This window comes from Populus nigra, chromosome 4 (genome assembly GCF_951802175.1).
Source record: "Populus nigra chromosome 4, ddPopNigr1.1, whole genome shotgun sequence".
Classification (NCBI taxonomy): domain Eukaryota; kingdom Viridiplantae; phylum Streptophyta; class Magnoliopsida; order Malpighiales; family Salicaceae; genus Populus; species Populus nigra.
Window position 1 is genome coordinate 22,380,579 of NC_084855.1, and position 239,213 is coordinate 22,619,791.

The 239,213-nt window shown below is 32.1% G+C and overlaps 13 protein-coding genes, 2 long non-coding RNA genes and 1 pseudogene across 26 annotated transcripts in view; 7 read left to right on the plus strand and 9 right to left on the minus strand.

The window, feature by feature from the left end:
* Positions 1 to 2,819, plus strand: part of LOC133691768 (uncharacterized) — a 10,135-nt gene extending 7,316 nt beyond the window's left edge. The window contains exons 8-13 of the mRNA XM_062112361.1: positions 1 to 86; positions 903 to 1,035; positions 1,295 to 1,384; positions 1,483 to 1,721; positions 1,823 to 2,201; positions 2,268 to 2,819. The exon at positions 1 to 86 is cut by the window's left edge and continues 36 nt beyond it. Of these exons, the coding sequence (XP_061968345.1) occupies positions 1 to 86; positions 903 to 1,035; positions 1,295 to 1,384; positions 1,483 to 1,721; positions 1,823 to 2,201; positions 2,268 to 2,343 (1,003 nt within the window). The 3' untranslated portion in view covers positions 2,344 to 2,819. The remainder of the gene's footprint in view (positions 87 to 902; positions 1,036 to 1,294; positions 1,385 to 1,482; positions 1,722 to 1,822; positions 2,202 to 2,267) is intronic.
* Positions 2,820 to 20,649: 17,830 nt separating this feature from the next.
* Positions 20,650 to 22,063, plus strand: LOC133690933 (galactolipase DONGLE, chloroplastic-like). The gene has a single exon (XM_062111215.1). It carries the CDS (start codon positions 20,659 to 20,661, stop codon positions 22,015 to 22,017), a length of 1,359 nt encoding a protein of 452 aa, XP_061967199.1. The 5' UTR covers positions 20,650 to 20,658; the 3' UTR covers positions 22,018 to 22,063.
* Positions 22,064 to 38,328: 16,265 nt separating this feature from the next.
* LOC133691032 (uncharacterized) lies at positions 38,329 to 39,713 on the minus strand. The gene is made up of 3 exons (XR_009841568.1): positions 39,647 to 39,713; positions 38,563 to 38,631; positions 38,329 to 38,436 (listed from the first exon to the last, which is right to left on the minus strand). It is a non-coding gene; the product is annotated as an uncharacterized LOC133691032 (long non-coding RNA).
* Positions 39,714 to 49,008: 9,295 nt separating this feature from the next.
* Positions 49,009 to 56,606, plus strand: LOC133692291 (transcription factor bHLH128-like). The gene is made up of 6 exons (XM_062113129.1): positions 49,009 to 49,568; positions 52,015 to 52,340; positions 52,820 to 52,951; positions 55,184 to 55,249; positions 55,883 to 55,951; positions 56,078 to 56,606. The coding sequence occupies exons 1-6, from the start codon at positions 49,181 to 49,183 to the stop codon at positions 56,132 to 56,134; spliced, it is 1,038 nt and encodes a 345-aa protein (XP_061969113.1). The 5' UTR covers positions 49,009 to 49,180; the 3' UTR covers positions 56,135 to 56,606.
* Positions 56,607 to 58,990: 2,384 nt separating this feature from the next.
* Positions 58,991 to 63,833, plus strand: LOC133692293 (ras-related protein RABA5d-like). The gene is made up of 2 exons (XM_062113131.1): positions 58,991 to 59,481; positions 63,211 to 63,833. The coding sequence occupies exons 1-2, from the start codon at positions 59,148 to 59,150 to the stop codon at positions 63,528 to 63,530; spliced, it is 654 nt and encodes a 217-aa protein (XP_061969115.1). The 5' UTR covers positions 58,991 to 59,147; the 3' UTR covers positions 63,531 to 63,833.
* Positions 63,834 to 64,733: 900 nt separating this feature from the next.
* On the minus strand, positions 64,734 to 67,258 carry LOC133692292 (pirin-like protein). The gene is made up of 7 exons (XM_062113130.1): positions 66,922 to 67,258; positions 66,753 to 66,802; positions 66,626 to 66,664; positions 66,464 to 66,492; positions 66,299 to 66,361; positions 66,087 to 66,190; positions 64,734 to 65,594 (listed from the first exon to the last, which is right to left on the minus strand). Exons 1-7 carry the CDS (start codon positions 67,128 to 67,130, stop codon positions 65,111 to 65,113), a joined length of 978 nt encoding a protein of 325 aa, XP_061969114.1. The 5' UTR covers positions 67,131 to 67,258; the 3' UTR covers positions 64,734 to 65,110.
* A 14,698-nt stretch (positions 67,259 to 81,956) lies between these two features.
* On the minus strand, positions 81,957 to 93,204 carry LOC133692066 (prolyl 4-hydroxylase 1). 5 transcript variants are annotated; one of them, XR_009841786.1, is made up of 14 exons: positions 93,007 to 93,204; positions 92,819 to 92,866; positions 90,151 to 90,219; positions 89,911 to 89,963; positions 88,993 to 89,058; positions 87,870 to 87,944; positions 87,088 to 87,162; positions 86,669 to 86,739; positions 86,524 to 86,575; positions 86,314 to 86,403; positions 84,639 to 84,731; positions 83,583 to 83,713; positions 82,586 to 82,745; positions 81,957 to 82,435 (listed from the first exon to the last, which is right to left on the minus strand). XR_009841786.1 is itself a non-coding variant. In XM_062112744.1 (13 exons), the coding sequence occupies exons 1-12, from the start codon at positions 93,068 to 93,070 to the stop codon at positions 83,606 to 83,608; spliced, it is 864 nt and encodes a 287-aa protein (XP_061968728.1). In that variant the 5' UTR covers positions 93,071 to 93,204; the 3' UTR covers positions 81,957 to 82,740; positions 83,583 to 83,605. The 5 variants fall into 5 exon arrangements, 4 of the variants coding, with proteins under 4 accessions (XP_061968728.1, XP_061968727.1, XP_061968726.1 ...); XM_062112744.1 differs by having other exon boundaries at positions 81,957 to 82,740; XM_062112743.1 differs by having other exon boundaries at positions 81,957 to 82,745.
* Positions 93,205 to 97,926: 4,722 nt separating this feature from the next.
* Positions 97,927 to 108,078, plus strand: LOC133691880 (signal peptide peptidase-like 3). Of its 2 annotated transcripts, none has more exons than XM_062112498.1 (14): positions 97,927 to 98,206; positions 98,292 to 98,450; positions 98,663 to 98,774; positions 98,885 to 99,004; positions 99,434 to 99,618; positions 101,236 to 101,415; positions 102,759 to 102,793; positions 102,899 to 103,055; positions 103,690 to 103,743; positions 103,819 to 103,911; positions 106,261 to 106,403; positions 106,886 to 106,956; positions 107,530 to 107,613; positions 107,726 to 108,078. In XM_062112498.1, the coding sequence occupies exons 1-14, from the start codon at positions 98,051 to 98,053 to the stop codon at positions 107,824 to 107,826; spliced, it is 1,650 nt and encodes a 549-aa protein (XP_061968482.1). In that variant the 5' UTR covers positions 97,927 to 98,050; the 3' UTR covers positions 107,827 to 108,078. The 2 variants fall into 2 exon arrangements, with proteins under 2 accessions (XP_061968482.1, XP_061968483.1); XM_062112499.1 differs by having other exon boundaries at positions 97,928 to 98,206; positions 99,434 to 99,591.
* A 1,827-nt stretch (positions 108,079 to 109,905) lies between these two features.
* On the minus strand, positions 109,906 to 110,669 carry LOC133691769 (uncharacterized; annotated as a pseudogene).
* Positions 110,670 to 129,225: 18,556 nt separating this feature from the next.
* Positions 129,226 to 130,518, minus strand: LOC133691142 (transcription factor IBH1-like). Its single transcript, XM_062111495.1, has one exon. It carries the CDS (start codon positions 130,150 to 130,152, stop codon positions 129,553 to 129,555), a length of 600 nt encoding a protein of 199 aa, XP_061967479.1. The 5' UTR covers positions 130,153 to 130,518; the 3' UTR covers positions 129,226 to 129,552.
* Positions 130,519 to 138,706: 8,188 nt separating this feature from the next.
* LOC133691984 (importin beta-like SAD2) lies at positions 138,707 to 150,540 on the minus strand. Its single transcript, XM_062112619.1, has 22 exons — positions 150,231 to 150,540; positions 150,008 to 150,143; positions 149,821 to 149,908; positions 149,415 to 149,564; positions 148,567 to 148,729; positions 147,757 to 147,941; positions 147,497 to 147,670; positions 146,515 to 146,660; positions 145,985 to 146,108; positions 145,722 to 145,902; positions 145,375 to 145,534; positions 145,249 to 145,290; positions 144,883 to 145,001; positions 144,600 to 144,798; positions 143,896 to 144,027; positions 143,499 to 143,602; positions 143,172 to 143,351; positions 141,680 to 141,819; positions 141,409 to 141,548; positions 141,141 to 141,301; positions 139,706 to 139,832; positions 138,707 to 139,600 (listed from the first exon to the last, which is right to left on the minus strand). The coding sequence occupies exons 1-22, from the start codon at positions 150,318 to 150,320 to the stop codon at positions 139,440 to 139,442; spliced, it is 3,102 nt and encodes a 1,033-aa protein (XP_061968603.1). The 5' UTR covers positions 150,321 to 150,540; the 3' UTR covers positions 138,707 to 139,439.
* A 15,664-nt stretch (positions 150,541 to 166,204) lies between these two features.
* On the plus strand, positions 166,205 to 166,896 carry LOC133691659 (uncharacterized). Its single transcript, XR_009841720.1, has 2 exons — positions 166,205 to 166,296; positions 166,401 to 166,896. It is a non-coding gene; the product is annotated as an uncharacterized LOC133691659 (long non-coding RNA).
* On the minus strand, positions 166,225 to 171,512 carry LOC133691658 (protein PUTATIVE RECOMBINATION INITIATION DEFECT 1). The gene is made up of 9 exons (XM_062112258.1): positions 170,899 to 171,512; positions 170,689 to 170,810; positions 170,428 to 170,603; positions 170,060 to 170,335; positions 168,999 to 169,959; positions 168,155 to 168,869; positions 167,797 to 168,077; positions 167,059 to 167,728; positions 166,225 to 166,681 (listed from the first exon to the last, which is right to left on the minus strand). Exons 1-9 carry the CDS (start codon positions 171,433 to 171,435, stop codon positions 166,448 to 166,450), a joined length of 3,972 nt encoding a protein of 1,323 aa, XP_061968242.1. The 5' UTR covers positions 171,436 to 171,512; the 3' UTR covers positions 166,225 to 166,447.
* Positions 171,513 to 183,173: 11,661 nt separating this feature from the next.
* LOC133691990 (histone H3-lysine(4) N-trimethyltransferase ATX1-like) lies at positions 183,174 to 214,468 on the plus strand. 7 transcript variants are annotated; one of them, XR_009841774.1, is made up of 28 exons: positions 183,176 to 183,964; positions 184,226 to 184,277; positions 184,359 to 184,433; positions 184,542 to 184,761; positions 185,437 to 185,560; positions 185,675 to 185,779; positions 186,403 to 186,605; positions 186,720 to 186,938; positions 187,099 to 187,196; positions 187,659 to 187,829; positions 189,901 to 190,044; positions 190,328 to 190,375; positions 190,676 to 190,793; positions 190,870 to 190,935; positions 191,008 to 191,069; positions 191,314 to 191,370; positions 193,942 to 194,028; positions 194,279 to 194,347; positions 194,475 to 194,673; positions 195,021 to 195,305; positions 195,425 to 195,486; positions 195,572 to 195,649; positions 195,838 to 195,933; positions 196,203 to 196,306; positions 196,377 to 196,523; positions 213,123 to 213,210; positions 214,055 to 214,130; positions 214,237 to 214,468. XR_009841774.1 is itself a non-coding variant. In XM_062112627.1 (27 exons), exons 1-26 carry the CDS (start codon positions 183,378 to 183,380, stop codon positions 196,516 to 196,518), a joined length of 3,393 nt encoding a protein of 1,130 aa, XP_061968611.1. In that variant the 5' UTR covers positions 183,177 to 183,377; the 3' UTR covers positions 196,519 to 196,523; positions 199,213 to 199,591. The 7 variants fall into 7 exon arrangements, 6 of the variants coding, with proteins under 6 accessions (XP_061968615.1, XP_061968611.1, XP_061968609.1 ...); XM_062112627.1 differs by lacking the exons at positions 213,123 to 213,210; positions 214,055 to 214,130; positions 214,237 to 214,468 and adding an exon at positions 199,213 to 199,591 and having other exon boundaries at positions 183,177 to 183,964; positions 186,720 to 186,767; positions 186,846 to 186,938; XM_062112625.1 differs by lacking the exons at positions 213,123 to 213,210; positions 214,055 to 214,130; positions 214,237 to 214,468 and adding an exon at positions 199,213 to 199,591 and having other exon boundaries at positions 183,177 to 183,964.
* Positions 214,469 to 218,084: 3,616 nt separating this feature from the next.
* On the minus strand, positions 218,085 to 218,977 carry LOC133690609 (uncharacterized protein At1g05835). The gene is made up of 2 exons (XM_062110837.1): positions 218,696 to 218,977; positions 218,085 to 218,578 (listed from the first exon to the last, which is right to left on the minus strand). The coding sequence occupies exons 1-2, from the start codon at positions 218,769 to 218,771 to the stop codon at positions 218,271 to 218,273; spliced, it is 384 nt and encodes a 127-aa protein (XP_061966821.1). The 5' UTR covers positions 218,772 to 218,977; the 3' UTR covers positions 218,085 to 218,270.
* Positions 218,978 to 222,513: 3,536 nt separating this feature from the next.
* On the minus strand, positions 222,514 to 224,627 carry LOC133691672 (amino acid transporter AVT1H-like). Its single transcript, XM_062112276.1, has 3 exons — positions 224,188 to 224,627; positions 223,491 to 224,101; positions 222,514 to 223,331 (listed from the first exon to the last, which is right to left on the minus strand). The coding sequence occupies exons 1-3, from the start codon at positions 224,465 to 224,467 to the stop codon at positions 222,792 to 222,794; spliced, it is 1,431 nt and encodes a 476-aa protein (XP_061968260.1). The 5' UTR covers positions 224,468 to 224,627; the 3' UTR covers positions 222,514 to 222,791.
* Between the last annotated feature and the right edge of the window lie 14,586 nt (positions 224,628 to 239,213).

A 239,213-nucleotide genomic window follows, 5' to 3' on the forward strand; every position in this document is an offset into this window, starting at 1 on the left:
ATCCTTCCCACACTATGGGCACTCTGGCATAGTTGAGGCTGCACGTGATCTTTATATTCAAGTTGAAGGAGATCTTGCAGATAATGGTAATCAGTATTTCTTTTTGCTTCATTACCTTTCGACGAAATTATCTTGGAAACAAATCATATTGCGCACTCATGGATCTATTGTTCTTTGTTATCTTAGCATGACCCTTCAATTTTGTAGAAGTACCCATGTCTGAAACTTTTGCATGGATAAGGGCATTGGTGTTGCTCACAATCCAAGTAATGGAAAATTTTCTAAACTTGGGTTCTCGTAGAGCTGATTTGGCTTAAGCACTTGATATTTCGTAGAGTTATGTGAGGAATGTCTTACTAATTTCTTTGATAATACTAAACTGTGTGGCATTGGTTGATCCCCCCCCCCCCCCCCCTTGTTACTCATTTATGCCTTGATTTTGCATGAGTATCGATTAAAATAGATGTGCAATGACCTTATCTGTCTATACATGTATAGTGAATGTTAAAAGATTTAAAGAATGGGTCTGTGCCATCTAATGCAGGCTTATGATGTGGAATGTTTAAGGACCAGTGCATCTCGGGACAATTGTTATGGATAGGTTTTCTTAATCCTTGTGCTTTTCATAGTTTCATGCTTCAGGTGCTTTTGTGGGGGTTTCCATAGCTGATATTCAGCAGGAGTGGGCTTCTTTATCAAGACAACGACTCTTTCTTTTCTTTTTTTCTTGAGGGTCTCTTGTTCTCTTTTTAGCTTTAGTAATTCCTTTCTGTGATTATTATATTTTTCATTCACTTAAAACAGAAAACTACGAAATGCCAGTTATATCATGAACTACTGCACTTCTTCCCCTTGGTAATGTATGCATGTTTAATATATTTGCAATTTATATGGAGATACAGAATCAGAAAACAGCTCTGGCTTGCTTTCCTCATTGCTGGGAGCTGGATGTGAATGCGATGGATATAGTTTGCTCATAGTTGGCCATTCCCTAGGAGGTGCGATTGCTGCTTTGCTAGGACTGAGGGTACATTTTCCTACTTGAAGAAAAACTTGATTACCTTCTATGCTTTTAAGTTGTGTGTGTATACTTGAAGCAATTTGATTATCTTCTAAATGTTGAGGTTTGTGTGTGTGGTCCTCTTCTAGAACATGCAAGGACACATGGTTGCAGTTCCACACCCTCTCCCAATCCCAAGTTGTTTTGATCACTTGGAGAAATATTTTGTTTTCTTAAGAAAAACTAATTTATTTGTTCACTTAATATCATTTTTCTGTGTACCAGCTAATATAAACTGTACCCAACTTTACATGTCTATGCATATGGACCCCTTCCATGTGTGGATTTGGTCATAGCAGAAGCATGTTCAGAATTTGTTACAAGGTAATTAATCCCCCCCCTGCCATTAGATGCTTCGACACAAATTTTCACCATTTTTCTTCCTTCAAATGTTTCTGTAGTAAGTTTTGAGCTTTCTGCAGCACTGTACACAACAATGAATTTTCTACACGGCTTTCAGTTGAATCACTCCTGCTCCGCGCTGCTGCAATTGTGGCACTTGCACGGGATTCCAAAGCTGATAAAGCCTTGATTTGTAGGCTTGCTTGTCAATTCCTCTCTGTGAGCATGAATCAAAGAGGGAGGATTGAGGTAGTTGATCCATCAGAGCTACATTCTGCAGCCACCACAGTAGAAGAACTGGATCACAAAGACTATGTGGGTTAGTATTGATTATCTAGCTTGTCATAATGAACTATTTGCGCATTTTTTTTTATGTAGATATTGAATAGGATGTTCTACTAAATGATTTTCTTGCTGCAGGAAGCAAAAGGGCGGATCATAGTTATTCTCCCTGGAATGAATTAGACAGGACCAATAGCGGCGGTGATACAGATCACGACAATTTTGAAAATCCATTTTATGACAAGACTGCTGTCATGAGTTCATTAGATGATCCTGTATCACAATTTTTGGAAACTGTCCCCAGGGCTGAAAATGAGTCAGCTGGCGATGATGCAGAGATGTTTCTACCAGGCCTTGTGATTCATATGGTACCACAACAAAGGCATGTCAGTATGCCCTTCTGGAAAGGCTGGAGCGTTCAAGAATGGGTACGGAATTATAATGCTTATTTAGCAAACAGAGAAATCTTTAAAGATATTGTTTCACCAAATATGTTCATTGATCATCTGCCTTGGAGGTATGCCCACTGGATCTTTCTTTCTTAAATCTTTTCTGTGTTCTTGACAAAATCAATACCTTTCAGATGTCACAACGCCATGAGAAAGGTGTTGGAATCTCAAAATGACAAAGGCCTGCTTGACGTATCTCAAATCGTGTGAGTTACATGCATTCATTTTTTCTTCTGCCATTCTGGCTTGGAGCTGCATGTCTGATATCTAATGGAGTAAGACTGAAGGAAAGAAAGATATAACCAAGATCTACAAGTGAGTCTGCATGAAGCAGACCCCAGACTTGGAAAAGGATAGGAGCAGTAGCATGTTTAATTTTTACAGCCGAGGTTGCTCCACATTCCAATTTTCATGATCAAGCTGCAGTCATTCAACAGAAAACTGTAAACGTATAACAATCTCCAACCATTCTTTGCTAGCGGAGCATCCCCACAGTTAAATTGTACAGAAGATGTTTAACATTCGAACTTCCAAAACTCAAACTGTTGACAATATTGTAGCCATTCTACAAATGATTTAAAACAAGAAAATTGTAAAAGCTGTTAAATATAGATGGACAAGTGCCAAGTGGTGTCTTCAAACTTTGATGGCTTCTTCTGACAATGAAAAACTATCTCTCTCATCAATTTGTCTGAAGTTCTTGTAAAATTTGGTTGTTCATACTTCGCATAGCATCATTGCTCGGAAAAAAGTGTTCTGCAGTGCAAGATTGTCACTAGATAACAATTCCAGCTGCGCTCTCCACATCTCTCTTTGTTTCTTTACTCTTTCGCTGTTTCCATGTGCAGTAGAAATAGGTTGCACATGTATGTATTCATTTATGCATGCACCCCCCCCCCCCCCCCCCACATACGAAGCTCTGGTGCATGTGTTACGTTGTAACTAGTAATGTAAGGGATCTGTTTTACTGATGCTTTGGAGTTCATATTGTGTCTCTGTTGGATCTTTGTCATGTCCATTAAGATATTCATGGAAACATCATGCCATTAATTGCTTTTGGACAAATCTCAAATTAATTGAGACAATGATTCAAATGTTGGCAGTTCTGAAAGATTGAAGATCATAATGAGATGTAGACATTGCTATGCTTTTAAAGCTCATCTTTCAGCTGTTTTAGTCTAAATAACATTGATCAGTTCAGGTGGATCACATGACTATCTAAAAGACGACAACTGCTATGTTTTTTATATCCCTTACTTCCAACTAGCTGTTCTGTTCTGTTAACTTCGTTGTTTGTATTGTCTTGTGGAAGGGTAGTTTAGGATGGATTAGGGTTTGCTGGTTTAACCTATATGGCCCGGGTGTTTATTTGTTCAAGATTTGGTTAGAAAAAAAGAAAGAAAAATAAGAGATCAAAGTATTAGCCGAGTTGAATTCTAGTTGAACTAGAACAAATAACATTGATTCAGTAAAATTTAGTTGGCTTGATTCGTTCAAAAGTTAATATCAAAGATTTGTTTTATTTTTTTTAAAAAATAAAATTATATTATTTTAATAAAAACAACTAACTTAATAATCTAGTTACTTAGATCCTTTTCCGGATCAATCTTCAAATGGGGCGACCAACTATGCTTTGGGGGGGATCCATAAACAAACACAAAGGGGTCACCATATAATTGGTAGAATAATTTGTCCTCAATTCTATGATTTCAATTGGATGATTTCATTATTTACCAGGTCGAGTTCAAATTCATTGATTGTGAGCAATTTCTTGATTCTTCCTTCTGTCTTCGGGTTTCAGAAACAAAAAAGTTTTAAGGTGTTTTTCCTCTCCTCAAGTGACCAGTCAACCATGGAGTCACAGTATGGAAAAACTAAGAGGCGAGCATGGATGTTTCCTTAGTGGTCAAGATATGGGGCATAGATGTTTAATGCTTGCTCGTCTCCTTGCATATTTTAGGCACATCCCTATCCTCCAATGTCACTTAGAATCATTCCGAGAATATTCAATAACAATTCAAAGTAAAATTCATTACATGTGATATTAAAATAATTTGAAAATATAAAAAAAAATTAAAAAAAAGTTTTTGAAATACAAAAACAGATAGTATAACTCCACTTAGTTTAACCCAAACGTCATCCTGATCATGGATAGATCACCTAGGTTCCGGTCCATAAACAGTGATAATTGTCTTATGAAGACTTGTTTCTGCTACGGTTTTGATGGGACAAGTTATGAACCGAAAAAAATCAAATCATATATAAATAATAGAAGCTTCGAATGCCCTGTAAATGCTACGAGGTAAAAGCCTATATTGCATATTTTGGTTGGAGGAGGAGGAGAGGTTCTTACATACAAATGTGAATCCAAGTCTTCAATTGTCTGGTTGCTTGAGATCAATCAATGCTTGAGGCTTTTTTTTGGTTCTGGAAAAGTAAAGAGCACTGTGCTTTTGAGGGTGGGAACTGGAAGACCAGAGACAGCCACAAGGTGAGGAGGAGGCCCCCATGAAGCCCTGGAAGTCTTCCCTTTAGCAAACAGGACATGGTCTGATAAATGACACGGTGTGGCTTTTGGGGTTTCTGAAGATCAAAATTTGCCCTAACAGTGTACGGTTTGTAGTGCGACCAGGGCTACAACAAGTACATGACCGAATCATCAGACGTGTTGTCTGTTTGGATTTTAACCCTCTGTCGACCGTCCTAAGTGCTTCTCTACTTTAACATTTGCTTTTCGTGCTCCTTCACCACATCCATCCAATGCACGGTTGGAATATTTTAGGAGGTTATTTAAGAATGTGACAGTAGTTTTTTTAAAAAATAAATTTTATTTAAAAAATATATTAAAATAGTTTTTTTTTTAATTTTTAAAATTTATTTTTGATATTTGTATATCAAAATAATAAAACACTAAAAAACTAATTTAAAGTAAATAATTTTTTTTAAATGCTTTTAAAATAAAAAAACAAACTAGATATAAGTGTATCTTTGGGTGTGTAGTAGCTATTACTTTTCAAAGTGTTTTTTTATATAAAAATACATCAAAATAATATAATTTTTTTAGTATTATTAAACTCAATCTAACATTATAAGTTAATTTAATTCTCTATTAATTCGAAACTTGCATTAAATCAACTTGAAAATTGATCCAATTAAACTAAATCAAGTTGTGACACGGACAAACCTCAGTAATATATATATATATATATATATATATATATATATATATATTATTTTTTAAAACTTTTATATAATACATGAAAATAAAAAAAAAATATTATTTTGAAGTTTTTTAAATATAGTCCAACTAACTATCGAACGATACCTTAAACCTTTGATGGTCACAAGATTAGCCACGTTTTTTTTCTCCTTTAATATTTTACTTATTTATGTTCATTTTTTAAATTTAAAGTATAAAATTATTAATTTTATTTTTCGAGCATGGTTCTCTGCATCTCATGACATGAGCTTTCAACCTGAGCTCGTACTTGTTAGAATTATAATGCGTTTATTTTTGTATTTTTTATTAATTTTTTATTTTAAATTATTTAGATATATTAATATTAAAAAAACAAAAAAAAAACAATCATTAATCTCACGCCGTCGCTTAACTGGGCGAGTAGCATTGTGTGAGTAACACGTGCTGGTTGCCAGAGCATAGGAATATAAGATAAGGAGACCACCGGCCCAAGTGGAGAGCCAATAACTAATCACGGTTGATTATTACAAGGACAAAGCTCACTTGATGACTAAGAATTACGTGTGTGTCCAGGAAGCTCCGCCTCGGCAAGTCCTTTTCTAAGCCGGGGTAGAAGAGGAACTCTCCTCCCTGTTTCGGGTTACCAATATATTATGGACCTTGCCTTTATTTGCTCATGGATTTTGATGATATGAAATTGTTTTTTAAAATATTTTTTATTTTATTGTATATTAATATACTACTAACTTAGATTAATATTTGAAAAAATGTGTTTTTTCCTTCTAATTTTATATTTATATCTCAATTTTATGAAAAAAAAATCATATTACTTTATTTACAAGTATTTTATGGATCTTCTTTGAAAATAAATATTTATAAAAATATGAAAATTATATCATAAATTATTTTAATATTTTCATCTAGGTTCTTAAATAATTTTTTTTCTTCTTTTCCTCGTCTTTATATATATATTCATCTTTTGTTTCCCATGAGTTGAGTAAAATTTTATTATTATTATTAAATAATTTAAAGTTGCATGGTCATTAATTGATAAACATTGAATCATTCATGCTAGATGGATAACATTTTGAATTACCTTTTTATTCATTAAACAAAACAACTACTAAGTTCTATAAAAAAAATTATAACAAATATATAAATCCAGCTTCCAGTTTCTCTTTCCAAGAAGTTCATACTTTATATTTTCTATAATCGTGTACAAGTATATTTGGGAATTTTGTATTTATATTTTTCTTTATTTTTTTTAACTTTTCACGAGGTTTTAGAATATTGTAATTATATATTTTTATCTATGATTTTTTTTCCCTTTTAGCCTATGATATTTGTTTTTTGGATTTTTTTTCTAAACAAAAATCCAAAAAACAAATATCATAGGCTAAAAGGGAAAAAAATCATAGATAAAAATATATAATTACAATTATGGCACACAATGATAAAAAGAAGAAGAGAGACTCGAGTACTCGGGTCTAGCCTAGGTGGCCTAGTTGTTGGGTTTTTCAGCCTAAATCTACATGTTTGGGCTGACTTTATTTTCTTGTGTTTATTAAGGGGTAGATGATATGTTGTTTGTCTTTTATTTTTTTAAAAAAATTAACGAAGTGATTGGAAGGTCATCAAGAATTTGGGCCAAGGTTTTTGTTTTTGCAAAAAACCAAAAAAAAACTCGATTTCCAACCCATTCTGAATCCAAAACACCTAGAAAATATCATATACAACTTGACAAACCCATCAATACCCTTAAATAACCCACAAAACCAAAATTGAACCAAAATCAAAAAACTTCTCTAGCTCGGATTTACTATCTCACACAAAGTGAAGGGCAAAGAACACTTAAACTAACCTTCTCTCATCGAATGGAACTCATTGCCATCAAAATCAACCTTTTTATGTTCAGAATTGGTATTAAGCAAGATTTCTAGTTTATTCTTGGCATTAACTCATATCTTGAAATCTTAGCATGCAAGTTGCAACATAATGTATGGACTTAAGTACTTTATTCTTTTCATCATTTCTTAGGTATATATGGGTAAAAAATATATATATTTTTTCCTTCCAAATAAATAACTTACAACTCTTATACTTACTAATAGTATTCCATACAATTTCTCAACAAGGTTGTTTGTATCCTTATAAGGTTATTGAAAACTTTTTCCATGAATAATCTTTTAAGATTGAAAAAGGTTGAAAGGATTATAGAGTTGGGCTTAGACAATTACAAAACCTACAAAACAAGTTCTCTTGTGAGTTCGGAAACTCTATAATGTCTAAGTCAGTTTAGATTAGATAGAAAGGTCTTGTAAGATTATGAGTATAGGTGTTTAGTTATAAAGTAGTGTTTAGGGTTGAATAATAGGAAGGAGATGATTTTATTTAGGGTTCAAGATTTTTTTATATAGCCTTAAACTCATATGAGTATGTTTATACAAAATTAAAGTGGTAAATATACATGTCACCTATAATCTTAGATTATTTAGGGACAAAGGCCTAGTATTGACAACATGCCACTACAAAAACTACCCTTATGTTAGATTGTATAAACTATATCTAGTTGATGATGAGTATTGGACCAATCCCTGGAGTGATATGTGTCTAGAGAGCATGCTCTCATTTAATACATATGCATTTTATACTCTTTATTGGTGGTGAACAAATCAAGTTTTTCAAAGAATGATATGTACGGGTGTGAAAGACATACCCTAAGTTTGTATATTTTGAGTGGTATATTATCCAATTTGAGGTTGTCCTTTAAGGTTAGGACACCAAAGCTTTTTTTTTTTTTTGTGCCTAAATCAAGGTTCGTATGCCATATGAAGTATGGGGCCACCAAAGCCTTTTCAAGCCTAAATCAAGATTTTTATGCCTTAGAAAGTATTAGGACACCAAGTCTTCCCTAAGCCTAGTAGAGAGTGCATGTCCAGGCCTAAATTGTGACTTATGGTCATATAGGTTTAGTCTAGGCTTATCTTACTCAGGTAAGCATTGAAATCCACAGTAATATTCGAAATTCCATTCATTATAGAACCGAAAACATGAGAGCATTTATAAACCCGATTTAAGGTGTATAAAACCTAGGGTCCATTAGTTTGCCCCTTAGTTTTTTTGACGTGCATGGCATAAAAATGTGTGTACCTTAAGGGCCGGGGAAATCCACCATATAATTAGGGTGGTGTACTTATTCTACTTTTTTTTTAGATCGCTATATAGACTTCTATTTGAGTGGTATTTAATTGTATCATTTAAAGTTCTAAAAAGATAAGATGATTATGAAAGAACCTTTTTGGGTCTCTATTATGTGTCTTAATTGTATCATTTAAAGTTCTAAAAAGATAAGATGATTATGAAAGAACCTTTTTGGGTCTCTATTATGTGTCTAAGGGCTGTTGGGAGACTACCTTTTCTTATGCCATTTACCCTTTCACTTGTGAAAAAATTTCCTAACCACACTTATTTCTTCAATCCAGATGTAATTTTTCAGCACTTGCTTGATTTTAAGAGTTTGTTTTCTAGAAGTGTGTATAACTCTCTATATAAGTCTTGATCATGTACCATATTGATTAAGGTCCTCAATATAATCAGCTCTAATAAGTTATTTACCTTCAACATCTCTTCATTCAACTTGTTAAAGTAAGCTCTAATATTCTCATCCTCTTTCTAAGAGATGTCAAAGAGTTTCGTAAAAAATATTATTTGAATATTAGTGCTGAATCGAGAAATAAGCTTTAAGAAAAGGTCTTCAAATCTAGTGACAAAGTTAAGGTTTAAGTTATTGTTCTAAGTTTGGGCTAATCCTTTGAAAGGCTATCTCATTTCAAAGGAGGGTGACAGACTAGCGAATTACCTTTTCTTCTCATCATGATAAATATTATAGGCATGGTTTTACACATGGGATTGATATTTTGCATGATCAAATCTAAACTATTATGCAAATTTTACTTTGCTCTTGAGGGTCTGTTAAGTCACTATAACAATCCAAATTCATTTAGTAGAGATAAAATCTTTAGTCGACTCTTGTCTAGGACATGACTCACTAATGGAAAAGCCCTTACCATTTGGGGTTGTACAATTATACCTTAATGAAAAATGGTTCTGATGATGACTCCTCTTATAGTTGTGATTGTATATTGATTTTTTCTTTGTTGTTTTCCTATTCTGTCTTGAGTTTATACTTACAGGATGCCTCTTATTATGGCATGAATGACTTTTGTGAGGGTTATGAAGATGACATCACTCTCTTTTACTTTCTACCATGTTGTTTTGTCATTTCTCCTTCATAAAAAATATTTGTTTGCATGCACTAAACAGTTTTTAATCATTTTTAAGTTGTAACAAGGGCTTCAATTAACATCTTCACTTATTAAGCTCATTACTAGAGATATAGAAGAATTGGTTGAGCATTAATGATTGAAAGATTAGTGAATTTTTCAACCCCTAATGTTTCTTAATTATTAGTCATGGAAAAAAACCTTAAATTTTAAAATATAATAAAAAAGTATGTTTTTTTTTCAAAGAATCCTTATAGATGGTGCCACTAATAAGGTTATTAAAATTAAAACCTTCACTGTGGATTTTTTAGATCTGGTGAGGGCAAATTTCATCTACTTTTTTTTCAAGACTTAAACTTAAATCATAACATAGATATCTATTCAGTATAATATGGTATAACTTGTGGTTTCTCCAAGGGTATAAAGGGCTAAAAGTATGATGAAATTGGACTTGGACAACTATAAAACCTACAAAATAATCTTTTTTATGGGTTCATGAACTTTTCAATGCTTAAGTCAATTTAGGTTAGAGAAAAAAACCTTGGAAGGTTAAGATTGTGTAACTTTAGTTATAAGAAAATGTTTAGGGTTGAATAAGAGAAAGAAGATAATCTTACTTTAAGGTTCAAGGTTTTTTATATAACCTCAAACCTATATAGATGTATCCATATAACGGTAAAATGATCAATGTATTTGTCAACTATAGTTTTAGACTACTTAGGGATAAAGATGTAGTAGCGACGACAGATCAATACATATTTTGTCTCTATTATAGGTTATGTATAGTTGATGATAAGCGTTAGGCCAATTCTTAGATAGATATGTGTTTTGGGGTGTGCTTTTTTTTTTTTTAATGAATGTAGATTTTATCTCTTTGATTAGTGATGGGTAGACCAAGTTTCACTAGAATATGATGTGTTCAGATATGAAAGACATGCCTAGGGTTTGCATAATCTAAATGGCATCTCAATAATTTGAGGTTGCAAGCTTCTTAAGGTGTGCTACACCATCAAGGTTTCTTAGAGTCTAAATTGATTGTTGTATGCCTGGAAAGTATTGGGCCACCAAGTCTCTCGCAAGCCTAACATAGAGTGTGTGTCTTAAGGCTTAGACTACCAAGGTGCCTTAGGCCCAAATTATGACTTGTGATCATATGAACATGAATAAGTGAGAGCATTTAAAGGTCCAATCTAAATTGCATAAAACCCCAAGCCTAATGTATCCATTAAAAAATAATTAATAACTCAATTTTGTTTAGTCTTGCACCTTTGATAAGAAGTTAGTCGAAATTCTTGTTGTTCAATCTTAAAGTCTGTGAAATAGATCTAAGAATTTTAAAAATGAATTTTTTTAAAATGAAATTTTAAATAAATTTCTGAATTTGTAAGAGAAAAGAAAAGGAAAGATAAATACATTTAGATATTTAGTCTAAGAAACAAATATTATAAACTTTAAACAAAAATAAGTTGCAATGTTTTTTAAAACTACTTTACGTCATAAATATTAGATTAAATATAAATTATGTGGCCTCAAAATGTTTTTATACAACAATATGATGTGAAAACCACATACTAAATTTAAAAATATATGTTACAAAGAGGAACATTTTTACTAAATTATTAAGACGTACTATGACTTGTGAAAAGTGATTTTTTACTTTGAGTCATGATTCAAATGTTATTTTTCATAAATTACTTGTGATTTAATTTAAAGTTGAAAGTATATTTAGTAAAAAATAAATTCCATAAACCTTTTTAGAGAAGAGATGTAGTATAAATTAGAATCTATAAATTAGAAGTTAAAAATTTTAACTTTTGATTAAATCAAGATTTTATCTATATTTTATAACATCTTTTTATTTTAATCAAAAGTTATTCATAGCCTAACATATTTATGACTTTTCTATAAATTAAAAATTAAAAATTAACTTAAATCAATTGCAAAAGCCATCCTAAACGCAACCTAAATAAATAAAATTATTATTTATCATGGAAATTATATATATATATATATATATATATATATATATATATATAAAGATGATATGAAAAAAAAAACTATCAACCTCTAACAAAGCAATTGCACTCATAAAAATAAACAATGTTTTTATAAAAGCATGCATGTTTTAAGATGGGATGAATGACTTTTGTGAGGGTTATGAAGATGTTTGGCCTATAAAAAAAAAAGATCAGGTATGTAAGGACTTGTAAGGTTAGGCTCACACATTTAGCTCTCCCTTTTTCTCTCTCTTTGAAATGGGCTGATAACACATCGGTTGTCAATTGTTTTTTTTTCTTTGAAAAAAAAAGACAACGCATTATTTGTTGTAATAGATGACACGTCACTTATTGATATAGCTCCGACTACTTGAGATGACCAGAAAATAAATCCTGACTAATTTTGACCTAAAAAGCCCATTTTTATTAGAAACAATATTTTACTATTTATAGATTGACACATTAATTTATTTGGAACTTCAATATCAAAAAATTATTTTTAAATCATTTTTTATTATTATTATAAATGCTAGTTTGTGATAGCTCGTAGTAGGCATCACATGTACTGCTGCAATGAGATATAATAAAAGTACATATAAATAGAATAATCTAACTTTTTTGAATCATATATGATGAATCTAAAATTAAATGGGGCAAACAAATTCCCACGTAGACCAAAGAAACCTATAAAAGATAAAGAAAATATCTAAGAAGTATGGGCTCGAGTAAGATCCTATGCCCACACACCAGGCATAGGTGAACGCCCCAGCACTAAAAATGACATACCCAGCCTTGTTGGGCGAGACACACCCAACTAGTGCTGGGCATGCACACCAGCACCCCTCTTGGGCTAGGGCACGCCTCCGAGCCCAACGCACTTGGGCACACACCCCGAGCCCAACATGTTTGGGTCTAGATAACATGTCTGAACCTATTTTTCATCTTTAATGGGTTCAGACACCTTACTCAAGCCCAACACTCTTTTAACAATTCTTCAGGGGCCCCACTCAGGTCCTTCAGTATTTTTAACTAATCCTATACGTATTATTTTGAATATAATAAAAATCAAAAATCACAAGAGAAAAGTTACACTTTAGCATCTCTTTTCTACAAAAGGACAAGACTCATAAACTTTAAATACCCCATGAGCCCTTCAAACTCAAGGTTTACAATCTCTTTATTCTTAATATTTTCAGTATAAATATTTTCAGAGTTCATCTCTCTAAAATATCATTACTCTTTCTCACTATAATAAGTTACTGACTTTACCATTAGAGAGTCACTGCATCCATCAAATGGAACCTTTTCCAAGTACCAACCTCCTAACTTACTAGGCACCACCTACTATTACCATAACTACTGATTACCTAGCTTACCATGCACCACTTGCTACTATCATAGCTACTAGTCACCCTAGCTTACCAGATATTAACTATTACTAGTTGTCAATCCTCTAGGCTTTCCATATCAAGTCACTAGATACCTTGACTAGAAAGAATGGGTCAGATTGCTTGAACTAAAAGATTAATCAATTATCCAGCATATAAACCTTATTCCTATACATCTTGAATTTTAGAATTCATCAATTGGAGTCGTCTGTGGAAAACTAATAAAAAAACCATCAGTTTCTAAAACTAGTCTTTGATATTTCCAGACCATTCCATAGCACACAAACAAGACACCTATGGTTCATGATGTAAGATAAATTTACTCGTTATTATGAACACTTCTACTCAACCAAACCTTCAACAACTCACTAGTTAAGTGCAACTCCTCACTTAGAATGTGTTGGCAACCAAATGTCAAAATCAGACCTTGCCATCCTGACAAATCCTGAGACCTTCAATAATACACAACACCTCAATACCACGACTACCGGCCGCACCAAGTGCCCATAGACAATTACACTAACCTAAGAAAACTAAACATAATTACAATCCTGAGAGTCCATTATGGGGTCACTCGTATCATTGCAATACCCATGTATAGATCTAGTACCCTGAAAATCTTCCTTTTAGTTACCATGAAATAGACACTGGTTATTATAACAGTTGTTCCATGCCAAACTCCCTAGACACCAAAGAGCCTAACAGAAAAGGACTAAGATAAGGTCTATACATAAGCATACCTAGAATAATGACTATAGCCCTCGTCAGTGAAGGTGTTCTCTCTTGTCGAAACAAGTATTGAACATTTGACTTTCCAATGACTATATTTCGATAAACATGAGTCTGGACAATTATGATGGTCTGACTGACCCAAGAGAGCATGTACAGGATGTACGTAGGAGCTTATAATTGGTCATCCAGGATATTAACTCAATATGCAAAATCCTCCCTACAACCTTCTAAGGCATGTGCTTGGTACAATAATTTGGAGTTAAGCTTCATTGAAGGTTTAGTGACCTCTGCATTAAGCTAGTGATACGCTTCAACACTATCATACCCACCAAGAAAAGATCTACAAAACTATTTAGCATTACCTAATAAGAGGGTGAGTCTATTTAGGTATATTTAAAAAGATTCAATAAGAAGATGCTTAAGGTGAAAAAAATACTTGAGCTAGTAACGTTAGAGGCCTTGATAAGAGGGGTAAAGAAACATACCCTCTAGAGAAAACTTTATGCCTTACCCGAAAGAAGATTGCTTAAGGTGAAGCAAGTCATGAAAAATCACATACAGGTAAAAGAGGATGATTTGCTACGACATCGATCGCCTTATCATTACATGGATAACTAATATAGACTTTTCAAACGAAATCATTTTCCTAATATAAATGAAAGCTTAATAAAGAACCATGAAGAACCAACCCATGAACACTTGGTGTATCCTAAGAATTTACTATCCCTTTGAATCAAAATGGGATCACTCATTCAAGGTTATTAGAGAAGCCATGGCGAACACCTACCAACTTCATAACATGTTTTGAAAAATCTCCCTCATACTTGGCATTTGGATCACCTTATGATGCACAATCATCAGAGGAAATGTAAGTTTATTTTTGAAATAAAAATATTGTATCTTTGAAATATATAACCTATTTATAAATCTCCAGTGGAGTCTTAGAGGAATACATTCTATAGATAAAATCAATTGGGTTCGTTTAATAGTGTGTTTCACTTGAAAAATATTAAATTAATATTTTCTAGTGTTGTTTTTATAGTTTTAATGTAATGATCTTAAAAATTAAAAGAAAATTTGAAAAAAAAATATTTTGATATATTTTCAAGTAAAAACATATTTTTAAAAAGCATCATAATACTAAACACACATGAAACTAGTTTGTTCATAAGAAATAATAATAATAAAAAACTTTACAATTAGGATCATTCTTAACTTGTCTTCCTTCAAGTTTTGCTAGGAGTTGTTTTTTCCATGGGAGAAAATGATCATTCATGAGATACGATTGCCCCATTAGATTTACAATGGAATCACTTTATAGTAAGAAAATGTCACCCTCAAGAATCAACAATTTATTTCATGTGTGATCATCAATGGAATAATCAAATTTGTTATACAAAAATAGGAGGCCGCTTCAAACTCAACTTTTGCTAGCTTGTTGTATCCTTTAAGAGTGGCTTAATTGGCAATCTATTAATTAAAAATCCATGAGTGATTATGTTTCTTATAGACAAAAATTAATTATGTTATAACATAATTATGTGTAGATTTCCAATATAGTCTCGGACTGACACATTCTTTAGATGATGCCTAAAGGCCTCTCACAAACTTGTCAATGGTTGATTTGGGATCCTTTTTCTTTAGGTTATATCTAAGGGCCTCTCGCCAATTCATCAAGGGTTTATCTTAGATCTCTTGCCTCTCCAATACAGTCTTGAACTAGCACCACTCTTCAGTGGGAGGCTTTCCAGCCCCCATGTCATCTCTACGGAGGCTATTGACTTTCTACGAGCTCCCAAGTCCCTATATCATCCTAGGTAGGTCACATACTTCCCATACTCTAGTGCGATTACTATCCAAAGGATGAACTTGGTTTCCCCGATGTAATATAATCACCCTCTTTGGATTCCTCTAAGCCTCTTTAGAAACTTTTTTAAGTATAGGCATCATCATGGGTAACCCTTCTTGGGTTCCTCTCAACCTCTAAGAAATCTTTCTAAGTATAGACTTACCCTTATTGGGTTTTCCCTAACCTCTTAGAAATCTTTTGAAGTATAGGCTTACCATTCATTGGTTCCTTTCAGCTCTTTAGATTTATTTTTTAAGTATGGGTGTTCTCATGGGTCACCCTTTTTAGGTTCCCCTTGGCCTCTTAGAAATTTGTCTAAGTAAAGGTTCACCCTCTATGGGTTCCCCTTAGCTACTTACTCGTGGTTTCAAGCCCTCTTCTTATAAAAAGAAAATTAGATGAAATCATCATAGTAACCAAACATTTTTACTAGTCTTTGTGGATTAATACCACAAAGACTTGAGGGGCTACCGATGAATCCAAAATTAAGTATAGCAAAACACCCCCTAAAGTGGACCCAAAAACCTATAAAAGACGAAAGAAAACACCTAAGGAGCCCGAGTCTTGCTCTTAAGGATATGGGCTCGGGCAAGATCCCAATTCCATGCACCAAGCATGGGTGTACACTCATGCATCGAGCGTAAACCTATACTGGGCTTGTTGTCATGCCCAGCATGGGCATGACACTCCTTATCTTGCTAGGTGTGACACACCCAGCTAGTGCTAGGCATGCACCTCAGCACCTTGTTGGGTGTGTTGCCCAGCACACAAGGTGCTGAACATGCACCTTAACACTCCCTTAGGTGGGGGGTGCACAACCCAAGCTCAACATACTTGAATCCAAGCATCACCTTTGAACATATTTTTCATCTCTAATGGGCTCGGACACCTTGCTCAAGCCCAATGCTCCCTTAAAAATTTCTCTTGGACTTAACACGGGTCCCTCAGTATTTCCCACTGATCATAAACGTATTATTTTGGTTTAATACAACTCAAAATATCACAAGGGTGAAGTTGCACTTTACTCACTCCTCTCCATAAAAGAACAAAAATCACAAGATATAAATACATCATAAATCCTTCAAAAACTCAAAGTTGATAATCTCTTCATTCTTAATATTTTCAGCATACATATTTTTAGTGTTTACCTCTTTAAAATATCATTACAATTTCTCTCTCTGCATAATTAATGATTTTATCATTAGAAAGTCCTCATGTCTATCAAAAGGGATCTTTTACCAGGCATCACTTACAAACCACATGACTTACCAAGCACAAACTACTACTACCACAGTTACCGGTTACATTAGCTTACCAGACATCATCTCTTACCAATTATCAATCCCCTAAACTTTTTATATCAAGTCACTAAATACATTGACTAAAAAGAATGCATCAGATTATTTAAATTAAGAGATCAACTAATTATCCGAAGCATCAACATTATTACTAAACATCTTGAATTTGAAAACTCATAAATATAACATTATATTCAATTTGTCAATAAAAAACACAAACTCGCCAACACAACAAAAATATACTGCATTTGTCCCATTTACAGCAAAACTCCCTCTATCAAAACGCACTTGACAAAAAATAATATGTGTAAGTCCATCTGCTTCTAATTAATACAAAGTAGGGTATGTACAAAAACTAAAAAATCAGAGGGATGAGATCAAAATACCACGGAAGTTTTATAAATATATGCTTGAACTCTGTAAAAACTCTAAAAATCATAGCCTATAATTAATGGGAGTTTAATTTGAACAAAAAGGTTAAATAAATAAATAATATATCGATATTAGATCTAGTCTATAACAATGTTTTGTATTACTTGGAAAATTGCTATCTTCCACTTTGAAATAATTAAAAAAAAAAAAGCAAAGAAAATAGACGCCATAAGAATAATAAAAAAAAATGTATACCAAACCCTTGCTCTCTATCTGATTGAAAACTGAGCAATATGCCATTTATAGGTTTGCCTCGGCGTTCAAGTTTGGAGTAACTCTCTAGGTGTAGGAAAGCCTTTGCCCTAGCTTCCAGTCCCCATGTTCCTCCAAACGAGTAAAGCCTTCAAGGTTTATGATTTCGTCTCCGTGTTTACTCCAACTTCTCAAAATCATGCCTCGAATACAAAATAATTATTCAAATCTTAATAATAATAATAATAACTAAATAAAGCATTTAATGAGCTATGCATACAATTAAAATCAATGCAGGACTCGGGGGGGCTGGTAATTGTTAGAAATTCATATATCATCAATTAATATTCTCTTCAATTGAAGTTAAATATTAAACACAAATTAGTAATGGAATTATACAAGTTTCAAGATAAAGATGTTTGAAAATAATATAAAAACTATTATTAGACATTATCTAAATTTTTAAAAATCTAAATTGAGATTATTCCTTAATAAAATACAGAAAAAATGATATTTTATCCACTCATCTGTATTATTTCGTCTAAAATTGTCTAAATATTTACAAATTCTAAGAGTTAAGGCTATCACAAAAACATATATACTAAGCTTTATTTTATTTTTATTTCTAACTTATTATAGGATACAATTCAAAAAGAAATTAAGAAGAGATCACTCCAAATTATTCTGAAAGTCAGCAGAAAACAAATAGGCATAACAGGAAAACAAGAGTAGTGGAACAATACCTATCCTTTCCCCGGTATTCTCTATTGTCTCCTATAACAAATAGGTAGAAGCTCGTGGCTAAAACCTAGACGACAACTTTACATATATATATATATATAAAGAAGACGATACGGGTCTTTCGTGTACAAGCTCCATGCACCTGCAATATTTAAAACGTTTAGGCTCTGGATTAAAGCTTTACGTGATCATTTAATTAATAATAGTGACGGTAAGTAGTGGTAGTGATGGCTGTTTGTTCAAGGATATACGGTGGCTGACTGGAAATGTAGTAACGATTGTTTTTTAAAATAGTTTTTGTTTGAAAATATATTAAAATAATATTTTTATTATTTTTTTTAAAAAATTATTTTTGATATTAACACATCTAAATGATTTAAAAACATAAAACAATTAATTTATAATTTTTTTTATAAAACATTGTTTGGGTTGCGTTCCCAAACAACTCCTTGATATGGACCCATTTCATTACATTATCTGAGCAAGTTCTTAGTTATGTTATGTATATATCAGTTTAAGTTTTTGAATTAAATTAAAGTTCTAATAATTAAGTGATCAAGAGTTTAAGGTGATCTTAATTAATATCATTTTTATTCTTTTTAATTAAATTTATAAAATTAAGCATAAGATGAAGGTGTATTTATACAAATTTCAAGAGAAAAATATTTTTATTTAAAAATTTACATTAAAAAATAATATAAAAATCATTTATCAAAATTCATCTAATAACTTAAATGTTTTAACTAATTAAATAAACTAATTCTTCGACAATGCCATATCGGAGAGCGAACAAGAGCAAGGGGCAGGTCGGATTGGTCTTTGTGGATCCGGTGCTAGCAACAGGAGTGATTAAACTTCAGTAAAAAATAATTAATAATTTATTTTGAGATCATTTTACGATATATAAGACTAAAATAGATAAATATAATATACAAAAATATAATTCAACATCCATTAAACACACAAATACAAAGCAATATAATTTTATTTTTTTTATAGTTCCAATAATCAAATGCATTTTAAAAAACAAAATTACACTATCAAATTATATTTTTACACGTTTAGGTGCATGGATTTGTGCATGCTTTTTATTCGTTTGTAAACACTGATTTTTGATTGATTGTTTTTTTTTTAAGATTCATGGCCAAATTTATGGATGCAAGTCACTTTATATATATATATATATATATATATATATATATATATAACCCATTAATTAATCTTTGAAAGATAATGATTTTTTCTTTTTCTTTGACTTTCTAAATTAATTTAATAAGATTTATAAAATATTCAAACTACAAAATATCTTTTTTATTCTAATAATTAAAATAACACGAAAACAAATGACGGCATAAAAAAACAAATTCTCAGATCTCATAAAATTTCCTTAAAATCGGCAATGAGGAAAATGTTCCTTCCACCTGGAACCGAATTATAAACATAAATACTGATTGACATGCTTGAATTTTGCAAAAGATGACTGATTGAAAGGACTCCTGATTGTGAAAGGTATTTAAATTTATCTAAGATTTTGCAAAAGAGGAGAAATACCATTTTGTACCCATTTTTCTCTTGAAAGAAATTGCTGTTGAGGTTTGGAGGTAAACGTTTTTATTTTTATGCTATATTAAAAGTAATGTTTGTTTTTATATTTATTTTTAAAAAAAAATTAATATTTTTTTAATTTTTTTAAATTGTTTTGATGCATTAATTTTAAAAATAATTTTAAAAAAAATATTATTTTAATATATTTCTTAAAAATATTTTTCAAGTAACCGCAATTTCATTTTAAAACAGGTAAGGTTAAAAAAAACTTTAAGAATATCTTTAATATTGAAATACTAATTAATTATTTTTAAAATTTTAAATTTTTATTAAACAGCATCTATCTAAAAAAAACTAGGTGAGTTTAGATTTCTTTATATATAAAAAAAAAAAGAGGAAAATTAACATAGATGTTATATGGTTAAAAGATTGTTAATTTTAAAAAAAAAAATTCGTAACAAAATTCTATGGACGCTTTTTCAGGACATCTACGTTTTCACATGACCATGTACCCAAACATATTGTGTTAGGAAACATGACTGTGTGAAAATTAAACAACCGACCACATAAACTAAAACAAAAACTTGGAATTTTGAAAAGATGATTCTCAGTCAAATACTCGCCAAACATGTCCTTTTACTTTCCTTTCTTTTTCCATTAATTTCTTCTGTGACTGTCTATCTGTGTCCTCTCTTTATATAATCCCACTTCTCTTACTCTCTTCATGACCACAATCTCCATAGCTAAGAAGGCCTCTGTGATCCCTAGCTCCTTTAATTTCTCTCTCAAAGTACTCTCCCCCCATAATGGCTTCTAAAGTTTTGATGCCAAACATTCCAAGTAAGAATCATGTTGCATATTCAGGGAGCATGGTACCCCGGTCTCATTCTTCTGGGCAGCTTTGTTTGCCCAAGAAGAGGGCTGACACCACTGCTTTTAGATCACAGTCGCATGTTTCTTCTTTTATAACACCAGCCATGTCAGCAGGATTAGCCAAGACTAGTTCTAGCACTAGTAGTTCTAGTTTGGCTCACATGTGGAGAGAGGTTCAAGGATGCAACAACTGGGAGGGCCTTGTCGAACCCTTGCACCCTTTTCTCCGGCAAGAGATAATTCGATATGGGGAGTTTGTCACCGCTTGTTATGAGGCCTTTGACCTCAACCCTAAATCCAAAAGATATTTGACTTGCAAGTACGGGAAGAAGAACTTGTTTAGAGAGGTTGGAATGGGAAATTCCGATTACGAAGTCACCAAGTACATATACGCCACTCCGGATGTCAACATTCCGATCCAAAATGAACCCTCTTGCGGGCGCTGGATTGGATATGTTGCTGTATCTTCAGATGATGCGGTTAGGAGACTTGGGAGGAGAGACATAGTCATTACATTTCGAGGAACAGTAACAAACCCGGAGTGGATATCAAATCTCATGAGCTCACTGACCCCAGCAAGGCTAGACCCCAATAATCCACGCCCAGAAGTGAAAGTAGAGTCTGGTTTTTTGAGTTTGTACACTTCAAATGAAAGTGATAACAAGTTCGGACTAGGAAGTTGCCGCGAACAGCTTCTAGCCGAAGTATCAAGGCTCTTAAACAGGTACAAAGGTGAGGAACTTAGCATTTCCTTGGCAGGGCATAGTATGGGAAGTTCATTGGCTCTTCTCCTTGCTTATGATATTGCCGAGCTTGGATTGAATAGGCTCGACCCGAAACTGGACGTGCCAGTAACGGTTTTTTCATTTGGAGGGCCAAGAGTAGGAAACTCCAGCTTCAAGGAGAGATGTGAGGAATTAGGGGTAAAAGTTTTGAGAATTGCAAATGTTAATGATCCCATCACAAAGTTACCAGGGGTTCTTCTCAACGAAAACCTTAGGGTTTTGGGAGGGAGATATGAGTTTCCATGGAGCTGTTCATGTTATGAACATGTGGGTGTTGAAATAGCACTAGACTTCTTCAACATGCAAAACCCTTCATGTGTTCATGACTTGGGATCCTATATCAGATTACTCAAATGTCTAAAGAGAGATCAGGTTCAAAAGGATGAAGAAAATCTTTTCAATCGAGCAAGGGAATCGATATTAAGTAGGGCTCAAAATATTAACATGGAGCCCTTGAAAAATGCTGCAAGCAATGTTGTAAACTTGGTTCAGTCACAAAGAACTGAATTCTTGAAGGATAATACAATCTTAGGGTTGATGAACTCCTTTGCCTTGTATATTCTTTTATAGGTAGAGGAGCTTAATGTTCTGTAAAGAATTAGATTCATTATTAGTATTTTAGGGCAAAGATTTTGTAGCTTTAAAATAAGCTTTGCTTGAATAAAGAATAAAACTAACCTTTTTTTTTAATTTGTTCATATATTATTGTTGGATCCAAGGTAATTAGTTTCTAGAATTACTGCAAACATTTCTAATTTTCACACTTCTTTACTCATTGACATCAGGTTAAGCCATGAATATCATGATTTGAGACCATAAGTTAATAATTTCTTGGTTAATTAATATATATAGACTAGAAGCTCATAAACATATATATAATGTCCATACACAATGCGATCAAGGTTTCATGTTGATTTGGGATGTTCTTCCTCTGATCCTTCTTCCTTTTTCTCATGATGGCTCTCAACCAATGTTTGTGGTGATTCGTCCTTTATTAGAAGCTCAATCATTTCTCTTCTTCATAAGCATGATCTTGGATGATTTGGATTGAATTGCTTGGACGGCACATCATTTTCGTTGGATTTTGAAGATAGTGATCTTAATCCACTAGTGTGAAGAAAATCACTTTAAGCTTAATTGCTTATTGCTATAATTAAAGTAATAATAAATGCTTTAAATGGCTTGACTTTAAAAAAAAAAAAATTACTCTACCTGTAATGAAAAATTAGGTAACATATCAATGACTATCATTAATAATTAATTAAATTGTAACTTAACTGGTATTAATGTGCGTTTTCTTTTATTTTAAAGAGATTTCGAGTTCGAATTTCTCTTCTTTAACTAAATTGTATCAAATTTCTCTTCTTTTACTAAAGCCATTTACTGCAACACGAATGACCTTCGGATCGAGCCTTGTTCGTCAAAGATGGGAAGCAAACCAGCAAGGAGATCGAGAAGCTACTGCTCGCCTGTTGTATGCCCGGAAGAGTACCAGCTGTGTACTTACCATAATAAATAAATAAAGACCACCGACCTAGTTGTTTGGAAACCAATCACATCAATCTTAACTGTATTCATATTGGTTAGATGGATTGGGACCTGAAAAGTTTTTGGAATTCCTTTAAATAAGCTCTCTGTTGCTAAATTTTGTGTCGAATTTCCAAGGAAAAGAAAATAAATTATGATGAAATATGAATAGTGTCAATACAATAACTACTCAAATTCAAAGATTGAAATATTAGATGAGGTTTTAAAGGAAAAACGAAAATTTGTGTGAAGAGCAACAAGGCCATTGATTCAATAAAAATTCAAGAATTGAATCATTGACTTGATTAAGTTTAATAAATCTGGTTAATTTAAATCATACAAAACCAAATACAACAACAATAAATAAACTAACAAAAAAATTGACAATGTAAAAAAGGTAAAAAAATAAATAATTAAATCTAATCGAGCTCATCTAGGCTAGCATGACAAATATGTAACCTAGTTGTGATACCAAGGTAACTTTGATAATCCCGCTAACCCATGATCATGGGCATAATATTGGAATAACTCCAAAAAGAAAAGTAAAAAAAATCACGATGTCTAATTCATAATAAATCAAATATTGAATGATAAAATTGAAAAAAAAAATCAATTTAAAAAAATAACCTAAAAAATATCAAAATCAACTCGTATTCACCTTCAAAACTCGTGACCCTAGTCATGAGCCCGAGACTAACTCTATAAAAGACAAAACCTAAAAAATAACGAAGAAAACTTAATACAATATTAAGGGGTGAAATTTAAAAATGCAATAAAAAATGAATCTAAAAAAAAAGAAATAGCAATAAAAACAATGGGGACTAAATTTCATATAAAAATAATTTGAAATAAAATATCAATGGATGAAATTAAAAACAAAATTCAAATAAGAAAATAATTAAAAAAAACAAATAGAAATCAAAAGAACAAGGACCAAATTTGATATAAAAATTATATGAAACTAAATGATGAAGGGCGAAATTGAAGAAAAAAGTTAATAAAAAAATAAAAAAACAAAATAAATAGCAAATCAAAAGAATGAAGAACAAATTAGATTAAAAAAATAAAATGAAACCTTTATATTTTGACATAAAGAAGAGAGAGAAAAGAGAAAGCAGAAGAAAAAAGTCAACTGGAACTCAACCATTAAAAAGATTGTATTACTTCCTATAACAATTTCATTAATTTTTTATTGAAAGAGAAACATGGCAATTATATTATTGTGATAAATAGTGATATGACTATGAATTGCTACTGTGAAATTAAATTTTTACCATAAGTTGAAATAAAAACTATCTTGATTCTAAGTGTAATTTAGTATTTTCTAGAGGTGCATTATTCATTAAAAGATTGTTTGGGGGTGTATTCGTATTTTTTATTTTTTAAATAGTTAAAATATTTTGACATAAAGAAGAGAGAGAAAAGAGAAAGGAGAAGAAAAAAGTCAACTGGAACTCAACCATTGCGCTATCTTGTACACGGGTCACACCATCAAAAAGCTCATGACTAGACACTTTCAACTTTGTCATGAAAGGCGGTGTTTGGAGTTGGATGGCGCCTCAACGCTAGCCTTTTTTTATTTTTTTAATATTTATATTTATCAAAAGACCAAATTACCCCCTAATTAGCATGTTAATTACAAAAAAAATAGTTTGAAAATATAAAATGCCCCTGAATGCAAGGTTGGAATTTTTTTTTCTTTTAAAGGTAATATGGTCTTCACATTGTGATTTTGAAATGTAAAAAGACTAAATTTCTCCAAATCAACTTTTTAAAAATCCTTGCTTATAAGGGTGATATTGTCTTTACATCGTTCTCCTAAAAGGTTAAAATATCAAATTGTCCCTCATCAAGCTCATAATAACTAATAGATCCCATTAAAAAAATTGTATTACTTCCTATAACAAGTTCATTAATTTTTTATTGAAAGAGAAACATGGCAATTATATTATTGTGATAAATAGTGATATGACTATGAATTGCTACTGTGAAATTAAATTTTTACCATAAGTTGAAATAAAAACTATCTTGATTCTAAGTGTAATTTAGTATTTTCTATAGGTGCATTATTCATTAAAAGATTGTTTGGGGGTGTATTCGTATTTTTTATTTTTTAAATATTTAAAATATAATTTTACCCCTAGAGTTAACAATTTCTTGAACTGTTGGCAAAGGGTGATTTAGTCTTTTCAAAAACTCTAAAATAGTTAAAATTCTTATTTACCCCTGAGGTAAAAATATAATTTTACCCTTAGAGTTTAAAAAAAAAATTCCCTCTAATTTATTTTTTATTTAAAATTTTTTCCTTATTCTTTTAATCATAGTTTTTTATGGGTTTTTTTCTATGGTTTTATCTTTTGGGCTTTAAATATTTTGTGGTTATCTTCAATTTCTTCTATCAATTTATTCTATTCTCATAACTTAGGCCATGGGTTTTGCATACCTCTTTTGAATAAATATTTTTTAAAAAAATAATTTTGTTTGTATTTAATTTTTGAATAATTCTTTTTATTTTATATATATAGGTGAGCTTTATTTTATAAAAATAATATTTATTATGACAGTATTTATTATATGTTTGGCCTTGCATAATGTTTTTTCCTTTTATTTTATTTAATTAGTTTTGTATGTATTTTTATTTCTATTATCTTTTATTGATTTTAATAAACAAATTCAGTAGATATAAATGGGTAACTATCTCATTTTATAAGATCAAATATATTGGCCTACTTCTATCTTTCAATTTTTCTTGTTTCTTTTTTGTTAGTGTTAATAATGTTTTGTTTATTTATTTACATCAATGATTATGGGTTTATTTAATTAGATACTTGCATGATTTTTTTAATTTATACCTTGAATTTCTTAAAAAAAAATAGCCTATATACCCAGGGTCTTTTTTAAAGAAAAATTTATGACACGTTGTGATACGTAGGTCAAATAACTAGTGTGTGTGTGTTGTTATCAAATTTGGTTTTATCTGATGGGTCAGCTAACTGGTTCCCTGACTCAATCTCTGGCTCAAGTCAAGTTTCAAATTAAATAGGATGAGAGTTAACTCGGTGTAACTTGATCAATTTAACAAGTCAATACGAGATATAATCAAAGTCAAGGTTGATTTAAAATATATAAAAAAAACATTGAAACAATATATTTTTGAATTGACCTTGATTAAATTAGTTAACCTATTTAACTTATAACTCCGGTCTTCAAGTTGTGTTATGATTTAATAACTTTGATGAGATGATTTTTTTAATAGAAAAGAGAATTCTCATCATTTTTTTCTTGTGTATCTGGATACAATTGTTTTTCAACTCTGTCTACATCTCTCTCCTATGGTGTAATTATTTGGTAGTTGTACTCCAATACCATAAAATCTTCCAACAATTAGGAGAATTATGTGAGTTGTTGAAATATTAACCTTGCAAACTTCAGCTTATAATGTAAGAGAGCAAAATCACCTTAGATTTTGACTAATTTTTAAAGAATCATTCAACCTAAGGATTCTAGATACCAATGGTTAAATAATTTTAAATGTTCACATGATAGCTGTTTTTTCATGCATTTAATTATAACAAATTTGAACACATTAAATTGTAAGACCACAAGGCACACGATATTGTCAGCATGATTCGAGCTTTCGGGGAACTAAGCCCTAACGAACAAGAATTGAATTACGAGTGAGGCAGCAAACCGAAACCGAGTTAAGAACCAGGAAAAAAATGTGGTTGCCCTAACTAGCTATGGCTTTTGTTGCGAGTAAAATGAAGATTTGAAGGGTCAATTTTTGAGTTTGCACACTACCTGTTGACTGGACTTTTGGCATATTTTTCCATGAAGCTAATTAAGGTGTTTTACTCATGATAGTTGAACGTGCCAATTATTTATTATATATTACCCTATTAAAGAAAGCACCTTAGGCATTGTTATGGTCTAATTCTATACGCTAATCTCTACTTTTCACTCCAATATTCCAAAAATATATATAAACATGCTTCACATAAGCAACGATATATAGTGCACTTTCTCATTTCTCCACCATTCTCATCCTAATTTGGTACTTGTGTGATTCCGATCGTGCACTAGGGGGGGAGTGGGTGAGATTTAATTAATGGATGATTAATATATATGTATAAATTATATATATATTTGTTAATGTATCACCTTGGCTCATAAGTTTTTAGAGTTTTAAAGTCGTACAAACATGTTGTCTTTTTAATTTTTATTATTTTAATGAAAGAATATAGATAATGAGTTTTGAATTCACAACTTTTTTGTTATTAAAACTTTGATATTATGTTGAATAGCTATTTTTGTATGATAATATTAAAAAACTATTTTAATCTAAATAAATTAAATTGTACGGTAAAATTTGTATTTTATATTACTTTTTTATCAAAAAAATAATTTATATGTCCCAAGCTAATTAAACTATTAAATGATTTAATAGTTACATGTAAAAACGTTCCTTTTAGTGTCTTTTTTATTTATTTGTTTTTAGAGGAGAAGCAAATTTTGAAAGTAATTTTGAGGGTTTTTTCAATTTCTAATATATATTTATTTTAAAATTATTTTTGAAATTGAAAGTAATGATATGTTTTTTTTTAATTTTTTAAACAAAAACAAATTATTTTCATTGAATATTATCTTGGAAATAATTAAAATTTCCAAAAGAAATTAATTTTCAGTTTTCACCAAAAAAATAAAAAATCTTTTCCTTCATCTTTTCCTCTGGAGCATATCAAGATTTAAGAAAAATCATTTTTTTGTTGATACTTAATTTAGCGTTATATATTTTCATTAATTTTTTTGGGTGGAAAAGGATCACATTTTATTGGAATTAAAGCATAACGAGTAAAACAATGACACGCCTCATGATGCACGGAAGCTGGAAAAATAAAGAACGTTTATTTAAAGATTATTGGATAATTTTTACTTTTTATTTTGTTGATTAAGAACATGTTTGGTAGTATAGTAAAGGTTGTTTTTTAAAGTGTTTTTCACTTAAAAAAATATTAAAATAATATATATTCTTATTAAATTTATTTTTGACTTTATCATATCAAAATAATTTAAAAAACACCAAAAAAAATAAAACTAAAAAAATTCAAAAACAAAGAACAATGACACACCTAAGAATTTTGATCTAAATAATTTTTATATCCTTCAACCACAGTTTTAAACCTTTATCCCCTGAATTACTAAATTATGCTTTATCTATTAACACTTCACTTTCAGAAATAAAATTAAAAGAGAATTGAATAGACTTAAGGCATGGCAGAGGGAGCTGCATTTTATTAGTGAGTTAAATATAACATAATTCTTTTGGCCTTATCTTATTATATCTTAAATTTTTATATTGAGATGTTTTTTTTTTTGTATAAATTGAACAATTAGCATACAAAATACAAATAAATAGTGAATTAACATAGGATGAAATTTTTTTGAAGAAATAAAACAATTTGAGGATGTTGTATATTAAAAACATGATATTATTGAAATGTTGTCTTTCTAAACGTCTTTCTAAACCATGATATTGAATTAGATTTCGTAGTTTAGAACCGCGACATATATTAGCATACTATTTTGAGAAGCAACCAAACATTTCAAAAAACTGTCGGGTAGAAGGGAAAAAGGTTGAACCGTTTTGGCTACTATCTAGTTTTGAAAAAAAATTATGTTTTGAGTCTGAAAAATTTCATAAAATCATAATTTTTTTATGCATATTTTATGTGAGATTAAAATCTAAAAAAATCATAAATATGATAAAATCAATTTTAAAACCTTTAAGAATAAAAAATAATTTATTATTAGTATTATTATCTTCATATCAAATACACAATAATTGAACAAATTAATTACCACAATTCAAATAAAAAATTATAATAGTATTTAAGAATCATGTCAAAAATTTATAATAATATTTCAGAATCATGTCAAAACTTAGAAAGTGAATCTAGTAAGTCTTTTCAGAGTGTCGAAGAAAAAAAAAAGGTCAGACACATATGGGTCTAGAGGCCAGACCCCTATGCATTGCCTTTTTTATTTTTTTGAAAAACAAAAGATACATAGATGATAGATTATCCGTTTGAAAATAATGGTAACAGGTCGCTCAAACCTACGAACGATTAAAAAAATATGTTAATATGTTTTATTATTCATATAAACAGTAAAATACTATATAAAAAACATTAAGTTTATTTAGAGTGTGTTTGTTTTTATGGTTGCTTCTGTTTTTAAGACAAATTACAATTTAATGTTGTTTGGTTAAACTTGAAACACTATTTAGAACTCGTGAAACCCATAATTTATTACGTTTTAACCACAAGTTATGAAAAAATATTGTTAACATGCTTTTTACTACGTTTACAACTCAGATCTTATACATCAACAACCTTCAATTCCAAAAAGACCTGCTGGTTTTTATGCTTCTCAAAATACCTTCATCCTTTCCACCCTTACCATCTTTTGTTCATCCACACCGTGCCTTTTTTCATTCCTTTCAGTCTTTCATCTTCTTTCCCAGATCTAACATGGATTTCATCAAATAATTTTCACAAATCTATCATCCATTACTTTTTTTTCTATCAAACAATCTTCGTCAGAGAGTTTGTTTGCGAGATAATTCTTCCCAACTGAGATCTATAAAGAAAAAAAAAATTGTTTTCATACTTCCCAAAATACCTTTCAATCGTCTCCACCTTCATATCCATCCAAGTATCCCATTTGTCTTCGTTTTTTCTTCTCTCTTCCCATCATCTTCTTGTCCCCAAAATTGTTGGCTTGGCATCCCTCAAACTAGTTTTCCAAATCTTCTTTCAACCACATGCTTTTTGTGAAACCATCTTCGAATTCCAATCTGGATAAATAAGTTTCTTCTTTTTAATTGTTCCTATGACAATGTGTTTTTAAATACAATGCAAGTTGATATATAAATTAGTTATCCTCTTTAGTAATTTAACAAACACTTATTACTTGTCTTTTTAGAAGCATTTTCAGTCAGAATTTTAACTAAACACCTATTTAAATCCAACACACAACAATAAAAAAAATACTTTTTTAAAAATCAATTTTTTTCAAACCACAACCACAAAAACAAAAATAAAAACAAAGATATTCTTAGAGTGGTTATGTAATTAGTCATACTCATGTCCTGTTTGTTTTTCCATTTCAAAAGCACTTATTAAATAATTTAAATAATTTTTATTTTTTTTCTTTACTCAAAATTAATAATTTTTTGATATTTTCAAATCATTTTAATTTATTAATGTCAAAAAATAATTATAAAAAATAAAAAATATATATATTATTTTAATATATTTTTTAAATAAAATATATTTTAAAAAATAATCATTACTACACTTCTAAACATTTCTATTGAACAGCTTCTACATACTCGAGAGCGTGGTATAAATTATTTTTTTCTAGGATCTCGTGGGTGACGAGTTTTAGATTGAGTGGCTAGTTGACTCTTACCAAGGACAATAATGATGGGTGTTGCCTCGCACAAATTATTGTGGACGGTACTAGCAGGACAAACAACAGTCAAAGGGCCACATATATTATTTTGAGGGTCAACGTAGCCTGCCCTTTGCCAATGCCATTCAACATTTTCTTGTATTTCGGTGACTTTTTTTTTTTTTTTTGCTGGAAAATGACCCATCAAAGAGTTGTAAATCCTGTCTCGTAGATGATCTTGACATTTTCTTACTATATCGTTTTTTATTTTTAATTTTAATTTTTTAATTTTTTAAATAAAATTTAAGATATATTTAACCAACCATGTATTAATCTATTAGATTACTTAAATTTAATTAAATTAATATTAAAAATCATGTGAAATAAAACTTATACCCTACTTGGTATGGTTGATTTTTAGAGAAATTTTTATTTAGAAATGTATTAAAATAATATATTTTATTATTTATTTTTAATACCAGTTAAAATAATCTAAAAAAATTAATTTAAAATAAAAAAATAAAAACACATTTTTTAAAATATTAAAACAAACATGCTGTTAATCCAATATGTTGCGAATTATCTGGTCACCGTGGCGATATCTGACCAAGTTTAACTCTTGGCAAGGAGAAGAGACACGAAACGCGGCCAGAAACGCAATTCTGTCAAGCATCTAGCGCAACCGACCACAACTTTTAACGTATGAAACACGTGAAAGTCAAAGCTCACGGTTATGATCTCTCCATTATTGCTTAATTTCCGTTGTTCTTGGAGAAGTGTAGGAACAAGAAAAGTCAGGTTACTCCTTCATATTTCAAGATAAACGAGCGATGCTAAGAAAAAAAATTCAAGAACGTGCTATCATCTTTATACTAGATTTGCGACATCAATATTAATTTGGTTAATTTCACGTTAAAATTGCAATTCAATAGCTTGCAATCTTTATATAGTTAACCTTGTCGAGTATTATCTAGATTTGTTTATGTTAATTAGATGGTGGGTTGATTTATTAGGTCATTCAAGTTTGATTAGGTTAATATCTAAAACGATTTAAAAAAAAACTTGATATAAACTAGATTTTAAATTGATGAGTTACCGGGTCAATTCATTAAGCTAGTTCAGATTTAATAGCTATGGTAAATATACGCTAAACTATTTTTAATTAATATATAAATTGATATAGGATAGACCTTGAATATACGGTGACCAAGCATTTACACCTAGATATACTGCATATTTGACATTGTAATATTTTATGTTTTATAAAGTGTTTTTAAAATTATTTTTTGTTTGAAAAAATATTAAATTGATATTTTTTAAGATTTTTTTTGTGTTAATGAGTTGATATAAAAAAGTCAAAAATAAATCTGAAAAAATATTATTTTAATATATTTTTTATTTAAAAATACTTTTATAAAGCAAAAAACACACATATAAGTTAAATAGATATGCTCTACGCAGCAATATAATATCCTAATAAAAAAATTCCGAGGGATGTACCTTAATTGGTCAGATTCTAGATTTGCTCCCTAAAGGTCACACCAATTCGAGTCCCACAAATCTCAGGGTCACTGGAGGCTTACATGATCGTTAACTTCAAGACCCGTGAAATTAGTCGAGGTACGCGTAAGCTGACCCGAACACCTATATATATATATATATATATATATCCAAAATTGCACTCTATGTTGACAGTTGATACTACTTATTAGTATTCAAGTAATTTAAGGACCCAGTTGGATATAACGTTATAATATTTAAATTAAAGAAATATCTAGAAATTTATAGTGGGGAGGGTTCGAGGACAACTACCAACAAAATAATAATAATAATAATAACAGCAACAACTCCTTGATTTGTAGCTTGCAGCCACGTCCATAGCCTTACAAAGTCTTTGAAATATTTGCACTCTGGGTCAGCTGCGTATTAATTGAACCAATTATTATAATCATAATTTATTGTTTTTTTATTTTTATTTTTTGCAACAAAATATGTCCATGACACTGTTCATTTGTTGGCTTTGGACAAAATAATTGTAATCACACCATACAGAGGAGCTGTCATTTTCTCTGATTAATTTATTGATTTTTTTTTATGCTGTTGTTTTATTTATATATTTAATTTCTTATTGTTGTCAAACAGACAGCAAAGATGAAGAATATCTGGTATTTAACCATCTCAACGACTTTATACAAAGATATGTACCTTTTCAATAAAAATTAAATAAATAAATTTATCTCTCACTTATATATTTTTTTCTTTAAAAAAATTACATATGTTAATATTTAAATTTAAGCTGCAAAACCCTAGTTTTTTTCTTGCAATTGATACCGGTTTCAAGCCTAAATTAGGCTTGAAAATTGTTGTTTCACAATATACTTTATTAGAGGTTCATTTCCTAATTATGTTTGAAAGTTTTATTTAATTCGAAAATTATTAGCTTTGATTTATCAAATAAAAATTCTCTCTCTCTTCAATTTAATGAAATCCTATTTTTTATAATTGAGGTTGCTTTCAATCCCATATTATTCAAATTAGACACAAGAGTTGTTGTTTCGTTATATTTTTTATTTTACTTACTATTTAAGAGTTCAATATTTTCTAATTTGATTTCAGGATTTTATTTAATACGATAAATATTAACTGCTTGTTTTTTAACATTTATAATTTATCAAATAATAATTATATATCTTCAATTTATTATGCAAATTTCATAATCATGTGGTTACGCAACTCACAATCATAATTGAGATCTGATCCCGAAAAGATAAAATAGATCTGATAGGAGTGTAACATAATAAAAACCTTTTCTAAGACACCAACACTATTAGAATGAGTAGAATGACGTCATGACTCTAGTTAATTTTTGCTAAGTCAGATTCAGTTTATTCAAGAACTGAAGAATGCAAGAATCACTCTCACACGTTAAAATTAAAAAATTCAGAAGTAATATTCATCAATGGCTAGTGAAATTTTAGTTACATGAGTTTAAATAGTTCTTGAAAAATTAACCATAATGGACCCTTTATGTGGACTTCTATGAACTCCACTCAAAACTGATTCAAAAACCCTAAACTAAAAACTCATAATCTGATCCAAACAAGCCCTAGATCCTATCTAAAAATAAAGTATTAATTAAGCTCAAACAAATCTTAAGCTATAGCTAACAAAATAAAATAAAGCCTCTAATATTAATTCATGTTCTGTCATGAGAAAAAGAGAAGGAAATAAAATATTACATAACTAATTCAAGACTTATTTATAGCCTTCTATGTAGCTTATTAATCCAAGAAACAAAAGGAAAAGGTAGATTCTTTTGTTTTCTTTGTTGTCCTCACCTCATGGCTCAAATAAGGTTGTATTGGGTTCCTCTTGTACATGGATAAAATATATTAGAATATCCTCTTGATACTTCAATAGACCTTTCAATTTTATCTTGGTCGAAACCTTCAAAATCAATGCATTCAATGTTTTTTTTAATGTCTTTGTTTTAAAAAAATAATAAGGTCCTTACTGGTATTTTTGGGATGGTCGATATCAACTTAGCTATGATTTTAGGGTTTGTGAAACAATAATTCATCTCTTACCATTAAAATTGTTTTAATGTTCAAATTGGATTCGTTATTTTTCTTTTTTATTAGGGATTACTTTCCTAAATGGATTTCAGAATTTTATTTGCTAGGTCAGCTAAGCATCATATTTAAAGACGTATGTACGCAAATCAAATCGCAAGAAGATTTATTGTGAGAAACACATTGAAGCTATTTGCGTAAGAGAATTTATATCTCCCAACTTTGCATATGTAAATACATTGACGATATCAACTTAACTTTTTCTTTACGATGAACTTGAGCTTCAACCCTTAATTTCTCTTCGCTTGACTTGACTTTATAGTGGAGAATTTATTATGAGAACTTGTTAAGATTTGTGCCATAATTTCTTGTAGCCTCATCAGCAATCAAATTAATGCTGCATTAATATTATCACTGTTTAAGTAGTGGCTGGAATATATATATATATATAGAAGGTCAAATAATTGTAAATGTAAACATATGCATGCCTGGAAAGCATTAACTATACACAACTTGGTAATTAAATAACTAATTTACGACCATGAACCCAATAAGTAATTGCTAATTACTGGATTAATTAAATAAACGAAAGCTTCCATGTTGATTTGGGGGCCCTGTTTAGACTTTAGAAAACAGTTTAGTGAGAAAATTTCTATCATTTTGACACTTGTTAATTATATAATATAATATATGAAGATGTTAACTCGTTGTTAAGACGACTCAGTGTACTTCCTCACATGCAGCATGTAGGCATTTTTCTTTATATTTATTTATTACAGCCTCAAATGGAATGTAATATTTGAGCTAGAATAGCAAACTGAAATATACCTTTTTACTCTGTCAAATCCTGGATCTGCAAGAGATTGGTGAGTAGACGCTTAAAATATTGCATGGTGGAGGGGGTACGCAGCCATAATCTTAGTGTTATACTTTTTTTAATTTTTTTAAATATTTATTTATTATTACTCTTTTGACAAAAAGAAGAGTGCTGATCTTTTTCTTTATGGATTAAGATATCAGCATTGCCTCCTAAAGTAGAAGCAAATGGTAGTGCAACAGGAAGCTTGTCTTGATCAGCAATGAAGATTACAAGTAGCTAGGTTGTCGTTTCCACAACATATATAGATGTAAGAGAAATCCATAGCTCAAGCATGGAACTGTGTAGCTTAGGCAAGAAACACATGTAACTTCTTGTTTTATTAGACCTTTGGTAAAAGTTACATTTTCCTCTGCAGGCATTCCAATCTGACCAACGTTGCCCGCAGCTAACTACGACTTTAACACAAAATCATGGGAATGTCTAGCATCAGATTTGTTTTTTGAAAAATAACATGATATGGTAAAAATTTTAGGAGAATGACGCAGCTTTTGAAAAGTATTTGAAAAATAATATAGTTAAATTAATGCGATCGTGTTTTTAATCTTATTAAAATTAACTTAAAATTTTATATTATTTTTTCTAATACATTCCTTTTTCTTTGAGCATAATAGTTATATTAAACAGTTATTAACACATGATAATTTAGTTTTAATTAGAAAAATAATGGTGATAAGATTTCAACTTGTATAATCATTAATATGTTTAATAAGTAATATAAAAGTATATCTATGTTTAATAAGTAATGTAAAAGAATATATATATATATATATATATATATATATATATATATATATATATATATCATTGAATATCTTAAGATTTTGAATTGATTTTGAATTGAGATAGATAGTTTTTTTTATCATGATACATAAATGTCCAAGATCAAATAATTATAAATTTGAATCCTATCTGCTTCCTGTTCTAATTAAAAGTTGAATAAAGGAAATTTTACTAAAAATCTCCTGTCTGCATACTAATTTTTCATAAACTACATTTTAAAATACTCCGTCAACATCAATTCAAAATAATAATAATAAAAGAATGAATAAAATACCCCTGTATAAAAATATATTAATAGCATACAAAACCCTTATTAGAGTTCATTCTATGCCGGTAAAATTAGAGCATTTTAATAGAGAATGGTTCTTCAATTGTGTTGGGGAGTCATGATGGATCTTCTAAGATTTGGGAGGCTTGTTTGATGTCTCTCATTGATGATAAGTATTAGAGAATAATATAAATTATATCATGAGACTTTACCTAATAGTTTAAGTTATTGGGTTGAGATAGTTTTTTAATTTGGTATCAGAGCTTACTTACTGATTGTCCAATGGTGCCAACGGGGTTGTTGGGCTCCTTAAGGGGGGTGAATTTTAATATCTCACATCGATAGGTGGGGACTTGTGGGAGGGTTTTTTATGAGCATGCTCACCTTGTCTAGTAAGACACGTTTTGGAGCCATATGTGGCTATCAAGAACAAATCTGTGAGGCCCGTGAGTCAAAGCGGACAATATCTTGCTAATGGGGTGGGGTGTTACATTTGGTATCAGAGCCTTGATGACCAAACGGTAACGAGTTCGAATCTCACCATCCCCATTTATTTGATAAAAATTAAGCACAAGGTAAAGTGGACATATGCAAGTTTCAAACCCAAAGAGCTTTTACTTGAGAGAGTGTGTTAGAGAATAATATAAATCATATTTTAAGACCTCACCTAATAGGTTAAACTATTAGATTAAGGTGATTCCTTGGCAATAAAAACCTTACTGTGTTTTTTGTCATGGAAGTTCATTCTTTGATATTGTTCTTGTAAGTTGTTATTCTTTGGTCAAGTTTCATCTGTTAAAAAATTGGATAATCAACATAAGAATGATTCTTGTGGCACCGGAAACTGGGGTTTTAATCTTCAGAATCCTATTGTTGATTTAAAAAGATTTGTTCGTTCTTTTTATATTTACTGAATATTTTATTTTCTGTCTCCAGAAACATTGGAATTACCCAACGATGAAGTTCTTGGAGATTTACTCAAGCTACATTAATGACAAATACGTAATCTTCAACATACAAGTCCATTTTGGATATTAACAAACTTCTTCTTTTCTTTTCTTTTTGTTGATAGAGTTGGTACATATTTATAATAACTTATTATGTAATTATATAGGTAATATAAAATTATTATGGAGTTAATTTTTTATTGGAATTATATAACTTTAATATATTCAAAGTATATTACTAAATGAAAGAAGAAATAACCTTCATTTGTATAATTATTGTGAGAGTTTCAATTTTTCAAAATTAAAATACAGACTTCTTCTATATTTTTACATTTTTAGTCAATGTAGAACTCATCCTCCACCAATGAAAACACTTACCCATGAACCTCATATTTGATACTATAGAGCCGCCCATATTTTTTTTTTTCTTGACGAGGAAACTAAACACATAGGTTATGATATAACACTGCACTCTTGCTTTATATTTTGCTATCATCACAAGACATTTCAAAGCCATCAACGTCCTCAGAGTCAAGCAAACAATGGAACAAATTAACCTCACAGCATTGTCAATTAGAGGTTTTTGACAAAAGGCCATGCTAGTTTTAGCTATTATATTCTCCATAAGATGCACACTTAAGGTGTTTTTTTCTTCTTTTTTTCACTATACGACTTTATATAATTTAATTATGGCAACTCGGGAAAAAAGAAGAAGAGAAAAGCATGCTTGTGTTAGAATGACAAAGGCACCCTTCGAAACCACAAATTGTATTTAAAGTCCTAGGAAATTATTAACCTAAGTTTAATTTAGATTGTAGGGCTCAACCCAAGTTTTCCAGGCTTCTCTATCATTCTTGCACCCAAGTTTTTCGAGGCTTCCCTGTCATTTTTGTATATTGTATAGGCTTTCTTTTGTGCACCTTAGGGCCGCATCATGGAGGGCTAATCATGATTATACCATATATATTGGCTAGCATTAGTGAGGTTAATTGTTTTTTTCATATTTAAACTTTTTGTATTTTTTATTAAGAAAATAAAATCGAAACCATGTAGTTTTTATTAAAAAATCAATTAGGTTTGACCTTAATTGTTTTTTATATTTCTAAATCTATATGGTATGTTGAAATTAAAAATAATTTATAAAAAATAAAATTTATATTATTTTAATATATTTTTAAATAAATATTATTTTAAAAAATAAATATTATCACACTCACTCATCGATCTACTACGGTACAAATATTGGACCATCTCGGACAAGATTTGATGACCATGTTCTCAATTCTCAAATACTTTAGCCTGCCTGAGTCCCTGCCTTCAAATTCCCTGAATCAAAAAAAAATTTGACGAATTTATGTCGTGTCAACGTTCATCCCATTTCAGCCGAACATCATGGTGCTCTAATAGACCATCTAACTTTCGGTTGCCTTGCCGTGAAGTGATGATTTTTCTCACGAAGAGCAAAGAATTGCCCATCGCTCCAGGCCCCCATTTTTCACACAATCATGGGGTTGATTTTTCGCATCCACAGGTACAATTTTCCATTTCTTTGTGGAGTTTCTGTAAGAGATGGACAAGCAATATCAAGTGAAGATTAGGGGAAGACCAGCAATAAGTAATACAACCATTTGCCATTGCGATTTAGCCATCATTTCTATCTGATCATGATGTAAATGTCTCACTCACCTCCACCTCATTTTGAAGGCCTTTGATATGCTGCACTGCGAAATCCAGCATGTCTGCATAACTTGTTTGCTGCAAGTTGTTGAGAAAATCAGCATACAACACATTCTTCATAATTTACTGTATTTGGAACCCTGGAAAATGTTTTGCAAGTTTTTTCTTCGGTTGTGTGAGTTGAAAAGGTATCATGTAATTGGTGTTTGATTATTTATTCACTTTATTTCTGGGCCCTTGCATAAAAGAATAAGAAAATTCGAACCCTACTAATATATTCTTTTTGTCCCTTTGAGTGCCATCTCTGTCAAGTATATAGCATTTTTATTCAAAGGAGATTTTATATCATGTTCAGAAAAATGCAGTCACTTCCATTGATTAAATATTATTGAACATGTTACATTGATCATTGATGGGTCGTGTATTTCATTCTGTAAGCATGAACTGTAGCAAATGACCCCGCAGTAATGAAATTGATGGCGAGGAAATCTGTAGCCATTTCATAAGCAATGGTCTTCAATTATTGTCGTATGGGGTAGAATGGGCAGGTTGAGGATACTTTCAAGTATTTTCGGGGTTTCCTAAGTTTAGAAATGCATGTCTCTTTGCCTGTTCTACCAAAATGAATCAGTTCTCGACTAAATTTGGAACATTCTTAATGCAGCTCGAAGAAGGATGCCAACTTACATCAGTAGATGACTTAGCAGGAGCAGGCCACCACATGCTTAGAATAACTGAGCAAGAAGCTGCCCTATGTTGATCAAGTCATCATCTATCCAAAATGCCCATTGATCTGGATAGGCTTCCCCTATGGCATAGGCCCATTGGACAAAAATCCAAAAAGAAAAGAAAAGAAAAACCCCCGTGGCCATGATCAATATACTTCACAAAATATAAATGATTGATCAAGTTAATGTCATCATGGAATCTTAATTAACTGGCCTTAACCAGTCAGGCCATCCATGCCGGCACAAGGCAGGGTTGTGTGTGAGTGCATTATCTCTCAACGAATTTAGTGAAGGAACTTTATGACAAATACCAATACTCAACGAAGATTCCATGATGTGTGAAGAAAAGAAAACCACATTATTACCTTATCCATGTTCGGAACGAGATCTTGTAGTTTCTTCAGTTTCCCACTTATTCTGGTTCTTCTCTCCTGGTTTAAATATATATATAAAAAAAAAGATGATTATAGATCCACAACGAAATTCAAACACCAGCAAAGCATAGCCTGCACTAGTGAATGACTGCAAATCTCATGGTAAAAGAATTTTCTAAGCTAGTATATATATATGAACAAATTCTAATGAACAACGAGAGAATCGTCAGGATTGTACATCCCTTCATAATCCTTTACGCATAGCCCATCTTCTCATTATGTTGGTTTTATTAAAGGGAATGCAAAGAAGATGGACCCACATCTTTGCATATTGATCAAATGAGATATCAGTCTCGTTCTTTTTGGTGAAACCAAAGTGTGGTATTGGCAAGCTTGAAGGGGTAAAGGACAAGCAGGAGTATGCAGCGCAGCATGTAGATCAGTCCCTTTATTCTTAATACATTGCATTTAGCAGGAGAGGTATTAAAAGTCTTCCAATGTATACATATGAGGTTAAAAAAATAAAAAAAGAGATTCATTTCTTTGAGAGAGAGAGAGAGAGAACTGGAGAAGAAGAGAGGAAGAAGGAAAAGGAAAGAAGAAGTGAAAGTTGGAGATAAGGGTCTAAGATAATATCTTAATTTTTTTATGTTTGATTATAGTGGTTAAGTTTGATTTTAAGATTTTAAGAGGTTAGAGATTTGAAGTTTGTGTTTTAAGTTTAATTGATTGATTTTAGTTATAGGTTTGTGAAGAACATGTTAGAATTTTTTAGGATTTGTAAATTTTTAGAGGACTGACAGATCGAGATTCTGAAATCCTTATTAACCAAACGACTGGTTGGTCAGGATGGTTTCGGTCAAATAATTGGTCGATTTTGGTCGATCGATTGATCGAGTACTGGGGCTTGATGTTTTAAGTTCGATTAGTTTGGTACATGTTCGAGATCAATCAGGTGGATCTGTTTCGATTTTATAATTACATTTTGGCCTCTAATCTTAGGGTTGTAATCATTTATGTTATTTACTTCAAGTTTTTTGTTAGTATTTTCTGTATTCATTATAGGTTCTTCTAGCATTACTTTTAGCGATCCTCATTAGTTTTTTACTTTTCGCTTGAGTAAGATAATTTTAAATATGCATGTAATATAAATAATTTAAGCATGATGATTATATGATGAGTATGAATGAAATTCTTGAATATCTATATATGATGATTTATTTTTTATTCTTAATAATTAACATTCAGTATAATGCAACAGTAGATCCTTCGTAATACCTATACAACCATTCATGATAATTAACATTCAGTATAATACACCAATAGATCCTTTGTAATACTCATATAACCATTTGTGACAGTTTAGCATTTCATATAGCACAACAATAGATCCTTCATAATAAATTCACTTCAAAAACTAACGTTACGCTAGAAGGGAGTGGAAATCACCTACTTGTTCCTCCCGCAGTGTACTCGTCTAGTCGAAGGTTCTATTCTGGTCGCACCACCTAATACATCAAATTATCATAAATCAGCACATTTACATTCGGCAAACATATAACTCATCGCCATACTTATTTCAAAATGCACATGTTCATATTCCAGTGTTCCACACATTATACAATTATACAATGAAATTGTTACAAGCATTCAGTCATTTCTGACATGAAATTCATCAGCGGCTTGCTGCTGCTACTGCAGAAAGTCGTCAGGAAAAACTAGATCGCTGGTGACATACAATTCATCAGCGGAAATTGATTCGCTGGTTACATATAAAATTCGGGAGCAAAAACTGATTCGCTGGTTACATAGAATTTGGCAACGAAACTGATTCGCTGGTTACACAGAATTCGATGGTGAAACTGATTCGCTGGGGACATACAAAATTCGACAGCGAAACCGATTCGCTGGTGACCTACACTACGTCAGCAAAACTGATTCATTAGTTACAAATAGAATTCGACAGCGAAACTAATTTGCTGGTGGCCTACAAAATTCGGCAGCAAAACTGATTCTCTAGTGACATATAATTCGTCAGCGAAAACTGATTCGTTATAGCCTACACAATTCGTCAACGAAAGCTAATTCGGCAGTGAGAGCTAATTCGTTGTAGATAATACAATTTAGCAGCAAACGCTAGTTCACTGCAGACAACATAGTTTCGGCAGCGAATGCTGATTCGCTGCAGACAACATAATTTCCGTAGCGAAAAATGATTTGATGTAGACATCACAATTCGATAGTGAAAGCTAATTCGTTGTAGACACTACAATTTGGAAGACATAGAAATTGTTGACAAAAACTAAGTCAATGCCGACTTAGAAATCATCAACGCAACCCATGTCGCTGTCGATTCAGAAATCAGCAGTGGCGATGGAATCGTTCTTGGTTTCATTACTTCCTTTCGGCCAAGCGTAAGGCTTACGCTAAGCTTCCCTCTACTCATGCTTCTCGCTCAAGATGGACATACGACTCCCCAAATCACACTCCACTCATCATTTATCATTAAACAGCATCAACAAAAGTTCATTTAGCAAGGTTTTCTCAATTCATTCATTCCAACATCGGCATCTAGCATAGCTACTACATATATTCATGCATTCTCAATTGCATTATGGCTTTATACCATTATAATTTACAATTACATGTTCATTTTCTCGATTCATAATCACACACACGCATTCAACACATCAATGAACCAAAAAAATTACTAGAGGGAGTCTCGTTTCTGCTGCAGTTACAATTTAATTCACATGGCATATAAACATGCAATTTCATCAATCACACAATGGAATTGGGTATCAACATAACATGGTTTATGTTTTTTTTTTTTGTTCTAGAATGCTCTTCAAGGTTCAAAGACAACTTAATTCTACACATAACATCATCTTAACGTATTTTCATGCCATTTCATCAAACACAAGCAGAATTTCACATCATTAACACCAATATACTTCCAGTTTTGATTCTAACAGGGTATAAGGTTCCACATAGTCACAATCCATGTTTTTTCATCACTTTATATTGCATTCAGTTTAACTCTTTCCATAGTCGGCCCTCCCCTTCAGGTTTCACATAGTCACAATCCATGTGTATCCAAAACTATCCAATTCCTTTGTTAATTTATCTAGAATTAGGACCCATACCTAGCCCCAATTTCATCCTTCTGCCTAGTCAATTTTCCTTAACAGCTGCTGGAAATTCCAGGGTCATTTAGTTGGGGTTTTCATTTTCCTTTTTTATCTCAAAATTATAAGAAAGGTGGAGAAGGGTTGTGGTTCATACCTCACGGTTCATAATAGTTTTAGGAAGGGTTTGGTGGTATGTTCTTCTCTCTTAGTCCAGTTTTTTCCTTCTTTCACCTGTTATCCAGCCAATCCTCTAATTTCTTCCTTCTCCCTTGTTTTTGGTTTTTCTCTTCTTTACTTAGCTCACATCTCACTCAACTCTCAAGGAAAACTGCATGCATGCTGGTTGTGTTTAGTTTTTTTCCTTGAGAAGGAGTGGTTGTGCTGCAACAATGGCTGCGACCGGTCCTGAAAGGAGGTTTAGGCTCTTTCCTCCTCCAAGTTGTGTCACTTCTCTTTCTCATGCCTAAAGAGACAACTACAACTAGGGTTTGGGTTTAATTTATGTTGGGAAAGAGGAAGAAAAAGAAGCGTGCAGTTGGACATGCAGCTATTATAGACAGATCTTTGGGAAGAAGAAGGGTCACCTTCTCTCTCCCTCTTGTATGTATACCCCCTCTTAAAGAGGTGGGGTGTTCCAGTGCTAATTTTCCCCTTTCTCTTAACTCCCTAAGGCAGTCTGGTTTGTTTCCCTAAACTTTTACTTAAACTGAGTCGCTGTCGATTCAAAAACTTGTAGCGAAAACTGTGTCGCTATCGATTCAAAAACTTGTAGCGAAAACTGCGTCGTTATCGATTCAGAATTGGCAGCGATGGTGGAGTCATTTTTGGCTTTACTTTTTTCTTTTTTTGGGTGTTTACATGGAGACTACATAAAGATTTTCTTCGAGAAACATTACTATTTAATTGAAAAACTTAAAAGATAGATTATTTGTGGAGTATTGGCCTAGGTTTCTCCCGTAAACCAATCCCTCGTTCCAAGTGAGACACTTTGAAACTTAAATCAATAAATGTATATAAAAGAGAATATAATGCTTAGAAAAAGAAAAGAAAAAAAATGAAAGTACATAGTGTGCAGCATATCTGAGTATAGTTGGCATGGCTCTGTGTGGGAATTTGTGTGGCTTTGTTATGGTGAGTATGTGGCTCCAAAGTTGGTCCCCTTCCTGCTTGTAAGTCTAGGTGTATTTATACACCTAGTTTGAACTTTTCTTTATATAGAAAAAATTATGTCATTGGCTAACCAAGTGGCTCATTAGTTGGTGTGATGTTATTCTATTAATTATATGTCTATTAAATGCATAAAATTGGAAGAAAAGTTGGTGTGCCATGTCTTTTTAATGGAGTTCATTTATTTTATGTGGTCAGGGGCCATAGCAGAAATGCAGTTATTTATGATAGAAAACAGTGCTTGTTTGTAAAAAGTTTGTGTACAAAACTTTATGTGTGCTATATTAAAATTATCATCACAAAAAGAAAAAATAAATGTATAAATATGGAATAAAAAGGCAAAGATGAAAGAAAAATCATATAGAAGTAAAGAAAATCAGGATGGTTGTCAAAAAGGTGACCAATTGGTTGCCCGGGCTTGGCCTAGATGACCAATTTTTTTGTTTTTTAATAAAAAAATTATTTTTATTTCTCATTTTCTTGTACCATTAACTGTAAATCCACTAGATCGATAGTTGAGCTTTGTCTTCCCTTCTTGAATTTTGATACTTTATGTTCTCTTTTCATGTTTAGGCTTTTTTTCAAGTTTAAAGACTCTTTACTTGGCAAAACTCATTCGTCAAGCAATCAAGCTCACCTCATATTCTTAAACGAGTTTGAGATATAATCTAAACTCTTGAATTAAATATAAAGGCTTTGTACCCTTTTTTTTTTACCCTACGACCTATATCATCATTCTTGTTTTTTAGTGAAAATAAGACAATAACTTGTTAATGTTTTTCACTAAAAAGCTCATAAAAATTTGACCAAATTAACATCTATTGATATTTATATCTTTCACCCTCACATCACCTCCCTTAAGAACTAATTAGTTTAGGCCTTAATTTGAAATACCCTTAAAATTAACTTTTCTAATTATTTTGGAACAACAAAGTATAAACATAAACACCAAAGTATATGCTACTAAATTTTGTAATTGAATTGGCCTTATAAAACAAATGGCTTCTAATGATGCGATTATTCTAGAACATCAATCTTCTCTATGCTTTTCTCCATATTATAATAATGATCATAAAAGTTATATGGGCCTATATTAAAGACTTGATTGACAAGAGAAAGGTCAAATAGAGCACCAAACTTGACTTACAAAGTGGAATCTAGTATCTTGAAGGATCTTGAGATTGGTATTTAAAAACCTACAACATTGTTTTGAAAAGAAACAATAATGGATTGATATATACAATCCACTTAGGTGATTTTAATTATCATCGCCCAAAAAATATTTATCAAGCATTATTTGAATGTTAGTGTCTTGGTAAGAATATATTCGAAAGTTCTTAAAGAGAAATGGGGATTTCATTTTAGGAAATACACAACATTAATAACCTATCTATCGTAGGAGAATATTATAAAGAGTTTATCAGTAGTTTTAAGGAGTTTTCATATGTTAAAAATGAATTCTCTTTACCTAAGACTTGACTATACTTATTTCAAGCTTTTTCTTTAATTACACAAGAAAATAATTCTAATAAGATTTGTCAAATAGACTGGCTCATTTTTTTGTGTTTATGTGAGTTATTTACACCAAACCCTCATTTATCATAAGAGTATAAATTTATTTCAAAGCCAAGATTTGATGCTTCTTGAAGGAAAATGGAGTCTTGTGTCATAAAAATGTTTTTCAAAGTGTTTATTACAATACAAAAGGCTTGCAAGGGTTTATAAACATATATTCACTTATTTAGATATTGATTTGATACTCGTTGCTTATTATTTCTTTAGCTTTTTTTTTTCATGTTTTCCTGAAATAAAGATTTCATTCATGTTTATGCATTTAAAGTTGCCTAAAAAGCAGGTGTCACACGCACACATACATATATATAAAGGCATTTCTTTCTTTACTTCTTTCAAAGGTATTGCTTCTACTTATTTGAAGAAGTAGTCAATTGTTACCAGGATGTATGAATGTCTAACTATAAATTTTAGTTATAAGACCAACATTATAAGACTCTGATCATCCAAAAGCCAAGATGCAATCTAAAAATATAAAGGATTTAATGGTCAATGAATAAAGTTAATGTGAGATTAGTGGGCATGACACCTTATTGCAAAGTCCATACAATCATTTACCATGCTTGGCCAATAATACCTCTTTTTTTAATGCAAAAATAAAGTTTAGACCTAAATCCATATGCATGATAAACTTCAAAATAAGCCTATTATAGGATTTGAGATATTTTTTTTCCTCCATCTAAGCATCTAAGAAGAACAGCATTAAATAATTACCTATAAAGAATTTAATTATAGTAGATAAACTAAGATGCTTATCTGTAAATATTTGTCTTATATTGTTGATCATCTTTTAATCTTCCAAACTCTAGGTAATCAATTATTGATTGGCTTAAATCTTCCTTATCAACTGAGCAACAAAAATATTATTGCTTATAGTATTTTCCAAATAGAGTTGCGGGATTGTTTATTTTTTGTATATTAGTATAAAGGTCACCTCATGCTTAAAATATGCTAACATTATTGCTAGGTTTGTCAATGCATCGATTTATTGATTTTGAATTCCTAGGACATGCTTAATGCTTACATAGCGTCAATTAAGAAACATATGATTTTATATGGAATAAGATTTATCTTTTGAATATCATATTTTTCTAAAAGTTGATTGGTAAAAAACCTTTAGGCCTTTATAAACATATAGCCAGTAAATTTCCATCTCTAGAGTTATTTCTAAACCAATGATCAATGATCAATGCTCAATACTTTTCTATGCTATTTGAACATTATTTTATCAATGTAAAGGAGAATGGTATGACCTCATCATATGAAGTTAGGAACACTACTCTTGTACTTAAGCTATATTTTTTGAACACTTTATAAAAAACAACTTCTAAGATGACATGAAATTTATAAGAAAGACTTCTTCATTAAGAAAATCTTAAGAAAGCTACAAAGTTACTATAATAAAATGAATAGTGAATCAAATAATAGGATGAACAGGAAAATCAATATGAACCTGAAATACCCTTAATTAAGAGGATATTAAACTAAAATCCAACGTATTAAACTACAGATTATTTGGACATTGAATTGTGCTTGTAAAATTATGATGTCTACAATATGGTATTTGTCACTTGCATTGTTATATAGGAATATCTATGTTATCTTTTTTCTACTTTTTTTACGTGCTTTTAATAAATTTAAGTTGTTGGATTCTTTCTATTTCTTTGATCGAGAATATAATTTTTTTAAATATACAAATTTACCTTCATAAACAACTTTTAGGTTATATGTTGATTAGATTTCTTTCCTTAAATTGATCAAAATGCAAGTTTATGTTGTACATAAAAATGTTTAATAAGTGTATTTGAATTTTTCATTTAATTTCTGATTGTGTGTGTGTCTTGCTACATAAGTATGGACTTTTTATAGTTTTATGATTTGTACTTATAAAATTTTATCAATTGAGTGTTTGGTTAATTGTTGATGTTTTTTTCTTTAAGTATCCAGTTAAAATCATTTTATGGATCATAATTAACTAGGTAAAAAATTAGAAAAAATATAATAAATAAAATTATAGGATTTTGATGAAGTTTGACATACATTTATATTATTTTAGGTAATCATATCAAATATTTCAAAAACAATTATTGAGGAATGAATACATATATAGTTAATATAAAGCCATAATTGAGAACTCACATAATAAATTAAGTTTTTTTATTAAGATGGTTCGTTAATAATCAAAACCTCAATGATCAAGTGATCAGTAGTTCGAATCTTATCAATCTTATGATGAGTCTATGCAAAATTTAAATCTATAGAGATTTTTTTTTTAAGGATATGTTAGAAAATTAATATAAAATTATTTTTGGAACCTTAGCTAGCACTTCAAGTTTTCAGGTTTAGAAGATTCTCTGACATGTATCAGTTCTACAACATATATAATTAATTTGTATTTATAATTATTTGTTTTTTTTAATTATCATTTTTTTTCCTTTTGAAATTAGACTTAAAGATTTGTTTGGTTTGTAAAAAGTTGTGTGAGGATGTTTTTTATTCTTTTTTTAATTGAATTTTTTTTTAATTTTATCCTTTAATATTTTATTGATTGATGTTTTTTTTTATATTCTTAGATCAATTAAAAATGTATCTTAGATATTATTTTGTTAAATTTTAACTTCGTTATCAAGTAAAATTATAAAATTATTTTTCAACATATTGGCATGCGTTTATTTTTTGGAGGCCACCATGATCATTTTTTTTTTGTTTAATTCAATGTATTTACCTGATTGCATGTTTTTGTTATCATATAATTGAATAAAATGAACTTACTTAACCTTTGTTAAAAATAAAAATGATTTAAATCAGAATGTAGCGTAACTCATCAATCTAGGCTGATATAATATATTGTTATCATTAATTTTGTATTTTTTTATTTTATTTTCTTGGGTATTTTGCCCTTATATTGGTCTTCAAAAAGTTTTACACATATTATTAATAAAATATCACGTGAAAGATCAAAATAGGATAGCTACTAGTGGATTTGAAGAAGAAAAAAGAGTCAACTATATGTCCACTTGTAAAATAGTCCTTAATTATGCTTTTTTGAAAATGATTCTAATAACATGTAAGTTTGTTTTATTTTGCACTTGTAGAGAAATTTATTATATCTTAATTGACTTTAAATCTATATATAAAATTTTTCCTCAATTTTAATTTAATAAAATAAATATCTTTATAAAAAAACAAGAAAATAAAGCAAAAAATCCATATATATATATGACAAAAAATAGAAAAAATTGATCATTCTCATTGGGGTATCAGAAATAAAAACAAAAAAGAAATCAATTATAAAAGATAAAAAAGAAAAGTTGGCAGAAAGAAAATAATCTCTAGGTGACTTATAATATAATATACTAGCAACTTGGCCAATTAAAAAAAAAAAGAAAGAAAGAAGAAAGGTTCTCCCCCACATGTTCGATAAAGTAGATTGTCTGTATACACTTCACAATATTACAAAACAATTAAAGCTCAGGCTCAGGCTAACGCAACAATTACTCATTCGACATTTCCCCATCCAGCAATCTCCTTCTATATCGAACTTTCCTTTCCCATACTAGCTTCTCCTCTCCCTCTCTCTCTAAGTCTTTAACTGCGATAGTTTCTTTCTGCAGCAGCTTGTACAGTAGTTGTCTGGCAAAAACCAGCACGTATCATGTATCAACAGCCGTCGTCGTCATCCTCGTCGCCACAAAAACCTACGGTCCCAAGTGGGCTGACCAGGTATGGCTCAGCCCCAGGCTCTTTTTTAACCAGAGCTGTTGATTCAGTCATCGGGGTTGACCGTGAACTCTCTGGCCTTGGATCGACTTCCCTTGTGGGCAGTCGACAATACTTCTCTGGTGACTCGCCCTCGGTAACCTCAGAGTCAACTTGCAAAGTCAACCCTTCCAGCTGCGATCCAAAAGCACCCAAAAGTGGTGGCAGTAGCGGCAGTTTGCAGAGGTCGTACGGCTTTAATGAGGTAGCACATGGTGCTGGATCTTTGGTGCGGCAGAGGAGCTCACCTGCTGGATTTCTAAGCCATCTCGCCACTGAAAATGGTAAATATATATTGTTTTGAAAAGAAAAAAAAACTGTATTGTTAGTCATTTTCTTCTCTGGATTAATTAGCTGGAAAAGACTTGATAAATTCTTGATTTTGGGATCTGCTATTTGTTTTTTTTTCCCTTGAAAAACAAGGACAGAAGTGAGAAGAATCTTTGGTTTAGGTGGATAGATCCCAAAGTTGCAATGGCTTCCGTGTCCTTCCACTCACTTCATATCTCTTATTTTCTTTATGAACAAGTGGTCTGGTAAATAAGCATTGACAAAAATGTAAATAGCAATGTATCTCACAGACAAAACTACCCTTTAGTTTGATGTGCTGAAGGTCTAGGAATTGTTCTGCTTACAATAATGTTCACATGTACACTTTGCAGGCATGGAGAGTGGTTGGGTGTCTATGCCATGTTGGTAGCTTATGGATGATAAGTTATTCAATTAGTTCTTGGATTCATTTGATTGGGTGGGGGGGGAAGTCTTAGCATTAATAAGCATGCAATTGGTTGAGAGACTCTGTTTCCTTTTGCTTATTTATCATGCATATACCAAGATTAGGCTTCTTTATTACACCACTGGTGACCACTCTTGATGCATGTTCTTATTTATTGCTGTGCATACACCAAGACATGGGTTGAATGCTGACTCCCCGTGATTATATTTATGCATAATATCTCACAAAACGTTCTACAAAATGTATACATTGTTAGAGTATAGTTTGTAGTGTAGCATATTAGCTATAGGTTACGTTAAAGAAAATCAGGGAAAACCTCAAATTAGTCCCCGACTATGAATTGATTCGCGATGTAGTTCCATAAACTATTGATTTTCTCAATTGGGTCTCCAAAGATCACGGGTTTTTTCAATTGCGTCTTCCGTTTAAGATATTATACCTTTTTTGACGTAATCTTTATTCTCGAAATGGTGTCGTTTTATTGTATAGCATGAGTAATGTGGACGAAAAAATTGGTGGACATAGATGGGGGACTCAATTGAGGAATGTCTAATACTTTGGAGATGGAATTGAAAAAAATGATATCTTGTGTACTTGATTGAGGAATTGGTAGACAGTTGAGGACTAATCTGAAGTTGGGAAAAAACAAGGTTGTATTAGTTATTTGAGGTAGAATGGTTGGAGATTTATAGTTATGTTCCTGCCTATTACTTTAGAAGGCAGCTAGCTCCATGCGCTATTTATTTGTTCTTTAATGAAAAGAAAACGACAAGTGAGTGAAATGAAACATCAAATTTCATGTTACCAGGCAGCAACTAGGACGGATTATACTGACTGACAATGACTCGGTTCTGTTTTGAAGACAGAACATTATCAAATACCAGGAAAGAGATGGACTTGAATAAGATATGGTCTTGCTCATAATTGAGACGGATGCTTTCTTTTTTGAATGATAAACAAAGAAGAGAAAAAGAAGATAGCTACTTTTCTGTGTACCAAACCTTACTCCCCACAGGTTTTTGGACTGCATGTAAAAGTGGACTTCAGGAATTATGTTGTAGGGTGTGATCTGTACGTAATCAGTGTTAGGATTTGCCTATTTCCATCTTGAGGCACATCTTAGAGAAAAGCTTAATTTAGAGGCTAGAAATTGTAGTTGGAAATCATTATGGATGAATAGAAAGACTGAAGTTTATGTATGGATACTCTCCCTGAAATCATTCACACTGTCCGTGGAGATTAAGAATCAGGTCTGGAACATACACTAAGAGTTTATTTATTGATATGATATATAGATTTGTGAAATATATAACACTTCTAAACTCCTTAGATCTTCGGTGGAAGCATGGGCTGCAAAAACATCTTCTATGTGCCTATGGATTACAACTGCTGACTGTGTTCCCTTTAGGTGCTTCTGTACGGAACTTCACAGTTTCAATTGCTTGTTTATCTTACTAATAACCGATTCATTAGAAAAGAAAAGGGACTAGATAAGGAAATCAAGTGTAATGGAGCTGATCAGACATTAAATGTTGCAATGTTGTATCTTAAAACTATAAAAGTTGTTTTAATCAAATGATCTTGCCTTCCATTTGCAAGATCTCAGTTCCAGAAGTGAGAGCCATCTGGAAATGTTTGCCTCTTGTGCATAAAGAAGGAACATGATATAACACATGTGAAAATGTATTCCTAAACCTGAAACTGTTGTCGATTTTCGAATTTTGTTGCAGAAATGCAGAAATAATTAACCGTATGAAGAATTTTTGTACAAATGTTCCTAAGATTATACGCTTAAATTACAGTAGTCCCACTTAATTTTCAAGCAGGTTATACCGTCTAAAGAACTCTATTCATACCTCTGGAGCCTCTGGAAGTGACGCCTGTGTTATACTGTTATTCTTCTCTTTAGGATTGAGGCTTAGAGAACCTGTCTTTAATTGTATATCTTTGGTTTTAAATATCATCTCTCTTCTTCTTTTTTCCAATCTAAATAGGTGGTTTCTCAATTACAAGGGAATCTGGAGGCTATAACGCTCACAGTGGCCCTGGTGGTGGCCACTCGGTATCAAGGTTGAAGCCTCAGTTGAGCTTTACTAGGCAAGAGTCTCTTTCTCAGATATCTGAAGTTAGTGAGAATGTTGTTGAAGGCATTGGCTCTGACAATAACCACCAGAACTGCACTCATTCTTATTCTGCTGCTGGCTTTGGTATGGAATCTTGGGACAATCCAAATTCCATTGTATTCTCTGGACCCCCCTCGAAACAAGCTAGGAATGGAGATGGAGACATTTATAGCTGTTTCAATGGCTTAGAAACTCAGGTACTGAAGTTATTTTCTGAAGACTTGTATGTCAGGAAAGTCATGGAAATGTGGATAACTTGGTGATCCCTGGCCTTAAAAACACATGCATTTGCATGTCCATACCACACCCCTGCGTTTTCTGGTTACTTGTATACATACAAGCCAAGGGTAATTGTAAGTACATACAATTACATAGTTGCAAACGTCCTACTCAAACAATTTTTTATTTTGCCGAGAGCAAACTGGTGCACGCACATGGCATATTTCACACAGATACTTGTTTGCTCAAATCATAGTCTGGTGTGCGACACTCTTAGCCCGACATTCATATAACAAAACTTATTAGAGCTCGTATATTTTTTTTAAAATAGGCAATTCTCTCATGGCTGGTATAATATGCTTAAAGTTATATTTTGCAGTATTTATTATTATTATTATTATTATTATTATTATTATTTCTCCATCTAGTATATGTATCTAAGTCATTTTTCATTCAGTTTAGCCTGCCTCAGACAAGTCTTGAGATAGAAACAGTGGAGAAGCTGCTACATGTTCCTGAAGACTCTGTTCCTTGCAAAATCCGTGCTAAGCGTGGCTTTGCCACTCATCCAAGAAGCATTGCTGAAAGGGTTAGTAAAGTTTATTAACTTTTTAGGAGAGGAATTATAGAAGTTGCATAAAGATTGCCTTCTTGCCATTGCATTATTTGTAATTTGAGTCCACTTTGCAAATTAGGTCATCACATGGTGAATTGAAGTGAGCTTTTTCAATACAGTCCTGACCTGCTCTTACATGCGAATACCTTGATTTCATATATATGAACATAGATATTCTAGAAACAATACCTTGTTATTGGAGTAAATATTTTCAGATGCACACTAGCAGAATTGATCGAACTTACTTGTCTAGATATCTAATCAATACATGATATAGCTTACATAGCATAAAGTGCATGGATTATTGTTGAACATAAACAGTGTTTATTGTGAAGTCTGTTTATTTGTTAATGTAACATGTCCAAAAAATTAGGTGTTGTTTTGGAACTATGCACTAACTCTTGTCTGGCACGTTCTTGCTCCATTATGCACAAGGGATTGATGCATAAATAGTTTTCTCAAAATGAAACACTAGATTTGGTGACAAAATTGGAAAGAAAATTCAGAACATCCAGTTGCGTTGTGTGATGTTTGTCTTGCTGAGTGATGACAAGGAAGAGCAAACACCTAGAAAGTGAAGTTAATTTTGCATGTCTCAAGGTGGTTTTTGGCTAGGCACCGGCAAGGTTGTTTCATGACTTAAAATACGAAGTAGGGTTGTCACAACAAAGTTAATCTACTAATAGAAACTAAGAACTTGAAAATAATATTAAAAAGAAGAGGTAAGTTCAACCAACTTAGTGAGGGAATAACATTGCATATTAGCATATGGTAGTGAAATACATGTCATATAAGAAATAACAAATGAAACTCTAAGGTTCTCATAACAGATGAGGTTTGTGGCCCCGATCACTATGGGAGGATCGGTCGCTATAGACTGGTACTTATCTCACCAACTAGGTATACAAAAAATCATGTGCATATAGACTAACTACTCTCTGTTAGTATGGAGTTTCTGATAAATATTCCGATATCAGAACATAATATATATTCATATAATTATTAAAGCAACTAAATGTCATATCGAATAGAATTTAATTTAATAGAATGCGAATACAAATTCAAGAAACTAACGAGTACTCGAAAATAAATCATCATATATAGATATTCAAGAATGTCATTCATACTTATCATATAATCAACATGCATAAATTATTTATATTACATGCATATTTAAAATTATCTTACTCCCCCGAAAAACAGAAGACTGATAAGGATCGCTAGGATAATGCCAGCAGAATCTATAATGAATATAAAAAATACTAAAAAACAACTTGAAGTAAATAACATAAACGATTACAACTCTAATATTAGAGACCAAAACGTAATTATAAAATCAAAATAGATTCACCCGATCAATCCTGAACATGTACCAAACTGACTGAACTTAAAAGAACTAATCAAACCCCATTGCTCGGTCAATCAGTCAACCGATTGATCAGGATTTCAAAATTCCGATCTGTCAGTCTTCCAAAAATTTACAATTCCTAAAAAATTCTAACATGTTTCTCACAAATCCATAACAAAAATCAACCAATTAAACTCAAAACACAAACTTCAAATCTCTAACATCTTAAAATCTTAAAATCAAACTTAGCCACTATAATCAAGCATGAAAACATCAAGATATTACCTTAGAAACCCTTATCTCCAACTTTCACTTCTTTCCTTTTTCTTTCCTTTCCCTTCTTCCTCTCTTCTTCTCTTGTTCTCTCTCTCTCAAAGAAATGATCTCTTTCTCTTTATTTATTTTTTTAACCTCATATATATACGTTGGAAGACTTTTAATACCTCTCCTGCAAAATGCAATGTATTAAGAATAAAGAGACTGATCTACATGCTGCATGCATACTCCTGCTTGTCCTTTACCCATTCAAGTTTGCCAATACTCACACTTTGGTTTCACCAAAAAGAACGAGACCGATGTCTCATTTGATCAATCTGCAAAGATGTGGGTCCATCTTCTTTGCATTCCCTTTAATAAAACCAACATAATGAGAAGATGGACTATGCGTAAAGGATGAAGGGATGCACAATCCTGGCGATTCTCTTTTGTTGTTCATTAGAATTTGTTCATAAATAGCAGCTTAGAAAATTCTTTTACCATGAGATTTGTGGCCATTCACTGGTGCAGGCTATGCTTTGCTGGTGTTTGAATTTTGTTGTGGATCTGTAATCATCTTCTTCTTTTTTTATTTAAACCAGGAGAGAAGAACCAGAATAAGTGGGAAACTGAAGAAACTACAAGATCTCGTTCCGAACATGGATAAGGTAATAAAGTGGTATTCTTTTCTTCACACATCATGGAATCTTCTTTGAGTATTGGTATTTGTCATAAAGTTCCTTCACTAAATTCATTGAGAGATAATGCACTCACACACAACCCTGCCTTGTGCCGGCATGGATGGCCTGACTGGTTAAGGCCAGTTAAAGATTCCATGATGACATTAACTTGATCAATCAGTTATATTTTGTGAAGTATATTGATCATGGCCACGGGGGTTTTTCTTTTCTTTTCTTTTTTATTTTTGTCCGATGGGCCTATGCCATAGGGGAAGCCTATCCAAATTTCTGAATCCGTTTCCAATATCTTCGAGGACTCAAACTTGAGACCTGGTAGTGGAAATCCTAAGTTTTAACTACAGGGGATCCTTTAAGTTGTGTTTGGTTAGTTCAAGAACAAATATGAAAGGGATAAAAATGTTGGTTTGGAGGCACGGAGATAGTCAAATAAATTTGTTGTTGTGATAGTCAAATAACTGAAGAAATAATCAAACACCAATTACATGATACCTTTTCAACTCACACAAAAGAAGAAAAAAACTTGCAAAACATTTTCCAGGATTCCAAATACAGTAAATTATGAAGAATGTGTTGTATGCTGATTATCTCAACAACTTGCAGCAAACAAGTTATGCAGACATGCTGGATTTTGCAGTGCAGCATATCAAAGGCCTTCAAAATGAGGTGGAGGTGAGTGAAACATTTACATCATGATCAGATAGAAATGATGGCTAAATCGCAATGGCAAATGGTTGTATTACTTATTGCTGGTCTTCCCCTAATCTTCACTTGATATTGCTTGTCCATCTCTTACAGAAACTCCACAAAGAAATGGAAAATTGTACCTGTGGATGCGAAAAATCAACCCCATGATTGTGTGAAAAATGGGAGCCTGGAGCGATGGTCAATTCTTTGCTCTCTGTGTGAAAAATCATCACTTCACGGCAAGGCAACCGAAAGTTAGATTGTCTATTAGAGCACCATGATGTTCGGCTGAAATGGGATGAACGTTGACCCGACATAAATGTGAAAAAAGTTTTTGATTCAAGGAATTTGAAGGCAGGGACTCAGGCAAGCTAAAGTTATCTTACCAAATTTCGGTTAACAACTGTAACGTTAGGGAATCAAACCCAAAACTGTATATAGTGAAGTGATACTGTTGACTAGTAGCTAATCAGAGATGATGCATGTAAAAATGCTGTTTAATTTGCCCTTTTTGTTTTCTTGGTATTTGAGAATTGAGAGCATAGTTACCAAATCTTGTCGGGATGGTCCAAGATTTGCATAGTGGATTTGCCTGGTCAACTAATGTATCAATGAGTGAGTCAACAGAGGTGTTGTTTGATGTGTTTGGTGTTTGCAAGTGTGGTAATAATTATTTTTTAAAGTGTTTTTATTTAAAAATATATTAAATAATATTTTTATATATTTTGAAAATTATTTTTGATATATTATATCTAGTTTTTGCTTCAGTAATGCCCCTATTGATTTTTAGTTCTTTAATCTCGGCTATTTGGTTCGATCTCTCTTTTTAAGAGAAATAATTGACATGAATAAACTCGCTAATTTGTTGATTGAAATTCTAAACTCTAACCTTGGTGAAGTCGCAAGGCATCTTTACAAACACTAGCCACCAACATGAATGGTATAATCATGAGCAATAATGTCAAGACTCAAAACCAAAGCTCCCAAGTGGGTGCCCAATAATCCCCACAATCAGAAAACCATAAATAGAAGCTTTTTTATGTTTTATAAATTTTGAAAATAGCATTTGAAAAACAGAAAATAACTCAGAGTATTTTTTTTTAAAAAAAAAAGATATAACCTTGGTACGCATGATAAAAATTTGGAAAACTGATTTCTAAGAACAAAAAATAGAATCATAAAGAGTGAAATCAAAAGAAGAAAGCAAATGGAAATCAAGAATGCCTCTCGAGAAAATAAAAGAAAAATTTAAAACAAATCTATCAATGTCTCGTTACTTAACATTTAACCTATGCTTCATCGCGGATTATAAACATTTTTTTCAATAAAATATCAAGTATGCAGGTTGCTTTAATGTAAATTTTTACATAAAAAATCAAAATGTAAATTAAAAAGCCTATGTAAGTAAGATCAAGATATTTTATAATATATAATGAAACATGTATTTGATTGTGTTTACATAACATATTTATTTAAATAAATAAATGATAAATCTATACTCTAAAAAACTCATGACTTAAAAAATAAACACAAATGAAATCAACTGAATAAACTCATGCCATAAAAAAATATTACACAAGACCGAACACATCTGCAATGTAATTTTAAAATGAATATTTTTTATTATAAAAAATAAAATTTATTTGTAAAAAAAATATTATAGATGAATCAAAATAATACCTTGAAAAATAAAATAGAAACAAAACAACTAAAAAAACTTATATTAAAAAAAAATGCAAAAGTCGTAATCTAGATCATGAGATTGGGATAAACTCATAAAAAAACTTAAAGATAATCACGAAACCAATAATAAAAAAAAGTAATGCAAAACAATAAGACCGTACAAAACTAAATTCCCAACAAATTAAATGTCGAAAGATAAAATCAAGAAAAAATTAATTACATAAAAGGATCGAAAAAATGAATGTGAGAAAAAATATTAATTAGAGGGATAAAAATTTTCAATTTGAGGGTTTAATTGAATTGGAAAATAACTTTAATAAAACAAAAAAAATAAAAAGAATAAGGGTCAAACTGAAAAAAAAAATAAAACAATAGAAAATTTGATTAAATGATGAAATTGACAAAAAAAATTCAGCAAAAGTGCCAAGAAAAAAATTAGAAATTATAAAAAATAAGGATCAAAATGAAAAACCAAACATATGAGAAATTAAAATTGAGGGACTAAATTGAAAAGAATAAGAAAATTCTATAAATGGAAAAGGAATGAAATAAGAAATTATGACTAAAATTGAAAAGTAAGAAACAAAAAGGACAATAATGTATGTTACCTGTCAGGAAAGAAAAAAAAGAAAAAAATTATACGACAACTGGCGATAATCTAATTACCATTAGTTGTCACACGCCACAAAAAAAAAAACTTAATTTTTTAAACCAAAGGGCGCAAAGATATTTTTACTATAGTCCAATATATATTTTAGTATGGATTGAGCTACAGTAAAACACCTATGCCATTTAGTTTTTTAGATAATGTATTTGATAATTTTTTTATAAATAAAAAAATCTAAAATTTGAATCTTATTGACTATCCTTTTTTCCATTATAATAAAAAATAAAATAAAAGATTACTATTTTGTACAACAAAAAATTTTTAAATCTAATGATTAATGGTTGTCTATTTGATAAAGTGTGAGATTTGAATTATATTGGCTCCAATTCTCTCAATCATAAAACCATAGAAAAGGGAGATCCCTATTTCATAGGACTTTCTATCAACATAATATTGCATTTTATTTTTTATAATATTTTTTTTAATTACCATCCTCCATTTTCCAATGCCTTTAAAACTTGTTTTTTAAATGAAAAAACAATATTGTTTTGCAAAAAATATCCTTTTAAAAAGAAATTAGTTAATAACTGAAATCTCATCAAAATCAAGTTCTAAATTAAAAAGATTTCGGGTTAACTTATCGGGCGATACTGTCCGGTTTTGTAATAGTGAGAAAAACCAAAAAAAAAAAAAAGAAGTTCCCTTAAAAAAATATGAATAAATGATATGATGAGTCCACTACATGCGCAGTATGTCTGTGCCAGCTTAGCTTGGGCTAAAAACACACATTCATACCCCTCCACCACTCCTTCCCTCTCTCTCTCTCTCTCTCTCTATATCTCTCAAGCCACAGCCATCTCCAGCAAGCAGAGAATTATCAAAGCGGCAAGCATGTCATCGGACGAAGAAGGGGGAGAGGAGTACCTGTTCAAGATCGTGATCATAGGGGATTCAGCAGTAGGAAAATCAAATCTGCTTTCTCGATATGCAAGAAATGAGTTCAATTTACATTCAAAGGCCACGATAGGAGTGGAGTTTCAGACCCAGAGCATGGAAATTGATGGCAAAGAAGTTAAGGCTCAGATTTGGGACACTGCTGGCCAAGAGAGGTTCAGGGCTGTCACTTCTGCTTACTATAGAGGTGCTGTCGGTGCTCTCATTGTTTATGACATTAGTCGCCGTACTACTTTTGATAGTGTCGGTCGATGGCTTGATGAGCTTAAAAGTAAGTAACGTTTTTCACCCCTCCCCTTTTTTTTGAATTTGATGACAGCCCGTCTTTGTTTTTGTTGTTTTGTTTTGGGGTTTTGGTGGATTTGGCTGAAATGCACTTTGTGAAGGGTAAAAGGTTGATCTTTTGGTCAGTTGTAGTTAGATCTGAGGTTGGAATGATGGATTTTTCAATGAGACTTGAGTTGGAAGAAAGCTATAAATTGATCTCCTTTAGAAAAGTCACTAAATATGGTTGTTTTTTAGCTTAAAACTTGTTGCCATATCTTTATATTGTTCTTTTTTTTTCGAAGTTGCATATTCTATGGATGGTATTGGCGTGGCATGAACTTCTTGGGGGTTATTATTTTCCTAATATGTTGCTAAAATTGGAAAATTTTGTCCTCGTTAGGCCAACTAGTGATTTGGAAGTGCAAGATCTCATATTCTGATGATGATAATTTTCTTTCTTTTCTTTTGGAAGGCAGGGTTATAAGTATAAACTTTGAACGCTTAAAGATTAAAGCAGCTCATTATGATTTTCAGGTTGAGTCAATGTGATTTCATCGATATGAATTTCCATGCCTAGTTAGCTTGTATTTTATAGGGGGGAAATGCTTCACAGATAATGCAAATCAGCTCCTGATCACATACCTCATTCGTGATTGCACACATACCTCATTCGTGATTGCACACATTATATATTTGTTTTTGTGTTTGCACATGATAACTAACGTCTTGCATTAGCAGTGCAATTAGCTGATCTTAGAATATACATTTGTCCCAACAATCCTAAAAAGTCCCTGATTAGCATTTTTGGTGACATCTAAATTGATGTTGTAGTGCTCTTTCTTTTTGCTCAGTTAATCTTATTTCAGGAATTGATTAGTTCTTCTATCTAATGTTAATGTCTTAATGAGAAAGGTGGAGTTGATTACATATTTACTTAGGAATCAGAAATTTTGAAAGCAAAAATTGGTAGAAGTTAAGGCTCTGTGCAGATTGCAAGACGCATTAAAGTTTAATTAATGGCCCCACAATGCAAAATACCACACACACCAAAAAAAGAAAAAAAAAAGACAATGATAAATCTGAAAATAGAAGGTTTAGAGGGTATTATTGATCTATGTTTTCCTTTTTGAGGAAAATATATATATATTGTTACAACTAAGGATCAACTTCGGATAGCTTGTTGATCTTGGCGTATATGTATGCTGGGATTAAAGTAAATTTTAAGCTGATTTTAAACCAAAGCAAACGATAAAAGCATACTGGAGTTTGCCAAGAGTTTAAGCGCAGAGTCCACCAAAGAGCTCATTGGGTTTGATTACAATTTATCATCTCTCATTTTTATTGCAATAATATTAGAATACAGCAAAGCCAGTTAGTGTCTTACAAGAATATAGAGCCTAGCAGCAGTATGTAAGAAGAAATAATTAACAATGAATAACAAGAACTAGAGCCAAACAACCAAAATCTAAAAGCATGTCTAATGATTCCCAAAGGCTGTCTAACTACACAGGAAAGTACAGTTGGCTTTATCATTTCAGGCAGCTTTCTTTGAGGGTATCACCTAGAAAATTCTGACATTATGTTCATTTAGTTCTGTTTGAGCCAAATTTTATTTAAACTCATTGACACTAAATTATATCTTTTATTCCTTTGACCCACATATTTTGGTCTTATCTTTCCTGATTCCCTCTCCTACTATTTCAGTCCCATCACTCTTTCGCACCTCTGCATCCATAAGATGCACATCTTTTGAAAACAAACTTTGTTATCTCTGGCCTGAAGTTTTTTCATCAACAAACAGTAATTTCCTGTTTGAGAAAAGGTAGGAGAATCTATTGAAGACAATAATTAATGAAGTCAACTGAGCCAGATGACATGTATTTAACTGATGCAGGTCATGTAAAAAATTTTGATCTTTCAGGTCAGCAGCAATTTGCATGTCGTTTCTATATTTCAGTCTTATTTTCAATACATGTGGTTAGGTTGTGCAGGGAACATGTAAGTTTGTTTGGGTGCTTTACATAGTTTTGATGTTTTACATTGGTGGTTGTTATTTTGGTCATGCAGATGTGTTTGTACTTTATTGTTTCATCTTTCATCTCTAAGCTTAAGACAATATAGCTCTCCTTTTACAGGGATAAAGGTTCAGATAGAGATGTAAATTAGCTTGTGTAGGACATATAGTAAAGTATATCAAAACTTAATGGATGGTTTAATAGAATGTGAATTGAGTAATTCTTTATCACTGCTTGCATGCTGGCTGCTTCCATAATAAAAATACCATGCACCACAAGTTGATTACAATATTATAGCCTTGATAATCTGGTATTAGTGGTCTTATTGGAGTAGTTAAAAGTTATAACGTGTAGAGTACCATCAGATAATGATTAATTAATCCTTTAGGAATTGCTATCCAACACATCAGGACCAATCAATTCTTATGGCTATGTCCACAGTAATGGCCTAAACCTGAAAGCAACAACGGATTATACTAGATAAGTGGCAGCTCAAAGAGTATTTAGTGATGAGAGTTAGAATCCTGCTGGCATAGGTAAATCCCTGCCTCTTTGGAAAACTATTCAACTGACAGAAAAGAATAATCATATACAGAAAGGGTTGGGATGGGGAGCGCAACCAGTTTTTTTGTGCAAAAGAACTTTCAAATAGACTAAGTTCAAACACAGTACCTTTGTCTACTGTCAAGAGGCCTAATTCTTCCTTAATTCCTGACTTATGAATATGACCAAAATCATCATGTCTGCATGTGATGTTATGTTCACAACTTTGATTATGAATCATGCTACACATCATGAAAACTACCACACAAATAGCACGAGCACTAGCAATGGTACATTTCTGTATATATACACAATGTTTTGTCCATTAAGACTACATGAGTGTTTGCAATTTCATTGTTTTGTTGAATATGTCATTTCTCTTTGTACTTCCATAGGGAGTATCATGGGAATGAAATGTTTAAGTACCACAGCCATAAGATTTGGTGATTAGATGAACTTGATTCCATTATGTTATTAAAAAATTGTAGTTGTCCATATTTTAGAGCATTGCTATCCATCCTGAAATATTCATCTCAAGTGAGTTTCCTGAACAAAATCAACCATTAACAGGATGGACCTAACTGATGACTCCCATACAACACCAACTATCAAGTGCCTGACATTGTTATGGAACCAATTCTGGATGGATATTTTGGGATGAATAGTCCTACTCCTTGTGCATCACAACTGCTCTGCATTAGAGTGGAATATAGAAATAGCATATGTTCCCAAGCGTGCTAGGGTGCTTTGAGCATTGAGCTTTTAACTGGAGAGGAATAGTTGCGTGAGAAACAATTTATTCATCCCAGATTCTCAATGTCTGTGTTTTCTAAATTTTGATTTTATAAGCAGTTTCAATGTGGTGTAGTTCCCCTATCATTGTACATGTTGAGCACTGGTATCTTTTATTATCAAGAGTTCTCTTTAAATGGCAACAAAATGCAGTTTTTAGCTTGGCCTGGGATTGGCTAGAAATTGCAAAGAGTTTATGATATTGAGTTTTAACGTTTTCTAGATGTCTCAAGATTCAGCAGTATTCTTTATCCTTTGCATGTATATCTAGCCTATCTGTTTGCTTCCAAGGGATCACTTTCCTCCTGATCATGGTCTTAGATTTTCATAATTTCTGTTCAGTTTAAAATCACCTTTTGAGCTTAACTGAAACATTTCTGCAGCCCATTCTGATACAACTGTAGCAATGATGCTGGTTGGGAACAAGTGTGATTTGGAGAATATCAGGGATGTTAGTGTGGAGGAGGGCAAAAGCCTTGCCGAAGCTGAAGGGCTGTTCTTCATGGAGACATCTGCCCTTGACTCAACAAATGTTAAAAAGGCTTTTGAGATTGTTATTCGAGAGATATATAACAACGTGAGCAGGAAGGTCTTGAATTCTGATACATACAAAGCTGAATTATCTCTGAATAGGGTAACCCTTGTTAACAATGGGAGTGACTCCAAGCAAGCCCAAGGCTACTTTTCCTGCTGCTCCAGGTGATCTCCGTTCGTCTCATGTCTTACAAGTGTACAAGTTACAGGATTTGACATGGTTGGCTTGTTGATTCAATTTGGTTGGGTGGTCGGTTTGTTTTATTTAATTATTATGACTTCAGGGCATTATTAATTGCAAAATAAGTTGATATTTATAGCAATGAAATTGTTTAATTCAAGGTAAAAGAAAGGATCAAGTTTTTCTGTGCTTTTGATTGCAGAATCATGTAATTGCACAAGATAAGTGAACGGTCATGTTCCTTTGTGTACTTGTAATCTTTAGTGGAAATGTTACACGTAGCTTTTAAAATTGTTTCCTTCTATTTACCAGCACCTGCATCCTTTCTCATCAGAGGAGCCACAGGGATGCATCCATTTGCTTATTGAACCCTATTTTGTTTCTTTTAAAATGTCCTGGAATATTCATCATGCCCTCACTTCCTCCTCTCTTCTCCCTCTTTCTTTCGTCTTTCTTTTCTTGTTTTCCTTTTTTAAGCCCCTTTTAACCACGCAATTATGTATTACTTGTAGTTGTTCTGTTGAAGGGTGTGGCCCCTGGCTCAGATGGCCAGCCAGCCAGTATCTACCCAAGAAACCATATGTATATATTTGTTAAGGCAAACCATTTTTGCCTACGCTTAGCAGGTTAAGGTTGTGACTTGGATTTTCAAAATCGATTTTGAATGTGACTGTTTGAGCAGGGGAGGCAGGGTGAGAAGGGTCTTGCAACTGTTGTTCCTCCATATCCAAGTGATCATAACTAACTTGTGCCCAAACTTTTCTCATTCATTTGCCTTACGATGGCAGACCTTGCTTGTTTTTTTGTCTATTTAGAGACGAGAATCAGGATGTGAGATCACATGGCTCGGGAACTGAGAGAATTGACTTTGGTTTCTGCTCCTTGTCAATGCCTCGAGAGCATTACAAGGTGGTCTCAAGACAACTGTGAACTTCTTTGGTTGCCTGGCAACCAAATATCAACCTCATAACTTGACCACGTTATCCAACAACTGTCGGCCAACCCATCCAACCAAACCCAAGATCTTGTGTTTGCTTCCTAATATGTGGGGCAACTAGCTTGCTAGTGGGAGGCTCGCCTGTGTATGGGTTAGTTGGGAACCCAAGCACAAGAAAAACTGAACCCTACCACCACTTCTAATAATTGTAAGTTTATAACACACAGAAAGGGAAGAGAAATCATCAAATAATATAGAAGAACGAATAAAAATATATATATATAAAAAAACCCTCAAGTGATCAACCTACCACTATAAAGTGTGATTAAAAGGGGAAAATTCAAGTAAAAGACTAATAATAAGGAGATCAACTAAGATAAGCCGATCCATCATGACTTTAGTGATAATCATCTCAGCTTCTCCAGCTGCACTTTTCAATCTTCTAGAATCATTTTTGCTCCAATGAGAAAAGAAAACGTCCTTTTCAGCTTCTATGTGGGATTGCTGTGTGTGAAGGCAGATGTTGAAAGATAGAGACAGGTGAAGGTGATGTGTCCTTTATTTCTTCTTACTTTTTTGCTTTTAACAGTCGTAATGTGCTTTCATGGTTTGCAGAAAGCTTCTAAACCACTCATTGGGATCTCCAATACTTGGCCATTTCAAACCCATTTTTGCTATAGTGGTAGTCCTCAATGGTCTGATCAATTTCTGCCTGTGTGTTCATCACAAAAGGTCCATACTGAACCACAGGCTCGTTAATCGGCTGTCCGGCAATCAGCACAAATCGCAGTGGCTTAGAAGACCTGTTCCACACACTTAAACCATCTCCAGGACCTAAAACCAGGACATGATGAGCAGTTACAGGCGAAGAAGTTGGCTTGCCAAAGACCCCTTCACCTTCAATAATATACACAAACCCATTCCATGATTCTGGAATACTTTGATTCATTTGAGCTCTAGGTTTCAGAGTGAAATCCAGATACATTGTTGGTGTCCTGGTATAAACTGGAGACTGCACTCCCATTGATTTCCCTGCTATAATTCTCACTTCAACCCCATCTTTCTCTGCTGTTTTTATGTCATCGCTTAAAAGTTCTTGATACCCTGGTTCAATCCTGCAAAATAGGTTTTTAGATTACTGTTAATTCTGCCTGGAGAATATAAAAGACAAATTCTGAATGAACATTCTGTTTTTTTCAAGATGAACTTTGGAAATATTTTGAAAAGTTCAAATTGCTTGTTGGTGGGGGAAAGCTGGGCTATCTTAAGGGTCAAGGAAAGTAGACATTTTTGATAGAATTATCAGAATTAACCTGGGACAATGGGACATTGACAGACACACACACAATAAAAATGAAGGCGCAGCTAAATTCTCATGAATATTTTAGAAACTAGAAAGATAGAATCCGGTGTTGCAAAGAGGAAATTTTGTATGCAGGCCATAAGTTTTTGAAACATAGGAGAATTTGATTGAGAATTAGTAACTAGCAGATGCGTCATAAAGGGTTAGGACACCAGGAGTCAGGTTCCAGTCTTGCCCTTATAACCTTAGAAAAACAGGGGAAAAGAAAGAGAGAGAGATAAAAGTAAAAGTAGAAATTCCTCACATTTTGTCCTGGGAAGATAGATTTATCCACAGCTGCAGACCCTTCTGCTCACCTTCTCCAGCAGGCATTTCTGAGTGGATGATACCTCTTCCTGCCGTCATCCACTGCACGACGAACGGGAAAAAAACAAGCTAAGAATCAATGAAACAAAGAAGAAGAAAGTCAAAGATGTAAAATGCTCCGATTCATTGCCCCCATCTGAATTCCTTTACCTGCACATCTCCGGTATGGATTGTACCCTTGTGTCCTGCAAAATCCTGATGAGTGATGCCTCCCTGATACCCACAATAATCAAACATTAGTTTCTTAAAATTGATCCAATCCTCCAAAAATCTGATTTGCAAATTGTTTTTGTACCAAAAAAAAAAAAACATTACCTGCAGCATGTATGTAACAGTCTCAAAACCTGCAATCCATATTAGAAAAAGAAACAGAAGTAAAGGCATAAGATTTCCAAATTACCATACAAAATCTGACAAGCATACAAAAACCCAAATAATAAAATAAAACATTGATAATGATGGGAATAATTCAAGAACCTCTGTGAGGATGATCAGGAAATCCAGCAGGGGGTGACACTGCAACAACAACCACCACCAAAATACCTTACAATATCAATACCATACAATATTTCTTAAACCAGCTAGACATTGATATAAAACTAACCTGAAAAATCATCCAACATGAGAAAAGGATCCAAGAACTTCAGCTCACTCCTGAGAATCAATATGCCAAAACAAGAGAACCAGGAAATGCATCAAGAAATCAGAAAACCAGAACTGGAGCAAATCAAGAAATCAAGAGCACAAGAAGCCATGCATGATTCAAGAAGTACCTTCCAATGCTTCTCCTAACGACAGCACCCTCACCTTCATGTTGGAGCTTGGCCAGGACCTTCTTGGTCACCAATCTGGGTGTGCTGAAACCAGTGGATTGATCTGATTCAGACATGATATTCCTGGTATGGTTGGTAATCTTACTAGCCTTGGCAGTAGTTGTTGGATGTAACCTGAAAAGAAAGTTTCGATATATAGAAGCTCTCATATACTACGAGCAATCAAAAAGATACTAAAAGAAAATCAGTTTGTGTTTTCTCGTTCTTGTCTTTGGATTTAGTTCTGGGCTTCCTTTAGAAATCAGAACCTCCTCGGCAGACATATATATAGCAAGAGCAGGTGGCTTTGCTTGCCTTTGAGAGCTTGGACACGCAAAAAACACAGAAATAAATATTAAAAAAAATGCAGCTACTCTTTACTCCTTGTATTTTATACGTGATTATAACTTAGTATTTTAATTTAAAAACTATAATTTAGTATCATTTAACTACGGTTGACCTCACCATTATTTTGTTAAAATCATAGTTACCATATCTGTGTGGGTCAATCCCAAAATAATATTATTTTGATTTTAATAAAAAAAATCACTTTAGACAAAAAGCTTTCTTAAAAAAAAAAAATTTAATCTAGTTTTGACTGGATTGATTAGATTTGATTAGATTAACATCTAAATCAGTTAAAAACAAAATTCATACTAGATTAGGCTCCGGATCGATGAGTTATTTATTGAACCGGGTTTAATGCGAAGCGATCGACAAATGGTGAAGAATTAGGTTATAGGTTTTCAAGCATAAAGGGTTGGATTGTGATATTTTTGAAATCCAGGGACTAAAATGAATTTACCAACACGTTTCTGTTTTGTCGGAGGTGGTTGGTGTATGTGCCCCAAAGGAAGCTGGAGGCGTGGGGATATCCTTTTATTTTCTCACCTTAGACCAATCATGATGATGATGTCAAGCTCTTGTCATCATGATGATGGCCTGCTTCCTTGCACTTTGCTGCTTTCTAAGAATTTTCTTTTTCTTTTTAAATATCCACTTCTCTCCTTTCTATTTTATTCACTACTTTTCTTCTTTTTTTTTTTATGGATGAGATTTTTTTATTATTTTCTTGTTTTCCATGATAAGATCTGATTTTTACTAATATTTTAAAATATTTATTTTTTATAACATGTTTGGACTTTTATGTATTTTTATTGTTATTTAAATGATGCAAGGATAACATATATGTTACGTCAATTTTATTTTTTTAAAAGAATTTTATTAACATCAAATTGATACAAAATAAATCATTATATTTATATCATTTTATAAAAAATATATAAATCAAGACGTATTACAATATATATATATATATATATATATATATATATATATATATATATATATTAAAAAAACTACTTACAACGTCTTCTCTTAATATAATCCCAAAATTTATTTGAAAAATAATTTGAAGGTTACTTAGAAGATGACATTTTATTTTTTTATGACATATTTCGAAGTTTTTATTATTATTTTTATTATTATTTGAATGATGTCAAGATTAGATATTATTTACATCAATTTGATATAATAAAATTAATTTCTTCCATAAAAAAATCTCCTAGGAGTCAAGAATCAAGATGCATCATCGTTTGGTCGAAGATGCATTCACACTTCACACCTCCACCGTTTGGTCAAATCAATCTGATTTATATTATATTACATTAATTAATGAAACTTGTTGCAATTAATATACATCTCTCTCTCTCTCTCTCTCGGATAGGCTTTCTTAAATTATTTTCATCATTGCATAAATATTTATACTTTATGATGCCAAAAGATTGTCTAGGAGAGTAAAAAAATTAAAAAATTAATTAAATCAAGAAAATTAGAAAAAAATTAATTAAAGATATTAAATCGTGAAAAAAAATTAATTAAACCGATTAAAATTTTTAAAAACCGACCGGTTTGGTTTTGGTTTTATAAGTCTTAAACCGAAAAAATCGAACCGAACCGCAACCGAAAAAATCGAGCCAGACCGGAAAAAAAACCGAGCCAAACTGAAAAACCAAGCCAAACCGGTTTGAACCGGTTTTTGTTCAAAAAACAGAACCGAACTAAAACAGGTCGGTTTGAACTGGTTTCGGTTCGGTTTTTTTTAAAAAAATTCTATTTGGTTATTTTTTTTAATAAAAACCGAACTGAACAAAAAATGATTATCTTTACTAAAAGCATGTTAAAACTACATTTTAATATTCAATAAAAAAAAATGTCAGCATATAATCCAAGAAAATGAATTCTATTTTTTAAAAGTAAATAATGGGATTTTTCATGCCTTCAAAATCATATAATTCAAGAAAATGAATTTTTCATTGGACTTGGCCAGTTATGAAAAATAAAGCTAGCGTTAATACAATTGCGACACCTCATTTACATAACAATATTGTATTTAAAATAGAATTCAATCTTTTAAAACTATACAAAAGTAAATTAGATGTTAATCCTAAAATCAACATCTTTGATTTACAATTTCAATAAGAAAAATTTAATATTAAAATTAATTTTTTTCAAATACCCATTTTTTTTAGAAATCTTTAAAAAAAATAAGATGATAATGATAACAACGACGACGACGGTGACAATGATGTAAAAAATAAAATATATTGAATTTTATCTTAATTCAACTAATTTATAAATTAATAAATTCAAATTAAATAAAAAACAATCTAATCAACTTCCATATTCACAACTCTTTATATAATTTATCGGTTAATAAAATTTATGATATATATAAACTTAAACAGCTTTAGGACCACCGTCTTCTCCCCACGGTAGAGTGCACAGGCACAGAGATCATTTACGATAGAAGGAATTTAGCTAATGATATATTCAAGTTTCCGAGATATTGACGATAATTATAAGAACTCTGTCATGGAATCTTCCTCCCGATGAGAAAAGATAGGACAAGGGGTGATGTCGTTTTATGGTTGATGGCTGATCACATTTCCCGCCTGTTTTCTAGTTTGGTTGGCAACCTCAGCACTGTTTCCCCATGTCTTGTATCTGAACCAACAAACCATGAGAGCTCTGTTTTGGATTTTGTGGTTGGAATCAAAGTTTCCCATCTCAGAAAACAGCACCATCCTTCCCTTTTCATGGCACAAATGAGAATCTTCCTCTTTTAACCTAACCAGATCCAAATGACATCTATCATCCCTAAGCATGGCGTTTGCTTTGTTGAAGAACAACGAGGGGCCTTGACTTCTCCCCTGTATTTGACTAATCACTCCTTTTCTCTTATAAAATCAGCTCGGGACCCCATACGGATCCTCGATCGGTTAGAAGCCAGGAGGGCGGCCAGCTGTGCTGGACGCAAGGTGGCGGTCAGGTGGCTTCAAACGCCTCGATAGAAAGGGAACAGCAGAGCTCCCACATGCCTAGATCTCTAGTCAAATTGAGTATTTATGACGAGGTTCTGATTTCGCGTTTAATTAATGTCAAAAAGATATCCTCCTTGATGGTCATCATCATGAACTGAATTTATGCAAATTGGGTAAGGTCACGAGACTACACATGAATTACCCCAAGTCTATCTAGCCGTGTGAGCAGGGTTCAGAGGTGATTACTTTTTATCAGCTTTAGTTTTTATCTATAAAAATAATCTAATTAAAATTTTATAAAATATTACAAATAAAATCAAAACCAGTTCAAATTGACCAGTTTTAGTTTAGTTCAATTCGGTTATTTTATATTGAAAACCGATACCCATCTGAGTGATTTTGATCATGTTCTGTTCGGTTCGGTTTTTGTACGGTTTGGTTATTTTATATTAAAACCCAAAAACTATATTGTTTTTTTGGATTTTTTTACTTTCTGGGATTGGTTTTGGTTTTTTTCAATTCAGTTTTTTATTTTTTCGGTTCAGTTCAGTTTGATTTTTTGGTTTCAAGCTTGTGAAACTAAAATCAAACTAAATCGAATATTTTTTGAAATATTCTAATTGATTTGATCGATTTTTTTTTATCCTTCGATATTTTTATTTTATTTTTTTAATTTTTCATTTATCATTGTGAGATTTTGACAAAAACTTTGCGTCATCATCCAATCATCATTACAGTATCAAGTATTCCTTGTGGAAACTATAGTCAATCAATGTTCACGTTTCCATGCTTTTGTCATCGAGCTTGTTCAAAAGAAGTACGGCTTAAATAAACAAAAGGGAGGACCAATCTTTTCTTTTTGCCTTTTTCCTCTTCAGAAGGGAGGACTGTCTTGCAGGTTTTTTCTGTTTTTTTCCTGTCAAAGTCCGAATAGCTGGTTTTACCCATTAAAAAAAACCAAAAGTGCTCGCTATTTTCTTGTAGCATATGAAGACAATTATTGTAGATTCAAGCAGGGTAATAATAATGATTTTGTTCTTTATTGCTTTTAACAATTATTTTGACATTGAGTGTAAAATTATTTTTTAAAAGAAATTCAATTGTTATTCGTGGATTAATCAGAATAATTTTGTCATTAAACTTTAAAAATACACAATAAAATATTTTTTTACCCTTGAAATCTTAAAAAAAAATATGGTCTTTTGTTAAGGGTTTTTTTCATTCTTTTCTTTTTATTTGCATAGTAAAATAACATGTATACTCTTGGCTGCTCAGAAAAATAACATTGCAGAGAGGGGTTTATTTGTCTTCGCATTCTTTTTATACAGGAAAATTACATAGTTAACCTTTGACTTTTCAAATTTAAAGAATGACTTTGGAAGACATTTTTTTCTTCACGCCATGTTTGATTTGTAATAATGGAATGCCATTGGGTCTCTTTTATTTTTTTGTAATTCATCTAATTAAAATATTAATAAGTCAATAAAATATGTTGACACACGCATCCGTTCATCAAAATCCTTCGTGTTGTTCTGGAGGCGCGTGATGACAATTACGATGGAAAAAAAACTCGACCGTCATCTCATCTAAAGCATAAGGATGTGACGCGACTGTTGGGGTGGCACGTTTGCCAAGGCGAGCGGCGGTTTGGTGACGATGAACTTTTTTCTACTACCCTTCGTTTCTCTCTTCTAGGCCTTGGTTTTTGTGCCAGACCTTTAAAAATTTAGTTGTGTCATCTATTTTGTATTTGTTTTGGGTTTGATCCTCATTCTTTTGATTTTTATTTGCTTTGATTTTTATGCTTTTTGAAATTTATTTTTTTAATTTCATTTCTCTCCGTATTTAATTTAATTTGTTTTTTTTAATATGATCCTCATTCTTTTTATTTCTATTTTTTTATCCTTTGCATTTATTTTATTTTTTTTATTTTGTCCTTTAGAATTTTAATTCATTTTTTCAAATTTTGGTCCTTATTTTTTTCATTACTCTTTTTCTATCCTTTTCTTTGTTTATTTTATTTTCAATTTAAGCCCGGGTTAGTTTCTTTCAATTATTTTTTATGCAAGATTTGGTCCTCATTGTTTATTTAAAAAAAATTATAATTGAGGATTTTGCTTTGTAATTATTTCTGCCTTTTACAGAGTTATCTCATTTTCATGATCTGGTCCACCAGTTTCAATGATTTACTTGGTTTAAGTTCGATATTTTTGTAAAATCTTTTTTAGAATTTTCTTTTATTTGACATTGACTTATTGAGCTATGAGCTTTGTGATTTGTTTAGTTTTTTTTTATGGGGTTATCCCCATCTCATATCTTATGTCGCAAGTTAGTTGGGTTAACATAGGTTGATTCGGTTTTTTTAAATTGAATTTTTATTCGGTTTTATCTTTTACCATTAAATTATTGACCCTTCAGCGTTTTTATTTTTTCCACCTTCTTGTAAGCGGGGTTATCCCACGTGCAGGAAGGTCAAGCATTTCAGCGTCTCCTCCACGAAGAAGCAGCGTGTCTAGCTTAATGGTGGCCAGAGTGATGCGTGTAGCCTTTTTTTTCTTTTTTCTTCTCTCCTACTTGATTTTCGTGCTAACCTTAAAAAAAATTCATTCCCTATGATTTGTTATACTTAAGATTCCATCCTTATTCTCTTCATTACTAATTTTAAAATTTTAAATAATTTATGGAATTAAGGGGTTTTTCCAACTTCATCGTTGTTCTCTTTATTGCAATTTTTTTATTAAGAATACTTTATTAAATTAAGTTTTTTTTATTTCACCCCCAATAGATATTTTCACCTATCAAATTTGGTTCATATTCTCTTTATTACTATTTATTTATATGGTTTTTGCAATTGTTTTTTTTTTTGGAAATTTCATCATTCTTTTGTTTTTTCCATGTTAAATCTAATCTTTTTTTATTATTGTATTTCTTTGACCTTGTAAGATTTTTTTTAGATTGATTTATTGTTTTGTTTTTTTTAATTTGCTTTTTGAAAATTGGTATTCTTTGTTTGTTTATCTTTTTTTTTATTGAGTTATCCCGGTATCATGTCTTGAGTTATGGATTCAACAGGTTCACTAGGTTTGGCTCGACCCTTTTTTTCATTGCGTTTTAATATTTTTGGATCTCGAGTCAATGATCATAACCTTAAATTTTATTCTTTTAAGAACAATATATGCATCATCTCGATATCTTTGTTGCGATAAAAAAAAAATGATAGGTCCACAACGTAACACGGATCACCTATCTAGTAGTTATAATACTAAGTCATGTTGACGCGACATCCATGTCACAAGCAGAGGATTTGACTTAAATTTATTATATTGATCTAGGTTTTAACTCTTAAAAAAACCTTGAAATATTATTGTTTTAATAAAAAAATTGGATACTTTTCATCAAATTAGCCCAACCAGGCTTTGAATTAACATGTCATCGGATCAACTCATCCAAAGTTCGAAACAAGCCGAGTCTTATAAGTAGGGCTTTACCCCATTCGGAAAGATTTCAAAAATAAATTGAAAACAAGACATGCAAACCATACTTGAGATCATGGAAATGCCTAACCTTTAATTTCCTTGCTCCAAAGCAATTTTGGGTATTTTCAATTTACTGTTTGAATTTAACTTCGAAGCTTGTAAACTAGCAATGATTAAAGAGGAACATGAATGCGTGGGCATAGTCCCCCTTTTTTTTTTTATTGAAAGCAATTAATTTTGTTGATAAAAACGAAAAATATATTTAAAACTTTTTTTCATTAAGAATATTCTTAGACTAAGTTCACAAGTGAAACAGAATTATTTTTTTATTTTTATACGAGTTTAAGGACTCATTTTCTACATTAAAAGCTGTTTAATTATATGTAAGAGAATAAATTAATTTAAAGGTTTGAACTTGAAAGTTAATAAAGGAAATAAACATTGTTAACCATACAATCTATGCTTTGAATTTAAAACATATTGTATAATAAATAAAATTTTGACCTTTGTACCGCTCACCCTATCCTTTAACATGTGTGTCCGTTTTTTGATTGTGGATAAACCTAATAATTTTTTTTAAAAAAAATAATATTGTTAATAAGTTAATTAATTTATTTATATATATACTGTTCATGCTAGGGTTTTAGCCTAAAAGAATGCCTCTGGGTGGGTCAAAATGACGGCCGTTAAATCTGATGCCGCCGGACTGCAATATTCTTGTAGACTCGTAAAATATTCCAGTGATGATGTTTGACATGGTCTTTTATTGTGTAGTTTTCTATTAAATTAATGTTTCGGAGTTTGCTTACCGCTGATGACGCAAATGGGGAGTCTTCGTCCATTGTCTTCGTGCATTGTAATAATTCAATCATTCTAATTTCTTTACAATAAGAAAAAAACAAAAATTATATTTTAGCTCTTATTTATTCCTTAATATTCCATTAAGCCTTGTAATATAAAATTATATTTATGAAATCCAAGTAGTAGATATAAGTTATCCTATCAATTCAGATTAATATTGTTTAAATTTTTAAAAAATATAAAAGTTGAAGCAATGTTTTTATTAAAATATAAAATTCCAATCAAATTTATCTGGGTTTAGATGAATTAATCAAATTACAAGATAATTTGTTGGATTAACTAAATTTAATCAAATTAATTATCACGTAATTTAATATAAAACCTAACTTAATGTATGTTCTAGGTTGATCAACAACCGTCAACCCGCACAACTAGATTTAACATTGTTTATAACTTTCTAATTCCAACTATGGTGTTTCCAAAAAGTTTTAATTTGGCACGTGAACATTGAACACTTAACGGATTGCTCATTCTCGTCTACCCTCTTTCATTTTTTCATGTTTTCTCTTATTTTCTACTTTCAAACCATTATACATTTTGATCATGTCTAATAAAAATGCTTTGATGGCTATGAATATGAATCAATTTATTTTGGGCTCCCAAATTTGGTATTTTATTATTATTATTATTAACGTGAGTATCCATGATAGTTTACGCGTACCTCGACTAATTTTATATGTCCTGAAGTTAACGACCATGTAAACCTCCAGTGACCCTGAGGTTTGTGGGACTCGAACTGGTGATCTTTACAAAGTAAATCTAAAATCTGACCAATTAAACTATACCTTTTAAGATTTCAAATTTGATATCTTGAATCTGCTACTAGTTGATATTAGAAAATTCTATACTATAAAAAACTAAATGAAACATTGCAAAATCTACAGGGCGGGAAATATAATTATCCAAGAAAAAATAGGAAAAAATAATTAGAAAAATAATAATTCTTAACATGAGGGAGCCATGTTTAATGTTTTCAACTCATTAACGTGTTGTCCATGTTAGCAAGATTGAAGAAATATAAAGATTTGAATATGTCCACCATAGCACGATTGTTGACTTGGATTAAATTCATTATGATAAAATTAACAGTGTTATTGACATTTGCATTATTTGGTAGTATAATGGCTTGCTTCGTTAGCTGTATTCATAGCTAATAAACCTAACTTGGAGTCAAATCGATGTGAAACTTAGGTTATAGGTTAAATGAATTAACTCATATCAAAAAATTATTTTTTTAAATTTATATCAAAGTTATTTTGATTTTTTTAAATTAAATTGAGTTTTGAGAAAGTTCATTTTAGGTAAATATTTTTAATACCCAACACAGGCTAGGAGGCGAGTCAACCAAGGCTCGACTTCACCTAAGTCAAATCAGGTTTAATTATAGTGGTTATATTTAGTCTTGCTATTAAAAAAAAATTATAAGCTTATTAAATATTTAAATGATCTCGTATATTCAAATTAAACTCAAATATATATATATATATATATATATATATATATATATATATATATATATATATTAAAAGAAAACGGTTTTTCTTGTAGAAATGGCAAATTTGTAAAATATTTTTAATTAAAAAAAAATATTATTATCACTCTACACTTCTCTATTTACACCATTATTTTTGTTTTTATCTTCTATCTTTTGTAATTTTCTTTTTTTTTCTTTACATTTTTTTCCAAATTATCATACAAATGTAACATTGTCTCATTTTTTAACTATATTAAAAACTAATTTGAAATTCTAAAATAATATTTCACTATAACAAATGATTTTTAAAAAAAATAAAAATTATATAACACCATAATTTCAAAGAAGCAACGTAGAAGGACATCTATCTAAACCTAATCCACCTACCTCCAAATTAAACATTGTACTATCATTTTTATGAGGAAGCATGAAATGGCTTTGGATTCAATAATGGGCCAAGCTAGAATTAACGAAGAATAAAAGCTTGGAAGATTTCCCACTATGCCATGAACATTCCTAAAACAAAACGCTGTAGGCCAGGCCCAGAGGTAGGAAAAATTCATGCTAAATGCCAACCATCAAAGGCAGTTTTCCAGCACAAAGATGCATAAAAATAACACCAAGATATTGTGGACATCATTCCCTTGTCAGCTTAGGTCATTTCTAGATATTTTGGCCCGTAGTATGTCGTGAGAGATCACAAAAACAAAATCTCAGGCGAGGCAATTGTTTTTAAAAAAGTTTTAAAAATTTGAGATTCAAGTAATTGAATCGACGGGGTTAAAAAAAATTTGATGAATTTATAAAAGTGGGAAAAAAAAAAGAGATTTGGGGGACCATCAAGTCAAAGCTTGTTGAGTTTTTTCTTTTTTTATTTTTTTAATCAAATAATATCATTATTATTTTGAATTAAGAGATTGAGGGCTACTTTGTAATTTTACAGGACCAACACACCTTTTAAGATAGAAAAGAAAAGAAAAGAAGAGGACGAGAAAATAGTTGCAGGAGTTCCTTTATGTCATTAAGGCCAACACGTGCTAGCCCACCATATAGAGGGTGACACGATACTTCAGAATCCATTCTAGAAGACCACCAACTGTCACTCAGAGGAGTTGCACGTGCTTTCCAAAGGACACAAGTGCCGTCTACTTACTAACGTGTTTTGTACATGCGCCAACGGGTTTTGCTTTTTTTTTAATTTAGAAAGATCAAAACACCTTTGACTCCAATAGATAATTGCAAGAAAACCAAGGTTAAAAAACCAAAAAATTCCCCTTAACCTTAGACAAAAAAAAAAAAAAACAAATAACCCCAGGAGTTATGTGGTAATTACATTGTGCAAAAAAGTGTGAGATTTTGAAAACACCCCTAAGATATTATCTGTCAAGGGTATGGGTGTAACTACACTATACAATAAATGTAAAAATATTATTTTATCTTTGAATGTGTGCTCAATTTTTTGGTTTTTGAACAACAAAATCAGTATTTTATTATGGATTGCATTGTTCACAATCCATAGTAAAACACTGAGCATATTTAACTTTATGTACTAGATTTTTTTCCCCTTGCTACGTTGCGGAGCAGGTCAATTGTTTTCTAAGATACAAAAATATATATTCAAATGATAATAGCCTCAGTAAACATAGATTAACTTGACTAACCTGCGATCTAGGATAACCTCAAAGGAAGGAAAGAGAAAAAAAATTAAAAGCTCAAGGTCCAATATCCTAATGTCAAATGATGAAATGAAAGAATTAAAGAAAAAAGATCGAAGTTAAATCGAGTTAATTTTCAAAAACTTTGATCATGAGACCAAGATTACCATACAAAAGACAAAAAAAAAATCTTGAATAATATTCTTAACCATCAAAAAATAAAAAATAAAAAAAATAGTAATAAAAAAAATAAAAATCAAATCTGATATAAAAACTAATGAAAAAAAATAATGAGAGATTTAATCGGAAATAAAAAAGAAATTAAAAGAATGAGAACCAAATTTGGATTAAAAAAAATTGAGGGACATAATTGAAATAAAAAAACAAATTAAGAAAAGGGAAAAAAAGAGAGCAATTAAAAAAATGACACTAAATATGAAAAAAAATGTTAAGAAATAAAATTAAAAGAAAATAAAAATCAAGAAAATAAAAAAAACAAAAATCAAGAGAATGGATACCATATTTAATATAAAAAACAAAACAAAATCAAATGAAAAGGGGATGAAACTAAATAAAAAAATCTAAAACAGAATTCAAAATAAAAAAAGACTGATTAAGAGAAAGAAGATCATAATTGAATTTTTTTTCTATTATTTTTTTTCAAAATAATACTATTTTTAATTTTTAGCTGAATAAAAAAATCAAGCAAGTAGCTAAAGGGAAAATCATGTCAACACTCGTTGATTTTTTTTTTGTCATTATTTGTTTTTTCAAAATAATATCATTTTTACTTCCTACATAATAAAAAATCTAAATGACCCTAGTAACTCTAGTTATTTGAACCAACTCATGACCCAGGGCACGACAAGGGTCGACTCCCTAGCATGGTTTTAAAAACATGATAAAAAAAAATAAAAACCACATATAATATGGAAATTCAATGAAATTAAACAACGAGGAATGAAATTGCCAAAAAAAACAATTAATCAAGAATATAACTCAAAATAAAAGTAATTGCAATCATAAAAATGAGGATCAAATTTAATAAAAATTAATTAAATCAAATAATTAAGGATTAAATCAAAAAATAAAAAAAGATTAAAAGCAAAATAAATAAAAATCAAAAGAATGAGGATTAAATTTGATAAATAAAACATAAAAAATCAAATGTCAAATGATGAAATTGAAAAACAAATAAATCAAATTCGATGTAATTAAAAGATTGAGGATCATTTTGTAATTTTGCAAAGGCATCACATCTTTTGAGGTGGAGGATAGAGAAAAAAAAAAGGAAGAAAAATTGTCGTCGGAGCTCCTTCGTGCCATGGATGGCAACACGAGCCAGCCCAACGTGTAGAGGGTAGCGCGCTACTTTGAATATCGTCCTACAAGGCTATCGGGAAAAGCCGTACGCGCCGCTCAAAAGTCGTGAGCGCCTTCCACTTGCATGTGCCAACCTTTTTTTAATTGTAAAAAGGCCAAAACACTCTTGACTCCACGAGATAACTGAAGAAAATCAAGGTTAAAAAACCAGAAACCCTCTTGATCTTAGGCAAAAAAAAAAAAAAGGGAGATAACCCCAGGGGCTATTCAATAATTACACTATACAAAAATATAAAAATCCAAAAATATCCTTTAGATATTAGCTATGTTTGTTTTTTTCAAAGGTATGGGTGTAATTATACTATGTAATACACTATTCACAATTCACGATAAAACACTAATGTCTTTTGGTATAATAAAATCCATGTGGATAAATTTATTGCATGTTTCTAACCAAAATCATTAGAGCCTATGCATATTACAGGAATTAAATATTAATCCAATGATAAATAAATATATGAGATGTATGACATTGAAAAACAAAAAACAAATCTTCACAAGAACTATATTGCGATTTTAAGTTTTTATTATAGTTCATATTGATGGATTGATGCCAATTTGTTGAGCTTTTAACAAATTTATTTATTATAGTTCATATTAAAGTATTATTTTCTAAACTTTGAATGAATTAAGCAAATAAAATTCTAAGCCACATATTCTCTAAGTCATATCAAACCACATCCACGATCAAGCTTCTTCAGCTACTTTGTCTTATAATATTTATTTGCATCCGCAGCACATTCTAAGTCAAATTCTAATCAAAAGATATTTTATTTTCTCATAGATTATTAATTTTTTCCTCTGTGTCATCATCATTCGCTTCAGCCATGATCATAAAGAAGAAAAGGCACTCACTCATTTACAAGGTTTTGAAACCTCCTCTGTGATTGCCTGATTGGGATTGAATCTAGCAAGCATCACTAGCAAATCACAAACTTTATACCTACTTTTTTTCTTTCATGATTTCTACATAGCACTAAACTGATGTGAAATGTCGCTTCATCGACTGAGTTAACATAGATATAAAAATTTATGAGTTGGGAAATTCGAACCGTATTTTTTAAAAATTTATTTTTATTTAAAATTATATTATTTTATGTTTTTAAGTTGTTTTGATGGGCTAAAATTAAAAATAATTTTTTAAAATAAAAAATATTATTTTAATATATTTCTAAAAATAATGATATTTTAAAAAATAACAATATGCTGCTCAATGCCCTTAAGATACCGCATTAGCCATTCTTAGCCTCTTTCCCATCAAAATCAAACTGAAAATTTCAGCCGAAGAAGGAGCTGAGAAGTCAATTTCTTATCATCACTTTAAGTTTATATATATATATATATATATATATATATATATATATATATATATATATATATATATATGATACTTCATCGTAAAAAGGAGCCCACGTTTGATATTTTGGAAGGTTCTAGAAGTCAACTTCTAGAAGCTGTGGTGGTGATTCCACAATGATAATGGGATTTGACTCATCTACCCTCTTTGCTGTGAGTCTGAGGACTTCAAAAAGGTCAAATATTGTGAGGATCTGCACTTTGGACTCCCAAGAGTTGAGTGCAGGCTGGGTTTTAGTTTCGAACTGCCTTTTTTTTTTAATCAAAATGTTGTAGTTTTCATTGTTTCTTATTATATAATAACACAAGTTTAAGTTCTTTTTTACTATATTAAATATATAATATTAACTCCAGTTTTATTCAATTCAGTAAGACAAGCACACTTGGTCAAATATTATCTTGAATGCCTACTGTAAAATGATACAACCTTGAGGATCTAACTTAACTGGTTAGATCCTAAATTTACTCTCTAGAGATTACTGGTTCAAGTTTTATAAATTTTAAGACCACTTAAGGCTTATATAGTCGTTAACTTCAGGACCCATGAGATTAGTTGAAGTACGTACAAACTGCCTAGACACCCACGTTAAAAATAATAAAAAATTAATGCCTTTCATTTCTTTTCTTATTCTTCTTCTTCTTTTTTCTCTTTTTATGTGTTTTTTTCTAGAATTTTTTAGCTATATCAGATTTTAAAACCATAACTCATGGGTTCAAATCTGATTAGGTTCTGTCGTAGCCCTCTTTGAACATGTTATATAATGATGTATATGGTTGTATTTTTTTATTGTCTCAAAAAATATATATTAATATAAATAAAATAAAAGGATGTTTGATTGAATTAAAGAGACAATGATAAAAATATAAAATAAATTTATTTTTAGAATAATTTTTTATAATTTTAAAATAAAAAATATAAAAAAAACATGTATCTTTTATCCTCCCTGTTTTTCTCCGTGTTGTGAAATAGTGATCAATGTTACCTGTATGTTTAGTTTCAAACCACTAAAAGCAACAAGATAGGATTTGTGTATGGTATAGGACCAAACAGACAAATAAATTATCATTTTTTTTTTTTAGAATCAATTCAACTTAAAGTTTAAATTGTTAAATGAAATTTTAAAATATAATTTATATTATTTTTTAACATACCTTCTAAAATAAAAACTCTTTAAATTTGAAGTTTACATGGACTCATATTATTTTGTTTTGAATTTTTAATAAAAAAATAAAAATAATAAAATTTGAACATAAATTTTTTATCATTGAAGCTCCGATACAATATTAAAAAACCAATACCAACAACTGTTCTTCCACTAAGAAGACACCTTTTGAAATTATCTATGGACGTAAGCATTCCACTTTGCTTGCCTGTGTTCATGGCACTGCCTGTGGATTCTGTTGATAAGTTTTTACTTGGAAGGAATGTGGTGATTAAGGATGTCAGAGCTAACTTGAAGATTGTGCAGGAGAGGATGAAGAAATATTATGATGAGAAGCACACATAGAGGGATTTCTAAGTGGGTGAATTTGTCTACCTAAAACAACGCCCATATCGCCAGCTTTCCATGGACACCAGAAAAATCTCAAGCTCACTCCCAAATTGTTTTTGCCATGGAAAATCCTTTCCAAAGATTGGCACAGTTGCATATAAATTTGAGTTACCCCCAGAATCCAAATTACATCTGGTTTTCCATGTTTCTCTCCTAAGAAAGAGAATTGGAAATCAAGAGGAAATCTCACCTCCTCTGCCTGAATCGCCAGCTACATCCGCACCGCGCTCTATCCCTCGAGCCATTCTGGGAACTCGTAAGATAGGGGGAGAAAAGGAGGTTCTTGTTTATTGGCAAAATCTCTCCCCTGCTGTGCCCACATGGGAAAGTCTTGCTGAATTGAAGACACGATTTTTCCTTGATCTCGGGGAACTTAGACTTCAAGCTTGTTAGGCTGCATCGTTTTTTGAAGAAATTGTTGTTAATATGATCTAAAATGTTTGCAGATAAATAGGTCTACATGTACACAAATGGAAATAAACTTATTTAAACTGTTTTACATGTAGTAGAGCATGATAAAAATAATATATAGTATATAAAACACCGTTGTATTATTGGATGTTTTCTCAGCTGGGCGCATGGAAGAGCCTGCGGGTCTGAAAACTTATTCTTTCTGCAGAGGTGAGAATTGTACTGTTTGAATTTTGCTGCTCAACATCCTGCCCCTTTATCCGTTTCTGGTGCAACTCCTTGACCTTCCTTTACTGCCAAACAATTGAATTGATAAATAATGGATTATTATTTAAGAGCTCTGGTAGGGTTTCGACTGTTAAACTGTTGTTTTACAATAACAGATGGTTCACCCTTCCATTAACCTGTTGCTGTGTTTTGAAGTTTTGGAGGCCTAACTCTTCTGCTTTTGCGCACACACCAAATTATTTCTTGCCTAGCTCAAATTAAACAGTATAAAATAAACTCTATAAAATCCAATGATTTAATCTATTCAAAAACAACTCAACTAACCAATAAAATAAATCTATAGATAAAATTAACCTAAAAAAACTTTCGACTTTCTTATCAACATCAGGTTTAAAATTAAATAGTAAAAAAATTACCCCCCACATGATATCAACCAATCCAAGAACCCGGGCTAATATTAAAAAAGTTTGAGAATGAAATTGAGAAGAGAAAAAAAAACAAAATTACAAGAAAAAAAAAAGAAGAAATGGAAAAAAAGGGAGACTAAATTTAAAAATAATAATAATAATAATCACTGTTCATACAATGTTTAGTATAGAAGGTAAAATTTCCAGTATTTGATTAATTTGCGCTCCTATTTAACATGGAGCCGTTGAAGTAGAGTCTAAGGTGGAGGATTTAGAGCTGATCATATGTAAATACATCAGTATTTTTTGGTGTAATATTTTCCACTCAAACCAGAGATCAAACTTTGTCCAAATCACAATAGCCCTTGATAGGGGATTAGAAACTAGAGTAACTTTCCAGTTTCATCTAATTTAAGGTTAATTCATATTCTCTAATCCTTCGTATCCAGATCTATATAACGCGACCCATGTAAAAGAGGCATTGCTTTAATATACCTAAGCTAGGGTTAACTATAAAATCAGAAAGTAGCTCTTTGCCTCATCCATTTTGTAGCTGACCACTTCACCCCCGACAGAACCTCACATCCTCCATGTATGCTGCTAGGATCCGACTGGCCATCTAGTCCCTGAATGAAGTGACAACAACAAACTAGCATCAGACAGGCTCTGTATCTACCAAAACATCAGCTAAGCTTCCACTGCGGCATTTAAGGCCAATAATCTAATTATTTCTATCTAAAGTAAAATTCAACTTTTGTCCTAGAATTTGAGAGCCTAAATGAAAGAGAAATCTCCATGGGATATCCACCTTTATAGCAATCATGTTTATTTAATGAATTGCTCAAAGATACGCACAGCCAATAAACCCTCCCAAAACCAATACCTGTCTCCCTCTTAAAGAGAGAGATTAACTAAATATGTTCCAGGAATTGCAGGGCAGAAAGGATGTTTAGGCTTTCAGAATGGATCATTTAAGCATTTCTGGGATTTCGGTCCAGCCTGTATGTCTTCAATGAGACCCTTCATAGCAGGGAGAGGCTAAATTTTGATAGGAGCAATAGGAGACACGCAACAAGAGAATGCTAAGCAGGACTTCCAATCACTACTAGCACATCTCTAGGTCGCATGCGCTATTGGGTTAAGAAAATGGGGTGAATTATTACAAGAGAAATTTTTATGGATGTAAAAGTTGGTTTTTAAGGATGCTTATTCATACATTGAAGTGTTTAAGAGAGAAAATAATTAAATTATTAATAGCAATTGGTGAGAGATGATTATAAATTATTGAGTGTGTATTTTTTAGGGGGGGAATATAACCTAAGTAGAATTTCAAACCATTCAGAAGATCTAAATCCTCTTAATGAACAAAAAAAATTTGACAAACGAAGCAAGAACATGCCCCACTCAAGACAGTTTTTACTTTTTACACTTCCAAACATCATCAATTTATTACTCCTGAAAACCTTATTTTCCACACACAAACTCAATGGAGAGGTTTCGTATAAAATTCTGCAAGTACGGAATTTTAACAAGTAGGGTTCAGAAACAGACCATGCTCCAGAAAAGAACTGCATTTCCTTTGATAGGTTTTACACTTAACCCATCCACAACTTTTCCGCCACAACTGCATTTACCTGAACCAGCCTGCAATCACTCATAGGTGCAACCACCCATGCAATGCTAAGTTTTAACTCATGATCATTACAGATAAAGAACGGGTAGAAAATGGCATTTATAACAATAAAGCAATTAAAAAATAGTAACTGTCATGTCAAGATATAATTTTTAACATGTGATTTGCAGTTAGAAGCACAGGTAATCAACCGATCACAATATGAACAGCAATTTTGTTAGTTTTCACAGTATAAACAGCAGTGCCTGTTAGGATGATATAGCAAAAAGTAAACTGTTGAATACAGTAGCATATCTTGACAAGTTCTTCAATTTGCAGGCCACCTAATGGCGGTCTAAACACAATGGATGCACATGGAATGGTCCAAAAATCTCCATAGTTTTAGCGTTTATTCTGGAGAGAGATTGAGAGACTCCCAAGTATACTATGTTTGCTCACAAGCATCCTAGCCATAGCCAATAGGAACTGAGGCACTGCACTTTGTGCATTCTAAAGACGATGAATCCCAATGAGTTAAATACTACCAGGATCTTTATACTAAAAAGAAAAATACCGTTGTTTATTCCACACAAACTCAATGACTCTTAGAGCAAATAAGCCATGTACCACCAAGTTTCATCCTACTTAGATATCCCCTATCATAGAAAAACTTATCATCAAAAGAAAATCAATCAAGGGCATCCAGATCTTGCAAAAATCATTTAAAGACATTCCTTGTATGCTTCCTAAGTAGAGCAGCTGAAGGAAATCTAATAGATCATCAAGCTCCATGTTCTTTCTATCAAATTACCTCAAAAACAGTGTTTATTGCAATTGTTAAATGGATTAGTGTGTTATTAAACTGCATTCAATTGATCAATTCATCCCTTGCTTGCAATAATGACAAACTTGCAAAATTAAAAACATGTGCTAACGTGCAAAGATATAGATTGCAAGTAATACAGAGGTGGATTGTCCATATGATGTAAGCATGTAATGCCAGAAGTTTTAAATTCCATGGTCCAAAAATATTGCCTGGGGTATCTAGGCATCTGCTGACTGCTAGGCAACCAATTATCTACAAGGATTTCCTGGTATTAAACCAAAAATTCTGAAATCTAAAGACTTCTCTACTTCTCAATTGTAAGCAAGGCCTCAAAATGTTCCATATTCAATCATTTCTAACAAAGTCTCCTCAGGGGTTTCTGTAATTGGGATGAGATGAGGATGGCAAAGATAAGGGATCTGAATGAGAACAGTGTAGAAAGCTACTGAAAGGAATTCTGGATGAGGGACATAGATAAAGGGTTCTGGATGAAAATCATTGAGAAAGCTACTGAAGGAGGAGAGGGGTTTGCACCAGTAAAAAATTGCATGCTAAAATACATTGAAAGAAGACTTGATATAATCATACAATCAAAAGATTGCTAGGACACAACTTTGTTACTAATTGAATCCTTAAGAACAAACAGATTGAATGGAATCAATCCTTTGACATTAGCAAGTTCTTCATATGCCCATATACAGTAAGTTTATTTTTTTAAACCGAAACAGGAGTACCATAAATCTGAGATGATAAAATGAAAATAAAGCATCAGACTTAACAGTAGTTACCATTGGGAAATATGTTTCTCCCCCCTCAACATTGTCACTTAAGTACATCAGCATTGTTGCTATTCGCTGACCACCACGCTTCAAGTTAAACTATCAATAATGTTGAGAGAGAGTGATTTTCACACTATGAGACAACTTAATTAAGGAAAACTGAAGCAGTAACAGTACATGTAATATTGACAGTATACAAGAAAAGATTGGATGGCTTACAGTATCAGAAAAGTAGTCATGATGGGGCTTGTAATACTGATTCTTTTCATACCTGTGCTGCAGCAGATGTTAGCCTTGATACTAAGAAACCTCAGTCTAACAATTTTGTGACCAAGTCTTGCTAGTAAATAAGTTAGATCTGCACCTTAAAACTTGGATGAGCTCCCCATTTTCAATGGGCACTTGAGAATAGACTGAAATCCTTTTTTCAATTGCCTGGTGACTCGAGACAAAATAAATGTTGGATTATGCATGCCAAGTTAACAAGCACTGGTAAGTATTCCAGCTATATAACTAGCAATATGCTCTGTTTTCACTTTTATTATTGAATAAGAAATCAATCCAATGTTATTAAAAATAAAGTTATGCAAAAAAACATGAAGTGGCTTCTTATTTTCAGAGAAGGTACAAGCTGATCCATGCATGCATCCATGCACAACCAGCCACAAAATCACAAGTATGGCATGCAAGCAATGGTGAAGGAATTAGAAAGTATGTTGAAGCTTCTAGAGCATCTCAGAGAAGAATGAAGAAGATGAGAAGCAAGTTCGACAAAAAACTAACCTGTACCACTTGATACGTTTTCTCTTCAGAGCTCAGAAACATTCCAGAACTAGTCCTTACCTTGCTTTCTATTCCCTGAAAATAGAGAGGCAACATGTTGAAATTGTCATTTGAAGCTAAATCAGTTGAAATAAACAAGTCAAACAAATTTGTAAAGAAAAAAGGGTGGTTCAATGGGATACTGAACTTAAAATTAAAGCCTCACAGTAATATCAAATTTAGAAAATTGGGTAAACCTCAATAAGTCTACATAGGGTTTCTCAATTAAGTCCCCAGACAACAGATTGGGTCCCAAAGATAGAAATTCTCAATTGAGTTTCCCATCCATATCCATTTATAAATTGAAGTCCATCCAAATTGTACAATTTTTTCATCATAGGCGACCCAGTTTTGTAAGAAACCTTACTTTTTCTGTAAACCTCATGAGGAGTTTAAATGGAAAACTCATTTTCTGCAGGCTTACTAAATTAGTGCGCAAAACAACAAAGTTGAAGAGCTTGCAACTGAAGAAAGCAGAAATTCATGCAGCAATTCACAAAAAAAAAATCAAAAGAAACATACAGTGGATAAGTTGCAAAGAAAAACATTTGCTTCTATAGATACTAAAAAGAGCGCTTTTCTATAACTTCATAATGGAAATGAATTGATAACATCAAAACTGGCAAAAAGAAGAAGCTTTTATTTTAGGTGAAGAAATCTGGCGTGTCAAAGTCTATAGAAAATATAAGCAACGAGCAGAAATGATAAACCATTACATGGTCAGTTAAAAAAGAGAGGTATACCTTCCCTGTTTTTACATCCACCACAGTAGAAATTCGAAGCCGAGGTTTAGCTAGGGCTCTAAGATAGTCACATTCCTGCAATGGCAGTACTATTATCAAGAGCAAATGCGTTGTGCAATTTTTAGACTATTTGAAACCCCTTCCACCCCTTTTTACATAAAGAAAAAAAAAGAAAATTTGTAGCCGTAAATAATAGACAGTTGTGGGAACAGATAAAAATGTTGTGATTGCACAATTATAGCTCTACTAGTTTTCTCATGGAAAAGCAAAGGTTATCTTCAGAAAGCAAAGAAGAAAATAGTGACAATTACAACACAAATTACTGAGGACTCTTATTCAAAAAGGTAAAAAGAAAAAAAAGGTTTGGGCTCATTGATAGCTGGGTAAAGAACTGCCAGTATATGATAAAAAATAACAAAGAAAAAACAACTGCCAAATTACCTGAATGGAAAGTTTTATTGAGTATCTATTGCCATGACAATTAACAACTATGCAAAAAAATTCACTCTGCCTCCTCATACTTAATATAAACTACAAGGTTATACTCCCCTTTCATGTCATAATTATGTTCCTGAACCACTATGCAAAGCATTCCAAATCCTCCTCAAGGGTTATTATTGTATAATAAACGAGATCCTACTTGAAGGCAATCACTTGAAATCCCCTACAACACGCCACCTCCCATCACCAAAAGGAAAGGCAAGCATGTTCTTTTACGCAATCACAAAAATGCAACCGCTACATGACACCAATTGAAAAAAATCGATAAAAATAGTTTATAGTAGGAGAAAATACATGGAAAGCCAATGGCCAACAGCCAGTGCACAATTTAGCCCACTGCCTGAACATTCATTGGAAACCTATCTTTTCATGTCTCTTTTTTTTTAAATACTAAGCCTCATGCTACTAACATAAACAGATAATTCATGATCTATTATCTCTAAATATTTGATAATGTGATATCCATTTTACACATTAGTCAGACTAATAGTAACTTCAATTTTATTGGAACTTAACCCCATAAACTCAACTCCTTGTTGAATGAGTTCAATTCAGAATATCAAACAGCATCATAATAATCAAGAAAAGTTCAATACAAACATGAATTAGGATATAGGTGTACCTCTGAGCTCAAAAAATCATGGAGTACAATAATTCGCGGTGACCAGCTGATAATTTCAGGTTTGACCTACATCAATAGAAACAGAGAAAATTAAAACTTGACCACTCGACATGTAAATTTCAAAAGAAAAAAAAACCTAAAACAAAAAATAAGTTTCATATTCATAGAAAAAGAAATCAATCACTATGTTACTTATCAAAAGGAAAACTGTCATATATATGCTGACAGTAGATGCATTTCAAACAGAAGCACTGACAAGTTAAACTGATATGAAAATAGAAATAAAACACAATTATAGTAGCTTTCCTTAATTGGAATAGAAAGTGCTTGTGGCATGTAAGACAGCAAAAGAGAGTAATAGACCATTAAAATAGCAGTTTGTCACAAAAGTATACCCTGTCTCTCTCCAACCTTTCGTAACACATCAGCAAAAATGAAGTCCCAAGCAATCTCATTAAAGTTGAAACAGTACAAAGCACAATCCAATATATGTCAGCCATCCTTATGAGTAACAAAGTGCACCATGCAATGTTATATGACACTCAATGGTGAAGCTTAAGATTTGACCCTGTGGTAATCTGTAATAAAAACCTCTTATTGCTATAGCAATATAAATTGTATAAAAGTGAATGCATGAAAACTTTTCCATGTAAAATATATGTGGGCCATCTAAGAGGTCATCATCATGATTTTGCCATGCTACCAAGTGCATTCAAGTTTATTGGATGCCACCCTACAAGACGCTAGCTAGCATGTTTCCAATTCATTACAACTATACTTCGTAGTTTTTTTTTTCTTTTACTTTTTCATGTTTATATTTTCTTTCTTTTTCTCCATCTCACTAAGAGATGTATAAAGTACATTGACCTTTTTTAAAAAAAGTTTAAGGCAATCATGGAGACCAGATAGCAAACATACATATCCAATTCGTAAAACTGCCGCTTCTGTGTCATTATCCCAATGAGAAATCCCTGAAAATAAAAATAAAACCACATGATTTAGATGTTTATCAAACAAAATTGGATTAAGAACACGAGGTTTATAACCATGAAGACCTATACAGCCTCTACATTTTGACCTAGTAATGCAAACTACCAGTGCAGCGTAACTATCTATATTCTAGATGATAGTGAACATGTATATAGGAACCATACCAACCTCTCGGCAACTGAAGATAGGCATCACTTTGAAGTTTTCGCACTCTTTTAAATGATGGAAACTTGGTGCCTATATACAGTGGTTCAAAAGAAAATACACCACAATATTAGACTAGTTCTTAGACAATAGTCATGTATAAAGGGAACAAGAAACCCAACTTTAAGACCTGCCATGATATTTCCCCACAACCACTAATTTGTAATACCACTGTCACTGTTTAATTTTTTCGATGCAAAAATCAAAATTATAAAACATGACGGAAATAATGTATAGAACACATAGATTAGGCGCTCATGAAGAAACCTTAGATTGAGTCTAAAACCTAAATCAAAAGCCCCCTGAACTGCTTTCAAAGAGCTCCAGCATCAACAGTATGGTGCTTTGTCGTGTTCTTATCCTGCATAACCATAAAGAATTCCAGCAACACTCCCAGATTTCAATGGTAGTTAGGGATGGCAATGGATACCCATGAATTAGGTTTTGTACTGTCCACACCCAAACCTGAAATAACTATCCAAATCTAGGGGTGTTCAAAAAAACTGACCAACCGATTAAACCGGAAAAAAATAACCGAAAAAACCGAACCGATAGAAAAAACCGAATAAACCAATTAAAAAACATGAAAAATCACCCAATCCGGTTCGGTTCCGGTTTAAAAAAGCTTAAACCGATTGAACCAGACCAAACCGAACCGAACCGGTTTAATTGAATCTAAAAAAGAGGTTTAAAAAGAAACATTCTAAACCTAAATATCCTAACCCTACGTTTCCAGCCCCCCCCCTTCCCTTTACCCCTTCTCTTTTTCCAGCCGCCCCACTTCTATTTCCCCCCACTTCATGTACTCTCACATCTTGTTAAGGTTCCTTTCTTGTCTTTCATAGCTCTGGATCCCACTCTTTCACCTCTCCAATTCTCATACTTTATTCAAACAGCTCTCAATTGGCTTTCCCCTTTCCCCCTTCCCCTGCCCTTCGTTTCAAGCCGCCCCATCCGTCCCTCCCTCCCTCCCTCTTCTTTGTGCTCTTCTCTCTCTTCAAGCCGCCCCACCCGTCCCTCCGCCGGTTTTGTACTGTCCACACCCAAACCTGAAATAACTATCCAAATCTAGGGGTGTTCAAAAAAATTGACCAACCGATTAAACCGGAAAAAAAATAACCGAAAAAACCGAACAGATAGAAAAAACCGAATAAACCGATTAAAAAACATGAAAAATCACCCAGTCCGGTTTGGTCCTGTTTTAAAAAAGCTTAAACCGATTGAACCAGACCAAACCGAACCGGTTTAATTGAATCTAAAAAAGAGGTTTAAAAAGAAACATTCTAAACCTAAATATCCTAACCCTACGTTTCCAACCCCCCCCCCCTTTCCCTTTACCCCTTCTCTTTTTCCAGCCGCCCCACTTCTATTTCCCCCCACTTTATGTACTCTCACATCTTGTTAAGGTTCCTTTCTTGTCTTTCATAGCTCTGGATCCCACTCTTTCACCTCTCCAATTCTCATACTTTATTCAAACAGCTCTCAATTGGCTTTCCCCTTTCCCCCTTCCCCTGCCCTTCCCCTTTCCCCCGTTTCAAGCCGCCCCACCCGTCCCTCCCTCCCTCTTCTTTGTGCTCTTCTCTCTCATATGTTAACATTAAATCTTACTTTGTTTCATCACTCTGGTTTATTTTATGGTCACTTCTCCTATAAGTGAGTCGAGCCTTATACCATACCACTCATCTCTTGAAAAAAGATCGCTAGCCTAACATGACGGGCTTTAGCAAACAAGCAGGTCAAACCGGCTCTTATTAGAATATCGTTGATTGAGACGCTTATTGTGAGTGGCAAATCAGCCTCCTGTTCTCTGGTTTATTTCATGGTCGCCTTGCAAAAATGGTAGCAGCAAAAACATTTCGGTTTTTCTGATTTTTAATGTTAGAAAACCGATCCGAACCGAACAAAACCGGTTCTCGGTTCGGTTCGGGTTATATTAACCAGGAATGCTATTTTCCGGTTTGGTTGAATTTTTTGGTTAAAACTGGACCGAACCGGACCGTGAACACCCCTATCCAAATCCGACTTGAACCCGAACAAGTAAGGATTTTTGACAACCAAACCCGACCTAATCGGGATTCAAGTACCCATCGGATACCCATAACTGAACCCGACCTGCACTCAAATGCTATAATTTAAAACTATTTAGTCCATAATTAGCATGGTATACATGTATTTTTTTTCAAGCTATGAGGTTATTTGTTTATTTTGTTTCGGGTTAGGCATACTAGCATCCATACCCAACTCGAAACCCAACTTTTAGCCTTCAGGTTTTATCCGAAACCGATCAGGTCTATAAAATTAATACCCATTTGGGGCAATTCAGGGCGGTATCCATCAGGTTCACGTGAAATGGCCATCCTTGATGGTATTCAATAGCTCAAATTCAAGTCAAAGGACAACACTCACTGACACAATATAAAAAAACCTGGTAAGAATTAAATAGCAACTCCTTCCTTCCCACATTATCAATTAGGTTAAAACATACTGTTTCTTCTGAGTTAATTACCAGTAAGGTTAGATACTCGTAGTGCTCAACCATTCGAAAAGCAATCAAGAAATTATAACACAAACGTGATGATGATATGCTCCATTGACATTTAAAAAACAAAATATAAGGAAATAAGAAAATTACCATACGAGTCTTCCAGCTTTAGTATAAATGCTAATTGAAAGAAAGCACCTGCAAATCCCCAACCAAGATCTCCAACTTTCTCAGACTATTTATTATACAGATAATTGATGAAAAAAGAAAAATCTATCAAACCTTTCAAAAATAGTAGAGATTGTAGATTAGATTAGATTAGATAGATAAAATAATACCTACGATCATTCCAGCGCTGACAAAAGCTAGGAGTCCGAATACGATTTTCATGGCAGAGGCCATTGCCTCTCGTCTCCCCCCTGCAACGATCGCAGACAGAGAAAGAAGCGAGTGAGAGTTGGCTTCTCCTCTCGTCTCCTTCGATTGCCGGTCCTGTGGCTGACTTTTGAGAACACAAATAGCAGCAGCTCTTCTTTTCCATTATCTTTATTATTATGTTAAATTAAATTAATTAAAAAAAATTGAAAGTAACTTTTTTTTACGAGGAATCCGGGTGCGCGGATTTTGCCCATCTGTGGGCTGTTCAGTAACTTTAGTCTACAGTACGATGTTTAACATGTTGTTTTAAGTGTGTGTTTGGTATTGTGAGAGTAGTTGTGGTTTAAAAAAAGTTTTATAAAAAATATTTTTAATTGAGGTTGGTTTGAAAAATAAATGTTTGCTTAAAACTATGGTTAAAATTGAGGTTGAAAAAAATTAATTTAATGTATTTGGTTAAGAATGCTTTTGAAATTAAGGTTATAAAATAATTTAAAAATATATATTAATATTGATGGTTTTAAATTTAAATATTATAGAATTAATTACTCCTATTATATCATAAAATAAATAATACTATATATAAAATATTTTTTATTATTCTATTAAACAATTTATAATTTTAATATGTATAAAATTCATCTGATAAGAACTATAGTTTTCATACGTGTAATAAAATTAGATAAAATATTATCAGATATAAAATTGATATTACAGTGCGGGTAAATTTAATTCACTTTACACTAATTTTTCAAAAAAAATATTGTTAATACCATAGTGCGAGTGAATGCAATTTAATCTAAACTAGTTTTTTAACAAATATTAAAAAAATATGTTCACGTGAACAGTGCAGTGAATTGCATTGTTTTTTGAGTGAACAATGCAACTTTCTGCACTGTTCATAGGAGCAGTGTAATTAGCATATACTGTTCATGCTAATTGCACTGTTCAGTACAGTGCAATTAGCATGAACAGTAAACACAAAGCAGCAAAATGCTGCTTTTTCTTTTCTGCGTGACAAACGCAAAAAACGCGTGGGGCCATACACAGTAAACTGTATATTTTTTGTTATCAAATGGCTGCAGGCTGCGTTTTAATTAAAACGCAACCGCAGCCGCGTAAACAAACGGACCCTAAACCTTGTTATATAAAAATTTAAAATCTTTTTTATTTAAAATGAATTTTTTAGTTTTTTTTATTGATTTGATATAAAAAATATTTTTTAATATATTTTTAAATAAAATACTTTGAAAAGCAATTATTATCATATTTTTAAACATCTTTTTATTTTATATTTGTTTTCGTTATTCAATCATGTCATAAAATTTTTTCTTCAAATCTAATTTGTTTAGTTCTTTTAAAAAAATTTGCTGATATTAAAAATAAATTTTAAATAATAAAAAAATTGATATATTTAAAAAAAAACACTTTCAAAATATTTTTTATCATAATTTCAACACGCAGTATTTTATTTTATTTTTTCTTTTATCAATACTTGTTTAAAAAAAAATCATAATACATAACATATATAAGGAGCTAGATGGTTAAATTAATAAAAAATATTTTCAAAAACAATTTTTATTATAATCTCAAACACGTTCTATCTTCTTTCTTTTTTTTATCATTACTTGTTTTTTTAAAAAAAACAAAATAAAACTCATAATACATAACATGTACGGCGAGTTAGGAGGATGGTTAAATCAATAAAAAAAACTTTCAAAAATAACTTTTATCAAAATCTTAAACATATTCTATCTTGTTTTTTTCTTTTATCATTACCTGTTAAAAAAAAACAACATAAAACTCATAAGAAAGTTAGGAGGATGGTTAAATCAATAAATTGGATACAACCAAAGATTTTTAAACCAATTATTAAAGTAAAATAGCTTCTTTTAATTCTTGAATAGCTAAAATTAATTTCATTCGATTAATTGGATAAATATAGAATGTTAGTTACAAAAACTAAATTCAATTAATATAAGGTTTTAAGTTAATGTTACTTTTTTATTTTAAAAGTACTTAAAACATATGGTAAAATGTAGTTGAAAATTAAAATATCATGTTTTTTTTATTTTAACGGAAAAGAATATGTTGTGTCAGATTAATTTTTTTTGTATTTCAAAAACATTTTTAAAAAATATAATATAATTTTATTTTATATTTACTTCAAATTAATATTTTTTTTAGTATTTTTAGATAATTTTAATGCACTGATGTCAAAAATAATTTTTTAAAAAAATTATTTTGATGTATTTCTAAAAAAATACATTTTAAAAAACAATCACAATCATATTTTTAAACACTCCAGGTGAGGACATGCAAGATCTGTAGTGATGAGATTAGCAATTGTAGTTGCCATAGCTTTTTTAAAAAAAAATCGATAATTATTTATTTTATAGTGAAAGAATTGAGTTGTTCTAGTATTTTTAATTAATTTTGTTTTTATATTTATTTCAAATCATTATAAAATTATATTTTTTAGGTTATATCTTGGTGAAGGAATAAATACCTAATGTACCTTGTTTATGTATCTCGTATACTTATTAATTCTCCTTGAATATTGCATGTTAACTAATTTTTTTATTATTTCTTATTAGTTGCAGTTGATAACGTGTTTTATGTCACGGGTTGAATTATTTTTTTTTAACATAAAAAATATATAATGAAAAAATTAATTATTAACTCAAAATATAATGTATATTAAAATTATTTTTTTCTGAAATATTAAAATGATAATATATTAGATCAACTCAAATTAATTTATCAATTTTATAACACGAGTCATAAAACAATAATAACCCTATAGAAATTAAATTAAAATAAATTATGAAGACCAAATCATAGCCATTTTAATGTTGCACAATGAAATCAAAACAAATATTAAATTAAAAAAAGATAAGAAAAGCTAACTAAATTAACTTGTCAAACTCGTAACTCGGATCATAAAATAATGATAGCCATATAGTATGAAAAAAAAAGCCTAATTCCCATCAAATTTGAATGATGAAATAAAAAATTAATTAAAAAAAATAGAAGAAAAACCTAAGTCAACTCGATCTAACATGTTAATCCCGCAAATGGTTGACAAGCTTGAGATAACTTCATAAAAATAAAATAAAAAAGATCACGAAGCTCTATTGCCAAAAGATCCAATTTTGAAAGTTGAAATTGAAAAAAATTAAATTATATTCACGAGATTGTCATAACTCCATGTTAAGTAATTCGAGAAAAATTACTAAACTCAATTAAAAAGAGATAGAAAAACAGAGTCAATTTGTGTTAACCTATCAAACACACGACTCTAATCATGAAATCAAGATAACTCTGTAAAAAACAAATTGAAAAACATTACACAGCTTAATTTTCAACCATCCTGTTGTTGAATGATGAAATAAAAAAAATCAATTATAAAAAATAGCACAAAAAATAACCCAAGTCAACCCGGATTAACCTATTAAACTCGTGATTTAGATCACGAGATCATGATAAATTCATATAAAGCAAATAAAAAAAAATATGAAGTTCAACTTCAAACATATCTAATATCGAAGATTAAAATTAAGAAAAAAAAACATTAACTCTATGAGACCGGAAGAAAATAAAATAAAAAATTACAAAATATATTTCTCAAAAGAACATTATATTAAAGAAATTGAAAAAAAAAACAAAAAAAGAAGAAGATTGTGTTGTTATGTGGTAAAATTAAAAAAAGGGTGAAAATTACAAAAACAAATCAAAGAAATTACAAAGTTAATTTTCAACTAACCTAATATTTAAAGATGAAATCATAAGAAAAAAATTTATTTGAAAAGAGCAAGTAAAAAATATGATTGGAGTTAACCTATATTAATATATTAAATCTGCAATTTAGACCACATAATTAAGATAAGTTTATAGAAAATAAATAATAAAAAACTATAAAGTCCCACTTTAAACATATTTAATGTTGAAAATTAAAATTTTAAAAAATTATTAAATTTAAGATTGAATAAATTTTTTTTACAAAACATGACTTTCAAGGCAACTTAATATTAGAAAAAATTATTGAAAAAAACTAAAAAACAATAATTGAATGATAAAATATTTTAAAAATATTATTCTAATAAATAATATTTTGTAATTGTGTTGATGATAACAAGTATTGTATTATGTTTTATTAATGATATAACATTATCTAAAGCTCATAATGTATCGGTTACCTACAATTTATTAATTTTGCCTTTCACCTTTATATATTCGTTTTTTTAGAAACATTAGATATAAAATGAATATAATTTTTAAATTGATTTATTTATCATTTAAATTGAAATTAAATATTACAATTTAATTTAGTTACGGTTAAAAAATTGAATTAAAACATCTTATAAATGATTTTGATCATCCACTTTATCTTAGTGATTCTATTGCGGGTATGCAGGATGCCATTGAATTGGGTTACGTGGAATTTTCTTACCCTGTCTTCTTTATTTTCCTTTTTTTTTAAATAACATAAATAACTTAAGGGGTAGAATTTAGATTTTTTGGATTCAATTATAACACCATAATACCATACAGGTGATTTTTTTTAAATACCTTATGTAATTTTTTTTTTGTTTTTACTTAGGTATCTTTATACCCTTTTAAAAAGTAAAATTAGTCTTGTTTAAAATTTATAACTATTTTTTTTAATAAATAAATTTTTTGGAGATCGAACTCTTGTAATTTAATTAATTATAAATAGCTATGTCCATGATAGCATCTAAACAGTGTTATTATAATTTACTTTTAATTTCCAATTAAATATTTTGAAGTTCTAAAATCACATTAAAATACTTTTTTTTTATTAAAAAAATTACCTGCTCGTGTCGTGTGCACGCGAACTGCCTGACTTTCTACTTACATTATTTTTTCCTTCGCCAATCGAAAGAAAGGGAGGAAAAAAAGAGAAAAGAAAGAAAGAAAATGCTCTCTTACCCTCTCCATCTCTCTTGATTCAATATCTCTCTCCATTTCGATCCAACAGCCATGGCTTTTCCTTCTAGAAGAAGAAGAAGAAGCTGCTCTCTTCACGCAATCCTCCTATTTAGCTTCTTGTTTCTGATTGGTCTCTCATTCGCCGAGGAAGCTTCTCACGACGGCGATTCTCCCAAATTTCCCGGCTGCGATCATCCTTACAATTTGGTTCCTATTATCAATTTTCTTTCACATTTTCCGATTCTCTGTGTTGAATTTATTTTTCCTTACCCAAGATTTTGAAATGTTGCAGGTCAAGGTTAAGAACTGGGCTCATGGTGTTGAAGGCGAAACTTTTGCTGGAATAACTGCTAGATTTGGGGCTTTTCTGCCAAAAGAGGAGAAGAATAGTTACAGATTGACGGCTGTTTTCTCTAATCCATTAAATGGCTGTTCGCCTTCTTCCTCCAAGGTTCTTACTACTCTTTCTCTGGCTTATGTGTCCTTTATCTTGCTTTTGATTGAGCTTATCTTATCTCACAACTTCCAAGGAAATGTAATTGGTGTCACAAGGTTTTGCATGATGAAATTATGAGGGGTTTGTGTGTTGTCATAGTTTCGTCGAATTATCTTCGTCAATAAATTGTAAAGGATGGTATGATTTTCTTTTTCTGTGTTCTGTAGCTATCTGGTTCTATTGCTATGGCAGTGCGCGGTGGTTGCGACTTCACAACGAAGGCTGAAGTTGCACAGTCTGGAGGTGCAGCAGCCCTGTTGGTGATAAATGACGAAGAAGGTTGTAATTTATTAAGTTGTTGGAATGCTGGGGAGTTGGTAATTTATCCTCTTCCTTTTGAAGTGATTGTCATTTTTGTTTTCTGTCTGTATTTGAATTTATTCTTGTAGAGCTTGCTGAGATGGGTTGTGAAAAGGGCACTTCTGCTCAAGATATTTCAATCCCTGTTGTTTTGATTCCAAAGTCAGGAGGTCAATCTCTGAACAAATCTATTGTGGATGGACAGAAAGGTGAGCATTGATTTTTTACAGTTTTGTCGTTCTTTGCCATGATTGTGATAAATATGCCTTTTTCTTTCACTATTACACGTTCAGAAGAAGCCACGATTCTCTGTGCTGCATGTAGGTATGAGTTAGATAGGAAAGTGAAGTGATGGGTGAAGATCACTAATCAGGTAGAAAAAGATGGAATAAAGGAGGTCTTGTTTAGGCCTTGCATAATGTTTATTTCTTCTATATATAATGTCAATGATTGCACAGAAGCATAATCAATAAATTGAATCAAGCATGAGAGTACACAAGTTTTAGCTTTTTTGTACCCTTCAAATCTGGATAACAACTTGTAGTCTCTCTTTCTCTCTTCCTCCATCACCAGGCCCACACTCAACACAGACAGAATGCGTATTACTACTAATTGTTTATGTGGATTTCATATTTCAGTCGAGCTTCTGTTCTATGCACCTGTTCGTCCTCCAGTGGATTTGTCAGTGATATTTCTGTGGATTATGGCTGTCGGAACAGTTGTCTGTGCTTCAGTTTGGTCTGAGATAGCTGCTTCAGAGGAGACCAATGAGCGGTATAATGAATTGTCACCAAAGGTTAATGTGCACTCTTATTTTCTTCAAGTATGCCCTCAAGTTGCTGGCATTTTTCTTCCTGTTTTTTTGTTTCTCTCCTCTCTTTTTTTTTTTCCTGTCTTTGTGATGTTGAGTTTTTAGCTCCATTGACATCATTACAAAAATAACTTATAGCAGTTAATCGACCTGTAACTAGTGTGACTTGGAAAGCCTTATCAGGTGAGAATAAATGGTTTTGATAGACATTTGGAATCTATATATTCCCGCCCAGAGGTTTTTTTTTTTGTTCAGATCAATTCATGTTAAATTCTTTTGTCATCCAGGATGAATCTAAGTATTGTGAATCACATTTCGGGGGATCTGCTATTACATTTAGGAAGTTGTATTTGCCAATCATTCTTGATTTCTAGAATTTCTTATATTTTTTTACATCAAACTACTTTATACATATCAATTTGTTTTTCTTATTCTTTTGAGACACTTTGATAATGAGCTGTAAGATAGTGTTTACCCATTGAAATTAACTTTCAAATGCATATGGATAATTCATCTGAACAAGTAACTAGGATTTGTCGAATGAATGGACTTTCAAGATGTCTTTCATCTTTTCATTTATGCTTGTCAGATATGCTTCCATAAAAAATATCATTTGTCAGCAACAACCCAATGAGTATACTTCGACTCAATGGATCCAAAAAAGAAGGAAAGCATAAGAGATGCTTCCAGAAAAAAAGAAGTTCCTATTGTTCTGTTGTTGAATTGAACTTTACTGGATGAAATGGGAATCACTCTATGTAACATCCTATTTTAGTTTCCAATCACATCTAGTCTGTTCCACTTATGCTAAGAAGAACACTTCCAGCCTGCCTCTCTGTATGCCATATTTATCTGTGGAACCAAGTTTCTCAATCTCCCTATTTGCCGAACCAAATTCTTTTTCAGGTGTAAGCTAAGTTCTCCTTTCTTAGTATACTCATTTTTTGTGACCTATGCACAGTGTTAGCTGGCTTATGCTGCAAATGGTTTCCCAAACAGTTTTAGCCTGGCATTATTGCCGGTCAAGAGCTTGGGAAATGAAATTATAAGACTTTTTTAGTTATTTAATTTTTTGCACTTTCTATTTGAGTCTTTCAACTTTAATTTTCTTTTTTCTTTTTCAGTATTTGAATTATTTTAAAGTTTCCAACCAAGTACAATATTCTGCACATATTCTTTAACCACTAACATGTCAGATGGATTAGATACCGAGGGTTGTTATGGAACAACGAATTTGATTATAAACTCTTACATAGTTTAGATGCTTGACCAGGATAAATTGAAATTGAAAGGCTCAACTACAAATTGCAAAAATGTTGACAGCACTGGTATCACACATACTTCTCAAAACTTTCCTGAACACCTTAGATACTTGTAACAATTCACCTACGAGTATAATGAGAGATGGTTATTTCCACCCCCTGTTTCAAAATCTTCATGAAAGTTTACTTGCCCTTTGTTATTGTTATGTTCTTGATCTCCTTTACATGTCTGGACACACACATGCATGTGTGTAAGGTGTATGTTTTCATGTATATTCCTTTGTGTTTTCTTTTTTAAATTCTCCTGTTATTGTTTAGTTATGCTTAGCTGAGCAGTATTTGAATATTCCCTCCTTACTTTGGCTAGGAAACTTCCAACGCCTCAGCATTCAAAGATGACACTGAGAAAGAGGTCATTGATATTAATGTGAAGAGTGCAATTGTTTTTGTGATAACAGCTTCTGCATTTCTGTTGCTACTCTACTTCTTCATGTCAAGCTGGTTTGTCTGGCTGCTGATTGTACTCTTCTGCATTGGTGGTATTGAGGTACAAATTTATCGTTTGGGGAATTCTAATATTAAAGTGTTGAACAAGTACTTATATTTGATGGGCTCTAACTGAAAAATTCAAGAAGCTGTAATTTTTACCTTATTGTTTGGGAGTGGTACATTTTTTAAAAGAATAATAGACATAAACACATGATATGGTGTATCTGAAGCTGTACATGGTCAGTTTAACTCCTTGCATCATACTTCCACTTCTCCACCCATGGTTTAAAGATACACAATTGCTTTTTCCATTTTCTTGGCACATTTATATTGTTACCTTCTTTTTGAAATGTACATATCTTCTCTTTTGCGATTCTAGACACTTAGCTGACATGTGGGCAATGCATGTTATACTGGAATGGACACATATAACTTGTACCTTTTCATTTTAGAAACCCTGGTTTGTCTACCAGAACTAAGTTACCTATTATTTATACATTAGATTTAAAAAAGTGGTTGGAAAGAAGAATGGACTCTGTAGGCTTACCGACTTAGCATTGTAATAGCCCAGCAGGATCTTCACCAAGTTTTGTTAAAGCCAAGAATTTCATTTGTATTGTGCTTTGCTTGATAGGCTCATTAGTGATGTGGGCTCTGTCCATTGAAGTGTTTCTTTCTGTACCTTGTGTCAACTCCCCTTTCTTAAGTTTTTGGCCTTTTTCTGTCTGGATTGGGTAAAGTAGATATGGTGGGACATCTTTACGTAAGCATATTGGGCAGTTTGTAAAGAAAACAGGTTTTGGCCACCATCATATTTTAATAACACAAACTGGTATGTTAATAATCCTTCATAACCATCATCAGGCGTGCCTTTAGGAGTGAGTTTTGGCCTTCTTAAACAGTCTCTTACATTTGAATATCTAGTTAGGCTCTTTAACAAGTCTGCAAGCCAGTCGTAAAGGAGCTGTTTCCATGCCTTTCTGTACAAGCAAGCGAAATGAAACAAGGTTCTGACTTGGCCGAAAAGGAAAAAGAACAACAAATGGAAAAATGGTGCCAAGTCCTTTTCCCTACTTAATCTTATCATAAAGTGCCTACAAACTCACTTAAAGCCATTTATTCTACTCATATTTAGCAGATACATAATGAGGCACTTCTTTAGCAGGTATGCAATGGGATTGGAGTGCTTTATTATTTTAAACTAGGTGTTTCTTTTTGCTATCTGGGAGGATGGTGTACCTTTTAATTATTCTTTTCCTTCTTTCATTAATAAAATATCTTTTTTTTGGGGTATTAAAAATGATCTCTACACATTTTTTTACATTTAATTTTTGACAGCATCTTTAACGAGTGGCAGCAAATTCTGCTTCGTGCTTATTCAAGTATTTTCTTTTTCCTCAGGGGATGCATAATTGCATAACAACAGTGATTTTAAGGTATACTGACAATTATTTTCTTGCACTGCTCATCTTGTGAACTAGTGGCTTTTATGTTATCCTTTACATTCATATAACTCATTTTTTTTTATATATTTTGAGCAGAATATGCAGAAACTGTGGGCGGAAGAAACTAAATTTACCTCTTTTTGGAGAAACTTCTCTTTTCTCACTTCTTGTATTAATCTGCTGTGTGGTATTTGCCACTGTGTGGGCTATAAATCGACAGGCATCATATTCATGGGCTGGACAAGATATTCTTGTAAGTTTCATTTATTAATACATGCAAACAATTTTAGTTTTTGACCCGTTGTTATTATATGGAAATAACTTCAGTTGTTAAGTTTGACTAAGCTCCTAGAAAGACTATCAAGTCTTGTTGTGCAAGTTGCAGCTGCATATCTGGTTGATGTACCTGGTCTATACTGTGGATTATTTATATCCACGATTAAATATCTAGAAACCATTTCTGTCCATTTTTGTTGCATAAAGAATGTGCAGAAGTTTTTGTTCAGGACTATGCTTATTATGTTATGGTTTTAAATATTTCTTCCCTGATTATGTAAACAAAATGATGTGGAGTTTAGATCTTACTCTTAATTTTCACCAGAGTTGATTTAGAATCTGTTGTTGTTTGCTTTTTTATTATTGTAAACAGACAGGATCTTGCCCAGAAACCTTGAAGCCACTGTATTTCATGGCTTCGGGCTGTGTTAGGCATCTTACTACCAGAGTGTGCTGAAAGGAAAATAAAAGAACCCATATACACTTAATGCTTAGTATCTAGTGGTTTGGTGCAATGTATTCTATACATGACCTGTTGAAGCTGTTTGTACATTGTCTGGATCATGTCTACCTTCCTGCTCTTCACTAAATAATGACTTTCTTGTTTTCAGGGCATTTGCTTGATGATAACTGTCTTGCAGGTGGCTCGATTACCTAATATCAAGGTACGCAAGCTCTTATTTTGTCATGCATTCCTGATGTTATCTTTGTTCCTATCTGATACGTCTATGGTGACTCAGGTTGCTACAGTACTTCTTTGTTGCGCATTTGTTTATGACATCTTTTGGGTCTTTCTGTCACCGATAATATTCCATCAGAGTGTTATGATTGCGGTAAGCATTAATGTTACATATTCTACACTTTTTTTTTTTGTTGTTCAAACTCGCACTACATTGCTTGCTTTTAGGTTAAGCATGGAAACTTTACATCATTGAAAAAGACTAATAAGTTGTGGTTATAGTGCTTAAAAATATTTTTGATGGAAATATGAAAATGTAAAGCGTTGAGACCAATGCAGGCAAGTGTTTGTTTGTAGAGCCAACATAAGAAGATGGAGATTTTAAAAGTTCAGCAGTTGTGGATTTCTTATTCAAAGTTTAGTGGCACAAAAAGTGTCGTAAGATTTTTAGAAGTAGAGGTGCAATGTGTGAGGGTGGTCGTTTAATCCACTGTTATTTGCGTTATACATGAAAGGAAGAAAATATGGATGAAATGATACACATAGAATCAAAGTCTGGTTGAATTGAGAAACAGAACTAGAAGCCTAAAGTCTGTTAGGCTGATGAGTTCTACGAGACTGTGTCTATGCCTGCCCTGCTTAATAGCAGTGAGTGTTAGGCAGTGGAGAAGCACCATGTCTTTGTAATTGGTGTCACTAAGATGAAAATATCAAGTGATAAAAGAAAAGACTAGATAAGAATGAGTCCATTTGTTAAAATTGGAGGTGGCCTTGATCTTGTCAAGCTAAGATGACAATATCAAGTGATAAAAAAAAAGACTAGATAAGAATGAGTCCATTTTTTAAAATTGGAGGTGGCCTTGATCTTGTCAAGGAAGAGTTGGGGAAGGACTGTTTGAGATGGTTTGGTCATGTTACAACATAGCATGGAAGAGTGCTTGGATTGTAGTTAAATGTCCTCAAGAGAAGGAAAAAGGTAGATGTAAAATGACTTCACTTGAAAAGGTGAAAATTGATTAGATGCTGTATTAGCTTAGAAAGTATGTGACCTTAAACATGACTAAATGGAGATAAAATGTCCTGTTGATTTGAGTTTTAGTTGAATTGAGTTGAGTTGTACTTTGTGGAGAAGAAAAATCTTGGTATTATCATTCTTGATAGGCCTATCAATATCAAAGTAATTACAGGAATTGTAATCTGCCTATCAAATTTTGCTTAAGCTGTGAGATTGAAAAAGCAAGAGTGTACTGGCAAGAACAACAGCAGCATGCTTGAGAAGCTGGAATTGAAATTGGAAATTAAAATTTTGATTTGGGCAAAGGAATTGCAAATAAGAATATGATCTACAGATTTTTGTTTCTTCTGTTGATTGATGTATCCTGTATACTGCCGATGATTTTTTTTTCTTGGTGAAAAATTATTAACAGATATTTAGATGATTTACCAGAGACTATTCTGATCACCTTCAAATTGTAACAATGTCCATTTCATGCAGTCACCAGAGATCTGATAACACTCTAGTAACAAATGTGCTCTCTGTGCCTCTTATGACTGGTATATTAGGCTGATGTGTAGTTTCTTTCAAAGTAGTTACTGCAGCTAGGTGTTGTTGTGTGTGTGTTTGCGGATTAACATCTTGGTGATGAGGTAAGTTTGTTTGGTGAATTCATTAGCTAATGTTTGCTACTAAGGTATCTGCCCTTGGAAAGCACAACCCTTTGTATTTTCTTTTCTGTCACCCCTACATTTGCCCTCCTTTTCCTTTCCTTTCCTGTTTTTGCTGTTCATCTGTTTTAGAACTCAGTTGCAGAAATTCTCCATTCCTCTCCCTTCTTTTCTTCAAGTTCTTCACACAGTTGTCTAAAATTCTTACGCTGCATCCATTTTTCTACCATCGCTTCCTTTTTCTTGGAGTTGCCAGTGCCTAAATGCTATGGAATGTAAGAGAGACTGCTGTTGCCCTGCGTGTCATATTTTCTCCTGCTCAGCTGTTTCTTTTGGTTACTAGGTTTTTGAATTTCTCATACTGGTGCCTTTTCAGTCCATAACATGTGAAAGGTCCATGGACGTACCTGTCAGTACAGCATCTAATGTGAATTATTATAGACAAGTTAAGAGAGTAGAAATGAAGACCAGTGAATACAGCACCCCCCTAGTCAATACAGCACCCCCCTAGTCAATACAGCATCTTTGATACCCATAGACATTCATTGAAGAATCCCTTCTGATTCTGTAAAAATGCTACTTGTCAATACAGCATCCTAGATACATGAAGACAGTCATTAAAGAAGCACTTCTGATTCTGTAAAAATATTACAAATTTTATTTCAGTTCTGTGCCATTTGCTCTTTGGTCTTCTATTTAAAAAAAAATTAAACATTGACAAATACATCTGCCTCCACAGTAGAAGTTTTTGGAGAACTCTGATGGGACATAAATGGGTGGATTTGGTAGAATTTATTACTGATGGAATTTTGTATTAATTTATATTCTCTTTCTTTAGGTTGCTCGAGGTGACAACAGTGGCGGGGAAACTATTCCGATGCTTTTAAGAATTCCTCGATTTGCTGACGAGTGGGGTGGTTATGACATGATTGGATTTGGTGACATTCTTTTTCCTGGCTTGCTTGTATCATTTGCTTTCAGGTAGTGTCCTAACTTCAAATCAGCTTACTTCTGTAGATACAATCCTCAATGAGTGGAAACAAGCAAAATTGTGCATTAGCACAAAATATACAATAGTGAAAAGGCATGCAATCCTCTCATAAAATATATGGATAGATTTATTAGACATCTATAGGAAATCTTTTTTTCATCTTCTATACAGAATGTGTCAAGTTCTATTTAATTCTTCCAATATCTCTATTCCTTCGATTCCTGGACAGCAATTTGTTACAAGACAGAAAATTTGGCAGGGATCCTTATCAAAATATGTGACCAGAGAGGTGTACCATTTTTAACAAGGCATTGTATGATTGTCATTTGAGGCCTTGTAGATCTTGTGTCATGCTGAGTAACGGCAAAAAAAAGAAGAAAGTATTAGAGTATTAATATTTTTTGTTATGACATTCTCTGTGGTAATTTATGATTCTGCTCTCTTATGTTTCATATTTTTTCTGTTGTCTCAGATACGACAAAGCAAACAAGAAGGGTATAGCAAATGGATATTTTCTTTGGTTAACAATTGGCTACGGAGTTGGTGAGCATTCTTGCAGAATATTTTTTGATCTTAATTCAGTTGCACATTTGGCACGCTTTCTATACATTGTTATTTGGATCAATGAAAGCACCACACAACATGGTAACCTTTCCCCATTTTGTTTTTTGTCCCTATCTTTTTATTATTCCAAATACAAATTAGGTTTTAATCATAGGTGTTTTAGGATGTCACCAAGTGACTTGTTAGCCAAGTTAGTTGATACCTTGGTGTAAAAGCATTACTTTACCAATTTAATAGTGCTAGTCAAAATTCACACCCCAGTATTTTGCCGCTAGAAATTTCCTGTGAGTGCCGAGTGTCCAGATTCAGATTTCAGTCCTATGTCCAAATCAGGTCTTTGCAACAATGCCAAGCACCCGAAGTCTTTGATATTTAAGCACTGACATATAGAGTGTTTTCTGTTTCTGCAACTAATTGTAGAAATTGCCACTGAAATCCATAACCCTGTAAACAATACTGTAATTATGTCATTTGTTTTTAATATTAAAGTCAAGTGGTTGGGGTGGATAAGATATTTATGTCTCCTCCTTGACACTGATTTTCCTATTCCAGGTCTTCTCCTCACGTACCTGGGCTTATATCTAATGGATGGGCATGGTCAACCTGCGCTCCTCTACCTTGTTCCTTGCACTCTAGGTAATTGGATGACTGCATTTTCATTCTGGACAGAGGTATCATGGTTTGCTATTCAAAATAACCTTCTTATGTGCTCATCGTAAGGCTTTGCCCCTGTTCACTTTGGTATCAGGACTTTGTATCCTATTGGGTCTAGTGCGAGGAGAGCTGAAGGACCTCTGGAATTATAGCTCTGAAGATGCTTCATCAAGGGGTTCATCTGGCTTGGCATGAAGCCAAATGCAAAGGAAATTACACTTTAAACACCTGAATTGTGCCATAAAGTAGCCGACCCCATACAATTCTTGTTAATAGCAATCTCAGGTTAATATGGTGACATGGATACACTAGTACAAGTGTCTGAACGTCTCACTGCATTTTTCCTTGGCGTATTCCATCGTAACTTATTCCTGTGTATGTGATCCTACATTTGTTGCCAGTCATAATATATTTGTGACATGTATGATGGAGAAAATCGTTGTTTAATTTGTTTTCCTGGTGTTTTGTTCCCGTTTGGAGCCATCAAGATGTTGTTCAAACCGTTGTGCTGTACTTGGGAAGAAATGGAAGGGGTGGAGTAGCGGTGTTAAAAAAAAAAAAAGCCTAGCTCATTTGTAATTTTCTAATTATATAATCTGATATAACATGTCAAAGTTGAGGCTTATACGTTTGTTATGGGAAATTAGTTGTTTGGTATGGGGAATTAGTTAAGGTGTGTGTTAACTGATTTGAATGTTCACAGTAAATAATAATAATAAAAATGTCGCAAGACGGGTGATAGGTTAGGATTTTGTAATTTTGATCGGTTTGATTTAATTTTTATATTATATATTTATTATGTCTTTATATTTAATAGATTGTGGGTTAAATATTTATTTTTATTTTATTTAAAATTATTTTGATTTTAAAGTTTTTGTCGGTGGAAAGGTTTGGTTTTTTGCTAGAAAAAAGATGAAGATAACTAGAATTTGATGGTGTGTAATGTATGAAAATTAAATTTAATATTAGAGGTGTCATGTTATACTATTAATGTTGTAGTTCCCTTTTTAAATGTGTATTTTTAACTCGACTATATATAATATTCATGAAAAAATTAGCTCAATTTGATATAGCTCAATTTGATATTTCCAAACTCTTTGGATTTGAAAGTAAATTAAATGGGTTGGTTATATAATTTATAAAATATCAAAAAATAATTTAAATGCAATTATATATCCAAAATCTATCAACTATCGAAATTGATTTATCTTGTGATGGGAGGATGGATTTCATGCATGTAATCAATTCAGACAGCAGTGCAACTTTTCAGGATAACCAGGGGAAACCTAGGATTATCCATATGATAGAATAATGCAATTTTTGCCTGGTACAGATTTAAAGACTAGGATGGATGTCTTTGACGTTAGCTAATTTGATCTTTTTTGTTCCATGGTGTGTTCTTCATACACACATACATACATACATACACACATACACACACACATGTTCTCTCCTATCATCCATGATGGTGACTACTCTCTTTAAAATTGCGGATCCAAATTTCTTTATTGAACACTTTCTTAGGCGTCCAATCGGCCAGGACTTTTTTTTTAATTTTAGGGTTGCTCATGGATTTGATTTGGCTTTATCCCTTTTATTTATTTATTTTCCATGCGATGATAGTGAGCAATGGTGTACAAAAAGAATCAGTCAGATGACATTGGGCCCCGATTAACTGCTAGCCATGTCAAAATCCAAAGTGTTGCATGTGATAAAATATTTAATATGAGAATTAAACAAATAACATAGTTTTGAAACCCGACCCGGTCATTGACCCGGTCAAGTGATCGGGTCACGGGTCAGATGGGTTGACTCGGGTTGACCCGGGTCAACCCAAAAAAAAAACAGCTTTTGTGTTCTTGATGCCTAATAACAAGAATAATTGGCGGTTCCGAATTTGCAATAGCCACTGGCTACCCTTCTTGTCCTGTGAGACAGTTTTCTCAACCAATCAATGAGCGATTATTATAGAATTTCTATGCGCCATTATCCCAGTTGCTACAAGATCTAACAATATATTAACTTATCATCAAGAAGCTGGGAAGAAGGAAGAATGACCCCCTTTTATATATATATATATATATATATATATATATCAGCTAGTAATTAACATCGGAGATACTCGTCGACCCTTTTATCTTTATTAAGTTATACTACTTCCACATGCCAGCTTATTGACTTCAAAGATTTGCTAATTTTTTATTTAATATCAAATATATTTTTAAAAAATACTTTTAACTTTAAAAAACTATTGTAAACATACAACATCATCCATCACAACACCTTAATTATTTTATCTACACACAAAATTAAAATCCATCCTGGAAATTATAAATGATCCCTACTACAAAAATAAAAATAAAATTAACACACACAAAATTTGTTGTTAAGAGGAAAAATTACAAAAAAAAATAAAAATATATTAATCATCCACTACCTCTCAAAATGGATGAAGATTCCTTCCCACCCCATTAACATTAGACAGAAATGAGAAACCCCACCAAATCCGGTCTGTAAGGCAAATAGGAGCGGCGTTTATCACCTTCATTACTCCTCACGTAATAATGTTCTTGAAATTGAAACAAACCTCCTCCTGCTCCTTTCGCTTCTTTCCTTTTCTTTGTGCCCTGTTTATTATGGTTCCCATCTTGGTCATCGATGCCTAATCGCTGATGATGGAAGCCACTCTTCTTGTTATTAGGCATCAAGAACACAAAAGTATCCTTACCATCACTATTACTCCGGTGAATAAAATCTTTGAACTTCCATCTCTTTGAATTAGACCCTGTAGAGCTGCTCTTCTTGCAGCTCCCTAGAGACCCCTCCTCCTTCTTTGGCGTCCACACACAGTAAGATCCAGGCTCTAGGCTGTCAATATCATCAGCTTCCGATGAAGAACACGAAAAGGTTTCACGGTCCTCGTAGAAGAGCTTCCTGAGGGGTAATCTATTTGGTTTCTTGGCATCTTGGGTGCTATTGGTTGCAGTTTTCGATCTGGGTAGGGATTCTTGGTCGTGTAAGAGTAACCATTGCTCCTGTTATGCGGCGTTCAACTACCTCCTCCCTGAATCGTTAATTTTATCCATCAAAGCCATCTCTCCTCGTCTCTCTCTCAAGCCATCTCTCCTCGTCTCTCTCTCACTATAGTTAATTGACCGGGTCTCACCCGGGTTTGACCGGGTGGACCGGGTCCCGGGTCGACCCTCCGGGTCGACCGGGTTTTGCCGGGCTAATTCCCAAACGAGTCTTTGCCTCCACCCGGACCGGTTCCAGGCCCGGGTCAGCCGGGTCCCGGGTTGACCCGCCGGGCCGGTCCGGGTTTTAAAACACTGCAAATAACCAATATATCAAATAAAGTTAATTGACCCTTAATAAATAAATAAAAAATTAGCATGGTTTATTCGACCTAACAATCAAGAGTGAATTAGTTATCTTGTTAAAATAATAATATAATTTAAAAAATAATTAATGTCATCATTGTTGTTTTAGCCCATACTTGGCCTTAATTTAGATGTGAAACAACATAATGTCAATATATTAAATCATAAAAAAATCTAAGGAGTGAAATGAAAAGATGGGGACATTGTATTGACCCGTGCTAACCCGTAAATCTAACCGTGCTAACCCGATTGAAAAATCCACCTTTTTTTTCCTTTCCTTATTCTCTTTTTGAATGGGCCTTAATTGGGTCTCATTTGACTCAGGATTTGATTAAAGAATGTAGATGAAATTTAAAAAATAAATAATTACTAAAGAAAAAAACTGAAAAAACACTAGCTTAAAAAGAGTTTAAGAATTTAAATTATGGAGGAAAAATATAATTTTTTAGTCAAAATCCTCATTTCTTATTTATGTATTTTTTTATTTATTTTGACGAAACTTGTCTTTTTATTTACAACATGATTTTTTCAATAAAAACTTAGAGTAACTAAAATAAATACTCACAAGAATTTTAATAATTTAAATTCATGAGAAAAAGGTATTTCTTTAGTCAAAATTCCTTCTTATTCATTTTTTTTATTTTGGCAAAAACATGTCTTTTATATTAAAATATTTTTAAATAAAAATCTACCATGATCTGAAAAAGAAAGTTCAACAAAAAATAACACTATTTCTAACCCCTAAAATATCCTTTAATTACTCAAAAAATAAAAAAATCAAACCAAATAAAAAAAATCACCAACCTTGATTAAACATGATTAAAAAGAAAAACCATTCTTTCATAAATTGCATAAAGTATCCTGAACTTTATATCTTTATAATACTTTAAATGGTGCCAAAAAGAAGTCAACAAAAAAGTTTCAATTATTTATAGATTTGCTATTATTTTTTATTTAATGATTGAACAACCCCTTATGCATAAAAATAATAAAAATGCATTAGTATCACTATAACCAAAACATACAAAGATTTAGAAGTAAAACACGAATATATAATACATTTAATAATTGAGACACAATCAAAACCACATTTCTCATATTGAAGCTAGTTAGGAGATGAAATTGAGTAGGAGATGAAATTGAGTCAAAATCAAGTTAGGTAATGTCTCTGATTGAATTAATGAGCAAAGTCACAATTGAATTCCTTTTACCAGGACAAAATCTAAATCAACAATAACATATTCAATAATATGACTTTCAGTACAAAGATCATTAATTTGCAGAACACCTTGGCAGTCTATAGAAGCACTTTGACAAGAAAAGAACAACCTTGATCTCTTAAGAACCTAGAAGCCAATTTCACTCAAACACCAAAAAAACACAAAAGTTAAACAAAAATAAGATAAACATTGCCAAACAAGCCAAAACCTAGAATTCAGATTTGATGAGAAAAACTTTTTGAGTACCTTCCTTTAATGTCGATTCCAATTAGAGCAACTTTAGCTTCCTAGGTTTGCTGCTTAACAGAAACATAAGCCTTGACAAACCTCAAAGTTTGTTTCTTTTTATGAAAAAGATCGAGTTTTTAAGAATACTTAGTAAAAGAAACATATCCATTAGTGCAAATAGTAGTTGAACTTGATGGAAAAGACATTAGAGCTTAGCTTGTATATAGAGAAGATATAGTTATTAACTAACTTAATTATTGATTTCTCGATTCAAGAAAATAAGTGAGATGACATATTCTCATAACAACAACACATAAAAGAAACTCCACAACTTAATGACGTGAACAAACACCTGGATACAAAGAGAATCAACTATGAAGCTTCTAAACTTTGATTTTGTAGAACTTTAGGTTCAATTAAGCCAAGATTTGTACAAATTCTAGAGAGCTTTTGTTTAGAAACAATAGAGAGAGAGAGAGAGAGAGAGAGAGAGAGAGAGAGAGAGAGAGAGAGAGAGAGAATGGGTTTGTGTTTGTTGTTTGCTGGGTTTATGTGTATATAATATATATGGGGTTAGTTTAGTTATTTGACATGATTTGAAATTTTTTATTGACCTTGGAGTAAATCATAGGATGCTTAAGGTAATTTTTTCTAAAAATAAATATAAAGAAAATTCCCCCTATCATCTTATACTTGTCTAATTGTTTCAGGCGACCTGCCTGATGGTGAAGAATACGAAGAATTTCACGGGTGGTCTAATTGTTCCAAGCGACTTGCCTGATGGTGAAACAATCAAAGGTTTTCATTATGATGGGTGACTTTCTCAATTGAAAAATATAAAGATTTTTCGAGTGGCTTAATTCTCATGGGCGGCCTGCCCAGGTTAAAAATCAAAGGTTCTTATTGTAATGGGTGACCTACTCAATTAAAAAATACAAAGATTTTTCAGATGGTCTAATTCTCATAGGCGGTCTGCCCATGTCAAAAATTTCTCAAAAGTAAAAATTTTTCGAAACCATTTTCAATTCTTGATCATTTTGAGATGGCCTCCCTTTTTGATAGATCCTATTAGAGATTTCTCTTGTGAAATTTGCAAAACGCATTGTTCAATGTTTCAAAGTCTAGATGATATGCATACATATTTACCTAATTTGAAATATAGGAACCCCATTTCTTATCAATCTTTTTGTTGATTGATTGGTGAGGAGTTGTTATTTCTGATTTGGGTCATCTCAGTCATTTGGCTTATAGCCCACTCGAGTTGACCCATGTAAGTCTTTTCCTAGAATTGTTACACAACTCAACCTTCATGATGCCTATCATTACCCATTTACTTGCTAAATATTTTCTGTCTCGTTGAATAATTTGAGAGGATCATTAATTACTCCCCCGTTTCACTGCTAAAAACATTCAGTGTCACTTGTTAAAAGGATCAAGTTGCCTTTTGTGAACCAAAAGCCCCCTTGTCTCATTGTAGGAAATGTCCCTTTTTTTACGGTTATCTGGAAGGGATCAATTATCCTTCTAAACATAATGTTGCCCCTTTGTACTGATCATTACCCCTAAGTGTGCTCTGTCAGCGACTCAAACAAGTAATGGTTTCGAGTAATCATTCTCTCATTTCTCTCCTTTTCAGTTTGGTGAAGGAATATTTGTCTAGAATGAATCTGAAATCTTGATCTTGCATTTGAAAACAAAAATTGTTTCCATGTGAGTTTAAAAAAATTTGTTTTTGAAATCTTACAACTCAATTATTTTTTTTCTTGGAAAAAAGATGATTTGCTATTGTGTTGGGGATATTACTATTAGTGAAGGTACATCATGAGATGAACTTCTGCTTTTTTTTGGGTTTCAAAGTGAAGGGCTCGAGAAAAAACTCGAGGTTTTGATTGAGAAAAATTTCTCTCTTTTTAAACACTCATTTTATCAGACGAATAATAAGGAGTAGCTTGTTTTTGATGTCATGACTCTTGTGAAAAAGTACTCTTTGTATTGTGAGAGCATTGTTTATTGTTTCAGGTTACTTGCTTGCTTGATTAGAAGGGACTTTTATAGGCACATAATGTAGGTCGTGGTTTTTGGCTATGAAAGAAAAGGATTCATAAGGCTCAAAGAGTGTTTCAAGGTTTCAAAGATTGAGGATCACTATTAGCAGTTCGACTCTTTGTGTCTTTTATCTTTTCTTTTGCTGCTTTTCTTTAATTTGCCTTTTTTTTTATTGTTTTGGCCGGGGCATATTGACTTTGTTTTGACCATCACCTTTTCTTGTGATTTAGGTATGCCTCCTAACATTTGAGTTTTTTAGGCTTTTTTGCCTTTTTGGCTTTCTCACGGCTTTTTCCTCTCTCTCTTTTTTTATCATTGAAATTTTCACTTCTCCCCAGCATGCAGTGTTATCCTAGTTGTGATTTTTCATGAAAGAAAATTTATCTTGGCTAAAAAAAAAAGACCACAAGGGATATATTCATTTTGAACGTGAAAAGGATAACAAAGATGACCTTTTTTTCATTTCAAGCGTAAGCAGTTAAGATCAATAAACTTTGATATCGTCTAGTGTGATGTTTTGGATTTTACAAAGAGATGCATTTTGTGAGTCCATGAACAACGAATCTACTTCATGCTATTATGCATACATTAAAAACACCTGGCTCAATAGTCATGGTGTGAAGGTGACGATTCATTTTCAATCCGTGCACTTTGATTTAGAGTTTAGTTATCTCAATGAAGGAGTTACTTGATTCATATGCCATTCTACGAGTAGAATGTCAAAAATATTGTTTTAAATAAACATCAAATAATTTTTGAAATCAAAATGCAAATTCCATTTTTTAAAATTCCACTGAGAAAAAGATTTTGGTAAAAGAAATGAATCGCGTGTATGAGATTTCGCGAGACTTCAAAAGTGTATGTGTGAATTCTTAAAGGAAACTCCAGGATATTTGGCTATAAATCAGTGTTTTAAGACCCGGCCCGGCCCGGCGGGTCAACCCGGGACCCGGCCGACCCGGGCCTGTGGCCGGGCCGGGTCTAAGCAAAAAACAGGCTGGGAATTGGCCCGGCCAGACCCGGTCGACCCAGAGGGTTGACCCAGGACCCGGCCGGCCTGGCCAAACCCGGGTTTATTTTTTTTATATATTCTTATGCCCGAAACGACGTCGTTTTGGCCTTTTACAATTAAAAGGCCAAAATGACAAGAGCAGAGAGACAAATCACGAGCATTGCAGAGCAGAGAAGTGAGAAGAAGACCTAATTAATTTCAAGAATTTGTCAAACCCATTTCACTTTCAGTCGCGAAGAAGAGTAGATGAGCAGAAGAATCTTGAATCATTGATCGCCATTTCAATTCTGAGCATAAGGTTAGATGAGTTTTTAATTATTTCTTTCTTCTTTCGCCTTTCGCTTTGTTTCATCTTCTTCCCTCTGTTGAAATTGCAGGAGAGGCATCGATTCTTCCCTCTGTTCAATTTGTTGACCCATCGGTTCTTCCCTCTGTTCTCTCTGTTGACCCATCGGTTCTTCCTACCGATTGACCCATCGGTTCTTCCCACAGGTATGTACCTCTGCTCTTTTATTTTTCTAAAAACCAGCAGCTCAAATGTAACTGATAGTATGAATTTAGGTTTAAGCCATGAGAAAGAATTTAGCTGATAGTAATCAATGGTTTCAATTGGGTTTTGAGGAAACATTTTAGTAGGGCTGTTGTTTAAATTGCCTCAAGATTGTTGGTGAGGATAATTGTGTAAAAAATGAGTTATTTCCTTGATTTTTGCAAGGCATACTCTCATTTTCGGATGTAAAATTGGGTTGTGAGGTCAGGATCCTGGTATGGCACAGACTTTTTCACCTATCATCACCACCATCTCTACCTGTGATTGTTTTATCAGAAGGAGATGGTGACATGAATGGGAGATTGAGGGGTGGTCTGATTTTCATTGCGCGCTGAGACTTTGTAGAAGCGTTGTAAAGGCATTATTAGTTCTTATCACCAATAAAAATGGTCATAGAACTGTCTTGCCATCTTGTTTGGAGAGATACTCCATTGAGGAATGTGCCATCACAAGATGGAGTCAACAAATAACAATCAGAAAGCTGCTGAAGATGGAAGCACAAGTCCTAAGGAGCAAGTTTTATAAGGACCCTTTGGGAGGCTAATGATTTTGCTCTTTATGGGAGAAGAATCTCTCAGCTTTGAAGGTTGTAAGAGAAAGGTCAGTAGTCTTTGCACGCCCATGAAGGATGCAGGGTTCGTTACATGATTAGAGCTGGTGCCAAGAAGGAATGAATTGTGCACTCAAATCCCTCTTCAGAGTTTTAGTGTGATATTGGGAAATGTTAATTACTTTTTTCTTGTCATCTTGAAATATTGACCAGTATGGGATCATCTTACATTTCAGACCAAATTTTGCTGACTTTTATGAAACTGCTTTATTTATCTTCAAATTTTCTATGCTTTCGTGATCACATTCATACAGCAAGTAATTCCGTATGCCATGTAGTTTTTGCATGTCAACAAACCAATTTGTTATGATTGTGCACGTATATATGCTTAGACACTGATGAATTCAAGAAATGTTCACTTTTATTTCTGCTGGGGTTTTCGTTCAAATTTCAAATGAGAAGTTCCTCAAATTTTACACTAAATATTTCCGAGGCAGCTGATTTTGATTTGACTGGGCAACTTGTATGGCCTGGTGCCCTGCTTTTGAATGATTATCTTGCAAAAAATGCTGAGATGCTTCAAGGATGTTCTATTATTGAGCTGGGCTCTGGTGTAGGTGAGTGATAAGTCTAAGCTATTTTTTCTTTCCTTCTTTTTTTTTGAAATTCCTATTTGTGCTTCATAATTTACTGATTCTGGGAAACCAAGTTATTGCAAACAAGTTGAATCTATATTCTTGTTTGAAACCAAAGTATTGCTAACAAGACAGGAGCTATGCCCCTTGTTGATTTTCTAGACAAATTAAATTGAGAGAGGCTTTGCAATTAATTGATAGATTGGCCTTTCTAGACATTTTTTTTTTTTGGGTCAACCCGGGTCAACCCATCTGACCCGTGACCCGGTCACTGGACCGGGTCGATGACCGGGTCGGGTTTTAAAACTATGCTATAAATCAAAGGAAAAAAATGCAATTGAAAGACAAACTCATTATTTCATTGAATTTTTAGAAAAAAAGGCTCAATAATAAAGACTTTATGTTAACATCTTGAACTATGATTACTAGTAATGTAACACATAAAAGGGCTAAACACTTAGCAATCATTAATTGGAATTTCTAGAATCTTCCAACCGTCCCTCTCCTATGAATTCCTTAATAAGAGCACATTTTCAATAGTTAGTTGAGGTCACGCATAGACCAGTCTTGGCCTAATAACACTGTAGCGTCATCTTCAGAACAATTGATCTCTAGGTGTATTTTTTTTGTAGTTCTTCCTCTCGCCTTTGTAGCCACCTTCAATATTGTGAAACTCAGTTTCTTTCCCTTTTCCAGTGAAACTTTTCTCCTTAGTCAAGTAAACAATCTTTCCTAACCGGATGACTTGTTCAAATCTCTCAACTATAACAACTAGATCAGAAAAATAGTGTGCAGAGCTTCTAACCAGATATTCAAAGTACGGGGCCTTAAAAGTGTTGGAAAACAAATTGATCATCTCTTTTTCCAACAAAGAAGGATTAACTTGTGCAACTGTCTCACGCCACCTTTGGGTGTATTCTCTCATAGACTCCTTGTTGTCTTTTTCCATAGCTTGTAAGCTTGAACTATCAAGGCCCACATTCATATTGAACTTATACTGCCTAATGAAAGCATCAACCAAGTCCTTCCATGTTTTTATCTTGGTTTTGTCTAACCATATATATCAAGTGAGGGCATCGTCATTCAAACTATCTTGAAAGAAGTGAATCAACAGTTTCTCGTTATAGATCACCTCAATCATTTTGTTGCATTATGCTTTGAGATGAGTTATAGAGCATTGAGTTTCTATGTATTTGATGAATTCAGGCACTCTAAATTTTTAGGAATGATCACGTTAGGCACCAAACATATTTCAGCAGCCTTTATATGGTCATGTAGGTTAGTTCCTTCAAATGCCTTTATCCTTTGCTCCAGGGCAGCCAATTTATCCAGACCATCTTTTTTTACCATCTTGTCCTTTTGAGATTCCTTCATTGTAAAGTCAATGGTAAATGATATTTTTGTGGGATATGCTGGTTGAGCAAATTAGGAATACGTAGCCTGTTGAGATTCAAATGACACCTCATTTACCCCCAGGTTTTATAGAATTACGAGCAAAGGTTCAAGTTGAGCTATAAATTTTGCTTCCTGGATTTAGATCCTAAGTCCTGTTCGAGTAGACTAGCAAGCCTCATGACTTCTTCTCTAAGACCTTCCAACTCTTTTCAGTGTTGGGCTTTCAATTGGGCTCTTTCTTCGTTTTTCATTAGTCTTTTGCATAGTCAAGTGTTATAGGTGTGTTTTAATAGGGAACCTATATTTCAATATGCTAAATAAAAATTATGCAATCATGCGCAAGTGATGGTGCTATCAACAAAGAAAATACAGATTCAATGTGGACTCGTCCTTCATGGGGTGGTAATGGTCGTTTATTCATGGATTTTAAGGACATGATGTTATCATCATGCCAGCTAGGGGATCCTTGTCCAACCTTGCTTAAGTTTAAGCTTTTGATAAAAACTTTTTGGCTTTTAATTCAAGGTGGTCCCCTTTTATCAACTATAATAACTCGGACTCTTGTATCCTGTATGACGACTATTTCAACCTTGCTTAAGTTTAAGCTTTTGATAAAAACTTTTTGGTTTTCAATTCAAGTCGGTCCCCTTTTATCAACTATAACAACTCGAACTCTTGTATCCTGTATGACGACTATTTTCCACCTAATGGTCTTGGAGTTCAAGAGGCTGTATGTAGGGCTAGTCATAGTAAGATTACATAGGGTATAACCTAGCAGGTCGCTTCTAGTCACTAAGTGCATCACGGGGGTAGGTTATTATCTACTTTCAAAAGGTTTCTCGCATGCTCAGAGATCATTCTTGAAAGGTTAATATGAGGCTTGCAAGTAGTGTGAAGATAAAGGCCCCGAGTAATATCATATTGGCATACCAACCACTATTGAGTAAACAATCAAATAAGAGTTGGATAGTTTCACGAGTCTTACCTAAGCTAAAACCATTGGGGTACTGTTACTTATCTATATATCCTAAGTTTCAAGGTGTGTGCTCTTGAAGTGATGTATGACAATATAAACAGGGATGTATGTTAAAGTAGTAAAGACAATCAAATAAATAAAACAAGTACAATAAACGAGATAATAATAAAAAGACAAACAACAAAGTTTAGTCCTAAAATCCCCTATGGGGTCACCATTCTGTCACATCTGGACATCATGGTGACCTATTAAAAATTTACAATGGAAAAATAACATATTTATGATAACTTGTTCTTTGGGGGAAAATGTCTAGTTTAAGGAGTCATCACCTAGTATTATGGTCACCAGGAACCCTAATTGGTCAACAGAGATTTTATGGTATGAGACTGGTTACGCGAAAGGAAAAATGCTATCAACCCTTAAGCATCCTACCTGAGACAGACTGTATTGCTGGTGTTGTTTTAAATTGCTAAGAGTTTATCTTTATTCCATATTTATGGTCATCCTATGATATTCCTGACTTTGGCGTTAGTGAATATTTACCTATGAATATTTTCAACTCTAATGTTGGTAAATAATACGTAAACCAAACAATATGACATTCCTGACTTTGACGCTAGTGAATAAATCCATAAAATTTAGATTAAAAAAAAAAAACTATTTTTTATATATATATTATTTTTTTGGGCTGGATCAAGCCCAGTCATATGGGTTGGGTTGGATCCAGCCAACCCAGCTTGGTTACTAGCCCAAGCTAGTAACTCGGTTTCTATCGCACTGTGCAAGCATGCGTGAATTATAATTCATGCATACTTACATGGTAACAGGTTAATTAAAATGCAAGATGGGTGAAGGGACTCGCCTGACACTGTTGATGGTTGGATTTGTGGTCTCTGGGAGAAGAGAGGAAGCTGACTATAGTGGAAAAGATCTTCTCACAACTAAAAAGTTGATGAACGCTGTCCGGAGGAGCATGGTGAGGAGAGAGAATCGCCTGCTGGAGCTTCCAGCTTGCAGCTGTTCATGGCTGGTGCAAAACTGCTTGCTAAAGGATGATCTTCTCGGTTGTGACCGTCATGGTGTTGTTGAAATCAGTATTGCCCCTGTTTGGAAGAAAAGGTTGCTACTAGAGGAGTATAGAGGTAGCTGATGAAGGCGTCTGGTGTTTTTGGTGAGGAGGAAAGGAGGAGTGATGTATGGTTGAGATGAAGGTACCCCTCTACTGCTGCTTTTGGCTTGCACGCTTATGGTGGCTGAAGAACTGCGATTGTTGGTCAGGGTTACATACTGGTGTTGACGATTAAGAAGAAGGAACTCTACTGCTGGTGCCCCAGCCGAACCCAAGTTTCTGAGGTTTGGTTCCCTTAATAATAATAGAAGTAATAATATTTATAATATTATTAAACTTGTTTGACCCAAGTTTTTATAGTTTTTCATCTCTTCATATCAAATTTATGATTTTTCTTCAATAGTAATAATATTTTTTTCAAATTTAATAATAATAAAAATATTGAGAATAAGAATAACACTAATAATCATAATAATAATAACAACAACAACAACAACAACAACAACAACAACAACAATTTTTAATTTTACCATTCAAATCAAATCTATGGTTTTTTCAATAGTAATATTTTTTTTATATTTATTAATAATTATATTAATAATATTAATAATAATGACAATAATAATATTTCTAGTATTAATAATAATATTAAACATGCTTAACCCAAGTTCTTATAATTTTTAATTTTACCATTTAAATCAAATCTATGGTTGTTTTTCAATATTAATAATATCTTTTTCAAATTTATTAATTATTATATTAGCAATATTCATTATAATAAAAATAATAATATTTATACTACAAATAATAATATTTTTAATATTAATAATAGTATCAAACTTGTTTGACTCAAGTTTAAGTGAGTCTGGCTACAACATCAAGTTCAAGAGCCTTGAGTCTGGCTGCAACATCAGACCCAAGAGCATGGGATGTTGGTTTGGCTATAAGACAGTGTCATGAAAGTGTGATAACTAAATATAAAAAAATTTAATATTAAAGAATGAAATTAAACAAAAAAAAAGATTAATTTAAAAGAAAAAAAAAAAGCAAAGCACTATTCCAATGAATAATGCTTTACGAGGAGGGGTACAATAAAATCCCCTCATGAGATCATGATAATCTAATGAAGAGTAAACAAAACAAATCATGAAGTTTAATTCTCAATTAAATCAATATTAAAAGATAAAATTAGAAGAAAAAAACTAATTAAGGAAAACAAAAAAAATTTGAATCAACTGGGTTAACCTACCAAACCAGATGAACCTGTCAAACTTGAGATCTGTGTCACGAGAGTGTCATAACTAAATAGAAAAAAAATTTAATATTTACAAACTAAATTAAACAAACAAAAGATTAATTAAAAAGAAAAAAAAAAGAGAAAAAAGCTAAAAAAAATACTAATAACTAGTACTATTTTTTTTCAAATTTATTAATTATTATATTAGCAATATTCATTATAATAAAAATAATAATATTTATAATACAAATAATAATATTAAACTTGCATGACCAAAGTTTAAATGGGTGTGGCTGCAACGCCAGACCCAAGAGTCTTGGATGTGTATCTGGCTAAAAGGTCGCGTTATGAAAGTGTGATAATTAAGTAGAAAAAATTTAATATTAAAAAATAAAATTAAACAAAAAAAATATTAAATGAAAAGGACTAAACAAAGCAAAGCATTATTATAATGAATAGTGTTTTATGAGGAGGGGTACATTAAAATCCCCTCTTGAGATCATGATAATCTAATGAAAAGTAAATAAAACAAATCATGAAGTTTAATTGGAAGAAGAAAACTAAATAAGAAAAAGAAAAAAAAATCCGAATCAACTGGGTTAACCCTCAAAACCAGGTTAACCCGTCAAACTTGAGATCTGTGTTATGAGAGTATGATAACTAAATAATTTTTTTTTAATATTAACGAACTAAATTAAAAAAAAAGATTAATTAAAAACAAAAAAACAGCAAGAAAAAAAACCTATACCTAAAAGGCATCTGCCTTTCACTATGAATTTGCACAGTGCAATCCACAATAAAAAACTGATTGGATTTAGTTATAGTTAATGCAAGGAATAAAACCTAATTTTTAAGACATTTTCATCATAGCTAGAAACTTTACTCAAGGACACATCAATCTGCCTTACCTTTAGTCTACATCTACAACTTGTTCTTTAATTATAATTAACATTCACTTTGGATGGCACAAATTTGAACCCTTTTTAAATCGAGAACTTTTAAGATATTCAAGTTGTAATTATTAAATTTATAATATAAGAGAGAAATAAAAAATGAATGAGATATTTTTATGAATGAGCATCATAAGAAATTCTTCTTATAAATCCCTAACTAGCTATAGAAAATCATGCATGTCATGCGATAAAATCTAGTCATTCTTCTATTACAAAATATAAGGGGAAATGATCATGTGCAACTTGCTATTTGGATGCTTGTCAAAATTTAAGAATTTAAGAATAGGAAAATAGAAGAAATAGTTTTCTTGCCTTAACTTATCCCTAAATTATTGTTGAAAAGAACTTGCTATCTAGCCTCACATAGACTAGACTTCTTATCGATGCCTTAGTGATAAGCTAAAGACCTAATGACCATATAAATAAAATTAAAGGAGAAAGCCATATAAATACATATAAGCCTAACTAATCATTTTGGAATGGGAACTAATACTATAATGATCTGAGTCAATTTATTATAGTAATGACTTATTGCCTTTCACTTACCTGGTGATGCTTATAGGATGTAATCCTAAAAGGATCCTTACTTGGAAACCACTTATTTTGATATTAAAAAAAAAAGTTTTCAATATAGAGAGCTTAGTATGGTTGAAATAATATGATTTATCAAGAGTGTCTTAAATTCCCTTCAATTATATTATATATATGTTTTCCTAATGCTAAAAAGTGTCACATGGATACTTACCAACATTTAGAGAAGATTTTTATCGATAGGTGTCTCTAAACAAGGGAAAATTTACAAGGTTAAATGGAGTAATATCATAGTTAGAGAGAAGGATAAAGATGGTCTGGGTATTTGTTCTTTGTTAGGTAAGAACAAATCAATGCTTTATAAATGGATATGGTGATTAAGCTTAATATATAGAAAACTCTAGATGAAAGGAATTATTATTGTGAATGGATTGCCATTCTTTGATAATAACCTCTTGGAAATATGAAGAGGAATAATGTCAGTAATTAAACAGGGGGAAACAATATCATATGCAATTACAAATTATGTTAGGTTCAAGGTGGAAAATGGTAAGACTACATCCTTTTATGAAAAATATTTGGTGGAAGATAGGCTTTTAAAATTACAATTCTTGTGTCTGTATAAGTTAACTAGCAAAAAAGGAGGAAATGTAAGCGATATGGGCTTGTGGTTAATTGGGATATGGACATGGAAGCTTTATTAGCGCCAATAATTATTCATTTTTTAGTAGGAACATGCAAAACATTTACATGTTATTATAGAAGGATTGCACCTTTCACATAATAAACTGGATCAAAAGATTTAGAGCTTAGATAAGGATAACAACTACTCACTCAAATTGTGTAGTTCTTTTATTGACAGGAATGTTTTTAAAGGTTATAGACATTTCAAATTTAATGAATGGTTTAAAATGGCTCCACCTAAAATATAGACATTTATGTGGTTGGCAGTCCAAAATTAATTTTATAAAAGTGACTTTCTTCTCGGACGCTGATTATAACTAGTAGAGCAACCTAAATATCCATTTTGTATAGTAAAGCAGGAGACTTTGGATCATTTGTTATTCCATTGTTCTAGTAGTTGACAATTATGGGAAAAACTTTTGCAATGGTGGGGAGTATGGTACATCCCTTAGACTCTGGATTTATTGATTTGCCAGTAGCCTTCATTAGTGAAAGGCGGATTTCAGACTCGAGCGTAGAATCTCCTTTTGTTCAGTATCATATGAAGTGTTTGACTCATAAGAAATAATAGGTTTTTTTTAACAAGGTGTAGTTGGACTAGGATTCCAATTTCTCTTTGATCTTGCATAAACTATCAGTTTGACTAAAATATAGTGAATCTAATTTCAACTATTTTGGTAATGATCTCATTCATAGTGAAGACAGTATTCAAATGTGAAAAAATATATATAACTAATTTGATTGCTCTTCCCTATTGTTGTTACCCATTTTTGGGTTTCCACACAAAAAATACATAAAAAATAAATATTCAGAAGGAATCCAAAAAATAATAGGAGCGAGAAGAGCATGCTAGAACACCCATAAAATGACTAGGAATTGGTTGAGGAAGTTCAGAAATACAAAAATTAAAATTTGACAATATAGTTTTAACTGGTGAGAGTCCTGTTGACAAGAAAAATTCAATTTGAGGAAGAAAAGTTCAAAATCAGATGTTTATGGACTTAATTAAATTTTATCTATGGTTTGATTGAATTTATAAAGGGTTTGATTGCAAGAAAAATTGATTTTTAAGTCAATTTAGGCTTTTAATGAAAGAAATTAAAGTTCTAGGGTCCAATTATAATTTTGAAGAGTTGATTTGGTCAAATTAGGGGCTTCCTTGCATAATTATTGAAGTTTGATGGCTAATTAGAGACTTGATTGAAACAATCTGAAACCAAGGACCAAACTGGAAAAGGCGCTAAAATCAAGGGATCCAATTATAGTTTTTCCGGGGGGCTTGATTTCAAAATTGTAAAAACATCCAAGTACCAAATCAGAAATATCCATTTGAAATTTAAAACGGTGTCGTTTCCTTGAAACTATTCATTTTCTTCTTCAAACAAACAGTTGGCAATGAAGACGGGGGAGGCATTAGCAGCAAAGACAATGGAGCTGCAATCAAGGGGAGGCATGTCTTGCGGCGGATATTCCTCACCACTATGATGCACGCTGGTCGTTACTATGTTCCTGCCATAACACTTGTGTCCTCTAGCTATAAAAGCCAGAGAAAGGAGCGAACTGGGAGGAGGAGAGAGCTAAAGAAAAAAAGAAAACATAGGGTGGGAAAGAAAAAAAGAAAACATAGGGTGGGAAAGAAAAAAAACAGAGGGGAAACAGGAAAGGAAAACGCATAGAACAAGAGAGGGAAAAAAAAAGAGAAAAAAAAAAGGCAGGGAGAGCGTAAGAGAGAAAAAAACAGAGAGAGTGAGAACAGTGAGAAAGCATAAGGGAGAGAAGACGAAGGAGAGGAGATAACACAAAAGGAAACGCAAAGCATGCCTAATAAAGAGATAGGAACAGAAGAGCAAAGGAACATAAACAAATTAAACGGCGAAGCAGAGGAGGTCAGCACCACCATTGTCTTTATCTCTCCAAAACCAGGTATGTTCATTTCCATTCTCAGTCTCTAAAAACGATACATGTTAGTCCATAAAAAAAAACACAAGAAAGCTAAAGAATCGCCATTCTGCACTTTGTTAATAACTAGGGGCTCGTTTTTGCTATCTGCAAAATGAGCATGAACAGTGCGAAGATTATTTAATTACTTTCACACTGTTCCATGCACGCGTAAATGCCTTAGTTAGGTCACTGGCTTGGGCCAGTGACCAGGATGGGTCTAGCCCAGCCATATGGGCCGCGCTGGGCCTAGTCTGAAAAAAAAAGAAAAAAAAAATTTTTTTTCAAAAATTTTTTTAAAAAATTTGTGATTTTCTACAAATTTTTTACTGTATTTTGATTAATATTGGTTGGTATTTTTATACCGTAAAGATATAAATCTGGTATTAAAATACCCGATTTTCATCAAAACATTAAAAAATATAAAAAATGTTTTGTTTTCATACATATGGTCAAGTCTCTCAAACAAAAAAAATCACATCGTATTTTCATACAAAGAAATTTTTAAAAAATATATGTTTTAGCATGTGTTTTTGACTTTAATAACTAGTTTGTTAAAGTCATAGGGATTGGGCCAATATTTTAAAAAATTCAAAAAATCATTTTTTTTAATATTAAGGATTACGTGCTTATATGTAAGGCGTAGTCTTGATATTAAAAAATAGTTTTTTATTAATGTTAGAATGGTTAGGTTTTACCCAATGAGACAAGAATCTTCTTATCGAGGAGAATTTTTTTTCAACCCTAGATTGACCAACAATTAGAAAGCACAAGACCTTAGTTTTTTTATCAAACAATAAAACAATGCAGTTTATCTTAGGTAAGACGTGTTTGAGGTTCTAATACCTTTCTTTTACGTAACCAGTCCCCGTACCCGATCTCTGAGACCAGTTAGGGTTCTTAGTGACTAAAATACTAGGTGGCGACTCACATTCTATTTTTCCACTAATAAAAGATAAGAATTCCTTGTCTCCCCATATTTACCTAATAAATACCATATGAGAGTGGATGTTTTCGTCGCGACGCTGCATACATGCGACATCTATTATGTTTTTTTTATATTTTCTCTTATCTCATTTGTAACACGATCATTTCTAATAAATGATCATTCAACTTTTCAGGGGTCATTTTTTAAATGACTACCTTTTGGTTAATACACACGATAATTATAAAAAAAACACTGTAATGATCTTGAGGTATATTAGATTCTTTTATATGAATCATGGAAAAATTAAATTTAAACAAGTAATATTTACTATTTTTTCCATCCGTTAATTATTTAAATAGATGTCAAATTACATAAATAAATAAATATCATTGTCAAATTGACATTCTTTTTATGTGATGTTCAAGTTTAATCTTCGTAAGCAGGGGAATTAATACGAACAAGATGTTGATCATCAGAAAAGGATATATTTTTTTCACACGAACGAGGGCTTACGATTTAATGTAAGAAAACTCCCACCTTTCTTGGTTTGATTATATAATATAAAAAGGGGAACTGAGAAATTGTCTTCTCAAGTGATAATGATAAATTAAACCACATATATATATATATATATATATATATATATATATATATATATATATATATATATATATCACCGTGATTTAAAAAAATTGCTTCTGCGCGCATGATGAATGTATGTAAATAGGTGCTAAGCTTCTAGCTAGCATTACTTGTATGTTTATAATGCTTGTGTAACTAGAACGTCGACAAGAAAGATTAGTTTACTTTTGGACATGGATCACGAGAGTGACAAACTTCATAATTAATCCTAGCTATAGCTAGCCAGTTGCATGTCGTGCATGCCTTTTTTTTTTTTTTGGATTTTATATTTTAATATTGGACGGTATATATCTAGAAAATATAGCACCAAAATCCATGTCGGCACACGAAAATTCATCATAAGAATGATGTATTCCTAGTGCATGATTGGTGGTTGGCATGGAGTTTAAATCTTCATAACCGATGAAAGAAGCTCCTTATCTATCTATTAAATGAAATTTGGAGAACTGGTACAACCAAAACAGTTGGAAAGTGGTTAAAACCACAACTCTCTTTCTTGTATAATTCTCTAGTTATATTCCAAGTAATTTACAAGCTAGAAATTTATTTTGTTCTTTGAGAAGGAGTCTCCTCTCTTCCATCTTTAAATCCCATCTCCCCGTGTCCCTTTTTACTGTGTTTGGTTACTAGTGTTGCAAATTAAACAGAAGAAGTAAATATTAAAAAAAATAAAAATATATTTAGTTAAAAAAACAAAGACATAGATATAAAATAAACATAAATTTCTATACTTTTAATGAACATTATACATTAAAAAACATGTTATATTTGTACCGATTATCTCTGTTTACTATGTACCAAGAAGATAATCAAACGAGCTAGCTAGAAGCTGAAAATACTACAGACTACATCTGTAACGCTGACGACGCACTACTTGATGAGTCCATATGTTTCCTTTTTAGTTTCTTTAATGATTATTACTCTTTTTGGATGATGAGGAATCCCTTGCTAGTAAATTCAAGGACTGTGGACAAGCTCCTTGCTCGCACATTAATAAAAGAATCTAGGTTTTGGCCCAGTAGTTCGAACCATCTGGTAGACATGACATGATGTGATCTTCCTTTTAATTGCGGTGGTTTTTGTTTTTAGTGTTTTTATTTAAAAAAAATATTAAATCTATATATATATATATATATATATCATCAAAATATATGCACCTAACTACAATAAAATAACCTATTTTGTATTGAAATATAGTTATTGTTGTTATTTGTCCATCAGCATTTGTAAAAACATTTTTTTATAGTTGAAAATGTATACATAAAAAGGAAAAAAATTGTGTCCACCATGAATTCTTGTAATTACCTAATCACTCTCTTTGAACATATTTCCACTTAGGAATTGGTATTGTTATCTTTGCCCTTTTTTTTAAAAAAAAAAAAAAACCCTTCTGGAATTAAAACTTCCACTCATCAGATTCTCTAATGGAAGGTGTGAATTGATAAGTTAATCCCATATCCAGGGTTACCCTTATTATGTTCTCACCTGCAACATTATATGGAATCAACCTATATATAATCATTGATGCGCAAGCCGTAGAAGATTATTACAGAAATCAAAAGAAGTGAAGATGAAGTGTGTGCTTGTGAGTGATTGTAGAGAGGAAGAGAGGAAAGTATATAAACAAACATAGAAGGTATCCTGTCTGTCAGATTGATATAGCTATGTACAACAAACAAAAACCATTTGGTATGAGGTATAAATCCCTGATCTGACATGCAATTTTCCTCAAGATGCAGATAAATATTAATGATCTTCATATGTTTATATATGTTTGTGATATTCATAAGATCTAGAAAATTTACCTTTTTACAAACTGAGCAACTGGATCCTTTCCTTGTGCATACATGACATGGTAGTTTTATTCTTTATATTTACTTAATCTTGATGTATATAAGAACAATAAATATTAATCACCATGCATGCAATTCTTCATCTGATCATCACTTAGAGTAGTGATTGATCGGCTATACTTTGCATCACCTTAACCTGAGTGGCAAGGCATTTTATGTAATGAGCAGTTTCTTCCAACAAACAGCAAATATCCATGGAATCTCCTCCAGGAACAAGCTTTCGAAGAGTATCAGTACGACTTGGTTCTCTTGAGATTATCACCTTATTTCTTATAACCCTCTTCTTCTTATTCTTCTTTGAAACCAAGCATCTCTTTCTCAAGACTCCCTGGATTCTGGCTCGGTTTCTAAGCTTGAAAAGAAGGGCTCGGCTCCAAGTTCTGCTTGGACCAACTGCACGAGCCATCGATGCATAAGCAGCAATCTTTATTCTATGAGTACTCCTTTTCCTGACTCCTTCATTTGATTGGGAACCACCAAATCTATCACTCCTTTTCATTCTCAAAAGGGATCTGAGAAATCTACTGGCAAACCTGGTCTTGATGGACTTTGTGTGTCTTGTAGCTATTTCATGCTTTGAAGCCATGGTTGCAAGTTCCAAGAAAAGATAAAAGAGAGAGAGCAGTGAAGTGAATATTAGGGTTTTGAAGAGGGAATTTGTTTCAAAACTATAGCAGTAGGAGTAGTATAGCATGAATCATAAGTAAAATCCTAGTACTAACTAACTAGCTCTGACACAAGTCACTTTATGGAGGGGATGAAAGAGGGACAAGTGAGCATTTGAGATTGGAAGTTAGGATTTTCTTCTGACACAAAGGGGGCCTCTTGCTTGCTAGGACAAAAGCCAAATTTCCATCCCTGACACACAAATCTGCTCTTAATGTTCTAAAAAGCCTAGGAAAGAGAGAGGAGGTTTTCTTCCATGGATATGGAGAGCTAATTATGAGATTGATAGAGAGAGAGAGAGAGAGATAGATAAAGCTAATAGGGAAGGAATATTAGATGAGGAGTGGAAGGGATTGAATTTGGACGGCTAGAGAGAATTTTAGCCTTTATGTTTTCCCAACCTAAAGGGTTTTTATTAATTATTTTCCTCTAGCTCTTGACAACAAAAGGAGTACTCTTGGGATAACTTTGTTCTTCACATGCTGTATTATTTTTTTATTTTTTTATTAATATATCAAAACCATTGAAAAAATATTTTAAAAAATATTAATTTAATTCCTTTTCAATCTAAATATATTTTTAAAATGCATCCAAACACAGTTCCAGATAAAAAACAAACAATCTATTAACATACTCACAAAATATTATTTTTCTATCATTATAAAATCATGTTTAGATAATATTTCGGTATATATAGAAAAAACACAAACAAAATAGACATAAATTGTTTGGTTAAGAACATCATAAATATAAAATAAATCTATTTCTATACATTCAAATATATACATTCAAGATATAAAATACAAACAAACATGGCTTCTCTGTCTCGCTATCTTTGTTTTTTTTTTTTTCCTCCCCTCAAAACACTACTTTACCTATGATTTGAACCTTCATGGAAATACACGAACCAAAACATATATATGAACTAAGCTAAGGAATTTCCTTAAGCATGGTTATCTTTGTTCATGATAGAAGTGTGCCACGTGTCCATTTCCATAAAGGGGCGTGGGCTTCACGCCATCTCCTCTGTGTGCTAAAAGCCATGTAAAGATTATGCTGCGGCTGTTGCTTTATTACTGGAAACGAAATTCAGCAGGGAGCCCCCACTGTGTTGAACCGAGAAGAAGACAGGCCTTGTTTTTACGCCTGTAAGAAACAAGAGCTGAGGGTGCACGCGCCACGAATGCAATACTAAAGAAAGAAAGCAGGCAAGCAACCTAGCTAGCTAGCTAGCTGTTTTTTTTATTATTAAAAAAATTATTATTATTAATTGTTTTTAAGGAAAAAGAGTAGAGAAATTCCCTGTCAAGGAGGGATAGGGTTGGAGAAGTGGGTTAGTGGACCCACAAGGGGCCAACCACCACATGATCGCACATGGTTCAGTTACCCACTTGTCTAATGAGAACCTTTTTCCCTTATCTAATCCTTGATTACTTATTTGTTTTATTAATGATAAAAGATATATTCGAATTAATTTATATATAAATCAACATTATTTATTTAGAAGATTTTAAAAATCAAAACTTGTATCTACAACTCAATAAAAACGCGTTTTCAAAGTAATTATTGGTTGAAAAGTACTGCATTGAATTTCTCGGTGATTTTTTTAAAAAAATTATCTCAATTTTAAATATTCAGTTATTAAATCAAGTTTAATAAATATTTTTATATTATTTTCTAATAAAATTGAAGTGTTTTATACATCTTTCAACCAAATTATATGAATAATTAATCCAAATAAAATATATGATTTATTTTTATTCAAAAAAAAACATGTATGTTAAAATAAAATATGGAGTAAAATACATTATGTTTTATTCTTTGAAATAACATTTCCGTGTTTCTTTCTAATTAGTCCTATGCATTCTTAGCTACATGATCGCCGTGATAGAAAGGAGTGATCAATTGGATACTTGAGTCTCCTTTTATAATTTCCCCAAATTAATATCATTTTCTTTGTCAAGAATTTTTTGACGTTTTCTTTTCCTACCTCGTGTTACTTTGATTAATTTCCATGGGTTTGAATAGAATAATTGAACTCTTTTTTTTTTACATGTTTTTTTAAGTAAGAAATATCAAGTTTAAATTAAAATATTTATGTATATATCTAATTAAATAAATCAAAAATAATCTGTGTCAAAATATAAAAAAAAAATCAATAACAATAACCAAATATGTATTTAGAAAAGTTAATTAGAAGGTGGATGTTAAACAAGATATTTAATCTTATAACACAGTTTATTTACCTTATTGTATTCAATGAATCTGTGTATTAAAATTGTTTTTTATTTAATCAAATAATAGTAGAAATAGAAACATATAAAATTGAATGAATAAAATAAAAAGAAAAAAATATCTCACAAGGTTGCATTTATATTATCCAAAAATAAATATTTTTTTTATTTTTACAATAAATTTCAATTATATAAAACATAAGAAAATTATAGATCAATTAGAAAATGTCTTTAAAATTAAATGCAAACAAAATACTTAAAATACAACCACTATTTAAAAAAAACCAAATAAAAATATAAAAGCATTAAAGAGAAGGGGTATTAATTTAAATATAAATTAAAAAAATTATTTAAAAAAAATATAAAATATAATTGGGGTAGATGACATGTTGTTCGTCCCAATTTTTTTTGAAAAAAGAAACAAAATCAAACAACGCTTCGCCTGACTTTGCACAAATTCTAGCAATTGTAATGGCCGAAAAATCAAGATTGAACTATTTTTTACCTAAAAACTCATTCTCAAATCATTTCTAATCTAAAATACCTAGAAAACACCATAGAAACCTTAATGAATCTATCCATGGCCTCAATATTTTTCTCTCTTTACCGTCGTAATCCAATGATATCTCTCTCTTCTTTCTCAAACCATGGATTAAGAAATAACAAAAACAAGTTTATGTACCAAAATTAAATTGAAAAAATATTAAGGGACCATATAGGTATAATATATGAACTTTGAGGACTAAAGTGAATTTCTTATAAGAACTTTGAAACCATTATCTATTTGCGGCGCTTTTTCCACTTTGATTCCCCATCTTTTGATTTTATCCTTATTCAACAAATTTGACTCAATTATCCTTTGATTTGGTCAAACCACTAAAAATTTCTAAATATCGGAGTCACAACCTCTATATGACTCACCATCCAGATAAATAGATTTGGGGCATAACATCTCATGGAGCCCTTCCTAGTTTTCCTATAATGGTTGATATATGGGATTGTCTCTGCCAAGATTGCAGCATGGGGGTTAATCTTGGTATTCTTATACTCAACAAACAAATTGGTTTCTTCCAAACTGATAATTCCAACTGTAAAGGGATATAATTCTAGTCTAAATATCATTAAAATATATATTCTACACTTCTCCATTCTAGCATTTGAATCAAACTTTTTTTGCAATCAGCAGCTCCTCTTGTCGTTTCCATCTTAAGCCTCCATAGTTTTTTTCTCTATATTTGTTCATCTGATTGATTCCTAATAGCTTAGCAAGTTCTTTAAGGATATTCTTGGTTCTTTGGTGAAAGTATACCTTGTGAATATCTTTAGGGAAATATATCAAGATATCATACTCCTCAATAGTATATAACATATCTACATCTTCGAATGTAAACCATCAATAACGAGGTCCTAAAAGTGTATTAAGGTTTTTATGGCCAATGACAGCATTGGCACCTTCAAAGGGTGTAAAATCCTCTTATTTATCTTGTTAAATTTTGTCTAATCTTCTAGGCATTTGATGAGCCAGACCATTTTGCTGACATCATTTACCACACATATTATATCCTTAAGTTATGGTATCCCGCTAACATCCAATCTAGGGTAATCTCCCTCCATCAGCTGCAGTGATTCGAATTCATGCTCATACTCAACAGTAATGATCTCACAATCAAGGCCATTATGTCACCTATAAGTCTTGAAATTAAGATGCTACATGTTAAACTTGCCTTGGTGAAATTTACAAAGGGCACAACCTAAAGGTAAGCTCTAGACACTAGGTGTATCAAGGTAGGATATTACCTGGTCTTAAAAGATCTCTCATCTGCTCAATGATCATCTTCGAAAGGTTGATATGAGGCTTACAAAAAGGGTAAAGATAAAGGCTCTGAATAATATCATATTGGCATATCACTACCAAGTAAATAATTAAACAAGAGTTGGATAGTTCTAATAGTCTTACCCAGACTAAAGTTATTGGGGGTATCGTCACTCCTCTACCTAATCTAAAGTTGATATTGTATGCATTCAAAGTATAGTGCACGGTGTTTGAATGCACAAGTTTATATCCAATATATACATGATAAAGATGTCAAAAAAGATAAACAAACAAACACAACATAATAAACATCGTAGAAATTAACAGACAAAAGGTGAAGCTTAGTCCAATATTTTTCCCAATACAGTTGTCATTTTGTCATTACCTAACATCGCAGCGACCTTTAAAAAAAAATAGATATCTGACATCTTGTTCTTAGAGTGGAAAAGTCTTGTTTAAAAAGTCGTCATCTAATACTATGACCATTAAGAACTCTAACTAGTCAACAAATATTATATGGTACGTGATTGGTTACGTAAAAGAAAAGATATTATCATTCATATAACATCTTAACTGAGGTAGGTTGCATTGTTGGTTTTTTCTTAAATTATGAAGGGTAAGTTGTGTTATGTTATTGATAGTCTGCCCATAATATTCATGACTCTTGAGTCGATGAATATTCAACTAAAATCACTTCCAACTCTAGTGTTGGTAAGTATTATATAAAAAGTATGATATTCTTAACTTTAACATCAGTGAAAATTGAGCTAAAAATACTCTCAATTATAATATTAGTGAATACTAATATTCCTGACTCTGATATTAGTAGATATTGGACAAATAATATTTCTAATTTTGATATTGGTGAATATTGCTCAAATTTAATATATTTTACTATGACGTCAATGAATATATTTTATTTTTTATGTTTCAAGCAATGGCTTGTTGTAAGTCTATTAACCTTAAAAATTATAATTAAAGGTCAAAATATTTTTGATTTGATTAATGAAAGGGAACAAGGTTACGCTATTATTTATTTAAAAATTTAGATATGTCAGTTTAATAAACCTTTTAATTTTTAAAAAAAATTAATGAACTTAATAAACTTGTTATAAAGCTAGGAAATGGATGTGAAATGATGAGCATTTGATTGACTTTTCTTTCTTGAAAAAAAGCTAAAACGACAGATGGTTTTTTTTTTTTTTACAATGACGAGGCATGCAAAAAAAACGCAACTATTGGTATTTTTCAACATTTAACAGACTTGGTCATGCCATTCTTTATAAACTAAGTTCTGTAAAATCTCATTTTGTTTTATTATTATTATTAAAAGGACAAGCTTGAAGTGTGATAAGATACAATACGATTAAAAATGCACACACGGGGATAACACATGGCCCAAACAAAGTACAAAATCAGACCTAGAAAACGAGCCCATTTGCACATATAAGGCCTCTTGGCATGCCTGAAAAGCCCGGCCCATTTTCATCTTAAAGGTAAACCTAAAAGGCCCATATTGTACCAAGCAGTATGCACATCCCCAAAAAGAAATATGAATTATCATACAAAATCAAGGCAGGCGCAGTACACGCGTATTCGTGAACAATCCTGTGCAACGCTTCATCTTCATCCTTTTAGCCTAGTTATCATTTGTGGTATTATTATTATTATTATTATTATTATGAGAAATACTACTTTTTTGCTAGTGTGTTTTTTCCCCTTACTTCTCTTTCTCTTCCAAGTCTCTCCCTTTCATATTATTATTTCAGTAAATTTCACTTTTAGTTTTATATCATAGATTATAAACAAATTTATGATTAATAATGTTTGGTGTATGGAGAACTATAAACCCTAAGGTTTAGATTTAGGATGTGTCCATTAAAAATGGTTGAGGTCTAGATTTGTTCTTTGATTATAATACACACACACACACACACGTTTATGCATGGAAAAATGACTTGAAGATGCTCATGTACTTTAACCTATTTTTCATAAGACATGGATTAAAATATTATATATTTTTCAAGCATTTTGGTTTTGTAGCTATATCTATATAATATTAAACTTTTTCAGCTTTCATTGAGGAAAAAAACAAAAATTATATATATGAAACACAATTTAGAAATTGACTTAACCTAAGTTCTAGATCACTTGCAAGTTATGTGTGTTAATCTAAGTTATCTTAAACTTTTATTTTTTAACAAAAAATTTTTTTTTTTCAATAACCTAACTACAACCAAATCTTTAGTTAATAGGTGACCAAGTTAATCTTATTAGGTCCAAGTAGGTGGGTTGTATCTTATAATACTGGAAAAAAAATTATTTTGGTTAAATAAAAAGGTAACAAAACAAACTAAATGAGGTTGCCAATTGATAACACAATGCTTCCCTTTCCCATCCAATTTCTCTCAATTTTATTCTCTATATATTATCTCTTTCATGTTTATTTGTTTAATTTGAATTTCTTTCTCATTCACAATTACTGGGTTTTTTTTAATGGAATCTCAAGATTATGGCTACTTCACTAATCTCATGTATGACGGGTCCAACCTGAATACACAACTATCATAAGAAAATTATGATCTACTCATTCAATATTCCAATCAAGCCATTATGTCATCTCAAAATCCATGTGAAAATCCACCTAAGACTAAGAAGATAAAGCAATCTAGCAACTTTAGAGAGGAAGAGGATATTTGTCTTATAGAAATATGGATCAATACTAGCATGGATGCATTATGAGAAAATGAACAAAAAACAAACAAGGCATATTGCAAAAGAATTCATGGCAACTACCACAAAAACAATAAGTTTATATCTAAATGTATATCAAGTTCTTTAATGTATCGTTAGTCTACCATTCAAATAACAATTAATAAGTCTTGTACAAACTATGCTCAAATTAAAAATAGAAACAAAAGTGATTTCACCTTTCAAGACAGGATATTGTTTATATAAAACTCATATATTTAAATTCATTTAATTTATAAATTTTTTTAAGTAATGCATTCCAATGTACTTTATTATTAGGTCAATGAAGTGAAGATTGTATATCAAAAAATTCAAGATTGATCATTCATATTTCAACATTGTTGGGATGTTACTGAAGAGTCAACCTAAATAGATGGTTTAAAATTCAAAAAAAAAGTCAAAAAATATTACAAATGCAACTCCCATAACTTATTTTTCTCTTACTCAAAGTTCAATCAATTTAGAAAAAGATAATATTGTATTTGGTTACAACAATAATTGGAGAAGCTGATAGGTAAAAATATGGCAAAGAAGTTAAAAAAAACAATGGTAGCACAAGTTTTCATGTTAGATTGATTTTAGAGAATTATAAAGAACAAAATAGAAATGGAATGTAAAAAGATGAACTTTTTTGAAAAAATAAATTCAAGAGGAAGAGAAATATGAAAAGATAAAAATAGAATGAGACATGATTGTTATTATGCAAAAAGAACTTCTATTCAAACAAGAAGAAGAAAAAAAGAGAATAATATTGATAGATACGCAAGCATGTCTCAATATTTGATTAAATATTATAAGATGTGTAAGATAAAGATATTAGTTAAATGATATAATAGTGGTTTTAAGTAGTATATATTATTTAAATTTTCATTATTTCTTTAAGTATATGCATTTGTATTATTATTATTATTTATTTCTACTATAATAAAAAGAATTTATTTTTAAGTATTATTAAATAATTAAAAGTGAACATAATTTGAAGCAATGGACAACATAAAATAATACACTTAATATTCAAAGACTTTTTATTTCAAAAAGCATGAATATAATCATATTTTTAGAAGAATCAGCTAAAATAAATTTTTAGCTATGCTCAAATATATTTATTTTTGTAGTAGGTTATTTTTTTAGGCAGAAAGGAACTCAAAACATTATTACTTTTCACATTTTAGTTTTGTACAATCAAAAATAGAATACCTTTCATTCATAAAAATTTATATTTCATTTGTGAAAACTTTTTTTTATTTATTTTATAAATAAAAATTCATCAAACATAATTTTAACCAAATCTATCTTCTTCTTTTTTTCCAGCTACAATCTCAAAAACTAAAACTATCATTACCACTACCACAAAACAGTTGTTTCATATTTTTTAAGCTTCTGTTGTTTCCCAAACAGCAACCAAATAACTTTTGATTTATGCATCAAACACATAATTGTATTTTAGTTCAATAAAAACTAAAATAACATGTTTTTTTTTATACTATTGCCACAATGCAAAACATCATAAGTGTTTTTTAAAAATTTTAAAAAAATTATATATATTTTTTAAATTAATATATTTTTCATGTTTTCATATCATTTTAATATACTAATATCAAAAATAGTTTTAAAAAATAAAAAAATATATTATTTTAAAATAAAAAACACTTCAAAAAACAAACATTACCACTCCTCTCCTCTACTCTAGACGTTGCACTCTACAACTTTCTTAGGCATAAACGTACAACACAATAAACAAGGAAACTAGTTTGCCAAAATGATTTAAGGAATTGAGCACCATATACAAACCAATCTTCTCTTCCCACCCCATTATATAAAGAATATCAACTGTTTTACAACCAGCAGCGAGCTACCCCCTTGGATGCCTAAGCAGTAAACCCAAAATCTCCAAAACCATCGCGCACCAATGTTCCGTGGTGTTTATGGACTCTACTCGTTACAAAATGGGATAAAAGAAAAAAATCAGAAGAGGAAATACAAAGAATGTTGGCTACCTTTTTATCAAAAATTATCATTACAGCGTTGACCTCCCCAAAATGATTCCCATCCCTATGACATCATGGACTCTATGCATGGGGCACTTCTTGATTTCAAACACCGGACCACTGGGTCTCAACTCAGCCCCAGAAAGGCAAAGAGCAGAGGCGATTGAAACAAAAGAAAATCCCCCCCAACACCCCCAAAAAAATACAACAGGTGAAACAAGGAGAACAAAGAGTAGGCGTGACAGGCCTCTTCTGATGTAGAATGGACCAGACTCACCATGTAATGACTAACCTGAACCCATGGCAGAGAAAGTCGTAGCCCCCTTGTCCCACTACGCAGACTAACTGGGAACTCAAACATGCAAAGCTCCTCAAAAACTTTGAGCCTGATAATTCTTCAGGCCTGACTGACTTCCATGATCTTTGAACTACGCAAATGCTTTAATGAGACTGGCAATGACTCTAATGAAATATGCATGAACAGGAAGCAATGAACAAGTTTGACCGCAGGCCCTCCAAAGCCTCTAAATTATGAAGCACCAGCAGTTGATGCCTTCTCCAATTTTTCTTTTTCAATCACTACCCTCCTCTGCTCAGCATGCTCGGCAACACCATTAGCCAGCGCTTGAAAATGAAAGTCAAGCGTCTGGGTAAGATTCTGAAACCTTAATGGATCTGATGCTTGCATGGCTGATTCAAGGGAACCAAAACAACAAAAGTAACTGGTTAGATGGCAAAAAGAAATTAGTCTTCAATTATTTTTTTCTGTATGATAGCAAAAGAGGTTTCCCTTGCCTTTGATCGTGTCCACAAAGAAAATGAAAGGGTCCACCTCATCAATTGGTGATTGCAACTCCTCATCGTCACTATAGTCATCATCTGAGTCATCGTCATCGTCATCATGTGGACGGAAAGATTTTGCCTGTGATGTGCATATAGCAGGTGATGATCAAGAAAGTGTTACAAGCATAAACGAGTTGAAGAAAAACATGAAACAAACAGTTCAGAGAAACTTCAGCTAAAAATCACAGGATAAATAAGCGCTCTATAAACCAGGGTTTAAAATTTTAGTTTGATATGAAAACAATCTCATAAATTTTAGTTTGATACGAAAACAATCTAATGTAAAATTCCTAAGTGATGGCTCAACGTATCTCAAATAAGAAAAATAAACAACATGGTAAAAGATATAACCCACATAAATTAGCAATCCCAACACAGAAGTTCATCTGTGAGATACAGGAATCGAGATATATAAATGGCTTAAAATGAATGGTGATGGCATAAGGAAATCTATTGCAAGGTTAGAACAGTTCATGGGACATGGCAGCATTATGGTTATGCAATATCCTATAAATAGACAAGCAGATCAAGAGAAGCTGGCTCCATTTGTTTCACCTTATTGGGGGCTATCAAGGATACAGAAGATGGAGAAACTTCAGAGCACGTGAGCAAACTACTGTAATTGTTTTAATGAAATAATTTGGCTGATAACACCAACCAACTACCAGTTTGAATTTTTTTATATCAAGGCGTCATGCCATCAACCAATTACTGGTTTTCCAAAAGAGATGCTATATATCAACAAGAAAACATAATGAATAAATCACAAACAGGCAAAATGGCAAGCCTTCTAATTTTAGTCAACTTTTTGGGCATTTATTAATTGTCTCTATTTCATGTATCCTTCGTTCAAAATATTCATGACAGACTGCTTTGCTCTTCCCAAAATAAATCTTCAACATTTCAAAATTTTAGATTTCCAACGATTAAACTACATGCTATCTTCTTTGAAAAAGGTCGGGCTCATCAGAGAATCAACTTGCATTGCCACCTGACACCTAATAATGTGATTTTGTAAAGTGCTCTCCCTTGGTAGTGAAGAGGACATGAAAGAAATTAGTGGGGGGAAATGAAAAAAGGTAATTTGAGAAGTAAAAGTGATTAAGTACGCGCTTTGACGTTTTTGAACATGAAAATGCATTTTCAAATGGACACATAAGCAAAAGTTAGCACTCTCCTGGGATAGGGAATAATTTGATTTCTCTTTAAACACACAGTAACTCAGGGTTTTAAGATGGAAGAAAAAAGTACAGCATGCTTAATTTTCATTTCAAATAAAAACAAAAATAGATCAAGGCTAAGAACACCACCAGCAAATTCAAGAAAATATGGGGTTAAAAAAACATGGATTCTCGTTATGGATGAAATTATGAGAAGATGATCACACCTGTGCAGCTAATTTTTGAAGTTTAATGCTTTCAGCTTCATCCCCATCCTCAGCATCAACTCCCATTTCCTTGTCAGACTCATCAGCGTCATCATCTTCATCATCAGTCTGGAAACCATCCATATCATCAAGATCTTCAGCTTCTTCCTCCTTTGCAGCTTCTGTCCCAACACATGATGTCCGAAGAAGATCAATATTGATCCAAACATATAATGAAGTCATAGCTGAGGGAAAAGAGCAAGGAGAGGAGAGGAGGACAGACTAAGACCTGCAAGTTGATCTTTGTATTGAACAAGGAGATCAAGAGTGGCTCTGAAAACACGCCCCAGAGCATCTCCTGGTAATTGATCCGCAGGGAGAGCAAGTAGTGATGTCAGTCCCAAACAACAAACTTTCTTATCATGTTCCCTGCACCACAAAAATCACTGCATGATCCACCAAATCATAGAAACCATTTAATGGAACAGAAGAAAGCAACCCACCACTTTACAGCTTATATGAAGCCCAAGGATAGAGAAGACGAGCATAGGAAAAGTTACCTTTTAAAATTTGCCCTTACGCCACTCTTTTTCACTTGTTCCAACATCTGGAACCAAAGAGTAAAGATCTCTGTAGCAACACCAAGTCTGTGCAATATGCTGAGGGTCAAAGCTGCATTGTAGTAAAGAGCATCTGCAACCTGCACAGAAAATTCAGAAGGCTATCCTTTTAACAAATTTTCAATTCAAACTTGAACAAATCGCTTCCAAATATAATGGGTCACCTACTAATGACAAATAAGAGGTTTGCTCAAAAAGGGAGTAATCTTGTTAAGCTGCCAAAAGCATTAACTACTAGCTCACATCAAAATACCTCAAAATAAGAGGTTTTGCAAGAATATCAAACAAGTCAGAATGTCAGATTTCGATTTTCCCACCAGACAACCAAATATCAGCCATTAAATCAGTATAGCCTACTATAGGGGGTGTAATAACTATGAAACCTTATACCTCTCTAAGTGTGGGATGATGCCTACTGTAAAAAGATTAATCACTTCACAAAATCATTTTTTTCAGGCAACTCAAGAAACTGACCCAGAGATTTGTAAGTGAATTCCACCAAGCATGGGACTAACCCAACCCAAAGAGGTGCATTCCTCTAACCTCATCAATAGGAAACCTTGACTCCTACCATCTAGGAAGCTGACTAGTACGAAAACTTACAATAACAAAATGTATGAAAATGCTTCTGTTACCCTATCATATGGAATGTATGTGGTCATGGGATTTTAACAGATGCCTTGTTTAATAAATTCATCAGTTAAAAGGGGTAGTTCCAGTTCTCAAATGAAAATTTTGGTATTACCAGCAATAGCTGACTAACTCTCAGTCAGAGAGAACACATGCAGACCCAATAAAAACATAATTTTAAAAGTACAAGATGTGATCAGAGGAGAAAATACCCAGGGAACAAAGGGGACTGAACAATCTCAATTTCTCAAGAAATGTATCTTTGATAAATTAACATGAAATTACAATATCCATAGTCTCATGTAGAATCTTTGACAAGCCACAATCCCGTATTTGTGCAGAATATCAACGAGGGGTAGCCAAAGCAGCATTATGTGTTTATTCCAAGGAGTAAGGAGTAACAATCCAAAGTTAACCTCATTATTATAACAAGGCATTGATTATTTCAAACAAACCCTGAAATTTGAGACTTCCCATCATCCAATAAAGACATGAAATTCATATTTACAACCAAATACCTTACATGATTAGTTATCAATGCTATTACTGTGAAATACATGCAACTTTCCACTATCACACACTCTAGGCCTGTCTGCTCACAGTTAGGGTTACGAATATTGACTGCTTACATAAACATGGTACAAGTGAATATTCAAAGTTTCAAACTACTTGACAAAATCAATCCCGAGAAATAATCAATCCATGAGAGAAAAAAAGAAGCAAGATATGGACTTCGGAGGGTAAAGTATAGTCAAAACAGAAAAGTCGTGTCAAAGCATTTGTAAACATTATAACTCCTCACCACTTGCATAAGAAGACATTTCAAGTATAATTTATCAGTTCGACGCAACCGCTGAACAGTGATTCTCATATATGGCTCAACCCACTGATCCACTTGCCCTTTACAGTTCTGGAAAACCACTTCAATAAGCTTCGGTGCTGGTTCTATGTCACTGTCTTCCAAGTTTCCATCTGCCATTATCTGCAAAGGAACATAAAACATGACCCAAAAAGAGATCAATAGATAAAATAAAATAACGAACATTCAAGATTGTCATCTATTAATTCTCCATGCTTCAATTGCACAAAAAGAAAATGAAAGGTGATTAATAATTCTAAAATATCTCACCGATGAAATCATGTTCCAAAGGCTTTGTTGGTAATCCGGTTCCCTGCATGCAAGGAAATGTTCAGTCCCCCTAGATATATAGTTGTCCAGTGGAACCAGAATGTCTGCAGCAAAACAAAACATCATAAGAACTGTTACAAGGACCAAAGAAATCGGTCCATAAAAGAAATATAGCCTGAAAAAAATATTAAATGCATCGAAATAGAAAGACTTTAATTCATTCAATCACAGACCCTTGATTTTGTTTTCTTGTTCAAGCTACCAAATAATATTGCAGTTCAGGAACATTATTTTTTAGCAAATCATAACAATGAGGGTATAAAATACCAATGAAAGAATTAGCTTCCACAATATTACTAGTGACAAAAGAAGTTGTAACAATGAACTAAATACATACTTGGAAAGAAATCAATTGCCCATTCTGCCAATGCTTCAATCATCAAGGGCCAAAGAGACCACATTTCCGTAGATATTATTGGAGAGAAAAAGGTCATATATGAAACAATTTCCAAAACTTCCTCAAACACCTCTGCAGAAAGATATCAAAAAAGTGCTCAATCTCAAAATTGCATCAATAGAACAAAAGGCTTACTCAATAGCATGCAATCAGAAACAACTAAGATTTTGACAAGATTTAAAGACCTTAATTGATAATTTGTTTCCAACACTTTTGACATGGCAAACAAAAAAATAAAATCCTAATGTAAATTTAAGGAAAAGCACAAAGAATAGAATTGCCTCAAGTTTCCAAAACATTGGATGGTCTTGCTTTAGCATATTTTCAATCAAGTGACAAGCTGCCACAGAATATAGATTTACATGCTAGAAGGCATAGATGTCTCATTCCCAGGGGAGCAAAAGAAACGATGAATGGATTACTGGGAGTTCCTCAGGGAAAGAGAACTCCTCAGTTGCCTGCAAACAATGTTGCAAACCATTCGCACTGGATTTGAGACAACCAGATAGGCAAGCACAACCAAATTAACTAGAGCAAATCACACATGCAAGTTCATATATCCCCAAGCGGACATCAAAGACATCAGCAGGCGCCACTAGGACAAGATAAGACAAGATAAGACAAGCCACCAGATGAACACATACCTTGGCCATCAGTTGTCAACATTCTACGCATTATAGGAAGCAAAGTTGGCTCAACTTGGACAAAAAGATCAGGTAGCCTGCTGACTGACTCAAGAATTGTGCTTATTGCACGCAAACAACCAACTGCTGCTAAAGCACCAGGATCATCAGCTTCGTCATCAGCTTCTGCAGTATTCATACATCTCCAAAATGCAGCTGCCTGAACATAAAGGTATAATGTCAGTCTCAATTAGACAGAAATGTCCAACAAATATAGCATCTAACCAGAACTGATAAGCATTACCAAATTCTGGCATAATCCAAGAGCATATGGTGCCATCTCCTCCCCAAATTTGTCCACTATAGTTTCCAAAGTAAAGACCAGGTCCTCATTCTCTACCTCATTCATTAGTTTGAAGAACTCTGGAAGGGAGGAAGAAAAGAAACCAGTCACATCAGCACTCTTGGAACCTTTTTAACAAGGGCTAATTGATCTATTCTATTAATAAACAGTAGAGTTGAATGAAAGGAAAAACTACAAAAAAATGCAGTGACGTAAATCAAAAAAAGATCTTGTGAACAAAGAGAAGGCGAGTTCTATTTAACTGACTTCAGAAATTAATGTCACAAACTAAAATAAACTGTCAATAACATGAGCATAACCACTTACCATCAAGAAGTTGAGGAAGAATCGGACGAATCTCATTTAAATCTGTCATGCACAGAACCCATTTAGATAGAAGGATGGATGAATGGAGAAATATAGAAAAAGTGCTAGAGAGTAGCAGCTTCATACCTTTGCAGGCTTCAACAAAGCATCGCAATGCAAAAACTGAGTCAACACGCACAGGAAGCTCTGGATCACGCAACCCAGAAACGACACTGTGCAAGGATTTACGGAAATTGTTCTGGTCTGAAAAGTTAATGTGGGCATATTGTCCTGCAACCCATGCAGCCTAACACCCACTCCAAAAAGAAAGAAAAGCATAAGCTCACTCTTAATAAACTAACATTTATGCTTTGTAATCTGGAAAACCCAATTAAGATTAAAGTCCTGGAGTCCATAGCAATGGGTATAGCTAAAATATAAAATACCAAACAACAGAAAAATATTTTCAAGGAAAAAATAACTGAGCAATAAACCTTTGCTCTAAGGTGGCCAACAGGACTGCTGAACTCGGGGAAAACATGTTGCACTAACATACGCTCCAGTTCAGATTTGTAAGGGTCAGTCTGTTTCAGTTTATCACAAAGTGCTCCAATAGCAAGTAGAGCACCATCCTTTTGTCGATAGGGTTTATATTCCACTGGTGCTTCATCATATCTAAAAAAAAACCAGCAATAAGAGCACCATTAAAGTACCGAAAAAGATTTCCATCTATTGCAAACCTCAAAATGAAAAGTACCTCTTAAAAATTTCCACTATGAATAGAATGAACTTTTGAAGGTTCTCCTTCCCACGTTTTCTAACCAACTCACTGACAAAGTCCATGGAAGCGGTCCTGGGACTATACAAATCTTCAATGATATCTGCAACAAGGTACATCATGATGACTAGTGTTTATGGAGAAAGAGCTGTTGTGGCTGTGAAGGGTATACGATTGTTCAAGCAAGTGTTTGGTAATGATGCTGTTAATGTGTTAAATGTTCAATTTAAAAATCAAAAGAAAGAAAGAAAGACAATTAAACAAATTGCTATCAAGGATATTTTTGCTGTTTATCAATTCAAGCACCTCCAAAAGCATCAAATTAATAATTCTCCAAAACATTATTCAAAATTATTTTTGGAGACAAAAAATAATCTTGAAACTCAGGGCTTTTTGTAACCAAATGGTCTATTGCATTCTATGGCAGGGTGATCACCTCCCACAAGTCCAACAATAATGCCAAAGCATCTTAAGTCTTTCAAGCAATGGAACCAGATTTTGATACTCACCATAACCCTTTCTCACATACTCATGTGGGTCTTCATCCCAGAGTTTTTGATCATTGTCATTGAAGCACATAAGAGGGAAAACTATCTCAAAAAGAAGAATGTCAAGTCTTGGTTGCAGTAGATTATACATGCTATTCTTTGAGATGCTGCATGTAAACAAAAATCAGTATTACAACATTAGCCTTCAAAAATACACTATAGCAGCAGTGCAACAAAACACAGAATTGAAAAGGGAAATGCTATTGGATGCCCTTATGAACTAGTTTTTGGTAGTTAGTGAAAAGTTTGCAAAATGTGTAAGTTTGGTTATTAAGCATTGGATTTGTGATGTGAATAGATGAAAAGTTCGAAATTGTCTAATTATTACAAAATTTAGCTACAACAATCTAACACTAAGTAAGCTTAAAAAGTGCCCTAAGGGCATCCATTAGACAAACCCAATTAAAAATATTGGTAAAACCGTGATGACCAACTTGTCACAATACAAAAGGCATAAATTTATGTGCTCTAGAAACCAGGCACATTCATTTTCTGTTGAGTGCATGAGCTTGAGTTTCTTTTATCATGTGATCAAATGATAAATGCTTACAGAGCAAGGGGGGAGGGGATAAGAACATTTAAGTACAAAGATGAGGAAGAAGATGCTATCAAAAAAGACAGTCAAACCCTAGGGGAAGCTATGAGAAAAAAATCCCATGAGTGCAACAGTTTGGGTCTAAAGAAAGCATGCCATTCACACCCGAATTGATGCATCCAACAAAAACAATAACTCCCAAACTGGTGCGATCACAACAACAAGCCTTAATCACAAGTTCCTGACCCCAAATAGTATGAAGAAACAAAATAGTTCGGAACACTGCCAATCAGAAGTTTAAAACACTGGAAGATGATATATATGATAATGGGAAGATTCAATGGGACATAAAATGTGAAGAAACAAGAATACGACTGCAGTATTTGTGAGAAAGCATATTTCACAAACCTGTTGCTTAGATACTGAAGAATTAGGTTGATAACTCTGTCAGGCAAATAGCCACCACCACGAATCACGTTCAATAGATTCAAGTGGCACTCCAAAATTTTCGCAGCAAAATTATTCTGAAACATCTGGGCGAAAGCTTTGTTTTCTGGGTTTTGAAGTTTCAAGTCTCCAAACCTACAAGTGTTTTAAATGGCCATGACACTATAAATTACATGCTCGTCCCAACTATTCTAAACTCATTTCAAACACCAAAACATTACCGAGTGTATAGCCTGTTCAAAATGTGAACCGTCCATTTCTTCACCTTCCACCATCCCCATGACTTCCTAAGCTCAGGATCCACAGGCTGGCCCTCTACAGGAACAGGCCTCTCCAAAACATTTAAGAAAAGAACCATCCAAGCATTGAAGACATTTGGATCCAAGAGTTGCTTTGGAATCTCCAGCTGATAATCAATGACAATAAATTAAACTTGTAAATCATAACCACAAAAATAAAAAGCTTGTGTCCCCAGAAATTTTCTAGGAAAACAAATCACATACAGCACTGGGATTTTTCCTAGTTCAAACAAATAATATATGTATCATTGACAGCATACCTCTTAATGTATTATGAAATCAAAAACTTTACTTTATTCCTAAACCAGGGAAGAAAAGCATTGCACAAGCTTTAGAAATATGATGGAAACTTAAAAAGGTTTAAGATGCATACTATTTTTGTACACTAAAATCCATCAGCATTGAGTGACAATATTAGGTCTATTTCTAGCACAGCAAGTAATTAAAGAGTATATGTTGAATTACTACAAATTACAACATGTACAAAACAGCTTTAACCACTAAAGGAGAGCAGATTTCCTAATTGCCATTAGCTGAAATGAAGGATAAACAAGTTGGGGAACTTCAGTATGGCTTACATGGCATCTCAAGATGAGCAAAATCAAGTCAATTAGCAAAACAAAAGTGAAACACGACTCACCATGATAGATAAACAGTAACATCAAATAATCAAGGAATCCATAAAACAGAATTTACATTAGTTCACTATTCAACTGCCATTTCAGAGCTTACATATATAGATGACCAGAATATTTTACAAATAAGCTTGATCAAATCTGCTACTTCCAGAGAAGGATTCGGTATCTGGACAAGTTTGTTGAATAAGTTGAGAAGATGAGAGAATGTCTCCTCAACAATGCGATAAACAGGTGTCCTCTCCTCATCCGACTTGAACCTATGAAAACAAAATTTTCAGACAATTTATTGAGCTTTGCAACTAGACTCACAAGCAATGTGTTCATTCGTGGAAGAATAAGTTGGGTGACAAAGCAGTCTAACATAAACAAAACCTAAATTTCTAATCCTTAAGTCAACTTAGTATAGCAGCTCAGATAAAGCATTCATAGACGTTGTGGTACACTAAAACATGGAAACCCAACGTGAGGACTGAAAAGTGTCCCAAGATTCTCATGCCACCATTTATTTGTCCAGCAAAGGTTCCTTTTCAATGAAATAAAAAGCATCCCTGATGAAATAACAGAAAACAACCAACTTAAAAGCACAGTTATGTGTGCCAATTATATAGCCAGCAAATAAATGACCGTGGTATTCTTATTTTTTTTGATGCCCAAAGATACACAAGCAAATAAATTATATAATGGTGTGTCTCACCAGCACCGCGGGCCAATTGTTCAAAACAGGCCATTACATCAAGCTCAAATGTCATATGCAAGTTAGTTATTTATATGTCTTTCCTGTTTTTAGTGGGAAAATGATCCCAACACCAATGGTTGGATGTTTAAGAAACAATAAAAGAGAACCGCAAGCATGTTCAGAACTAGAGAAAAAGTCAAAAAGCATAGTGATTGGCATATTATCTTGGAAACAAATCAAAATGTCAACAATTAGCACATCCTTACTCGTATTTTCTAGAAAGAATCCTCAACACAAATAGAGCTCCATATACTTGCTGATCTTGTAGGTTAAGCTTGATCCAATCCAGAAGGTGAGGCCATTGCTCTGGGTAATCAGCATGGATCATTGTTTTAAGACACTCACCCAGTTGTACCCTATATACATCATGACATAACATTTAACATTAGAGGAAGCAAAAGTAGAAAACCCTCAATGGTCCATTAAATTTCAACGCACATTCCACAAACAAAACCAAATTTTGAGAATTTAAAAGAAAAAAAATCAGGAAATCATATTTATCCAACAAAACACAGCTTAAAAGTAAGAGATTGCAAAATTCAGGAGAGAGCAAAATCCAAACAAGTAAAAACCAAAATGATCGGTGAAACAGTAGAAATCAAACAACTATACCTCAATAAAGGCGGAACGCGCACAAGAAACACAAGGATGTGATCCCTCACCATAGCTTTATCACTCGCAGAGATCTTTGGTAACTCACCTACAACAAACAGCAAAACCAAAGAAATAGCAATCATCAACTAATCAAAAACAAAAAGAATTTTCAAACAGTTGGCATAACTAATTGAAGACAGCATACCAGGCTCATGGGGTGCCCAATTCTTGGCAATGAAGTTCTTGAAGTGAATACTAGCTACTTGACGCACAGCCATATTGCAATTATTGTCCACAATAATCTGCAGCAACCTCACAAGATGCTGAGGTGTGTACTGAAACTGCAGTATAATCACAAAGAATCAAACAAAATTTTAAAATTTAACAGAAAAATTAAACAAGAAATGATTAATTATTCAATCTTGAACCTGATCGAGTCTTTGCTCGGCGTCTTTGCGTTCGTCAGGATTGGGGCTAAGAGCAGCTTGTAGGACAACAGCGAGGCTAGGGAGGTCCATATTTTTGTTATGATTATGGAACTGATCAAAGGATAAGGAGTGATTGATCGATCGAGGAGATTTTTTTTTCTTTTTTCGGTTATGTCTATTGTCTAAACCCTAGCTGGATAGTCGTCGTCTTCGTCGTCGTCGTCGTCGTCGTCGTCGTCTTCGACTAGGGTTTAGACAGAGAGAGAGAGTGGGTGAGCGCGTGCGTGTCGGGGCTGCGGAGAGAGACAGCTAGTGGATGTAGTATTTAAATTATTAGGGTTTTACGGTTGTTTAACTAAAAGGATTAATGACGTCCGTAACATGACATATACACGTCTACACATGGATTCCTTGCTTTTTACCATTTATTTATTTATTTATTAGAACTTTTAGTGTTTGTAGGTTAATATATTATTGTTGTTGTTTTACTCAAGAATATTTGGGAGGAAATTCAAAAAATATATTTCACCATGATATTGCATTTGTCATATCAAGGAAAAAATAGAAATAAGAATATTTGTGTAACATCTTAGTATTTTGGTACAAATTTCATGTAATAAATCCAAAATAGTATAATTTTCTTATATTATAATTTAAAAATTTATCAAAATTTCAACAAAATTTTATCTATATTAGAAAATTTTAAGTTATTGACTAAATTTATTATACTTTAATAAATAATTAATTAGCATTTCATTCATTATTCAATATTCTTGGACTTATCACATCATAATTTATCTCATCACATCAATCATATTTTAACTATTAGATGAATTAAACTAATATTTATCAACAAAATAATCAAAATACAACAATATATAATTTAAACTAATGATAACTACTATGTTTAAAATTAATACAGACATTATCAAAGAAAAATTATACTTTAGGTAATCATGGATTTATCTAGTATTTAAATCCAACAGCTTGTAAAATTCCTTGCATGATAATAATTACATTAAAATAATTAATATATATGCTATCATCCTAAAATTACATAAAATATACAACATCAGTTATGTTTTTATATAATACAAAAACACAAGGGGCTTCATGATCTACTAATCACGATAAAGCTGCGAGGACCCTGAAATCATTTTATACCCCTATTAATTAATTAATTAATATGAAAAAATATTTTTTAATATAAATTAATGAATTTACTATTAACTAAAATATATATTTACATTAAGAATTATGTTAATAAATAACTTAATTCCTCTTTTTATTAATTACATCAATCCCTTGAATATTCAAAAGATTTTCTCTTTAACCCGGACTCGGGTAATAAACCCTTATTCAGGGTATTCAGTTTCACAGCCCAAAACAAGGCATTAATCCTTAAACCAATGTGCTAAATATCCAGCCTAAAATAGAGTATTAATCCTTAAACCAAGAACTAATTATCTTCAGGCCTAGCATTAGTTATTAAACCAAGAACTACTCATCCAACCCCGAACACGACAACAATGTCACATCAAATATTAATACAATAAAGTGCAAAGGAATCTACTTTGATATTTATAACAATTTTATATAGAGCCAAATTAATAAGATATTGATCACCTACGTAACGTCCGAGCTCTATATGTGTGATCCTGTCTTTGTACCCTCTTTACAATCTCTTCTGTAATTTTAACAACTTAATGTTAAACCTCCTGTATCTTTGTATTAACTAATTTTTCACAATAAGTCAATATATAAACAATTATCTCGACAACATCATTGCTTTATCTTTTGTCAACGATATCAAAAAGAAAAGGATATGTTTCCTACTTGAAATTCTCAAAACCTACCTACCAATTAATCATACCATGATTAATTCGTTGCAAGTTCTACCCTTTATAATTATCAATTTATTCAAACAACTCACCCCTTCTAATTTCTTCAATTGACCAAACAATTTCTTTTAGATGAGAGTATATTTTCTTTCCAATTTAACCACAATTTTCTCACCAAATCAATAATCAACTCTTCATCATATCGCTACAAATATTACAAAAGTATAATTCATTATAATTTCATATATCTCTCAAAACTTTAAATTCTTAAAACATCAAAATTCTCATTTATCATGTAGAAATATGATAAATCATCTAAAGTATAACCCACGTGTTTGGTTATTACAATTTCAACATAATTTACAAGAATAACACAAATTCTTCAAACATGCCTTCCTGACTCTCCATAGTCGGCCCTTAAGTTTCATTACCCATCCAATATTTTTATTTAATTTAACAAATTTCATACTTTTTATAGTCATTTAATCATCTATAACAATAATTAACAACTAATTTCAATTTCCCCGAAATTTCATCTAAAAAACTCTAATTCAAATTACTAATTTTGCATAGAATCATTAAACACTTGTTCAAATCGATACCAAAGGGTTTCAAACACCTTACCTTGTTTCTAAACATATTTAGAAAGTCAATCCCTCAAGATTTTTTCAAAACTTCTCTCTTTTCCTCTTCTCCCTTCATTTTCTCACTCTAGCTTACCTTTTTTTTCCTTGATCTCTCTAAATTTCTAGGGTAGTTATGTTTTTCTATCTCAAAACACTCTTTTTTTTATACTTCTAATCATGAATTTCTAGTCATTCAATGTGAAAGAAAAAAAGAGGAAATGAATTTACCATTTTTCTGTCAATCTGGCTGAATGACCTCCCTTCATGAGAGTCTCTTTCATTAAATAGGAAGAATTCTGATTTACATTCCATAAAATCTGCTACTATTAACTATAATCTCGGCCTAATTATAGAAAGCTAATTACCCTATGATTACATAAATATTTACATCTGTTTTTTTTTACATAAATAACAAATATGTGTATGGAAACTAATGATTCTACTAAAAAAGACCATACTAACATCCCCCCTCAAATTGATGATGGGTGATCAAGAAGCATCAATTTGCCAACTAGAAACTGATGGCGTTGACGAGTCATTGATTTGGTAAACACATGAGCTATTTGAAGGTCGGTGGAGATATGTGGAAGAGAAATAACGTGAGTGTCCACGGCTTCTTGAATAGAATGACAATCCACTTCGATATGCTTGGTGCACTCATGGAAAACAGGATTGATAGCAATCTAAATAACACTCATGTTGTCAGCATGAAGAAGAGTAAAAGTAGTCTGGGGAAATCCAATTTCTACAAGCAGTCTACGAAGCCAAACAACCTCAGAGCAAGCAGCTGACATGGCTCTATATTCAGACTCAGTCGAAGATTTGGAAACACGATCTTGTTTCTTACTTTTTCAAGATATTAAAGAATCACCAAGAAACATACACTAACCTGTGACAAAGCGACGTTTATCAGGACATCTCGCCCAATCGGCATCACTAAAAGCAACAAGGCAAATAAAAGAACTAGCAGGGTAGAATAGGTCACGGCTAAAAGAGCCAAGTAGATATCGTATGATGCGACAAACAGTTACCAAATGTAAATGACGTGGAGATTGCATAAATTGACTGACTTGCTGAACTGCAAAAGAGATATTAGGCCGAGTAATAATAAGATAATTCAAGTTGCCAACTAATTGCCGTTATAAAGTTGGATTAGGCAAAAGATCCTCGTCATCACGTCGAAACTTAACATTCACCTCCAAAGGAGTATCCACCGGAGAAGAATCTTGAAGACCAACCAAAGCAATCAAGTCCTGAGCATATTTATGTTGATGCACAAGTACACCAAAAAAGGAAGAATGAACTTCCAATCCCAAGAAGTAAGAGAACCAAAGTCCTTCATGTGAAAGCAATCCTGAAGATGGTGCTGAAGGTTGTTAATCAATAAAGAATCAGTGCCTGTAATGACAATGTCATCGACATAAACAAGGAGGAGAACAAAACCAGTAGATGTCGTGCAAAGAAATAATGAGGAATCATATTTTCTTTGCACAAAAAAGAAGCGAAGCAAGGTAGTGCGAAACTTGTCAAACCATGCTCGGGGAGCTTGTTTCAAACCATACAAGAACCGCTTCAACTTACACACAACTGATGTAAATGATGAGAACAAACCAGGTGGAGGTGCCATATAAATATCCTTTTTAAGATCACCATGGAGAAAATCATTTTTGACGTCTATTTGATGAAGTAGCTAACCCTGGGAAGCAGCAATGGCAATAATAATGTGCATTGTAGTCATTTTGGCTATAGAAGCAAAAGTTTCCTCATAGTCCACACCATACTCTTGCTTATTTCCAAGAGCAACCAACCGTGCTTTATATCGATCTAGAGTTCCATCAGAGCGAAGCTTAATCGAGTACTCATTTACACCTAATGGGCTTAACAACTGGAGGAAAAGAAACAAGATCCTATGTATGATTATTCTGAAGAGCTTGAAGTTCCTCTTACATGGCTTTCTACCAACACTCATATTGGACAACTTGTGAGTAACATGATGGAACAATAATAGTGGATAGAGTAGTAGAAAAACCATACTGATCAGGAGGATGAGATACTTTCGTAGAGTGGCGAAGAGCAGGCTGATGAGTAGAAGGCTCAGAAGCAATCTTAGGAATAGTATCAGGTGGTGGGTTAGTCTCAAGAAGTGGCAAAGTTGGTCAACGTCTTTCATACATAATTCCAGGTTTGAATCGCTCAAAAGATGACACATCTTTAAAATGAGGAAGAATAGGAGCAACAGAGGAAGATGCAACATGAATAGGGAAGAAATATTGATTTTCAAAGAAGACAATATTTCTAGAAATATGAAATTTGATACAGCTTAGATCATAACAAACAAAACCTTTGTGAGAAATACTATAACCTAAGAAGACACATTTAGTAGACTGAGCAGAAAGTTTGTGTCGTTCATGAGAAGGTAAATGAACAAAGCAAACACAACCAAAAGTATGCAAGTCATGATAGATAGGAGACTTATGATGTAGATGATAGTATGGGGAATCAAAATTTAACACATGTGATGGCAATCGATTGATTAAATAAACTGCAGTAGACAAGGCTTCAATCTAGAATTTAGATGGTATAGAAGACTCAAACAATAAAGTTCTAGTGATATCCAAAAGATGACGGTTTTTACGCTCAGTAACCCCATTTTGTTGTGGTGTATATGGACATGAACGATGCGAGACAATACCTTTCTGCTGTAAAAAATCATGAAATTCATTTAACATATATTCCCCACCCGAATTAGATCTTAATACCTTAATACCAGTAGAAAATTGAGTCTCAATATAGGCAAAAAATGACTTGAAAATAGAAAAGACCTCAGATTTGGAACGAAGAAAATACATCCAAGTAAACCGACTGTAATCATCAATAAATGTCACAAAGTACTTGTAATGAGCATGAGAAATAATTGGTGTAGAACCCCAAACATCACTATGAATAATATCAAAACATTTTATAGCACAACTGTCATGGGAAGGGAAAGGAAGAGTTTTACTCTTGCCTAATTTATATGTAGAACAATCAAACAAAACATCATGAGAAGAAAATTTAGTTTTATTTCCCAACAAACAAGAATTCAACAATCAAGACAAAACAATATAATTCGGATAGCCTAAACATTTATGCCATACTTCACTCTTATTTTGAACAGTAGTACAAGCAAAAGATAGACAACGAGGAATGGAAAAATGCAACGAAAATAATCTTCTAACTTTAGGCCCCTTCGTGATTACCTTCCTCAACACCTGATCCTGCACAAGACAGCCATTACGAGAAAAATGCACATCACAGTTATCATCCACCAATTGACCAACCGAAATAAGACTAGTAGACAACTTTGGTGATACAAAAACATTCTTGAAAGTTAGATCAATATCTCCAACCTTAGTAATGGGTATATGACCACCATTAATAACTTGAATTTGTGATGAACCATGATACTCACACACATTTTTAAGCATACTAGATGAGTTGATCATATGATTTGAGGCAGCAGAATCAGCAAGCCAAAATTGAGAATTGGAATTATTACTTTATAGACCCAAGGTTGAAAAGGCTATAAGAATCATCTGTTGTACCATTTCAGGAGTAAGAGTACTGGATGCAGTTGTCGTAGATGAGTTGTCGGACGCCACAGCTTGAAAAGCATTTATTCTACGATTTTGAGGACGAGTGGGACACTCTTTGATAACATGGCCTTGCTGTTTGCAATAATTGCATAACTTCTTTCTACAATTGTTAGCAATGTGTCCATATTCTTTGCAGCTATAGCACTATATATTGCTCATATCCCGACCCTTTCCTTTTCCCTGAGCTGTAAAAGCAACTGTAGCTGAATTGTCCTGCTTGAAATTGCCTTGTGTAAGGAGACGTTCTTCACGCAGTAATTCCCCAAAACAAACATCCAAGGAGGGAAAAGGATCTCGATTCATTAAATTTGAGTAAGTAATCTCAAATTCATATCGTAATTTCATTAAAAATTGATCGCGCTTGCTTTGCTCATGAACTTGTTGAACAACATAGAGAGATTTGGCTAGTATTTTGGCATAAATAATATCAGTATATTCTGCCCACAAATTCTGAAAACTAGAATAATAATCCTAAATGGAAAGATTGCATTGAGAATAATTAGAGATATTGTTTTCTAATTGAAAACGTCTAGCATTGTTGTCTTGATAGTAAACCTTCTTCAGGTACTCCCACATGGTTTTTGCTATTTTATATGGCCTTAGATTAAGAACAATAAGAGGATCAACAGACCCTAAAATCCAAGACATTACCCAAGTATCTTTGACTTTCCATTGAAGTAACTTGGTAGAATCGGTAGGAGGTGGATCACTGCCTCCACATGACCCCACAATTCTTTACACTGAAATTCTTTATTTCCCCTGACAAATACTTGAAACTGAAATTCCCAGGCGAAATAATTCTTTCCAGTGAATTGAACACTAAACAAATCGGAATTGTTTGATGTCATTGTCTTGATAAACCAAAACAAGAGGAATAAAAAAAATTTAAAACCCAAAAGACAACCAAGAATCAAAGAAAATCCAAAAAAAAAACTAAGAGCCCTATGTATCTAGGACTGATCAAAACTCAATCAAAAAAACCCAAGAAAAACTAAGGCAAGACTTTGGAATACAGATTCAAAAGTGTGGCTCTAATACCATGTCAATTTGGTTGAATGACCTCCCTTCATGAGAGTCTCTTTCATTAAATAGAAAGAATTATGATTTACATTCCATAAAATTTGCTACTATTAACTATAATCTCGGCCTAATTATAGAAAGCTAATTACCCTATGATTACACAAATATTTACAGCTGTTTTCTTAACATAAATAACCAATATGTATATGGAAACTAATGATTCTACTAAAAAAGACCACGCTAACATTTTCCTCTTGTTGTAGATCATCGGGTTATAACATAAATAAGAGTTAAAACGGTCTGATCATTTTATATAAACCGATCTAGCAATTTCACAAAATAGTTAAACCATTTTTTCTACTGGAAAAATATGCATTTTCGACCAAAAACTCTTCTTATTTTATCTTATTATCTTCCTTTTCTTTTCTTTTCTTTTTATTGTTTTATTACATTGCATCTCAATTCATATTATATTATCTCTCAGGGCTTACAAGTTATGTAGTTCAGGTAGCCTAAACATATTTTAAATAAGAAAAAAAATATGACTCAAGTCATTAACAGGATAGAGTCAAATAAGCTGGTTTAATTTTAATCAAATGATTAAAAAAATAGATAATGACAACAAATTAATCAAATTAAAAAAATAATCACGATAACAAAAAAAATTTTAAAAAAAGTCAAACAATATTGTTCAATCCCTAACTCATTAAACACGGAAGGAAACAATTGAATAAAAAATGACAAGAAAAACTGACTTGAGTCAATATAAGTTAGCATGCAAACATCTTACTAGGGAAATAAAGGGCAAGTCAACCTTGTTTAACCAGCCAAACCCACAATTCAGGTCATGAGATCGGAATAACTCGATAGAAAAAAAATATAAAAAAAGCACAAAGCTAGAGAGAAAACAAATTAATTTTTTTTTGAAAAAAAACATCAATTCGCATTAACTTTTTAAACATGTGACTCAGGGCATTAGACCTGAAACACCCTATCTGGAAAAACTACAAAGCTCAACTCTTAGCTAATTAAATGTTAGAGAATTAACTTTGAAAAAGAATATGAATCACATGAGATGATCCAAAACAAAAAATGACAATCAAAAGAATAGAGATCAATATTGAAATGTATAACAAATTTTATTTTTGATTGGAGAGTGAAATTGAAAAGAAAAATTAATTCAACAAAAGTACCAAAAAAATTAAAAGAATGAGAATTAAAATTGAAATTAAAAACAAAACAAAAACAAAAACAAATTTTTGGTTGAATGGTAAAATTAAAAAGAAAAATTAATTCAACAAAAAGCCCAAAAAAATATAAAATAAATAAAAACCAGATTGAAAAATATAATATATGGCAAACTGTGATTAGAGGATGAAATTAAAAACACATAAAACTTATATGAAAGGGTCAAGAACAAAAATTAAAAATTAAAAGAATAAGGATCGGAGTTGAAATATCATCAACAAAAATGGTCAGGCTGTAATTATTTGGAGAGAAAATGAAAAAGAAGAAGAAAAAAGGCATACTGCCAACAAACCAAACAACCAATACCTACACGCATCGCACCACCAGAAGCAGTGCCATTTACAACAACACTGTGGAATGGTATTTTTTTACGTTTATAGGCACCGCATGAAAAGCATTAGCGTCTTCCTCACGTTGGATAGTGCACCACACATGACCCAACCTCTTGTTTTGTTTTGTTTTGTTTTTATTTATGACTAAATACCAAATTGCCTTGGGTTGACTTGACAACAACAAAAAAACCATTGTGAAAAGACGTTAAAGCCCCATGATACTAGTTTTAAAATTTATGCTTTTGAGAGTATATTGGTCGTTTTACTGTGTTTTTTTATTTTTTATATTTGGTAAAGCACCAAATTTCCACTGAACTAAATTGATAATAACGAGAAAACCATTGTGAAAATACGAAATTGTCTCCTGAAGCCAGTTTTAAATTTTTTACTTTAAAAGGTATTTTGTTTATTTCACTATATATTTGAAATGAGAAAAAATTTATTTATCCCCGTTAATTTATCAATTTAGTAATTTATCAATTTACTAAAATATCTTGGAAGCTGGTGTTATGTTTTTTTTAGGGGCAAATCCTCATTGCAATGCTATAATACAAATGGAGGGAGGTTTGACTTTTGTTAATATTTTACTTGAAATGATTAGTCTTCTTCCATTTCAAAGTATTTTATAAAATATGTTAAATTGATAAAAAGATTTTAAAGATAAAATATGAAGTTTGATTAAGTTTTAAAGTGTGAAAAAATTAGTGAAAGAGTGATAGTTATACTCAATGTGTGTCTAGATATATGTATTGTGTTTCGATTATTATATTATGAATCAGAGTAATTTAAATGTTCGGTGATAAACTATGGTGTTATAATGTATGAATCTTTTTTGTTAAGTTATTAAAATTAAAATAACCACAATACATATATAATTTACTATAAGATTTTTAGTAGCTAGATTAATAAAGAAATAGCATCAATGTTTTAAATTTGAAATATCAAATTAATGAAAATAATTTTTGTGCTTGCATTTATATCAACTTAAAAGTTATATAAAAATTAACTTGTTTACATGATTAACACTATGAATAGTATCTAATAAAATAAAATAAATGCAGGTTTACTGGAAAAAAACACATTATATAACAACATAATATTTTTAATTGTGTACGTGTCTACAATAAAATAAATACAAGTTTCTTAATAAAAATTATAGTGCTTATATTTGTGACTATGACATCGAGAAGGCATAATAACAATAACTTTAAGGGGTGTAACTCAACTGGTCTGATTCTAAATTTGCTCTCTAGAGGCCACCAGTTCGAGCCCTACAAACCTCAGGGTCACTGGAGGCTTACATGATCGTTAACTTCAAGGCCTGTGGGATTAGTCGAGGTGCACACAAGCTGGCCTGAACACTCACGTTAATCAAAATAATAATAATAATAATAATAATGGTGATGATGGTGGTGGTTATGGTTGTGGAATGTCATAATATATATCAAGGTAAATATACATTATTGATAATTTGATAAGAAGTAATTTAAAAAAATTATTATCATTTTTATATTTTTTTTCTAAAAATACATAACAAGTCTTTTTAAACTGGAACTTTATATTTTTTCCGAGTAAAAATATAAAATATAGCCACTTATATTCAAATAATGTAAAAACTGTTCATTGTACTTTTGAATTGAAATAACTATTTGGTAAAATATTAGGAGTTCAAACCCATTACTTTTTTTTATTCTAATTAAATTAATAAAATTAAGGATAATAAAATTATTAATTAAGGGTCACCTAACATTTCATGCTTCGTAATCTGAATGTTCTCTAGCTACAGTGACATCACCATCTTCATTTAAATAATTCATAGAATTCAACAAATGCATTTATATCTATCATTAACTCCATTGTACAGTACTTGCCAGGTATCACCATCCTTGATGATATGGGCACCGAAAGAGATGGTTTTTTTTTATATTCGAAATAAAAAATTTAATAATTTTTTAAATATTAAATGTATTTAAAAAATATAAAATATTTTAAACTAAAACTAGCACAATAAATTCAGCACGTGTCTTTCTAGTTGGATTTGAGATCAATTCTTGGACCATGATCACATGACGCATGTGCACACACAATGTGATGAATGTGAAGTGACCTTTTCCTCTGTGTTCCACATCTCAACAAATAATATATGATTGATACATGACCCGTGCGATGTGCGATGTTGCGGGTTAATTTTTTATATAAAAAATATTTTAAAAAATAAAAATTTAAAAATTTTAGGTTTTTCTGCAAAGCTATACCCAAGAATTTTAGGTTTAGCTGCAACGTCTGACCTAAGAATAATATTAATACTAATTAAATTTACATGATCCAAGTTTAAGTGAGTCTGGCTGCAACACCGGACTCAAGAATATTGGATGTAGGTTTGGCTATAAGGTCATGTCATAAAAATATGATAATTAAATAGATTAATTAAAAAAAAATCAACAGGAAGGAAAAAACTAATGAAGAAAAAAAATTTTAATTAATTGGGTTAACCCTTTAAACCTGGCTGTAGCAATCTAGTGTTTTAAAAAAAATTAAAAAACTAAATTCTCAATCAGCTTAATAGTAAAAAAATAAAATCAACAAAAATAATTATGAAAAAAAAGAAAATATAAAGAAGAAAGACAATTTTGAAAAAAATTAAAAAAAATGAAAAAACAAACATGGGGAAAGCTAAAGCTAAAGCTAAATTCAAATTCTCAACCAACTCAATATTGAAAAAATAAAATCGACAAAGATAATTTAAAAAACAATATGTGGGGGAAACATTGCAGTCAAACAAAAACCATGTAAGGGAAACACTATAATAATCTATAATGTTTTTTTTTTAAAAAAAAGCTACAAAACTAAGTTTTCAACCAGCTCAATATAAAAAAAAAAGCCGACAAAGACTATTTCCAAAAAAAAAAAGAAGTCAATTTTGGGTAAAAGAAATGAAAAAAAACATGTAAAAAAAAAAGCGAAAAAAAACACGTGGGGAAAGCTATAGTGTTTTAAAGAAAAAAACAAAAAAACTAAATTTTCAACCAGCTCAATAGTAAAAAAAATAAAATCAATAAAAAAAATTCTGAAAAAAAAATGTAAAAAATGACAATTTTGAAAAAAAAAGAAAAACAAAAAAAATATGGGGAAAGCTAAAGTTAGATTCTCAACCAGCTCAATATTGAAAAAATAAATTCGATAAAGATAATTTTTTAAAAAAAATATGTGGGGAAACACTGCAACAAAACAAAAACTATGTAGGGGAAACACTGTAGCAATTCATATTTAAAAAAAAAAAACTACAAAGCTAAATTCTCAACCAACTTAATATAAAAAAATAAAATCTACAAAGATCATTTTGAGAAAAAAAAGAATAAATAAATCATAAAAAAAAAAACAATGTATGAGAATATTATAGCAATCTACAATGTTTTAAAGAAAAAACAACATAGTTAAATTTTCAACCAGCTCAATATTTAAAAAAAATTGAAAGAAAAATAAAAAAAAAGAAAGAAGAAGAAGTCAATTTTGGGTAAAAAAAAAAAGGAAAAAAAAACATGTAAAAAAAAAGAAACAAAAACCAAAAAAAAATTGCTACAGAAAAAAAAAGCAAAAGCAAAAAAAAAAAAAACACTACAGTGAAACACCTACGCGTTTTAGAGTTCTTGTTAACTCGTCAAACCATGTTAACTTGTTAAACCCAGTATTTGTGTCATGAAAGTCTGATAACTAAATAAAAAAAAATTTAACATTAACAAACTAAATTAAACAAAAATATTTATGAAAATAATAATAAAAAAATTGACAGGACAACCCGAAATTAACTGGATTCACCCGTGAAACCAAATTAACCCGTGAAACTCGGGATATGTATCATGAAAGTCTAATAACTAAATAGAAAGAAATTTAACATTAACAAACTAAACTAAACGAAAAAAATTAATTAAAAAAACAAAGAAAGAAGCAAAAAAAAATCCCAAAAAGCATAAAAAAATAGTTAAAAAAACTTAAATAACTTGAAAAAAAAAGGCTTAATGAAGGAATCAATGTTTTACTGTGGACTGCACTGTGCAGTCCATAGTAGAACACTGATTCCTTTTAGCTATATATGAGATGACATGTCCGCGCGCTGCCGCGGGCTTATAAAACAAATGCATTTAATAGTGTTATAATTGTGAACCAGCACTAGATAAGTAATAGAAATTAAAGGTATGATGGAGCAAATATTTCATGACGGAAAAAAAAGTCGTGTTGGTGATCCAAAACTTAGAGACTGAACAAAATGATTTGTAGTAATTTACAGTGTTTTGTTAGGAAAGATACAGTGTTTTCGCCACATGATTTAGCTTTTCAGTTAATAAAAAAAAAATTACAAAGCTAAATTCTCTACCAACTTAATATTAAAAAAAAAACAACAAAGATAATTTTGGAAGGAAAAAAACCCATGAGAAAAAACGTTATAGCAATTGACAATGTTTTGTGAGAAAAACTATAACGCTTTTCCCAATAAAATAAAATAAAAAACCATTTAGAGAAATATTGTAGTAATCCACAGTGTTTTGTGAGAAAAACAATAACGCTTTTCTCATATGATTTAGTTTTATTGTAATTATAATTTTTAACCAACTCATTATTTAAAAAAAATCGACAAAGATAATTTTGAAAAAAATCATAAAAAATCACATGGAAAAACACTGCAACAATTCACAGTGTTTTAAAGAAAAAAATTATAAAGCTAAATTCTTAATCAGCTCAATATTAAAAAAAATCGACAAATATAATTTTAAAAAATAAAGAAATAAAATAGAGAAACTAAATGGAAAAACATCATAGCAATCCATAGTATTTTAAAGAAAAAAATTACAAAGCAAAAATTTTAAAAGGTAAAATCAACAAAAATAATTTTGAAAAAAAAATAAATGAAAAATAAGAAAAAATAAGAAAGTTGAAAAAAAAATTTAAAAAAAAAACTGAAAAAAAAGAAAAGCTATAAAAAAAAAAGAAAAAAATCACTATGAATTACTGTTATAGTCAACCCCCCATCCCAATGCATTGGCTAAAGCCATCGCTATCACCATCGATTTCCAAAGCCAGAGAACAATGAGAATTAAAAATGTGAGGTAAAAAGGACACAAAGAACTAGAAAACATAGTAATTTCAATCATGGTTTTGAAACTCATCCGATTCGACATATTAATTTAGAATTTATGGTAAATCATTTAGGTTTGCTGGCCCAGTGATAAAAGCTTGAGATTAAGAGGTTTGCTCCCTCTGTGATTTCAGATTCGAACCATGTGGTTGCTTATATGATGGCCACTGGAGGCTTACATGATCATTAACCTCAGGGTCCGTGGGATTAGTCGAGGTGCGCGCAAGCTGACCCGGACACCCACATTAAACTAAAAAAAATATATAGAATTTAATTGACTCAAGGCTAAAACCGGGTCAACTTTAAAAAAATATATAGAAAGAAAAAATCCAAGCTGACTTAGTAATCCAGGTGATTCGACAAGACCCGGTCAAAAATCCGATTGCAACCCGCTAACTTTTTTTTAACTAAAACAAAATCATTTTGATTTAAAAAAAAAGAATTAACCCATATGACTTGGTGATCCGATCAAAACCCGAAATCTAGGCCTTAGACCGGGCCGAGTTTAAAAATTATGAATTTTCAACATACAAATCCAAGCATGCGCTTGTTTAGAAATATGTTCGAAGTTTTTTTTATTTAAAAATATATCAAACTAATTTGTTTTTTTTTAAAAAAAATTAACATATTAAAAAACTAAAAAAATTAAAACTAAAAAAAAGTTTAAATTTTTTTTAAAATATGTTTGGACTGTAATTTTAATAAGAACCTAAATTACAAAAAGGCTAAATAATATTATTTTCTTCTTCAAAGTAACTAATCTTTATGAGTTTTAGTGATCATAACTATGGAGAAATTAATTAAATTGAAAACAGACAGGGTAGTTTTATAATACATTAAATAAATCTATTTAATAGTTCATGATCACTCATTTACTAGTAAGAATATAATATATATTTTTTTAAAATAGCAAGATACCATTCTTGAGTCGTATATAATTAATTTTAACTGACATAGTTATTATTTGCCAATCCAATTCATTTGGTAGGAAAAATCTTAGATCAAGTTCCAACTTCCAATTGAAAACACAAAAACATTTTATTTTCAGTTTTATTTACAGGCTCACTTGCGTAAAATTATTTGTGAAATAATGTTTTGCAAATTGAGGAGTGTGAATTTTAGCTATTAAAACATAATTATTAAATCAAAATAATGACACATCCAATAATTTATTGAATTAAAAATTAATTAGATTGTGTTTTATTTAAAATAAATTTAAAAATTAATTCAATTAAATTCAATTAACCAACCAGACTATAAAAGGTTAGCTAATAGCCCACGGCCTAAATAAAAATAAGTAAAAAAAAATTGATTTAAAATTAAAATTATTTATTTTTTTGAATTATTTTAATGTATTAATATAAAAAATGATTTTTCAAAATAAAAAATATATTATTTTAATATATTTATATATAAAAACACTTTAAAAAACAGACACTCCAAACATCTTCTTAACTAACTCTAATATTTTTTTAATAAAAATAATTGTTAAAATCAACGTCCTTTCATTTTGAAAACAAGCAATTTTATTCCCGCAAGAATAAAAACTACACTGTGCCTTTTATAATGTGGTCCCAAAAAAAGGTTTTAAAAGATTCATAAGACAATGTCCGTGCTTGATTTGCCTTTCACCGCCATCGTAACAACTGGCTGGCTATCCATAATACATGAAAGGAAACTGGAAAGTTGGTGATTATCTTTTATAATTGTTTTTCTTGTTTCATAAGTGTTTTATTAAAAAATTTAAAATTTAAAATTTTTTTATTTTTTATTTTTTTATTTTAAATTAATATTTTTTGATGTTTTTATATTATTTTAATGTGTTAATATTAAAAATAATTTTTTAAAAATAAAAAATATTATTTTAATATATTTTCGAATAAAAAAACACTTTAAAAACAATCATAAATACACTTACACTGAAAAAAACTATACCATTATACAGCTATTTTCCGTTGGAAGAGGAGCATTAGCTAGGCTGTACTCTTTGGCCTGTTTAACATTATAATAGTAGTTATTCAAAGTATTTTTTATTTAAAAATATATTAAAATAAATTATACTTTATTCGTGAATCGTTTGGTAATTTGGGATTCACACTCATGAATGTGAGCTGGGACTAGTAAAATATGCTCTACTGATTTGTTGGTAAAAGCAAGCATATTTATAAAATTTATACCCTGCAATTTCATTCAAGATGCAGGATAGGAGCTTGCTATACAATGCTCTAAGCAGGTCAGTTAGATAAAGCTATATAAATGCTTCCATTTTACTTGTTCATATGCAACAAAATTATGTAAGCTTCCTATATTCAGTTTTTCTATGCATTGGTGAATTAGGTAAGAGTGCCTGAAGACTTGATGCGAGTACTGTTGCTGTCAGTTCATTATCTATCGCCCTCTTTACTGGAAGTTTTGAAAAACAATTCTATCTCTTCTAACAATCTCTTGGAAGTTTGTAGATCTGCACAATCCACATCTAGAGACTTTGCAGATGACATCACGTGAATCAGATACTCGCAAACTTCACCCAAATCATCTGTTGTGATAGTCCTCTTCTCTATCTTTTCATCTGTGCAGTCATTTTGACAATCTTCAGTATATAGACGTTTCCTGCATTCCTGCCATAACAAAGAAAGCTAAAACTTATTGAATCTGATACAATGCATTATCTTTTCACCAATTGTTGTTTCCATTTTGTGGACAAGGGAGCAGTACCAATCTCTTGCCACTATGGAACTATTGCAGCCTGTTAGAACTATCATGCCTAACCACTGTTCTTCAAATACTATCAGTCAAAATTGGGGGGAAATAATTGCCTCGCTTTTTTGACTCACTTGAGCTCCTTTACTTTTTCCTTCCTTTGCCTTTTTATCCATTGAAAGTGAAGAAACTAACTGAATTCGGGGTGAAAAGTCCCAAAATTTTAACTTTTTAACGTAAAAACTATTTTTTTATTTGGCAGCCGAGGAAATCAAGGGAACAGAAAAGTTTATACCTGAAGTATCCGATTTAAACAAGCAATCTGCTCATCCTTTAAGAACATGGAGTTTAGTAGCTCTCGAAATAAAAGCACCATCTCAGAGCTAATATTACTGGCTTCAAGGTTTTTAATGATCCCAGAAATGCAGGGATCATCAAACACGGTTCTCATCCACTCAGGAGATTTCTGAAGCTTTAGCAATGCAACAGCTACATGCACAGCAGGTTTGTGATGATTACTGAAAGATTTGGAAGCTAACGATGGAGCAGCCAAAGATATTGCCATCTCTTCTACAATCAGCCTCCACCAAGTATTCTTTGCAATTACTCTTGCCCCTGTCATGTCCAGCTTTTCCCATCCCAAAATCATTGATAGGCAGAGGCTGCAGTTCGTAGACACTCTGATGTCACTGTAAAATACAAGTCCTTTTAATATCACCATAATGGACGTCAAATAAGCCACGGAACTTTTTAGTTCTTCATGACTTGTGTTTCTTTGTTCTGATAATCTTGTGATGAGCTCCAACAGGCAATATGAAGCTACAAGCTTGACTGGAGGAGACCCAAAATGCAGCAGCCTGCACAAGTCATGGCAGTGGATGCTGACCATGGAAATAGGCTGCATCCTATTTGAAGGATTGAGAAAATTTTGCCAGTCCACAGTCCCAGGGACAACAGTGTGTATACTAAAACGAAAGGAAGTTAGAATCACAGCTTGTAATCTTTAAGTCATACTTGTTTTTAGAGCAGTTACCTTCTTAAAGAAAAATAGAAAAGTAAAAGTGCGAACATCAGATTTTCTCCGGTGCTTGTTTCCTCATCACAATCAAGCAAAGAAGGCCCTTTTGAACAGGCTGCATGGATCATGCTGTTGATTGTAGAAGCCAGAGAAGTACTGAAAAATATAGTTTTTGAAGCTTCTACAAGCACTTTGTTGGTGGATTGATGCAAAATCAAGCAAAACATGGCGACTACTCGTAAACCTTCATCAGGCCACCATTTCACGCTCTGTGCAGGGATCAGGCTGCCCATCAACTACAAAACACGGTACAAAACCCAATTAGTTACCTGGAATTCTGAGAATATTTAAATGAGGCTGGTTTAAATAGCACCTTCACAGTCACTGCAAGCCAAGCTTCATCATTGCACAGTGCTTCAGGATGCACTGATTGTAGAATATTGAACATCAAATATGTCATGGCGATGGATGCCTCTGGGGAAGAACCACAACTTGAATTGTGATAAAGAGTTCTAATAGCATGGCCTATGCCATGCAAACATAGTTGGTCCGATGCGGATGGAAAGATGTTAGTGATCATTGCCAAGAATTTTACTAATGATATAATGTCATGCTCCTGGCTTTCCTCCTCTGCAAGCTGAATCAGCAAACATACGGAAAGTCTTGCTACATGATTATCTGCTGATGATGCCATCTCTGAAATCACTTGCAAGTTCATAATTTGATTATTTTCCCCGTGGATAATGATCTGGGTTCTGTTTGAGCTATTGCTTCGGCAGAATTTAAGTATTTGGTTGGACAATGGCTTGCTGATCTTCTCTTGTTGAAACAACCATTTCAGTGACTCCAAGTGAATTCTTGAAGAAGGCAAATCCCATTCAGTTTCATTCAGTAGATGAAACAAGATCCTCTCTGCTTCAGGACTGTAGGGAATTTGGTGGTTCATCTTGGCGGCAGCACGAGATAGACCATAAAGATTTATCAATTGTGTCATTTTCAATGGATCTACGACCCCACATAATAAATCACTGCTGTTGACGAGAAAATACTGTTCCAGAGAAGCTAACATGGACTTCTCATCTGCAAGCCTGAGCAATAAGATACCAACAGCATGAGGAAAGGTGGGTTATAAATGAAAGATAGCAGTGAAGTTGTTAAGCACCATATACTGAAAACTGATAGAACTACTGGAGATGAGGGATCAGTAGCTCAATTACCTGTCATCATATAAAGAGCTGGTATGCAAAATTAGCAAAACTGCACATTGACATGAGTCCAGGAATGTATTTTTGGAGCTCTTCTGCCCAAGAAGAAGAAGCAAATCAATTGGGTCAGTAGGAAGATTTGAAGCGACTTCTCTAATCGGTTGCCCAGCATCATTTTCCAGGAGAATCTCCACAAGTGAACTAAGCATTAGATATACTCTCCTTTTCATCTTCTCTGTCGGGAATAATCCTAGACATCCAAATGAAAAACTGAACCAAGAGGATGAAACCAGTATCTCTGCAAATTGTGGGGCTTGCACATCAGAATTCTGTAGCAGTATGAAATGAAATGTTTCCAATATCCCCAGGGCGATGTCCTCATCCACTTCATTAATAGCCATTAAAATCCAAGGTAATAAATGTGACTTGCATATATCTACAACACAGCTTCGCAGTTCTATGATGCTGGAGTCATTCATGGATTCAGGGCTATAGGCATATGCCTCTTTAAGCAGGTATAAAGCATGCAAAAACTGATTGGGATCTTTCTCGGAGATATTTAGACAAGCTACAATAGCATGGGTTATTGTTTCTTGAAGTGATGTTACCAGATTCGAAGTCCCGATGAAAGATGGGGAATTCAGAAGAGCTACAAAAATTGAGCATGCCGTTATGAATGTCTCTGCAGGCATACCCATCTCCCCATCGTTATGGCACCTAAACATCCTTGCCAGAACAATAACTAGTTCCTCAATTTGGGAAACCGACACTATTCCGGGGCTGTCAGAAATGCCTTTCCACACGAGTGTCAGTGTCTGATGTTGAACAGGATGAAAAGGAACTTCAGCAACATAACGCAGTACTGGAACCAAAGTTGAGAATCCAACAACAAGCCTTTCTGTGAAGCCTTTCTCAGCAGTTGACAAAAGATTAAGAACCATAAGGCAAGAGTTGACAACTGGTTCTTTACATTCTGTCCATTGATAGCAGAAATTCATTAGCTCAGCAACTCAAATTGTAACACCGGGCTCTATTATTATTGCAAACAGGATGAGTGTAATATTGATACCAACCTGACAGCCTTATTATTTCAAAAACATAGTCCGCAATGTTTTCGTCCACCAAAAGTTGAATCTGTTCAGGAGAAACACAACACAGATAGTGAAAGATGAGATGTAGAGTGCTGATCTGAATTTGGGTATCTGATGAAAGCAAAGGTCCTTTAACAGACTCAGCAAACAAGACATTTATCAAATGATCAGCTCCTTCATCCCAACTCTTGCTGCTGCTTATGCCATTTGTATACGCGCTCTCGAAACACCCTTGTCGAGCAAGAAGTGTCAAAAGCGCTGAACAAGAAGAAAAGGATCAACGTGTTAACATATAGAAGATAAAGATTCATCTGAGTTGAAGTGAGTCACAAACAAGCAGGCCCACCCACCCAGGCAGTTGAAGCGAACAGTATCATTGTGAGTCTTCAAGAGGGCCTCCAACAGCAGATGCAAGAGCTTAGGACAGTACGCTAAGAGAGAAGGAGCTCCTCCCTTGTCATCCTTACGGATGATAGCACAGAGTTTGTATAAAACAAACAGAATCTCTCCCCTCATTTCCTCACTGCTGCTTGAGTTAAAGAGAGATTCAAAAGATTAATTTTTAATTTAATTTTGAGAATTAGTGATTTGATAGAAAGAAATAGGCATACCTTGGCAATTGAAGAGCAGCAACAAGATTAGAGAGAAGAGCGTCTTCGTCTTTGATATGAACATAGCAAGGATTGCTGCTGCTACTTTCGCAGTTCAAGAGTAAAATCCCAAAGCAGTGAAGCTGTAGGTTTGATTTAATTATTATTTAAGAATTAGAATTAAGAAAAACGAGAGAAAAGAATACTAGTAAGTGAGTGAGTAATACCTACCAGGTAGAGTTGAGAGGGGGTGGACCACGCCAAGGCAGTAGAGGAGGAGGAGGAGGAGGAGATGAGATGAGCAAGTCTGGTAACAAACTCGGAGCAAATGGAGGAGGAGGAGGAGGAGAGAGTGGTGATTATAGAAATGAGGCTTCGAGCGATAGAATCGTCGTTGAAGAGAGAGAGGGAGCGAAGGAGAGGGGAGATAAGGAAGTGAGGATGGAGAGAGAGGAGAGAAGGGAGGAAATGAGAGTGAGAGAAAGCGAGGGAGAGTTGGGAGAGAGCGTAGGAGACGTGGAAAGTGGGAGCGTTAGGGTTGGTTATGAGGTTGGAGAAGCAGTGGAGGCAGATAGAGCCTCCACCTCCTCCTCCTCCTCCTCCGCCTTGTTCTGTTTGGAGAGTGAAGGTGGATCTGTGGCCTTGTGAGCAGCATAAGCGTTGTTGTGTTAGATGGTGCGGGGTTGGAGCTGCTGACTGTATTTCTTCTTCTTCTTCCTCTATGAGATCGAGATCGTCGTAGGGATCTTGTGAATCGGCGAACAACATGGCGGAGAGAGAGGAGCGAGGAGCTCTTAGCTTCAGATTTTGGGCGCCAGCGTGAGCAAACGAATCAAAATTTGAAATTTCACTTTTACCTGTTCTGTTTTGGAGTAGAAGGCAATTGCAATATCATCCCTGAACTGTTGTATATTTTAAAATATATCCTTAACCTAATCTAAAAAACTTCGCTGGGCAACAAGGTTGAATGAGAGAAAATGCGGAGAGAAAAAAGAGAGAAAATTTAAAAGACAGTGACTGTTTGTTTTTTTCTCGTTAAAAGTGCTTTTTAAAAAAATTAATTTTTTTATTTAAATTATATTTTAGATTATTTTAATATGTTGATGTTAAAAATAAATTTTAAAAAATAAAAAAATATTATTTAAATACATTAATAAATAAATAATACTTTAAAAAACTATTATTATTACAAAACTATTTTTGACGTATTTGCGTGTAATCCCAGTTTTATTAGCATGAAATTTTGATATGTTGATGGCATTATCTTGATTTTATATTTAAACTTTTATAATTAAATTAGTGGAAAAAATTTGTAATCTCTTTATTTTATATAGTGGAAGAGTATAAAAAAGATTATGATTTTTTATTTATGTTTCTCCATATCAGGTTTTCTATGTAAAATTTCTTATGTTAATGATGTGGTTATACGGCTTGATTATTATTTTTTTTATTTTTTTAATTGCAAAAGAGATAAAATAGTTTGTGATTTGTGGATTGTGTTCTTCAACTTGTATATGTGAAAAAAAAAACTTGTATATTATGATTTTTTACATGGAGAATCTCCGAAGAAATATTTATAAACTAACTTGAATATTCAATATTATTTAAAATAAAAGTTGGAGATCAAATATATTTTCCTTCAAATGAAATGGCAATGAAAAACAAGAGGAAATAAAATTCAATATAATATAGTTTTTATAACTTTAATTGTTTGTTTAACACTTTAACATTAAATACTGTAGTAATAATTATTTTTTAAAATATATTTTTTGAAAAAATATATATATGTATATATATTAAAATAATATATTTTTTATTTTTTAAAAAATTATTTTTAATATCGACAAATCAAAACAATTTAAAAATATAATTTTAAATAAAAAAAATTTTAAATTCATGAAAACACCTTTTTGGCTGCAAGAACAAGCATGCATTGAGATTCATCATGATGATGTTGTAGACAAGCTGGGTATAATCACGTGGAGAAAATTGTACCATGAACTGAACAATGATATCAGTAAAAAAAATTTGATATTGCGGTTGGAAATTATTTTAAAAAATTTTAAAAAAAATTTTAAATTAATATATTTTTAATATTTTCATATTATTTAAATGTGTTTATATTAAAATAATTTTTTAAAAATAAAAAAATATTATTTTAATATATTTTAAAATAAATAAAAACTTTAAAAAATAATTGATTATCACATTCGAATCAAAGACCAACTATTCAGTGCTAGGTTTCCAGCGAATTCCAACAACTAGTCTATCTCGTGACACTTCTAAAAATAATTATATAAAAAAAACACATTAGAAATGAATAGATATTTCCACATAATTTAAATCTTAGACAAGAAATAAATATTTAGCTAAAATGATATCAACATTTAGTTTTTCATTTACGTGCACTTCTCTCGTAATTACTAACAACCATAATTAATCTTACGTATGATCTGACACGTAGCCAAAACTAATTGTTAAAAGAAGAATTGCAATTAAAATTATATAAAAAATAGGATGCATATGAAAAAAATCGTCAACTAACCAAGTAATCATATTATTAACCTAATTTAGATTCACTAATTAATTATTTCAAATTTTTATTATGCATCATGTACATTAAAAGTTAAAACCATTAATTATTAATTAACTCCAATATTCAAGATGTAAATAAATAATTTGGATCTTGAAGGTGTTTGTTTTTTTGTGTAGAGCTATTTTAGGATTTTATTAATAAAATAAATCTACAAATCCATTCAATTTCGATAAAATTTTCAACTGATTTTAGTTCCAATAATCCCAATCCTACCATTATGAATATAGTAAAAGAATTCTCATGTTCATCAAACATCACAACACGTTTATGTTCACATAAAGCAATCAAACACTTCTCCTTTGATGTTATTAACTATTTATCATGATTTGAAAGTACCATATTAATAATTCATGAATCTATAGGATCATGTCCAACCTATATACATGTTAGATTATCAAGAATGAAATTAGTTCCATACACATATTCAATCAAGACAATATTAACGTCCCAAACTTTTAAATACGTTTATCATCATTACCAACAATTAAGTACATAAAAATTTAGATATTTTTTTTTATATAAATATATTCTCTATAATCTTTCACCAATTTTGTTAATGAACTCATCGATACTCAATTTATCACAACACTTTCTAAAATCACATTCATATGATTTTTTTTTGTAAACAATCATTTTAAAGATGCAAAGATTTCTCACACAGAGTCGATTGTTTGGGACTGTGGTAGCTTTTGTGGTTGTGATTTGAAAAAAAATTGTTTTATAAAAAGCATTTTTAGTTGAGGTTGGTTTGGTAAAATATATGTTTAGTTGAAATTGAAGTTGAACAAAAATTAGTTTAATGCGTTTGGTTAATAAAGCTTTTCAAATTGAGGTTATAAGATAACTAAAAAAGACATATATTAATATCGATGGTTTTTAATTGAAATATTATAGATTTAACTACTGCTATTACATCATGAAATAAACAATATTTTATACAAAGTATTTTTTACTGTTCCATTAAACTATTTGCAATTCCATCACGTATGATATCCATGCAACAAGGACTACAGTTTCCTGAGCGTACAACAATATCAGGTAAAATATCATCAGGAATAAAATTGGAATTGCGATCAAATTCTAAAAATGCTACGTCATCATGCGATTTTCTTCTAATGTAATTATGTGCTGCCATTGAATAATGTTAAACACTAGTGTTTTGAATAAAACATAATATCTGAGAAATTTTGTTGGATTTTTTTTTATTTTACTGGGTCGGACCCGATCCAATGCATTTAGCTTTGGGCCGGACCCAGTTCGATTCATGAACAGTGGAGACGCTCTCCACTATTCACTTTGTAGAAAGTGGAGATGGGGAAATGCAAATAAAAAAGAAGAAGGAGAAGGAGAAGAGTAGGCTACCCTGCACGGTTTTCTCCCCTCAGATGGTGGTGCTGCTATTGTCGACAATGACTTAAGGCAGTTCTTGTGGCGGTGACGATGAAAGCAGGTGGTGGTGCCCTTTTTTCTTCCTGTGTTGGCCTCTGTTAAACCTTTCCTTTTCGTTTCTGTTTCATCTCCCGCGTTACTATCTATTCTGAAAAAACTGAGGTGAGCTGCTGTTTGCGAAACCTAATTTTTTTGCTTTTGTTAAACTTCAGGTGCAACCTCAATTTATGATAGGTCCCACCAAAATAAAACCACATTTTAACTTAACCAAACATATATTTATGTGGTTCAATCTCAACCTCACACATAGCCGCATTACCAAACAACCACGAGCTTTGTGAACCATTGAAAAGAAATTAATATCTTCAAGGAAAAATACATGTATCATACAGAGGATTGCAAGGTTAAATTAGTATTTGCATCATCATGGTTTAACATTTGTCAATTATACCAGCAAGATCATTCCATTAATATTTATTTAAAAGGTTAAAACTTATATCCATTCAATATTATTTCCCGTGACTTTGTAACTTATTAATTTCGGTTTAACATTTTCATACCATGTTTCCATTCACGACATATTTACTCCATATCTTGTTTCACTTCATGAGAGCATCACTTTATTTTATTAACCCCTTCATGAAAAATGAAATATCTTCCACAATTCATTTTCATAGCACATTTAATTCTCACACCTGAATTCCTTTTATTTTCTTAAGCATAATTAACGGAATGCTTATTTTTCAACCCTAAAGATGCAATTCCCACACCAATTATTCCTTATCGCATATATATAATTTATAAAATTATTTATTTCTCGTCCTATAAGCATAATTTACCAAAAATTCTCAGTTCTTGCTTGTAGGCAATATTTATTCTACAATAATCCTAACAAAAATCCTTATCCATATGTTCATTAAAATCCTTATAACATTTTTTCTACTTAATCATTTTTCATATCTAATTATAGTACATTATCACATTTTCACTCACCCATTCATTTCTCATGTTCATTCATGACATATTTGGTATTTTTCTAGTTTAATTTTTTCATGTTCGTTTACTTCGATATTGACAATACATGCTTGATTCATTTTCTTTAAGCTTTGGCAGCATTAATTTTACAACCTCAGCCCTGTACGCGTAGTCGACTAAATAACAAAATTCATAATTTTAATCCCATTTTATGGTAAATTATGCTTGTAAATAATTCTATAACTTTAGTCTCGTGTTTATGGTCGACTAAGTAATTATATTTTTCAACATGTTTTCCATCCCGTTTATTATCTTTTTCATATGTCATCAATTCTCACTGTTAAATCGCACATTACTTAATATCAATTTTCACCATTAGGGTCGAATAAGATTTCATCTAGCTACCTTTATGGTTGCCAATTTACTTTTTTGATCCATTAGATATTTCTCTTTACATTTCCAACATTTAGGACTGAAATCATTTACAATCAATGAAATTTTCACATTAACATGACTTATTAAAATTTAAATTAGAATAAGGTGTCAAGTACCTCCATGCTCCTCCAACCACGAGCGATCTAGCTCTGATTGCCCTTCGCGATTAAGAAAGAAAGGTACCAAATTTAATATCCTTCACATTCTAGTTATTACACACTTAACTTATTCACATTAATATCCTTTAACATACTTACATAATAGTTCTTTAAATTCTAGTTCGTGTATATTTTCACTTTCAATCATACATTGGCGCGCGCGCGCGCGCACACACCATGAAATATAAATACACGTGTACAAATATTTCCTACATATATTCAACAATTTTTTTTCAATGTTAACTCTTATACACTTTCTTAATAATGAAGATTTTAATATAGCTCAGTCAATTTCTTGCATTTCTTATAATGAAATCATGAAATCTTTTATCACATTTTTACTTTCAAAATAAATATTGTCTTGGAACACAACCTATCAAATTCAAGTTTGCTAACCCAAGTCTCAATAACATTTTCATATCCACTCCTTTAAAATTATGTTGTCATTAAATTCTTTTCTTAGTACTTTGTTATTATCTAATAATTGTTTTAATCTAACACTAATAATTAAGTACCTTCTCAATTCCTTCACTTTATACATGTTATAAACTCCATCAACATGTATGTGTGTGTATCTATACACTACACACACATACATAACATCTTTAAGATTTTTATTTTTAACGTATTCATCTTTTTAAAACATGCATTGAATCCCATAGGTTTTCTTCCAACTTCATTAAACAACATACATGGTCGGCCTTAAGGGCCTTATTCTTTTATATTCATTTATTTTGATTTCCATCTCACAACACCTCATCATCTTTTATTATACATTTCACAAGCTACAACATAACCACAAATCATTTATCCCATCAATTCATCATAAAGTATTAATTCACAATACATTGGAGATTCAACTACAACTAAATAAAATACTTAAATTTATTTCAATCATCATCAATATATCAACACATGTTAACTACTTATAAATAAGCAAACATTCACTTGGCTCCATAATTTCTCATTTTCATCCCAATATAGTCGCCTTACACACAAACAAATATCAAGTTTTCTTTTTTATGATTTGTCTCAAATGCCTTTAATTAGTCATCAATTATATACTTCATAAATCACAACCCAATCACACTAAATTTTAACATTGTAGCCACATGATCACAACATCCCTTCATCATAATACACACACCATTCAATTGCATTCAATTTAGATGTTTACTTTCATTCTAATAATAACATGAATCATGTTACAATGCATAAATATATATAATGATAAGCATTACCTATTTAAACTCATCCTCCTAATTTCTCTTCACCTGGTCAGCTATAAGGCTCTTAATTCATCAAGTTTTATACTTCAATAACAAGTGATTTTATATGATTATTAAGGTATTTTATCTAAATTTCATAATTTCATAAACAATTTCTAATTTATCCAAAATCATTCAAGAACCCTAAACTATATATTTTGAAAATTCTTTGCTAGAACTTACTTGATTGAATTTAAAGTGAATCAGGTGATTTGAGCACACTTCGATCATTGTTTTGATGCCCATTTCCCACCTCCAACCCAAATTACCCACCTCAAATCTTCATTTCCTTCCATTTCTCCACTCACTGACACTCTTTCTCTCTAGATGATTTATAGGTTTATGTTGGGTGTTTGAGGTTTTAATATCTCACTCCCACCACAAGTCATTAATTTTTTTCATCATCTTCTATGGAATTTTAAGAAACGAAGAGAGAGATGAAGAAGATGTTCTCTTTGCTACTGCCAGCCTCCCTTTTAATTTAGGAGAACTGACATTTCTCTCTTTCTCTTTCTCTCTGTTTTTTTAATTACCACAACATCCCTCCACTTATTTTAGGTATTGTATCCCAATTGTTGATAAATTCGTACAACCTTTATAAACTCTAATTGATTTAAATTTGTTTACCTAAGATAGAACTACATGCCAGGAGTCTACTCGTAAAATTCCAGCACAATATAATGATCAAATTGAGAGTTATATTCGATAGCATAAAACTGGACAACAAGAAATTATTCTATGCTAAATTCCAATTTCTTCACTATTTTATTTACTTAATCATCAAGATTTTCAACTAAGTCATTGATGGAATTTCATCCCTAGTCATGATATAATCTTTTCATTATGTTTTCCCCTTTTTGATCACAAACTACGCGATTAGACGCGGGACTGGTATTGGTAGTTACCGTTACCCTTATATGAAATCATTCGTCAATTCATTTAGAAATTCGAAAATATTTTTCTAAATATTTTTATCCTAAATTTATAAAAATCATCCTTTTTAAAGTAATTACCTTACTCGGTCATGAAATTTACGTGATTTATCATTCGTTAACACTTCATATACTGATTTTAATTCTTTATTTCGTCTAAAATTCAAGTACATTACTAAGGGTTTTTTGTTATCCCAATTATAGCAATTTTCCTTTTCAGTCTACTTTCAATAACTTTGATTTACCTCTTTTTTTGGTACTAGGGTTTACAACAACTCATCTTCAGAGCAAAATGCAACCGTGGCAAGAAATTGTTGGATTGAAGTGAAGAAAAATAAGAAAAGCCAAAAAAGCAAAACATGGCACTAACAACAATAAATCAAGACATTTTTTTATATCTTTCACCTTTTAATTGGTATTTGTAAGATCACTTGACTATAATTTCTCCACCGTTTACTTAAAAATTCACGATTCAAATATATAAAAAATATCACATGAACTATTAGAAAATAAAGTGAGCTTTGGCAAACATTGCAATAGTAGCTAAAACAAATACTAAAAACAAAACCAAGAAAAAAAAGACAAAAACCTAATCAATTCCACTCATTAGATGCCTCACAATCCCAACTTATTTCTTATGAAAGAGATAAATGATATGTGATGATTGCATTTTACTCACATTGTCGTTCAATTAAATTAAGAATTCTATGTAACTAATTAAAAAAAAAGAGCTTGAAATTTTGCTTGGCTATAAAGATTACAATATTGTATTAAAATCTTGTCAAATAATAAACAAATTAATGTTGGTTGGTGCAAAAGAACCAACTTACTATATTTCATATAAATATTATAACAAGGATATTGAGAAACTTCCTTTTATTATTGACATTACATCAATCATAAAGCTTTTATGGTTACATCTTTATTTTTTTTCCTTGCCAATGATTGAGGAAAAGAAAATTAAAACAAAAGACAAAAAAAATATTAATAAAAAAATTGATTAAATCAACTAAACCTCAAAATGAAATATAAAGTTTAAAAGAAACTAAAGGAAAGTGTAAGAAAAAAAAGTTGATTCACAAATGAATGAGAAAATAGAATTTATGACAACAAAAATCAGATTTTAACCCCTTGTATAAACAAAAGTAACCATAAAAATATAAAAATGAGCAAATTAATATGAGAAAAAAATTATTTAATTAAATAGTAGGATATAATATCAACAAACTTTTATAAGAGAAATCCACTTGTAACATCAAAACAAAATAATTATATCATAAGAAAGCGAATTAACCATGAGAATCAAAACAATCACTAAATAAATATGTAGAAGGCAAAGGAAAATTAAACACCAAGGTTAAAATAAAAAAACAAGAATCAATTTTCATTGAAGTTCATTTCAATCTAATAAAGTAAAAACAATGATGAAAATATCAAAAAAAAATATTCTAAAATTAGTGTTCCATCACTTAATAATCAACTCAATTATGAAATAAGCTAAATAAATTATTCTAAAATAGGTTGATTACCCAAGCTAATTCATTCTTGAAGAATAAACTATTCAAATAAGTATTCAAAACACACAACCGAAACAAAATTAGTTATTGAAGCCAACATCAATTAAAATATCTTAATTTCTATGTCAAAATATACAGCTCCTAAGAGAATAAATGTTAGAACTTGATACATAATTGTGTTTCATGTGTCTTTTCTAGATCAAAATTTCATCACCTTCAACAACTAGCATAATACTAGTTTGTATGCCAATGTTACGCTGTAGGGACCTAATTTTCTTGAAATGTATAAAAAATTTTCAGGTCTCAATAATTTTTTTGGTATTATTATTAAACTTGAAAATACATTGTTTTGATTTTTTTTTCATAAATATAAATTTTCTCATCATTATCTCTTGTTCATTTTAGCCAATGCAATATTTTTAACTAGAGAATTGTTTCTATTTCTTTTTTTAAAAAATATGATTGTTAAAACAAATATAAAAAAAATATATCAAAATATTATGTCCATATTTATGCGATTGAAAGCTTAAAAAATCATAGATGTGATAAAATTATGTTCTAAATCTATTTAAATATTTTAATAATAAACAACCAATTTCAATAAAATTTTATAAATAATTTACTACTAGTATTATTATTTTCAGATCAAATATATAATAATATTTTTTTTGTTAAAAGTCAAATAAAAATTTATAATAATATTTAAAAACCATGTCAAAACTCAAGAGTAAGTGAATTTAGTAAATTTTGTTTGAAGTATAAAAAAAATCATAAAAAAGACAAAAGAAAAGAAAATAAAATAAAACGCCATCAAAGGGTTAGGCCCAACATCTTGCCTACACGCATTTAGGAGGCTAGGCACCTGAGGCCATGTCTGCACACCAGGTCTTGTTTTATTTTATTTAATTAAAGGGGCGAACAACACTTATTTATTTTGAAAAAAAGTGAATGATGACATGTTGTCTATCACAGTTAAAAAATTAAACACACTTACTAGTGCTCAAACTCATAACCTCTTGGTTGACACTCATGTTAACCGGTTGAATTGCGATTTGGATCTATCATAAAACAATTAAAAAAATATATCAAGATGCTTCACTGCTCATACAAATAATAGAACCCTGTAAAAAAAACTCTGAGGTAATTTTTGAACCATGACTAATGTACAATAATGAAAAAGTTAAAAGCTATATTTCTTTGTTTTTTTATTAATTAATTATTAACATAAAAATAATAATTAGCAAAGTAACAATAATTAGTAATTAACTAGAGATGTTGCCTGCACTTCGCTGCGGATGGAATAATAATTTTTTTGATGTAAAAAAAATACAGGCATAAAAAAAATTCAAGTCCAAAGTCATTGGTTAAAGTGCAATTTAAATAATATAAAAAACAAAACAGAACAATAATAAATAAATAAACCAAAAAACAATGAGAAAAAGATAGAAAGAACCACACTCGAACCTATATGAATTATCAAATAACCCGATGCTAACCTAATTGAAGGAAAACCTTAACAAAAAGAGTCAAACTTCAAAAAAAAAAGTTTTAAAAAAAAGGAAAAACAAAGCAAACTCAAGCGAACCTCATAAATCTCATCTAATCTAAAAAACCTATAACTTGGTAGATCATGAACTAGAGTTCAATTGAAAAACTTAAATGTTATCTAATTTAATTTTGAATGATGGAATCATTGAAAAAACTACTAATAAAAAAAATTGTAAAAGAAAAAAAATAGCAAAAAAAACGGGCTTAAAATCTGACAGGTAAAAACCAAATAAAGATAAAATTTGAATAAAAAATAAAAAATATCCTAAAAAAATTAAGAAAATGATTAGGACTAAATTTGATAGTATGGGATGAAATTGAGAAAAAAATTAATAAAAAAACCATACAAAACAAAAAAAAGCAATTAAAAAAATTAGAACTAAATCCAAAATAAAAATAAAATGAAATTAAATATTTAAGGATGAAATTGTAAAAAACCAATTCATCAAGAAAATAATTTAAAAATAGGAATTAAAAGAAACATGATCAGACTTGACACAAAAATTAAATGAAAAAAATAGTTGTGGTGAAATTGTAAAAAAAAAACAAATTAATTAAAAAAACAATTCAAAACAAAATAAATAGCAATTCAAAGACTGAGCAACAAATTTGAAAACAAATTTCAAAAATCAAATAACAATAGATGAAATAAAAATAAAATCCAATTAGAAACAATCAATATAAATAAAAAAAATTACAAATAAGAGAAGATGGACTAAATCACAAGAAAAAAAATAATTAAAGGGTTGGTTTGATTTTCTGAATGGCCTGCATGCAAATTCAGGAAGAAAGAAAAAAAGAAAAGCTATTTCCAGCAAAACCACGCCGAACCACCATATATGTGCTATTCATGGAGGAAGAGATGTCGAGATGAATCCAATGATGTGCCAAAAACGCCAGTACAACTACCGGAGTCAGTCGCACACGCCAACCACTTTTTGATTTTTTTTAGTTGTACAAAACAAAAAATACCCCTAAGACCAAATAACAAACAGACCATGTGAAAAATTACTACAAAGCCCTTGAATTCAAGGCCAAACAAATGGAATGACATGGGTAATGTCGTAATTTTATTGTTCGACCAACACATGAAAATATAATGTCTCTCTTGATCACAAAGCATAGAATTATTTTATTCTAAGGCTAACTTTGTTATCTTACTATGTATTTATAAATACAATTACTAAAATAACCTCATTTAATTTTCGAAAGAGATTCACGTTTTTATGAAAAAAATCACCCTATCCCTAGAATAAAGATAAAAAAAAAATGATAAAAGAGTAATATAATAATTACACTATTAAAATAAATAATAAACTAGTCTTGTAAAATCAACAACAGCGTGAGCTTTTTGTTAATAATTACTTCAAGTAAATAGTAATTTGCTATAACACGTCCTCACGTTTTGGGTCCTAACGAAGCAGGACCGGCGAACCCACTGGAAAAACAGTGAAGCTCGAGTCGGTCAGCACGCTGGTCAATCCAACCAATGAACAGATCGCCCAAGAACAAGTGCCAACTTTTGAGCCCCATACCTAAATTGAAATTCCCAAAACATTTCAGGACTATTTTGTCATTACGCTAACAATTTTTCATAACACGATATCTGGCACGTGCAAAAGTACTTTGCCAGATATTGTGTTATGAAAAGTCTCCCTCCAGTCCCCAAAAAATAAAATAAAGAAAATATTAATAAATTAAAAAAATCAACGAGGCATTTGATTAACAGGCTCACTGGCTTTCAGACCTCTCCCTCTCTCTCTTGTAGTGCACACGGCGGGCGGGAAACTGATAATCTGGGAACATCCTTCCCTCCAAACCCTAACCCTAACCATAACGCTTCTTCTTTCCTTCCTCCAAATTACAGACAGGTCAGGTTATCTTCCTCACTCATGGCACTTCTACACAAACCGCATACAGAAGACAAAATCCACAAATCACCTCTCGATTTCGAAGAAGAAGAAGCCGGGGGCACTTCTATACGCTACGTGTCGTTGGACCGCGTCTACTCTGCTGCGTCTCTCTGTGGATCATCCAACGTCATGTCAAAGAAAGTAAAAGCCCGGAAGTTTCTTCCCAACCACCATCCACGTGTCAACAATCCTCCTTCGTTACTCTACGTTTATTCTCGCCGTCCAAAACGACCACCCCGCCCTTCGTTTCATGATTCGTTGGTTTCACGCGCCGCTGAGCCTGAGCTGGCGGTGAAGAGTGCGATTTGTGAATTTGAGGAGGAGCCGATGATTGAGTTGAACAAGGAGAAGAAGAGGAGAAGGATTGGGAGTAATGAGTTGCTGAGATTGGGTGTCGATTCTAATATTCTGCTAGGGTTTGATAGGCCTCGTTTGAGGGATTGCCGTAATAATACTAACAATAGTAATAGTAAGATTGGAAATTTTAAGAGAAAGAAGCGTGATTCTCTGGTGACAAATTCTGATAAATTTTCAGCCCTTCCAGATACTAGTAAAAGATGGGTCAGGTGGGTTTCTTTCTTAATGTAATAATTGTGATGAATTTTAGTGAAAATTACTGACAAGATTCGGCACCAATGTAGATGTTTTTAGTTATTAGAGTGGTGGATTTTGGATTTTTATGATAAAAGTCTTAATGTTTTTAAGCTGCATTTTAGGTTTTGAGACAATGTAGCATAAATTTTAAAAATTCTTTGCATTGGCCTCCAAATTGTTTCTGATTGTTCATGTGATTTTTGTTTAATGTGTGTAAATTATGTCTTCAATAGGTTGAATTTTGATGGTGTTGATCCAAAATTGATCGTTGGGTTGCCATGCAAGGCAAGCTTATGCTTTACCTTTCTTTGTTGATTTATGAGATTGTCTTTTCCGTTATGTGCATGATAAAACTGATTTTTACAGGTCTACTGGCCACTGGATGCTGATTGGTATTCTGGACGTGTTGTTGGGCACATTTCAGATACCAACCGATATAATGTATGGCTTGATGCCCCATTTGTTTTCTCATTTAAAATTTGAACTGCTTTAGAATTATAAAGAATATGTTGGGATGCTATTGTTGATGAGAAATGAACTACAATGCAGATTGAATATGAAGATGGAGATAAAGAGGATTTGATGCTTTCAAACGAGAAAGTAAAGTTCTTTATTTCTGGCGAGGAGATGGAGCGGCTGAACCTGAGTGTCTGTGTAAAAAGTACAGATGGTGATAGAAATTATTATAATGAGATGGTTGTGTTAGCTGCCAGTTTGGATGACTGCCAAGATCTTGAGCCTGGGGATATCATATGGGCCAAACTTACTGGTCTGCACCAAATTTCTCAGATTTTGTCTTTGGGTTTTTATTATCTGTTTTCACTCTTTGCATACATTAGCCATAAACAACCAAATACATCTCAGAGATGCTCGGAAATATCAAGGTCCTGTAACTCATATGAATTGCGAGCTAAAATCTTATCCTTTTTCTTTAGATTAGTGTTTGACACCATATGATCAAACTGTTTCTTGTGTGTGCCTTTGCAAACATATTTTGACTGCTTCCAACATGCTCATCTTGATTAGATCATCCTCTATAGTTTCAGGGTCAATGAAAACCAATGTGCTGGGTTAGAAAGACAATTGATTGAATGTATGGTCATTTTACTGGCATAGGGATCAAGGGAATTACAGAAAAGGTTTACCAGGCAATAAAAAGAAAAGGAAAAGGAAACAAGATCTATGATTTTGTTAAGAACTTGTTTTAATGCATTTGAGTTTGGATGGTCTTGTTTGCCCATGCATTAGTGAGCCAGGATGTCAGTGGAAAGGATCATTTGCATTTATTTGATTCCTACTCTCATGTCTGGGCAGTTTTCTGCTGTTATGTACATGCAGGTTCTATCATCAATTAATTTGTCAAAACTTTGTAATTACACTATAGATAGATAAATTTACCCTCTTGGTTTTACACCAACTATATCTTTTAATTGTTCTAGTGCAGGTCATGCTATGTGGCCAGCAATTGTTGTGGATGGAGCACTTATTGGTGATCATAAAGGCATAAGCAAAAATATTGGAGGAGGATCAATATCTGTTCAATTTTTTGGTACCCATGATTTTGCAAGGTTTGTTCTTCCTCTAAGTTTGTAGGAGATTTTGTTTGTGTCAATCACTGCCCAGTGTGTAGGACATCTATTTCTCTTTGAGGTTGACTTTATATTTTATCTTTCTACTACCAGAATTAAACCAAAGCAGGCGATCTCGTTTCTCAAAGGACTTCTTTCTTCTTTCCACCTAAAGTGCAAGCAACCTCGTTTCACTCGAAGCTTGGAAGAAGCAAAAATGTAAGGTTGATTTTAAGGGTTCATTTCTTTGAAGTGGCATGATAATATGGTGTTTCACACTTGAGTACCTTTTATTTAACCAGAATTGTCATCATGTCCCTGTGAATGTGAATCCTTCTAGCTGTATAGGTATCATTGCTGAATTCTGTTATCAATTTATCAACATGACATGCCTTTTGTCACTTGTTGAGTTGGTGGAGGTTATTATATCAGGGACCATATTATCTTGTGCCTGTCTCCTTGTGAGATAGCATGTATTACTGTGGTGAAACCTGGGGAACAGGGTTGCATGCGCCAATAATGCTCTTGATGTAGCCTTTTAATGGCTCCACAATTGAATTGTTTTCTATATTGAAAATCCTTGGAATTTTGTCCTGAAGGCATGATGATGCTCAGGCCCTAAAGTTGGTTATCAATGTTGGATCTCTGCACATTATATTTTTTTGGCCTTCACTTCCATTATCACTTTACCTTCTTCTTATCATATTTTTACCTGAAATATCACTGTATACACTCACTTGGAACAGCTATAATGTGCAGTTCTTTTAGAGAACCGTGAGAATACTTCAAAATTTACATGCAATGTTAGGATCCTGATGCAGTGGGCATTTTGTTTTTACCAGGTATCTCAGTGAACAAAAGCTTTCGAGAAGAATGCTACAGCTGCAAAATGGCATGAAAGCTGATAGCTGTGAGAGTGCGAGTAGCGATGAAGGGAGTACAGATTCAGGAGAAGATTGCATGCAAGATGGAGGGATTCAAAGGATATTGGCTAGGCTGGGTACTTCTCCATATGTAATTGGGGATTTGCAAATAATAAGCCTTGGTAAGTTTCAGCATCTGGAATTTTCTTGTTCTTCTTGTGTTTGTTTTTTTTAGCTTAAGACATGATTGAAAATGTCTTGTGCATTTCATTTCATCACCTTTTTGTTCTTGATAGCAACACAGTGCCTGCAATATCTTTCTGCTACTCGACTGGGGAGACTGGGTATTTTGCAATATGCAGTTAATTTATGTTGTGGCAACCAATCATTTACACTTATAGACTCGTACATTGTCCTCACAGGAAAGATTGTCAAGGATTCTGAACATTTCCAGGATAACAGATTCATCTGGCCTGAAGGGTATACTGCCTTGAGGAAGTTTACTTCAATAAAAGGTGGTTATTTTATAAATACATAGTGGGACTTTTGTGTATCACATCTTTTCCACCATAATCTCATTTCTCTGAGATTTTTGTTTTTCATTCTCTGAGTCATCTTGATTGTATTAGTTCCTTGACTTGTTCTCTTTTTTGGTTTCGACTTTGTGGGGTTCAGATCCAAATGTTCGTATGATATATAAAATGGAAGTGTTGAGAGATGCCGAGTCAAAGATTCGGCCTCTATTTAGAGTGACATTGGATAATGGAGAGGAGGTCAGTTGTGATCAACTAATCTGAAAACCACAAATACATTACAAAGTCATTCTCCTATTTAACTATTCCTTGTCTCATCTTGTTAAATGATTCTTTGTACTATACATCATAGGTTATAACCACCTTTTGCAGGTTGCTACTATGCACTTCTCATGTAGAGATAAAAGATGATTGAGGAAACACAAACTTTGTATGGCATCTTTTTCAATGGCATTATAAAACATGATATAATGGTCCCTCATCCTTGAGAGATAATGAGATGGGAATGGGATAGAATAGATCTTATCAGTGATTTTTTGACTTGCTTGATATTGGCATGTTGTTATCAATAAATTTCTTCCTACCCATCAAACCTGAAATATGATTGGCATTCCATCATCATTGCTGTTGCTTGCTTGGCTACATAGTGTCAAACTTGCTGAAAGAGTAGCAGCTGAAGATATTTTTTTTTTATTGTTGCAGATTAATGGATCCACTCCAGATGCTTGCTGGGATAAAATATACAGAAAAATCAGGAAGATGCAAGATGGTAATTCTAATGGTTTTAGCGCTGAAAGCGGAGGAGAAAGAAAACTCAAATCTGGTTCTGACATGTTTGGTTTCTCTAATCCTGAAGTTATAAAACTACTAAAGGTTTGCCTCTTGGTATTCAATAACCTTAAAATTTTCAATGGTTGGCCTATTTTATATTGATGTCAATTTTTATCTGCTGCCATTGTGTCGGAACCTTTTCTGAATTACTCATTTGCTAGCCAAATGGATAATGAATGGTCTGGAGTGAAATGTTGTTGATAGTTTCTGTCAAGATAGAATTCTACTTTTGCCATTTTGCATCTTTGCAATTTGATTTCAAATCATTAGTATAAATCTCAATTGGATTCTGAAACTTCTTAGTGTTTCAATTAATGGTTGGAGAGGAATGCTAGGATTTTTAAAAACCAGTTCACTTCAAGACAATTGTTATGGGATAGGTAATTTTCCTTTCTTCTTTGTGGTGTCATGCTGCAGGTGTTTTTAGGGGAGTTTCTTTTGCTTATTCAGTGGGATTGGGCAGCTCTTTTATGCAAGTTGTTTAGCTTTATTATTTGGGAAGGATGATTTATTCTCCCTTAAGCTTTTGTAATTCCTTTTGCTATTAACACAATATTCGGTTATCTAAAAAAATTAATGGAGTGTTAGAGAGTTGTTCTATCACTTTTTTTTATTCATCTGAAGAAGAAAATTTGTGAAATTACAGTATGGAGAAAGGAACATCCTCTGAAATAGAATATACTTTTTGGTTGCCTCGAAGTATCATCTCATCTATGGTAACATTACACCTCCAGATCTCCTAATGTTGAAAACTCCGGGAAGCTAAAATAACCATCCTGTCTCCTAATGGTTCTTCGAAGATAAATTTGCTCTTAATAATTCTGGAATTTCTCTCACCCACACTGTCACCACAAACATGTTGCAGCTCCAAAGAATCTTGGAGTGCTTCTCTCCCGAATGCCCACATAAATGCACTTATTGTGTTATTCGGTAATCAAATTGCTTGCATGTTCAATAAGGGTCTTCTCTGGAATCCACTTGGGAAGGTCATGTTGGAATCAAATAATTAAAATAGATTGGTTGTTGAAGCTGAGTATGAGTGGGATGTGAATCATAATGGGTGGAACTTCAGGGAAGCTAGTAATGCTTATGGTTGGGGTGTGGAACTTGAGAAGAGGATGGGAGCACTTCTCTTTTGTTCGCTTTAAGCTAGGAAGAAGGAATCTATATTATTTTGGCATGATTAATGTGTGGAAGAGGTCTTCTAAAATAAATCCCTTTAACTTTTCCAATCGATTCTGGATAGAAATGCTTTGATGAGCTCTTGTTGAGCTGTAAATGATGGGTTTGCTTCTTGGAATGTGGTTTTTGCAGAAGGGCACAAAATTTGGATCTATGGCTGAGTGTGTGTGTGGAGTTTGGGGTTTGCTTTGACCATTAAATAATTTTTCACAAAGAGAAGATCTTAGTGATCCTTTTTTTTTACCTGTAACAAGGCAGCCAAATGTGTTAACCATCTACATTGCACATGAGCTTCTAACTTATGATGTGCAGGACTTAACAAATATGTCACAGTAATTTACAGAATTATCTAGACCCAGACTTTCCTGTGATGTGATTAGCTTATAATTACAATAACTCCTGTAATTCAACAAATTGTTTTCTCCTTTCCCTAATCCCCAGAGCAAGAAAACCTCAAATCCACATTTTTACCATCGATCAGAATTCCTTAGAATCACAAATATTCCATCATTCTCTGAGTTGGCATGACACCCACTATTGATAGATTAAAACTTTGCTAAAACTATGCTACACACATCTAGGATAAATTCTTGTTCTGCTATGTTGTGAAGTTGTTTTTAAAGGGACTGGTGAATTTAACTTTTATCTTCTTATTCTTAAATTGGATCAAGTTCCTTGAATTTTCCTTTGCAGTATTGAGATGTTTTGGGTATTATGCAATATACCACCATTTCAAAAGTTTTGGCCTCATCTACCTTTCTTTTTGCTCATTTGATTTCTTTAAAGTGTTGTTCTGTTTATTTTCTTGCTCGTGGAAGTTCAAAGGTGTTTTGAGCTTATGGTGTTATTGCATACTTGCAAGTGTCTACTGTTCAAAATCCTTTTTTTTTTTAAATTGTAACTTTACTCTAATTTCCAATGGTTCTAACAGGGATTATCAAAATCCATACATTCTTCCAAACTGTCTACGTGCAAGTTAACATCCGAAAGATATCAAGGCATACCTGTTGGTTACAGACCTGTTCGTGTTGACTGGAAAGACCTTGATAAGTGCAATGTCTGCCATATGGATGAGGTAAAAGCCAAACTTCTTCCCATAATGCATGGATGGAACTAGTTTGGTTGGGCAGCATGCTTACTTGCTACTTAACCACCCTTGCCCTGTCACGGGGAATGAAAGAACCATGAATGAAAAACTCCTAAATTCTTCGATCGACACCATATCTTTCTGACTTGTCTTGCTTTCTGGGCATCTTTGTCTTCAATTTTCCCCAACTATTGAAATTCTTCCTCTTCTTTTTCTCTGACTTTGATGCTTCCATGGTTAGAAATTTCTTATAGCTGCTCTTTGTTTTCAGGAATATGAAAACAATTTGTTCCTGCAGTGTGATAAATGCAGAATGATGGTAAGGGTTTCTATACTTGTTTTTCTACAATCAGTTTCATGGATTTTGCATGATGGGTTGTATTATGACTGCAGTTTTTTAAAATTGACAGTGTTTTCTCATCATCTACTGTTAGGTAAATAAGCAGCATACTTAACTTTGTTTACAACACTTTTTCCTCTTCCTTATTGGAGTGACATTACCTTTTGTTCTATCTGATTTCATATCTATAATCCATCTAGTCACGTCATCAAGTTAATTTTATATCTATAATCCATCTAGTTGCGTCATCAAGTTAATCAGAATTTGATGTCTGCTCAGGTCCACGCCCGATGCTATGGGGAATTAGAACCTGTTGATGGTGTGCTGTGGTTATGCAATTTATGCCGACCAGGGGCTCCTAACTCCCCACCACCATGCTGCCTTTGTCCTGTTATTGGTGTGTGATTGTCTTAGAACACCTTTCTTATAAGCAACGAGTGATGTTACTGAATCTGTGAATTGATTTCCTTCAGGCGGTGCTATGAAGCCTACAACTGATGGGCGCTGGGCTCATTTGGCTTGTGCCATATGGATTCCTGGTTAGAATCTAATTTACACCTTGTTTCATCTTTCCTTGTGATGGCTTATATTGACGCACTTATGTGCTGCAGAAACTTGCCTATCTGATGTCAAGAGAATGGAGCCCATAGATGGGCAAAGTAGAATCAATAAGGTACATTGGCTTGTTATTTCAGTTTTGCATTTTCTTGTTCTATAGAATGTCCATTTGTGGTGGGTGTGGGTTTATTCTTTATATTTTACACGCTGTAACCTAGTAATTCTGAGTACTTGTTGGTCTACTGTAGTAATCTAGTATTGCAAGTTCTTCTTGACTTCAGAATCACTACAATATGATATTTTGGGTTCAAGCAATGTGCATGTGTTTTCCTTCTAATCTGGCTTTTGTGATTGACTAGGATCGTTGGAAGCTCTTATGTAGTATCTGTGGCGTAGCTTATGGAGCTTGTATCCAAGTAAGCTCAAAATTAACCCAAAGATAATATACTTGTTAATATGCGTTGTGACTTTCTGGACAGGTGCTTATGAGTAGCTTTCCTGGTTCCTTTTTGGTGTTCCCTATTCGTATGTAGCTATTCTTGTTTAAACATCCTTATTTAATTTATTTTGGCACATTTGCAATAGTTTTATCATTTTCTGGAGCTCACAAAAAATTCAGCACATCTTTAAAAAGCTCTGAATGACCAGCAGAGAAAGCTAGGGACTCAACATTCCTGAATTGAAATCTTGTGAATGGTAACTATGTCTTCCTACCGGACCATCTTTTATGCTAGTGAGATTTGTATTGTAATTGTCACAGCTGATGCGCTGCCTGCCCCATCAACTATTCCAAAAGTCGCACTGTTAACATGATCGGAAATATAAGAAGCCTTAGCCCAACTTTTTAGTGAGACCATGAATTCTCTCTCAACTACTGGCTACTTAATGTCCCTTTTTTGAGAAGGATGATATTCAGTTCTCTAATTAATGTTGTAAATGAAATACACTTATTTGAAGGGTGTTCAGGTGATGCTATCATCTTTATGGATCTCTACTTTTTCCGTATAAAATGTAGCAAATTAATACTCTTGGATCTTCACCACTGAATTTCAGTCATGAAAAATGCATTAGAAATTTTATTTAGTTATTTAAAGAAAGGGCAAGCTGTGACATACAAATGGAAAATTCTAGATGTGAGCTTTGAGTTGGAAGAAACTGAATGGGATCCTAACATTAAACTTAAACTATCAAGAATCGTGGCGGTATTTGTATTGCTTATTGTAGTTTCTTGAAGAACTTTCTTTCTTATTTATTCAATTGTTCTGATTACAAGATTTATAGTAGAAAAGGCCACCAAATTAGGAAGGACACAACATCAAGAAGTCAAATTAAAGAGCAGATCTCTAGGGTAGAAAATAGGAAACAAAAACTCCTAAAAATCTGAAACAATAATTCCAGATTTTATTTGCAATATCACTTTCTATTTTATTTTCTAATAATCCGACACCCCCCTCAAGTTGGTGCATAGATATCTATCATGCCCAACTTGCTTATAAAGAACTCAAAACAGGTCTAAAGAGTCATTTGGTGAAGATATCAGCTGTTTGTTGAGTAGATGGAACAAAAGGCATGCATAGAACTCCACTATCAATCTTTTTTTTTTAAATTTTTTATGAAGTGTCTGTCAATCTCTACATGTTTGGTACGATCATGTTGTACTGGATTTTGTGCAATACTTATAACAGCTTTGTTGTCACAATACAACTTCATTGACATATTCATAGACACTTGCAGCTCTTTAAGAATTCTCTTTAGCCATAACATTTCACAAACTCCATTCACCATAGCCCTATATTTTGCCTCAACACAACTTCTTGCAACCACATTTGTTTCTAACTTCGCCATGTAACCATCAAATTTCCCCAAACATAAGTACATTATCTTGATGTGGATCTTCTATCAATGACTGAACCTGCCCAATCTACATCAATGTATGCTTCTATTGTCTGCCAAGTTGTCTTATGAAAAAGCAAACCCTTGCCTGGTGTACTTTTCAAGGATTCGATAAACTGCTTCAAGATGTTTTGCATAGGGTGAGGGCATGGATTGGCTTGCTAAACTCACAACAAATACGATATCAAGCCGTGTATGTGATAAGTAGATTAGCTTTTCCACCAACTTTTGATAATGTGTTGTATCAACTGGATCGCCTTCTTTGTCATCACCAAGTTTCTGATTAGGATCTATTGGGATACTTGTTGGCCTATAACCACTCATCCTAGTCTCCTCAAGATCAAGAACATACTTTCTTTAGGAGACAACAATCCTTTTTTTTGACCGAGCAATCTCCATTCCAAGGAAGTACATGAGAGATTCTAAATCTTTAAAACAGTTGGTATAAAATTTTTCCTTGGATTCACCTTTTTACATATTCTAAGATGAATACTCTTATAAAATATCAACTATGGATGAAATAAGAATGAATTACTATGCTGGAAAATGAAAGCTTACAAGGAGAATGGGGCATCCTCCTAGAGTATAAAGTAAGAATAAAAAATATGGCAATTTCTAGTCTTATTGAACATTAATTTCAGAGATATTGGAAGTTCTTGAATCAGAATTTTGTAAAGGTAGTAAAACTATCATGTTCCTTAATAATTGCTGTGAAGGAGATTGGTCCTCAAAGACCTCTGCTTCAACCAGATACTGCAAATAATTGCAAAAATTGTACATCTTCAGAAGCCTTTTCCTTCTAGAGCTCATGAAGTGTTTCCATGCAATTTCCTCTGTTTTATTCAGGATCTCTGGAGATTCTCTAGAAATATCAAAAGCCTGTCCGTCCCACATATCTCTAGCTATATTGGGTAATTTAAGAATAGACAAGTATGCATCTTTCCACTATCGTGACAACTGGCACATACTAGGTGATAGGGTCTTGTATAGCTATCTAAGAAGTGTATATTCTTATGAATTTCCCACACTTAAATTTCTGGAGATAATCATTTAGTACAAGTTGAAGTATGCAGCTACAACTTCTTTTTCTGCAGATGCCTTCTGGAGCTGAGGGACTGGTTGGTCATTTTAGTTTCTGTTTGGAATTTGCTTTCTCACAAAGGGCTAACCTTTTCTACTGGGTGCAGTATTTTTTGCCATCATCAGCTCTTTATAGTTCATTATTTATGAAAACAATTAAAGAAGGCTAATATCTGAGACCTTTTTGCCTAGCAAGAGAAGGATAAAATAGCTAATTTTTAATACCATTTTATCTAACGATTCACTTGTATCTTATCATCCCTTGCCCTTTTCCTTTCTTTCTTTCTTTCTCTCATTTTTTTTTTGTTTAGTACTTAGTTGTAACCCTTTTGAAATGCTTGTTGTATACAGTGTTCAAATAATACTTGTCGGGTAGCATATCATCCACTTTGTGCACGTGCTGCTGGCCTTTGCGTTGAGGTATTATTTATCAAGCATTCAGAGATTTGTGCTGTGTTTGCAAGTGTGCGTGCTCATTCTCATTTTTACATGTCCTTGGCTGCATGTCTGCATTTATATATTTTATCTTTCTTTTATGATTGCATAGCTTGAGGATGAGGACAGACTCTATCTCCTTTCTCTAGATGAAGATGACGCAGATCAGTGCATTCGTTTACTTTCCTTTTGCAAGAAGCATAGGCAGCCTTCTAATGACCGTATGGTCACAGATGAACGGGTTGGTCGAATTCCTCGTCGGTGTTCTGACTACATCCCACCGTGTAATCCATCTGGCTGTGCTCGTACTGGTACGCTTTTCTGTATTCTTGTGTGGTTCTATTTGCAGTACTACAAGGCCAATTACTTCGTAAAATATTTATTTCCTACTCTTTGACTTATGTGTGTGCAATGACGTGTTTGTGAACCTTTTACCCATCTCCACTCTCTCTCAAGCATGCCTTCCTTCGGGCTTTGTTTCCGGTCTTTGAGTTGGCAGCAGAGTTTTATCTGAACTGTTAATAACTTTGGTTGCATATAGTAGTTGCATCTTTTCTGGCAAAGTTTTCCTTATTATATGTGTAGCTGCTTTATAGAATCTATCAGTTCAAATGTCTGAATAGTATTTTTGTTTATATCTTTCTTTTTATCCTTGCAGAGCCTTACAATTATTTTGGGAGAAGGGGGCGGAAAGAACCGGAAGCCCTCGCTGCTGCATCCTTGAAGCGATTGTTTGTAGAGAATCAGCCGTACTTGGTTGGCGGTTACTCTCAACATGAATCATCAGGATGTACAATTGCTTCCAATGGACTCATAAAGTCTGTCTTCTCTTCTAGTCTTCAAAGGCTAAAAGCCTCACGGCTTAGTGCTCCTAGTAACATTCTCTCTATGGCTGAAAAGTATCAACACATGCGGCAGACCTTCCGCAAGAGATTAGCATTTGGTAAGTTGGTATTTTAAATTTCTATTTGAATTTTCCAGTTTATTTGAAGGAGCATTTGGGACTCTACATGGTTGTTGTTTTTTTTCTTTTGCTGATCATTAAAACATATCATGCCATAGGCAAATCTGGAATCCATGGATTCGGCATCTTTGCAAAGCATCCACATAGGGCTGGGGACATGGTAAATTAATTTGCTGATGTGATATGATATTTCTCTTTTCGACTTGTATTTGGAATTGATTCTTTACAAATACATGATTTTTTAGGTGATTGAATATACTGGTGAACTTGTCAGACCTCCAATAGCTGATAGGAGAGAGCGCTTTATATACAATTCATTGGTGGTATGTTTCTATTGAGAATGTTGCCATTGTCCATACTCTTTGTATACATGTATTTGTCATCTAGCACAACTACAAACTATCATCCTAATACTAATGTGATTATTTCTGAAAGGTTGGCTTACTGTGTTGAAGTCCTCTAGAAAGCTGTTGAGATTGAAGCTTACCTTTTCTTTTCCTTGTTAATGTAGGGTGCTGGGACTTACATGTTTAGAATTGATGATAAACGAGTAATTGATGCCACAAGGGCTGGAAGTATTGCTCATCTGATTAATCACTCCTGTGAGGTGTGTATCATCTGTTCATCCTGTTTAATAGCCTTTCTATTGGATATGAAAATATGTATGAAAAGGTCTATGCCATATATGATTTATAGAAAAGCTTTATGATTAAGTTATGACTGATAAATTTATCCAACTTTATAGCATTTTTCTCGCTTTAACTTTTCAAACTTGCTTGAAGATGAAAGGTCACATGGATAATATGCTTCTGATATTGCTATTTATTTCTACATTTGCTTTACCAAATGCTATATCTCCTTTTGCTCTTTTTGCAGCCCAATTGCTATTCGAGAGTTATAAGCGTTAATGGTGATGAGCATATAATTATATTTGCAAAGAGAGATATTAAAAGATGGGAAGAGCTCACATATGATTATAGGTTTCCCTCGACTCCTATGTGACAAAAGTTCCTTTTTATTCCCCTGGGATGCTGACTTCATTTCTTTCAGATTTTTCTCAATTGAAGAAAAACTAGCATGCTATTGTGGCTTCCCTCGATGCCGTGGTGTGGTTAATGACACAGAAGCTGAGGAGCAAGTGGCAAAGCTCTATGCTCCACGCAGTGAATTGACAGACTGGAAAGGAGAATAAAAGAGGTGAGCAGAATTAAAGGTCTACTTCGTCTGTTTGCATCTCTTTCATGTTTGTTGAATCCAGTGTGGCTTATTAATGCACAAAATACAAGGTTGATAATACACGAAAGAAGGGCATGTACAATCACATGAAGAACCCAGATAGTGATATATGCACCACTAGGTCATAGCGGCATGAGAACATTGTGTAAGTTATGTAACTTGGATGAGAAAGCTAAATAAGAAAGGAGCTTGATGCAGGACAAGTTTGGTTTTTGTCCCACAAAGGGATTTGTGGTGGGCAGTGGATAATTTGGGATTTTAGGTGAGAATCATGGTTAGAGTTTGATGTGTGTGGAATTGGTATTGATTAATGATGTCTTTTATAAAAAAATATGGGATTGTTATTGTAGCTGTAAATAGTAATCCGAGGTTACTGTAGCAATAAAGAATAGAGTAGCAGGAAGAAGGAAGGGGTGCTAGGAAAAAAGATGAGGATGGAAGAACATGTTAAAAGCATTTCGACGTAGCTGACTTGGTCTTATGTTTTCCAAGTTCTAGCTTTTTAGCTCAAGTAGTTCTATTTTCTTGTAGTGCGAGCCAGTATATGTCTAAGTGGTCGGGATTCTTTAGCAATATATTTATAGTGTCTTCGTTAGTGGTTAGTTATTCAGGAAGTTCTGCAGCATGTTTCTGTAACTTTGTTATCCTAGCAAGTCTATTTAGGTGTCTTCTGCTGTGTTTGAATTAAGAGAGTTTGAGTTGAATGAAAGTTTATTCAGAATTATGAGACTGGTCTACCTCTGCCTCTTTTTTTCTAGCAGAGAACACATGGCCTCTACCCTCAAACTCAACTAAAATACTCCGTAATTCCATTACTCAAAGTTCTTTTAGTCAAGGAAGAAGTGTCCATGGTAGATTTATTCTGGTGGGAAAAGGATCAGAAACCAAAATGTTGAAGAGATGTTTTTTTCATTTCAATGAAAGCATTGAATCCATGAGTTTGTGGGGTACGTCTAAACTGGTTTAGTCCTGTATATACTTCTAAGAAACCTGGTGCCCAAGCGTATGAATTTCCCAAAGCATAGGATACTTAGATTTATGAAACCTACTAATGATGTGCTGCTACTTGTTGATTATTTTTGTTCTCCTGGGTGCTGAATGACCACCCGAGAAGAATTGAACACGTTGTTACTTTTGCTATTGTTAAACTATCACATATGCTATCTTCTGCCATTATGGTGAGAATGCTAAATGGCTTGGATGATGGATTTCTCCCAAGGTAGCAAACAAAACTAAATCCTTTCAATTAACTTGTAATTCACAAATTGAATCACAACAGGCACACTGTGATACGTATATGCTTATCTGTTGTGATTGTGCTCTTGAGTTCCAAAGAAACATGCTCTTCTACAATGAAAATCTATAGTTTGAAATCACATACTTTACAAGTACTTCAATTACTTTCTTCTATTTCTTGGAAGCAAAACATGTTCTTTTGTATTAAAAATGAAATGGTCTTTAGCAATATACTCCCTTTGTCCCATGTTTGTCCATTAAGCAAAACTACAAAAAATTTAATTTATTTATCAAAGGAAAAATATAACTGTAAAAGAGATAAATTAGCTTTTAAAACAAAGGGAATGAGGTATCCTCCTACAAGTAAAGCAAACAAAAACAATAACTGAAACATTTCTAAGCATTAGCTAAAGAAACTCCTTATGAAGCCTTTCAAAAGGAATATCATACTATTCTATCCCAAATCACTTTCATCAATTATATTCAATCCTGAGAAGTCATGAAGCCCTATCAAAATGCACCAAAGTCAACACCACATTTCTTATTTTCTATTTTAACCTCATCCAATTCATTGAAGTTCATCCATTTTTCTCCTTAGTGTCATATGTCTCTCCATGCCATGTCCCAATTCAGTATAAAGATGTGTAGGTTGATAGTAGAAAATATAATTTTATTAAATCCAACGAATATGAATTCAGAATTGGTGAAAAAGAGTAAGGATATTAATGTAGTGTATTCCAGTTAATTTATGGTCCATGCTTAGTTGAGTTGAGATGTACATTTTAATTAAGTGTTCTAGAAATATATAACCATGAATTTCAAGTAATTATGGGAATAAGGCAATCAACACTTCCTTTAGCAAGAATTTTTTTTGGTTGCTCAACTAAACAAATGAGGTTTAATTGAATCAACTGTAATTCACTTTGGGTCAATAGAGATTTTAAAGGTTGTAACAAAGAAAATATTATTGTTACTCCTCAAGTTCTTAGAATATTTGAATAAATGCAAGCCATGAAGCAAGCACTATTGGGAACTTTGGGATAAGTTGGTGGTAGATAAAATTTCTGAAGACAAGGAATATAGCCATCGAATGTCTCATGGTCTCATCATCTCATTCCATGAAAATTGATCCCATCCACAGATGGGCATGCATTTGCACTACCACACTCGTGTGTCTTCAAGCCTTCTTTGTTGTATTGCCCTTTTATCTTTCTCCATTCAGTGCATGCTGTCAAATCTTCCATTGTATCTCATTTTTGTCTGGTTCAATCTTATTTTTCTTGCTTTTTATTTTTCCTCTTGCAAATCCTTTTTCTTTTTTTGAGATCACATCACTCTTTTGGCAAAATGCTGCTTGAGCAGAGTTTCCCTTTGGCACCCTGTACTGATAATCCTTTCCAATTCCTTTGTGCAGAGATTTCTCAATTACCGGATATGCCCGTGTGAAATCCTTTTGAAGACTGATTGTTTCCTCTTCACAATTTGCTCATCTAGCATACCAATCTGTCAATGCTAAAGGGTCATGTTCTTTTGTTTCCATGGTCCTATAATCTTGTACTGTTCTCTCATCTTACAGCCATAAAGAAATATTAAGTGATTCAGCTTCTTTTCCTCCCTGGTTCTTTCCCCACTTTTGAACCTTGATTCACAAATTGAGATCTCACTTGTCCATAAAATATCGTAGTTCAGCTCACAGGTGGGCACTTTGCCTCACACTGTAACTTTACTCAGGTACACTAATATTTATGCAATTAGATATAAATGAAATCTCACCCTTTATTCATCCATTTCAATGATCTGTCCCAACTTTTGATTTCTCTTTGCATTTCTTTTTATAATTTTGTTGAGGCTTTTCGTTTTTCAAGTTTGCAATTTATCATTTGAAAACTTTTCTAACTAAATATTGGTTGCCATTTATGTTGAAATTGGATTTTCATAGATGAAGGCATTATCTGTATTAGCTATAGATTGCATTTATTGCAAGACATTTATTAATATTTGGCCACAGGGAATGCTATCAAAATTAGGCCAATGCCCGAGTTCATTTTCCTGAATCTTTCTAGGCTTAAGCTACAAACTCTTTTAGTAATTTCTCTGGAAGCAAGTGAATATTATCTCAAGCAAATTTTATTTTCAATTGGCTTCTCATGTTACGGAATCCTCATGCATTCTTAATTTGGAATGGATAATCCAAGTCCGGATTTCTTTGGCCTCAAGCTTGGTGTCCATTATATTCTCTTTTGTTTTACTGATCCTGCAAGCTCTGAGCAGGTTGCTCCTTTCACCGTTGGTGATTGATATAGAGTGATTTTTACCTTGTTTTTGTGCTCCGGAGTTGATCTTGGGAATCATGAAAAACGCATTCGTGAGTCACAAAATGGATTCTAAGATATTTGGGAGTTGTAGTGCATGTCAGTTTAGTAGTGCTATTGGTGAACTCCAGGAGGATACAATCTCTCTGTGATTATCAGTCGACTGGAGGAGTGTCACTGGAGTACACTATATGAACACTTATGAGTCAGGACTAACATAACGCGAGTCGTTTCTTGCATGTTGTGATTGCTACAGTGGCATTTGTGGTTCGGCTGGAAATTTGATGCATCATGAACACACCAAGCTGATTGGTATTGGGTTCTCGTTATCTGTTTCTCTGGATTTTTGCTCACTCTAATAAGAAGAAAAGATACAGCAGGCGATCATCTTATTTCATCCCCAGCTGCTCTGGCCACAACAATGGCACAATTTGCCGCACTATCTATGAAGATTCCCAAGTGTTTACTTTGCTGGAACGTGTTGGGGACTGATGCATGAAGATTGGTGTTCCCGATTTAAGGAAAAATAGACCTGGAATAACTTTAATGAGTTGGAAAGTCAAATAGGGCATGTGATAAAAAGAGATTTAAAGCTAAAAAAGAAAAAGAAAAGAAGCATCTAAGAAGAAGCCAAAAAAAAAAAAAACAAAAAGAACAAAAAGTGAAGAGAAAGAGAGGGGTTGGAAAAAATTTACAACTTTGTAAATTTTGCTCAATTCATTAAAAATTCATTGTGATGTCAAGAAAAAGAAAATTACATATAGATAATAAAATTCTAATCATAATTAATTTGGGCTTAAACCTAATTAATAAAAGTCTAATAAAATAATATAAATTGAAGTTCGGGCTTGGATGAGTTCAATCTCAAAAAAAAAGAATCGGGTTGGGTCACTTTTCATCGTCGATGATCAAACACGTGTAAAACTTTTTTGAAATTGGAAGAACTTGATCTCATCGAATATAGTTCAAGGTGACTCTGAAAATGATTCTAAAGATCATGATCAAGTTAATCTGATGTCTTTAGTAATTCAAATACAGTCTGAATTTGGTTCCTGGTAAAAACAACTTGTGCATCCAAACTAGCATTAATATGGTTTTTGGTTTGTGATAATGATAAGGATAATAAGATATGAATATCAAAAAGAGCATCAAAGATATGTTGTAATTTATATATAACGGGATATCAAAAGTAGAGTTAATATCAAAGTTTAATGGCAGTTTAATGATATAACTATTTGATTTAAGCATTTGCAACATTTGAATGGTTTAACACTACTCATTTGAAATTTATGATTGGTTTTCAAAGGATATTGTTCAGGTCCAATTTGTATCATGAAATAATTTTCGACATAAAGTGCATTATGATACTTATATAAATTAGCTTGAAATTTAAATTGTTTTTTACTTGCTTGAATTTGTTTTATAATCTCAACATGTAAATTATGAAATCTATATGCGAAAGATTCAGCTAAATTAGAAAATTTAGAGTGAGGTGACATAATTATCTCCAAACTTTTTAGGTTCGTAACTATGAACACTATGTGATTGAGGGTGTGGAGTGAAACAAACACTGTTTGAAATTATCTCCAAACTTTTTAGGTTCGTAACTATGAACACTGTGATTGAGGGTGTGGAGTGAAACAAACACTGTTTGAAGTCATAATAGATATAATTTGGACATTATTTAGTAAATTAGGATTATCGTAATATTTTTCATCACGTGTTAGGGGTAAGGGATCATAAAGCTTAATATGTTGCTTTAAACCTATGACGTGTTGGATGTCAAGCATGAGGGGGTGAGGAGCATGTTGCTCTAAATTTTTGACATGCTGGACGTCAAGCATGGTGGGTGGAGGAGCATGTAGTTTAAGATGACTAATATTACGACTCTTCTAAGACTATACTTACGTCTTCAAACGATTACATATAGAGTTTTCTAAAACTTCTTTCTCTACCACTAAAGCAGAATTATTATATTCTTTATTAACCTTGTTTTAAAACTCATTTGTACCTATAATGTTAAGTCCCGCTTCTTGCAAATTCTTTTCATCTAAGTCACTAACTAAAGTCATCAAAATGGAGTTCATACACTTGCACATAATAGTTTTTCTTTTCAACTATATCTTCATGTTCTTCAATGATTAAGGGTTTAAAGGTGTAGTTGAAAAAGCTATGATCAAAACCTTGACTTTTGGCACACTGAACCTTTAAACTTGACCTAGACATTTCATTAATGACACCTTTTCTCTTATTTTATTTATAAATTTGGGCACAACTAGGATTAAGTTTATATGATGGAGCTCTTCCTATTTTTAGATTTAGAAGAGGAATTACGAGGGTCTTGATGCTTTATCCATTGATTCTTTATAAACAACTCATTGTCTTGCACTACAAATAATTGATCAAATAATTATAGGCTTGGTTAAGAGTAAAATCATCAATGAACCTGATCGCTTTTCTAAAATCACCATTCAAACCTTTACAAAATCTATACAAAGTCATGACTTTATTTTTTTCTAATAGCACATCTCATCATTTAATCACTAAATTGTGTTCTATTCTCATTGACAGACTTGTTCTCTTATTTTAGACTGTTCCATAGGTCTAAAAGTTTATTCCTATAAGACAGAGGTAGGTGATTCTTTTGTATTTTTGATTCATTTTAGTTTAATAAGTTAGGAGAGGTTTACCTCTTTTTTTTAGACAATTCTTAACATCTCCCTAATAAAGTTTGATTTTTTTACCAATGAGCATTATTTTAGCAAATCTAAATCTCCTATTATCAGACAAGTTGTATCACTCAAATAATTGATCAATGTTACGAATCCACATATCAAAGATCCAAGGATTATGATGAGTATAAAAAATAGAGGCTTTTATTTTGTTAGGGCTCATGACACGCTTATTAAGGTCATCATGTTGAGAGTAGCTTAAATGAGTCATACTGGTGACGCTCAAGGTGAACTTGTCTATAATGATTATTCCTGTGATATTTATTGGTTTTTGGATGTTTTATTCAAGAAACTTTTTAGGGTTCAGTTCTTTTAAATATATTGGTCTTCTAGGTTTGCAGTTCCTTTCAAATGGCTTTAAGAGACTAAGGGGCCAGGTCCACGGTAATTGTAAAATTAAATTTGGACACTAGATGATTATGACACAAATGCATGCAACACTAATTTAGAGATGGAATTAAGATCACATACAATTTTCACAAGTGAATCACAATATAAAAATAAAGCTAATTTCATTTCATTTTTTATTTTTTAATTTGGAGATTAATCAAGAATAAAAAATACTAGAAAAATTTTAAGCATGCAATGTCATACCCCAAGTGTAAATGATTAATCAAATAAGGGTCAAATTTTTTAATTAGTCTCGATAAGCTCCATAATTAATAAAAAAGACTAATGATAAAATTTGAATGACAAAATCTAAAGTGAGCAAAATTAGTAGTCTATTGTCAATGTAATTTACCGAACAAATTCAATGAATTAAAGAGTTAAGTAATTTACCGAACAAATTTTTTAATGTTGACGATAGACTACTTGGATCACGTGTGATTTCATGAAGTTGCCCTCAAGATGTCTTAAATAATATTCTTTTACTGCTTTCACTTTTCTTTTTCTTCTCTCTTTTTTTTTACTGTCACCTTTAACTTTTTTTTTTATAAAAGGAAATTTACAACTAATCAAAAGAAAACAAACTAAAATAAATAAATAATGTTTATGTAATTTGGTAGTAAACAAAATAGAATTCGATAAAATTACAATCCCTTCTCCCATGTCTCTTAAACTCTGACTCGCGGTGGTGTATCTTCGGCAACATTGGGTAGTGGTGTGATGCTATTTATGGGGATTTCAGCATCTGATGTGGCTATTAGCTGGGTTGAGTTGATATGTTGTTTTGAGAGACATGACTGTGAGACTATGATTTGATTTGATTTGGCTGTTGGGTTTAGTTGGTGTTTGGGTTGGAAAGGAGGTTGGTCTGCGTGGTGGTTTGATGGATTTCAGTTGGAAAGTTGAAGAGGGGTTGTAACTTGAGAGTTGATGGTCTAATTTACTAGTGTGGTCTAACTTGGGTTGTCGAGGTTGTAGTGGGAGGTTGTGGTTTCTGCTTAGGTTGAGTTGTTTAGCAACGAGATGGTGGCTGGAGTCGGGACAAAGTGGTGGTTGGAGTTCGTGGTGACGAGTTGTGTATGGATGATTAAGGCTGTGGTGGTTTGATAGTGAGTGGTCGTTGTGGTTGGTGGAAGAGGGTTGCGAGGTTTGTTGGTTATTGGTGTTGGCGTGTAAGTTGGTTGATGGATGAGGAATATGAACAGTAGCTAGGGTTTGGGTGTAAGAACGTGTATGGCTAGATGAATTTTTTTATGGAGTTTGATGATATACGAGAAAAGGAAAAAAAACTCCCTTTTGTATCGCTACATTTTTTTTCATTGTTGATGAAAGCTTATGACAAGATCTAGGGTTTCTAAACCAAATTGAATGTCAGAAATTTAAATAAACCTATAGATCTAGAAAGCCAAAGAAAGAAAAGAAAAAGCTGAAGAGGAGAAAGAATAAGAGTTAAAAAAAATATGCAACTTTACAAATTTTATTCAATTCATAAAAAATTGATCTTAATGTCAAAAATTTACATATAAATAATAAAATCTTAATCAAAATCAAATTTGGGCTTAAAACCCACTAACTAATAAAAGTTTAATGAAATAACATAAACTAAACTCCAATAATAAAGATAAATAAAAAAAATAACTTGGGCTTGGATGACCTTAATTTCTCAACCAAAAAACGAGTTGGACTGCCCTCAATTGTCGATGATCATATGTCTGTGTAAATCGTGTCTTAGATCCAGTGTCCCCATTAACATGTTTTAGCCTTACACTTAACAAACACTATTCATAGTGATAATTTGTTTTCAGTATTTAATTTTTTTTTAAATCTATGTTTTTTTATTTTATCATTCAACATTTAGTCTATTGAAAATTAAGATTCATGGTTTATTATAATTTGTTTTTTATATGGTTATTCCAGGCTTATGACTTTCATCGTGGATTTGACGGGTTAATCCGGTTGGTTTAAGATTTTTTTTAATTAACATTTTTTCCAACTTCATCCTTAATATTAAGTTGATTGGAAATTAAGGTTAATGATTTGTTTTGGTCTGTTTTTTTATGAGATAATCTCAGTTTCATGATGCGAGTCATGTATTTTACAAGTTAACCTAAGTAGACTCAAGTCATTTTATTATGTTATTTTTTGTATTAATTATTTTTCAATTTCATCTTTCAACAACAATCGGTTGATTTAAAATTAAGATTCATAATTTGTTTTGATTTTTTTCTATAGGGTTTGACATGTTAACCCAGGTTGACTTAGGTTATTTTTTTTTGAGGTTATTCCAGTCTCATGACTGAGGTTATGAATTTAGCGGGTTAACCTGAGTTGACTCAGATTATTTTTTAGTGTTTTTTTGTTAATTGATTTTTTTTCAATTTCATCATTCAACATTGAGTTAATTGGAAATTAGGCTTTATAATTTGTTTTGATTTACTTTCTATGGGGTTATACTAGTCTTATAATGGGTCGTGAGTTTGGTAGGTTAATTCGGGTTGAATTGAGTTTTTTTTTAATTATTATTTTTAAGTCTGTCCTTCAACACTAGGTTGATCGAAAGATGAATTTTATAATTTATTTTGATTATAATGAGGTTATCATATATAATCTCATGACCTAAGTCACGAGTTTGATAGGTTAACCCAAGTTGACTTAAATTATTTTTTCTTTGATGTTATCTTAGTCTCGTGATCGAGGTTATGAGTTTAGTGTGTTAACTCGAGTCGACTCGAATTATTTTTTCGTGGTATTTTTTTAATTGATGTTTTTTTTAAAATTTTATTCTTCAACATTGTGTTAATTGAGAATTAAGCTTTATAATTTATTTTGATTTGTTTTTTTATTAGGTGATACTGGTCTTATGATGGGTCATGAATTTGATAGGTTAACTCGAGTTGACTTGAGTTTTTTTTTTAATAATGTTTTTTTTCTAGTCCATTATTTAACATTGGATTGATTAGAAATTGAATTTTATAATTTATTTTGATTTTTTATATGAGATTATCATAGTTTCATGATCTAGATTGTAAATTTGTTTTATATGTTAGTTAGCCTGAACATATCGGGTGGCGTGGGCCAACGATCTAATAGCCACTAAACTTTGTGATTGTGCTAACATATGGTAGACTAATTTTGCCATCAAGTTTCAAGCGTGTAATCCTATCATATCACGAGAATATCCTATTGATCTCCTTGACTTCCATCTTTACTTGTTCTTCTAGCTTATCTCTTTGAATCCATATTGAGGAATCAGACCAACAGAGAACAGTTTGCTACTTTGGTGGGCTAAGGGCTGATATTTGTCATGATTTTAATTCATTTGTTGGTACTCACCCTTTTGCTCACAAAAGAGCAAATAAAATAGTAGACTTACATGCCAAAGATGAGGAGGATGGAAGTGATGGATCTGGAGGTAAACCATTGAATTTGATTTACATACCCGCAAAAGTGAAAAACTAGACCTTAAGGATTCATGTTTTGGTGATAAATTAGTCAAAGAGAGCTTTGGATTATGTAGTTTTCTATGTGAATTACATATGCATAAAAGAGAATAGAAGCTTGTTAGCATTAAATCCATATATTGATAGGTTATTTCTAATTAGGATTGAGTTCATATAGCTACTCATTCATTCAATAAATGTGTTATAAGTTGGTATCTTAACTTCAAATTAGCCAATCTCCTCGGCGTTTTTCATATGCCATCCTAGTGGTTTCAACCAAAATGATTAATAGTTTTTTCTTCAAAATGATTAAAAGGAGCTTTGGATTAATAATCTTTTTTCATAATGAACCAAAATGATGCACACGAGAGCATTAGTTTTTTCATTCATTAATAGTTTTGGAGGAGTGGATACTCTTGATAAGGAAAAGATTACTAATTTATTTAATGAAACAGTAAACTGGATTGCAATTATTGAAGTCATCACTCAATGTATGGAGTGCCAAGGCTATGATATTTTTTGTGGCAATCAAAGCATAAAGAAATTGAAACAAAGTGAGAATGAAAGTGGTGCAGCTCAAAAGAATAGAAGAGAAGGTTGAGTTTTAACTTGGCACAACATGAGATAGGAGGTGTGTTGTGAGGTAAGTTCGACTTCAATTTGCACTTTGAAAATGTGTGAGGCACCATGTCCTTTCTCGTTCACACAATTGAAAGACCTAAGAAAGCATGTACATTTGCAGACAATGGTTTGGCTAGAAACATCTCTACAATGAGGAACTTGTAATTGCTCGAGACAACTAGGATTGCTAATAGGATGAGTAGTTTAAGGTAAAGTCTTTAAGCTAATATCTTATATCCTCCTAACATTATCTCTCGTTGATTGCTTACCTTTGTTCCTATTTTAAAACTTTTTTGCTGTTTGTGGTTGATCTAATTTTTCATGAGCTTTTACGTGTAAAGGTATGTAACCAAGGCGTACTGTTGTTACTTGAGCATTGTTTTGTTTTTTCGATGGTAGAGGGTATCCTTAGGGTCAGTTTACGTATTAATTGAGACTAAGTCTCCTTTTAAGATTGCATTTAGGGGTATAGATTTTCGTAAAGTTGCTTCAAGGTTTGAACTTGAAAATACAAGGAAGAGAGCAAACCTACTTGATCATTTGACTATACAAGAGCATTGTAATGCTAATTTTGTCTTTTGAGACCAACTCTTCTCTTTATTTTCAACTGAATCCCTCAATTTGGTTTTTCTTTCTCTCTACTCTAGACTATTGGCCCCTCACTCTCCTTGCCCTTTGAAAATTCTTTTGTGACTCTATTCGAGATCTTTTTTAAAGGAAAAAAAAACTGCAGGCAGATCAAGTCACAAATAAAGAATACTGTGGTTGTTGATTCATTGAAGGATGAGAGTTGAAAAGGAAGGTTTTGAGGTCTTTGGATATTTAAAGGAGCCTAAGCATGCAAGATAAGGCTGTCTCCTAGGGCATACAAGGGAAATAATTTGAAGGTGAGATCATGAAAATGGTATCTTTATGAAGGTTGTCTCCTGACATTGGATGGTTTTTGAGATAGCTTTGTAAAAAGTGAATCAGGTTCCATTAGAAAATATTTTCCTAGTATCAGTGTTATTGGTCGGGAATCATTCCAAATTGGCTTAAAAGATTATAATGAGTGAAAATCGCTTCAAGTTTTGTTCTACAATTTTATGCAATATTTGGTCGAAACTTTTGTGCTTTAACTAGATATTCATAATATTTGATTGAATTACTACAAGTAATTTGCAATGATTTTCTTGCCCCAATGTTGTTTAAGAATGTTTTCAATGATCTAAATCTAAAGACAATGCCATTAGTCTTGAAGGAAAGACATTGTTAAATTCCCACTACTAGGTGTGTTGGATCCTGATTGGATTTTTTCATCATCTGGTCGAGACTCATGTCACAATGTCATTGCTTAAAACATAGGTTGCTTGCGAAATTCATAAATTTTTTGGATTGTCTTGCTTTTTTGTTTTAGATTGAGAGTAAGGGAATTGGTGGATAAGCTTTTTGGTTAAAATATGCTAACTGCTGGTCCTTTTATGGGAATAGCTTGCATATGTTTACGGTTTTGTTTCATTGGGGGCATGTGAGAGGGATTTCAATGCAGTGTGTTTTCTAAGAGAGAAGTTCATTCCCATAACCATTATAAGCAAGAAAATTTGGTGATTAACCTTGAGGGGTGTAGCCCAACTGGTCAGCTCCCTAGCTAGAGGTCACCAGTTCGAGTCCTATAAACCTCAGGGCTACTAGAGGTTTACATAGTCGTTAACTTTAGGGTCCATGAGATTAGTCGAGGTGCGCGCAAGCTAATTCGGACACCCATGTTAATCTAAAAAAAAAAAAGAGAAAATTTTGTGATTTCTTCCGGGAGTGTGATTTGCGATAAAACCAAATTACATATGGTTTACTTGGTCTAAATTTGGTCATCATTTAAACCAAAAAAGGGGTAAACATTGTGTCTGCATTTGGATTGTTAGGTTTTGTTGACTGGATTAGGTGATACTGGTCAATGTGCTCTTGCATTGCTACATGTACGAACATGAAAGCTATCTTGAAGTAAATTTTTTGAATTGCTATACATGTTTTGATAATCATATAATAATCTTGAAATTACATCCATTAAATTTGTGAATTATTAACTTTTCCATAACTATAGTAACAAAATGAGTTTTATAATACTAGTACATATGGTCTTTGTTTTTTTTTTTATGATTTTATTCTCATTCAGCTTTTTTTCCTACTAGATTTGATCCTTATTATTTTGAATTTTTTTTATTTCATCCTTCAACACTAAATTAGTTAGGAATTGAGCATCTTGATTGAGCCCGAGTCTATAGTTTCACGGGTGCGAGTTAGGAAGATTAACCCGGGTTTAAGAAGTTCACCTAAGTTTGCTTGTTTTTTTTTCTTTTTCTAAGCTCATGTTTTGCAATTTCATCCTTCAACATTTATTCAATTAGAGATTGGGATCCATTGTTTTTTTATTTGCTTTTATAGGATCTATCACTGATTTTGAAATTGATCTGGGTTATCTCAGATCTTTTTATTTTTTTCTTTGTTAAATTTATCTTTTTTTAAATAAATTTTGCTTTGAATTAAATTAAATTAATTGATTAAATATAAGCATGAGATGCTCACTTCATTATATTTTGTTTGGTTTGCTTTCTAGATCGCTGCTCTAACTACTCGTGCAGTATTTTTCAATGAAGGTTTTATTTTTTCATTAATCAGCTGATTTGTTGTGAAAAACCTGCATTGTAATAGTAGAGAAACTAGAAATAACATAAGATTTAACATGGTTTGATAATGTGTCTACATCCATAGGAGCGAAGAACTTTTATTTTTCACTATATCGAAATAGGGTTACATGATATGTATTTATTGTAGACCCTAAACCTTCCAAAGAAACCTAGCTGCCTAAGGAATCCTAACCGTCCAAGGAGTATTAATAATTTTTCCTAATACACCTTTACTGTACCCCTCCAACCTATTAATTGTTTCTGATAACTAAACAAGAAATAAATCTCAGAGAGGCAGATGGTGTTGTTCCACTTTGCTCTACTTCGGCAAACAGATGCTGTCGTTCCACTCTGCTCTATTTCGGCACCTGTCTATGAGCCACAAACTATAACAATCTTCATAATGGTGGATATCCACCCTTTAAGAGAAAAATAGGGAAAACTCCACATGGAACAATAGGTTGGGCATCTTTTATCTAGCATATGGAGGCATTAATTAATTTAAAGCAATGCTTGAATTTATCTATGATAACAAGCTTTGTCAACATGTCTGCTGCATTCTCAAAAGTGAACTTTTTCGAGCAACAGTTCACTAAAGAAACCAATTCCCTGATCATGTGAAACCTCACATCCACGGGCTTGGTTCTTTGCCAAGGAAATGACACTCTCACTATCACAATGCAACTGAACTCCACCTTGTTGAATACCTAACTCTTTGATCAAACCTGTAAGCCACAAGGCTTTCTTTGCAGCTTTAGCACTGCTATATATTCTGACTCAGTAATAGATAGTGCAACTAGAGATCGAACCATAGACTTTCAACAAATAGGCCTCCCTACCATAGTAAATACATAACCTGTGGTAGACCTCCTGTTATCAAAGTCCCTTACATAGTCTGCATCTACATATCCCACAACTAAATGATTACCCTATTATCTACTAAATATGATACCATAATCTATAATACCTCTTAAGCATCTGAAGATCCACTTGCCCAATTATGTCGTCTTGGATTTGATAGAAACTTGCTCATCACACTGACTGAGTGTGCTAAATCTGGTCTTATACAAACCATAACATACATTAAAAACCTTACTGCACTAGCATAAGAGACCTTTGACATGTCTTTCTCTTCATTATCTATCTTCGAGCACTATACAATAGATAATCTGAAATGATTCGCTAAAGGTGTACTCATTGGTTTTGCATTACACATGTTGAACCTTTCCAACACTTTCTTAACATAGTTACACTGAGATAACCGTAATCTCTAGGTAGTTTTATCTCTGCGAATCTCCATCCCAAGAATATTCTTAGCAACATCCAAATCTTTCATGTCAAATTCTCTAGTCAACAAAATCTTCAACTTGTTTACCTCACTCATACTTTTTGCAGCAATCAACATATCATCCACATAAAGCAACAAGAAAATAAAAGAATCATCATCAAGGCTCTTTATGTAAACACAACAGTTATACTCACATCTTTTGTTGTCAATCCTGATTATGTAAGAGTCAAATCACTTGTACTATTGCCTTGGAGACTGTTTCAGTCCATAAAGTGATTTCCTCAATTTACAGACCAAGTGTTCCTGTCCAGGTTGACTAAACCTTTCTGGTTGTACCATGTAAATTTGCTCCTCCAAATCACCATGCAGAAAAGCTGTTTTGACATCCATCTGCCCTAACTGCATATCAAAATATGCCACCAAGCTTAACACTGCCCTGATGGAAGTATGTCTAACTATATGAGAAAATATCTCATCATAGTCAACCCTTTTCTTATGTGAGTAATGCTTTGCTACTAGAAGAGCCTTGAACCTCTCTCCCTCTTTTTCATAAATTGCTTTTTTTCTTTTTATACACCCATTTGCATTCTATCACCCTCTCTTTCTGGAAGTTCAACCAACTCCAATGTCTAGTTCTTATGCAGAGACTCCATTTCTTCTTCCATAGTACCCATCCATTTACTTTTATCTTGACCTTGTAATGCATCCTGAAAACTAGTAGCATCTTCGCTACTAGTAATAAGTACATAAGACACCAAATCTTCAAAACCATACTTGATGGGTGGCCTAATAGTGTGTCTAGACATACCTCAAGCTATATTATCATGTTACTGATCTTTTGAACTAAAACTCCTTGAATTCTCAATGATTTCTTTCTTAATATGAGCATTTAGCTCCCACCTACACCTCGTGGTCATTATTGTTGCAATTTTCTAACACTTGTTTCTTTTTTTTTTTTCTTTTGAGTATGCTATAACATGACTTTTTCATAAAAAAACCACATCTCTAGTGATCAACACTTTGTTTGCCTTTGGATCCTAAAAGCTTGAAACCTTTCACCCTTTTCTGATACCCTAAAAAGACATATTGTCTAAACTTCGCATCAAGTTTTGACATCTCATAACTAGAAATATACATATAGGCTAGATATCCATACACTCTCAAACCAGAGTAGTCAAACATTAACTTCATATTTAAATTTGAAAAATCTATGGTTATCTTTTAAATTGTATTGATGTCAGATAAGATATTTTAAATCTTCCGCATCTGATTTGTTTCATGTGCATCAAACATCAGTATGGGGCTAATTCATTAATAAATATCATATTAAAAATGGTAATAGATATCTCATGCATATACATGCTTTCCTTTTATATTGGAAGAGGGTATAGCAATTGTGTTTATGTTCTCAACTCTCTTCTTTTTAGCTTTGTTTCTGTGTTGAGTGTCTTGTGAGGTGTCACTACTCTGATGAGCCTTTGGGGCTCGTTAATTTTGTACTATCTTGAAGATTAATGTTGAAGAAAGACAGGAAAGCGAATCCTAAGACTACTTCTGCATGGGTTATGGCGGTAAATTTGAGAAAAACAATGCTTACTGTATAAGAGTGTGCTGGTAAAAGTGCATAAATTTGATTCATTCCTTTTCATTTCATTCAGTTTGAGCTTCCTTTAATGATCTTTATACTGAACACGCTACTCTGTTTCAGATTCTATCAGTCATAATATGTCTATTAAGGGACTGGAGTTTGTTTCTCAGCTTGTTAATTTCTTTAATAATGATTCTGGCAAATTGATTATTGTTTTATGGTAGCTTTATACTTTGTTCGGGCAGTATTGAGGCACAGAATGCAGTTGCTTATACATGTCTAGTTTTCATTTGCAGCGTGGATGATTGATTTCCTAATGTCACTTTCCATTCTGAAAACTCAGTTATCTTGAACGTTTATCCACACGAGTATCTGTTCCCCTTTGTAAGTATTTCACTGCAAAAATTCATACTGCTTTGGTTGTGCAGTTCTCTAGCACATCTTTTGTTCCTTTTCTTTTAGAATAGCTTCTCATCTCCACATAGTACCTTAGCAGACTGCAGGCATAAAATCTGAATCATCCAGCGTTATATGTAATGGACTTGATTTAAAATTAAATCAAGTTTAAAAAGTAATATTTGGATGTTGTGGACATGATTTTGTAGGTGAAAATGGTGATTTTAGGTGACTGGAATGTGCAAAATACTGGCTGGTTGGATTTTGTTTGTATGTGTGTGAATGGGTACGTCAATGCTTCCCTGTCAATTGTTTGGCTTAATCCAAGGCCTAATTTGTTAGATCTTTGGTTAGACAACTTCTTTGGGGAAGCCCTTTGTCTTGTAGAGGTTGCTCATAGTTAAAATTAAGCAAACAAGCAGAGGGAAGAAAATTGTTAGCGGATAATGATATGTGGCTTCAGTTAAACAATTATATGTGTATGTGCACGTGTGTGGGTGTGTTTAGGGTTGCTAGATCATGTTTACAATACCATAGTCACGTGTACAATACCCTAATACACACTAAAGGAGTATAAGTATAGGGCCTTGTATAAGTATAATTATAATACAACCAGTGTATAATAGATTGGTCCGTAATATCAAGCATTGTAATAAGTCTAGAAAGTCAATTCTTTGATGGCCAATCCTTCATTGATGCCTTGCCTTTCTTCTCAGATGCATATCTTGTAGAGCAAAATGCTTTATTTATTCCTTGGTGAATTTCTGATTTGTGTTTGTTACCAAAATCTTCACATGCATAAATGATCATTTACAAATTTGGACTTCTACAGCAAGGTATGTGGTGCATTGGATGGCAGAACAGTGGCCTGCAATCGAGGGATAGAAGGAACATGACACTTTTGGAAGGTATAAACAAAATACATACTTTTTCTTTGACTGCTTCAATCCTTAAAATAAGAAATGCTTAAGCCTCACGAGCACCATACATAGATTCTTGACTCTCTTCTATCAGGAAGAGGGATGCGGAGGCTTGTCGACCATGTAAAGCGGATGTTTGGTATCACTTTCTTATGATTGTAAACTATCATGAGATAGAAATCATATTTGGCAGTGTGAGGGATCAATATTCAGTAGAAAGGGACTGCGACTGTAATCATTCACCAGCTAAAACATTAATCATTTCCAAAGTTCTCCTAATCCTTGCTCTACTTTATTTTTATGTCAAATTTAGTATTTTTAAAGAAGTTAGTCTTGTATGATCTTCAAAATCAGGCCTTTGGATGGAATGAGTATTATCAATCATTGTTGCCTTAGGTGATATTTATATGAAGTTTATAGAATCATATTTGACAGTGAGGACAGATCAATAATATTCAGAGCAAGGGGACAACCGCTGAGATTATCCATCAGTAGAAACTTGATCATTTGTAAAATTCTTCTAATTCCTTTCTCATACTATATTTTCTTGTGCATACTTAGTACTTTCAAATAAGCTAGTCTTGTATGATCTTGAGAATCAGATCATTGGATGGTCTGAATATAACTGTGAGCCTAAAACTATTTTCCCTACCCTGGTTTGCTGTTTTACGTTTCTTTCTTATTCAAGTGGTTGTTTATATTAGAATATGATTTGATAACTTGTGGTGTATCTTTGTGTTATTTAGACATGCCCATGTTATCATCAAGAAAAACTTACGGTCTCTGCTTTTATTGTGGGGATCAAGTTCCATTTGTACCCACCCTAGATTTACAATAAGTTTTCAAGAAATGCTAAGATTAGATTGATGGGACTGGCATACTAACTTGACATGAAGTGATATTTAATTGTAGCATAAACTGGAATAGATTACTATAGATTTTAATAGAAAAGGATCTGAACCATTAAAACTTCATATTGAAATAACTGTGTTGAATCAATCAGTTTGGATTTAGAATTTCAACCGAATGCTAATTATTCCTATATCCTAGTTTGATCTGCTTCCTCTGGCTCTTTGTTTTGTTAATTACCTTCGTTTAGGTATGCTAAATTATAGCTGTGATGTTGCTGCTTCTAGTTGTTCTAAATTACAGACGTGTTAAGGTGAGAATCCCATTCTTTACATGTTTGATTTGACCAATTTAGTTGAGCCTGAATGACAAGGTCCTTGTTTAGTGTTAAAGCTATATAAACTGAAAAATCAGTATTTCAGGAAGGAACCAATCAATACTAATCAAATCGCTAGAATGGAAAGAATCTTTGTTTGTAATTTGCTTGATATTCACATATTAATCCTCAACACTTGGAACTGGCTGCGCTCAAGTCAAAAGCTGAAGGTCTTGCATGTCATGTTTTGGTCTGAAATTTTTAAAAGTTCAGAGAATTAATGCTACCACTGTTTTGACTTATCGCTGAAGATTGCTTGGTAAAAATCATATATGCAGTTAGAATTTAGTTTTCTTGCATCCTGATCCATTTACGCTGAAATTGATGTTGATTTCAGGCTTTTCAAGCATCAAAGTGCAGGATGAACGGACTGGAACTGTACATTTAGTAGGCTCTCACTCCATTAGTTCTGCTTGTGGTTTGCATGTGCGACTGGCTATATTGTTTTTGTTGCCAAGTACACTACTGCTCAGTTCAGTTTGCTGAAATGCTAATATTATTGATTAAGATAAAGAATAGCAATGGTCAAAATTAAGATAAAGAAAATCAGATATTAAAAAAGAAATCATTAGAATTATTGATGAATGGTGGAATATAATTTTTTTTTTCACTGGACATTCACTTGGCGTAATATTTTATTCCCATTGTGAACAGGGGAAACCCACAAAGCTTACAGCTAGTCCCAGGTAGTGTACAGAGATATTTTACAAGGCTTAGGTCTTCTAGTAAATGCAATTATAAGATTATATTTAATTTGAGTTTTGATAGAACAAGTCCCCTTATATTACACAAGTCTGACAATATGCATCTACTGGTTTGAGGTTCATTTGTCTTTGTCTAGCTTAAAGCACCACCTCTTAAGCCTACACAGAAGCCTGATTGAATATGATGGGATTTCGAAGACACTCATCCATTTTGACCTGTGAAGATTGAGAACATGTAAATGCGGGTAACAGAGTGGAGAGAAGGGATCGAAAATGAAGCATAGAAATCTGCATGCATTTATCCAACATGGCTTGGAAAATAGTACTTAAAGAAGGGGTAGAATCCCATAAGGAGGAGGTAAACTTTTCTTATGTTTTTCCTTACAGCACTATTCCTCGCAGTTACATTGCAAATGTGGTGGTATCCAAATGTCCAATGGCCTATCTGATGTGTGTTCAACTTTATCCAGAAATATGGACTACGGAGTTTGAAGATCCTAAGCATCATCACTGTTCGAGAAGGATGCCACCCTCATAACATGCTCGCCTCACCTAGGCATAGCAGCAGGAAAGGTGGATTAGGTTACCAAATCAGAGATCAGCATAGTTGATTAATAATCTATGGAATGTGCTGTGTGTGTGTTATACAACTTGACTCTTCTGCTCGCCTGACTATGTGTTGTAATTGTGTGAGCTTGTGCTCAAGTGGCATGATTCTTGCAAGAGGGGTCCCTTGGCGTTGCTCTCCTTTCTTGTTTCTTTTAGCCAACATCGTACTCGGATAGTACTAATCTTCACTCCTTTTCCTTCATTTGACAGTTGAGCAATGGTGTTTATATATACACGTGGATCATTAAAGCATGCATGAAAAATGTTCATTGTTATTGGTGCTATCTTGTTCTTCGTTTATTGGAGCTGGCTTCTGCCTTTTTTTAGGACAAAAAAATCCACTGTTATGGAACATGGGCTGACATTGACCTGCAATCGGCTCCGTTGAGTTGGGTTGTAAAAAAATATAAATTAGAAAGAGTATCTTCGCCTGTTTTTATGTTTCAAAACCAATTTTTGAAAGAATTAATTTTTTTTATTTTTTTTATTTAAATTAATATTTTTTTCATGTTTTTGGATTATTTTAATGTGTTGATTTTAAAAAAATAAAAAAATATTATTTTGATGCATTTTTAAGTGAAAAATATTTTGAAAAGCAACCGCAACCACACTTCCAAACATATATTAATTTAAAATCCGAGTTTATTGAATAATTGATTTTTTAAAAAATTTCTTTTTAAATAATATTGTTTTGAAAACTTTCATATGTTTTTAAAGCATCCTACTTATTTTTCCATTCGAATTGTACTGATGTCATTCTATATAGAATTTAATGGTTTTTGTTAAGTAATTCTAACAAGAAATCACAATTTGAGAAAATCAAAATAGATATGAAAACAGTGTTGGTGTAAAATTGATATTACCTGATCAATAGTTTGGTGATGGCTTTGTTTTTCTTTTTTAATTCTAATTAAATAATTATATAACATAAAAAGCCAAAATGGACAATTAATAGATGCAAATTAATTATTTTTATTAATTTTAAAATTATAAAAAAATTAATTAAGATGTAACATGCATCAATCTTTACTGCTTGTTGTTTCCTTGATGAATCAAAGCTATCATAACGTATAAATAATAAAAAGACATCTCTATCATAATCAAAGCTATCATTACAATTTTTATTTATCAGCCCTAATAGAGAATTATTCAAAATTAATTTTTGAAGCATCAGATTGTAAATTCTAGTCAAGCTTTGTGAAGAACAAGAGGAGCTGGGACTTGATGAGAATGATTTAGAATACGGCGAGGTCCAAACATCATATATAGAATTTATTGATTATTTATCTTTCAAGAGTAAATTTATTGGAGCTTTTTACTATACGCTTGTGTGTGATGTATTTGATTATAATTAAGATTAGAGTTTCACAAACATTCTTCCAAATCCTGCTTAAGGCATCCAAGTGACTCATAATACGAAAGCATTATCTGCAGATTAGAGATTTGATACAAGAAGGAGAGACAGTGCTAAGAAGAGAATACAAAATGAAAATGCAAAGGGAAGAACATAGGTTAAATTATTGAAATACACGGTCCACTAGCTAGTGCATTAGAGGCTAAGGAGGATACATGGTAGGCACGTAGATGTGTTTACTCGCACTGGAAGGACCAAGAAGATGGGTGCATGAGATACTTCTGATGGGAGTAATTGAAGGAAAATCTTTGTAGGGGTGAGAGTGGCAAGCCTCCATTAACGACACAGTCATCTGGGGCTACCACTTTGAGCAACCTAGGGTTGACGAGAGCTTGAGGAAAGCTTCCACATTTCAAGTGGATGTTGATAACTGGGCACATAGGGCAGTTGTTTTGCACTTCAACCATAAATCTTGGAGGATTACCATTCCCCACTTGAGTCTGTTGGACACTTGGAGCGTTGGTTGCACATTTAGCCCCCAAACCTGCAAATCTCGAAGTCAATTTTCTCCTCATTTAACAATGATTTGCTTCTAATAAACATCAGCATTATGTGCAAATGTGTGTGTGAAAGAGAGAAAACGAGAGAGAGGACCACGTACTGTGGATCAGAGAGGGAAATGTGAGAGATACTGTAAGGAGAAGGAAGGTGAAAGCTTGTTGCTTCTGCATCTTCATGGGGTACGTACGTTTAGTGAGGATAACAGACTGTGCGATAGAGCTTGTTGATTAGTATATGTAGACCAGCAATGCGAGTGAAAAAGAGGGACAGAGCTTAGCTAGGATTTAAAGTAACTGGAAGGTCTCTTGTGGCTGTGATGTGAGGAGAAGCATTATCGAAAGAGAGAGAGTCACATGCAATATTCACGAGTGAAAAGGTTGGCAAATATTGAAAAGAAAGCACTGACAGTTGAGTGGGGACTTGACCATTTATGCTTTAACCTCCCTACCAAACAACTTCTCACATGGCCGTAGTCAGAACCATTTTCAAAGCCCGCCTGCCAAAAATATATCTTTTCTTAGAGCTGATGAGCCTCTTCCTTTTTCTCTCTCAAATCCCAATCACATGCCTATTCTGCTATGTTTGGGGAGTAAAATCCAGACAAGCCATGTGTGCAGAATCACGTACAAAAAAAAGTCTCCAATTCTGGATCTCTGCCTAGCTAACCCTACCTAGATCACTGGGGTAAAAAAAAGGAGAATGTTGATGTGACTTTTTCTTTATTTTTTTTTATTAACTTAGTGTTGAGTCAACTTATAAGTCAACTTCCACGTAACTCGATTAATTTTACTTTTATTTTTCTTTTGAATTCATAGCTATCAAGGTAATTGGAGTTGTCATATAATTATTTTACTGTCGTGGGTAAGATTCAATATTCCGTTGTTGTTATAGAAAATTTTTTAAAAATATAATGAGAATTGATTTGAGGTGGTATTTCACTAATAATAATAAATACTGTATTTAATTTAATTAAATACAACTAACTAATAATAAAATTAAAGTGCTTAAAGTAAATAGTATAAAAATAAAAATTACAAATTCAGTTTTTAACGTGGTTCGGCAAGTCTACATTCACTCCTCAAACACCACACTGGTCTTGAGTGTTGTTTTCTTTACTAATTCAAGCTCAAGATTACAATATTCTTGATGAATCCTTACTAAGATCTTTTTTATCACTTGAAGAAATATTATCTTCAAGATTTTTTTATTTTGGTGATGTACCTGACCAATGACCAAAAGTTTTTCATTTAAACTTTTGAAGAATTACAATTATTTAAAATGTAGCAACATTCTCTCAAAGTATAGATAGTACAATTAAAACTTATATATTTATAACTCACTCAATAACACTTAGTATATATAAAGGTGTTTAAATGTAGTTCGTGGAGAATTTATACTCTTGTGCAAGAATATAACAGTTTTAATGTACAAATATGAGTATGATTTATAATTGATGATTTGAAGTTGTTTTTTCTCTTAAAATAACTTGTATATGATATATATTCAAATTTTATGTCTGATTCTTCAATTAGATAAGTTATATATGTTTCTAGCAAAAATTAGTCATTTTATAGCCATTATTATTCATCTGATAGATGAAATGATCGACCAATTCATATTGGTTAGGAAAATCGGTTGATCGGTTCTTATAGATTCCCAAGTATTCATCCTTGATGAATAAGCAGTCAATCGGTTCATTTGGTATAGCTAAAGTGTCGACTAATTTAATTTAAAACCCAAATTTAACAATTTTAAAACGGGTGAATCTTGAATTGGATAAATAAATATCAATTCTTAATGCATTCAATGTGAAGTATATGAATTCATTTTAATTTACACTATCAAATAAGATATAAAAATTTACATAATTAGTAATAAAATTCATTATTTTTTTAATTAAAAACTAAAATCAAACGAAACCAATTCAAATTAACCATTTTCAGTTATGTTAGTTGATAAAAATCCAGAAAAAACCGAACCAGCCATAATTTCTCTCCAACAACAACAAAAGAAACTGATTCATGCTAGGAGTAGATCAACGTCGCGAGATCTACTAGTTAGGGAGAGATCGCGTTCTCATAGCCTTACTGAATACAAGGCTCTTTCGACAAGAAAAAGACACCATGACATGGTTGATAATGACTCTGATGGTGAAAGAATGTCTCCAAATAGCAGGGATCTGAGACATGTAAAGCCATTTAATTAGTTGGCATAATTGATGGGATTTGAGTGGGAGATGAGTTGTAATTTGTGGAGTGTGAGTGGAGGATGAGTTGGTATAATTGGTGGAGTATGAGTGGAGGATGAGCTGTTAGGCATATATTCCTCCTAAATTTATGACCATTATACCCTCACTCTTGCCTATAAATAGGCAATGCATTCAAGCTTATATGTACACCAAGATAGAGAAGAGAAGGAGAGTGAAGAGAGAGGAATCCCACAAAATTATGAGGTATTTGTGAGAGAGTAAGTGAGGTGTTTTCTCCTAATAATAGAGAGATTCTTAGTTGTTCTCCTATTATTTGAGAGAGGTTGTAATTCCCACATTACTTAGTAAAATCCTTCTATACTTGCCTGTGGACGTAGCCCAATTGGGTGAACCACGTAAATTCTTGTGTGTCTCATTTCTCATTTTATCTTTTTCCTCGCCTTTTGTCTTGTCGGGTTTGCATGCCAGTATCCTAACACGACATGGCAATAGAGATTTGTTGACAAATGTGGATAGGGAAAGCAGTGTTACTTACAACAAGCCTTTGGATGGAGAGGACCGGTGTCGCAACAAGATTTCACAGGATAAAGAGAGAAGCAGGGAGAGGGAGAGGGAGAGGGAGAGGGAGAGGGAGAAGGAGGCGACCGCTGGGATTAGAATAGAAAGCATTATTTTTACTCACCCCTGCTCTTAACGCTTTAAGCTTTATCTAAAATCAATGTCTTGAGTTTTCTTTTTAACATTGATTAAAAAAAACATCTTTGTTCTCTATTCCAAAAAACAAAAAGCCTATATTCAAGGGGAAAAATAGTCTTTTTACAGAATCTATTTCTCATTATACAATTGAACAGGGTTATAATAGTCCATTATCTTTTTTAACAGATAAATGGCATTATAATCCTTAAAAATCTAATGGTTTATAAAGACTTTTACATCATTTTATTTTTTAAAAATTAGTAAAATAACAAAATTAAAAGCAAAAGTCAAAGTCAAAGTTGTCCTCCATGCATTTACACATTTAAAACTTGATTTTAGCTAGGATTTTAGTTGCATTTTAACTGGGGCTTTCTTCGCGGCTTGATATGAAAAGCCTAGGTGGTTGGTAGCAGATGATGTCTAGTAAACTAAGATGATTGATAATTATGGTAGTAATAAATGATGTCTAGTAACTGGTACCTACAAAAAATCCCTTTTAATAGACGTGAGGACTCTTTGATAGTAAAGTTAATAACTTTGTAGAGAGAAAAATTATAATGATATTTTAAAGAGATAGACTATAAAAATATATATACTGAAAATGTTAAGAATGAAGATATTGTGAACCTTGTTCTTGAAGGATTTATGGGGTATTTATAATCTATGAGTCTTGTCTTTATGAGAAGGTGAAATATAATTTCATATTTGTGATATTTTGAGTTGTACTTTGTTTAAAAAAATAAATATTACATCAATATAAAATACCAAAATAGCCATGAGATCCTGACAAAATTTGTAAGAAAGAATTATGTTCGGGGAAGTTGAAAAAAAAATAAAAAAAACAACCATACACAGCACCTAGAGAGAGCATAAGGAGAGGGGCTCCTCCTCGTGGAGCCGGGCTCCTCCTCGTGGAGCCGGGCTTCTCCTCTTGGGAGAGCCCATGCAGCAGAAGAGAACTATTTCAAACCACACTTTTTTTTCACTGATAGTGATACCTTTTCTGGCTAATGTAAAGCAACCTTGTTTTATGATTTATAAGTAAATTTACAACAAGAGAATCAATTTGTGCAAGTTGTCACTGCAATTTCATACACCCAAAAACTCTTTCCAGGTCTTATAATGTAAGAAAATTTACTGTGGAAGCATCAGCTAGCCCGCTTCAACTATATATATTGCCTTGAATGCAGCAGCTGCAGCCCAGTTATTTTTGCGTATCAATCAGGTAGATAGCTGGAGTGGAAAAGAGTTCAGGAATGTGGATAATCTCTGGATCATAAACTTATTTTGTTCAGGCTGAGTGATCTCTTTTTAGACTTGTAAAGATCGACTTTGAAGAGGATATGGTCCCAGCGACCCCAAGAAGTAGCCCAAATGCAAGAAGGGTCGCATTTAGGATCAGGGAAAACTTAGATAATTGAGCCGATGAAATCTTGATATAGGAGGCACATGGGAAAACTATGCAAATGCTGAAACTCACAAGGGAGCCTGTAAGGCTGAGGACATGCTCAAAATATGGAACGGAAAGTGCTATAATTAGTATTATTAGTAGCAGGAATGAGCCCACAGCGCCTCTTATAATTGTCTTGGTCCTGGAACTAAAAGAATCAGGAAGGCTGTGTTCTATCTGGACGGAGAAGGGCGCAAACATAAGGGCATATTTGGTCATGGGTGTTATCACGGTTGCCCATAGTGCAATCTTTGTAATGATAAGATGTCGAGGCATGCTTAGGGTTATTTGAGAGCTTACTTCAGGGCCGAATAATTTGGCTCCCGTGAATGCTAATGATGTGTAAAGTGCTATCACCGAAGCGAAGCTCACTATAGACACCTGGAAGTGGAAATTATGGGTGAGCAAAATATTCTCAAACATATCACATCATAGAAAACATAATATTCATGAAGTTTTATTCGGAAAAAGAAGAGAAGGAGCAAATCAAGTACTGTAGTTTGAGCTGAGGAGAAAACAATTGGAAGTGATCGATGATACCTTGGTAAACTTAGATGGATCCTTCATGGATTTATACAAGTTGGGAAACACGATGTGGCCAGCATAACAGAAGATGTAAAGGCCAGATATGGCAGGAATCTTATGGAGGTGGAGAACAGGTATACTATGATTAACCTTAACAACTTGGAAGATGGCGATGTATGCCACAGAAGTGAAAATGATAATGGACATGAGAATGCCGCCGAATGAAAGGAAAGATATGGAAGAGAGATCTGTCAGCCACAGACTAGGAACTGCTATCAGCACCCCGATCATGGTTAGTAACTGAGATGTAGATAATTTGGTCCATAATGGTAGCCTAAGTTGTGTCCCTGCAAATACTGTTTTAAGGTTGTCATGCAGTGATATGGTAAAGGATACTAGGGTCATGAAAATCTCCAAATCAATGAAGGTCGTAGCCAAAACTCTTCCTCTGGAACCAAATGCATGCTGTCCAATATCAGCATAGCTCCTTGATCTGGGACTCTTTTCAAGGCATTTTCCAAGCAGAAGGGATGTATATGCACATATTACACCTAATCCAACCAGCAAGAATGCAGAAGCCCATCCTCCATTTTCTAAAGCATATGGAGCAGATAACTGCCCAAGCCCTGTGACAGGAAAAAATAAAAAACCCTAACTTCCTGCACCTTCATATATAGTAAGAAGATGGAATCAAGATATTTGAAAGTCTTACCTATGAGCATTCCAATCATGTTGATGACAGAATGCGCAAAGGAACTATTAGCCTCGGTATGATCCTCAACATCTGCTTCATGTACAACACTCTTTAAATCTTGGGTGCTGTGATCACACATGCACCCTTTATTCTCTACACAAGCATCGCAGCCCATGCACTGCAGAGCCAGTTTCTCACCTTGAACTCTCTCAGTCTCAACTTGAATACTCTGACGATGGAGACTGTCTGCTTCTGGGCAGGGTAATTTCCCAATGGACTTCTGTATCTGGTTCCACATGATACACTCTTCAACACCCAAATTTGGCAAACAGAACTAGTTGAAAAAATTGGTATGTAGTCTTAACTGTAACTGATGTAAACGGATGCAAGAAATGAATATGAACTATAGTTTGTAAGACCCCATCTTTGATATATATCCTAGATAGAAATATCTGGTTGACGATGCAGAAGAAGTTGTAGAGTGGGTATAATATTTATAGCAGAAGATGGATACACGTAGTATTATCACACCTGATTCAAAAGTCTACTCAGCACAAAGCCCGAATTATAAATTGACTGGGTTGATAATAATCCATTAAAATTTTTAAAAAAAATTAAAATGATATTATTCTGAAATCTTTTAAAAATAAAATACTCCAGATTGATTTTTCTTAACACTTAGCTTGGTCAGGAGATCAGATGAAGAAGTCACGAATCAATAAATCAGGAAAGGTTTAATGACTATGACTTTTCCTATGATTACTATTTGTAAGAATCTTACCATAGTATGTGATTGGATTTGCAGGTGGTCTCCATCAAGTCGGTGCTAGCTACTGATCATGGGCAAATGGAACATGTTACTTTCAATAAAATTTATGAAACCCTAGTTTTTTTCCACTGTATACTACACCAACTAAGCATGAATTTGACCATGTAAGCTACCAAATTAATGGTCATGGTTCAGTAATTATTCATAATAATTCGATGCAAAATTAATTAATTAGGTTTCCCATTATCTTGGAATGGAGATGGCTACGTTGGTTGATCAGAATTCGATCCTTCGCTCTTGTTCCCATGATATGCTTTAAATCTCTGGGGCATCTTTATGGGAATTTCTATATGCAGTTTTTGGGGGAAGTATCGATGCCAAACGAACAAGAACATCACCACCAAAATTGTGAAATGACCTCTGCTAGCTGCCTTACGGGAAAGGAGGATCGATACTGGTGCGAAACAGACATTGCCCTCTACTATCTAAGAAGCAATATTAATTTATGATGCAATTTCGACTCCACCTTCATTTTCTTTTTTAGATAGGACTGGTGCCATTTATTAACCAAAATATAATATTAGACTTTTTTTTTTTATCTCATAAACACTCTGAAGCTAAATATGCTTAAACTAGGGTTATATTTGTTTTCTAAAAAGTGATTTCTGAAAAATTATTTTTTAAACTTTTCTGTGTTTGTTTGCCATTAGAAAAGTTGGTCAACGAAAAACACTATCCAATCAAAGAAAAATTTGACTTGGTTTCCAGGAAATTTGGGCAGAAAACACTTTCTGAAAATTATAAAAAATTTAAAAATGTCATATTATTTGCTGATTATATCAAATTTAATCCTCAAACTTTTGATTGCTATATATATATATATATATATATATTTTATTTTGAATATTTATTTTTCAATTTCATCCCTTAAAATTTAATTTTTATATGAACTTTGGTCTTTATTTTTATAATTGTTATTTGCTTTTTTCTTATCATTTTTTTATTAAAATTTTTTATCTATCAAAATTTTTATTTGAAATAATTTATAAAATGTTAATTATTATTATTTTAATTTCTTCATCTTTTATTTTTTTTATTTTTTAAATTTGATCTCTATTATTTTTATTATTATTTATTTTATTTGAGATAATTTATGAAATTATATTTTTTTTCAATTTAATTCTCATTCAACTTTTTAATTTGTAAGATTTGTTCATCATTATTTTAATAAACTTGAGAAAAATAACACATTAATAAATTATTTTCCAACTCATTTTTAATGACATAATCAAACACTAGAAAATGTTTTTCAATTTATTTTCCATTACACTACCAAACATTAGAAAATAATTCACTTTTCCAGAATTCATTTTCCAAAAGAAACTACTTTCCAGCAAACAAACGGGATCTAGAATAATATTAGGATGAGTGATTTTCTAAATCATTGTTTATCCCCTCTCTCTCTCTCTCTCTCACACACACACACACACACACACACATAAATGTATTGAAAATGGCTGCTCAACGATCGTTGATGGATCTAAAGTTGACTGGTTTTTTCTTATGGTTTGGCTATTGAAAATGGCTGCTTATATGTGGGTGACGTCCAAGAATGTGTCCGCCGCGCGCGCACACATATAGAAGAAAGATTGGAATTGAAAAAAATAGCTAAATTTTATATGGATATGTATATTATAGTTGTCAAACTCGATTTAAGAACTAATTTGTAAAAGTGTCTAGATCAACTTGTAAGTCATTGGTTCAATCAGGTTAATTATTTTTATTAAAACAACATTATTTTTTTTAAGTTGATTTAGCCTAGTTTGGCTAGATAAATCAGGTTACGGATTAGCCCAAACGAGTCAACAACTTTTTATTTCAACTTGAAAAACATCATTGGTTAGGTTTTGAATTGCTATTTTCTATATTAATCTATTATGTTATGCCATTTTAATAACTATGATGCATATCAAACAATACCATATATAAATTCCGAGTCCAACCAATGTAGTTCAAATAATGTGCCCTAATTGAAATTAAAATAGGGAGTTGTTATTGTTCCTAGTGGAACACTAGATGTTTTTTCCAGCAGCAAGCCAAATGTGTGTGTCTATATATATATATATATATATATATATATATATATATATTTTCAAGCAATGATATCTTGAATTGAATTAACTTGACTAATATGTGAGATTGGAATAGCTTATAGAACAAAAGGCAAAAACAATAACAAAGCTCAAAGTTTAATAATATAATTTTAAAGGATAAAATTAAAGAAAAAATTAATTAAAAAAACATTGAAGAAAAAAACCAAAGTCAACGCGAGTCTCGAGTTCACTCTACTAACTCGCCACCCACGACATGAGATTAGGATCAAAATTTATTTTTTTAAATAACCTATTTAAAAAGAATATTGAAGTTAAATAAAAAATAAACATTCGGAAAAAAAACCTAAGTCACCTCGGGTTAGCTTGACTAACTCGCGTCCTAAGATCACACCATAGAAAGGAAAAACATAAAAAATCAGAAACCTCAAGACCCAATAGCTTAATGTTAAAGGATAAAAATAAAAATAAAAAAATAAAAGCAATCTGAGTAAACTCGGGTTAATTTGACTAACCTCGACCCAAGATAACCCCATAGAAAACAAAGTGAGAAAAATCAGAAAGCTCAAGGCTCAATAGTATAATGTTAAATGATGAAATTGAAAAAAAAAATTAAAGTTAAATCAGGTTAATATTTGAAACCAGTGACTCAAGTTATAAGAGTGGGAAGATCCCGTAGAAGGCAAAAACAAAAAAAAATCACAAATAAAATTCTCAATCATAAAAAAAATAAAAAATAAAATAAATAGTAATTAAAACAATGATGATTAAATCTGGTATAACTAAAAACTAATGAAAAAATAATAATAAAGAACTAAATTGAAAAATAAAATAAATTAAAAAAATAATAAAAATAAAACGCTAATTAGTTTCTCAACTATACACACCCGTGAAACTCAGCTGAGTGAAGAGTCCAGGGTTATCATAAGTCAATTTAAAAAAGGTTTGAGAATTAATCTATTGTGATTCGATGAAAAACTCAAGTTAATCTGTAACCTGGTAAAAAATTCATTAATTTTTTTTAAAAATAAAATAATATTATTATAATCTTAAAATATAACAATTAACTAGAATTATTATCAAGACCTTATCCTGGATAAACCCATGAATGAAGTTCAGTAACAAAGCTTTGGACAGCCATCTGAATATACCCATGATAAACCCATTTTTTTCTTTACTTTTGATTTTTGAAGAAAAAGGAATCCAACTATCTAAGACCTTGTGTTGTAGACAGATTCCTTGGACAGCCACATTACCACCAAAAACTGACGCAAAGAAGAATAAATTAATATATTCTTCTTTTCTTTTTTCTTTATTTATTTTTTCCAATATTCTAATCTAACAATTGCTATCTGGAAGAATAATCATATAAATAATCCAATGACATTTGATATTCCAATGACGTTTGATATTCCCATGACATTTTATATTCCAATGACATTTGATATTCCTAATTCATATCCACTTAACCAAACTCTTTATATCGAAGCAATTAAATTGTATTTAATTAAATTCAATATTTTAAATTCAGGGAATTAATTGCAAAATACAACTAAAATATATTTACCATAAATTGGACAATTCAAATAAATGGCATGCCCAAAAGTATTTGGACAATAATTTTTTTTTTTTACTAAAACCAATTTCAAAACAACATCTTTTTTTAAAAATTATTAAAACAATAACATATTAAATCAACTCATATCAACCCAAATTAATATATAAAATATGTGATCCGTATCATGTTACCGTGATAACTTCATAAAAAACAAATCAAACAATTATAATATTAGATAAAACTAGTGTCATTTATTAACCAAAATATAATATTGCACTCATTTATTTAGCATAATGCATCAGATTTCATGAAAACTCGAAAGTTAAATATGCTTAAACAAGAACAATACTAGTATAAATAATTTTCTAAAATCACTTCGTATCTTAACCCACATGCAAGTATGCAATTTTAATTTTAAATTTTATATAAAATACCAGTATATTAAAATACTAGTGTATTAGAATACCATATATAAATTTTAAAACCAAGAAATAAAAGAAAGATTGAAATTGAAAAATATACCTAATTAAATTTTATATGAATATATATATATTATAATTATCAAACTTGATTCAAGAATTAACTTGTAAGAGTGTTTAGGTCATCCTGTGAGTCATTGATTTAATTAATCCTTGACTTGATTTAATTGGAACAATTATTTTTATTAGAACGAGATCATGTGTTGTACGTTTGATTTTTTGAAGAAACACGAATCCATTATCTGAGACCTTGTGTTGTAGACAGATTCCTTGGACAGCCTAGAATTCTACTCAAAAACTAAAGCAAAGTAGAAAGAATAAATATATTCTTCTTTTCTATTTTCTTTGTTTATTTTTGCCAATATTTTCTATGTAACAATTGCTATCTGGAAGAAGAATCATATAAATCATCAAGTGATGCTTGCGATAAAAGTCAGTCCAATGACGTTTGATATTCCTAATTTATATCCACTTAACCAAACTCTTTATATCAAAGCAATTAAATTGTTTGATTGAGTTTATTTGTATTTAATTAAATTCAATATTTCAAATTCAGGGAATCAATTACAAAATACAGCTAAAATATATTTACCATAAATAAGGACAACTCAAATAAATGGCATGTCCAAAAGTATCCTGGATAATAAAAAAATAGTTTGACTAAAAACAATTTTAAAATTACATCTTTTAAAAAAAATATTAAAACAACAACATATTAAATCAACTCAGGTCAACTCAAGTTAACATGTAAAATATGTGATCCATATCATGAGACCGTGATAACTTTATAGAAAGTAAATCAAACAACATATTGAAACTCAATTTTTAATTAACCCAATGTTGAAGAAAAAAATTAAAAGAAAAAAAATCAATTACAAAAAGGATATGAAAACCTAAGTCAATCTAGGTTAACTTGTCAAGTCTTGATCATAAGACAATGATAACCTAATAGAAAGCAAATCAAAATAAATTATGAAATTCGATTCCTAATCAATCCAATATTGAATGATAAAATTGAAAAACATTCAATAAAAATATTAAAAACTTGAGTCAACTCGGTTTAATTTGGCAAACCTTTAACTTAGATAATGAGACTAGGATAATCTTATAAAAAGTAAGTTGAAACCAACTATGAAGCTTAATTTTCAATCAACTCAAATGATGAAGGATAATATTAAAAAAAAACAATTACAAAAAAGGACCAGAAAAAACTTGAGTCAACCAGGTTGACCCACAAAACATGTGACTCGGGTCCTGAGATTAGGATAACCTCACATAAAATAAATCAAAATAAATTATGAAGTTTAATTTCCAATAAATCTAATGTTAAATGATAAAATTAAAAAAAAAATATTGTTCCAATTAAAAGTACTTTATGAAAAAAGAAACAATAATCAATTAGTTCACAACTAGATGATTGATCCGCGCTACGCTGCGAGTCAAATCAAATTTTTCTTGAACGTAAAAAAAATATTCAAATATTGCTAATGTTTTTTTTTCTTAGCGAAAAAAAAATTAAATCATGTGAGGGTTTACCCGATGTAACCCAGTTGACTTTATTGATCAAAAAACAACCTGTGAAAGCAAATTTTGACTAAATAAAATTTAAGATGATATCTTTTCTTAATATTAAAATAACAACATATTGGATTGACTTTGAACAACTCGGGTTAACATGTCAAATTCATGACCCGGGTTATGAGACTATAATAATACTATAGAAAACAAATCAAAATAAATTATTAAGCCTAATTCCTAATCAACCCAATATTGAAGGATGAAATTGAAAAAAAATCAATTAAAAAGGACTTAAAAAAACTCAGGTTAACATATCAAACTTGCAACCCTGGTCATATGACCGAGATAACCCCATGAAAAGCAAATCGAAACAAATTACAAATTGCAATCCCTAACCAACCCAATATTGAAGGGCAAGACTAAAAAAAGAAATCAATTAAAAAAACATAAAAAAACAACATGGGTCAATTTACCAAACTCATGACTCGAGTCATTAGACTGAGATAATTTTATAGAAAAAAATAAAAAATTAACTTGATATAACTCAGGTTAACCTGTCAAATCTGCAACTTTAGTCTTGAGACTAGGATAACCTTATAGAGAGAAAGTCAAAACAAATTATAAAGTTCGATTCTCAATTGTCCTTATCGGATCTAATGTTGAACAATGAAATTTATAAAAATTTTAATTAAAAAAATAACATAAAAAATAAGTCAAGTTAACCCTAGTTAACCGTTAAGCACATTACCGAGTCACAAGACCAAAATAACCTAATGAAAAAAAACAAAAACAAATCATGAAGCCTAATTTTCAATTAAACATAATATTAATTGATGAAATTTGGGAAAAATAAATTAAAAAACTAAAAAAATAAGTCAATTAGGTTATAAAGCAAGTCCAATGATGAAGGACTTATGACCTAGGTAATGAGACCAATATAACCTCTTAAAAAAATAAAAATAAAAATGACATGATTTAACTAAGGTTAAAATGTCAAAATTTGTGACCTTGATTTTAAGACCAAGATATTCTTATAAAAAACAAATTAAAATAGATTATGAAACTTAATTTCTAACTGACCTAATGTTAAATGATAAAATTAAAAAAAATCAATTAAATAAAAGATATAAAAAAACAACTTGAGTTAACTTAGGTTAATCCGTTAAACATTATTCTCGTGTTGTGAGATCAGGATAATCTAATAAAAAGTAAACAAAACAAATCATGAAGTTAAATTCTTAGTAAAATCAATATTAAATGATAAAACTGGAAGAACAAAAACTAATTAAGAAAAAGAAAAACAATCTGAGTTAACTAGGTTAACCTGCCAAACCGAGTAAACCCATCAAGTCTAGGATCCGTGTCATGAGAGTGTGATAACTAAATAGAAAAAAAATCTAATATTAAAAAATAAAATTAAACAAAAAAATATTAATTGAAAGAAAAAAAACAAAGTATTATTTAAATAAATATTGTTATGTGTGGAGGGATACACTAAAACCTCTCTTCTTTTAGTTTATAGTTAATTAATTAATTAGGTCTTATTAATATTTACATTTCTTATTAATATTTACATTGGTTGAATGGCTATCCGCCTAACTCCGCCAGCCCATTTAAATTTTAAATTCGTATGTTTAAAGGATAATTACCAAAACACTCTCATTATATTTGTTTTTTTTTGTCTAATGTCAAAATCTTCACATAAAAATACCTCCCATAACCTATCTTCTTTAACCCATTTGAGTTTTTTTGTGTGAAAAAAAAATTAATTTGTGTGAAAAAAAATATTTTGGGGTTTATAGATATAAAAAAGAATATTTAATGAATTTTATACGAAAGGTATTTTAAAATATTTAATGAATTTTATACTAATATTATGTATACAATTGTATTTTGTAATATAAACTACACACATGATACCACAAGTTTTGTCTTATCGAACTAATCATATTACAGAATGTGACCAAAAGTAGAAGAATGAAAAGGAGTTTTCTTAAAATAGTTGTTGAAACAATTTTTTCTATTTGAAGAAAAAATTATCGTTTACAATTGTAGAAATGATGTAAATATTATAAATAGAAACATGTTTTTGTAGATATAATATTGAATACAAACCAAAATCAATAAAAACTTTTTAACATTAAAAACAAAAGTATATGCATTGTTAAAATGTTTTTTAGGACAAAAAAAATTGATCGTATTTTTAAAAAAAACCTAATGCATATTGAATGATATCTTTTAAAAAAATTTAAGATGGTAACATATTTTTTTTAAAAGAAAAAAAATACTAAAATGACAACATACTAGAACGACCAAGGTCAACACAAGCTAACTAGCTAAACTCTCAACCCATATTATAAAAATGTGATAATTTCATAAAAAATAAACCGAAATAAATTATCATAACTCAAGTTTTGACCTCCTTTTTCAAAATATTTTCCAAAAATAAAAAATCAAAACAACTAAAAAAGTGTTTTCGACACATTTTGGCCATCCACACATCCTTTTTGTAATCATCGGTTAAAATCAAATTTTTCTAATTTATTTCGGCAAGGTTTAATAAGCGGTTAGAAGTTTTAATAAGAGAGTAAAATCAAATACAGAAGTTTCAGAAGTTTTTTGTAATCATCGGTTAAAATGGACACAATATGGACCATTACCTTAAAATATCAAAAGGGGTAACCCGTTTTTTTTATTTTAAATAAAAATAAGTCTTAGAAATGTCTAAGTTCAATATTCACCAAATAATTAGGAGTATTTATTTCTTTGATTAGTTTACATGAGTGGATGGGTATAACATTGTTCACTTGTTATGAATGTACATATTCCTAATATTTAGGCAAGGTTTAATAAGCCTAACATAAGCTCATTGGTTATTTATTAGTATGATTTGATGGACTATTGATCACAGGTCATAATCAAGAGTCACCAATTATAGACATGTCAATTCATGAAGTATTATCAAAAGATAATAAATGGGAGTAACAAAGATAAATCAAACCTTAGAATGGTTAAGTTGGAGCCCATATATCCATCCACGATTAAACTTATAATAGATCCATTATCATCCATTGATAAGACTACTAGTAGAATAGGCATAATACACTATAAAGAATATAAGACAAAAGTAGCAATGCAACTTATCTTAGGTCAGATGATTTAAGGTGATAGTGCTTTTCTTTTAGCATAACTAGTTCTTTACTTTAGAACTCTACAGACCAATAAGAGTTTTCTAGTTACCATAATACTAGGTGACGACTACTCTTTTCATTTTTACCTTATTCTCAAACAAGCTTTTGTTTTTATAGGTTCATCACGATGTCATGTGTGATACAAATTATTACGCCTAATTCTCAATAAATCCAATATCAATGGATAAAAATAAAAAAAAATTCAATTAAAGAAAAGACAAAAAAAAAATTGTAGTGGACCTAGGTTAATCTGGCAAACTTGTGGCTCAAGTCATGCCCCTACCAGATTTAATTACTTTTATTCATGAAATTATTTTTCATTCAATTATACAACAACCAAGCATGTGTGCCTTATTTTTGTATTGAATAATAATTTTTTTTTAAGAATAAACATGGTAGACACGTGAGACTAAAATAACAAAAAGAGGCTTAATTTTTTAAAATTAAATAACAAAAAGAGGCATTCAAATAACAAAGGAAAAAAATTATTTAAAATAAAACTTAGGAATTGAAAATGCATCAATCAAATTTTTTTTTTAAAATCAAATAGACCAAACACGTGAGCCCACACATGGCTTATAAAAAAGAGGTTGGGCTTGCGTGCTAGGTCTTTTTTTTAACATTAGATAGTGGACAACACGCCATCCACTCTCTATTGTTTTTTATTTTAAATAAAAACACAAACAACACGTCTAAATGTGTGTGTGTGTGTGTAATGTAAGGTAATTTGCTAGTACAATATAACAAGGTAATTAAGGATGATAATCGTATCCAACTTTATAAAGGTTTATTTTCATTTACTTGAATGGAGGCATTTGTATATGGGATTTTACATTCATAAAGACAAAAACAGGGTAAAGTGAACATTATACTCGACTGGAGTATTAATGCATGCGATAAACAATTTAACCCTGTCCATTTACATTAGCCCTTGATCTTGTAAATATGGAGCTAAATATTTGTTTCAATTTCAAATTTGGTTAGTGAAACCTTAAGGCAAAATTTTATTTTATTTTTCCAAACCAAGTATTAATTAAGGGATGAAATTTTTCCTCGACTTTGAAAGATCCCCATATTTAGACAACCAAAATAAATCATAACTCAAATCTCAAATAAACTTAATGTGAAATGCTCAAATTAAAAAAAAAAGTTGATCAATAAAAAAATCCAAAGGACAAAAAAAAAGAGCTAAAAGTTTTTCACTTCCATTTCAATTTAATCCCTAATACTAGCAAAAAAAAGGGGGTGGGGGGTGGGGGGCTAAACATTTAATCAAGCCTCAAGTTCAGTCCCTAAAGATTTAATAGTTCTAAATTAATAAAATTGAGTTTTATCTTTCCAAACCGACTATTAATTGAGCAACGCGATATTTGCTTGACATCGCGAGATCTCCATACATAGGTAACCAAAACAAATTAGCAAACCTGATTCTAAATTAACGCAATATGAAAGGATCAAATAAAAAAGTTGAGAGAATAAAAAAAAAAGGAGAACGGAAAAAAAAGAGAAATCATTGTGGAAATTTATTACAATTCATGATGATCTCTTTCTTGTGTTACAATAATTTCACTAGCTCATTTAGCTTTTTTTAATTTAATTTAATTTATTTTTATTTTTATTTTTATTTAATGTGAAGCAAATGAAATATGGTCCAAAATCTAATAAATTAATTATATAGGGATCCAAATATAGGACTAAGTACCTAACCTCTAATAACCCTTAAAAATTATTAAAAAAACACTAAAATAGATTTGTTTTTTTATTGTAGGCTCTAAGGATTTGAACAATGTCAAGGAAATGCTCGGTTTGGAAAAATAAAAACCAATTTCATTGATTTAAAATAATAAAACCTCTAAGGACTAAATTTAAAGTTGAAAAAAATGTTCAATCCTGTTTTGTTTTTTTTTTTTTGCCAAAATAAAGGGTTGATTTGCATAGTTAGGGGGAGATTCATGTTTTTTTTTTTAATTTCAGTCTCTCAACTTTTTTTCTCAATTTGATCCCTTCACATTGGCTTTATTTAGTATTCAACTTGGAAGTTTGTTTTGGTTGATACAGAGATCTTGTACTATTAAAGGAAATTTTCAAGGCTAGGTTGATGCTTGATTTTACAAAATAGAATAAAATTCGACTAATCTAAAACAATTAAGTGTTAAAGGATCAAAGTTTAAACTAGAACAAATATTGGAACTAGGGTAAATAGGCTAACGGGTACAAGACGCCTGTCGTGTTTAAGTGGCGTGTGAGGCATTCCCTGACAGACAAACATTGGTTTCCTTGATGGCATAGAAATAGTGCATAACGCTCTTTTTAATGGGCCCATATGTGGCAGTAGATAATAGGAGGTTTGGCGTTGGAGACCTTTTTTTCTTCTCCTCCCTCTTTTCTCTCTCCTCTACTTAGGATTCAAGCCAAACTTGTCAGAATTTAAAGATGTCCTGTCATTTTTTTGTATCAATTTTGGTCTTCAATATTTTGATTGTTATTTGTTTCGTTTTGTATCATTTTTTAATTGGTTTGTTTTTTTTTTAATTTTATCTCATAGTATTTTGTTTTATTTTATTTTTATATCAATTTTGGTTGTTATTCTTTTCATTTCTATTTGTTTTGAATCATTTTTTGAATTGATTTTTTTTTTAAATTCATCTCTCAACATTTGGTTTTGTTTTGTTTTTATGTCAGATTTTGTTCTCATCCTTTTATTTGCTATTTGTTTTGTTTTGAGTTTTTTTATTGGATTGTTTTTCTCAATTTCATCCCTTAGCATTTTATTGATTGCGTGCTTTTTTAGGTTTGTCTTTTTTAGGGTAATCTCAATCTCATAACTCGAGTCATGAGTTTGGAAGATTAGCTTAAGTTGAGTCGATCTCTTTTTAGGTCCTTTTTTTACAATTGATATTTTTTTAATTTTATCCTTCAATATATAGGTTTATTGAGGATTGAACTCCATTATCATTACTTGTTGCCTTCTTTTTTATAGGGTTATCCTGATCTCATGTCATGGGTCGTAAGTTTGGTAGGTTAACACGGGTTGACTTGATTTTTTTTTAAATAATATTTTTTTATGTTCTACTCTTTAACATCATGTTTGTTTAAGAATTGAGCTTCATAGTTTATTCAATTTGCTTTATATGGGGTTATCTTGGTCTCACGACCAAGTCGCGAATTTGGCAAGCTGCTTGAGTGGACTCGGGTAGGGTTTTTTTGTCCTTTTTTTAAAATTATTATTTTTTAATTTTATCATTCAATATTTGATTTCTTGGAAACTGAGCTTCAATATTTTTTTTTATCTATAAGGTTATCTTGTTCTCATTAAATTTTTTTTTGTTATCAAATAAGATCACATAGACATTTTTAGAATATTGAAAGGATATCTTCTATGATATTGATAAACATTTATTTTTTTTTGTAGTTAATCATTGTCAATTTTTTTCATTATAGTTTATTTACCATCGCTGCCTTTTTTCAAATTATATTATTAATTAATCAAGCTTAGTGAACCTAGTTGAATCAATTGCTTGAATCTAAGATTTTTCTTACTTTTTAAAAAACACTAGCATCACATGAGCATTATTTTTCCATGTTAGGAAAATTTGGTCTAACCCACAACATAAGATGGATAACCAATAGAAAACAGATTATTTTTTTAGTTTATTTGAAATTAGTAATTAGGAATAAAAATTTTTAAGTTATTATAATGTGATGAAAATCAAATACGAGATCAAAATCTAATAAATTAAATTAATAGAGACCTAAATATAGAGTTGTAGAGTTGAGTACCCAACCTTTTTAAAACCCTTAGTTATGGATAAAAAAAACTACAATAACACCATCAATCATTATAATTGAACAATAAAACACCAATTGTTTTTAGTTTATTGACTAGATTGATAGCTAGCGGAACGCTGTGGGTCAGACCAAACTTTTTTTTTTTTTCATAAATAATAATGTTTACGTGACGATAATGTTTTTACAGACGTAAAAGAAACTCGAGAGTCAAGTTAAACCTCAATTAATTTGATAATATGATAAAAAATAAGCAATAAAAACAATAATAAATAATAAAAAACAATATTAGGCTGGGTTAAGCTAGGTTAACATGCAAAACTCGTGATCTGACGCATGAGATCGGGATAACCCTATAAAAAGATGGAATCAGAAAAAATTAATGGTAAAGAAGGACCTAGAAAAAAAATCTAAGTGAACTAAGTTCAATCTTTGAAACCCATAACCCAAAAAGCTAAAAAAATCTTGATTATAAAATATTGAGGGATGAAATCAGAAAAGAAAGTTTCAATAAAAAAAGGGTGAAAACAAAACAAATAGCAATAAAAAAAATAAAGACCAATTCTATCATAAAATAAAATGAATTAGAATATTGAGGGATGCAATTGAAAAAAATTTAATTACGTGAGTGATATAAAAAATTAAGGGATGTAATAAAAAAGATAATTTAATTAAGAGAATGATTAGAAAAAAACTAAATAATCAAACGAATAAGAACTAAATTTGAAAGGAAAAAAAAAACAATGGAGGGTTATATTGAAAGAAAATTCTAATTCCATTGATTATTTATAATAAAAATAGTAATAAAAAAAATAAGGGTCAAATATGAAAGAAACAAATCAAATGGATGCTTTAAAGATGTGTAAATGAAAAATCTGAAACCGAGGAGGAGAGAGGAAAGAATGAAGGGAAAAAAATAGTCACGAGAGCAAAACCCGGCATTTGTTTGGTACACACACTACCGATTAATGAAGGAGATGTCATTCGGAATAAAATGCCATTGTGAAAACCAGATTTTAGCCATATGACGATGCCGTATTTGCTGGACAAAGATTACGGGAGCATTAATGCTCAACTGACTTTTTAAAATTAATTAATATTTTATATATGCTTAAATAATAAATTATCCATGATCAAAATTGATAATAATAATAAAAAAAACAAAAGAAAAAGACATATAAACCCTTTTGACCTAAAGGCAAAGGCAATTTTAATCCAAGGGCATTACAATAATTTTATTGTGAATTTGAAATGGGAAAATCAAAAGTACTTTTTCCCTCTAGCACATGATTTTTTTTTTGTTTTTAAAGGTATATTAGTCATTTTCTTGTGCACAAAACCATAAAACACCATTTTACCCTTGGTACTAAGGTTATGTGCTTTGTTGTCACGGGTAAAATCATAATTTTATTATTTTAATCCAGAATGACTATGAGTCTAGAGCAACAGTAAAAAAACTATAGTAAATGTTCTACCCATTTTAATTTCTTTTTAATGATAATAATAACAATAATAATTAATAATAGTAAAGTAATAATAGTAATTATGTAATGTAATCGAGTAGCTCAAAACTAGTTGCGGACTTGCACTATACTTTGGGCCTAACATTTTTATTTTTCATAAAATAAATCT

Coding starts and splice junctions, on each gene's coding strand:
- LOC133690933 (XM_062111215.1), top strand. CDS start 20,659: ATGGTACCCCGGTCTCATTCTTCTGGGCAGCTTTGTTTGCCCAAGAAG.
- LOC133692291 (XM_062113129.1), top strand. CDS start 49,181: ATGTATCAACAGCCGTCGTCGTCATCCTCGTCGCCACAAAAACCTACG. Junction 55,250..55,882: donor TCGTTCCGAACATGGATAAG/GTAATAAAGTGG, acceptor AACAACTTGCAG/CAAACAAGTTATGCAGACAT. Junction 55,952..56,077: donor GCCTTCAAAATGAGGTGGAG/GTGAGTGAAACA, acceptor CATCTCTTACAG/AAACTCCACAAAGAAATGGA.
- LOC133692293 (XM_062113131.1), top strand. CDS start 59,148: ATGTCATCGGACGAAGAAGGGGGAGAGGAGTACCTGTTCAAGATCGTG. Junction 59,482..63,210: donor ATGGCTTGATGAGCTTAAAA/GTAAGTAACGTT, acceptor ACATTTCTGCAG/CCCATTCTGATACAACTGTA.
- LOC133692292 (XM_062113130.1), bottom strand. CDS start 67,130: ATGAGAGCTTCTATATATCGAAACTTTCTTTTCAGGTTACATCCAACA. Junction 66,803..66,921: donor GTTAGGAGAAGCATTGGAAG/GTACTTCTTGAA, acceptor ATTGATTCTCAG/GAGTGAGCTGAAGTTCTTGG. Junction 66,362..66,463: donor CTGTTACATACATGCTGCAG/GTAATGTTTTTT, acceptor TGTGGGTATCAG/GGAGGCATCACTCATCAGGA.
- LOC133692066 (XM_062112744.1), bottom strand. CDS start 93,070: ATGGCCTCTGCCATGAAAATCGTATTCGGACTCCTAGCTTTTGTCAGC. Junction 90,220..92,818: donor AAAGCTGGAAGACTCGTATG/GTAATTTTCTTA, acceptor CACTGTATATAG/GCACCAAGTTTCCATCATTT. Junction 89,059..89,910: donor CAGTTTTACGAATTGGATAT/GTATGTTTGCTA, acceptor CTATTGATGTAG/GTCAAACCTGAAATTATCAG.
- LOC133691880 (XM_062112498.1), top strand. CDS start 98,051: ATGGCTTTTCCTTCTAGAAGAAGAAGAAGAAGCTGCTCTCTTCACGCA. Junction 106,404..106,885: donor CTTGTATCATTTGCTTTCAG/GTAGTGTCCTAA, acceptor CTGTTGTCTCAG/ATACGACAAAGCAAACAAGA. Junction 107,614..107,725: donor CCTTGTTCCTTGCACTCTAG/GTAATTGGATGA, acceptor CTTTGGTATCAG/GACTTTGTATCCTATTGGGT.
- LOC133691142 (XM_062111495.1), bottom strand. CDS start 130,152: ATGCTATACTACTCCTACTGCTATAGTTTTGAAACAAATTCCCTCTTC.
- LOC133691984 (XM_062112619.1), bottom strand. CDS start 150,320: ATGGACCTCCCTAGCCTCGCTGTTGTCCTACAAGCTGCTCTTAGCCCC. Junction 149,909..150,007: donor TTGGGCACCCCATGAGCCTG/GTATGCTGTCTT, acceptor TGTTTGTTGTAG/GTGAGTTACCAAAGATCTCT. Junction 147,942..148,566: donor TATTCTGGTCATCTATATAT/GTAAGCTCTGAA, acceptor ATTGATTATCAG/CTGGAGATTCCAAAGCAACT.
- LOC133691658 (XM_062112258.1), bottom strand. CDS start 171,435: ATGTTGTTCGCCGATTCACAAGATCCCTACGACGATCTCGATCTCATA. Junction 170,811..170,898: donor CCCCCTCTCAACTCTACCTG/GTAGGTATTACT, acceptor TCAAACCTACAG/CTTCACTGCTTTGGGATTTT. Junction 169,960..170,059: donor TGAAATAATAAGGCTGTCAG/GTTGGTATCAAT, acceptor ATCAATGGACAG/AATGTAAAGAACCAGTTGTC.
- LOC133691990 (XM_062112625.1), top strand. CDS start 183,378: ATGGCACTTCTACACAAACCGCATACAGAAGACAAAATCCACAAATCA. Junction 184,762..185,436: donor CATATGGGCCAAACTTACTG/GTCTGCACCAAA, acceptor GTTCTAGTGCAG/GTCATGCTATGTGGCCAGCA. Junction 190,794..190,869: donor CTGCCTTTGTCCTGTTATTG/GTGTGTGATTGT, acceptor GATTTCCTTCAG/GCGGTGCTATGAAGCCTACA.
- LOC133690609 (XM_062110837.1), bottom strand. CDS start 218,771: ATGAAGATGCAGAAGCAACAAGCTTTCACCTTCCTTCTCCTTACAGTA. Junction 218,579..218,695: donor ATTTCCCTCTCTGATCCACA/GTACGTGGTCCT, acceptor CGAGATTTGCAG/GTTTGGGGGCTAAATGTGCA.
- LOC133691672 (XM_062112276.1), bottom strand. CDS start 224,467: ATGTGGAACCAGATACAGAAGTCCATTGGGAAATTACCCTGCCCAGAA. Junction 224,102..224,187: donor CATGATTGGAATGCTCATAG/GTAAGACTTTCA, acceptor TTCCTGTCACAG/GGCTTGGGCAGTTATCTGCT. Junction 223,332..223,490: donor ATCCATCTAAGTTTACCAAG/GTATCATCGATC, acceptor TTCCACTTCCAG/GTGTCTATAGTGAGCTTCGC.